Source organism: Rhinichthys klamathensis, unplaced genomic scaffold (assembly GCF_029890125.1).
Source record: "Rhinichthys klamathensis goyatoka isolate OS25496 unplaced genomic scaffold, OSU_Roscu_1.1 h1tg000107l_1, whole genome shotgun sequence".
Lineage (NCBI taxonomy): Eukaryota > Metazoa > Chordata > Actinopteri > Cypriniformes > Leuciscidae > Rhinichthys > Rhinichthys klamathensis.
The window spans coordinates 1109288-1396113 of NW_026606645.1; the positions used below are offsets into that span (position 1 = coordinate 1109288).

A 286826-nucleotide genomic window follows, 5' to 3' on the forward strand; every position below is an offset into this window, starting at 1 on the left:
TATATTTAGACTCAGAAGTAGGTGTTGTTTTGATTCTGCAGAGTCGGTCTTTTGTCGCACTATTGCGTCATAATGTGACAAAATTCCAAACTAGTCGTTTTCTGAGCTTGAATTCAATAAAAGCTGTTTTTGGACTAACGAGGACGTTTCGAGTTCTGACTATTGGGCCCCATTTACACTGCATGGTTCAAGTGACCCAAATCCGATTTTTTCCTCTCATGTGGCACAGATCGGATATGACCCATGAACGTGTAAGCAGGAAAAAAAAACTCAGGCCTCACTCATATGTGGTAATAAATCGGATATGAATCGGATACGTGCATTTGCGTGTGCCATGTAAGCAGACAAATCGGATATTCCCGGGATATTGCCCAGTAAATGCGTGTCGTACGTCATTAAAAAAGTGACGTCAACTCAGGTGGACACCACCAACTGAGATCACATGACTTATTATAGGCGTGATGGAGGACGAAGGATACACACAGTGGAGCAATGCGGAGGTTTCATGTCTTTTGAGTGTTTGGGGCGAAGAGACAGTAGTGCAGGCAAAAATGCAGGATTGTTACAGAAATAAATCCGTGTTTGAAGACATTTCACGAGATATGGGGAGGCACGGTTTTAAGCGCTCGAGGCTACAGTGCCACCGTAAGATAAAAAGCTTAATGATTTTTAAAAATATTGTGGAAAGCAAAACACTGGATAATTTTATTCGCATCTGCATCCATTGTATTTCGTGCTGTTTTACTTCCTTTTCCGGGTCAGAACGTCTACATTTGGTAGTTTCAGCAGTGTATAGTGTAAATGCAAAAATCGGATACGGGTCACTTAAAAGATGATGTAAGCGGGTCGTCAAAAAAATCGGATATAGTCAGAAAGTCGGATTTGGGCATCAAGACCTGCAGTGTAAATGCAGCCTTAGATACTGGATATTGGATCATGTTGATGAATGTGAAGTCCACATTTTCTCTTATCGAATATCCTGTTTCACTCTGAAATTTGTGCCAGCCCAGTACAGAAGAAAAAATGGGTTGCGAAGAGGGTTTAATGGGGACATTTTCAGGCACCTACATTGTCCAAAAAAAAAAACTTCCAGAGAAAGTTATGAAAACCGGTGGATGATATTCTGTGAGTTAAAGGCGCCTACTTAATGTCTAGACCAATCCAACCTGACAAAAAGGTCTGGAAAATGTAAATAACCACATTAGTGTGCAAAGGCTTTCTTCGAACGCAGCACGTCATTTGATGTGAATGGGCTTGTAGAATCAGAAATGCACTGTGGGTTCCAGTCCTGTCAGTTAAGAACAGGAAGAGAAGCTATAGTGGATTACTGGATATTTGAAGTCTGTGGAAAATACATTCCTGGCCTTTTCTTTTTCTTTTTTTTTTTTAAACATTTTTAGCTTTCTTTTGTGTCTGCAAAGTTGCAAAGAGTTATTCTCTATATCAGTGCGCACTGTTTCTGAACTCCCTGAAATGCATTCATTGTAGTTTTGAGTTTTCTTCCGTCACAATATTCCTCATTTAAATAATTCTCGACCAAGGCAAACGTAAAATAAAGGTGCGAGGCCTGATTAAGTTGTGATAGTAGTGTGCTGAAACTCACGCTTATATGGGAAGGGGCGTGACATTTCCCAAACAGGCTGGAAGCGGTTGACCAATCACAACACACTGATCCAGCCGACCAATCAGAGCACAGTGTGCTTTTCAGAAGGAGGAGCTTCATAGAGACAGGAACTAAACAGAGCGTTACTGACAGACTGAGAAGAGAGGTGCTGCAACAATGTCAAATAAGTGAAAAATAATGTTTTATGAACATTCAAACATGAAAACCTAGCCAGATCAAGACCTTTAATAAAATGTAGCATGCATGTATAGATGGCTTCATTCCATGGATGCTTCCTATTTTGAGTCAAAAGTACAACCTAAATGGTGGTAAAAAATAGGATGGGATGTTTTTTGGCAGACATTAAGCTCCGCAAAAGAAATTGTTTACCCAGAAAAATAAAACTGTCATCATTTATTTATGATTATGATGTCCTCATGTCGATGCACACCTGCATGAGTTTGTTGTGTAGAACACAGAATGAGATATTTTGCATAATGTGCTAAAAATTACTTTTGGCACACAATGCAAGTGATGAGGGGAACCGAAGCTGTTTGTAAAGGAACAAACTGAAACTTGAATCATTATTAGTTGAAAATCTTATTTGCTTCTCATTTATATTCTAATTTGTTGCCTCGAGGCATCTTTTTTTTTTAACGGGTAAAACTGGCAGGACATTTTGCATAGCATCTTTTGTGTTCCATGGATGAAAGAAACTTCGCACAGGTTTGGAGTGAAATGAGAGATGTATATTTGATTTGAACTTTAACATTAAATGTCATGTTAAAAAACACCTTTATCTGCTTCCACGGATGTAGCGAGACCTTTCAGTTTTCAATCCAATACGGTGTTGCGAGGATGAGATGGAAAAACTTGTCTGGTGCTAACAAATCAGAACGGACCAGACGGTGCTGGCAAAATGTTTCCATTATGCACGTATTCAGGCTTTGCTGGAGGAAAAATATGGAGTTATTAAAGTCAGGTTAGTGCACCAAATAAAGTTGCCACTGAAAGTACATTCTTCACTTCCACTGAATGCAAAGCCATGTCTCTAGAGGTGACTGCTGCCGTTTCAACAGGAAAATGTGCTTATTTTATTTTCCAATTTCCCCTTGGGGATCAATAAAATTGATATTTTAGATAACTGCTGGATTTTGAACCTCATTGCTACCCGGCCCCAAAGCATAAAGGAAAATATATAACAACATTCATCATTCTCTCGTAATGGTTGTAATGTGCAAGACTAATCTAAGCCACTGCCACCATTTTTGATCATTTTCACAAAAGTTTCATGGCCCCCAGATTATATATCTTAATAAATAATTATAACAAATATTATGTTTTCATTAATATTATTTAAAACAACTACCACAATAGTGGTTTAGATTAGAAATGTCTCGTTTTAAATATATTTGTAAGCAGCATTAGCCTGGTTAAAACCAGACCATTCTCAGTTGTAACTGAGTTATGGTCTGGCAAAGCGTCATAGACAAATCATTTCCAACGGACGTCGCGGATAGACCTAAAACCAATCAGAGCGATGAAGGAAATGACGTATGCAGAGCGGGGGGCGATTTTTTTTTTTTGCAGGGTGGTAGGGGAAGACTCGTTAATATTCATTGGGGAACTCGTCCCTGATTGGCTCGCCGTGACGCATCTCTAATGAGATGTGATAGAGAAAACAGACATCGTCTCCTTCGTGACAACAGACACTTTCACGAAGGTAAGTCATACCTGTCAACATTTGGTTATCCAAATCCGGGAGATTTGTGCGGAGACCGCTCACGAACTTCGCGAACTTCTGTATCTTTGCGGGGACACCGTCTTGACCTGCCATGTCAATCTGAGTGACGTGTGACAGCGAACCCATTGCGGATGAGTTCCCCAATGAATATTAATGATTCTTCCCCTACCACCCTGCAAAAAAAAAATTCGCGAGCGGGGGAGAAACATCTCCGAGCATACCTGTCAAGTTTTGGATTTGAAAATAAGGGAAATTTTCCAGCGCCCACCGCGAGCAGTCCCACCACACCATATATATATATGTATATGTATGGTATATATAGGGTATATATTAAGAGCATTTATTTAAAGGCTTATTTGCCTATTTTCTGTTCATTTAACATTGATGGTTTACATTTACATTTTATTTTCATTCCACACATTATTTTCATTTCATATAGCTTTTCTTTTACAGTTTTTCTTTTCATTTGCAGTTTTTCTTTTCTTTACTCTTTTAGTGAGTTATTGAACAAATTTGTTGCAGACTTTGTATTAACTGTTTTGGAAGGAGTGTATTGTGGGCTGGGCCAGAGTGGTTAATTTTACATGAGAGTAGAGCAAACAGTTCTGTTGTCTAACGTCATCCTATTCTCTGTAACAATATTTCGTACCATGCTAAAACAACCTTTCTCGTGCTGACATACATCATTCCTTCCCCGTGTGAGATGCTAAAGTAGCAGTTACAAAACTTACAAAACGCGTGACTGTCCCCCACCCTGCTCCTCTTCAGAAAAGTACATTCGCTATCCCATTGATCGATCGCGGTATTTACTAGTACATGAGGCTTTTGGTTTTGGTTTTTTGACAGTAGTGCCTTGCTCTGTCATAGCGTCCATCATCCGTCTCTGTTTTCCCCGCGTTGTCACTCATGATCTGACCTCACACACTAACCTCGCGACAACTGCCACCTACAGTAACGTTACCTGTAGTTATCGCGAGGCTAGTGACAGAGCTCAGATTGGGAATGTTTTTTTTTTTTTTTTTACTCCGCACGGGGTATTATTATTTTTTAATAACGCAGGTTAAAATACGGGAGATTTACGGGAAAATCCTAATACGGGAGGACGGCGGGAAAGAAGGGTAAAATACGGGACTTTCCCGGCCAAAACGGGATACTTGACAGGTAGGCTATGTCTCCGAGTGTTGTTCTTTGCTCGGTTTTTAACAAAAAGGAAACGTTCAAATCGCTTAAAACAGACGCGATAGCTGATTGGAACGAGTGATGTTCGACGGCGGCATCCATCTTTGTAATTAAGGCTACAAAATCTGCTTCAAAATCCCAGCGCTGTCGTCATCGTGTAAAGCCCGCCCCAACGTTTCTGATTGGTGCCTCAATTTCGGCGGATTGGAAATGAGCTTGAATGAGTTCTTTGCCAGACTAACTTTCAGAGCAAATCTAAATTTGCTGGAAGTTGTCTCGGTTTTCCCAGGCTAAAGCAGCAGCAAGTAAGAAAACGTTCATTTCTTTAAATTACAGTTGAATGTACCAAGGTTATTATCTCAAAACTGCCATTTAAAATGCAAGTGTTAGTATTATTTACAATGGGACTTCTATTAAATTGCTTCTATAAGGAGTTTCATTGGTTCATATCAAGGCCATTAGATGGAAAGAGTAGAAAGAATTAAACTGGCCTTGTTCAATGAATGGAAAACACAAGCAAAAACACATTTCTGTGCAAATCATTATTCGAATTGAATGCAATCACTTCACACAAGAAAGCTTTTTTGACCGATTAACACAATTGTTCTGCACGTTTCATAAATGAGGGCCTGGTGTTTTTCAGACTCCATTAGTCAGGACAATTTTTCTCTGACGCAAAAGCAAAGAGGGTTTCAATGAGGGTGACGGTATTATCTGAACAGATCGATTTACACTAAATACCACTAATATGACTAGAAAACTCCATAATTAATAAACTATATATGCTATAAAAAGACAATATAAAGTGCTGTGCAAGCATCGTCCCAGGGAATCAAATTAAAAGGCAAATCGTTTGGTTCATTTATTTGCAGCATCCAATCTGATTCACTAATAGAATTTGACTTCCCAGTTCTTCAAATGAAAGATAAGATAGTTTAGGAGAGCTGGTTAATAATTAAAGCTGTGTGTGCAAAACAACATGACAAAAACCTCAAACTCTACTTAAAAAGCTGCTCTGATATTAAGTTATTACTCCCCAACAAGAGTAAAAAATACAAGACATAAATTTCATGTTCACACCTTTTAATGTCTGGAGGTCGTTGCTTCATCTGAATATTAAACCAAGATCTTTCATAATCAACATACAGTCGTTGTGATGATCATAAAGGATGGCTGATACAGCCATTAATAAGAAAAATTCAGAACTGTTTACTTGTTTGTACTTAACAATATACGTCAATAAAATACTGGGTCGTGTGATGTAAACATTGTCCTGCATCACTTATACGATGAAGAATTCACATATATGTGCACCTACAAAGCATGTTTGAAATATATTTATATATATATACACAAGTTTGAATACATTTACAATAATACACCAAAAATAGTCACTCAGATTAGCTGCAAACTGGGCTAACAAATCACGTCGGTCAAATTGAAAAGGGGATTTTGAAAGGACATCATCATCATTCGGGTGACGAACTGGGCAACTTACATTTACAATGGCACGAACGATGGCGTCTGCTCGACAGTTTGACAAAAAGATTTGAGGTGGGAGACAAATTGGACATCTACAAAATTAAAATGTAAAAAAAAAAACATTTCAGACTTTGACATTTTCGACATCTCATCCAACTGAGTGCTGCAGTGATGACATATTTTTGTAAGTCATTACTCTGGTTCCCTTACCAAAAACCCTATAGGATTTTTTTCCATTGGCTTTAGGATTATTGCAGAAAATAAGCTCTGTGAAAATCCAATGAAAGGTTATGATTCGTACGCGTTTTGTTCATCATGATAATCTTCACAAATGAATAAAACTTTTGGGAATTTTGAAGCCTTAATACAATCAACAGAAGTAAAAAGCTAAACGGTCACATGACTTCAACATCACCGTCACTAACTCTTTCAGTCTTCACTTTTTTCTCGCAATTGCAAGTAAATATCTCGCAGTTCTGACTTTATAACACAATTGCGAGTTTGTATCTTGCAATTCTGACTTCTTTTCTCAGAATTGTGAGATATAAACTCGCAATTGCGTGTTATAAAGTCAGAATTGTGAGATATAAACTCGCAATTGCGTGTTATAAAGTCAGAATTGTGAGATATAAACTCGCAATTGCGTGTTATAAAGTCCAATTCTGAGGGAAAATTTTTTGCGAGTTTATATCTCACATTTCTGACTTTATAACTCGCAATTGCTTGTTATAAAGTCAGAATTGTGAGATGAAAAGTTGCGATTACCCCTTATTTTTTATTCGGTGGTGGAACAAGCTTCCACAGTTTCATAAAAAAGCAACATTTTGAGCAAAAAGCTGAGAAAATCAAGTTTTTTTTCAAAGACTACAACATGCATGAGCAATGCTTTTATCGCTTGTTTCTGCTTCTTTTCGCCTGTGTTTTGTTTCCGGAGATTAAGTTCTCTTTCAGAAGATGCGTAACAGCGCCCCCTACCGTATAACAGTGAAAAGTTGAAAACAGAAAGTTGGAAAATTCCGTCAACGGCAGGGAAATAGTTAAGTAAAACTGAGCCGAAGTTCTGAGAATATTCCCTCTTAGCTGGGTCGTGTATAGATGAGTTACCTGTTCGGCACGGTGATGTTTAATGCCCCCCCAACAAAAAAAATTAGCCACTTGTTAGCAACCACCTTTTTCCAAGACAAAAGCTTTTAAAATATCACAAGGATGTATTTACTGATGTACTTTATGTTGTAGAAAAAAACATGAAAATATCTTGAGCTTTTGTTAACCACATTTAATCCATTCAGAAAACCCATTGACTTTGAAACGATGGAACCGGACGTGCTAAAATGCTAACTTGTTTCGGGGTTTTGGCCTACAAAAATACGTCGTCCCTACAGCACTCAACTGAGCACATGCACTTGTAGCCATTGAGGAAGGCCAGGGGAAGTGCACCCATAACCGCACCGGGACTGACAGGAAGCCACGTCCCTTTCCGTAAGGTGTCCGTCTTCCTAGAGTCCCGTGAGTAAAGCTGGCGTTAAAAGTCTCTGTTCGTGGTGTTGTCGGTGTTAAAGTCTCCTCAGATTGTGCTCTTCCTGACAAGAACCTCGCTTGAGACTCACGTCGTCCAGAGCTATTTCGCCCTTACGCCCTCTCCGCCGCTCGCCCTTCACGATCACCTGTAGTGACATAATTCAAATAACACCTTGGTGAAACCTTTCGAGACATTCACAGATGTGAGTGTATTCAGTGTTGACGCTTACACTTTCTAGGCCATTGCCCCAAATGGTGATCTGCGTGGACCTCCAGCCGTTTCCTCCCGTTCGACCCCAGACCGCGGGGCTGTGCTGCCGTCCCTTCTGTACGAACACCTGCAGCATGCCCACGTGGTGGCCCACCATGTTGTGTCTGAAGGCCAGGCACAGGTTCCCCTCGTTCCAGGGCGTCGTCAGGGGGAGGATCAGCTGAGCGCCACGCCCACCTCGCTTCTCCCCGCCCTCAGAGATCGTTAGGTACCGCCCACCTGCCGAAGAGATCATGGCGGAGACAAGCTGATTACATGCATTTCAATTTCAATTTCAAAACACTTTATTTGTCCGTAGAGTCACGTAAACAGTTTACATAAAATCACAGTGTGCACAGAATACATATTAAATATAATCTGCTACAGGCAGATACCTAAAAAACAAGTCTAAAGGTCCTTGCACACTCTTGCACGTCCGAACTTTTCGCACGTAAAAAAATCAATACGACCTCGTGTTATTCTAATCACGCTTAAACACTGCCTACGAAAGTTCCATCCGTCATAAAAAAATTCGGATCAGGTTCGATAGTCTGCGTTTTTCGCATCCGTAGAAAGCATTTTGAGAGTTTTTTTGACAATTCAGAGCCACGGAATGAAGAATACGAAAAAAACGCGCAAGGACCTTAACTTGATTAAACAAACCATGTATAAGAATGAATAAATACGTAAATATATACTGTATGTATATAACTGTGTGCAATTAAAAATAAAAACGTCACGGCATGGTAAACTAAAAAAAGCTAATTAAGTGTACGATTACATGACAACAACGTACTAACAACGGAAACGTTTTTCCTTTCCTTTTTTCGCGCTCAGATGATCCGCGAAAACGATTAAAAACTCTGTATTCTGCTGCCAGGCCAGTAGTTGGCGATGTCACTTTGTAAAGAAAAACTACGCGCCTGTACACTGAACACGTAATATTGCATGAGTATGACGTCACCGTTTTCACAATCTGGTGTTTTTGTAGTTTACACAGATAACGGTATCGGTTTCAAAAACGTGCATTTTGAAACCCGTTTTCAAAAGTTTGTGTTTTCAGTCCCCTAAACCGCCATTTTCGTGTAAATAAACGGCCAAACCGTATAAAAAGTTCTGTTTTTACTTCAAAACGGTGTCGTGTTAACGACCCCTAAAAGGTTGAATTTCTTGATTGGAAAAAAAATAAGAATCTTTTGGGGTAATCTTTTATTAATAAAACAGGAAATGGCATCACATTCAAGACCCTCAAGAAGTCTCTTTAATATATAATTTCAAGGGGATAATAACTTTTTTTATGGAACGGTAAGATTAGTTTAGGTTGATATCTCAACAATATTCAAAAATGCATGATAATTAAAAAAATAAGGGGAAAAAGTGAACCTTGAAAAACATTCTTTTTATCATCGTTTTTGATGATGTGTGAATGTGCTTCTTTATATCATCACCTGAAGCACTTTTTCATTATTTTTTTCTTTTCTTCATCTGAGAAATTCTTATTTGCCATTGACCCAATAACATTTGATAGAAAAACCCCATAATACCTGAAGGATCTGCAGTCGTCTCCCAGTGAAGATCTCCCTCTCTGTGCTGGATCCATCCACAGAGACCATGAGCAAAAGAGCAGCTCAGATGGCCCGTCTCTGTGGAATATGACACAATTGATCAAAAAATGAGTTGACAAAAATGAAATGCAATTTTAAAAATTACTCTGAAGTCCAAAAAAAATTTAATCATGAAACTGGGAACAAATATATTCACTTCAACCAGTGTGGGAAAATACATTTTTGTTCAGCACCCACGAGGATCATGAACCATTCAGATTTTAATTGAGAATGCACGAGGCGGCAAACATGTCGGAGATTTGTCATTTGAAGGAGAAATTCAAATAAAATAAAATTCAAATAATTCCATAAAAATGTATAATTTATAAAAGTATAATTGTCAATAAAGCATTAATTTTTTTCTGTATGAATTACTCACATGGTCTCTACACACAAAATATTGGGTATTTGCAAAAATATTAGATGATATTAATAATTTTAAATAATCTTTATTTAATTTTTCATTTTCATTACATTTAATTGACTTTCCTTTTGTGGAATAAAGAATAATATTATTCGAGAAAAATGTTTTTTATTTGTTTGTTTGTTTGTTTATCTGCAAACAATGAGATATAAATGAGATGTCTTTGCAATTCTGACTTCTTTTTCTTGCAATTCTGACTTTTTTTCTCACAGTTGCGAGTTTATATCTCACAATTCTGAGAAAAAATTGTGAGTTTATATCACAATTATGATAAAAAAAAGTCAAAATTGTGAGATATAAACTCCAATTTAGGGCTGGGCGATATGGCTGAAAACTGTATCACGATATCAGTGTTTCATATCGGTCGATATCGATAATTATTGATTTTTTTATGACCCATTTAAAATAAGGACCAGGAGAAAAAATATATTACATTTAAACATTTTTATTTTAAACTTAACCTTCCTCTGATTACAATCCCAAGACAGAAATGTCAACACAACCATGGAAAACTCAAATAATTAAAATGTAAACATAAGTCTAAATTCACAATCAGACCTGCAAACTCCTCAGAGTAAAAAAGGTGACAGTGGCGCGGCGGGACGTGGGTGGTGGGGGTTTGTGATCGTATGTGCCCCCTGCTTGATTTTTTTTTTTGAGACATCACGGTTCGGTACGATTTCGGTACAATGGAGTGAAAAGCAAAACAGAAATATAGAAGGCATTTTTATAAATGTCTTAAGCCTTGTATTTTTTAAATAAGTTTTATTAATAAAGGCATAGAACCAGTTTATTTATAGTGCACTGATAATAGTTTTATATAATTGGTTTATTAACTAATAAAAAGATAGATATGAGATATGTTTGGTAATTGTACCTGAATGAATTTAAAATTAATTTGCTATATTTCAAATCAATATATTTGTTTTCCTTAATTTTAATTAACCCTAACTTTATTCTCATCAGAATTATAAATAATTGATTTCCGTATAAAATAATCTACCAACACATTTCACTTTCTTTTTTAATCAACGTGTAACTTAAAAATAAACATATAGTGCTCTGTTTTGAGGACAAGAAATGAAAACCAATGCGAAATGATGAATGTCCAAAAGATGGAACACACAGACTGTTTTACAAAGGGGTTGGATAAATATGTTTTGCTTTTAAAACGGTGTGTGACAGTTGCAGGTTACAGTTTGACAAGAAATACAGTGTGACAAAAGCACAATGTTGTGTTTTATTGCGAGTATAGGCCTACACAAATAGAAGTAAACACTTTGCAGACTGAATGATGTCCTGTATTAACAAAATGACGGAGTATGATGGCGCAACCAAACTGACACGTTACATGATTGCCTGAGCGTGTCACTCCCTACGTTGCTAGGTTACCAGAGAGCGAGTGCCTTGATAATGCAACCAAGCTTCGCAACCTGTGGTTTCTTCCGACGAAGAAAAAAAATATCGAACGTTTTATCGAACACATTTTTTATTGATATCGATCACGTGTCTATCGCGATACATATCGTTATCGTTTTATCGCCCAGCCCTACTCCAATTACCTTCTTTCTTTTTTATTCAGTGGCGGAAACAAGTTTCCATAGAAAACAATGTACCCTTTTTTTTTTTGGATGGATGGATGGATGGATGGAAGGATGGATGGATGGATGGAAGGAAGGATGGATGGATGGAAGGAAGGATGGATGGATGAAAGGATGAAAGGATGGATGGATGGATGGATGGATGGAAGGATGGATGGATGGATGGATGGAAGGATGGATGGATGGATGGATGGATGGATGGATGGATGGATGGATGGATGATGGATGGAAGGAAGGATGGATGGATGGATGATGGATGGATGGATGGATGGATGGATGGAAGGATGGATGGATGGATGGAAAGATGGATGGATGGAAGGATGGATGGATTGGATGGATGGATGGATGGATGGAAGGATGGATGGAAGGAAGGATGGATGGATGGATGATGGATGGAAGGAAGGATGGATGGATGGAAAGATGGATGGATGGATGGATGGATGGATGAATGGATGGATGGATGGATGGAAGGATGATGGATGGAAGGAAGGATGGATGGATGATGGATGATGGATGGATGGAAGGAAGGATGGATGGATGGAAAGATGGATGGAAGGATGGATGGATGGATGAATGGATGGATGGATAGATGGAAGGATGGATGGATGGATTGATTGATGGATGGATGGATGGATGGATGGATGGATGGAAGGATGGATGGAAGGAAGGATGGATGGATGATGGATGGAAGGATGGATGGATGGATGGATGGATGGATGGATGGATGGTCAAAATTATAATGACGTGACAGCAACATCTAAGCATCTTCAGCGCAAAGGGCTTTCTTGACAGAAATCAAGCCGAGATTCACCCTCCACACTAGATAACAAAATTAAGCATTTGACTGGGGATAGGTGTTAATTTCACACCCTGTTTGCAAACAATAAAGATATTGGTTAAGGCTCTGTGCTGGTATTCCCAGCATTGCAGGCTCAATTCACGATGGCCATTAACTGAGATCCTCTATTATCATCATGCCCTTGAGTAACACACTGAACAGAGGAAACTCCTGGGAAACTGCCCTTGCAAGCAGCGTAAGTGAAACTGCTAAATGAAAAGTAACTCAGAATTGCGCTATTGCTGAATTTCCCACAGGGATCAGTGAAGCGTGGGTATTTTCATGAAGGCCAAAGAAAGCTGTTCGCCTCACAACACTGATCCAATTCATCAAGAGTGACATCAAAAGTCAAGATTAATACCTACAAAATGCCTGTGATGTAAATAACAGAAAACATTGCAAATAGGCAGTCTCACTGTGTGTTCCCATTTGCTGTGTGTCTATGTCTATCTACAGACTACTCTCCACCAATAATCTGACACTGTAAAATCCATCCGCAATTTCAGGAAAAAAATAAATAATTAAAATAAATAAAAGCAGCCTTCTTTTACCTGGGTCATCCTTCATCTCCTCTTCTGTGTTGCCAAGTTCAATGTCTAAATCGATATCAAATACATTGTTTTTCCCATGATTTCGTGGTACTAGAGGGGGAAAAAGAAAACAAAGAGTTTAGACTATAGTGATTCCCAACAAAAAGTACACAATTCATCTTTTTAAAATATTTTATAAGTCATAGAATATTTATTTTAAATGCCTTTTTATATATATAAAAAATATATATATATATATATATATATATATATATATATACGTATATAGCCTACCTTAAGGACTGTTTACTTTAAGCTATTATTACTAAAGTTATTACTAAACCAATTATTATTTATATTATAATTCCCTATATTTTGAATGTAGTCAAGGGTTCGCAGGCAATCAGCAGAGCCACGATTATATATCTCGGCCTCATTGCTTAATTGAAACAAATAAATGTTGAGGACAAGACAAGTTATCCCCTCGATTGCTTTTGCTTTTTTCCCCATAACTGAAATATGGGCTTAATAGAGGATTGGAGATAAGTGAGTGTACATCAAATATATGGCAGGATAACCGCAGGAAGGAAGGCAAGTCTGTAATTAGTCTATTGATTTCAATTATCCCTCAAGCCTTTGCTTGTGACAGCACTATGTACAGCCCTCCAATAGAAACAATGTCCTCCCAGCTAATAAGAACATGCAGTAAACCAACTTCATGTTCGTGTTGGGGCTATACAACTTTGACACGATCGTTATGGTTTATAATTGATTAAGGAGATATAATCATATTTAAACCCTAGATGTATATTTGCTATTTCCCCACTGTTTCAGAGCCATCATTATTTATTAGGCCTATTGTGAGTCCTCGGAGGCAGTGCGGGGTAACTGATTTATATCCCGAGGCAGGGCCGACTGGTAATGTAATCTCTCTAGGTGAGTCTTCTGTTTTCATTAGATGCTGTCATCTGGATAGGAGGCTTTGGGATGCAATTTGCTTTCCTGAAAAATCTGGTTTGGGAAGCCCAAGAGATACCCCAAAAAAGAGGTTATGAACATGAAAGATACAGCATAGTCCTTTTGGGCCAGGAAATGGTTTTCTTGGATAGATCCAAAGGCCTTCATGACCCTGTCCCAAAGGGTGCACTCAGCGGTCCTCCTCTAAATTCACACATTGGTTACAAAAGACCACATGGACTGTTGCATAGACGTGCGAACTAAATGTGAGTGCATCGAGGCCATATAGTAGCAAAGGGAGCATTTGTGAGCAAGCGTTACACCCTACAATCTCAGACTTCACCGAGAAACAGGAGTAAAGGATGTAAGATCACATCATAATTCACATGAAAGACCCTTTAAAGCACATTTTTGCAAATATTTGGGAAACTCTCATGGAAGCTATTTTTTTTTTACATTGGCCCTCAAGAGCAGGACTGTACACCCGTGAAAAGTAATGTACGTGTACCAATTTTTGTGAGCGAAATCCAGTCATTATAGGAATGACGTGATTGGGAATTTTGTGTAAATGCAAAGGATTTTTCCCATACAGATTTCACAACGGGTTCAAGTTGGTCATGCCGATTCGCCATGCATTCTCATCCTTTGGTGTACACCATATGACATTTTGTTGAAATCTTACGCACATGGCATCCTTTAGCGTCAATATAACATGCACTGTTATGGGTAGGTTTAGGTCTGGGGTAGGGTACGGTTATGTCTTTATTCTTGTCTGAAGTATAAAATCATTAGTCACCCGTAAGCCAATCACATAACGCAATCACCTCTCTCTCCAACTTAAACATCACCTCCATTCAAAATGTTTAACAAACACTCTTCTTGTTCGGGCTTCAGTTTGCAAATGCCGGGAATATTCTCCACAACAGAGCGAATTGCATCCCGTATCTCCATATCCGCGGTCGTTTTCGATTTCCCTAACCTAAAATACAATCTTAAACTCGGCGCTTAGCGTCTACGTCACGGCTCTCAGCCCGCCCTCTGTTCGTTGATCGGCCGGCTGTTTTCCGGCCGGAGGAAAACTGAGAGATAGCTCGCTATCTCAGACTGAGTACAGAAGCGAACTGAAATTGAGCGGAAGTACGAAGTCTGACGTAGTGTGGAAATCTGAATAATATTTTCAAAAAAAAAAGTACAATTACTTACTGTGAACATCACCTCTTTGTTTCTGGGTAATGTCTTTGATGCTGTTATCAATTGGCGTCACAAAGGGGATTAAAGGTCTGCGTGTTGGGATAAAGGGAACCGCCGCTGTAACCACTGGGGCCTTTGTGGTAGTTCTGGTTGTGGGGCGGAACGGGACCTTGGGTTTGGTTGTCACCACAACAGGGGGTTTACGTGTCGGTATGAAAGGCCTACGGGTTGTAGTCGCTGGGACTCTCGCTGGAGGGGTGACTTTCTTGGTTGGAGGAGATTTAGTGGTGGTTGTTGTTGTAAGTGAAATCCGTTTAGCTGTCACTGGTGGTCTGAGTGTTGTGGTGGTTCTCTTTTGGTCTGAGCCTGGAATTTTGTTGCCCCCTTTGTTGTCATTGTTGCTTGGCGTGGTCTTTCCAGGTCGTGGAGGGTCAATAACCACTTTTGGGATAGCTAAAAGGAGAACAAACAGGATTCTCAGTTTAATTTGAAGTTAACAATCAAGTCTCAACCTATTTTTATTCTCGTGTTGAATAGGTCTTATCTGGTTTAAACATTTTTGGGAAATGGGAAGTCTAAATGAGGCCCAATGGAAACGTCACCATTCATATTTTAAACGAAACTGAAAAGGACACTTTTAGCTCATATGTACAATGAATGCACGAAAGGCATCCATCACATTCGAAATCAATACCAGAAGCGTAGACCCTCGCGCTTGTGTCATTCTTAAGGAGGGAACACTAAAGGAATGAATGTGACAATGCTATCTCAGGTTTCACAGGAGCTTTGATATGTGATTCCCAAAAAGGCAGTTATTCAACACTTCCAGCTCTTCTGAGTCACACCTGGCTGAAAGTTTTCAGAACAGATGCTAAGGAGGGATGGGTTGCCTCATTGGTTTAACGATGATTAAATCAGGTGTCAGACTCACAACAACTGTATTTTTGTCCACTTAACAAATAATAACAAGATTGAGCAGGTTGCAACGATGCATGCATAATACTTCATACACAAAGCCACTGACAGTGGTTTGTAAAGGCAGTAGAGAGTGCATGTGAAGAGCGTGCAGCTGTGGTGTCATCAGATGCTCACGGTGAACCTCTCTTTGTTCACGAAAATTGAAAACAGGGCATCTATCAACCTCAAGTCACTCCGGACTAAAGGCACAGCAGACAAAAGAATTCCAGGCAGGGAGGAGATACGCACAATATTTTCTTTCATCAGATCTAAAGTGTAATAGCACCTAAAACCAGCACCTTTTTCGTACCATATACCCAGATATGTAATTTATTCATTTGAAAATATTGATCATTTCGAACAGTAAAGCCTAAAATAAAACATAAATAAAAGTGTGTGTGTGTGTGTGTGCGTGCGTGCGTGCGTGCGTGCGTGCGTGCGTGCGTGCGTGCGTGCGTGTGTGTGTGTGTGTGTGTGTGTGTGTGTGTGTGTGTGCGTGCATGTGTGCGTGCGTGCGTGCGTGTGTGTAAAATATGAATAAAAAATATTATATATACTCTACAGTTTAAACATTTGGGGTCAGTACTATTTTCTTAAATAAATTCATACATTTCTTCAAATTAATCAAAAGAGATAGTAAAGCCATTTATAATGTTACAAGACATTTCTATTTCAAATAAATGCTGTTCTTTTGAACTTTCTATTCGTCAAAGAAACCTGAAAAAAATGTGTCACATTTTCCACAAAAATATTAAGCAGCACAACTGTTTTACCATTGATAATAAGAAGAAATGTGTCTTGAGCCGGAAATCAAAATGATTTCCGAAGGATCATGTGAAATATTAAAAGGGAAATTAGAAAAATTATTAAATTAGAAAACAGTATGGCTATATCACTTCACATGGTTACACATTTTTCTGTATTTCTGTAAATATTATTTAAAAAAAACGTATTTTTATCCCAATCTTTTGAACAGCAGTGCTTTTTTTTCATATGCATTTTTACTTTTTGTTGTGCTACATTTTGTACCATTTATCATTATCTACAAATAGGCATTATAACCTTTGAGGGACTGTCCGACTTAATTCATTCCAGAGATTTTTTTGAAGGATTTCAGTGAGGACTCTGACGCCTCCGCTCATGAACATTCTCTTTCCTGTCATTCAGCCACTATACGCTCCATTGGGATTGTGCTATGGGATGCTGTCACATTGAAAAGGTGAACAATCTACCCATGTTCAACATCCTGGCTCCGGCTTTTCGTCAAGATTTTTCATCATCCATCTTCTTTTCTTACCTGACAAGTGCCCCAATCCCAGGCCAAGGGGAAAAACATCTACAAAGAACATGCATTCACCAGTGGAAACTGCAGTAATGGTTTACCTCAGTCTACCCTGTCACCGTTCAGTTTTTGCCTATAGCAAAGGCCTATAGCTCCATCAAAGTCCATCAATCTCCTGGCAGCGGCTGTGATCAGCCTCTTTGGTTGTCTACTTTCGAGGGACGCCCGTACGCCATCCGTCCACCTCTTAATGATAACCTTGCCTTAGCTTTTGTCCTTAAAGCATTTATACTAATGACTCCTGACTTAAGCCTTTCCAAACCTTTATCCTGAAGTGCCTTTGAAAGCACCGTTCCACCTTATTTTACTTTATACAGCTGCTTTTAATCTAAATTAATCAAAATCACTGCAACTGAGAACAGATGGGGACCAATTAAATTGTTGCCTGAGCTATAATGTGATCAGTTTATGCATGGAGTGTGTTCATTAATGCAAATGAGATATTTTTATTGTTGTGATATTGATTTTATTCTCAGTTTAAAACGTGTGCATTATAACAGTAACAAAAAGCAAACACTTTGAAGTGGATTTCAATATTCCATCGCAGTAATTCTTTGGTTTGCATACTTACGTTTGCAGTCGTAGCCCACGCCTCTGTAGTCATCCTTACACTTGCACTTGTATGAACCAGGTGTGTTATAGCAGGTGGCGTAGGGACCACACTGGTGTTGACTCGAAGAGCATTCATTCACATCTAAAGGACCATTAAAGCAGAAAGAAGTGCTTCTGTGAGATCAGGTAGATTTTAAAATAGATGTCATCAGCTCTGTTCCAAATCTAGTGAACAACACTAGCTTCTCTTTTTTCTGAACTCCTTAAAATGCCTTTATTGTAGTCTTGAGTTTTCTTTCGGGAACAAAAACGTCACAATATCCCTCATTTAAATAATTCCCACCCAAGGCATACGCAAAAAATATAAAATAAAGGGGCTTGGTTGAGTTGAGTTAGTAGTGTATTGAAACTAGTGGTTATGGTAAGGGGCGTGACATTTCCCAAACACGCTGGAAGCGATTGACCAATCACAACACACTGGTCCAGCCGACCAATCAGAGCGCCATTGTTCCTGGAAGAAGCACTAATTAAACGTCACTAATGATTCATGACTTTGTCCCTCCAAAGCCATTTCAGCCGAAACACGAAAAATAATTGTTGTTGTTGTTGTTGTTTTGGACGAATATTTTCGATTTTTGGTAGTCATGAGTTTTCTTTCGGGAACAAAAACGTCACAATATCCCTCATTTAAATAATTCCCACCCAAGGCATACGCAAAAAATATAAAATAAAGGGGCTTGGTTGAGTTGAGTTAGTAGTGTATTGAAACTAGTGGTTATGGTAAGGGGCGTGACATTTCCCAAACACGCTGGAAGCGATTGACCAATCACAACACACTGGTCCAGCCGACCAATCAGAGCGCCATTGTTCCTGGAAGAAGCACTAATTAAACGTCACTAATGATTCATGACTTTGTCCCTCCAAAGCCATTTCAGCAGAAACACGAAAAATAATTGTTGTTGTTTTGGCCGAATATGTTTTTTTTCGGGAACAAAAACGTCACAATATTCCTCATTTAAATATTTGCCGTCCAAGGCATGCGCAAAAATAAATAAAGGTGTGAGGCCCGGTTGAGTTGAGTAAGTCGTGTGTTGAAACTCGTGGTTATAGTAAGGGGCGTGACATTTCCCAAACACGATCAAAGCGGTTGACCAATCACAACACACTGATCCAGACGACCAATCAGAGCACAGTGTGCTTTTCAGAAGGAGGGGCTTCATAGAGACAGGAACTAAACAGATGTTACTGACAGACTGGGAAGAGAGGTGCCGCAACAGTGGTTGATCAAAAATAACATTCCAACATGAAAACCTCTTCTAGTAGACACCAAAAACTAAATCAAGACTTTATTAAAGGGCATAACATCGCCTCTGTAATGTTTTCAATAAAACATTTGTTGTTGTTGTTTTGGCCTAACATTTTCGGTTACCGAAATGTTGCTGCATCACTACTTAGCATAGTGCATACAGGTTAAAAATAGTTATTTTGATTAGCTAAAACAAGATATCACAATAACACGGCATTTTTCAACAGGCATTTTCTACTTGGCTCATCCACCATTGGATAGATTTTCTAAATGCATTATGGTTTATTGAGATGTCTTGTCAGTGAAGGACACATGCAATCATTTCTTACAATTAGCTAATGGAGTGCAGGATCTATTTTTATTTTTAAACTCAAAAAGAATGTTTAAAAAAAGGGGGCACAATATCATTTAAAACCTGAGCTTGGCACAAAATGTCTACTGTTGGCAAGAATGTGAGTTAAGTCAAAGATTTTCTTTGGAATTCTTCAAGACAAGCTAATTTTTTCTGTGTTTGAGAATCATCAAATCAAACAATGCTACACTATTCCAACAATTCACATGGTTTGAAAGGTTTTTGGATGTTGTCTATGAATGTAATGTTAATGTACACTATATCCACCACCAGCTTACCTGTACACTGAAATTTCCCGTTGATGTACTGCAGGTCAAAGCCATCATGGCACTTGCAGATGTAACTCCCAAATGTGTTGATGCACTTACGGAAACGGGGACAAACCGCATGACCCGTGGCGCATTCATCCACATCTGCGAAAAACAAACACACCAAACCATCATTTCTCTACTCTTTTTCAAGCTCCGGTTTGGATCAAAGTAAAAAGGTCAGCATCACATTGGTTCTGATCACCTCAAAAAGTATAGGCCTACTTATATAATTCATGATCCTTGAATTGATGTGTTGCATAATGCTGTCAGGATCAATTTTTGAGACTGGCTCATTGTACACTGTGATGTTTTGTGCTGCATTTAAGGTTTAACTAAACGGAGATCTGCATCAAGCAGTGTGTGAACGCTCAAACTCAACACTTATGTGTGCATGTACAGACATCCATCTAACAAAAGCTGCCCTCCTCGGAGCGATAAAAGTCCTCTGCTGAAATGCCTAAAGAGCTGAACACCTGTGCCGTGAAACATTAAGATGGTCAGTCTCATGATTTATGGTGCCCTTTTAAAAAACTCACACTGTTTTCTGCACTCCCCTCCTCATAGCCTCCAGAAAAAAGGCAGAAAAGTGGGGAAAAAATGTAAAGAGTCAAGCAAGACAAATGTGCGTAGAAGAGCATTAGGTTAACTGACTCAATTTGTCGCATTCCATTTGTGATTTAGTGATCTGTGTGGTGAAGATGTGAATATCCTCTTCTTCAAACTGTCTAGTTGACGTCTCTAGGACTACGGCACGCCATTAAAACAGTCATCAATGAACGCCACAATGACATTTCCAAGCACTTAACGCATAATTAGCGTATGAAACGAAAGAAGCACAGCTCTGTTGTCAAGGACTGGTGCGATCCGTACGGTTTTGTAGCGGGAGCGCAGACGCGAGTGAAAGCGACTGTTTTGTGACACGTTCGCAATAGCAAAGGTCTGTTGATCTTTTCTGACAGCCACAAAAAAACATGTCACACCTTCAAAAGATGACTAGACAGAGCGCAAAGAGATTGTGCTCATTCTTCTTTTGACTTAAAGGGGTCATGTCATTTTTTAATTTAATGGGGTTTTTTTCTGCCTGAAGTCTACATCGATTTACATTTATGCAAATCAGCAGATGCTTTCATCTAAAGCAATTTACAGTATTCAAGTTTCCTGGAAATGGCATTGCTAGTGTCATATTATTATTAGAAGTAGTAGTATTATTAGGAATGGCATTGCTAGTGTCATATTATTAGTAGTAGTAGTATTAATAGGAATGGCAATGCTAGTGTCATATTATTATTAGTAGTAGTATTATTAGGAATGGTATTGCTAGTGTCATATTATTAAATTGGCTTGAGAAAGCGGAATGCTATTTAAACAACTTCTTCTTCTTCTTCTGAGACAAAAAAATTCTGACTGCTATATTCCTCCTAGAGCTTTAAAGCTAGAACCACCAAACTCGGGTCAGACCTTCAGACTGTTCTGACGTATCATGCTAACAACATTCTAGCAATGTGCTAAATTATGCTAGCAAGATGTTAAATCATGCTAACAACATGTTAAATCATGCTAACAACATGTTAAATCATGCTAACAATATGTTAAATCATGCTAACAACATGTTAAATTATGCTAACAACATGTTAAATCATGCTAACAACATGCTAAATCATGCTAACAACATGCTAAATCATGCTAGCCATGTGCTAAATAATGCTAACAATAGGTCAAATCATGTAAGCAATGTGCTGAATCATGTTATCAGAATGCTAAATCACGCTAGAAACGTCCTAATCATGCTATGTGCTATATATATATATATTTTTTTATTATAAGAAAATTGATATAATAATGTATACATATTTTTTGTTAAGCGACGGCAGTTAAGCGACGCAACTGACGCTGGTAGATCACATAATAATGACAACATGGCAAATGTAGTACGTCCAGATTACATTCATACTACACACACTCATTCTAAATACAACATACTTGTTTAACGGTCACAAAGTAATTTCAAATTCAAATGTAGGCTATACCTGCTCACGAAAGTAGCTATGCGATTCCAGGCGCAGCTATGGTTAGAAAGTTTTTGTTCGGAAACGTACAGCATGTTCTCATAATTGTCACAATCCTGTTCTGTTTGGTTATTTCTGTCATGTCTGTATTGATTCTCAATAGTTGCTATGGTGTCTGATTGGTTCATCTCTGTCCAGCTGGTCCTGTTCAGTGTCCTCATTTGCTATGTGTAGGCTACTTATACTCCCTGTTCTGTTCAGTTGGTGTTATCAGTGTCGTACTCTTCTGTGTTTGCTGTTGGATTAAAGGCTTTTGTATTTGTTCACCACCATCTTCGTCGTGTGCTTCCCACAGTTAAAGTAATGCATTAGCCATGAACACATACCCACACAGGTCCTGCCATCTGGAGCGAGCTGCAGACCTGGAGACGGGCACTGGCAGCGAACCTCTCCTTTCATTACTTCACAGCCGTACTGGCAGTTCGCCATGCTGCATGTCCGGGCATCTGACAGAGAGATGCACACACCAGGTTTAGCACTTATGATACACATTTCCCTCCACGTATACATTAAAACACAGAACCACTCGAGTATACAAAGCACACTGTACATGGAAAACAAAATGTAGCAACAGATGTCCCATATATAGGCATCCAAGCAAGAGAACACAGACAAAAGATAAACAGCCATTAAATGGGGTGCAAGGCCACAGGTCGCAGAAGGGAAACACACTTTTCCATATTTAGCTTCATGGCCTTGAAGGAATCGAGCAGTGAAGCAGATAACCTTGGGTTATTAGATTGTGCAGTGATCTATTAGCCCCGCGGAGAAACATTCTCAACTAGTGTCGAGGGGGTCGTCACAGACAGCACAGCCCGTTTTACATCAGACGGAAACACTCTAGAGGAAAGAAGATGCCACATTGTTCCTGCTAATGCAGGTCGAAAAACAAAACAAAAAAAAACAACAAAAAAACTCAATTACTTTCTATAGTCTTGAAGGAAATGAAATGAGAAAGAGATGTTACACGAAACTTTTAAGTTCTTGTGCACTGCATAAGTAATAGATCTCAATTCTTGGCCATGTTATTAAAATATCACAGTAAAAATAAAAAAATAAAATAACATTAAAATAAAAGTGTGCTTGTTTAGTGTGGCAGTTTGAAGTAAGTTTTGAGTAATTATTGTTTAACATAAGTGTTTTAATTAATGTTTGACATTTAATTTTGAGCAATTTTGTGTATTTCGTGAATAATTAAATAGTTTATTATTATTATTATTATAAATTAATATTTTCTACATGATTTTTTTTTATAATTATTTTTTAAGTGCAGGTGGAATACGTTTAATTTTTTATTTATTATAATTTTAATTAAATTGAAATTGAAGTTTAATAATAACAAAAAATAATAATAACAAAAAAATCTAACAGACATTACATTAAGTCGGCATATTTGGCACTTACAGTATATGACGTACAGCGATGCAGCTGATTTCAAAAGAGCATTTTTTTACCATCAAATAACATAAAGTTATGAATAGTTTGAGCTTGTGTAGACTTTTATCAGATCAGCACCCAGCCTCTCCAAACTATGCAGTAATCTGCCATCTGAGCATTGACAATGATTGTACCACCCACGTCACCATACTTTGATTAACTCTGTGATTCAGTGGTGTTTGCTGAAGTGTGAGTTGTGGGAAGGTGAGAAAATATTTATCAGAGAGCGTAATCTTGAAGCCTCTGGAAGCACACTTAGCACCAGGCAAGCACAGGCACAGTCCACTTGGCGTAGGGAGGATAGCTTAAGGCCAGCAATAAGACTTAGCCTTAGCCTGGCAGGGTTGAAGTTCACAGCTTTCTCATATTTTTTTGTGAGTCACTTGAAAGCTTTCTGCAGGGTTGAGGGACGCCCTGAGCTCTTGGAATGATTTGTGTATGGCAGAAGAGACTATAAAAACACACATAAAAAATTCTAAATAAAATAAAATCCTGGAAGGAAAATTGTGACTTTCTTTTGTATTAAAAGAGAAAATTATTTTTTATAATAAATAAAATAATAAATCAAAACGAAAGGAAAGGAAAGAAAATTTGTGATTTTCAATGTGGAAACATTTCAAATTTCTTTTTTTCTAAAGGAAAAAATAAAACCTTTTAAAACAAAACAAAACAACAAAAACAAATAAATAAATTAAATAAAAAAAAAAAAAAATACAGAAGGAAAATTGCAATTTTCTCTTTTTCCAATGTGGAAAAATAAAACAATTTAAATGAATAAAAAAAAATTAAAAATCCAGGAAGACAACAGTGCTTTTTGTTATCTTTTTTAAATGAAACCATAAAAATAAAACTATTTTTAATAATCCTAATTTTATGTTGTCTGTATTTTTGCATTATCTTATTATTCTTTGTAAAGCTTTTTGGAACAATATACTATAAAGCCTGTAGAAATCCAAAACAAAACATACCCATTGTGGTTGACGACACTGCTGGTAACACTATCATCCGTTTCAAGCAAAGCGCTGAAGAGCTATTAAACCACGGACACAGTTGGACAGCACGTGTAAAACAGAGACGTAACTCACTTCCACAGCTCCCGTCAGGTAACAGCATGTATCCGTTCAGGCAGTAGCATTTGTAGCTCCCGTATGTGTTCATGCACCTGTGTTTACAGGGCCGAGGCTTGAGGCCACACTCGTTCAAGTCTGCAGACAGAAGAACAGAGAGCGGGAGGTCAGAACATCCTCGTGTGAGAGAGCCAGGAATTAGGCTTAAACCAGAGGTCAAATTTAAAAGGTCAATCCTTTTAAACCTGTGAGGCGGCGTCTGCTAGAAGAAGGTGAAGCCGCAGGCCACCGTGTCGGGACAGGCCCACCTCTGAGCGCCTCACTCCCCAGCACTTCAACAAACCTGAACTTTAGCGTCCAACACTACGTCTAACACAAAAAGTAACTTCTTCCTTTTGACAACTCTGCAAAGGTCAACTACGCACTCATTACCAGACTTTAAATATTTTAAAATATTCTAAACTTTGAAGCTGTTGAACTATTTCTAGACTTTAAACACTAACCTTACTGCCATATAGAGACAATTTGAACCATAACCACCTTAAAGGGATAGTTCGGCCAAAAATGATATTTAACACATGCATTACTCACCCTCAAGCCATTCAAGATGCATATGTCAATCTTGTTTCAGACGAACACATTTTCAGTTATTTTAGAAAATGTCTTAGACCCTTCAGTGGATATAATGTGAAGCAATGGGGTCCACCTCCTTCAAGTCCCAAAATGTGCATACATCCTTCACAAAAGTAATCCATCCGGCTCCAGGGTGATAAACGAAGGCCTTCTGAGGGTAATCCGTGCGGTTTTGTCGTAAAAATATACATATTTAAAACTTTATAAATGAAAATATCTGACTTCCGGCAACGATCGACGCGCGTTCACGGGTGATGGAAGTCGGAGGTGAACGCGCGTCGATCGTTGCCGGAAGTCAGATATTTTCATTTATAAAGTTTTAAATATGTATATTTTTACGACAAAACCGCACGGATTTCCCTCAGAAGGCCTTCGTTTATCCCCCTGGAGCCGGATGGATTACTTTTGTGAAGGATGTATGCACATTTTGGGACTTGAAGGAGGTGGACCCCATTGCTTCACATTATATCCACTGAAGGGTCTAAGACATTTTCTAAAATAACTGAAAATGTGTTTGTCTGAAACAAGATTGACATATGCATCTCGAACGGCTTGAGGGTGATTAATGGATGTGTTAAATATCATTTTTGGCCGAACTATCCCTTTAAAACTGTAACTTCAGGACAGCAGATTGAGTGCCAGACCAAATATATATATATATACAGGTCCTTCTAAAAAAATTAGCACATTGTGATAAAGTTAATTATTTTCCATAATGTAATGATAAAAATTAAACTTTCATATATTTTAGATTCATTGCACACCAACTGAAATATTTCAGGTCTTTTATTGTTTTAATACTGATGATTTTGGCATACAGCTCATGAAAACCCAAAATTCCTGTCTCAAAAAATTAGCATATCAAGAAAAGGTTCTCTAAACGAGCTATTAACCTAATCATCTGAATCAACTAATTAACTCTAAACACCTGCAAAAGATTCCTGAGGCTTTTAAAAACTCCCAGCCTGTTTCATTACTCAAAACCGCAATCATGGGTAAAACTGCCAAACTGACTGCTGTCCAGAAGGCCATCATTGACACCCTCAAGCAAGAGGGTAAGACAGAAAGAAATTTCTGAACAAATAGGCTGTTCCCAGAGTGCTGTATCAAGGCACCTCAGTGGGAAGTCTGTGGGAAGGAAAAAGTGTGGCAAAAAAACGCTGCACAACGAGAAGAGGTGACCGGACCCTGAGGAAGATTGTGGAGAAGGACCGATTCCAGACCTTGGGGGACCTGCGGAAGCAGTGGACTGAGTCTGGAGTAGAAACATCCAGAGCCACCGTGCACAGGCGTGTGCAGGAAATGGGCTACAGGTGCCGCATTCCCCAGGTCAAGCCACTTTTGAACCAGAAACAGCGGCAGAAGCGCCTGACCTGGGCTACAGAGAAGCAGCACTGGACTGTTGCTCAGTTTTGGATGTCATTCGGAAATCAAGGTGCCAGAGTCTGGAGGAAGACTGGGGAGAAGGAAATGCCAAAATGCCTGAAGTCCAGTGTCCAGTACCCACAGTCAGTGATGGTCTGGGGTGCCATGTCAGCTGCTGGTGTTGGTGCACTGTGTTTTATCAAGGGCAGGGTCAATGCAGCTAACTATCAGGAGATTTTGGAGCATTTCATGCTTCCATCTGCTGAAAAGCTTTATGGAGATGAAGATTTCATTTTTCAGCACGACCTGGCACCTGCTCACAGTGCCAAAACCACTGGTAAATGGTTTACTGACCATGGTATTACTGTGCTCAATTGGCCTGCCAACTCTCCTGACCTGAACCCCATAGAGAATCTGTGGGATATTGTGAAGAGAAAGTTGAGAGACGCAAGACTCAACACTCTGGATGAGCTTAAGGCCGCTATCGAAGCATCCTGGGCCTCCATAACACCTCAGCAGTGCCACAGGCTGATTGCCTCCATGCCACGCCGCATTGAAGCAGTCATTTCTGCAAAAGGATTCCCGACCAAGTATTGACTATTGAGTGCATAACTGAACATAATTATTTGAAGGTTGACTTTTTTTTTTTTTTTTATTAAAAACACTTCTTTTATTGGTCGGATAGAATATGCTAATTTTTTCAGACCGGAATTTTGGGTTTTCATGAGCTGTATGCCAAAATCATCAGTATTAAAACAATAAAAGACCTGAAATATTTCAGTTGGTGTGCAATGAATCTAAAATATATGAAAGTTACATTTTTATCATTACATTATGGAAAATAATGAACTTTATCACAATATGCTAATTTTTTGAGAAGGACCTGTATATAAAACATAAAAAACATTACATTATGAGACCAATTTTTTCACGATTTCTTTATTCTCAATTGCTGAATTAGTGTTATTGTTACTAAAACTTAAACTAAAATTATTCAAAATAATTTTCATATGTATATCATATATATCAGATGAAAACCCCAAAAAAGTTAAATTGAAATAAAGTGAGTTTTAAATATAAAAAGAATTTGAAAAAAATTTAAAAGTAAAGAAATATTAGAAAATATGGGGAAAAAATTTATAAAATGAAAAATAAAAGGTCATTTAAAATATGAATAAATACTATAATAGTATGCCAATAATACTAAAATAACACTGAATTGCTGACCTGAAAACTGTATTATTTATGTTTTCACTAATTGTATTTTTTCAAAATTTTACACATTTTATAATTGAGGATACTTCATTAATTAATATCCAGTGTTTTCTATTTTACAAAAGGAAAAGTCAGTGTGAAAATTTTGTAAACTTTGTGTAATTCTCCCACAGAAATAATGATTTATAATTTCATGTAAATAGTGAAACAAACATTGTATTTTCAATTAGCTTATTTTACTTTTTTAATTTTTAATTTATTAATTTTGATTACTTGGTAAATTATTATTTTATCTATTTATCCACAAGGTTAAGTGATTGTTTAATTGTTTATCCGTTACTCGAATGATTATTGCGTAGCACAAAGTAGCCCTCATTTGTTGAGAGCTGGGGAGAAAAAAAAATACAAGTAAGAGGTTTCTATCACCAAGGCAAAGAAAAAAACGATATAGTTCAATCCGTGCTCAAGCATATATCCACATGGGCCATCAGCTGGGCTACATATCACTTACATCTCAATATCATAAGCCACACAGCTAGGTTTATAGGCCAGACACGTAGCATGATGCCTGCAGTCTCGTTTGCACCGGACTGAAATAGATCCTCCTGGCTGGTGTACATGAGTGTCTTTGGCATGGCCCAGTTCTGAGAGAATGGCGCCATCTTTAGCGGTCGGTTATGCGCGGAATGCATTCTAGAGAAGCGCATGCTGGCTATATTTGACAGGTGGCACAGATTTAAATAGATGAATAGCAGTGTATTGCTGGTAATTGGCAGTGGTGGGAGGTCACTTGACTGGGATGATTAGCAGAGGTGTGCGAGGACAGCTACAATCACTGCCATTCATCTTACCAAGAGTCCACCTATAGGACCAAATCAATCTCTCGGTTTCAAAGTTGAATCAAAATCGAGTCTAAATCTTTAAAACCATTTTAAACCGTACAACATTCTTCTGTAAGTATACATTGAAGCTCTGAGCTGCTGAAGCCGTGATTACGCAGGATTCCCAATTAGGCTGCAAATCCATGATGTTCTTGTGGATTTCAGCTGGGCATTTGCAACACTTTGTTAATAGAAACAAGCTGAACTAGTTGGAAATGTGGCAAGACACTTCTATGAAGTGTTATGATAAATAGAAAAGTCTTAGGGGAAGAATCAAAGAGTAAAAGAATCTTTTTATATATATATACTGTATATATGAAACACAACAGAAGATATTTTGAAAAGACAAAAATGCTGCCTTTCTTTTTGCAGAGTTGCTCTTACAAACAAACTAACTGACAAACTGACCAAAACGGAGAATTTCCCCTCTCCAGTAACATCAAACCTGGCATGATGAGTCTTAAATGTGAAAATATGCACAATTTGAATTTATCACACTTGTTGCATGGATATTTTTTTTGGGTATTTATATGGTGTCATCAATTGAGCTAGAATTCATATTCTTTGGACAGACAATTATTATTATCATTATTACCACCATCATACGTCAAGATTATTATTATTATTAACAACATACACTCACCTAAAGGATTATTAGGAACACCATACTAATACTGTGTTTGAACCCCTTTCGCCTTCAGAACTGCTTTAATTCTACGTGGCATTGATTCAACAAGGTGCTGAAAGCATTCTTTAGAAAAGTTGGCCCATATTGATAGGATAGCATCGTGCAGTTGATGGAGATTTGTGGGATGCACATCCAGGGCACGAAGCTCCCGTTCCACCACATCCCAAAGATGCTCTATTGCAGGGGTCACCAACCCTGCTCCTGGAGAGCTAATGTTCTGCAGATTTTAGCTCCAACCCCAATCAAACACACCTGAACCAGCTAATCAAGCTGTTCAGGGTTACTTGATAATTACATGCATGTGTGTTGGAACAGGGTTGGAACTGAAGTCTGCAGGACAGTAGCTCTCCAGGAGCAGGGTTGGTGATCCCTGCTCTATTGGGTTGAGATCTGGTGACTGTGGGGGCCATTTTAGTACAGTGAACTCATTGTCATGTTCAAGAAACCAATTTGAAATGATTCGAGCTTTGTGACATGGTGCATTATCCTGCTGGAAGTAGCCATCAGAGGATGGGTACATGGTGGCCATAAAGGAATGGACATGGTCAGAAACAATGCTCAGGTAGGCCGTGGCATTTAAACAATACCCAATTGTCACTAAGTGGCCTAAAGTGTGCCAAGAAAACATCCCCCACACCATTACACCACCACCACCAGCCTGCACAGTGGTAACAAGGCATGATGGATCCATGTTCTCATTCTGTTTACGCCAAATTCTGACTCTACCATCTGAATGTCTCAACAGAAATCGAGACTCATCAGACCAGGCAACCTTTTTCCAGTCTTCAACTGTCCAATTTTGGTGAGCTCTTGCAAATTGTAGCCTCTTTTCCCTATTTGTAGTGGAGATGAGTGGTACCCGGTGGGGTCTTCTGCTGTTGTAGCCCATCCGCCTCAAGGTTGTGCGTGTTGTGGCTTCACAAATGCTTTGCTGCATACCTCGGTTGTAACGAGTGGTTATTTCAGTCAAAGTTGCTCTTCGATCAGCTTGTATCAGTCGGCCCATTCTCCTCTGACCTCTAGCATCAACAAGGCATTTTCGCCCACAGGACTGCCGCATACTGGATGTTTTTCCCTTTTCACACCATTCTTTGTAAACCCTGGAAATGGTTGTGCGTGAAAATCCCAGTAACTGAGCAGATTGTGAAATACTCAGACCGGCCCGTCTGGCACCAACAACCATGCCACGCTCAAAATTGCTTAAATCACCTTTCTTTCCCATTCAGACATTCAGTTTGGAGTTCAGGAGATTGTCTTGACCAGGACCACACCCCTAAATGCATTGAAGCAACTGCCATTGGTTGATTAGATAATTGTATGAGAAATTAAACAGGTGTTCCTAATAATCCTTTAGGTGAGTGTATAAATCAACATTTCATACCTCATCCAATAAATATCCATTGCAGGGATAAGGGCAGGCAGAACATTCTGTCAAACGTCTGCTTTTATGTTTCATGGAAGAAATGAGAGAGAATGAATAATGACAGAATTACAATTTTTGGGTGAGCTTAACTATGAGCTTTGAGAAAAAAGTATGTGAAAACTAAATATTTAATCAGACCTTACTCACTATACCAAGTGATATCAAATCATCTTTAAAATCGCAGAACCTCATCTACTGTACACGTGTATATCGCATGAAGGCTCAGGGGTTCAGGCTGTAAGTCAACTCTCTGAGCACAGCAGCAAGTAAACAAATACATCGCAGAAAGATGTTTAGAAAAACGAAGCAACTCCTGTTTCTGTCAACGGAGGTGAAGAGGAAACTAACCCATCATCACGGCTCATTGGCCCCTTGCTAACTAAAATAACGCTGAAAACAGCAGAAATGAAATGTCACATTCCCCGAATAGCCATTCTTGACAGGAGACAGCTCTGAGCTGCAACACATGGCAAACTAATGATAATAATAAAAACGCCTAAATTGTCCAATTTGAAACGGAGAAAATGGAGGGTAGGAGGTGTGAAGGTGTTGAAACCCACGAACAGAGTGCAGGTAGATTAAACAAGTTTACACTGTATAGAAAGTGCGACCGCAGACTATTTCTGAGTGCTGCACTTGAGCAGTGAAGAAAAATGAGAGAGAGAGAGAGAGAGAGAGAGAGAGAGAGAGAGAGAGAGAGAGAGAGAGAGAGAGAGAGAGAGAGAGAGAGAGAGAGAGAGAGAGAGAGAGAGAGAAAGAGAAAGAGAAAGAGAGAGAGAGAGAGAGAGAGAGAGAGAGAGAGAAGAGAAAGAGAAAGAGAGAGAGAGAGAGAGAGAGAGAGAGAGAGAGAGAGAGAGAGAGAAAGAGAAGAGAGAGAGAGAGAGAGAGAGAGAGAGAGAGAGAGAGAGAGAGAGATTAACAGATTAACAAGTTGGATGGATGGATGGATGGATGGATGGATGGATGGATGGATGTGATTGGATGTGATTGGATGTATGTGATTGGATGTGATTGGATGTGATTGGATGGATGGATGGATTGGATGGGATTGGATGGATGGGATTGAATTAGATGTGGATGGATGTGTTAGATTGGATTGGGATGGATGGATGGGATTAGATTGTGATGGATGGATGGATGGATGGATGGATTGAATTAGATGTGGATGGATGGATTAGATTGGATTGGGATGGATGGATGGATGGATTAGATTGGGATGGATGGATTGGATTAGATTGGGATGGATGGATGGATGGATGGATGGATGGATGGATGGATGGATGGATGGGATTAGATTGGGATGGATGGATGGATTGGAAAGGATTGGATGGATGATTTGATTGGAGATTGGATTGGACTGGATGGGTGAATTGGATTAGATTGGGATGGATGGATTGGATTAGATTGGGATGGATGGATTGGATTAGATTGGGATGGATGGATGGATGGATTGGAAAGGATTGAATGGATGGATGGATTGGAATGGACTGGATGGATGGATGATTTGATTGGAGATTTGATTGGACTGGATGGATGGATGGATGGATGGATAGATAGATAGTGAGGGCAGTTCACTTGAAACATCCCATACTGCAGGTCTGATTGAAAAAATCATGACCAGAATTACCTCAGAGGCAGACAACAACAATAACATGACAGACGCTTTTTGAATGACAGGACATTTGTTTGGGAACTGGAGATGGGCGTGAGATAGAGGAGACAGGCAGAAGGTCAAAGAGGAGGAGAGCAGCCGGACAGCCACTTGAGCGCTCGCGGAGAACAGAAGTTCAGAGGAACTGACAGACACAGACAGGATGTGTGTGTAGGAGAAAGAAAGCAGGGTGAAACATAACAGCCTCTTAAAGGCTTCGTGTGTGTGTGTTTCTGCCAAGGCATGCATGGCTTTCTCCATGTCATTGCAGCCATGCCTGTGGAGGCTTTGGGGATCTGCTGAAAGGAAAGTCCTGACTCTCGCACCATGCACGTGGGCCAGAGGGGTGGCATTCGGGATGCAGGCGTCACCCGGTGAGAGGGTGCATGAAAATCACACACAGAGGATTAGCTCACCCTCTGAAGGCACCGCAATCGGCTGGTGGTCCATGGGAACAAAAACAGGAGGGTGACTGTGCCATAATGGGGGGATAACATAGCCCTGCTCTTCTTTAGGAATGAGGAAAACAGACAGATAACAGCACACAGGACAACGTGGACAAAAACATGTATACAAATATTCCTGTAGAGGAGAATAATAACATTATTCAGTAAATAAAGATTATATGCAAATTAGCAGAGCAAATAAGAACGCACAGGACATGCTTTTAGCTTCAGCATATTCTGAGCTAAACAATGTAGGACTGGGTTTGATCGTGAAAAGTATTCATTCATATTTTCCCCACCCACGTTGCCTTGGTAACATCAAAAGAGAGTCATTACTACGGACGGAGCCCCTAAAGGGACCTTTGCAAAAACTCACGAGAAACTTTTTACATGTGCACAGTGCTCAAACGTTACAATTTTAGGTTTTTATATATTATATATATATATAAAGGACATTTCTGAGGTGGAAAAGATCATTATATTTTAATAAAAAGTGAATAAATTTTAAAATATTAATCTTTCTTCATATTAGCCTTTTTAATTTTTCATCAAAATGTATTACCACCTCTGAAATGACTTTCCTTTTTGCTCCTTCCAACCCCCATTCACATAAAGAGCACTTTTCACAATCCATTCCTAATGATAAAACTGAAAGAAATCCGACATTTTTCTGGTCAAATACAGAAATAGAACAGAAATGGGCTGCCAAAGCTGTTTCTTGTTGAAACTCAATTTTGATTTGATGATTTCTTTGAAGAAAAAGTTACAGTAAGATCCCTTGTCTGCAGAAAATGGATAGGACAGATTCTTTTTGGATATAAATAAAAGTGGGCAGGTTTGGTCTCAGCTGCATGATTACATGGTGAGCACCAGCCATCATGACTGGAACAATCCTGACCCCTTTTCTTCCGGAGCAGCTGATATTAGATGATGCACAAAGACAAAACCTAAAAATAGTGGAGAATGACTGAAGGGTTTGGTATTTAAAGTGGTTATAGTCCAATGTAACCCTTCAGCTTTCAAAAATACCAATAGCGTATACCAACAACTGTCTGTGATTGACACTGGAAAAAAGATGAGAGCAAGGACTGTCAGTGTTACAGAACAATGTCGGCGCTTTACAGCTTAATTATATGATGACATGTAAAGAATCCCATCCCTCAGCTGTGCTTGGCTTTGTCCAACTCCTAAATATCACACGGAAATTAACAGTGTATTTCAAAACAAAACAAAAAACGCATTAACCGTTATTATGCCCCTGGCTTGCTGAAAATCAAACATTTATGATGTAGACTTTGCAACTTTTAAAATCCGTGGGTCCATATGTGAGTTTTATGATTTTTAAACATTAAGACACCTAAGAAATTATTTTTCTTTTATGTTTGCCCTAAAGACTATGTATGATGTTAGTCAAAAACAGTTGTAGTTTAGCTTTATATGACTATTTTTCATCCTTTAGCTGTTTTTTTCCTACTGAATCTTTAAAGGGTTAGTTCACCCAAAAATGAAAACTCTGTCAGTAATTACTCACCCTCATGTTGTTCCAACCCCGTAAGACTTTCGTTCATCTTCGGAACACAAATTAAGATATTTTTGATTAAATCTGAGAGCTGGATCACTCCTCCATAGGCTTCTTAAGGGATCGAAACTGACCGGCCCAAAAGTTATGAAAGACATCGTTAAAATAGTCCAAGTGACTACAGTGGCTCAATCTTAAGTTTATCAAGCGATGAGAATACTTTTTGTGCGCAAAAAACAAACAAAAATAACGACTTTACTCAACTATTCATTTCCTTCTCTGTACGGCCGTGATATTTCACGTATAGTGAAACTACGCAAAGCTTCTAGGTTGTACGTCACGCATCACACACATGACCAGCGTCAGCCAATAGTGAGCCTACGTGTGATGTGCAACCTAGAAGCTTTGCGCAATATTACTACGTGAAATATCACGGCCGAACAGAAAAGGAAATGAATAGTTGAATAAAGTCGTTATTTTTGTTTGTTTTTTGCGCACAAAAAGTATTCTCGACGCTTGATAAACTTAAGATTGAGCCACTGTAGTCACTCGGACTATTTTAACGATGTCTTTCATAACTTTTCGGCCGGCCAGTTACGATCCCTTAAGAAGCTCTCAGATTTAATCAAAAATATCTTAACTTGTGTTCCGAAGATGAACGAAAGTCTTACGGGGTTGGAACAACATGAGGGCGAGTAATTACTGACAGAGTTTTTATTTTTGGGTGAACTAACCCTTTAAGAGGTGAATATTTATTTTCTATACTGTAATCCGAATAATCTGCTCTCTCAGCCTGACCAACTGAAAAAGGCCGCAAACTGTCCAACATTCAGTTCAATCAGACTAAAAAGTGTACATTTTGTATGAGCCAACCCATTTGATATCTTACTATTTTGCCAAATGACTTTAGCATGAGACTAGAACATCTATTTTAGTTATAAATGTCATGTGCACAAGACCATTAATGCATGATGTTAAAAACAATTGCTTTAATGGCCATTTCATAAACTAAGCATTTAACATGGGCTGCGGAGAAGTGCACCCTGGATAACGCATTGTTAGACCAAAAAGCAGATCTATCTTCATATCTGAAAGCATTTTACAATATTTGATTCCCCATAATGGATTCCTGACAGATTCTAGGAACAGCAGGTAAGCAGATTCTCATTAACAGAGACCTCCTCTGAAAATTAGCATCTTATTAAATTGATTTGATCCATGGAGAGCCGAATGCAGCTCAGTGTCATTTGACTCCTAAATGGATTAGCGCTTTAATGAGTTTATTTGTTCTGGGCAAAGATGCCCATCTGCCTCAGATCATCTCCATGACAGTGATGTTACAGTGAAGAGCAACTGCAGCCATTGGCAAAACTGAGTATCAAAGAAGACGAATGCTATTGTGCTTTAAAAGGATAGTTTACCCAAAAAAGAAGATATTTTGTAGAATGTCAGTAATCAAACAGTTGATAGGCCCCATTGACTTGCATAGATTTTTTTTTCCTACTATGGAAGTCAATGGGTGCAGTCAACTGTTTGATAAACTACCTTAACTTAAAGGTAAAGTGTGTAACCAGCCAAACCACGAACCATGAGAACGTGATTAAGATAAACCGATGCCCCAAACGCACGCCATTGTGTGAGCCAACATTTCTGTGACAGGTTCATCATTTTATATTTATGATCAAATATATATTATATCCTTTAATAGCACTGCAGAGCCCAATGCTCAATCACATACTTGTCTTTGCATATTAAACTAGGATAGGTGAAAGTATTTTAAGATCGAAAAATCACACGCATCACCTTTAAATCCCAATTTGGCTATTAAACTTTGGGGGGGTTATCCCACCTCATTGTAATGGATTAAGCACTAAGCTCTTTATCATTGTTTCTGTTCAGCTCTGCACGTGCTTTTCTCTGCACTAATCACTTGTGGTGGATCCTTTTAACATTGAGGCCCTGGTTTATAAAAGGGTTTCATGTATAAAAAAAATACATGAGCTGAGGTGATGTATATATATATACATATGCAGGGCCTAAAATTAACACTCGCCAAGCACCAAATACGAGTAAAAATCAACATTGGATTGCACTCGAAAAGCGATATTCAAACAAAATTATGTCAAAATGCCCGTCTTGGCGAGTATCCTTGTAAACATAGTCATTTATATCTTAACTAATGGTAATCAGTTGAGAAATAAAACGCATGTATCAGTGTATTGGATCTGTGCATTAGCTCTTAAAGTGACAGCAGCCTAATAATCCTTCTGCTGTTTGTGTTTTTAATCAGCACACATTTTGTGTGTTAATCAAACAACAAAAGACAGAAAACAATCACTCTGCTCTTGACTAAATAACTTTTCTAACTTTATGTTTCATGGCTGGTAAAACATATTTATAAGTCACTGGCCATTGGCAGGTATGGCAAAAAGTTAGTTTTTGGCCCAATTGTATAATATTATATTTATTAATATAGCGATTGTTAATTCAAAATAATGGAATGTATTGTTAATACAAAAATGAACTAATATGTAAAACACATTTTGATTACATTATAGTATAGAGCTATTAATAATCAACGTCTGCATTGCAAAGTATCGACTACGATTTCACAAAGTATTCAAAATAAATCATGAATAATAGCTATTATTACAATATCTTATGCGATTGGGCGTTTTGTGTGGTATAATTTAATTTGCATGCTGATTGTTTTGCTACAAATAATTTCAATAAACAAAAACAATTAACGGCTTGAAAAACACTTCAGTCAGTCACACTGAAAATAAAAAGCTTGATTATTTCCACCGATCATTTTAATATGCCACCCAGGTGTCCGCGCTAACCAGCACCTGTCAAAGTTTGAAACACGCAGGACAAATAAGCCCTCGGCGTGACAATCATCTGTCGTTACCCATCAGATTCTTTTAATCGCTCTTGCCACGGAAGCTGTTAGAAATGTTATCTGTTGTGATGATAAAACAAATGTAATTCAATCATTTCCACCCACAAGTTTCATCAACTTGACATGAAACCATGACGCAAGGAAAAAACCGAAAAGATTCTATTCCACATTCCAGAGGGGATTGTTTTCCCTTTCCTTCCCGTCTTTTAATTACACCTCCTCCCTTTGCCTTCCGAGGGCACAGAATCCCTCTGTTTAAATCTCACAGCTTTCTCCTCTCAAATGGAAATGTGCTGTTTTAAATCAGGGGTTATCTCCGACGCCAGCGTTCTTCTGATGAGACAACTACGGACAGAATTTAGTCCCTTGGCTCCGTTTTATTTTCGGTACTGCGTTCTTAGTTCAGTAATTGAGATATTATCAGCTTAAGGGAAACCTCGCATCCTGAATCACACTATATCGCTCAATACAATACAACAGATGCATTGTTTTCTGTTGACCTACAGGGTAACTTCTACATCCAGAGGCCTTTAACTTAATGCAGTGGCAAATTGGTGCTTCAGAATAGAAAGAGAGATTGATTTAAACGTACTGTATGCACACTTCAGCACTTACCTTGGTTGCATGTTTTTCCTGTATAACCTGGATGGCACTTGCATTTGTTGGGACCCACGCATTCTCCATGTTTGCATCCGTGCTGACATACCGCTGTAGGCACAAAGATCATCAGTATCATTTTTACTCCATAGTCAGAGTCTATGTATAGTAGATATGGAAACATGTAACATAAAAACAGCTTTGAGTTTTTGGGCTATAAGAAAAAAACAACCGTTCTCACTGTGGGAAATAAGTGTCCGTGCGATTAGACCTTGAGGATATTGTGGTGAGAGATCCACAAAAACATTATTTTGGAACGCTGGGCCCCCTACATCAATAATTCATTGTTTGCCTTGGTCATTTTAATGAACCGAGTGTACGTTCCACCTCACTTCTCCTTTATGACTCATTACATCTCACATTTGGATTGGGAAGCAGCCCGGAGCTGTGCAACATCAGAAACATTTTAGATCTGAGACCGAGGGAAAAAGTGGTTACACTTTATTTTAAGGTGACATGCATTGTATTACTCAAATAAGTACTGAGTAATATATACATGTACTTACTATAGGGTTACGGTTAGGGTTAGGGTTTGGTTTAGGGTTAGATACTTGTAATTATGCATAATTTACTGTTATTACAATAGTAAGTACATGTAGTAACGTGTAACCTTAAACTCAAGAGTTACCGCAAACCTCCTTAGTGTTGAATATGGGGTAAATACTGCCTCTGACATCTTCAAAATAGAGACAAAAATATCCCATCCCATACTGCTCTTCCTAATGTTGTCAAAAGGATTGTGTTTGCAGGCCTGATGCTCAATGACAGCACAGGAAACTGATCAGTCTTGGCATGCAAGATGCCCAAATGGCATATTCTTTAGTGAATTAATGAAAGTATGCTTCCAAGCACATTTGCTATATATTTATATAAATATGCCACAACATGAGTCTTTGGTATGAATAATACTGGTATTCTATTTTGGTTTATTTTCATATTCAATGTTTTATGATTATATAGCATAAAATAATTGTCATTATTATAGTATATTTTTTATACGTTTATTTTGTTTTTGTGGAAAATTAATGAAGAATAAAATGTATATTTAAGAAAAAGTTACCCAATTTACCCTGGTTACTTGATTACCTGCACGTGCAAGGCCAAGCCAAAATATTTAATGGTTTTTTAATGATCTCAACAATTTTAATCAGAAATCACTGGTCAGGAATTTAGCAAGAATTGCACAAATACTGTAGATGAAGTAACTCAGCACAGAATAGCCTTCTTGCAGACAGATTTTTACCGGAAGAAGAGTCAGTGTTGTTCCACTCAATGTTACTGGCTTCAAACTGGTCATGAGTTGAAAAATGTCTCGCAGTTCGTTTGTGTTTAATGCGAGATCAAATATTAACTATTGGTTGCCAAACATGAGCCTGATGGACTTGTTCTTGTTTCATTGTCTTGTTGAAAAACAACATCTGATCATTCCTCTTTAGAAAACAACTTTTCATTTGTGGGAAGCAAGCCATTCTGCATTATTCTCCTGTACTCTAAAGCGTTAAATGACTTTTCACAGTGAAGAAACTCACCAATAGCAGCAGATAAAAAGGCTCTCGAGTCCTCACACAATGATAGTCTCTTCCTCAACGCTTCACTGTGCTAGAGATGCATTTATTATTATATTTCTCAGCAGATTTCTGAAGACAACGCTCTGGAGCTTCACTATGCAACTCGTGTTTCATTGTGATTCAAATTTGACCACTTTTCTGACCAATAAGTTGTCGTTAAGACAATTAAAAACTCAGTTTTTAGCCATTTTTGACTTTTTTGTTGACTTTTTTTCGCCCAGGAGTATACACTCGCCTAAAGGATTATTAGGAACACCATACTAATACTGTGTTTGACCCCCTTTCGCCTTCAGAACTGCCTTAATTCTACGTGGCATTGATTCAACAAGGTGCTGAAAGCATTCTTTAGAAATGTTGGCCCATATTGATAGGATAGCATCTTGCAGTTGATGGAGATTTGTGGGATGCACATCCAGGGCACGAAGCTCCCGTTCCACCACATCCCAAAGATGCTCTATTGGGTTGAGATCTGGTGACTGTGGGGGCCATTTTAGTACAGTGAACTCATTGTCATGTTCAACAAACCAATTTAAAAATGATTCGAGCTTTGTGACATGGTGCATTATCCTGCTGGAAGTAGCCATCAGAGAATGGGTACATGGTGGCCATAAAGGGATGGACATGGTCAGAAACAATGCTCAGGTAGGCCGTGGCATTTAAACGATGCCCAATTGGCACTAAGGGGCCTAAAGTGTGCCAAGAAAACATCCCCCACACCATTACACCACCACCACCAGCCTGCACAGTGGTAACAAGGCATGATGGATCCATGTTCTCATTCTGTTTACGCCAAATTCTGACTCTACCATCTGAATGTCTCAACAGAAATCGAGACTCATCAGACCAGGCAACATTTTTCCAGTCTTCAACTGTCCAATTTTGGTGAGCTCTTGCAAATTGTAGCCTCTTTTCCCTATTTGTAGTGGAGATGAGTGGTACCCGGTGGGGTCTTCTGCTGTTGTAGCCCATCCGCCTCAAGGTTGTGTGTGTTGTGGCTTCACAAATGCTTTGCTGCATACCTCGGTTGTAACGAGTGGTTATTTCAGTCAAAGTTGCTCTTCTATCAGCTTGAATCAGTCGGCCCATTCTCCTCTGACCTCTAGCATCAACAAGGCATTTTCGCCCACAGGACTGCCGCATACTGGATGTTTTTCCCTTTTCACACCATTCTTTGTAAACCCTAGAAATGGTTGTGCGTGAAAATCCCAGTAACTGAGCAGATTGTGAAATATTCAGACCGGCCCGTCTGGCACCAACAACCATGACACACTCAAAATTGCTTAAATCACCTTTCTTTCCCATTCTGACATTCAGTTTGGAGTTCAGGAGATTATCTTGACCAGGACCACACCCCTAAATGCATTGAAGCAACTGCCATGTAATTGGTTGATTAGATAATTGCATTAATGAGAAATTGAACAGGTGTTCCTAATAATCCTTTAGGTGAGTGTAGACCTCTATATAAATATATATAATTTATTTTTATGATTTTATTTTATTTTTGTATTTTCCATTTTCATTTTACTCAAAGTTTTAGTCATTTTGTTGTGTTTTTGTCAATTTTATTAGTTTTTTTTATTTATTTAAATATATTACATTTTTATTTCTGTTTTAGTAAATTTGCTTTGGCAACTAGTTGAAATAACTTTTTTTTTAAAAAATGTTTTATATATTTCAGCTAACATTTATTTTACACAAGTTTAGTTTCAATTTCCCGGCCCTGGCTGTAACATTAGGCTGGACTACAGGCCAGGCTTACAGCAGCGGTTTATACCAGAGTCTCCAGTCGGCTGAGACTAATTTCCATTGAAAGCTTCGTTGAGTCTCCAATTATAGAGGCCTATCAGAGGTGTTAATTTTCCTCATTGGTGCCATTCTCGGAGTGAAAGAATACGCCCCAAATATACACACAAGATACTACAAGAGACATGAATGAGAAAGATGCTGCTGTATATAACCCCTTGACCCCAAATGGTGAAAGCAAAACTAGTCTGTACTAGTGATAAAAGACACACAGATATCTACTTTCAGACTGTTCAAACTGCATGAAGGCGGAAAAGCATTAGCCCACTCTGGCAAAATGGTGAGATAAGAATCAGCCCGTCTCATTCCACCTTATTAGATTGAGTAAGCTAATCAAAGGTACATGTTGACCTTGCTTTTAACCTGTGTTAATCAATATAGAAGTTAGACAGTAAGATCAAACCCTACAGTCAAAACACAAAAGGACAAACGTGGGCCCTAATTTGGTGGTAAACCCCAAGCTGGCAGGAGACAAACAATGAAACCGTTAGATTCTCTGACATTGAGAGTTTATCCGGGCGGCTGCCTTATCTCGCTAGCCAGACAGTTATCAAATGTGATGAAATCATGGATTAATCCTGGTGGGACGCTGTGTGATCACAGGCAGTGGTTATATTTTTAAGTGCTGACGAATGAAGAGCTTAAGGACAGGGCTTTAAAGGGAAACCTATCTGCCGCGGTCCGGTTCAGAGAAATGCCGACACTTGGAACACAAACCAAAGGCGAAACGGGCCAAGGGAAGTACCCGTTATTGACAAACCACATCAAACGTTCCCGCTGGCTTCGAAACGCCTAGCTCCTCTCTCACCACATGCGCTCCTCTACCCCTGGAGACTTTCATTCTCGGCATAGCATACCTATCAATCCATGCGCTCTGATGACGCATGACCGGATGGCAGCTTCAAAGCAATATGTCAGGAAGTGTTATTGGTGAATTTCATGAAAATAAGATTCATAATAAGGCTCACTAAGTATTTAAAAAGCTAATAATGATTTTTTTCCAAGCCGGAAAAATCAATAAACTTTTGCAAAAGCACATCCGCACCATGTCCTAGTGGTTTGTGCCAGACCTGTAATGCCCATCCAATCGATTTTTGTTGTTCGTGGACATAAAATTGTATTTAAAAAATGTATTAAACGTTAGCTTTAATATTTATAATCTTTTTACTTTGATATTTATATTTAAGTTTCACACTAAGTAACTACATTACAATATCCCATCTAAAAATAAATACATATATAACATAGTATATATGAATAAATAAATAAAACATAAACTAATAAATAAATCAATATACTGTATATATATATCCTGTTAAGTGTCACCGGCCCACCGGTGGGCCCAAATCCATTACATTTTTAAAACAGTAATATCCTATACTAAACCTAAACTAATCTTGACAAACTATATATCATTTGAAAGCTTACAATCTCTAGTTTCCATATTTGGTGATTGATTTTCAAAATAAATTACAGAGGAGCCGTAATTTATCAATTTGCAACAAGAATATTTTCATACTCCTAAGGTGTGTTTAGACCTTTATTTTGAAATAGTGATGAACATGAAAAATCATGAAAGAATGGTAGAAACCTCAGTTTGTTTTCATGCCAAGAGTTCAAAAGATAGCATCCATTCAATTATTTTAGAAAAAAAGGTCTGAATTTTTTTTTTAAATATAAAGAAAAAAATTATAGATTCACCATTTGTGATGTGGCAGCAATATAACGCACATACTTCTTCTTTTTATGTGTTTCTTTGAGGTTGAATTCATATCAAAATCTGCCAAACTTCTCATATTACTTCTGAATAGGATGTCTACTTCATAAATTGTATGAAAATTGTGGAAATAATGGTTCATATCACTCAAAACACATATGGAAATGGAGGCGCCCTTATATGGGCAGTAATGGAGTCTGGTTGTGACCTAGTGAAAAAGTTTGGTACTGCGCCCAAACACACACTCACTGAAAGCTCATGTTTTGAGATATCAACCTAAAATTTGAAACACAACTTGTTCAGATTTTTGGCTTTGATTTTTTTTTTTTTGCAGTTTTAGAGTCACCCAGGTTTTGAAAATATATATTTTATATAAAATATGAATAATAAAATGTTTTACATTGTACATTTTCATAAACTCAAACTTCTATAACTTTTTTTCTGTTTCACTTTCTTAATTTATTTCACTTCTACAAAAATCTGCCAAATGTCTTCTTTAAAACGAGACCAATCTTACGTCTATATTCCAAAGCATTCTTGAATTACAACCATTTAAGTTCGAAATGTGCATTTTCATGCATATTCAAAAAAGGGGGGTGACAGTTACCAGGATATATATATACTGCATATACACACAGTTTTTATTGAGTAATTGAAATTATTCAACCCCCATTGCAAATCAGGTTTATTGGCAAAATGTACAGAATTTCGGCTGCTTTGCAATGAACAAACAAAACAAAAGTAATTGAAATAGCTCAACACAACAAATGTTTAAAGTGGTTTCCCCAAATTCAACTGAAAATGCACGTTTTAAACTCTTCTTGTTTCTTATCGAAAGCAACAAAACGCGGAGCTTATTGCGATTATTGGTGGTTAATGGTGGTTAGGCTACAACGCTGTTCATCTCCCTGAAAGCACACGGACAACTTAGAGACGTCTATTTGATGTCTGCATTTACATCTTAAAGATGTCTTTTTTGGTTTAAAATGTATGTTTTTTCTACGATTTTTATCAGATGTATTTACAGTGCAGATGTTTTCCAGATCTCTAGCAGACATCTTACAGACGTACATGTGCTATCTGAAAAATGATATTAAATGTTAAAGGGATACTCCACTTTTTTTGGAAATAGGCTCATTTTACAACTCCCCCAGAGTTAAACTGTTGAGTTTTACCGTTTTTGAATCCATTCAGCCGATCTCCGGTTCTGGCGGTACCACTTTTAGCATAGCTTAGCATACATCATTGAAGTGGACAAGACCATTAGCATTTCTAAAAAAAAATGACCAAAGAGTTTCGATATTTTTCCTATTTAAAACTTGACTCTTCTGTAGTTACATCGTGCACTAAGACCGACGGAAAATGTAAAGTTGCGATTTTCTAGGCTGATATGGCTAGGAACTATACTCTCATTCCTGCGAAATAATCAAGAAACGTTACTGCCGTACCATGAGAGCAGCAGGCGTAATGATATGACGCAGCGCCTGAAAATAGTTCCGTTGTGTTGACGGAAGGTAGCCTATTTTCAGGCGCTGCGTCATATCATTACGCCTGCTGCTCTCATGGTACGGCAGTAAAGTTTCTTGATTATTTCGCAGGAATGAGAGTATAGTTCCTAGCCATATCAGCCTAGAAAATCGCAACTTTACATTTTCCGTCGGTCTTAGTGCACGATGTAACTACAGAAGAGTCAAGTTTTAAATAGGAAAAATATCGAAACTCTTTGGTCATTTTTTTTTTAGAAATGCTAATGGTCTTGTCCAATTCAATGATGTATGCTAAGCTATGCTAAAAGTGGTACCGCCAGAACCGGAGTTCGGCTGAATGGATTCAAAAACGGTAAAACTCAACAGTTTAACTCTGGGGGAGTTGTAAAATGAGCCTATTTCCAAAAAAAGTGGAGTATCCCTTTAACTTTAATATTTAGAATATTTTCTACTTTTATATTTATGTCACATCATAAATGTCTCTACAGGACAACTAGATAGCTAACGAATTAAGTTAAACTGTTTGTTGTTGTTTTTGCTTTGCACGTGTTAGAAGCCAATAAAACAGATGCATGAGATTTAGCTGTACTGCTCAAATGGGAGATGTCAGTTTAAATATGGTTTCCATCCTCCATCATTCCTGTCCTCTCTCTATACTGCTGTGTTAAAAGACCAAAAACACCCTTGATGTGAGATCCTTTGAGGCTGACGTGGGGGAACAAACAAATATGAATATAAACAGTGATATCCAAATATCCTGGAGGGTCCAGATATTCAAATGGAAGCAGGAGCAGGTGTGAAGTGTTCACAGGATATCAGGATATTCTCAAAGGAGGAGTGCGCGCGGGGGACTATAAATAAACGGGAACTCGGTATTCAGCGGATGCGTGTTCTGAATGGCGCTCAGGCAAGATGATTGCAAAGGAAATATGATGTGGTGCTAACCTTGGGGTTGGCACCTTATCCCGATAACTCTGCGGGTTAAGACGTAGAGGGCTGCAAAACAAACGGCCAGACAGAGAAAAAAAAAGAAAAAAAAGAAAGAAGCTTCGTCTAAATGTGAGATGAAAACATTACATGGGAGCCATGCTGATGATGGACAAGCATTATAAACGCAACACATACAATACACACACAGATTAAAGATTAAAGTCTCTCACATTTCATGTGGTGTTAAGAACTTTTTTTCAGGGAAAGAAGAACGAAATAGATCAAGTGACATTTATGGTTCAAGATAAATTTTGAATAAATTCACAGGAATAAATTACATTTTAAAATATATTCAAATGTAAGTGATAATTTCACAATATTACTGTGAATGGACACATTGTTACGAAGTACATAAACATCAAAGCTTAAACTGTTTCCAAAGTATAAAAAAAGAAGACATTTTCCTTCAAATTTGGATTCATCGGTCCACAAAACAGAGTTTCACTCCTCTAGTTCCTATGTTCTCTTGCCCAGGCAGAGCAGAGCCTCAATAACAAAGGTTTCTTTGCAGTTCCTCAGTCACACAGCTTCACACACACACTCCCCTGTGAACTACTGATGCTCAAACATTTGAGTAACATTTTGCTGAGCTGGTATTTTAGGAGCAGCTTAGGAACAGGATAGTTGGTGTTGCAGATGTTCAACTATTAAATCCCCCTTGTCCTGCCTGACCTCGCTGGTCCTCATGAGGGCCAATTACTTCAAATTAAATGATGCTTTAAAGGGATAGTTCACTTTGAAATTAATTTTTGATATGTTTTAGCTTACCTCAAGGGCATCCAAGATGTAGGTGTCTTTGTTTCCGCAGTAGTTTAAATTTTGATATTTTTAGGTCAAACCGTTCTTGTCTGTCAGTCATATAATCCAGGTCTATGGTCACCACCTCAAAGAGCATGCACAGAGAAGTCCAAATTAAACATGATTTAATGACTCGTAAATGTAAGTACACATTGATGGCTTAAGACACGAAACGAGCGGTTTGTGTGAGAAAACGAACAGTATTTAGATCGTTTTTACCTTTTGTAACCACAGCCACGTCCAAGTGATCTGAGGGCGCCGGCGCTTCGGTCTGTGCGTTACAAGAGGACTGACAGACAAGAACGGTTTGACCTAAAAATATCAAAACTGAAACTTCTGCGGAAACAAAGACACCTACATCTTGGATGCCCTTGAGGTAAGCTAAAACACCACAAATTTATTTCAAAGTGAACTATCCCTTTAAACTACAGAAGTGACGACTCTCAAAGCTAACATTACCCTTCAAAAGATACCATGGTGGTATACACCACGTTACTGAATGATTACCATATTTATTTACTTAAATTGGTCTTAACTGGAAGTATAAGTGTTATTATTATACTGGTTATACTTCAAATTATTAATTTATTCAAATAAATCTTACTGCCCCCAAGCGTTTGAACCGTAATGAAGATATTTTAATGTCGACTGCCTGTCCTCAAGCACTCGCGGTGTACGTGCTTTCCTGTAACTATGATTTTTGCTCTTTTTATAACCTGAGGGATGAGGCGAAATGATCTTCGTTGGTAATCCACACTATCCTATGAAAGCTGTTGATAGAGCTTAACTTGTATTGAACCCGGAACGTTCCTTTAAAATCCAGCTTTTAGAGAGAGAACGAAAGAGAGATTACAGTCCGAGATGTCCTGAAGCTTGAGATAGATATTTCACCCTCGCGCTGAGCCGTTCCTCATCAAAATTCATCCTCAGCTGGAGATCTTGTTAACTCTAGATGATTAGGTTGTTGTGATTGGGGAATCTAATTTCGGCTGTGAGGTATAATCTTAATCACGAATTCAGCCCACGAAACCGAGGGCTGCCCCCTAAACCAGCTGTTTTGAGAAAGTCAAATATTACAGCTTCATGTTCACCGTTATTGAGGTGTGAATGGAGCCAGATATGACTGCGGCGCCTAACAAAACCTTTGACTGGATGGATATTTGAAAAGCATTTCGGAGCCGGGCACTTCACTTTCCTTGAGGACTGTGTTCGGGGATGCATTTATTACGGCCTTCATTCTCAATGTGCATCTTCACCCCGTACGATCACCGACCGGCCAAAACAAACCGCAGCAATTTCATCAAAGATATGAGACGCAGGGATCTCGTAATCAGTCATGATGGAGCCCTTAACGCCCCGCCGCATATACTTTCTATTCTCTGACAAAATTGCGACTTCAACCGCTGGCTGTCTTGCTGTCCGTGATTGAGGACACAATCGGTTTGTTTACCGCCCATTGCGCATATTTATTTACTTCAAATCACCGTTTTCAGCATATATAATACCGTCTTTGTTGAGCAAAATACGCAATTTGCAAAGGCGTACCTCGGCCACTTGAAGTGTGAGAGACATTTGCACACATACACACACAGTCACACAAAGAAAACATTGCTTTGTTACAAAATACGGTATAAAGACGAAATGGTGACGATCTACTAGAAGCATAAGCATTAGCTTTTGGAGCCCCTCAGCATGTGACCCTCGTGAACTGTGATTCAACAGCTGGGCTATCATGTGCACAAGCCATGCAGAGATTCTTGCATTTGTCAGGCTGCCCGATACATTGCGCCGCTAATACTGTCATGCATCACAAAGTAGGCCCATGAATCAGCACAAGGCTTGTTCCATTTTTTGATACGGTCAAACATTTGTTCAGAAGAAGCACGGCATTTCTTTTTTAGATTTGTAGCGAACATATGGCAGCTGATAAATGAAGCATAATACGCTATTAATATGAGCAGCGGGAGCACATCCTCGGATTCCATGATAACGCAATAAAATGAGCTAATCCGTACTTGAAGATCATTACGTGATTAATGTGGTGTAAGATTTGAGAGGCATCATCACTTCTAGTGTGAGATGAATGCATTTATATGGATCGCACATTACAGATCTGCATAATCCATGCTTGATCCAACAAAAGGTATTATGGGTGATACAATGGCTGGAAGTGATTAAATTAAACTTGATATAATATATATATATATATTTACAGCAGCAATTTCAGTATCAATTTATTTAATGTTCTTTACTTTTTCCCTATTATTGTACAGCACTTTCGGTTGTTTTTAAATGTGCTTTCTAAATGAATGATTGGACTTCTATGTCTTTTTTTAGACCTCAAACTAATCCCGCAGGAATGTGGTGCTGTTGCAGCAAACTACTCGTTGTACCTTTTAATTATTCCAAATGACTGAACCACATAATATTGGGTGTCATGCAGAATATCTCAAAGACAAAGCAGACATCCGGCAGGCTCATTCTTGCGACTAAACCAGTTAGTAAGCATGAAATTCAGAAGCATTATTTCCCAAGACAGAGTCTTGCTTATTTTCAGCCATCATTTTCTACCACTTCTGTGAAGTCACCAGTTCATTATACAGTATTTGGTGGAATCAAATGGATCCTGCGATCAAAGCAGCATCTAAAACTTAAAAGTCTCTCATGCCATTAAGAGTAAAAGACTTAAAAGGGTATTGACAATTGAAATTCAATTTTGCTAGGCTATTCAAATGAATTTGAAATATGGCAGCTACTCCAATGAACTGGTGACTTGCTGTTAAGTGTTGTTGTTAAGTGTCGGAAGAAGGTTAAAGTAGCATGGAAGTCTAGAAGCCATTAAGCGCCCCCCACCCCACTGTTCACCCTATAGCAGCAGTTACTCACGCTGGCACTGGCCCCAGGAGACTCGTGTCCAGCCCCAGCAGCAGTCCACCCGAGCGCCGTATCGACACAGCCCATTGGACGAGGCCATCTGTCTGGGCCACCTATCAGGAGACAGTTTGATCAGATCTTGGCCAATCACTGCACAGACGACAGTTAAGCGAGTGACGAATAACATTGTGCATAGCTTTAGTATCTATCTATCTATCTATCTATCTGTCTGTCTGTCTATCATCTATCTATCTATCTATCTATCTATCTATCTATCTATCTATCTATCTATCTATCTATCTATCTATCTATCAGTTGGTCTATCTATCTATCTATCTATCTATCTATCTATCTATCTATCTATCAGTTGGTCTATCTACCTATCTATCTATCTATCTATCTATCTATCTATCTATCTATCTATCTATCTATCTATCTATCAGTTGGTCTATCTATCTATCTATCCATCTATCAATCAGTTGGTCGGTTGGCCTATCTATCTATCTATCTATCTATCTATCTATCTATCTATCTATCTATCTATCTATCTATCTATCTATCTATCTATCTATCTGTCTATCATCTATCTATCTATCTTTCAGTTGGTCTATCTATCTATCTATCTATCTATCTATCTATCTATCTATCTATCTATCTATCTATCTATCTATCTATCTATCTATCTATCTATCTATCTATCTATCTATCTATCTATCTACAGTATATGTCTATCTATCTATCTATCAGTTGGTCTATCTATCTATCTATCTATCTATCTATCTATCTATCTATCTATCTATCTATCTATCTATCTATCTATCTATCTATCTATCTATCTATCTATCTATCTATCTATCTATCTATCTATATATTGGTCTATCTATCTATCTATCTATCTATCTATCTATCTATCTATCTATCTATCTATCAGTTGGTCTATCTATCTATCTATTCATCTATCAATCAGTTGGTCGGTTGGCCTATCTATCTATCTATCTATCTATCTATCTATCTATCTATCTATCTATCTATCTATCTATCTATCTATCTATCTATCTATCTATCGGCCTGTCTGTCTATCTAAGTCTATCTAAGCCCATGAATCTGTAGATTCAAGATTCTCACACATTTGCAAGTCATGAGGTAACTTCTATTGTTCCAGTTTTTACTGTTGTCTTATCCATTGCATCAGTCAGCCAGTGACGTGTTATCTATATTCACAAAGCTTCCGCTGTACTCAGTGACACAGGTGCTGCAGATAAGAGCACTGTGAGTTATCACTCTTCCACCAGAGGCAGATCTTCTCGTATGGTGATGCTGGATGCACACACAGCGCAGAGATCAGATGAAGTCTGTCTGTGCTTATGCTAGAGGGAAGTTATGAAAAATAAGGGTGTTCTTAGAAAAAGATATGTTACATGACCCAACAATGTGAGGGAACAAGACAGATTTTTGGAAAACATCATTCTTGGAAACAACAGGGAAGGCCGTTTAAAACCGATTTTCCATAAAATGGAAAATAAAGGTACAGCTGAAGTGCTTTTGAATCGGAGAGTTTCTTGGCTGTGCACACCAGGATTACGAATCTCTTTTTTTTTCCACCAGCAGAGCTCCAAATGTTTTTGTGAAGAAGTAAAACCATTTAAGGTCTGTGAAAATAAGCAAAAGGGAATGAACACAGGTCAAATGACGTCATGTAAATGGATCTTAATGGGTAATAGATACAGGGAAAGCACCGAGCACAATCTAAAATTAAACTTCTACTTAATATGGCTGGCTGTATTTAAACAGAGAACAGAAAACAAGAAAGAAAATAAACTGAGCTAATCATAAATCAAATATAAACATTCTATATTTTGTTGAATTACTTTATTTTAAAAAAAAAAACAGATAAGATTATTTATTAACCCTTACATGCATACACATATACACATTGATACTTTTTTTTCAAGGATTATTTGATACATTTTAAATGTCTTTACTGTACCTTTTTCTCAAGATATTACATCCTTGAATAAAAAACACTGACATATCTCTAAAAGTTGCATGTGTTATATTATGCATAAGTGAGACAGGAAACTATTGTGAATTTTAGCCGCACGGCCACTGTCCTCTTCAGTTACTCTGGATCGTAAGGCAGTGAAAATGCTAATGCGGCCACTACCGCTGCCAGTCACTCCAGTAAGAAAGTGTGATGGTGGCACTAAATGAGAGTGACAGGCTGAAGGGAAAATGTTTGCGTGTGCAGCTCGGCGAGGGAAAGGAGACGGCTCTAAAGACACAGGGCGCATGCTAAGAGGATTGAGTCCGGGCTCCTGCCTGTCACTCTGCTATATCTTACCTGAAACACACATTTAATCACAAACACACACACACACACAGAGGCTGGCCGGACTCACCATGTTCCAACACAATCACCTCTGTATGCATTAAAAACATCACTTCTAACTCACTGCAAAGATGCTGGGTGCAGAATACATCATATATCGCAATGGCTCCCAGGGTTGCACATATTTCTCTATTATCTTTTGTCTTCAGTTTTTAAAAGTAAGAAAACCAAATGGTTGTTGTCAATTTATGTGGACTGCACACATAGCAGAACATATGTACTGTATATAAACATAATGAGACCATATACTCATCTTCAGTCATTTTACTTGCATTTCTTTTTTTATTAAGGCCTACTATTTATTTAACTATTCCAACACAATCACATGGTTTATTTTCATTTAGCTGACTATGACCCTACCAGAACAGAAATGAGTTGAGAACAACAATGTCTGTCTTAAAAATGAAAGCGAGGGATCATAACATTCATTAAACATCCTCATGGTTGCTCTCCAGATAGGCGGAACACCAAACATGTTCCAGTTGGCTGTGATTTTGTCTTTTCACAAAATATTTGACTTTAAGGGAGGACAGAAAAAAAGGGTGTGAAAGCTTTTTAGGACACCATGTTATAACAATAAGACAACAGAGAATGGTTCACATAAACTGCAGTGCTTAAAGAGGACGCATAATGCTTTGGTTTTGTTTTTAGGCTCTACTAGAAAAGGTTTTCATGCTTGAATATTCAAAAAACACTATTTTTCACATATTTGACATTGTTGCAGCACCTCTCTTCCCAGTCTGTCAGTAACACTCTGTTTAGTTACTGTCTATATGAAGCCCCTCCTTCTGAAAGAGGAAATGTGCTCTGATTGGTCGGCTGGACCAGTGTGTTGTGATTCGTCAACCGCTTTGAGTGGAAATGTCACGCCACTTACCATATAACAATGAATTTCAACACACTACTAACTAACTCAACAGGAATTATTTAAATGAGGGATATTTGTCTTGTTCGTTCCCGGAAGAAAACTCAAGACTACAATTGAGGCGTTTCAGGGTATTCAGAAACAGTGCGCAGTGCGCACTGATATAGAGAATAGAGAGTGACTTTGTGCTTTGTAACTTTGCAGACCTTTTTCAAGCTCAAACAGCAACATTACACACTAAAGAAAGTTGAAAATGTCAAAAAGCAAAATAAGCCCTCTTTAAAGGGATACTCCACTTTTTTTTGGAAATAGGCTCATTTTACAACTCCCCCAGAGTTAAACTGTTGAGTTTTACCGTTTTTGAATCCATTCAGCCGATCTCCGGTTCTGGCGGTACCACTTTTAGCATAGCTTAGCATACATCATTGAAGTGGACAAGAGCATTAGCATTTCTCAAAAAAAATGACCAAAGTGTTTCGATATTTTTCCTATTTAAAACTTGACTCTTCTGTAGTTACATCGTGCACTAAGACAAAAATGTAAAGTTGCGATTTTCTAGGCTGATACGGCTAGGAACTATACTCTCATTCCTGCGTAGTAATCAAGAAAGTTTACTGCCGTACCATGAGTGCAGCAGGCGCAGGCACTTAGTCCCGGTCACGTTGGAAGTTACCGAGCTGGGGACTATTTTCAGGCGCTGCGTCATATCATTACGCCTGCTGCTCTCATGGTACGGCAGTAAAGTTTCTTGATTATTACGCAGGAATGAGAGTATAGTTCCTAGCCATATCAGCCTAGAAAATTGCAACTTTACATTTTCCGTCGGTCTTAGTGCACGATGTAACTACAGAAGAGTCAAGTTTTAAATAGGAAAAATATCGAAACTCTTTGGTCATTTTTTTTATAGAAATGCTAATGGTCTTGTCCACTTCAATGATGTATGCTAAGCTATGCTAAAAGTGGTACCGCCAGAACCGGAGATCGGCTGAATAGATTCAAAAACGGTAAAACTCAACAGTTTAACTCTGGGGGAGTTGTAAAATAAGCCTATTTCCAAAAAAAGTGGAGTATCCCTTTAACATAAAAGAAAGCAAGTAAGAAAGAAACAAATAGAGGGGGAGGGGGCAATGAGAGAAAGACTAATCTCCTCATGTGCAGTGCTTGCCCCACCAGACACAAGCGAATACGTGCCAGTCAGCAATCTGCGAACTCTGGGCCCGATCCAAAGAGACACCAAACTGAGAGAGAGAAAGAGAGAGAGCGTCGCCCAGCGAGAAACCGGCGCCACATTCACTGAGGTAACAAGTCTGTCACAACAAATCTCTCGTCCACCTGAGTAAGTGTCTTTCCTCACCTTGTTAAAGATGCAGCCATTACACAGTTTCAATTTCCAGCTCAATCTGGCATTAGCGGATTACACAAACGACAAATATCTACATAATGCAATTCTGTCCCGGCTGCTCAAAGGAGGCAACCGGGTCACCAAAATTAGACGTAGATGCCTTTATCTCTGTGCACTGGAACATTTGAGTCATGAAATATTCATGCAATTCGCATTTCTATTTGTCTGGAGCGGTCTGACACAATTCATGCGGCTCCGTAGTGAGTCTGCACATGTATATGAATGATGACATGCAGCGGGACTCGAGTGCAAGTGCAGGGGGGTTTAATTACAGCCCTTCACATTCCTCCACCACCTCCACAGACTGCCAGACAATTAGACACGTGCCTTTGAAACATGCGCTCGAGAGACTTGAGCTGTCTTCATTCGCCAGCCTCCATATAGAATATATGTGCCTCTGGAGAATGACACACCGGTCAAGCAAAGTCCATCTCATCCAGAGCTAAGCAGCAATCACACGCAGCAGGTACAAGTCTGAAATAAACGCCCCATGTGGTGGAAGGAACAGATTTATGAATCTCCCACAGTTTCTGAGATGTTTATCAGCGTTTGAAGACAACAGTGTTCAACAGGTATGAGTTTTCCAATGGTCGGCGCAGTTATATAGTCAGCAGTCTGGCTGATGGGGTTGGAAATCTAGAAGTAGATTCAGAAAAAATACTGAAAATCCTAAAATAAAAAAAGAGTGGCAATCGAAGAAGAGCATTTTAGCACTGCATGTGAAGTCACATTACACTTTGTTCCATTCATATGCATGCAAACGTGGGCGGGAGGAAATGCAGGCCAAAGTTTCAACTCTGGCCTGTGAATTTGCATGGAGAGAAGATGGTTGACCAATTAAGAATACAAATGTCACAGATTAAACATTTGCCTCTGTAAAAAGAAAGCAAATTTCAAAGCTGCATTTGCTTACAGTGTTTCCGTAAAGTGGACTAAACAATAGATTTTACTCGTTAAAACGCCCCTGATTGTAGTCTTGAGGTTTCTTCCGGTAACGAACACGTCACAATATTCCTCATTTAAATATTTCCCGCCCAAGGCATACGAAAAATAAAGGCGTGAAGCCTGGTTGAGTTAGGTGGTTATAGTAAGTGACGTGACATTTCCACTCGAAGCGGTTGACCAATCACGACACACTAGCCTGGCAAGCCAGACCTACATCAAGATGTTAGGTCTGGGAACTCACAATTGGCATACCTCAATCCGAGGGGCGGGATAAACGGTTGTCTTTCAATATCCCTCGGCACGCAATAGGATAGCGCTACAACCAACAAGAGCACCGAACGGCTGTGGCTGAGTGAGTCCCATGCGTTTTTCCACCAGCGGAGCTAGTTGATATATTAAACTTTTGCCGTATCCGGTCGTCAAAACTCTGAACACTTCTTCCTTTTTTAGAAATGACTTAAGTGACGTTCGAATCGGCTTTGCCCGCGACTCTGGAGGACTTGGAGTTAAGAGAACGTCACTTAACTCCAAGTCCTCCAGAGTCGCGGGCAAAGACCGCTGTTCGCCAGCAGCATCTTCTTTGTTTTCAAGCAGAGGGAAATCACGCGGAACCGTCATTATGTTAAGCCCGCCCACCAACTCTACACAATCTGATTGGCCGGACCAGTTTTTGGTTTTTCCAGCTCAAAAGTCTATGGAGAGTTGCTAGACCACACTTTGCTCCAAAATAATTTTTGCTGCCGCTAGGGTGCGTCTAGATTTCTAGGCTAACAACACACTGCTCCAGCTAACCAATCAGAGCACACTGTGCTTATCAGAAGGAGGAGCTTCATAGAGACAGAAACTAAACAGAGCGTTACTGACAGACTGAGAAGAGAGGTGCTGCAACATATCAAACATGTAAAAAATAATGTGTTTTGTGAACATTTAAGCATGAAAACTACAGAGCCCCCAAAGGGACCTTTGCAAAAATAAAAAATATACAGAAGAAACATATCGCGTGAGCACGCGAAAGTCTGTATATTTTTATTTTTGCAAAGGTCCCTTTAGGGGCTCCGTAGAAAACGTATTATAGTAGAGCCCAAAAGGAAAACCAAGAAAAAGGCATAATAAGTCCCCTTTAATATATATTCAACTTATTATTTGATATTTTTCTTTTATTCTTAACAACAAAAGCCGCAGAATGTGACAGCATATCTTGTTCCCCATATGTAATTTTGCACACTCAAAGTCGTGTGACTGCATCAGAGGCGTTGTCATGATGAGTAGGGTGCATCTCATTTTCAACAGACGGACTGACGGAGAGGGTCAAATCCAAACATTGAAAATAATTTGACTACAGACCAAGTGACAACGCATTTTCAGTCAAATGCACATTCATTGGCCATGCTAGCTGACTCTGCCACTGCATGATAGCAAAGTCAGGCCTGGGGTCAAATTCCGCTCCCTGAGACAATTCAGATGATGAAATCAATTGAAAGACCACAAAGAGTGTCAACCGGAAATGTGGACATAATTCAAGCCCTTCTGAACGGGCCTGTAGGGTTTACCCCAAGACTGAGTGAGGGAGTAACAAAGCACTGTTGACAAAATATATTAGAACAATTCGAGATGCGGGGAATATACATTCTGCTCCAGTGAGTGGGAACCCCCTGCTCAACAGTCCAAAACCCCATGTTGGAAGAGTTGAAAAAGTTAGACACTTTAATGAGTCTGTCTGTAATTGATTACTCTTGTTATCATGTCAGCAAATGACAAGTTGGCGGTTTAGCAGTGAGTCATCCCTCAGGTGTAGCACAAGCCATTAGACATGAGCTTAACGGCCCCTGCTAAGGGCCTGGATATAATGAATGAGCCCCTCACAGTGCGCTCATGCACTATATTCTCTCTATGAATTTAGATCGGGGCAGTGAAGCAGGTTTATAAGCAGGGCAAATTGGCAAATAATGGCCCTGGTGACAAGCGAACTCCATCACGACTGAAATTAATAATGTGCGCCAACAGGTTAATGTACGCGTTCATTACAGTGGGCAGCTCCCGCTCCTGAAATGCCAGCACAAGCCATGCCCTGAAGAAAAAGCATCAATTTTGTGTCTGTGAGTTACACAAACATTAAGCTCGTGATGTATGGGATGACAAAGAGAAGTTAGAATGCACAGAATGCAATGAATAACAGAGTCTTGACTAAATGAGTGTGCTAAGGTCATTTGGACAAATATAGATGACAAACAAGTATGCATTAGTTGTGCATTATGTCTCTAAAAGAGCGCTGCTAATGTTGTACCAAAAAAACTGTTATTAATGTCCCCCTAACTGAGTACGGATGTGTTCGTGAAACCGCATCGTAGCTGTGCTCTGCCTCTGGGCAACTGGCAATGATAAATAAGGGGAAAATGAAGAAGCAAAAGAACCGAGCTTGAATTTTAACACAAAAAAATGCTTCTGCCAGTGAATACATTTCCAGTCCATTTGGAAGGACAGCTATTGCTCATCTTGCCAAAAGGACAAAATGCTTCCCAGCAGAGCGGAAGATAGAAGATGCCATAAAGATCACTGCAGGAGTTGTATTCACAAGTCCACACTTGGGTGGCCAGTGTCTCAGCGGAACACCCTGTGGGAACCGAGTGACTGTAACAGTGAATAGGAAGTGATGCATTCACAACAACGACCTACCGGTAATTAGGCGATGCATACATAATACATGACGTAAATTGGCGATGCATACTTAATACATGATGTAATTAGGCGATGTATACTTAATACATGACACAATTAGAAGATGCATACTTAACACATGACGTAATTAGGCAATGCATACTTAATACGTGACGTTAGGTTTTCACTTGATACGTTATGTATTTAGGCGAGGCAAACTTAATACATGACGTTAGGTGATGCATACTTGATACATGACGTAATTAGGTGATGCAAACTTCATACATGATGTAATTAGGCGATGCATACATAATACATGACGTAATTAGATGATGCATGCTTAATACATTACTTAAGTAGCCAACGCATACTCAATATATGACATAATTAGACAATGCATACTTAATACATGACGTTAGGCCATGCATACTTGATACATGACGGAATTAGGTGATGCAAACTTCATACATGACGTAATTAGGCGATGCATACATAATACATGACGTTAGGTGATGCATACTTGATACATGCCGGAATTAGATGATGCATACATAATACATGACGTAATTAGGTGATGCCTACTTAATACATGACGTAATTAGATGATGCATACTTAATACATGACGTAATTAGATGATGCATACTTAATACATGACTTAAGTAGCCAAAGCATACTTAATATATTACATAATTAGACAATGCATACTTAATACATGACGTAAATAGGGTATGCATACCAATACATAACGTAATTAGACGATACATACTTAATACATGACTTAAGTAGGCAACGCATACTTAATACATGACATAGTTAGACAATGCATACTTAACACATCACATAATTAGACAATGCATACTTAATACATGATGTAATTAGGCGATGCATACTTACTATGTAACGCAATTAGACGATACATACTTAATACATGGCGTAATTAGGCCACGCATACTTAATACGTGACATAATTAGACAATGCATACTTAATACATGACGTGAATAGGCATTGCATACTTAATATATGACGTAATTAAGCAATGCAGTTAAATTCTATCCATCGCTAAATTAATAAATTACATTGAAATGCAATTTGAATTCATTTCCATAATGTATTTGCATAATGTAACTGAAAAGCCAGAAAATGTTGTCATTTATACTGTCATTTTCAAACCTATATAGCTTCCTTTGACAAGGTACTCTGTTTTTTTCCCATACAATGAAAATGAATGGAGTCCAAAACAACAATGGACCCCATTGATTTTCATTGTAATTTTTTTTCAAAATATGTTAATTTGTGTTCCACAGAAGAAACAAGTTCATATTGTATGGCAGGAATCAGTGCAGAGCAAGATGTTAGACTTTGCTTTAAAAAAATAATCTTAAAAAATAATCTGCACATATAATAGGACCATGGATGTGCATTAGGAAAGTAAATAGGCTCAGTTTTGCATTTGTTGACTTTTAAATGATGCATATGCATTTTGTTATATACTTTAGTATGTATATACATAATTAAACACATAGCCTAAAGTATTTAACTTTCATATTTAATGAGTAGGCTTAATTAACAATGCATACTTGAATGTGGTAACTGAGCATTAATGAATGATGTGAGTCAACAATGCATGCTCAATAAGGATGAGTCATAAGCTCTGTTTTAAAAGAAGTCACAGGAGAGATCAATGAACCCCTCTAATAATGTCCCTGGAGCCATTCATTCTTGAAAGTCTCTCAGATTGCACCTTTTGGATATCTCTCTTATTTAGCACATCTTATTCAGCACATCCTATTCAACAATCAATCTTACTAGCAGAGGGATTCGTGAACAACACTGTGTCAGATTAGTGAGACCCCTAAAATGTGCAGACAGTGCAGAGCCTGTAGGAACGGACAGAGAAACCTTGCCCTAAGGTATACTGAGCTACTTATACTAAAGCACATAGTTAATTTCAAGCATGGACATTCGATCCCCTTTAATCCCAATGAAGCTTTAAGCAGATTTGAATCTTTGGCACGTTTCTGTTCACCACATATTTCGCATTACATGTTGGGGCACGAAACAACCGGGAGCATGTGCGCCGACTGTCCAAGAGGGAGAATAAATGATTCTTAAACACATTTTAGTTTTTTTGTTTTTAAACTGCCATTACATACAGTATTCAACACACACTGATAAGTTAAAGAATGAATGCTTTTAGCATTTGTGGAGATCTTTAGTGCAGCTGTAGACTGATGAAAGTTCACAAGTTCACCGTGCTGATTGACAACACAGTAACACAACACAAACTTAAACCCGTCCTAAACTGAGCTGATCACAACAGCACTAAACGTGAGGCTAACCTGTTATGCTTTCAGAAGCGTATTTATGGCTCGTTTCATGAAAATTGTGACTTCTGTAGAAATAAATCGCTAACATAAACACTGACTTTAAAAATTACTTCTTTTTTTAATACTAAATTAGGTTTTGTTATTAGTCAACCCTGTTACCAGCAACTTCCTCAAAAACATAAAACATTTCTAAAATTCTACTAGTAAAAAAAAAAAAAAAAAAAAAAAAAAATAATACACTAATGGTATCATTATACTTTCAGGATGTTGACTCCTTACATAAGTGTCTCATGGTATTTATCTCATTCTTTTTTTCGAGGCTTGTCAGGGGATGATCTAAAACAGCCCTGTTATCACGATTCCTTTACATAATACAACGACTTATTCAAAACTGGATGTTTGAAGAATTATCAGCATTACATTTTCTTTCTAGTAAACACATTGTAGTGTTTTGACCTTGACCACAAACCTAATAATGCCTAAACGAACTTTAAAATTGTCAACTCAAGGCATATCTGGTTATATGCCAGATATTAAAATTGTTACTTTTAAAGGCATATCTAGCCCAGCATATATTTATTAATAGCCTATATTAAATTTTGCCTGAGATGCAAATTTATTAATTCTTACAAGACATTGAATGTTTACAATCTTAAAGCAGTTTACTTTATATTCATCTTAAAAAAAAAAGCCAGATTCATAAAATGACTCTTAAAACAAACTCTCATGCTCTACCAAAACTCTTAACATCTCATTGATTAATCGTCTAGACGTTTAATTGCCGTCTCACCTGCCATCGAAGTCCGCGCTCACTCCGAACCAGCAGGTCCAAATCAGCATGAACTTTATGATCCACATCTCCTTGCGTGTACGCTGCGTATATCCAAACGCCGCCGCTGGTTTCTGATGTTTAAATGGAAAAGATGGTGATGTTTAGATCCGTCAATTTTCAAAGCTACGAAGCGGGTCGAGCAGAAGGCGTTGACTGCTGTTCGTGCACGAGATACCGGCAGAGTCTCTGTCTGTGCTCCGCTCTTGCGGTGGAGAGCCGTGGACTGGAGCGCAGAGTCGGTGCGCTCAGCACTCTCTCTCTATCTCTCTCTCTCTCTACACACACACACTGAATGAGCACTGCGCCCAATAAGGAGAGACGGGAACGCTTATTCTACATATCCCTATATACCCCATATAATTACATGCACATTCATTAGGCTATATATAGTGAACATATAATGTTTATATGAACAGTATTAGCCTATATAGGGACATATAGCCTATATGCATATAGAAAATATTCACACACACACACACACACACACACACACACACACACACACGTGTGTGTGAGTATATATGTACACAGGTGAAACAGTGAGATATTTCAAGCCTTTATTTGTTATAATTTTAATAATTATGGCTTACAGCTATGAAAACCTTTTCACAATATTCTAATTTGGGGTTTTCATAAGCTGTAAGCCATAATCATCAAAATTATAACAAATAAAGGCTTGAAATATGTCACTTTGCATGTAATGAGTCTAATATATTAGTTTCACCTTTTAAGTTGAATTACTGAAATAAATGAACTTTTGCATGAATTTTTCGAGTTTCACCTGTATATACATACACACACACACATATATACATATACATACATATATTGTATATATACAGTATTGTATATGATAAGAAATGGTAAAGGTTTTTGCAGACAGGAGGGCACCTGCTTTTGTCATGTAAAACTGCTGGAAGGAAGATTTATGGTTCCAAGTCATCACTTGAGTTTCAGGTCTCAAGGAGTCGTGTGCAGGGTTACGTCTCATTTTTAGTTTCCCCATAGCGTTGGAGGGCATGTGAAATAAGGGTCTTTATGTTTCATCTCCATTTCCATTGGGTAAACACTTAGAAATGCAAGTATGCCAGATGGCATCTATATCTGGTCTCATCTCAAATCAGTCACATTCAGTGATATATTCATGCTCTACTCTTTAACTAAAGTGCTATATTCCAGAGAAAAACAACAAGGAAACAGCTCATGTTTCACTGGAGTATAGTGAGATATTGGAAAAGTCACACTCAAAAGTGTTACTGTGCACGGCTTGTTGGGATACATTTATACCCCATTCCAATGTTCTGCTTAAATACTATTTTGTGAAACATGCACACTCACCGGCCACTTTATTAGGTATACCTGTTCAACTGCTCATTAATGCAAATATCTAATCAGCCAATCACATGGCAGAAACTCAATGCATTTAGCCATTTAGAAACGGTCAAGACGATCTACTGAAGTTCAAACTGAGCATCAGAACAGGGAAGAAAGGTGATTTAAGTGACTTTGAACATGACATGTTTTTTTTTTTTGTGCCAGACGAGCAGGTCTGAGTATTTTAGAAACTCTGGGATTTACAGAGGAAATATCCAGTGAGCTGCAGTTCTGTGGATGAAAATGCCTTGCTGATGCCAGAGGTCAGAGGAGAATGACCAGACTGGATTGAGCTGATAGAAAGGCAACAGTAACTCAAATAAGCACGCGTTACACCCGAGTTCTGCAGAAGAGTGTCTCTGAGCGTGTTGAACTTTGAAGCAGAAGAGATTCAGCAGCAGAACACACACACCGGTGACTCTCCGGTGAGACGAGAACAGGAAACTGAGGCTACAATTCACACGGGCTCACGAAAATCAGACATTAGAAGATTGGAAAAACATTGCCTGGTCTGATGAGTCTTGATTTCTGACATTAAGATGGTCGGGTCAGAATTTGGCGTAAACAACATGAAAGCATGGATCCATCCTGCCTTGTATCATCGGTTCAGGCTTCTGCTGGTGTGATGGTGTGGAGGAGATTTTCTTGGCACACTTTGGGCCTTTTAGTACCAATTGAGCATCGAATAAACGTCACAGTCTACCTAAGTATTGTTGCTGACCATGTCCATCACTTTATGATCACAGTCTTTCATCTTCTGATGGATACTTTCAGCAGGATAACACGCCGTCACAAAGCTCAAATCATCTCAAACATAATGAGTTCACTAAACTCAAACAGCCTCCACAGTCACCGGATCTCAATGTGGAGGAACGGGAGATTCACATCATAGATGTGCAGCCGACAAATCTGCAGCAACTGCGTGATGATATCATGTCAATATGGACCAAAATCTCAGAGGATTTACAGTATATATATATATATTAGTAAATATAAAGGTGCACCTTATATTACTGAGCTCTAAAACCTTATATATTCTTATATAAACCATCTTCGCTGTAAATCAAGAACATGATTATGACATTTTAGGACGTATAAATTCAACTGATGTCAAATTTATATGAATTCTTACCAGAATCTTCACACTGCCAAGATTTTGATACTGTTATATGTCATATTTATTTCCACATATGAAAGAGGCCCAGATCTGACTACAAATGTCAGATTTTATGTGAATGTGGGCTACATTCAGCTGTGGTGTAAATGTACAGTACAATTCGAATATGTTACAGCTTTCTTTTAAGTTAATATGTTCAAATTTGCCAACTTTATAAGCTTGTTATAGTGTCAAAGAGAAACGTGCTTCATGTGTATTTTCAGTCCAGTTTTGCATGAACTATACGGTGACATTTCAAAGATATGTTAAGGAACGACACGGTCACTCTAAATGCATGGAGATACGTCCACAGCCTCTATGAATGGTGACACTGGAGAAAAACTCATTTTCAGCCTCTTCAGAACTGGAGAGCCTGCCGCGCTTTCTGATTAGGTTTTGTCACAGATGAATTTAAGGCGGATTGCGGCTTGATTTGGTCATGAATTTTGCGGCCTGCAATAGGTGAAATTGCACATTGCTCTTCTGATATTTCCAAAGAAACTAACTTTTCTGTCTCGCGAGGTAAGGAGGAAACAGGAGATACTGTAAAGGAAGCAATAGCACAGTCTGTACTTGTCATCTGAGCAGCGCTTTCACCACCCTTGATGCATCTTTCCTACCTCTTGGGTGTTTGGCTACATAAGCAGACTTTGATTAGCATTTTAGGAAAGCATGTGAAAAGTGACTTTTTGTAAAACAAAAACACAAAATTCTTGTTAGGGTGTTAGCAAGGGCATCACCATAAGATTGCTAAGGTGTTGAGTGGGTTTTCAGCGCATTGCTATACGGTTGCCATGATGGTTTGAGTGGTTGCTAGGTGGTTGCTAACTGGCCCACCCCCAAGTTTCTATGATATTCTGATGGGCCCCCATTTAAACTCCACCCCTTGTATTGTCCGCGATGTGAAATCCGCGTGAAACAAGCCATGTGAGCTATAGAGCGTAACAGTCGGGTTCCGGAAGTAAAAACACAATTCATTTTTCTTCATAAGAATTTTTTTTTTTTACAGTAACTTATAAACCTTTTAAGACTCAGAGGCTGTTATGGTACTGTATATGCTTGTGCTGAAGCCATCAGTCCACATTATTTTAACTAATTTTTAAAAGAACCGTGTTTAAGAGTTAAAATCATGGTGAAAAACTTCATTACCCATGATGCAATACAGAAAATTCCACCAATCACGGCAAATCACACCAAAAGAGTTGCAAAGAATGGTCACTTTCATGAAGCTCCATGGATGTAATCACAAATGAAGTAAACATATGGTAGCTCGCTAAACACTTAAATATGTGTGTATAAATATATATATTGGTCATGACAACTCTGAATGTTTGGCATGGTCATGCCAAATGTGGACATATTTGGTCTTGGAGGAATAGATCTGCTACGCTGCTGTTGGTTATGACTGTTTCTGTTCAGGACTTTCTACTGTCAATATAGCAGACATGAATTACCCGTAGCAGATCTATACAGGTGGAGCTGGGGAAGGAGGAGGGTTTCTGAAAGCGCACTGAAAACTGCTACAGCAAACACTGACCAAGTATTTGAAGGTTGAGCAGCGAGCTCATTGGCTAATGGTAGAGCAGCAACCAACCAATCAGCTGTTCCCTATAGAGAATGATGTGAATGCAAGCAGATTGAATTAAGGGTCCATCAACCTGCGTCATCTAGCGTTTAATGACAGAACTTTGTATTTTACAGTTTTTAATCTCTCCTTTTTTAATATGATTTTCATTCACAAGGCTTCATGGGATTGTAGTTATTTCCCTCATCAAAGCTGTTAAGTACACAGTCTTGTATCTTTGCCTTTTTGTCCAATTTTCAACTTTCTTTCTTCAAATCAGATTTTGTGATTCACCTTGTAACTGCCTGGTAGGCTACGAAGACTCGCTATGGGAAAAATTTACAGAACCAACACTGATGAAAAAGTGGATGGTAACTAAAGCACACTATAATTCACTTCTATTGCACAAACGGTATGGGAAGAGTTGTGCACCGTTTCGTCCTGCTCGCACAATTAGTTCTCCAGCAAAGCAGCAGCACAATGCGCTTTCCCACCGACAGCGTTTATGAACTCAGCTCTATACAGAACATACAGCGATTTCTGTTACTACATTGAATATTTATTTTAATAACTACCATAAAATAATGGATATTGGGACTTAACCACTGAGAATCTAATTTGCATACCTAATGTTAAGTGATCCACAGTGAAAAGATCGACCCTAAAACCCAAATTAACTGGATTTGGTCAGATCTAATTTGCATAATAACCTATTGATGTATTTTTTCAAACATTGAGTGAGTAGTTCAATTTATTATCTTATGTTCATTAATAAAGGCCTACACACAGCAATTTTTTTTTTATCTTTGTACCTTTTTCCCCACAAAAAGGTTAGTAGTACCTTAAGGTATGTATTTGTACTCTAAGGTACTAATATGCACCTTTAAAAAAGGTACAAAGATGTCCTTATATTTTTTCCAGTGTATATAGCAAAATATTGTGTTGATGAAAAGATTTACAGAGCATTTTCAACATGTTTTCAGTAAAAAAATTATAATAATCATCTCAACACCAAAACTACTCGCACCCACACTTCTGCCTTCAGTATTGACTTTATGCAGAATATTTTTTAGCTTTGTGCATGTGGCATTGCCAGATTTTGGCATATTGCATCATATATTGTATTCTGCAAACCTGTAGTTCTGTAGGAGGAAAAAACACCGAAATAAGTAAAACAATCTTTCAATATCTTTGTCAACATTACAGTAATGCAGTTATATAGACTCGTTTTATTTTCAACCTATCCTATTATGTTTTTGTTTTTCATGTACATTTAGTCAGGGACCAGAGCCAATCCTTGGGGAAAGAAGAAGCGTTTCCCATTGAAATGATTCCAGGTCTTTGGAAGGTGCCCCCGTCTCCAGTCTTTCACACTCAGAAAGATTGGCTCCGCTAGCAGAATTCAGATGAGTTTCGCTAGCTCGGCTCCTCAAAGCTTAAGGTTGTGCACTTCCTCTTGGCGGAGGAACATATCTCATCTCTACATCACAAATGTGACAGTCCACGGCTCTTCTGTAGCGAGCAAACCGGAGGCGTGTTTGATGACAGTGGTGCAAACACAGCAAAGTAAAACGGGGAAATAGTTCATATATTAGCATACGCTGTAGACCGATTGCAGTGCTTTGACATTTGTGTGAGCCGTGGCCTAATCAAATATTCATAACCGTGGTCAGATTAATCCATGCACGCACCATTTCATAAATATTAACCCCTCCAATTCTCCTGACCCGCGTCACAAGGGAATCGTGATAAATTCCTCCTCTTGTTTACTTTCAATACTTTTAATCAAACACTTTGAGACAAAAGCTCAAGAGCGATGTCTCGGAGTTCTTGCGAGGGAGAAGTGGAAATTACAATGAATAATTTTACATTGGTAATAACTTGGAAAGACCGGACTCTTTTGTTTTGTGCGTAATATGCAATAATGGTGGAGGATTCAATGCGACTGATTTGCAAACGACTTTTGAAGTTATGTTAAATTGGGCATGCTGGTTTTTGTCTCTATTTACACACAAACATCAGGCATGCAAATCAGGACTGATCTGAGAGACATTACTGAAATTAAAATCTCTAATAGTTTAGATGAAGCCAAGTTTAAAAGCTAAGCTTAAAATCAATTAAAAATCAAACATACTAATTGCACAATTAGCTCAAACCATGATTCAAGTGTGTGCGCAAATAAGTAGCATGCCATGCTTTTAGATCAAAGGAAAAATATTAAAGGAATAGTTCATCCAAAAAATGAAAATCTTAATGTCATTCAAAACCAGTATTATTTTCTTCGGTGTTACATAAAACGAGATGTCAGACAAAATGTCAAAGCATAAAAGAAATGGGAATGGCCTACAAAAAAAGCACCATAAAAACATCTTAATTTAGATTCTGTACCTCATACACAAAGCTATCGTATGTCTCCAGAAGACTTGGAATGTAGCACACTAATCCAATGGACTTTACAATAATTTTATGGTGCTTTTCTGTCAGTATTCACACAATTTACTTTCATGTTATGTAAAAGATTGACTCAGACATGCCTAGCATCTCCTTTTTTGTTTTATAGAAGAATGAAAAACATAATACGAGGTTGGAATGACTTGAAGGTGATTCAATTATTTTCCTCTAAATGAAACGTTTGCACTTATAAATTGGCCAAAATCATGGAATAAATGAAACAATATTTTTGTAGTCCTGAATATTGTCTTGATGTGGGTATTTCTCAGTGAGTCAGTGTTATGTTGTAGGAAAGCCCACAAGCATATTGTTCTTAGGCGAGCAGCCCTCAGGGACCATAGTCATCACTCTCACAGAATACCCATGAGTCTCGGCGGCCCAACTGCGGTCCAAGTCCACTAGTCCCATACAGCGCTTCCCTGGTGATTGACAGAGAAAACATTGGGAAATGAGACCAATAATGAAACGAGTTATGTTTATTAAGAGCAGGCCAGAAATCTATACCGAAAACATTACTCAGATATTACATTGTTGTTAATTAACTTTTTCCCCCGGCATTGACAGAATACAGCTAGAATAAAATGTTTTTTTTTTCTTTGTAATAAAAGCTGAGTTTCTGTTCTTTCTTTTGGTGTATTGTTTGTTCAGATGTTCATACAATAAAATATTCTGGGGGCCAGTTTCATGAAAAGATCAATAATGCGGCCTCAAGTTTAGAAACTATTAACTTTGAGTACTGTGAATTCATTAAATTTGAGTTCACTTAATATAATCAGTTATTGAGTTCACATCACTTGTTCAATTAAGTGCAATGAACTAGTAATATTTGAATGAAATGAACTAATTTACTTTAATATATTTGACTGTTATAGGTTTTACAGTGTTTAAAAGTTTAAGATTTTTTAAAAATGTTATATATAAAAAATTCAAATGTTCAGCAAGGCTGCATTTATTTGATCAAAAGTATTATTAAAGTTGAAAATAACTTTTTCTAATTAAATATATTTGAAATTATAATTTACTTTTGATGCTCAAGAAACATTTCTTAACGTTGAAATCAGTCATGCCGCTTCATATTTTTGTGGAAACCATGATACTTTTTTTTAAAATTATTTGACGAATAGAAAATGCATCAATCTTTCAAATTTCATGAAGTCATTTTGAAACTTTTTCTAAAGTGTCTGTTATTAAAGTCATTTGAAATTCCATTTCTTTAAAGAAGCTCTCTGTAATCCGACGGATAAAACAGTGAGACTTTAAACAAACTTTATCATCATATCAAACTGTAATTAACAGCTCATCTAAACTCAAAGATATCTGCCTTTGAAAGCCTTTGTGGAGTGTGGGGTTTGACTGGCACGGCACAGGCAACAGCGCTGGTTAGCATGTGTTTTGTAAAGAGGCTGAGAGGCTGTCATCTATAAAAGATGGCCAGTGGAAGGAAAGATGACAGCGGCGTCAGATTTATGTGAGAGTGGGATAAGACTGCAAGTGTGTGGCGAGAAGTTTGACAGAGAGAGGGGTCACAGAGCGGGGAGATCTTGTCTGTGTCCGAAATCGCCCTCTATCCACTCATTCACTGTTCCCTACATTAGTCCACTAATATAGCTCACTTCAAGGAGTGAATGAAAACGAGTGAGTGGAAGGGCTACCGCTTTTGCATAGTTTGTGCGATTTCAGACACATTTTTTGTTTGACCACATTACAATTTTAAAATATTCTAACTGACCCCCCAGCGTGAGTTTTTCAAGGCGACCGTTATTTAGAACTTGTCACTTTAATGTTTCCATGGTGACGCGTCATTGCTTGTCACGTGACACAGCGCTGAATGAATGATGATCTGCTTTTATGTGATTTTTCCTTTTTTATTAAAAATATTCACAAATGTATTAGCTATAGCATGAAACACTGATATTCCTAATGTCAAATATGTGCAAGTGGGTGGGTTTTGTTGTTTAAACATCTTTATAACGATCGTGTTAGTTGTATGCACAATGGGCGGCGCCATTTTAGTTTGTTTTACAGTTCAGAGAAACGGATCTGTTGGATTTACAACACGTCAATTCCTCCACTTCTCACGAAATACATGAAAGTAAGTGGCCGGTGAACTGGGAGAAGAATAGGGTCAAATGTAACTTACACAATGTGTATCTGATATGAATAAAACGTGTCGTCTTATTATAATGGAAAGGATTATTATTGCCGCTTCCATAGACATCAGTGTGTATTTTACAAACTCAAAATCATTGTTTTGCTAGTACCTATGTGTATTTAAATGTCTGAAACCTAAAATAAACATTATGTGGTTGAAAACACTCAATAGTTGTGATATATGACAGCACTGACTGCAGCCGTCCGTCTCTGGCTCAGCGCCAGTCAACGCGCAAAAGCACGTTTGAATTTAGCAGTTGATCACGTGATGCACTGACCGTTCTAATCACACCGGTGTGATCGTACGCTCCAGGGACCAGCCAAGACTGATCACACCGGTGTGATCATACGCGTGAAAGGGTTAAAGATTCTCCATTTATACTACTGTAGACTAAAACCCTTCTTAAAAGTCAATTGGTAACCCAACAACTGCTTACGGTCCATAGAACCATTAACAAGTTTCTTAAATGCCAAATGGAAGTGCAAACCAATTAACCATGCTGCAATTAATTAATTAATTAATTAACACTAAGCAGTTGCCAAGGAGTTCTACGTGTCTGCAAGGGTTTTACTAGTCACTCACAGCCAGAATTTTGACGATGCCATAAAGTCTGCTCAACACTGCAGCTTAAAATTGTAGCCATATGGACGAACTCTATTAGGGATTTCCAGACCTAAAGCAAAACTGTCACAATAACTCCAGCCACCTGTTAAAAAACCAAACATCTCACCGATTAATCGCCGTTCCAGAGGTAAACTGACAGCTGTCTGGTCTGCAAACCTGCACAGGATCATATGCTCCTGTGGAAACCATAGAACATATGTTAATGTACCAAAAAACACATGCTGACACATCAATAAACACACTTGCACTAAACACACAAAAACATCTGAAAAACAGCTCAGCTGCAGAGAAATATCAATGCATGAGATCGTTAGGGTTGTGGTGAGGGAATAGACCATTTATCAACCGTTGCAACCAGCCATTAGAGGAGAAACAGAGGAAAGCAGCACCCAGTTTATTTTATGTAAATCAATGCACTCTAATTGCAGTTTCTTTCTTCTTTTTTTTTTTTGCAGGGACTGTTGCAAGGAAGTGCCACAAAATGACTTCCTCTGCTGTTCCTGTCCAATGATGGCTTCAAGCAACCATTATTCTGCATTAACTGAGTGAAACAAGTGCTGATGGAAAGGATTCGGAACGTAACAGCCCTGGCAGATTGATTCCTACTATCAAGTTGAATCCTCTAGGCTAATAGCTGTGATCGATGCTATAACTCAGTAAAGAGTTAATTTAACACAGTAACTTCAGCATTTTTTAGTATTCGTACCAATAAGAACTTTTGCATCGATCATGCTTGCTTGGAAAGAAGCAAAGGGAATTTTGTAAAACTCAAATCAATTCCAAACAATTAAAATAACATCTATTTTTCTGCTGGGAATTTCAATGCATTCATTTGAAATCACAATGCATTGAATAATCCAGTCAAATTAAATCAGTTGACGCCTTGCAAATGAAAAAAACGGGGGAATTATATGCATCTAAACTGCATGTGTGTAGATCAAACTTTGAGTGATATTCACCTGTGCCAAAGTTGCTATAGGGTGTTAAAGGTTCACCTCATGCTTACAGTACACTGTAAAAAAATATCCTGATTTTAACAGTAAAAGACTGTAAAAATGCTACGGTGAAAAACTATTAATTAAACTGTTAATGGTTAACAGAAAGTTTCCGTTCAATATACGGTGAATAACTGTATTAGATCTAACCGTAAACTAAATTTTACAGTAAAATACCGGTAAATACGTTTTTGGAAGTGAAAAAGAACTAGTCATTTTTTAATTTACAGTGAAAAACTGTAATCCCTGTGTGACACTACACATTTGACGTTTTTTTTTTTTTTACTGTAAATTTAAGTTAAATCTGTAAAGCCTAAAATGTTGCTACCGTATTTTTTACGTTCAATTTCTGGCAACCACAGCTGCCGTATTTTCTTACCGTAAATTTAACGGATTTTTTTTTTACTGTGTGCAAACAGCTTAATTCATAATTCTGTTTGTGCAAATCCAAATACTAATAGCAACAGTGATGCTCGTCTTAGCAAACATTAGAGGTTAAATTTCGAATAGCTCTAGATCTATTCCCGAGGAACTGGCTGTCTCTTGTAGGACCCTCTGTAGGTGATATCTCAGCAGTGGCCTTGAGCACAGCGTGAAAGAGGCAGATGTAGGAGTCGAGCAAACACCGATGACAGTGAGATACAGTACGACTGATTAACCTCATCCATTTCTCACACTTCTGCCTCCACTGCAGCACAGTGCCTGGAGCAGGAAAACACCAGAAAAAAATACAACATGCAACTACAAGAATCACTCTATTCCCAGGAAAACACTATTTCATCTGAGAATCATGAGAAGAGGAAAAACATCGGCTTATGGACAGATGTTTTGTGCTACTCAGAATCTGCGGTAACATTTTTACAGAGCTGGAGCTGAGAGAAAAAAGAAAATCCTCTATAGTGAAGATGATTCATACACTAGTACAGAAAATGTGGCTGAAACTAATTATTTTCATGGTGATAACTGATTAATTAACTGAATATTACAAATCTATACTGCTAACCCAGTTTACACACAAAAATACCTCTCATACTAAAGCCGGGTGCACACTGTATGATTTATAATAGTCGTTTATGATTGCTGCTTGTCAGACTATATGAACATGGTCCCCGCTGTAAACCATGTCACACTGTGGGCTCTCAGTTGTCATTAATGTCAGACTGCATGGCAGTCACGAAGCGTTCAAATTTAAAAGCGTTTAATTTTGATCATGGCTTCTCTTGAAAAGGAAACTGAAAATATGAAGACAAGTGGTGGTTTGTTGCGGTTTCACTAGTTGCATCATCATGTTCGACGCTCCTTGGTTTTTGATTTACCGGTCAAAGTCAGACTACAGGACTGTGCGTCAAACTTCTCACACTGCCAGAATTTCCTCAGAGGTCAAATTTGATTGCAATGGTCATTAATAGGCAAGTACACTGATTTATGAGTCAATTTCCTTAAAAATTCATCCACGACAATGCTTTCACTGTTTGACGTTAATTATTTAGTTTTTTCATTAAACTCTATTTCGGACTGAAGGCTCTTTAATCATAATTTCTATAACAAAAATGACACAAAAATTTTGTTGTGGCACTGTATATTCAACAGCAGTGCAGGAAACATTTCACATTGTATTCTAGTCATTTTACTAATGTTCAAGAACTATTAAAATAATAGCATCATGAAACTTGCAATTACTTTTTTTCTTTCTTTAAAAAAAAAAACTGGTTCTAAATCATATTAAGTAAAAATATCAATTAAAATCAGGCATGAAAACAGTTAGGGAAAAAAAAAACTTTAAAAGTATTAATGTTGGCAACAAACTGGCTAAAAATTATAGAAGAAAAAGTAGAAAAATATAAAAATATAAATTAAAGCTAACTAGAAAAAAGTAAAAATACAAAAACTAATATAAAATAAAATGAACCAAATAGAAAAAAGTACTAATATATATATATATATATATATATATATATATATATATATATATATATATATATATATATATATATATATATATATATATATATATATACACATACACACACACATGTATATACATATACATAAACACTATATACAAAGTACCGTATATATATATATATACGGTATATATATATATATATATGTACTTTTTTCTATTTGGTTCATTTTATTTTATATTAGTTTTTGTATTTTTACTTTTTTCTAGTTAGCTTTAATTTATACATATATACACATATACATAAACACTATATACGAAGTATCATATATATATATATACACATATACACACACATATACATATATTTGTATGAATGTATGTGTATACATATATATATATATATATATATATATGTATGTATTTGTATATGTACATATATACCGTGGATCCAAACTCATGACCTAAACAGGACTAAATCAAACACTGTGCTTCACATACACGAGGCGTATGGACTCCTGTGGAGGTTGTGCATTAGGAATCAGGCAGTGTGGCGTCCCACACATGTAGATGATAATGAACAGAGTGTTGAAACACTTACCTTATAGCTCAAAGTCTCCGCAAACCTCGTGCTGTGGAAAGAGAGAGACGGAGGGGGGCAGACTTAATGAACTCCCACACACACACACACTGAGGAGCAAATGAAAAATGACATGACACGTTAAAAGAAAACACGCTTAAGGAGAGGACAGTCCATCCGGATCATAGGAGATGCTGGAAACCTTCTCTATGGACAAAAAACACATGTAGCACTTCGGTTGCTGAAATAAGCCGTGCGTACTGTAAACACAACGGGATGTCTCGCGTAACACTTGCATGATAAAGAAGAGCTCTGCAACTCGTGTGTGTGTGGTAGGTAATGTTTGGTACATTAACTGTCTGTCATCAGGTCGCCCTTCCTCTCCTAACTGTTGAATGCAACAAATGACAAATCCCTCGATGGGCCGCTGCCATAGCAACACCATGAACACAACCACGGAAAAATCATTTCCTGCGCTCGCTGCTCTCGCCACCCTGATGCTCATGGCCCGCGGCAAAATTCCTGCCGGAGATTAAATGACAGTTTACGCCGGATTTGGAGAATGATTACTTGGGATTGGGGGGAAAACTGATGACTGTTCGAAAGCAATCGTCACTGTTGAGAATTTTTAAAACACACTCTCTAATTTTTGCATTTTCTCGCCAACATTTAACGTGGCACTGATGAGGCTCAGCTGTGATTGTTGATACAGGACAGAATATTCGGAGAACGTTCATGTGAAGAGAACGACAGAAATAGACGCAATAATGAATGTTTATTATGCTGATCTATTATGGTTGGCTATTTTCGAACGGCCTCATGTTCTTGTCGGTATCTTTTGAGGGTATGCAGAGCTTAGCTTTTAATATACTGTGGATTTTAATATCTACACTGTCGTTGTGTAATGGGGAATTAGGGGAACAAATGAGAAGAGAGAAAGATAGAAAGCAAGAAGAGGAAACAGTTTTGACCTCTTGGGGAAGTTGAACTTGAGTGTGTTTTGAATGAACCCGTAGCAGCACGGACTAATGACGAATCCCGCCCGCGCCTGGAGGCAGCGATCCAACACCATGTCTGTTGCCACTCCGCACGCATGCAGGGCCACCTGAAAAACACACAACACACCAGTCATGCTGGTTACAGACATGGGCTCTTAAACAAAAGTTGGTAACCAAACTACCTGAGCTCTAGAGCAAGATATGTGTGTGGAAACTGTCTATTGTAATAAGTCAATTGGACAAAAAGGGTCGGTCATTGTGCACAAATACACAACCATTCAAATGTTTGTCGACAAATGTTTTGAAAGAAGTCACTTATCCTCAAGGCCGCATTCACTGGATCAAAAACACAATACAAAGTCATATTTTGAAATATTATTATAATTTAAAATACCTGTTTTCGATTCTAATATATTCAAAAATGTAATTAATTCATGTGATGGCAAAGCCTAATTTTTAACGTCAGTGTCACAGAAATCATTCTAATATGCCGATTTGCTTATCAAAAAACATTTATTATTATTATCAATTCTGAAAAAACAGCTACTTAATATTTTAGTGGATGATACATTTACATTTCATGATACATTCCATGATGCATTTCTCAAGATTATTTGATTAATATAAACATTAAAAGAATATTTATTTGAGAAAGAAATCATTAAAATATCATTAACATAATAAATGTCTTTACTGTCACTTTTGATCGATTTAATGCATCTTTTCTGAATAAAGTATTAATTTAAAAAAGAAATCTCTTGAACAGTAGTGCATTTTTTTTATATTATTCTGGTTACAAAATGAACTAGAAATTAAACTAAAAAATGCTATGACTTTAAGAAGACAATGACTTGAAAAAATGGCTCACACACACACACACATAAATAAATGTCTTCATTTTCATAATTAAAATTCATTTTAAGATTTTTCTGAAAAGGTTACATAAAAAAGAAATCAAGGTATATTCGGAATGAGAATATAACAAAAAAGAAATGGCTCATTAAAAGGATGAAATACTTAAGAGTTCAAGTTTGCTTGAAAGTTACACAACAAAGGCAGTAAATTCAAAACAAATTTGGAGAATGATATAGCAGTTTTTTCCAAAACAAATTAAGCCAACATGAAAGATTAAAAAATTACTGGTAGCACTTTATTAGTCCTGTTCCCCATGTACATACTATGTACTTATTATAGTAATAACAATAACTGGGTAATAACTAGGTACTAACCCTGAACCTACCCCTAAACCTAACCTCAACCCATGTACTTACCTTATATTAACCAGTACGTTTTATGTAAGTACATTGTAAGTACATGTAAGTGCACATACTGTATAATAAAGTGCAACCAAATTACCAGAACGAACTTGGCATTTGACCAGAAGGTTGTTTTATCTAAAGCATAATGCATAAAAGCATAACAATTTTGGTTACATCATTGCAAATGTGTGAATTAGACTATTTCCCAGTGCTCAGAGTGGCGTTAATCTACGCATGACAACTAAAAAACGGTTTAAACTTTTTGCCTGTCCTTGGCCACATTTCCACACATCTCAAAGTTCTTCTGTATCTAGCGTGTTCTCATTGATCTGTTAGTGACTCGGGCACAGGGAGAGAGAGAGAGAGAGAGAGAGAGAGAGAGCATGCCAGTCATACCCTGCCGGTGTGACACTGCATGACAGCAGATGTCTCTCTGCCTATTAGCAGGAAAAGTGGATCAAACAGCTTGATGGAGGGTAAAGAAAAGCTTTAGATGTCCATACAGAGGCTTGTGAAAGATCAAGCGTTCGACTTTGCTCACGTCTTTACCGGACCAGTGCCTGCATCCATCACCATTAGGGTGAGAAACTGGAACAAATAATGCAAACTCTGGTCTCAGTGAGTGTGAGCGCACAGTTGACCAAACCCATGGATTAACACCCTTCAAATCCCCCATAAGAAGTTTACTGGGAAATGTGGCCAAATCTCAGAGGATTCGCTTTACACGCTGCTTGGAGTTGCCATAGGAGAGGAATTATGCCCGTGAACTCTGTGTGGGAAAACACACAGCCTTAAGCCGAGACGAAATAAATTAGGAAAAAGCAATATTGGCAAAGCGTCCAGTGTGGATTGTAATTAAGTTCTCGAGACGCTAATTAGACCGAAATGATTCATAATGTCTTTTTAACAGGATCTGGAATAAAGCCATTCTCAAAAACCCTGGGCAGGTGTTTGAGCATTCAAGGGCCACCCTAATGTACTAATCACAATCCATTAACGCAGGGTTTCAGTTCTTTGAAGTAGACCACCATCTCATAATGGACCCATGTATTTGCATCTAAAGTGAGAAACAGAACGCCTCATCACCACAACAAGCAAAATCAACTGTGAAAACCTTTCGCTTTGAGGACGTCGTGCAGCAGGTGAATTTCAAAAGTTGACAATGATGCAACAAAATGACAATACTACAGATAGTGTTTCTTAAGGACGCCGGGAGAACTTTCAGAAGATGTTTTGTGAAAGTACAACTTTGAATGACCATTCGGCAAAACATCTTCTGAAAGTTCTCCCAGCGTCCTTAAGAAACACAATGTGAAATTCACAAGGAATTCTGACAATAACGGATGAGAGACTTTAAAGAGTAAATCAATGCACAACTACAGTAGAACTTCAGGAATAAAGAGCGGGAGGAAAACACTTTTTTTCACAACACAAATTAAATGAAAAATATAGCAAATCACAGAAGAGTCTATTCACACAGAAGGCACAAAAAAAACATTCTGGTAGTTCAGATGCTTTAATGCAAGAAAAAGCACAAATGAAAAAAAAAAAATTACTCACTTTAACACAAGATATCTGCTTAAAAAATAGATGTAGCTATAGTCATAGCATGGTAAAGGAATATGAGCTATAATGACAATAATAGTGTGCTTATGGTAATAGTAGAGCTTTCACAATAAACTGTCACTAAATTGGTAAAGTTGGTAAAACACACGCGCACACACACACAACGAACTGTTCCAACGCTATCTCACGACCAATTCGTACGAATTCGTACGAGTGATTAAAAGGTGGCTAATTCGTACTAATTCATACGACCTCACTCGTACGAATTTGTACGATTTGTCTAAACTCACGTGACGGGTAGGTTTAGGGGCGGGGTCAGGGGTAGGTCATTCGTACGAATTCATACGAATTTGGTAACTCGTAAAATATGTACGAATTAGCAAAAATCGTACGAATTTGTACGAGTGAGGTCGTATGAATTAGTACGAATTAGCCACCTCGTAAAATTCGCACGAATTGCCGTGAGATCGGGCTGACTGTTCTCATAGCAAAACAAAAAAAAACAAAAAAAAAATCAAAGCAAAGAAAAAACTAAATAAAAACAAAAAACAAAAAGCAAAACAAATAAGCAAGAAAAAAAAAACAGTTCAACAAATCAATCCATGTCAAAACAAAATCAAAAGCGAGAAAACAAAACGAGGAATGAAAAATAAGATCCAAACAAAAAACACATTGTATGGCGATTATATTTTTTTTTAGTGCGAACAGGTCTGTAGAAATGAAACAACATATTGTTTGTTAGTATTTGTGGGCGAATGTTCGGTAGAAACACTGTAAAGCATTATTTGGCAGCATGCAATTATGCCACAATCTATTCTTTACAAAAGCAAAGAGGTTGGAAAAGCACATCACAGTCATTCCAAGTCTTCCATCGGAATGTCGGACGCTCCGTCTCCAGTACAAATTTAGTCATAATGAGACAAAGCTGGTGGGCCGTCTCCCAAAAGATCAGATGAATGTTGTTTAGCATGGGAAAGAAGCAGTGTTACAAAGCTCAAGTTTGTTTTTCCTTTACAAGCAAATAAAGTGGAATCTGCAATGGTTTTGTGTGGTCTCTTGTACTGAAGGATCTAATAAATTAAGTTTTCTGAAAGCACTGAACATATAAGACATTGACAAAGAGCTTAACGTCATCCTCAATGCTAGTTTTTCTTGTATAAATCATTCAGCAACGGAAAAATAATAAAGCATATTCTTTATTCGGTTTTCTCATGCAGTAGGTCTTCATTTTTTTGCTGAGGATGTTTCTTTTCTTCCATTCAATGGAGTAAAAACTTTTTCTGTCTTTATAATTAAGTAGTTTGCCCGAGGGATGGAAGGCACAACTTCACGACTACGATGCAAGTTCATTATTCACAGCCACCGAACACAGCAGTGTGCTTGTTTCACCATCATTCAACAGGTACAACAAATCAAGTTTGAGCAAACAGCCCATAACTTCTCTTTTCACATCATTACCCATGTTTAGTCATTTTTCCTAGTGTAGCTGCCTGCAAGCCTTATTACAGACTGTCTTAAAAAAGGAATAGAAGCTATTTTCACGCATCTAACCCACTGGGAAACAATAGTTCCGGCTCTGCTGTTTTAGCAAGCAAACCTTTTAACCATTTATGCTGATGATATGTGCAGAGTTATGCAAGATAACACAATATAGCTTAGAAACTCAAAGATAAAAATTTCAAATTCACTAAATCCGTCTTTATACCAACACAACAAACACAATCACTTTCCAGAGCTTTCTCATTGCCCAAACAGGTTAACAATCTTGAACGTCTGCTTGCTAATCGCTGTGTAAGTTTTAAAATAATTCAAATTCATACCAATTTAGCAATGAATCGTTTATATTTAGACTGATTCACAACCGCTTCAATGTCGAATTATTCATTTCCAAGCCTGTAAATCACAATTGTATAATGTCCTTGATATTTTCAACTTGTTTCATGACCGAGATACACATAAAATAACACTATGTAGTTCGTTCTAAACCCTTGACAATAATTTTTTTATGGAATATCGCATCCATAAGTGACTTATACATGTACATATTTTTTTTTAATTCATGTGCCCTCATAATCTATAATCAAAAAACTTCCCCTCCCTCTTGCAGTTATTTTCTTCTCTAATGACGTGTTTACTGGCGTGAGGGCGGAGCAACCTGTCACTCACACGAGATCCACCAATAGCAAACCACAACCATCCAATCAATTCCCGATGGACAAAATCAAGACCCGCCCAACATTTTTTCTTGTACAAGAAGCAATTTCACTTGAATATACACTCACCTAAAGGCTTATTAGGAACACCATACTAATACTGTGTTTGACCCCCTTTCACCTTCAGAACTGCCTTAATTCTATGTGGCATTGATTCAACAAGGTGCTGAAAGCATTCTTTAGAAATGTTGGCCCATATTGATAGGATAGCATCTTGCAGTTGATGTAAATTTGTGGGATGCACATCCAGGGCACGAAGCTCCCGTTCCACCACATCCCAAAGATGCTCTATTGGGTTGAGATCTGGTGACTGTGGGGGCCATTTTAGTACAGTGAACTCATTGTCATGTTCAAGAAACCAATTTGAAATGATTCGAGCTTTGTGACATGGTGCATTATCCTGCTGGAAGTAGCCATCAGAGGATGGGTACATGGTGGCCATAAAGGGATGGACATGGTCAGAAACAATGCTCAGGTAGGCCGTGGCATTTAAACGATGTCCAATTGGCACTAAGGGGCCTAAAGTGTGCCAAGAAAACATCCCCCACACCATTACACCACTACCACCAGCCTGCACAGTGGTAACAAGGCATGATGGATCCATGTTCTCATTCGGTTTACGCCAAATTCTGACTCTACCATCTGAATGTCTCAACAGAAATCGAGACTCATCAGACCAGGCAACATTTTTCCAGTCTTCAACTGTCCAATTTTGGTGAGCTCTTGCAAATTGTAGCCTCTTTTTGCTATTTGTAGTGGAGATGAGTGGTACCCGGTGGGGTCTTCTGCTGTTGTAGCCCATCCGCCTCAAGGTTGTGTGTGTTGTGGCTTCACAAATGCTTTGCTGCATACCTCAGTTGTAACGAGTGGTTATTGCAGTCAAAGTTGCTCTTCTATCAGCTTGAATCAGTCGGCCCATTCTCCTCTGACCTCTAGCATCAAAAAGGCATTTTCGCCCACAGGACTGCCGCATACTGGATGTTTTTCCCTTTTCACACCATTCTTTGTAAACCCTAGAAATGGTTGTGTGTGAAAATCCCAGTAACTGAGCAGATTGTGAAATACTCAGACCGGCCCGTCTGGCACCAACAACCATGACACGCTCAAAATTGCTTAAATCACCTTTCTTTCCCATTCTGACATTCAGTTTGGAGTTCAGGAGATTGTCTTGACCAGGACCACACCCCTAAATGCATTGAAGCAACTGCCATGTGATTGGTTGATTAGATAATTGCATTAATGAGAAATTGAACAGGTGTTCCTAATAATCCTTTAGGTGAGTGTACATCACAATGGGGAAAAAAAGACTATCACAACTAAATATACACCTAGATCTTTTATATTAGATTACCTTGTTTATTTGCAACACTTTTCAATAGGACAAGACTCTAGAGACAAATCTCTGTCCGCTGCTGCATAACGTGACAAATTGGAGGTTATCTAATGTTTAACAATATACATGGTTTAATGTCCACTTGTCACAGGTGCTAAAAAAGTCAGATTTACATGAAAGAGAAAGCTTTTAGTGGAGGAATATTTCATCCCCACATGGAGGTCTGGAGGGGGAAAAAAATACTTCTTTCTAGATAAACCTTGTATATTAAAATTATTTTTTTTAAATTGTTGACTGTTTGATATGAATCCCATTATGAATCTCATTGACATTCTTATTTTTAATGATTGTGGTAGGTGCCCAAAAGAAACTCTACATAGATACAGGTATTAGATTTGGGAACCAGTGAAGGTCTGATAAAGACTCTGTGTCGGAAGAAAATAACCACCCCACACACACACACACAACGGAGCAGTGTGTGAAGCTCAATACTGCAGCTGCAGCTCTCTGTGGATACGAGGCCAGAGGCTGCAGGTCTCTGGCAGAAAGAAACATCTCATTACCTCCTGAAACAAATATAAGAACTGCAGAAAGTACATACTTCCTCAGTTTTATCATTTTAATCAGTATTTTAATCTTTTTTTTTTTGTAAAAATACCTAAACATACTTAAAATGCACAATTGTGTAAGATAAGACTTGTTTTCAGAGAATATAGATTGAATTACGTTTTTTCCGCCTTCACCACATTGGCAAACTGTAACAAAAAAACAAACCTCGCACGGTTTCTACGGTTTCACGGTTTAACAAGCCAAAACAATTCGCCAGTGCTGTATGAAAAATAAACAATTTGGTTAAATTTAAATAGATTAAAGTAAATATATTTCGGTCTACCTCAAATATGATTAGGGAGTGCTCTTAACAAATATACAATCCAACTAGATTGCATAATATAAATTTGCTGTCTAATTTATATTATGCTTGTGGTTACAATATTTGACCGAATTAAAAAATAAGAGAACACAAAACAAATGTGTGTAAATGACTATTAATAATATCATTGTTCCACAATCAGTCTCATTTAACATTAAATGTAATCTTAAATGTTGTCAAGTTGTCGAGGAGCCAATTTCATCACTCAAAATGCAGTAATGAGCAACGCATTCTCTTTTGAAAGGATTTAAAGGACAAACGTGAGGGTGAACTGCATAATTAATATGGATGGCAGGGAGAATCAAACAAGCAACAACTACAGAGTGCCAGAATCCATCCTTTTAAACAGGCTTTGCAATGCAAATGAAGAGATATCCATACCTTATGGACAAAAATGTATGTGAAATTATTGAAACTGCTCATTGCAAGAACAAGCGCTGAAAGCAAACATTAACAAAAGCAATTATAGACGAAAGGCTGCAGTGGGATCCAAATGTCTGAGGCCACATTGAAATCTATCTAATGTAAAACTAGAATTAAACAAAATTTTTGAAAGATTTAACACCAAGATACACAATGAAATATTAAACCCTCATGTACTATTTGGCATCTGAGAGACTCCAATGCTATTTTAATAGCTAAACCTTTCTTAATGTTATGAGAAATGATTATAAACCTAAAATCAACTTCATAACAGCCATTAAACACCCTCCAAACACATGACTTTAGTTTGGAGTATCAGAAACATGCATGAATTTTCAAAAGCTAACTAATTCATACATATTAATATGCACCGTGAACAACAATCTATCTCTCTCTATATATATATATACACACACACACTTCCAAGAGAAACACTTCACAAATATCATGTATGTTTTATATAAGACGGTTCTCACCCCGATATTGAAGTTTCCGGTGAAGTAGTCGAGGTTTGTCTGGATGAAGCCCATGTTTGTCAATCCAAGCTGAGCACTTCGGTCTCTGGCCCTGACCAGAGACTCCTCTTTATTTTCAATGAGAATAACCTGATCAATGACAAAAATGGGATATTTCACCATGCTGCTATTATATCTCTTACAACTCACTGGTTCATTGCCAAATTGCTCATTGATTCATCTCGAATTGCTCTTTGAAAAGCCATTTCATTAAAAGGAACGAAAATCAGCAGAGAATGAGAAGCACATCTTCTAAATAACTACCTAATAATCCACTGAACCATTAAATATGTATTAGCACTCAAAGAGTATTCTAGTATTGAGTTGATTTTCCTATCCGCATTTGTAAAAGCACAATTTTCCCAACAAGGGCTTAGGGAGACAAAAAACAACAATAGTGTGGAATCAGTTTATTTTTCCAGTGTCTACAAATGAGCTCACCAGGGAGGAAGGCAGATTTTGTTTCTTTTCTTTGATTCTGTTAACCTGAACTTGCTACACTTGAACAAATCAGAAAGTCTTACCTGACATTTAGGAAGCGTGTACGCCAAAACAATCCCAACGTGCCCCTGAGAAAACAAACGAAGAAAAAGCTGCTAAAGAACTTGGGAGAAACAGACCTCAAAGAGCTCCTCAGATCAAGCTCAAGAGAACACAGGCGCACAGAAGAATATTGACCTGTTGCCCAAAAGCTGTAACGTCAGGGCTTATATGTATGCACAGAATAACAAGAGCACTCCCAAAGATTACACGAGGTGACAACGGAGGAGAACAGATGCTTACTGACTGAGTCCCGTAAGAAAACAGAAACAAGTCCAAGACGTTTTTAACATGTCAGAAGGTAACCTACCCCCCCGCTGCAGAAATCCACCACAGTGTTCCCCGGGTGGGCCAGATCCGTCACCATGGCAAGCAGGTTGTTGAGTTGTTGTTGTTTGCGCACGGCGCGGGCGTCTGACATCTTACCTTTGGAGACAAGGGAATGTTAACACCGAAACTGCCAACAGCAACACACTGCAACAAGACTCTTAACCATAGCCAAAATAGAAATGTGTGTCCAAGTTACAAATGTTACATAATCCAGTAGATGCGTGATAATGTACAGCCAATCATTAACGCAAACTAAACCCACATCGGAATCAGTCCATCAGCCTGAATAGGTTTATTTGGGAAATTACTAATTAGTTTTGTTGGCAAAAATAAATAAGTAAAATAAAATAAAAAGTTTGTAAATATATGCGTGTTTATATACACTCACCGGCCACTTTATTAGGTACACCTGTCCAACTGCTCGTTAACACTTAATTTCTAAGCAGCCAATCACATGGTGGCAACTCAGTGCATTTAGGCATGTAGACATGGTCAAGACAATCTCCTGCAGTTCAAACCGAGCATCAGTATGGGGAAGAAAGGTGATTTGAGTGACTTTGAACGTGGCATGATTGTTGGTGCCAGAAGGGCTGGTCTGAGTATTTCAGAAACTGCTAATCTACTGGGATTTTCAAGCACAACCATCTCTAGGGTTTACAGAGAATGGTCCGAAAAAGAAAAAACATCCAGTGAGCGGCAGTTCTGTGGGCGGAAATGCCTTGTTGATGCCAGAGGTCAGAGGAGAATGGCCAGACTGGTTCGAGCTGATAGAAGGGCAACAGTGACTGAAATAACCACTCGTTACAACCGAGGTATGCAGCAAAGCATTTGTGAAGCCACAACACGCACAACCTTGAGGCGGCTGGGCTACAACAGCAGAAGACTCCACCGGGTACCACTCATCTCCACTACAAATAGGAAAAAAGAGGCTACAATTTGCAAGAGCTCACCAAAATTGAACAGTTGAAGACTGGAAAAATGTTGCCTGGTCTGATGAGTCTCGATTTCTGTTGAGACATTCAGATGTTAGAGTCAGAATTTGGCGTAAACAGAATGAGAACATGGAACCATCATGCCTTGTTACCACTGTGCAGGCTGGTGGTGGTGGTGTAATGGTGTGGGGGATGTTTTCCTGGCACACTTTTGGCCCCTTAGTGCCAATTGGGCATCGTTTAAATGCCACGGCCTACCTGAGCATTGTTTCTGACCATGTCCATCCCTTTATGGCCACCATGTACCCATCCTCTGATGGCTACTTCCACCATGTCACAAAGCTCTAATCATTTCAAATTGGTTTCTTGAACATGACAATGAGTTCACTGTACTAAAATGGCCTCCACAGTCACCAGATCTCAACCCAATAGAGCATCTTTGGGATGTGGTGGAACGGGAGATTCGCATCATGGATGTGCAGCCGACAAATCTGCGGCAACTGTGTGATGCCATCATGTCAATATGGACCAAACTCCCTGAGGAATGCTTCCAGCACCTTGTTGAATCTATGCCACGAAGAATTGAGGCAGTTCTGAAGGCAAAAGGGGGTCCAACCCGTTACTAGCATGGGGTACCTAATAAAGTGGCCGGTGAGTGTATATCTTGTATTATAATAAGTAAAATTAAAAAAAAGTTTGTAAATATATTATATATATATATATATCTTCTATTATAATAAAATAGTATTAAATTAAACCATCAATTTATGTATTTATTATTCTCTTAAATTAAAATTATTTTTAACTTAAACAAATTATTTAGTATTAAATAGTAGTATTATTTAGTGCTGTCAAATCGATTAATCGCGATTAGTCACATCTAACAAAAGTTTGTAAATACAAGTGTGTGTTTATATATATATATATATATATATATATATATATATATATATATATATATATATATATAAAAAATACACACATATCTATAAACTTTTGTTAGATGTGACTAATCGCGATTAATCGATTTGACTGCACTAAATAATATAATGTAATATAATATAATATAATTATATGTACAGTGAGCACTAACATTTCACAACAGTATGGACATTAAAATATTTTAAGCTGCAGTCCGCAGTTTTCCCTCTTTGTCGCCATCTCTGTTCGAGATCTGCAATTGCAGTCATTCGCGGAATTATCAACTTTACGTGGGTTGTGCCTCGGCATGGTTTTGAGGAGATTGTGCGGCTGTCAGTCGCCGAGCCGGTGTGGATACTGTCATTCGCAATCACAGATTCTACTTTTTGGAAGTATGACCAATATAAGAATTTTCACCGTAAAATGTCATCTGAACAATTAAGTAACATCCACTTTTCACGTCAAACCTTGCAAATTATACTTTGTTCTTTTAAATTGTTAATGTTAACCACATCTGCATTGCATGACTACATTTAATGCCCTTCAGATATGTATCCCTGTTTTCGCATGGGTCCGGTTGCAGTCTCTTTTTCCAAACTCTTTTGCATTTTACAACGGGTGAATCTCCAGTTGTCACTGGTGATTGTCATTTGAACCTTTCTGGATCCGCCATCAAATTGAAAAGTTTAATTATATCAAGTGCTGTGAGAAAAGGCTATAAATCTCCACCTCCAACATCCTCACACGCAATATAGCCGACTAGCCGAGACTCTTCTTTATGTGTACAGATGTGACGTAATGACAGCAGAGAGTTATGAACACTGGCTGGTTATGTACTTGCTCAAAAATTTATTTTGGATAATTTGTTTAACCCCAAAAAGTTACGGACTGAAGCTTTAAATCATTACTTTGTAATTGCAGTCACACAAATGACTGAAAACAAAGCCATGGTCAAGAGAAAAAAATGGTTATACATTTATAAATTGAGGTAATATTCTGTTGTAACATGCATGAAGTCACACAAGACATGCATTGTTGTTACCATGCACAATATGTTAGGTTATAATAATAATGAACTGCTGTATAATTAAAGGTGCAGTGTGTAGATTTTAGCGACATCTAGCGGTTCGGTTGCGAGTTGCACTAAGGGCTCAGCCCACTGCTCACCCCTCCCTTTCGAAGAAGCTACGGTGGCTAAAACGGGACAAACATATCGTCGTCTGAGACAGCAGAGAATAGCCAGAGTAAGCCAAGAGTGTGTAACATTGTCACTGTTTCTGTACCACAGTCCATTATAAACCACATCATGGATAAAGTTTACAAAGCCATAGTCAGGTGAGGATCAGGGCCAAGGGTCTTAATATATCATATAATAATAGTAATCAGCTGATTGTCTCACGAACATAACCAGCACATTTCTCCCCACATAGCAAACCCATAATACAGCGAGGGAGAAGAACCACATGAAACTATGCAACTATATATGTTTTCTAACAGGGTAGTAAAAGTTTAGCTGGCTAAATATGAGCTGTTACTGTGGCTGAGCTGGTTAAAGCGTAAAGCCTTGTTTATACTCGACGCGTCCGCATGAGCCCAAAGGTGCGCGCGGCAAAAATGACATGATTGTAACAGCGCACGCGCCTCCGCATCCCCTAGACACCACTTACTACACACAATAGGCTTTTTTTCTCTGATTTTGAAAACTCTTCACGATCGACTTAAAATGCTTCGAAGATCGACGGGTTGGTGATTCCTGTAACTGTTTTCCGGTCAATGACAAGAGTAGCCTACTAATCAGCTGTCTCACGAACTTAACCAGCACATTTATCCCCACATAGCAAAGCCATAACACAGCGAGGGAGAAGAACTAAGTTACATGAAACAATCCAACTACATATTTTACACCACTGACAAGGGAAAAGTCACTACTCACTGTGTTTATGGCTAGCTTCTAGCTTTCTGCTGCTTCTCTTTCAAGGTATGAACGAAACACGCTCTGTAGGGCTGTTTGTTCGCTGTCGGCTACGATAGAAACATGACGTCACAATGTGTCGACCTTCATAGAAGGGGGTGCCCGCGGTTATGTAGATATAAATGTCTCATTCTAAGGTAATAAATACATTACAGTTTATTAAGCAAGTTCTTTATACGCCACTGAAAACATAGTTATTAGGGGTGGAACGGTACACAGAAGTCACGGTTCGGTTCATACCTCGGTTCAGACATCACGGTTCGGTACGATTTCGGTACAATGGAGGGAAAAGCAAAACAAAAATGCAGAAGGCATTGTATTTTTTAAATAAGTTTTATTAATAAAGGCATAGAACCAGTTTATTTGTAGTGCACTGACAATAGTTTTATATAATTAGTTTATTAATTAAATTAATAAAAAGACAAAAAGACCTTGCGATATGTTTGGTAATTGTACCTGAATTAATTTAAAATTAATTTGCTATATTTCAGATCAATATATTTGTTTTCCTTAATTTTAATTAACATTATTAATTAACAATGTAACATTATTCTCATCTGAATTATAAATAATTGATTTCTGTATAAAATAATACTACCATTAATAACGCATTCGATTTTCTTTTTTAATCAATGTAGAATGTTTAAGATTAGTGCTCCGAGGACGAGAAATGAAAACCAATGCGATGAATGTCCAAAAGATGGGACCCACAGACTGTTTTGAAATGGAGTTGGATAAATATGTTTTGCTTTTAAAACAGTGTGCGTGTGTGTGTGTGTGTGAGAGAGAGAGAGAGATTTTGGTTGGGTGACAGTTGTAGGTTACAGTTTGACAAGAGTTTACAGTGTGACAAAAGCACAATGTTGTGTTTTATTGCGAGTGTACACAAATATAAGTAAACACTTTGCAGGTTTAATGATCTGTATGAACAAAAATGACGGAGTATGTTTTTTATGTTTCCACTGTTCGATCGCGGCCGCGCCTCTCTCTCACACACACACACAAACACACACACTCCAGCATTGCAATCTTGACATCGCAGCCTGTTCATTATGCGGTCACACCAAACGCGAATAGAGCGTTAAATTCGCGTCTATCGCGTCTAGTTCGACGCTAGTCCAAAGCGAATAGGACGCACGTATAAGCCAACGTTTGAAGTGAACGCGCGTTCAGAGCAAAGCCGATGGTACAGATTAGGTGTCCCTAAAGAACCCGCGTATCTAACAGTAGTTCCGCATTACATTAATTAATTTCCACGCGGGTTTTATTTATTTTTATACCGTGTATTCTCCGTGTAAATTCGTGCACCGAACCGTGACGCCCGTACCGTTTCGGTTCGGTACCGTTCCACCCCTAATAGTTATGGATGTCATATTGCATTTCTGTTAAAGGTGCTCTAAGCGATGTCATGGCCAAAACTTTTTTTGTCACATACAGCAAACATCTCCTCACTATCCGCTGGCTGCCTGTCCCCTGAACACACTGTAAAAAAACACGGTCTCTGCAGACACCCCAGGCTCCACAAACGGCAACAAAAGCAAACCGGGCTTACCCGCATCACGAAACATAACAAACTGCTCCAGCCAATGACCGACAAGAAGGGTTTGGGGGGTTAGTGTGCGGATGAGGAGGAGGGAGGGTCTAGCTAGCCTCCGTTTTGTTTAGTCTCGCGTAGCCAGACCTTCAGACTGACGGCTGAAGGTCTGGAATTCATAGCACCTTTCTTCGGCCAAGGCCCGCCCATAAGGCTGTTTGACCGACATGTAAAACAACCAATTACAGTTCGTTTCGTTCAGCGTCACGTTTCGAGGCGTGGAAATGTCCCCACAACAACAGACCGGCGTGCAACAAGTCAGTCAGCATAGAAAATCAAAGAAGGAGAAGAAAACTTCAAGAGTCTATGCCGTGAACCTCGCATACTTTTGAGAATCCTACGTTTAGCTGATCTTGATAAATGCTCATTGTCACTCATGTAAACACAACAGTTTTTCTTCCGCAATCACACGTCTGCGCTTTGTTTCCCGGCGGACCGAAAACAAACGCGACACTCGCGCCCCCCGGAAATCCGATAAAATTCAACCAATCAGATGACAACTTCGACATTCCTGAAGTGTTTCCAGTTAAGTGTACCATATGCATCAGACGTTTAGCCAACGTTCTGTGGGCGTGACGTCTGAGGCTGAGACTAGTTTTGTTTGACCATAGTTCGAACGTCAACAAGAAGTGACGTCACCCAGGATCTGTTAATAGATACTCCAAATTTTTACACATTGCACCTTTAAAATGATTAATAGAACATGTGGTTGTCTAGTGATGAGAATAAATATTTTGGTTCTGTTTGGTTTGTCCACCGCTTGGCTCTGAACATCAGTATAAACAAGCTGCCTACCTAAAAATGGCATTGGGTACATTTTGCATTCTTACAGCTCACAAATTGAAAAGAGGAGAGCCAAGCACCACTTTCAGCTGTGATTAAACGGATTGAATTATTTCAACGGCTGTTTGAGAAATGTTAAAAGCGGGAATACTCTCAAAAATAAAATTTTAGACCCTTTTTTCTCCCTCCCTAGCCACTCAAGTCGTCTCAAACTTTAATTGGAGTCGAAGGCTGTTTTCACACAGCCACACTCTCTTGCCACGGGGAATAAATTTGCAGCAGATTTCCTGTTTGGAGCCGAGCGCTGAAGAAACACCATCAGTGTAATATAAATCACAGACGCGTCTGTCGTGCACTGCTGCGCTCATTTTGTGCACGACTCTCTGATGAGAGCGGAAGAACTACCTGGAGCCAAATAGGAAACAAAACCATGAAACAGCCCAACAAAGCTTTGTACGGATTTGTTCATCATGTGTTATCAACACCTGGTAATTAATTAATGTCTATGATTCTGACAGGCAACAAAAGAATCAATCAGGCTCAGGTGAGGAAGAAAAGACAAACATGCAGATTTCTTTTGCAAAGAACGCCTGTGGAATTTGCATGTTTTCTTTCTCTAACAGGATCCGAATGGCAGGCGCGCTATCAGAGAGGAGCAGATATGTGGAATGCAGCGAAGATGCAACTCATTAACCGAGAGCACGTTTGCAGTGCGTCTCTGAGAGGCATAAATCCAGAGGAATGTCGGCCTGCTGTCTCTCCTACATCAAGAGAATCAAATCCTTCTGAAAATCTGCAATCCTTCCAATGAACAATGATGTTTTGGTTTTTACCAGAGATGTTGACGGATAAAAATTCTAAAATGAATTGCTTATGATATGCTGATTATGTAATTTATTAATAAAAGCACATCCAGATTAGCTAAAAGTCCAAAAGAAGATAATTAATTGTTATTAACATGTGGCATATAAGTAAAGCATTGAATAGACAAAGTGGCTGAAAAAGTGATAGATGATATTTGATTATAAATAGCAACAAATTGTATTTTCTAAGCGTATAATAGTTGTTAGATTCTATTTCCCACTAACAAAAATCTGTTATGCACTTTATTTATATTTCTACTTAATTTTTATTTGTCTTTTTGTTAATGTTGAGAGTGTAAAGCACTTTGGACGGATTGTGTTGTTTTTAAATTATAGTTCTATAGAAATAGAGATTGATAAATGTTGATTCCTGAATATTTTCTAAATTTTGATCTAAAATAAACGCTACTCCAAGCGGATATGCGATGGAAAAAGGGAGAAGAATGAGTTTGGTAAAAGGCGGATTCGAACTCGGGTCAAACATACCCTCACTGTCCACGCCACTGATTCTCTCAAAATGTTGTAATTTTGTCTGGCTCAATCAGACAGTAGTGGGCAGAGTTAATGTAAATAGCCTCTGCCAACATGGAGTCATGCTCCAAAACTTTGAACATGGTATTTATGAGAATAACGCAATAATTTGCTGTTTTCTCACTATTGCCAAATCAAAAGTAGCAAAATGGCTGAAAATATGTTAAAATAAAAAACTACAGTAAATAAAGCAGCAGACAAGCATGCAAGCAAATAAAGTGAAATAAAATAAAACTAAGAAACATAAATACATGCGTACCTACCTAACACATGGAGGTGTCACCAAAAAGTGACTGGTAATACTATTAAAACAACTCTAAAAATAATACTAAGTGGGGAAATTCCTACAAAAGATGTTTTCTGCAGAACATGATTCTGGTCCTGAGAGCGTTGTTGGAAAAACCAGGAAGAGTTTCATAGAATAATAAGATATATTGATCAGGCAGAGTTTTTAATTTACCCAAGATACCCAGGTTTGGTCCAAAACACCCTGCAGTCCTTTAAGACACACAGAGCTTGTGATAGTGGAGACACAGATGATTGAGACGCAAGTGAGATTTGTTGGGGGGGAAAAAGGATGAAACAAATGAGAAAATATCCTGGGCTGTACTGATAAAAATCACATATCAATATTGCAATTATTTTTCTCATGATATTGCTTTTTCCCAATACTTTAGATCCTTGTTTATGTGCCCTTTCATATGATTTCCCCCAGTTCAATTAATGAAGAAACAGGTTGTTTTAATAAACTGACATTTCTCAGTATGGTCACCTGCGGTACACAATGGCATGGGCTCCACCTACATCAATTCTTATCACAAACATACCATTCTAACAATATCATAACGTATAGGGATGTACTGAACTTCATATTTACTGGAATAGAGATGATTATAGATCGGCTACCTTTGGGTTCCCCAAAGTACCTTTCAGTGAACAGTTCCTAAAAGTACAACTTTTCTTAGTGCGAAGAACATTTCATTAATCTGAAGAACTGTTTTTCCACTGTGAAGAACCTCTTGTGGAATGGAAAGATTCCATGGATATTAAATGACATGGATGCCAATAAAGAACTTTTATTTTTAAGAGTGTAGTAGAAGATAAAACAATAGGAAAACATAAATCTGATTGCATCAATGCAACATTGTGAGCCGATAAGATCTTTTTCATGTTTTTAAAAGAAATCTCTCTCTCACCAAGGCTTCATTTATTTGATCAAAAATACAGTAAAACAGTACTGTTGAAATGTTGCAATTTAAAATAACTGTTTTCTATTTGAATATATTTTAAAATGTAATTTATTCTGTGATCAAAGCTGAATTTTCAGCATCATCCCTCCAGTCTTCAGTGTCACATGATCCTTCAGAAATCACTCTAATATGATGATTTGCTGCTCAAGAAACATTTCTGATTATTGTCAATGTTGAAAACAGTTGTGCTGCATCATTTTTTGTGGAAAATGTTTTGATTGATAGAAAAATTATAAATGTATAATTAACATTAAACATGTATTTACTGTCATTTTTATCAAATTAATGCATTCTTGCTGTATAAAAGAACACATTTCTTTCTTTAAATGAAAAAATTCACCAAACTTTTGAACGGTAGTGCATATCAATGTGATTCAGAACAGCAAATTACTGGAATGTGAAATGTTCCCACTGAACTAGCTTTCTCAAAAATCGACAGAATGGAGGACAGAAAAATGAAAAACAGGGACTTTCTTTTCATCATAACTCGGCTTACAAGAGGCTTATAGCATCCAAGCAATAGGCTCCCAAAACAGTAAACCAAGGGGAGAATATTTTCCAGCAATCCAGACCTCAATTTCCTTCCTTTCTGCTGCAACACGTAAGCAGGGGAGGGAGAACTTCTACATTAGACACAAAAGCAGAAGAAACAACCAGGCCTCTCGAGTGGACAATCAGAATAGCGTGTTCAAGTGGCTACATCTGTGCTTACGAGATGAGGAGAGGCCTGAATGAAGGTATTTAAGCAAAAATTGTTCAGGAGGACATCCTCAAGGATGTTTTTCTGCTAACTATTCACAGTCGCAGCTTCGGTGAGCAATCTGGAGCAGGAACAAAACACTTAAGAGAGTTTACAGATAAAAGGCCAAAATCTGTGACCTCAAGTCACAGTTAGAAGGGATAAAAAACATTTGTGATCATGTAACTGTAGTCATGCCGCCCACCATTACTTCCCACAGTTACCTTTGATAAACTGAAAAGCAAGAACCTTTTTGCTAGGCCATGCATCTCAAAGTACAACAGTATTACGACTTAAAACACCACTTGTGTTGCTGCTGCACTTTTTGTAAAGGTAGTTTTTCCACTCTTTAATATATGATGTTTGTTAATACTGTAACATACAAATAAGAAACAAACACTAATGAGGGATTTTTTCAGGGAACAACAACAACCTAAAAGTATTAAACAATTCACCTTTGGCTAAGCCCCGCCCCCCTTAGTTACTGTCGCTATGTCCGTCAAGCTACTACGCCGCTCTCACGCACACACCATGTTCTCAAGCAGTGAAAAATACATCGCGGAGCAGAGAGGAGACTGACAACAGGCTGACAGACCAGGTTACTTTTCATATTAAACATATTAAACAAAGTCTCACCTTTCAAATTTGGTCATTTTTTAAAAGAAATTTAAACAATAATGTTGGACTGTGGCAACACGGTGGCGGTAACGTTAGTCACCTTCAAAACTACCACAGCGTGTCTGTAACATTAACGTTAGGTGTTTGTATCTTGAATAACAAAGTTAGCTAACATCCAGCCGCTACTCAAAACATTCAATCCTGACTTACGTTAACGTTACGTGATAACTTATCGCTAAGCTTGCTTGCTAGCACCATTCTTCATTAATTAGGGTAACGTTAACGTTAGAGAACCGAAATCATAACCTAACAGCATAACACTGTCTAATTAGTATAACTTCACATTAAGGTTAAAAGCAACATTTACTTTAGAGCACACAAGTGAGCTTGTTGAGGGGTTTAACGTAGCTGACTGTGAGGACGTCCACACAGTTTAATCCAAAGACGACACTTGTCAGGATTTGACTTCGGTTTTGGGAAGGAAAAAAAACGGACACCCCCCTCCAACCTCTCTGGGAAACGCGTATCTGTGTTACAAATGCCCCAGGCACAACGAACGCTTAATCATATTTTTTGATAAAACTACGACGGTAATAGCCTGCCGAGACCAAAAATATGAGACGCCTGTGTTAAAGTCAATGGAGCGCTGTGAAAAAGTGTCGGACCTCTGTGGGAGCTCGTTCTTGGCTGCGCTGTGATTGGTCAATCTACATTTTAGGGTGTGGCTTAGCCAAAGGCGAATAGCTGGGTTTCAGTCACGTGATTATGATGACGCGCGAAATTCAGATGGAGGGCAGGGAGTGAAGAGCGCAATGGACGAGATGGAGGAAAGTCCGTACTGTACTACTTTACACGCTATTACAAGAGAAAGATATAAACAAAAAATCAAACATGTGTTGGACGTGATCCTTACGTTATGAAGAGGAGCGATTTTTCAACTAAATTGGAAGATTTTCCTGCCATCGAGGCGGTAGATATCAGCAACTACCTCGTCTTACAGACATTCTTTGACTTTACAAAGTTCGGAAACGTTACACGTTACTCAAACATAGCCACTTAAGTTGTATTAACTCCCCATTTGACGAAGTGATCACTGCACACACGGGCATTTTCCCATTCGGCTCCTCCCGACCGCAGACGTAAGTTAGGTTTGCTAGCCGTTTTCCCGGAGTTTTTCGGTCAGTTTCTTGCATTTTCCCCCCTTATGAACAACAACTTTTGGTACACGATAAAAACTCCTCGTGGTTTGATCGAATTAAGTAACCACAAACGACGCAAAATATAGGGATTTTGAGTTTGTTATAGTGCTTTCTAAATACAGCAAATCACTTCCTGCCCTCCATTTGCATTCCGCGCCATGGCAACGCAGTGGCGTGACGTCATATGAAAACAAGCTATTGTTAAGGATTTGAAAATAAGCCACATTATGCTCACATTCTGGCTTCTATATAAATCCATTAAAAGCAAATGTGTCACTTTCTTTGCTTCAATATACAGCATACAGATTTGGACTCTGAAGGAACCGAGCCAAACCTCAAAGACTTAAACTCATTCAACGATTTTCCTCGTTTAAGAAATACATGTTTGGTTCTTGTTTTGGATAGTATGTAGTGGTGCAAAACACAGTGAAATATGAGCTCAAGACAGAATGCTGCAAGATGGAAAAATAACAGAGCCATGCAGAGGTTAGGAACAGGTCAAATTTGTATCAATTGCATTTTTGACAGCTGAACTTAATAGCTAAAAATATCCACTTCTACTTTACAAACACTGACACATTCAGGTCAAACATGTACAAGGTTAATTCTCAAAGTAGGCGAGCAAGAGTTTGAAACCGTATTTGAATTATCCAGCGTGTATGCAAGACATTTCAGACAGACTGTCATCATGACGAGGTTCAATGTTATATTAAGCCTAAAAGATTAACCACACAAAAATCTGCATTAAAACACAAACCATGACACTTCAAATGAAAGAAGTCTGTTTGAAATGAATGTTTCTGAAAATATCACCACAACCTGTACAAAAAGTACTGTGGTGGAACCGTGTTTCACTTTAAATGTTTGAGAAGAAAGGTGTAGAATGACCCAGAATAGGCAGTTATGACATCTTATCTCATCAGTTATGACAAATCATCATATTAAAATGATTTCTGAAGGATCATGTGACACTGAAGACTGGAGTATTGATGCTGAAAATTCAGCTTTGATTCACAGGAATAAATTACATTTTAAAATATATTCGAATAGAAGACATTTTAAATTGTAACAATATTATTATTTTTACTGTATTTAATCAAATAAATGCAGCCTTGGTGGGCAAAAGAGACTTCTTTCAAAAACATTTTAAAAAATCTTCACCCCAAACTTTTGAACACTTATGTAACACATGACAAAAACATATGGTATTATCCATATGATGTACTGTACTTTTCCCCCTATCAATTACAAGACTTATATTGGTGTTAATATAGCAAAATGATTATTAAATGCATCATGGCACCGTTTATAAGATACTGCAAGCAACTCCAAAACCATGGTACTACCACAGTTCAAGTCTAACACAAAGGTTTTGCCACAATATTTAAATAAAAAGAGACCAAAACAGTATATGTTCAGCTATCAAACAAGTCAACCCAGAAAAAAAAGGAAAAATAAGAAACAAAATTGAGCATTAGTTATTGAATGCGTATGCAGCCTGAGGGTCATTTTCCACAAATGCAGAGACATTTTCAACTGAACCATCTAACGGCCTTTTAACGACCTCTTTGTGATTTCAAAGAGAACATACACATAAAGTATGACAGGAAGGCTGTTTTCTGACAAACTAAAGGCCTGCGCCCCCACGATTACATTGTTCAGAGGAAACTGGAAGAGCAGTGGGGACGAAGCGGCACAGCCGGCAATCTCTCCCCAGCCCTGAGCTCTCGTTTGGAGACAGACACATTTGCTGAGAGAGAAAAACAACAGCTGTATTGCGTCCATAATAAAGCATGAGCGGTGGCGCTAGTGCGGCCCATCTGGCTGAGCTCACGTTCCCAGGGAGCCCACGCGGATTGTGTGGGGGGCAAGTAGACGGCAGCCAACGGAAGCTTAAAGACGCTTCTATGAAGTGACTCTGAGGTTAACCAATATAGGGAAACTCATTAGTAAAGATGGCAGCTTGATTAGTGCAACCCGTTATTGACTTGTGAGCTTTTTGTGGAAGGGCAATGACATAAAAAAAGGGTAATAAACGAATCCAGAGCCTTGTTCATTCTCACAGTGACAACTAGCAATTAGAATCAATGTGTATTCTTCACACGTACAGCACTGTCTGCTTTTGTTTTCCATCCAAAACACTTCAGATCGTCCCCCACTGGAACCGCCACAGGTCAGTCTGTTCTCACAGGAGCACAGAATTTACACAAAAACCAGAGCAATAAAACAAACAAGAGGGTAACCTGCAGGAAAAGCCTGAAGGATAAGTGAGAGAAGTTTTGTCCTGCGGAGCATATCTATTCAAAACTCTCTCCTCGCTCTATATGCTGAGGATCTCTTATCATCAGTCATCCTTCAGCAACGCTCTGCACCTCAGACGACAATATCTCAGAGATCACAATGTAAACAGAGCCGATGCCCGTGAAGAGCCTTTGTTGATACTTGAGTTCCAGAACATTCTTAAAGCTCTCAGACAAAGCAAGATGGGCCCAATTGTCCCTAAAACAACCAATGTCTTATACTAATAGTGATCTCTTTAAATTGCTAACAAATTAAGCTAAAAATTAAGATGTAAACTGACATATTTCTTATTGTAATTTGTTACCTCAAAAACTTTTAGATTTTAGAGTCAGGGGTCGCACAGTCTTGAAAAAGGAGGTAACTGGACTCTTATTTTGATATTCTGTTTCCTTTAGTTCCTGTTTCCCTGCTCTGTTTAGTTTCCTTGGTTTCTGTTTGTTTCTGTGATTAATCATCATCAGCTGTATCTCATTTAATTCCTGATTATCCTCGGCATATATACTCTGTTCAGTTTAGTCCTTTATTGGTTATTGTTTATGTTTGCGTTTCCAATGTATTCCTGATTAAAGATTATTCTAGTTAATACTCGATGTGCGATTGTTACAGCCACCGTTACATTATGCAAAATAATTTGCGTGTAAAATAATCTTTTTCCAGTTATGTCAAGTTCTATTTTATATTGTAATATTTTATATTATTGTAAACGAACAGGCAGAGGCACCGTAAAAAGAGACTGAACAAAGAGAAGATATAACATTTTTACAGAACTCACTTATGTGCCAATTTGGCCTTCAGTAAGGAACTTTCAGAGGGAAAGATTATACTGGTCAAGACCAGAAAATGTTGACACTAATCAATAGTCCCTCTTCATTCTGATCATTCATAGCAGCGATTCTGAAAATAATGTGTTTCACATTCTTACATGATGTTCCCTGACCGCCGCTCTGAGGGCAACCAAATCACTGCATAGTTTCTGAAGAGAGCCAAGATAACTGCGAAATCTCAACCTCAAATTGCTTTTGGGCTAAAAGATGTATAAAATGTCTTATTAGCAACCAAACACAATTTATACATCACTTTTACAAGAACATGGTGTGAAAAGGGGAAAACAGCCTCTTGGAAGAGATCGAGGTCTGGTTAGCATGATCCAGTTGGCGTTTGCTGTTTGATGTCGCAAGTTGACCATTATCTTGATGGTCAGTCAGACTTGGCGTATATTCTTATAAAATACGATTTTAACAAGCAACATTTAAAAATCACACATTTCTTTATATTACAGTAAGTGTTTGCAAGTGCCCAATCTGTTTTTTGAAGAGCTTTGAGAATTATTGAATGGACTTTTTCCTTGTCTACAGCTTTTGACATCTCCACTCAGGATAGTTGCTTGGGAAAGGTCACAAGTGCATACTTCTAAAAGTCCCGCGGCAGCTTTCACCAGCTATTATGGACCTCCTTGTGTTTGATGGATGTGTGCATCTTATTCTTACAAAGACGAAGAGAGAAGACCAGCTAGAAAAGGAGACCCATCTCCAGGCAGGCATGCTGTCAGGGAACAGACATAGCAAAGAGATTCAAGTAGCTCTTCGGTTTATTAGTGAAGCAAAAAATCCACGGCAGAACAGGCATTAGGCGGCGCGAAAAGAAAATATGAAGTGATTTGTGCAACCTTACATTCTCTCCAGAAGACTTTGCACCTTTATTTCACTGTGCACAACTGAACTGTCAAGACAAGGGCTGTATCCTAATTTGACAAAGACGTCCAAAAGAGCGACCCACCTGGGTAGCTCGATGCAGAAGCATGAATCATCAAAAGCCTGCTGGGATTCATGTGCGTTCAGTCAGAATGGTTCCAGTTCTGACAGGAACTATCCAATCGAAAAATGTTTTACTCTCACAGAAAGATGAGCAAGAAACTACGGGTACAGAGGAGCCTGGCTTTAAGTCAGGATTTAAGAGAGGCCTGGGAAATGCTCTCTGTCTGTGAAAGAAAACAGAGAATCTTCCGAGCCACATGGGACTAAAATAAAAATCTCACATTTCCCCCAAAATTATTCAATACCAAGTTTTAGACTGAGGTTGTAATGAAAATTTTTTACAAAAATTGCAGAACTTCCCCTTCCAATTTTTTCTCTGGTTATCGTTGGTTATATCAGCTGGAATGACACAATTTTACACATTTTACATTTATGCATGATGCTTTTATCTTTCGGTTAATTCGTGATATAGGGAAATGGAGTATGTTGCTAAAGAAAAGTGTGCCTTTTCAGCTATATTTGGTTAAAAAAAGGATCCCAGACTGAATTACACTGTATAATTATATTAATCAAGTATTGGCCTGTATTTTTAATTGAAGAAATATCATAGTAGTAATAGATTATGCATTTGGATTGAATAATTTCATTTAACTGGCCTATAGGCAATGATAAATAATGAAAATGTTTGAACCTAATTCATGGAATCTAATTCATTGAACTATTAAATAATAACTCCATGAATTATAATAATTGTTTGTTAAAAACGCCATCAACAACACCTGTCCCAATTATGGGAACATCTTACCTGAAGGGTCTCAATTTGCATTTCACAATAAAGACATTATTTGTTACCATACACATCTAAAATAATTACTGTATCCACAAATCTGCCATTAACATGCAGACATAAAAAGTGTAATATTCACCGTTCATTAAATTCACAAATCACTATTATCCAATGACAAAGAAATAAGATCATTTAAGTAACGCTGCTTTAAAAGCTAGGTTTCAGGTAAGAGTTATGGCAAAGCCATTTAGTTGGGAACACCCATACACCCCTATACTTCAACGCACTCTACATTACTTCCACAGGAAATAAATAGTATTTAACACCCAATCCAACGCAGCTATGATAACACTGATGTCCTCCTCGTGCGTACCTTCAGTATGTGGGTTCATGTCGGACAAAGACGCCGCCAAAACATACACATGCCTAGTCTGGAGAAATGTAAATACAGCCTGTGAAACCAAACACCACCCTTACACCACATTCAAACAACACGTCAGAGATTACATTGTTCCACAGAGATGTGTACAATAGTTATTCTGTTTGTCTAACAGCTTCATCATACCCAAGAGTTTCAAATTCACACTTGAGTTGCGAGGAAGGGCGAGTGTTGGAAAAACAGACGTGTTGGGGACTGACCGCCCTATGAAGACGTGCATGTCAGAGGTGTTGAGACACCTTCAATGATACAAAAGGTGCATGAAGTAAATGCACTAGATGCATTTTTCTTTAATCTCATCTTTGTCCCATAAACCCTACCATATAAAACTCTCTTTTAACTTGACACAAAGTTTCGTTCAAAGTGTGATCTAGGAAAAAAGAAATCCAGAGGAACCTTAACTGATGTGTCTATCTTGCCTTCAACATCACGTTATCATTCAACAGAGAACTTCAAGAGAAGCACTGGCTCTCTGAACTGACGTTGACTGATGTTTGAACTCCAGGAAATAGCTGTCACACCTGAAGACAACAACTACACTCAGCACATTCCACGAATGAACTACATCCATCTTTTTGCACCTGCATTGCAGACAAAAAAGAAATGGTGCGCAACTCACTAACTGTGATACGTCTGTAAATATCCAAGATAAATGTAAGCAGTGGTAGACAGCGCTAAAAAAAGGCCCTCTAAAAGATTGTGGCAGTCATCACTTGGGTTGTCAGGTTTTTGTTAGGATGAAAGGAAAAGTGGAAGATTCTGACATCCTGTCAATTCAACAACGCTGTTTGGTAAACAAGGAGGCCTGGCATTGGCTTTTCACCGTTCTTTTAAACATAATGAGGCCTATAACGCACCACTCAAGACATGTCAGCAGTTGAAGGCTTAGCATTGGAAAAGAGGACACAAATGTGGCCAAAAAGCCCAGTAAACAAGCAAAAGATGCTTCAATTTCCTCAGCTTTTTTTATCAGTTCAGAAAAAAAAAAAACATCACATAACTTCCATATTGCTAAAACCAAACAACTCCATCCGCACCATAGATCACCAACTCAAATGAGTGTCGATTAAACTCCTCACAGCCCCTTACAAGGGCTAGGTGATAATAAGGTGCTTTTTTGCAGTTTAACACTACATCTTTAGCAGAAAAAAAAAGAGGTGAGAAAGCAAGAGGAATTTTAAAAGTGACTCCTAGTGTTCTTCTAAACAGACTCAAATGAACTCAAATGTAAACTCTTAATTGAGTCTTCATAACAAATGGTGTATATAATAAAAATCCCTGACGGCCATTCAACAGAGAGCAGGAATCTAGTATACCCAAGAGGACATTCAAGAAAAAACAAATTTGACAGCTAGACAGGAGTTACAGGTGGAGGTCAGCATCTGAAGGATGACGGTTAACTATAGATGTTGCGTATGAAATGAGAACCTGAAAGGGAAGAAAAGAAGATACAGTGAAAATATAGAAGAGAGAGAGAGAGATAAATGAGAGCCTGGCCTGCCGCCTGATCCAATGTATTATTCAGAATGACAATAGAGTAACACAAATTAACTAGGACAATTTAAAGGCTGAGAAGAGAACGGAAGAGATGCTTGTTTTACACTGTAAATTATAATACCAGCATAAATTAAATTAACCATTGGCACACAAGCACTACAGAAGAATAGACTATTTGTGTAAATATAGGACAAACCCCCAGAAAACATTCTTCACACAATGAGGAAAAATAACATTACCATGTTAAGAAAGTGGCATGAATATTCATTAGGTGGCATTTTGCAAATAAAAAGGACTGCTGTATTGCACTCAAATTCATGACTCAAACATTTCATCAATTAGTAAAACTCATTTAAAGCTCTCTGGAGTGTAGGCTATATTGGAACAGCTACCAAGTTGAGGAAAGTGCTGATGAATCTCCAGTTGGGACCAACAAAACTGAAAGCCAGCTTTGACAGCAACATTTAATTGGTATTGATTAACTGAACCAATCTAACTGAAGAAATTGAGGCTCAATTAATCAAACTGAATAAAATATCGGCTCCTGGAAGTGTGTGCCATTTGTAGCTGGCACATGTATGGGCGAAAAAGTGGGACTTTCGTCTACAATTAATCAAGAAAATTGTCAGAATCGAAGAATTGTCTTCCTTTCAATTCACAGGAAGTTGAATTTGAGGAGGGAGGACAGGAAGGATTGTAATTGTAAAAAAAAATGATAATACTAAAAACAGGTAATGAGATATATCAACTAAATACAAATGTATATATACCATAGGCGTCATTTTAAAAAAAATCTGTCAATCCATTGTTGTCAGTAAGGCCTATAAACTTTCAAACATTTTAAAACTTGTTTTAAACCTTTCAATAAAGGCTTTATCAAGCAAACATTCAGTTAAAAAATAGTTACATACATTTCAAGTTATTTTAATTCTACACCTTGTGTTCAAATTCGATTTGCAATTCTGTATCATGTTTGCTGCCTAAATTCAAATTCAGGAGCTGAACTGGAAATTAAAAGGCTTTTTTTATTCAACTCGGAATGGTGAATAGTAATTTGAGAAGTGGGAGCAACAACACTTACAAATTCAGGTATGAGTCAAGCCACAATAATTCTTCACAATGCTTCTAAACGTGTTAATACAGCCAAGCCACTGAAGTGAGCACTAATGGGTGAAGCAGCGTGTAATCTCTACCTCAGACTGCACTGCCACAGACTGTCTAAAGCAAATTGCACATTAAAATGGCAAGAACAGGTTGAAATCTAACAGACCAAGTTCTACAGTTTCCATGAATCAGGGTGCAAAGGTTATTTTAAGTCATGAAGAAACAAAGCCATGTTTGCAAGGTTGCTACAGAGTTGCATGCCGACGTCTTACTGAGGTATTATTGATTTCAGATTTATCCGTCCTAACATCACAGCTGGTCTTCCGGTCTAAAACATAGTATGGACCGAACGTTTGCCAACAGTCATAGTCTGGTCCTTGAGACGAAGCAGCATGTGTCTTTGAGGGTTTAGAAGTCATTTCTAAGTCATTCAATCATGTGACTGAGCAATAATGCATCTTTGAAGGTTCTGTAGGCTGTTGAACTTCCCTCCTCCTAGGCCATAAACTGTCTAGAGATGAAGCAATTCAGACAAGTAGTTGCCAAAACAGGCAGATGCGTCCGGAATGCGCCTCCCATGTAAATGGCCCCTTCCCACATAAACACAGTGGAGTCTCTTAATGCTCAACAGGGCTGGGGTTGACAGTGAAAATGAATTCACATTCATGGCACCACTGCCAACCACGTTTCCCAGGTGGCCCCTGGGGTTTCTCTCTGCTCTGTAGTGGTGACAGCGACTAGTTCTCTCTCCTGCTCTCGACAAACTGCATAATAGACACCCTGGCGATGCAATCCTCCCACAGACTGCCCTCAATTTAAAACAATATTTATCAGCACTGTGGAGGTGGCTCGCAAAATGTGGGTGGTAGTTGCGGTAGTCTCACAAACGTCTAAATATTTAGCTAAAATGGCTCCCAAAGAAAACGGCCAATAAATTCATATCGCTGCCTTTTTAGGAACGAAGCATGTCAAATTTCTAAAGACTCTAGTGGCGAAGCCAATGTCCCAAATGAAACACGACTCATTTGTAATCTTGTCCATGTGACAGCTCCTCTATAGATGCCCACGTACTAACATCTTATCCAATGACGCAGTCATCGACTCTAACACACCCTGAAACTAAATGCATGTAAAAATATTACAAGAGAAGCAGATATGTCCCAGAAGAGACTCTGAATACTCAGTGAAAACTTGGGGTTATTACCACACACATAGTGAGAAGATGTTTAGTCCATCAATGTGAAGTGGCCCAACACAGTGCCTTGAGGCACTCCTACACCATCTTCTAGTCAGAAGCTCTACTGGCTAGCACTAACAACTCAGGAAATGTTTTTTCCTTTGTGTAGGAAGGCAGGATCTGCTGACTAGACATATAAATGTCTGCTTGAGTAATCTGGTTTAAAAGTTAGGATACAACAATTCAAGAGTCAGAGCTTTGGGTGGCGCAGGCAGACTGCTGATACACTTTCTCCAACAGTTGCAGAGTATGACAATCTCATAACAATAGAGCTTGTCTTCACTCTACGGGTTACCTGAATGTTGAAAGACGACAGGAGCGATTAGTGGAGCGCTGAAGCGATAGAGGATTCATAACAAACAGCAGGACACACACAGGCCTCTCTGTTCTTACACCTTCTCTCTGTTACTGAACATGGATTCAGCACTTGAAAAGACATTACGGTGAAGCGTGTGTGGGCGCATGCTGAAAGACAGAGCTGCTATAGTAAAAGAAAAAGATGGTACCAAATAAAAGCAACATACTTTTTTATGTGGGGGTTCATCTACATGCCTATGTTCAGAGTGTGACTTGTTCTCAGAACTGTTTTCTCTGAAGGGCCCTGCATTAAAACACTAGAAAATCAGCAGAAAAGAGACAACATGACTCAAGAACCATCTAAAATGTCCAGGGAATTTATTTTTGTGTCTTCACGGCACGTTGCAGACAATCATTTATAGTCATTGGGGAGTTCCTCTCTGAAACAGAGTTTGATGTAAATGTGAACAGAGCACTGGAAGTTCACTACAGACTGCGCTGAATGGAAAAATCTCCTAAAAGCCTCAAATAATAAGCAATCTTAGAATGCAAATGGAAGATGAATAGGTTTCTATTTTGAGAGAGACTAAAAATCATGACCTTGGCCTGTGCAGCAAAAAGCAGTTACGTACGCTAAATCCGCGATATGGACTAAAACATTCAGAAATTTGTGTCTTTTTTTTTTTTTTTTACACTTATGTCATTCCAAACCTGTATTTCCATTCATCCATGGAAGAAATTTAAAAAGAAGACTATTTGAAGAATGTTCATGCTGCTCTCTTCTATGTAATGCAATTTTGAGGGCTGTCAAACCCAGTTCTACTGAAGCATAAAATTAGGTACCAATTGTTTTTATCACAAACTCTGAAATCCCTTGTATTTATTTTTTGTTTATTTCTTACCAACAGAAAATATATGTAGTTTTTCAACTTAAGTAAATTATTCTCTCAGGGGCGTGGGTCGATGAGGATTGTTTCCAGACTCTTTAAACGAACTGGATTTCTGTCTCTCCACGGAGCTCACGCGTCTGTCTGTGCAAGGTGATTGGCATCTCGCTCATTCCTGGTGAAAAACAGCTGCCTGCTGTTTGAGCTAGTTAAGACTCCAGAACACGGCTGTGGAGAGCTCGAGACAGGACAACCATGAACAATCTCTGCTCAGAAACGCATTTCTACAGGTATAGCATAAATTTCCTTCCAAAAAGGCAAAGCAATGCCTGGAGATAAGAGATAAAGTGTCCGTAACTGATTTTAGATTGCTTATTATATGCTAAGTTTATGCCCATCAATCATAGACATTAAGCTGTCACTTCATCAATAGCTGAAATCATATCAGAGCCAGTTCCTTCGTAGTCACTGTGTGAAGCAGCAACAGTTGAAAATGAAATCACTTCCTTGGTTATTTCTTTGACAAGTATATTACTTGTCAAGCATAGTGGGTTACAATTTTAAATGCTTCACTAGAGAGCCGGAAAACAATTCTCAACATCCTTACAGGATTGGCTGATGGAAATTATACAAATGACAAGGTTTTACTTACACAGAATATAGAGACAAGGAAAGAACAAGGAAGGAAAAGGGAAATGGGTTTGCAAAATGCATCGAATACATGACTACCAAAATGGTTCAACACAACATATTTCAATATTACATGAATCAAAAAGATGCTTATCACTATTGGTATGGTAAGAGTATAGGGTTGTGTTCCACTTGAATGGAAAAAACAGCCGAGGTTACCTTCAGTGGGGTTGACGGCCATTGGTAGGCTCTCCCAATCAACAGTCCACGACGGGCAAGGGTGAGGGCTGTAAACAGCGTCTATCCCATTTTCCTACAGGACACAAGAACACATAAGCACAGGTTAAACCATAGACTCCCGACAGAAGCCTCCAGGCAACAGCATGACCACTTCTCACCCTTCCTCCGAACGCCTGAGACAAGGTGCTAATTAAATCAGGAACCCGTTACAGAGCAGTTCATCCCACTTTACAAACTAATTTAAAGGTTGAAGTCCTGTAATTGATTTGACATTTTTCTAGTTGGTTCTTAATCATCAAAGAGACCTAGAAGAATTGGGTAAAAGTGTGCTCTGACAATTATTCCTCATTGAGAATATAAGATGCAAACCAAGTACTAATACATGCAATGTTACAGAATATATGGTGTTGTGTTGGGGGATTTCATAGGGTACTTTTTTAGTGCAAAACAAGTTTTCGCCAGTTCGATGAGATAAGGTTAGTCACCTATTTAGAATGAAATTAACCTGCATGATCAAAAAAACTCATGTGGAACGGAGTAAAGGCAGGGTCAGATTGGTGTTAAAACCTCTAGGAAAGACTTTTTGCTTAACAAAATGTACAAACAATAAGAAACTAAAGGAAAAGTTCAAGTATTTAAGATTCAAAAAGGATGCAAAGAACCATAGGAGCATAAAAAAGTCCATATGACTCATGCACTTTGTCTGAAGAGAAACACTGTATATTTAAAATAAATGATTGACTTTAAGTTACTTTACCATATTACAGTAAAAACTGTTAATGGTTTAACATTGCATTAACACAATAACTTCACCATATAACTTACAGTGAATAACAGTAAAATGACATTCAGAGAAGTCACTGTGTGACATATCACACACGATTTAATTTTAAGTAGTTTTGTGTCTTGTTATATTTTACCTGATGGTGTGTATGACCCCTGTGCACTTGCAATGCTCTCAGATTCATCATGTGACTTTCTATTGTATACCTGTTTTTATGGTGGTTATCAGTGCATTTTAAGTAAAAAACTGATTTTGGTAGTTAAACTCTGCATTTAACATTATAAAACAATGAAATATAAGTTTAAAAGTTACATTTACATATTGTGTAATACCTGAAACAAAACAAGATTATAAAATGGATAGTTCCCATTCTGTTTTCTGGAATAGGTCAACAAAGCCTTCCAGACATGCTGAGATCCACAACCACAATATATATCAAAACAGACTTCAAATAGTTACTCGGCTAATCTGCCTAATGACACTCTTTAGCAGTGACTAAACTGAGTAAAAGCGTATTAAATCTCTCAAACCACCAAATGAAGCTCCTGAGATGCTCTTGGTCACTGATTTAGAACAAGCCTGGTTCTGCTTGTTAAACAGTAGCTATTGCGACGGTGCATCTATGTTTACTGCTCTGACATTACAAATCCAGGCTGGCCATAAGGTTTGGCTCCGAGAATAAAAATGTAATTTGCTCTAAAGCAATGAGCCACCAGCAACAGCTGCAGAGCAGACCTAAAGCAGAAAGCACGCAGCCTGGAAAATCCCAGTGGACTGCTATGCATTAAGAGAGCCTGCTGAGCTCCAACTCATTGACACACACCAAATTGATATCCACTAGCGTGACGGGAAATATCTGATTTATAGTAGCTGAATGGCAGAGGTGGCAAACACCAAGCACACACACATAAAAAGCTGGAAGTTCTGCAGCAGGCCTGAAAACTAGACGGCAGCTGTGTGTTTTTATCACCTGCTGGGGACTCGGCTTCAGCATTGTGGTCCGGGGCAGACAGTACAGAGATCCAGCATTGTTACTCTGTTTGCCTCTCCTGCGGGAGTCGTACGCCAGAAGTGTATGAGACCACTGCGGACTCTTTACTCATTATCGGCAGATTTCTGCACCGGGGATGAAGTGTTGTTAGAGTTTGTGGGCCGTTTAGATGCTGGGTAAATCAGCAGGACTGCTATGGAAGTGGTGGGAAATTGAATAAGCAGACAGAAGACTGTGCAGGAGGTTATGGACCGAATCGGCGGTTCCTCTGGGGAGGAAAAAAGAGCACTCATCAGGACAGTTATGATGATGCCACAAGCTGAGCTGTCCATGTAATACAGCCTCTTAAGGGTGCATTATTATCTGGAAAGGTGAGGAAACATGGGGGTCTGCAAGTAGAGAGGTACATCAGTAACAGCCCTTAAAAAAGTATGCTTGCGGTACCATGGTATAGAAACGTTGGTAATACCAAACATTTTGATATAGTGGCCCCAAACCAATTTGAACACTAAATCAACAATTAAAAAAAAAAAAAAATCTTATTTTTACCATAATCAAAGAAAACCACTTTGGCATCATATATGTCCAAAAACTGACTTTCTACTAGTTTTTCTTGTTGCAGAGAAACCTTACCCTGGTTAATATAGTTAAATGTTTCACACACGTCTAGATGCTTGACTGGCTTGGTATAGGGTCACTATGGTTCTTTTTGTTTAAGGACAAACTCTATCTTACACTTGTGGTTAAACGTTAGCCCACCTTTCAGGACAAACATGTTTGAAGAGTGAAAGAGTGAACTTGAGAAAAGAATCGTTTCTTTCAGTTTTGTTATGATACATCATTATTAATAACATGAAAACTTGTGGTGTGTAGGGATTCCTAAAGACAATGATGATGAATTAAACTGTTACCGGTACTTCTTTTTGTAATAAAATTAATGGACTGAAATATGAAACTCACTTAATTTTTCTCTACTTCAAATAAAGTCAATCAATCTATATACTTCACCTGATATATTTTCAGTCATGTATGTCTTCTTTCTGAACAAAGCCTAATATGTACCTATTTACACTACTATTGAAAAGTTTGGGGTCAGTAAGATTTTTTAATGCTTTTGAAAGGATTTCTTCTCCTCACCAAGGCAACATCTATTTGATCAGTAATATAGAAAAATATAACAATTTTACTGTTTTCTATTTAACGTAAAACGTAATTTGCTAAGATAAAAACAACTGTTGAAAACAGTTAAACAGCTGCAGAATGTTTTTGTAACAATGTAAAAGCATTTACTGTCACTTTTGATCAATTTAATGCAATCTTACTGAATAAAAGGATTCATTTATTTAAAGTATTATTTATTTACTGACCCAAAACATTTGAACAGTAGTGTATACACTCACCTAAAGGATTATTAGGAACACCATACTAATACTGTGTTTGACCCCCTTTCGCCTTCAGAACTGCCTTAATTCTATGTGGCATTGATTCAACAAGGTGCTGAAAGTATTCTTTAGAAATGTTGGCCCATATTGATAGGATAGCATCTTGCAGTTGATGGAGATTTGTGGGATGCACATCCAGGGCACGAAGCTCCCGTTCCACCACATCCCAAAGATGCTCTATTGGGTTGAGATCTGGTGACTGTGGGGGCCATTTTAGTACAGTGAACTCATTGTCATGTTCAAGAAACCAATTTGAAATGATTCGAGCTTTGTGACATGGTGCATTATCCTGCTGGAAGTAGCCATCAGAGGATGGGTACATGGTGGCCATAAAGGGATGGACATGGTCAGAAACAATGCTCAGGTAGGCCGTGGCATTTAAACGATGCCCAATTGGCACTAAGGGGCCTAAAGTGTGCCAAGAAAACATCCCCCACACCATTACACCACCACCACCAGCCTGCACAGTGGTAACAAGGCATGATGGATCCATGTTCTCATTCTGTTTACGCCAAATTCTGACTCTACCATCTAAATGTCTCAACAGAAATCGAGACTCATCAGACCAGGCAACATTTTTCCAGTCTTCAACTGTCCAATTTTGGTGAGCTCTTGCAAATTGTAGCCTCTTTTTCCTATTTGTAGTGGAGATGAGTGGTACCCGGTGGGGTCTTCTGCTGTTGTAGCCCATCCGCCTCAAGGTTGTGCGTATTGTGGCTTCACAAATGCTTTGCTGCATACCTCGGTTGTAACGAGTCAGTAACGAGTTATTTCAGTCAAAGTTGCTCTTCTATCAGCTTGAATCAGTCGGCCCATTCTCCTCTGACCTCTAGCATCAACAAGGCATTTTCGCCCACAGGACTGCCGCATACTGGATGTTTTTCCCTTTTCACACCATTCTTTGTAAACCCTAAAAATGGTTGTACGTGAAAATCCCAGTAACTGAGCAGATTGTGAAATACTCAGACCGGCCCGTCTGGCACCAACAACCATGCCACGCTCAAAATTGCTTAAATCACCTTTCTTTCCCATTCTGACATTCAGTTTGGAGTTCAGGAGATTGTCTTGACCAGGACCACACCCCTAAATGCATTGAAGCAACTGCCATGTGATTGGTTGATTAGATAATTGCATTAATGAGAAATTGAACAGGTGTTCCTAATAATCCTTTAGGTGACATACTAAACAGGTTACTGTGGAAAATTAAGTGGGGAAAAATTACTATATAATTTAACTAATTTGGGCATTTGTAGTTGCCACTCGCCACAGTAGCTTTATTTTAAATTGTGAACATATTAGCAATGGTACTGTTTAAAAAGATATTAACCACAGTTTATGGTCTGCAAAAGTGAGAATAACTGCAAAATTTCTCGTTTCATTTAATACCTTATTTTTATGAGGCAAAAATATGCACTGAATTCATGTTTCTCCTGATCGTTTGACCTTCGTAAAGCAGTGGTTCCCAAACTGGGGCACGTGAGGTGACAGAGGGGGTACGCGAACAAAATGCTGAGCTTTCCCGTTCATTTAATTCTATCCCACCTTAAAATAACATTAAAACCGAGCATAAGCTCAAGCATATGACATCCAATCAAATTACCTCATCTTTTGCATTCAAAACTGACAGTATCCATTCCACACAAGCAGCGTGCTTATGATAGATGGCCCGCAGAGTATCCTGCTACAAATCTCGCTACATTACTGCCATTCTCGACAGTGTACCTTTGTAAAAGTGGGGTTTTAGCACGTACTAGCATGAAGAACAAATATAGACACAGACTGTGCATAGAGATCGATTTAAGACTTAAACTCTCTTCGATACAGAAACATACCCTCTAAGAGTTATATGTTAATAATACATTATGAGAAAGAATGCAATTTTTCCCAAATATCCACACGATTGCATATGTGATATTGATTTTATACAACAGTTAAACAGACAAAAGGGTAATATTAAGTGATGTACATTTTAAATACATTATTGTTTGCTCTATTTTGCAACTAAATAATAGTTCCAACGAACACCACCGCAGACAGAGCTGCAATTTACAGCAGTGTTTTGTGAACAAATCTGCGGCTTTGAACGAATCGGGAGAGTCAATGATTCAATGACCCATTTATAAATACAGCCTTGTTACTGAATGAATGAATGACTCAATGGCTCACTCATTAAGACAGTGATTTACTGCCACATACTGGCGGATTTCGTTTTTTTAAAGTATCTCTTCGTGTTCACCATTATTTCATATTTCTCTATTGCACATTTTTTTAAAAACATAATTTATTTTATAAAGGTATATATATATATATATATATATATATATATATATAAAGGTAAATATGCACTGGAACATCAATTTAAGGGGAAAACTATTGTCCCTTAATAGAAAAGGTGTCACTGCAGTCTAAGTGGAAGACAGGGTGTACGTAGAAAGATGTTAAATTCCTCATGAGTACACCACTCTAAAAAGTTTGGGAACCACTGGCTTTAAGCATGAAATTAGGTGAGTCACAATTGATCACAATTCATTTCTTTTTAAATAAAGCTCATGAATGTTTCTTTGATTTATGGATTAGGATTTCATTGTATATTGAAGTTCCTCTGTTATATCCCTCTACATAGTCTTTACCACAACTAATGAATGTCAGACTAACAGCTGAAAGAACTCGCAGTGCTTGTCGAAGTCAGACAGCCACGTAATACCAGTCTCCTTAAAGTATCAAGTGGCAGGGAGTCCCATCAGTTAAGAGCGAGTCAGTACGGCTGCTGTTCTGCCTCGCTGGAGTGCATAAATCCTTTATCATCACGGTTCAGGCCCGCAGTGGCACACAGGGCTGCCGTAAAGGGACGGGAGCACAGCACTGAACGTATTGAGAGCAGATCGCTGTTTAGGGATTATGTGAGTTCGCCTCTGACAGGTTTAGTGAAGTGGCAAAGAGAAGCGCTTCTGTGCGTGGCATGTGTAATCTCCTTCTGTGCGAGGGAAGAGTTAGGGAAAGAGAAACGAGGAGAATAAAATAAAAGAGCAAGAGAGCGGGAGAAAAAGAGAGCGAGTGAAATTCAATTACTTGCAGTTTGGTGAGAGTTGGCCTCGGGCCCCCGATGAAGGGCTCTTGCTTAAGTTTGGGGCCGTCCTGCTCTGCTCCACTGGATCGTGGGGCCTCTGGCTGAGGAGGGCAAGGGTCGACCGAGCTGGGACTGAAGAGGGCCATCCCACAATCCTTTGCGGCCCTCAGTACGCTGGGGAGCTCCTGCACGCGCTGGTACCATCTCAGCAGCAAGGGCAGACGGGACAGGGTGGAGGGGGTGTGCTTTTGGATGGAGATCTAGAATGGTTTAATCAAAGACATGATACTTATAATATTCAGAACCTCATATCTCATATGTCTGTGTATAAAATTGATATATGAAAAAAAAATTGCATTAATAAAACGATATATATACACACCATATTTAGGACTGTTACAGTTTTCTTGTTTTTTATTGTAACTTTTTTTTATGACTATCAAGCACATTTTCCCCACAGATTCTCTATATTGCAGTGCAATTATTTAAATTTGCTAAATATTTATACATCATGCTAGTATTTGTTTGACTTTAAATGTAAGCTGGTTTAAATATATATATATATAATATATATACATACCTGGAATGGATCATTATTTATTACAGTGAGATTAGTTACAATGAGATTTTTGCTTTACAGTTAAGAGAATATGGAAGTAAAATATGCCTAATTGTCATTATAAATAATGTTACCATCATTTTTTTTTTATTGGTCTATAAATTCAATATATAGATATTATCTCAATATTTGCACATGTACACACACACATATGTATAATTCACACACACATACATATTCACTTGCATATTGTTGCACTGTTGTATTGTTGGTTTGTTTCTATTGTTCTCATTTGGGTGAAAGCGTCTGCTAAATGATTAAATGGAATGTAAAATAAATATATATATATATATATATATATATATATATATATATATACACTGCTGGCCCCCCCAAAAAAGTCGCTGTTTGGATTTAAATAGGCAAATTGTCTATGATTGGATCATTATTGCAGTGATTATTATATATTTGGCAACAGTTCTTCTAACCCTAATTGATGGAGTGTGTAGTTTTTCATGCACCTCTTGATGGAAATAACATCAAAACAAAAACAAAAAGATTCTTCATGCTCCCTCCCAACCATTCTTTCACAATTTGAGCCTGATGAATCTTGACATTGACAAACAAAACAAAAGCCATTCATCAAAGTTTAAGAGTAAAAACTGAGGTCACATTTCAGAAAACAAATGTGCAATCGTTATGGCAAATAGGCGAGACAGTGGCTCTGTGTGTATGTTGTGCTCCCGAGGAATTTTCGAAAACAGCGTAATGCATATTAAAAAATGCACACTGACAGTGAGATGCTGTGACTTAAGTAACCCATCAGAGTGCTGTGTCCACTGGACCGAGATCAGCTCCGGCTATCATCGCGCCGCAGAGGAAAGACGGGGAGAAAGGGATGAGGAGGACAGAAGGAGGGAGACATGCTAGACGGCGTGTGAAACTAGGAGGCACCGATGCGCCGCTGACCACAGAGAGCCGAGAGCGAGAGAATGACAGGAGCAGAGGGAGAGAAGAATGAACAATGATCAGAGGAGGAATAAAAGAGCAAGAGAGAAAGAGATGACAGAAGTACACACTTCACCTCAAAGACACAGCAGGATGTCTGAAAGAGACAAAGTCTCTATGATATTCTGCTCCCTAGATATCACAGCAAAGTTTGTTTTGTTTTTTTTGTGTGGAGGAATACACTGAAGTATCATTCTTGTCCATAATTTATGCATCACTAATTAAATAATAATAATGATTCATTAATAATTAAATAAAGAAAAATAGTAAATAACATTTAAAATAAGCATGATTTAATTAAAGGAATATTACAGATTCCAAGTTAAGCTGAATCAACACCATTTGTGGCTTTCGATTCTCTGATTGGTGGAGAGAATCATGGGTAATGCAATTTTTCACCAGAAATTCCACTGTCAAACATGATTATTTAAAAGATAAGTTAAACTCATGTGACGACTGACGTCTTCAAGCGTATACCATTAACCTTGTAGCTGAGAGTAGGTCTGTCTTTAAAGATTCAAAATCAAATCAAGAGAAAATTAATGGGATTTTTACTTCCAGAACTGTTGCACTCTATTCATTTAACTTTATCACCTCCAACCAAACCAAAGGAGTCTGCAAGGATGGATTCTGATTGGTTGTCAATGTCACCAGCGATATAAAAGAAATCACTCTGAAAGGGATTCCAACAAGTTCCTCTGTATTATTATACACTCACCTAAAGGATTATTAGGAACTTCTCATTAATGCAATTATCTAATCAACCAATCACATGGCAGTTGCTTCAATGCATTTAGGGGTGTGGTCCTGGTCAAGACAATCTCCTGAACTCCAAACTGAATGTCAGAATGGGAAAGAAAGGTGATTTAAGCAATTTTTGAGTGTGCCATGGTTGTTGGTGCCAGACGGGCTGGTCTGAGTATTTTACAATCTGCTCAGTTACTGGGATTTTCACACACAACCATTTCTAGGGTTTACAAAGGATGGTGTGAAAAGGGAAAAACATCCAGTATGCGGCAGTCCTGTGGGCGAAAATGCCTTGTTGATGCTAGAGGTCAGAGGAGAATGGGCCGACTGATACAAGCTGATCGAAGAGCAACTTTGACTGAAATAACCACTCGTTACAACCGAGGTATGCAGCAAAGCATTTGTGAAGCCACAACACACACAACCTTGAGGCGGATGGGCTACAGCAGCAGAAGACCCCACCGGGTACCACTCATCTCCACTACAAATAGGAAAAAGAGGCTACAATTTGCAAGAGCTCACCAAAATTGGACAGTTTCTTCAGAGTCTCGATTTCTGTTGAGACATTCAGATGGTAGAGTCAGAATTTGGCGTAAACAGAATGAGAACATGGATCCATCATGCCTTGTTACCACTGTGCAGGCTGGTGGTGGTGGTGTAATGGTGTGGGGGATGTTTTCTTGGCACACTTTAGGCCCCTTAGTGCCAATTGGGCATCGTTTAAATGCCACGGCCTACCTGAGCATTGTTTCTGACCATGTCCATCCCTTTATGGCCACCAATGAGTTCACTGTACTAAAATGGCCCCCACAGTCACCAGATCTCAACCCAATAGAGCATCTTTGGGATGTGGTGGAACGGGAGCTTCGTGCCCTGGATGTGCATCCCACAAATGTCCATCAACTGCACGATGCTATCCTATCAATATGGGCCAACATTTCTAAAGAATGCTTTCAGCACCTTGTTGAATCAGTGCCACATAGAATTAAGACAGTTCTGAAGGCGAAAGGGGGTCAAACACAGTATTAGTATGGTGTTCCTAATAATCCTTTAGGTGAGTGTAGTTGTAGCTGTGGTGTGGACTTTCTATTCGCACAGAATAAGAACGATTCTAAAAACGTCATAGTCATAATTATTGTCCCTAGTAGGAACAGATCTTAAAGAGCTTGAGCACTTAATGCGGCATAAAACATAACTGCAGTAATGTCATCTAGCACTTTATTTTATTAGTGTGCACACCTCCAACAGATGCTAACGCACTGTTTATCTAACAGACTGTTAAAAATGAAGCTGGTGGTGGGGGGGTGCCATAGAAGAACCATTTAGCCTCCCTAAAGAACATTTCAGTGAACAGTTCTTAAAAGAACAATCTTTTTCTTAGTTTAAAGAACATTTTAATAATCGAGAAAACTAAATTCCACTATAAAGAACCTTTTGTGGAATGGAAAGATTCCATGGATGTTGAAGGTTCTTCATGGAACCATTGACGCCAATAAAGAAGCTTTATTTTTTTAAAGTGCATAGTTATAATTCATGTTGTGAAGAGGCCTTTATAAACCAAATGGCACTGATGAGTAATAGTCTAGCTAGCAAATGCTGGCGTCAGACTGTGTCAAAGCTCTGAGGACATCACACTGCAATGAATCTAATTCACAGTCCCAATTGAAATAGAAACCACCGGCCTTATTTAACGCGGGACTGAGAAAATCACCTTGAAGTAGGAGAAGTCAGAGTCACGGGAGACTTCTGTGTTTGATATAACTTGAAAGCACCTGTGAGCCTCAATGGTCTACTCTACTGCAGAAACAAATGAATGAATGGCTCTGTTTGTGAGGAATAGTGATTTACACGTAATGGGACAAAAACTGGTTTTCGATTTGTTTGTTTTACCAGGTATTGATGGATGCAGGGGAGCAGGACGACATCAGTGAGGGTGAAATACAGCCCTTCTGCAAACACATGCTCCAGCTCTGGAAGGTCTGTGCTCTTGACTTTCCTGATGTCAGAGCTCTCTCTGGTGGAGGGAGAAGGAACCGCGGCCACAGAGAGCTTCGCCAGAGCAGCACTGAGCTCAACTCCAGGGTGGGATTCATTCAGGCGGTCTTCACTCTCTGTGCTGGGGCCTTTTAGTTGAGAATCACTCTTCTTCTGCTGCTGTAGCTTCTGTCTGCGAATCTTGTCGTCATTGTGGACCTTGACGGGTTCCCCTAACCTCTTCTCTAAGTTCAGGATCGCAGCAGGAAGTCGACACACCTGGTCTTCAGGATTTCGTAAGTGTTCCTCCACTGCAGAGGGAATGTCCAGCTCACACAGTCTAGTCCACTGACTCACCTGAGGAGCAAGTGACAGTTAGAAATCATTTAATAACTGATAAATGTGATGTACGAGTACCCATGACTTATTTGGATGGTTGTCCAGAGTTTCATGTAATTAAGCAAACTAGGAATGCACTGATTCTGAAATTGTGGCCAATACTGAAAAGCTGATCATGTGACACTGAAGACTGAGTAATTTTATAATATATTCAGAGAAAACAAGAGATTTTAAATTGTAATAATATTTCACAGTTTTAACTGTATTTTTGATCAAATAAATGCAGCCCTGGTTAACATAAGATACTTCTTTCAAAAACATAAAAAAAATCATAAGTATTCCAAACTTTTGACTAAAAGTGTTGGTTTTAGTAATTTTAAGTGTAATATACTACATTTTAATAGTTATTTGTCATCCCAAACATCCGATATGACCCATGACGTACATTTGAAATTTTAATAGGTTGACTGACACACAACAAAAGCTTCCCAAAAAATGAAAGTTGCTTTAAGGCATTTTAAAACCATGCATGTCGCTAGTATCTGACAGACTTGTCTGAAACGGACTTGAGACATCACACCTGTCCCGGTGACAGCCCAAGGCTCTAAAGACAGCAAAAAAAGAATCAGGGGAGAAACCCAAGCTTGTTTTTGCTTTGTTATGCCTTATAGCTTCTATCTGAAAGCATTGAGCTCAAATATCAACATCTGAATGTGTGATTCTGTGACGTTGACCTCCAAAATTTAAGTGATCGTGCCTGTCAAAACATGTCAACATGCTTGTCACCCCACAGCTAGTTCACACTTATCAGGCCTAAAATTAACACTCGCCAAGCACCAAATCTGTGAGTAAAAATCTGCGATGACGAGTACATGAAACGGTGTCATTCCCGGTAACATTTTTATGAATTCTAACAATGCATGAACAAACGTGAATGACGCTCAGGACAGTTGACACTGCATCATCACAAAAGTTTTAAGCCTTGACAATTTAAATATTCAAGCATCTCCAAGAAGATGGAGACATCTTTTTTTTTTTTTTACAAATATTCACTCTTAACAACGCTGGGTTGTTTTAACCCAAATTTGGGTCAAATATGGACAAACCCAAATGTTGGGTTAAAAATGTAATTTAAAATTTTAACCCAACTTCAACTTTCACCTGAAATTTTTTAATTACATTTTTAACCCAACATTTGGGTTTGTCCATATTTGACCCAAATTTGGGTTGAAACAACCCAGCATTTTTTAGAGTGTTCATGGCAAAAAATAGAGAATTCTAGTAAACATAGTTGGTTATGTCTTAAAGGAACGCAAACATTAGAGAAAGTAAACACCTGTACAGTATCAGTATACTAGGTCTGAGCATTCGCTCTTTAAAGTGACAGCAGCTTAATAATCCTGCTGATGTCTGTGTTTTTAATGTTCATCAAACAACAAAGGACAAAGAAAAAAAATCACACACTGCTCTTGACTGAATAACTTTTTTAACTTTAAAAAGGATTAATTAATAAGGATGTTTAATTTATACAGTGAAGACTTCGCAGTGTTATTTTACTTACATTTCTATACCTGAAATCTACTGTCAGACCTACATGAAAAACCTGAAAAGCAGATTATTTCATTTGTGTCTTTGTTATATTGTATTTATTTGTGCATTTGCTTGTAATTTGATTTTTGTTCTTATTTTATTACTGACTGTTTACTTGTCTTTAATCATTTTTCATTTTATTTATATTATTAGGCTAGTAGTTTTAGCTGTGGTATTGAAATTGGAATAGAGAATTTTCACTAAAGTTTTGGTGTCATCACTGCCTGTATTTGCAAAGACAGTTTCATGGACGGTAGAAAATATTTATGGCCGGTAAATTTTCACAAGTCACCGACCATTGGCAGGTGTGGCAAAAAGTTAGTTTTAAGCCCTGTTATGACTATGCAATGAGATTTTAAGCACTTGTCCTCTGGTTGTTTTGAAATCCGTAATCTCACCTCAGCACAAGCCTTGAGACAGGTGTTCTTGAAGCCCAAGAGGGACGCCACATCCCTACGGCTTGGCATTAGCTGGCATGCACTCTTAATTATGTGTCTCAGTACGACAGCTAAGCCGGCTCTGCAAAAGCAAACATCAGGCTCCAGCGCAGCGGGGAGACGACACATCTTAACCAGCCGTGGCAGCTCGTCCCTCCTCACCCCAGACACAGTGAGACCCCCGGGCACCAGCCCTGACAGGGACGGCAGGATGTCTGCTTGATCTGTGACCAGGCAGGCGTGGAAAGATGAGCACTCTGTGTAGGAGAGGAGGAAGAGGACGATAGAGGAGTGCAGGGGGAGAGACACGGCTCCGTTCACACTGGACACTTCCAGATAGAGGCTCTCTCTGTCTGATTGTGCCTCAGTTTGCTTCATTCTGACTGTCTAGTGGAGGGCTTGAAGTCTGCAATAGAAATAAAGGGATGGACTCATTAAAAATGTTTCAAATTAATGTTTTAGCAGTATAATGCCTGTGAAAGACTTAAATATTAGAGTGAATGTCTGGAACACAGTTACAACGAGATGCACAGTTATAAATAACGTGTTCTATAACTAAAAATAAATAACTAAAAACCTCCTATGCAGCATGAATTGTATATTTTGTGCAATAAATGTTTAAGTTTAGCACATCAATAAATGTCACTAGTCACTATGTGAGACCGTTTACCGTGGCGTCACGACATTACAAAGTACAATCAGGTAAAAAAATAAATGAAGGAAGAATTTGAAGTGAACCTACTCACAATAGTGTTTGAAATGAGCAAAACAACCACTAGGAAACACATGTGCAACTGTTTGTGTCACATTAAAAATAGTCCGACTATAAACCGACAATCGCGCTTGAGTTCCATCAACGCTTTGGGAATTTGATGGGCGAATAAAATTGTATTATACTACATTACTTGCTTTATGATGTTTATAATCAAAGAAAATTAACAAGTAACACTTAAAACAACGTTGCAATCGTTTGTTTCACATATAATGAGGTTTTATCGCGTAACTGTGAGTGAATGTCACTTTGTGGCGTAATTCCAGTAATTATGTTTAATAAGGGAAAGATGCAAACCATCAATTATGTGATGTTTATTTTGTAGTGACTTTATAAAGTAAAGTTAAAAGTATGCTGAACAAAACTATTTTAATTATCAATTCAAAACTAGTGTACGAGAAGTGTTTTTTTTTTTTTTTTTTTTTTTTTTGTATAGATATTTTGTGCGCTCGATTTGTAGGAGAAGAAATGCGCTAACTTACAGAACACTTGTTTTTGTTTTTTTCAAACCTAATTTTGTGACTTTACAGTTCCATGCGGTTTCATGGTTTCAAAGTCTCGTAACGCGAAATGTCTTTTTTTTCCAAACTTGTTTTGAATTATATATATGTAAAAAAATAAAAAAATAAAATAAAATACTGTTCCGGTTTTTCAAAGTAATCTTGCGTGCAGTGCACAGCATCGTACCGTTGTTGTTGCTATGGTTACCTGGCTCCTCACGCCAGCGCAGCGACTAACATTTGAAAAACGTTTTGACTTGTAATCTTGTAATCAATCCAGTTTAAAATCTAGCTTTTGTTTTCACTGATGCACTTGAAAAAACAATTGAAAAGAGTAGGCTATAAACTCGTGCGTAAAAAGAGTACGAGTCGCACTTTCATGTAGAATGGAATAGTACGATGTTAGTTTAACGAATCTTACAATAGAAGATGGAGCCAAATCAGCATTTTCACACAGATTTCTTTGATCTCCTAAAATCAGTCTCGCTTTAAATAAAGAAAAAGGTCGCGGTGAAGGGCGTCGAGCGCGAGAGATGATAAACACTGCAGAGGAAGAGATGCCCACTAAACATGAAAAAGGTAATGTTTCTTCTTTAATACGTGAAATGAGTTATAAACCTGACAGTTTATGACATTAATTTGATGCTGACATTACTTTGATATTCGGTTTTGGATTAAAAGAGAAAGGACAGCTGGAATTCTGGTATATTTGCGACCCTTAAAGGGATAGTTCACACAAAAATAAAAATAAAATCTCATCATTTACTCACCCTCAAGTTGTTCCAAACATGTATGAGTTTCTTTCTTCTGCTGAACACAAAAGAAGATATTTTTGAAAAATGTTGGCATCAAAAAGTTGATATTCCCCATTGACTTCAATAGTATTTTTCCATACTGTGGAAGTCAATGGTGTCTCACAGCTGTTTACTGACATCCCAAAATATCTTCTTTTGTGTTCAGCAGAAGAAAGACATTCATACAGGTTTGGAATAACTTTGAGGGTGAGTAAATTATGACAGAATTGTTCATTTTTGGGTAAACTATAAACTTTAATGTAATTTCTGTAATCCTGTTTCCAGATCTTTTTGATTATATTCTGAGATTATTTGGAACTTTTTCCGGTTTCATAATGTTCAGTTTACAGGCCAAATTAATAAACACAATCTAAATTTGGAAACCTGCTGAACATTACAAATATGTACTCTTTGTAGGACGTAATAACTCATTACATTGCAACCGTCCTCTCTCCCATCCAGCTATCAATTCACTTGGGAGAGGCGCAGTGGTTTAAGCCCAGCCAAGGAGGCATCCCATAAACCTTCAAAGGGTGTGTATATAGTTCATAATTTACATCTGAACATAATTGTATGGTTACACACACATGTTGGTTTCACTATATCAGTGAAGAAATCTCATAGAGGTGATGATGTCTGTTAAAACCAACCCTAGAATACATATTTCAAATAGTGAGAACTAGTCCTGTCAAATCGATTAATCGCAATTAATCACATCTAACATAAAAGTTTGTAAATATACAATATATATATATATATAGCTGTACTCTAAATTATCCAACCCCAATTGGCTTTATGCACAGCTTCACTACTTCCTGAACTTCAGCCAGCCCTTTGTTTCCTGTCTGTCATTATTGGACAAACTGATTAATCCAGGTGTGCCTGGCCTCAGTAACAATAATCAGGCACACCTGGATTAATCAGTTTGTCCAATAATGACAGACAGGAAACAAAGGGCTGGCTGAAGTTCAGGAAGTAGTGAAGCTGTGCATAAAGCCTATTGCAAATCAGGGGCTAATTTTTCACTGTATATTTACATAGCCAAACCTGTTCAAATCTGACAATTAGTCTGTTTCTACATCAACATCATGTTTTTATCCAAGTCAAAATATCACTGAATATATTAGAAAACGTCAACTAAAGACATTGTTAAGGGTCAGAACAGGCACACTGAAAAACATTTGGTGTAGAAACAATTTTTAGTCCGAAACTGCTTGTAAATTTCAGCCATAATTACAAAGAAACAGCAAGTTACACTGAATTAAACATGACATTTTAAAATTGAAATTTTCTTGTAAAACATGCTCGAATAATCATTGTTTTATTTTATTTATTTATATTTTGCAGCGTAGAAATAACTCATCATAAGGAAGCAACGGCACCTTTTAACAATGTGACACAATGTTACAATTGAAACGGTAATATCTAAAGCTTGGTTTTCAATCCACATCCAAAACATGTTCCAGGAAGTGTAATATGTGCATTTACATTATTCATGAAGCAGATGCCTTTATGCAAACGACACAGACAACAAGTGTCGAATCCTTCATCACAAGCTGCTCAAATTCAGTAAAGTACGCAAGTTCAAACACACAAGTGTATGAGTGTGTCTGAAAGGGCTCATTTAATCAACTCAGAGTCGACTCAGCAGCACACGAGAAGAAAAGCCTTTCTCTCTCTCATCTTTTTAAGTGTGAGGCGGGGTCTCTTCAGCTTTTTCCGTCCTTTCCTTTGATGCTGAATTGAACCTCCGCGCGAGCTGGGAGGGGGGGGGGGGGGGGGGGAGCTCAACAGGCCTTGGAAACATATCATTACCAATTTGTTTGCGACCGGGCAGCGCTGCTCCCTGGGAGTAAAATACAGCCTTGGTCTGGAGGCAGGAGGCAGGAGCCAGGGCTGGAAATAGCACGCGGAGCCAAGACGTGCATTTACTGTCTCTGGGAGCATGTGGAAGAGATTTTCCCCTGCCAGGTCTCCACCACAAGCATCACTATTAGAGCGCAGGGTGGAGACTGGGAAAACATGCCCCTCTCTGAACATGTAAGTTTGGGAGAGATTGTCAGAGGAGGAGTGTAGAGCTGCGGGAAACAACAGGCAAGTGATTCTGAATGAGGGAAATGTAGCTATAGGATAAACTCTTAGTTTGTTTTGATCTGTGATTTAGTTTTTTGTATTCGCATAATGTAGTTGTACAAGAGTTATTAGATATGATGATGGGTGTTTTGCTCTTGTTGCCGCACAGTGGATAAATGTTGCAGGTTTGTAATAAGAACTCATTTCCAATGCAATTACAATACAGCCTAAATTGATTTGGAGGAAATCGATGCCTTCGTGTTGAGTGATTCTCGCAATCCATCATTCTTCCTGCGGCTTTCCTGAAGCTCGGTTTGTTGTTTATAAATATTGTATGTCGTCGTAATGATGGTTTTTGAGATGCACTTTGGGGTGTGATGGAGCAGAGATGTTCTCGGACCTGAAAGCTTTCGGATAAATTGAAAAGGCCATTCCTGAAATGCTCTTGTTTCTGGGTTGAGAAGTCACAGCTGGACTCGAACATGAACACGGATACTTTTAGTCCGTGTGGCTTTTCTCTAGACAGCATTTTGCAGTTTCGGCTTTGAAATGATATGCTTTGCTTTTTTTGATTACAATGCGCACATAACAGAGGGTCCGATGTTTCATACAGTATAGATGAAAGATTTCTAGACTTACAGAAAAAGAAACAAAAGTATATTCAAATCAAACCATTCAAACAGTGCATTAACTTTGTGCCTGTACAAAATGAGAAAGTAAATAGCTAATCAGCTAATTAATTATATAATAAAACTGTTCCTATTTTGTGTGTGTGTGTGTGTGTGTGTGTGTTAATTTTTTAAACAGCATTTATTTAATCAAAAATACATAAAAAGAGTAAAAACATGAAATATTATTACAACTTAATGTAATTTATTCCTGGTCAAAAATAGCCTTTAAAAAAACTTTTAATGTTTCCTATATGTCTACAATGTACTTCATGTCCATTTAATGTACTTCTGTTTTCTTTTTTCAAAAGACTGTTCCTGCCACATCATTTGAGAGCTGAAAACAGAGGCCTTTCATTATCAGCGCAGAGGAGAGGTCCCTTCAGTGCCTTACAGGAAAGCGTCTTGGCAGGAAGTCAGTTTTTAGTGGGTAGTTGTGGGCACTCATGGCATCAGAAGACCACCAAGAAATCAAGGACCCCGCAGACACTTCCAGAACAGATGGAGCTCCATCCCCTGGCACATCTTGCCCCGTCCACAGCCACAATGCTGAAGACGCGAAGCGGAACAGCTTGAGGAAAGGACTGGTCAGACACCGAGACTATGTCAAAATTTCTGTGCCTGAAGGAAAGGTCAACCGATTGCCGTCAGAATGGTGGAAGACGTTCATCGCTTTGTTTTATGCCATTTTGAACCTGGTTTTGACCACGGTTATGATCACGGTGGTTCACGAGAGAGTGCCACCCAAGGAGAACAGCCCACCCCTGCCGGATAAGTTCTTTGACTATATAGACCGCGTGCAGTGGGCGTTTACCGTGACTGAGGTCAATGGAATGGTTCTGGTGTCTGTATGGTCCATTCAGTTGCTCTTTCACAGATACAAGTAAGAGGCGTCACTCAACATTATACTGATGATGACATTGTAGTCTATTGATCTGCTCTATTAGATTACTCTGGCTTGTAATGGTTTGTTAGGGTTGTGTTTAAGATGATGTAGAGCAGGGAGAATTAAATGTGAAACTTGAGGGCAGTTATGTAAATTAATATTGCATTGAGAAAATCAATTTCATAGATATCATAACCAAGCGCTTTCCACACAAATAGGAGTATAAAATAGGACTTGACACTCTTAAAAAAGTTTTTGTATGGTCAGTAGTAAAAGGACCTTAAAAAAAAGGTAACACTTTATTTTGATGGTCCACTTAAGATATTATACTCACTATAAGTAACTTTGCAACTACATGTCAACGAACACTCATTAGAGTATTAGTAGACTGTGAGTTTAATATCTGCTAACACTTTATTTTGATGCTCCCCAACAGACATTCTACTTGAACTTGGACTTTATTGTCATTATACATATGGTATATAAATTACGAGTGCCATTTTAAATTCTACTGACTATAAGTAACTTTTCAACTACATGTCAACTTATTCTACTAACCTGAACCCTAACCTAACAGCCTACTAATACTCTAATGAATCCTAGTTGACATGTAGTTGCAAAGTAACTTTTAGTTAGTAGAATGTCGAAATAAGGTGTAACCGAACTAAATAATATTTTTGTTCTATATACTTTACATGAGGTTTACCATTTTTAATGTCAACATAATTATATATGTGTGTGTGTGTAATTCGGTTAACACTTTAAATTCCTTAAATTAACATCTTAAATTTCCTAAAAATTAACATTCCCATAAAATCTTGATGAATTGTCATAATTATATTTTTAAAAATGGAATTTTCCAAATGAAAAATGGACGCATTTAGTTTTTAACGCCCATCCTGCCAAAAAGGGTCCAACTGATGTAAATAATTGGGTGACAATTTTATGGATGGTTCCATTTTTGAATGGGGGAAAGTCATGCAGTAGCACATATAAATATTACATTTAAAATCTACATCTATTCAATGATGACTTATTTTTTTCTGTTCCATTTAGGGCTATTGTAGGAAGACGATATTTCTTCCTTCTGGGCACATTGTACATGTATAGATGCATAACCATGTACGTCACCACTCTACCCGTGCCTGGCATGCACATGGTCTGCGCCCCGAAGGTAAACGGCAATTTAAAACGGTGTTCCTCACTCTCATGATCCCCTCAGGATCTTATACCTGGATATTATTAGAGAAGAAAAGGCATTTGGCTTCTTAAATCTGTAATATCCTCTGGCTTCCTCGAGACAAATATCACGGCCTTTACAAAGAGTTCAGACTATCAGTTTTCGGAATGACTTTTCATTTCAAGATTCATCTTGAAACATTCAGTATCTTCACTCATAATTTCCTTTCATTCAGCTCTACGGAGATTCGCAAGCGAAGCTGCAGCGTGTTCTGCAGTTGCTCTCTGGTGGTGGATTATCAATCACTGGTTCCCATCTGCTGTGTGGAGACTTCCTGTACAGCGGACACACTGTCATCCTCACGCTCACGTACCTCTTCCTCAAGGAGTGTATGTCACTTTCTCAGATGCCAGATTTGATTTTTGACACACAAATACAATGGCTGTTTGCTAATTACAGACCTAGATTCTGTTTTTAGCCAGTCAGAGGCACTTTCTGGCCATTCATTTCTGCATGTTCAGCATTCGCACAGCTGCGCGTTATGATTCATCGCTGATTCTTTCTCTCTTTTTTTTTTAGATTCTCCTCGTTCTTTCTGGTGGTACCATCTCATGTGTTGGTTAACGGCTGCTGTGGGAGTTGTGTGTATCCTGGTGGCTCATGAACACTACAGCGTGGACGTGGTGGTGGCATATTTCATCACCACACGACTGTTCTACTGGTATCACACTATGGCTAATCTGCAGGTAAATATATCAGTAATATGAAATAATAGGAATGCTTGAATTGGGCTTTTGTTATGTAAGAATTTTGGTTGTCTTCCTGTTATGTGTTTACCCTTAAAAGAGGAGATTTAGGGGTGTCACATGATATCAAAGGGATTAAAATAAGCATCAGATTATGTCAATCATATTTTTTGTTCATATTTTACACTAGCGTATACAAAAAGCGTGTTCAAAAGTTTGGGGCTTTTTAAAATGCTTTTTAAATAAGTCTCTTCTGCTCACCAAGGCTGCATTTATTCGATCAAAAATACAGTAAATTCAGTAATATTTTGCAATATTATTACAATTTAAAATAACTGTTTTCTATTTGAATATATTTTTAGAATGTAATTTATTTCTGTGATGCAAAGCTGAATTTTCAGCATCATTGCGCATTTATTTGAAATAGAAACTTTTTGTATAACAATATAAGTCTTCACTGACACTTTTGATCAATTCAATGCATCCTTGCTGAATAAAAGTGTTAAATTCTTTTAAAAAAAATCATAGACCCCAAACTTTCGAACTCAAAGCTGAAATGTAAGATAAAAGTCAATATTTGTATTTGTAAATATGCTTTTGTTGAAATTAGTTTTCGTTCAAATATATAGCTTGGTATGTTTTGTTTGGCATATTGTTTATTTCTTTGACCTTAGGTTTGACCTCCAGCCTCATGTAGACAACTACAAACCCAAAGTAGACAACTGAAACCAAAGGATGCTCGCAGATCAATTAGTGATTTAGATTCTGGAGGTCATTAAATCTAAGGCACCAAAATGGCACTAAGCCTTTTACTGAAAGTGTTTACATGACTCAGAGTTTACTGAGAATATCAAAATCCATTAGGCTGAGCATTTGAGAAATGACTCCCTGATGATGGTAAAGTGCAGCACATTCGATTTGAGCCAATGTCCATCTTTTACACAGGAAAAAAAATCCTTTTAAACTATCAAAACACATCACACGTGTTCATTCAGTTATAAGCTAAGTAGCCTACGTTATCAAAACTGTCATATCTCTGAAATTATATTTGTGGTGGTTATAGCCAGAAGAATCATCAATGAATGAATGTAAATGCGGTGAGAGGTTTATGCAAATGTCATTTGTTGGATCCTGACAGGAGAGATCTCAAACACAATCACGTGTGTGTGTCCTGATGTTGATTTAGGGCTTCTGTCCTTTAATGATAACTTTGATTTTCATGGAATTGCTTTGGATCTAAAACATGTGAAAGCTTTTTTCTGCCACAGAATATAAAAATAAAATACATCTTTTAGCAATTATGAGTTTTTATCTCACAAATCGGACTTTATTTCTCACAATTCTGAGTTAATAACTCGCAGTTCTGACTTTTTCCTAGCAATTCTTGACTTTTTTCTCAGAGTTCTGAGTTTATAACTCACAATTGTGACCTTTTCTCACAACTCTTACTTTATTTCTTGCAATTCTGAGTTTAAAACTCGCAATTTTGAATTTCAAATTCGCAATTCTGACTTTTTCCTCGCAAATCTGAGCTTATAACTTCCAAATCTAACTTTTTTCTTGAAATTCTGAGTTTATAACTCGCAATTCTGACTTTATTTTCACAATTTTTATTATAATTCTGACTTTCCTCGTAATTCTAAGTTTGTAACTCGCAATTCTGACTTTATTCTCACAATTCTGTTTATAATTTGCAATTCTCACTTTTTCCTCACAATTCTGAATTTATGACTCGCAATTCCGACTTTTTCCTCGCAATTCTGAGTTTATAACTCACAAATCAAATTTTTTTCTTGAAATTCTGTTTATAATTCGCAATTCTGACTTTTTCCTCACAATTCTGAGTTTATGACTCGCAATTCTGACTTTTTTATTGAAATTATGACTTTTTTCTTGAAATTCTGAGTTTATAACTCGCAGTTCTGACTTTTTCCTAGCAATTCTTGACTTTTTTCTCAGAGTTCTGAGTTTATAACTCACAATTGTGACCTTTTCTCCCAACTCTTACTTTATTTCTTGCAATTCTGAGTTTAAAACTCGCAATTTTGAATTTCAAATTCGCAATTCTGACTTTTTCCTCGCAAATCTGAGCTTATAACTTGCAAATCTAACTTTTTTCTTGAAATTATGACTTTTTTCTTGAAATTCTGAGTTTATAACTCGCAATTCTGACTTTATTTTCACAATTTTTATTATAATTCTGACTTTCCTCGTAATTCTAAGTTTGTAACTCGCAATTCTGACTTTATTCTCACAATTCTGTTTATAATTCGCAATTCTCACTTTTTCCTCGCAATTCTGAATTTATGACTCGCAATTCCGACTTTTTCCTCGCAATTCTGAGTTTATAACTCACAAATCAAATTTTTTTCTTGAAATTCTGTTTATAATTCGCAATTCTGACTTTTTCCTCACAATTCTGAGTTTATGACTCGCAATTCTGACTTTTTTATTGAAATTATGACTTTTTTCTTGAAATTCTGAGTTTATAACTCGCAATTCTGAATTTATTTTCACAATTTTGATTATAATTCTGACTTTCCTCGCAATTCTGAGTTTATAACTCGCAATTCTGACTTTATTCTCACAATTCTGTTTATAATTCGCAATTCCGACTTTTTCCTCCCAATTCTGAGTTTATAACTCACAAATCAATTTTTTCTTGAAATTCAGATTTTTTTCTTGAAATTCTGTTTATAATTCGCAATTCTGACTTTTTCCTCACAATTCTGAGTTTATGACTCGCAATTCTGTCTTTTTTTTATTCTGAGTTTATAACTCACAATTCTGACTTTATTCTCACAATTCTTTTTATAATTAGCAATTCTGACTTTTACCTCACAATTCTGGCTTTTTCCTAACAATTCTGAGTTTATAACTCACAATTGTGACCTTTTCTCGCAACTCTTACTTTATTTCTTTCTTTAGTTTAAAACTCGCAATTTTGAATTTCAAATTCGCAATTCTGACTTTTTCCTCGCAAATCTGAGTTTATAACTCGCAAATCTAACTTTTTTCTTGAAATTTTGTTTATAATTTGCAATTCTGACTTTTTCCTCGCAATTCTGAGTTTATGACTCGCAATTCTGACTTTTTCCTCACAATTCTGAATTTATAACTCGCAAATCTAAATTTGTCTTGAAATTCTGAGTTTATAACTCACAATTCTGACTTTATTCTCACAATTCTTTTTATAATTAGCAATTGTGACTTTTTCCTCACAATTCAGAGTTTATGACTCGCAATTCTGACTTTATTCTCACAATTCTTTTTATAATTAGCAATTGTGACTTTTTCCTCACAATTCTGAGTTTGACTCGCAATTCTGGCTTTTTCCTCACAATTCTGAGTTTATAACTCACAATTCTGGCTTTTTCCTCACAATTCTGAGTTTATAACTTGCAATTCTAACATTTTCCTCGCAATTCTGAGTTCATGAGATAAAAAGTTGCAATTACCTTCTTTTTTTGTGGTGGAAACAAGCTTTCACAAAAAAATTACATCACAATGCAACCAACCAACTTTACCCAAACTGCTTTTTTTCATGAAAATGAAATCCTTTAAATTTAAATTAGTTATTTTATCCTTGACATTACTTTTGATTTTAGAAAAAATTAACATGCATAAAAATTTTCTTTCTGTTGTTTCTAATATTTGTATATATTCCTTAGTATGACATTAATTATTATAATAGAAATAATATTTTCCTGTTTTCCCCAGACTTTAAAGTGTTCTCCGAACAACTACCTCACTCACACCTGGTGGAACCCCGTGTTTAACTTCTTCGAGAGGAACATCCAGACCCAAGTGCCCTGTTCTTTCTGCTGGCCGATCACATGGCCCCCTGCCTGCCTGAAGAACCCCTGTAAGAAATATTCCATGGTGCAGAGCAGCCGAGAGGAGTGATGTGATTCATCACAACGCTTCGACCGCCACGTGGAAATGTTTTGTTTTTGGCTTGTGGCTATCTCAGTGTTTACACCATACCAAAGACCAAAGACTGTTCGGCTGTTGTTTATAATTACATCTCATTTAACAAGAGCCAAACAGTTCATGATGACCAAAAATTGTAAACCTCAATAATCTTTGAAAAGTCATTGTTGACTTTTTTTTTTCCTTTTTTTTTTACATTTATTTATATTCCTTCATTGTGGCCATTTAAAGAAGCACTTTTGTAAGTATTTTAAATGGCCTACTGGACATGTTATGGTTGTAAAATGGTGTATTTTTGGAAAATCTCTATCAAAACAAATCTATCTGTTTGTGCATGCTTCTTAGTAGTCATATTTTCCTCTTGGTTTTTTTTTCGCCTTGTATTTAATTGTTATTTAAAACATGTTTGTCATAATGTTGACAAACATGTTTATCAGTTTAAACTGGGTTTTATTATTTTATACACTATTTTATATTACAAATGCATGCATTCAATTTTATTTTAGTTCATTGTATGCTTATATATTATAAAATATATTTTCTATGTCTTAAAAACAAAGACGTTTTATGAAAATAAATGGTCTACATTAACACCTGGTGTACTTCTTGTTGCATAAAATTCTCAAATATCTCTTTCAAAATTGCATTGAGGAAGCAAATTGGGATGCTACAACCTGTAAATATAATTACATGTCTTTTAATTTTTAATTTAAGTGTTACTGTTATTGTAGAGGCTCTAAAGAAAGATGTTTATTATATTAAAATACATCGTTTAGAAAACTGACTCCTTATATATATATTTATATTGATATATATATATTATTTTCCTTGACTAAAGAAGTGAAACCCCATGATAAGACCATCATCTCTTGTGAAACTTCTCAGTCTGCTTCCTCTATTGGATAGTGACCTCAGTTGAACCCGCCCATTCGTCTCGATTCACCAATCAGCTCTCAGCGTGCTCCTCTCATCCAATGGGAAATACAAAAACACGCAACCCATGCTGCAGCTCCAAGACCACAGTCAGGAAGAAAATGTGTTTGATCAGCAGATAAGTATTGATCTGGAGGAACTATGCGTCTGTTTTAGGAGTCAGTGGATCTGCAAAGCGAGCGAGTCATGGACGCTTCCCCGGGTCTGCTGTGGCAGTATGTGTTCTCGCCCGCAAACCTTGTGGGTTTAACTGCGTTTGTGATTGTTTTCTATGTGCTGCAACAGTACCAGAATCATCACAGATACGCGAACATCCCTCCCGGTCCAAAGCCATGGCCCATCGTGGGCAACTTCGGGGGCTTCTTAGTGCCTTCATTTATTTTTAAACGATTTGCAAAGAATCGCGAAGAGTTTGCAAAGACGGCCTCAAATCCGCTATCACCCCAGGCTGGACTTACCGAGATGTCCAAACTGTATGGAAACATATTCAGCATTTTTGTTGGGCCTCAGCTCATGGTCGTGCTGACGGGATATGACGCTGTCCGGGACGCGATGTTAAACTATCCGGAGGTGTTCTCCGACAGACCACATATACCGCTCGTTACTATTATCACCAAGAGGAAAGGTAAGATAACCTGTCGTAGTTAATGATTGCTGCATGCCATGATAATAGATTAGAGCAGAACACAATAGAGTAGAATAGAATAGAAAGTAGAAAAGGCTGACTCAGAATTGAGCAGAACAAAAAACAGTGCAGAATAGAATAGAGCAGAGTATGATAGACTACAGCAGAATAGAATGATTTATAATTTAACAGAATAGAACAGTAGAAGGGACAGACAGAATAGAAAAGAACAGAATAAAACAGGGCAGAATAGAATAGAATAGAACCGAGTATAATAGACCAGAGCAGAATAGAATCATTTAGAATTGAACAGAATAGAGAAGTAGAAGAGACTGACCAATAATAGAATAGAGCAGAATTGAACAGAATAGAATGATAGAATAGAACATAATGATATAATTCTGCAAAACAGAATAGAACTGAACAGGACAAGCGCGACATGAACAACATAGAACAATAAAGTAGAATAGAATTATACAAAACAGAATACGGTCACAACATAATAGAACAGAACAGAATAGTTACAAATAGCAGAATAGAATAGAACAAAGAAGAAAATATAATTTCTGGGCCAGAATAGAATAGATCAGTTGAGTAGACTGGAGCAGAATAGAACATAATGATATAATTCTGTAAAACATAATAGAACTGAACAAGACAAGCGAGAAATGAACAACATAAAACAATAAAGTAAACAAAACAGAATAGGTCACAATACAATAGAACAGAACAGAAAAAATAGCAGAATGGAATAGAACAAAGAGGAAGAAAATATCATTTCCGGGCTTGAATAGAATTGATCAGTAGAGTAGACTGGAGCAGAGTAGAACTGAACAGGACAAGCGAGAAATGAACAACATAAAACAATAAAGTAGAATAGAATTATACAAAACAGAATAGGTCACAATAGAATAGAACAGAACAGAATATGAACAAATAGCAGAATAGAACAAAGAAGAAGAAAATATCAAATCCGGGGCTGAATAGAATAGATCTGTAGAGTACACTGGAGCAGAATAGAACATAATGATATAATTCTGTAAAACATACTAGAACTGAACAAGACAAGTCGAGAAATATACAACATAAAACAATAAAGTAGAATAGAATTATACAAAACAGAATAGGTCACAATAGAATAGAACAGAACAGAATAGGAACAAATAGCAGAATAGAATAGAACAAAGAGGAAGAAAATTTTATTTCCGGGCTTGAATAGAATTGATCAGTAGAGTAGACTGGAGCAGAGTAGAACTGAACAGGACAAGCGAGAAATGAACAACATAAAACAATAAAGTAGAATAGAATTATACAAAACAGATTAGGTCACAATAGAATAGAACGGAACAGAATATGAACAAATAGCAGAATAGAATAGAACAAAGAAGAAGAAGAAAATATAAAATCTGGGCCTGAATAGAATAGATCTGTAGAGTAGACTGGAGCAGAATAGAACATAATGATATAATTCTGTAAAACATAATAGAACTGAACAAGACAAGTCGAGAAATATACAACATAAAACAATAAAGTAGAATAGAATTATACAAAACAGAATAGGTCACAATAGAATAGAACAGAACAGAATAGGAACAAATAGCAGAATAGAATAGAACAAAGAGGAAGAAAATTTTATTTCCGGGCTTGAATAGAATTGATCAGTAGAGTAGACTGGAGCAGAGTAGAACTGAACAGGACAAGCGAGAAATGAACAACATAAAACAATAAAGTAGAATAGAATTATACAAAACAGATTAGGTCACAATAGAATAGAACGGAACAGAATATGAACAAATAGCAGAATAGAATAGAACAAAGAAGAAGAAGAAAATATAAAATCTGGGCCTGAATAGAATAGATCTGTAGAGTAGACTGGAGCAGAATAGAACATAATGATATAATTCTGTAAAACATAATAGAACTGAACAAGACAATAAATAAAGTAGAATAGAATTAAACAAAACAGAATAGGTCACAGTAGAATAGAATGGAACAGAACAGAATAGGAAAAAATAGCAGAATAGAATAAAACAAAGACCCTGTGCCTGGTTTCAGAAATCCAATTCAATGTACTTTATATAATACCAAATACTGGTCACCATATTGGGGATCATAAAATAATTTTTTAAAGAATTGTAAAGATTTTATCAAAGTTCCTAAAAAACAACCAATAGCGTTTCGATATGAAAAAGCAAAGCGTTGTGTGTCTGAAGTGGATGTCGTCCGCAGGGATTGTGTTTGCACCCTATGGCCCGCTGTGGCGGACGAACCGGAAGTTCTGTCACAGTTCTCTGCGCAGCTTTGGCTTCGGGAAGCTGAGTCTGGAGCCGTGCATCACTGAAGGCCTGACCATGATCAAAACAGAACTGCAGGACCTCATGGAGAACACGGGGCCGTCAGGAATGGACCTCACTCCTCTCATCAGCAATGCGGTCTCCAACGTCATCTCCTCCCTAACTCTGGGCCAGCGTTTCCATCACCAGGACCAGGAGTTCCGGACCATGCTGGATCTCATGTCTCACGGGCTGGAGATCAGCGTCAACACCTCCATCCTGCTGATCAACGTGTTCCCCTGGCTCTACTACCTGCCCTGGGGCGTTTTCAAGGAGCTGCGGCGCGCCGAGGTCGACATCACCGCCTTCCTGAAGAAAATCATAGCGAGGCACAGGGCTACGCTGGATCCGGACAATCCCAGGGATTTCATAGATATGTATCTGGTGGAGATGCTGGCCAAGCAAAAGGAAGAGAGTTCAGAAGAGTGTCTGTTCTCAGAAGACGATCTCTTCTACATCATCGGGGACCTCTTCATCGCAGGCACTGACACTACCACGAATAGCGTCCTGTGGAGTATTCTCTACATGGCCTTGCATCCTGACGTGCAAGGTAAAGGTGATGTCATTTACTAACATCTGAAGGTTTGGCTGATGATACACGAGCTCTTTGTTTGATGACCCTCTCAGAGAGAGTTCAGCAGGAGATTGATGGCGTGGTGGGGTCCGAGAGAGTCCCGTCTCTGACCGATAAGGGCAGTTTGCCGTACACAGAAGCCACCATTATGGAGGTGCAGAGGATGACTGTAGTGGTTCCTCTGTCGATACCCCACATGGCCTCCGAAACCACGGGTGAGTTTTGGTCTTTGGCGGAAAAATACAGAAAGTGAGGCAAATCTGAGTGCCTTGATTATATTTCATCCCGAAACCAAAAAGAGAGAAATATGAAATTAGATCCTGCGTTAAGAAAATTAAGCTGATTTTTAGCGGCAGAAAAATTATACACAACACCAAGAATGATTGGCTATTGCCGTAATGCAAAACAAATGATAAAAATAATAAGCATCATTACCCTATTGCAAAAACAATATTTAGTGATACATTACTCATGTAGAACTTGCTATTGCTATTATTCATATTTTGTTCACATTTTTTCATTTACATAGACTCAAAAGTTATATATATATAAAGAGTTTGGTTCCAAAACGCGATAAACGCCATTTCTAAAAAAAAATTAGTTACTACAAAAATCAGTATTGTATCTGGTTGGTATTGAAAAGTCAATGTAAAATGCGATATCCGCCGTGTTATTCTGTCATGTTTTCTCCCTCTCTTTCCAAACCGCGACAAACGCCAGTCTCCCTTCTCTGCAGAATGCGGTCTATCCGCTCTCAACCAATCACAACGCACCATTCCACGCAATGTAAACAGTAACGGCAGCGCCTTAAATACACCCGGCTTCCTAGTTTTTCTTGTCTATTTTGTACTTTTCGATCAACAAACAAACAAAAAAATGAATAATTTTGACGGCATTGATGAACCTGTGGTTGTTTCTGCGGTGGGTTAGAAACGTAAGGCATCGAAATCGAAACATTTACGTGAGGAGATTAAGAAGATGAGGAACTCGGGAGAAGGAAAAATGTTTTCAATCTTCTTTACAGTTCTTAATAAAAATATTCTACTAATAAACTTGCGTTGTTGTGTATTTTCAATAGTTTCAATATGAAAAAAAAAAACTTTTATATTGATTCAATGGATTAATTGCATTTAGATTTTTTTTTTTTTTAATGGATTTATTGCATTTTGGGGGGGAAAATAATCCGTTTTTAGAATAAGTCTTTGAAAATCAAAACCTGGATTTTTAAAAAAAAAATGTTATTATGACCTACAAATGCTATGTGAAAGTTTGAAACAGAAAATAGTGGTTTTCATCTTTCCACTTTCTTGGTAAAGAAAACACACTTTTACTCAAATTAATCTAAATGGATTTATTGCGTTTTGGAACCAAACTCTTCATATATATATATATATATATATATATATATATATATATACACACACACACACACACACACACACACACACATATATATATATATATATATGTTTCTTTTATCATTTGATATGAGGTGAAATGTGATATTTTCAATATTTTATATTCAGTGCCCAGCTGAAAGTATTTGGACTTTTGTTTTTCTGTGTTGTCTTTTGTATATGTTTGTCTAAAGTAAATTATTAATGAATAAAACTAAATCAGGTCAACTAGAACTCTGCCATAATCCACAAGTTTGATAATAGTCAACCTTAACCTTTTAAAATCTGTATTTTTTATATATATCAAATCCAAGGATTGTACAAATATTATCACTGTACAAATACTTTCAGAAGATACATAAAAAGTTAAAATGTTTTTTAAAATTGTTTAAATGAATTTTTCAGCTAAATTTGTCTCTTCCCACTAGAGTTCCGAGGGTACACTATTCCTAAAGGAACAGTTATCATCCCAAACCTCTGGTCAGTACACAGGGATCCTACTGTGTGGGAAAATCCCGATGACTTCAATCCAGCCCGATTTCTGGATGAACAGGGCAAGCTCCTCAGGAAAGAGTGTTTTATTCCATTTGGAATAGGTATGTTTTCGAATGACATAACTCATCTTTGATCACCAAAATGACATTTAAACGTTTTTTCCTTGAAAAAAATGTCTTCATGCCTTAAAATAGCTTGAATGTAACTCTACACCTGTGCCTCATTTAGTATACGCGGTTCTATAAATATGCAAATGAGCCCCGCCTCCACTCACTCACTCCAGCTCAGAGATCCACTCGTTGACGATCACACGTTGATCTGATTGGTTACAAGGTAGTGTGTGACGTCAGAAACACCAGCGATTTCAAACCGCGTTTTTGAGACGGTCTTTGGTTCACTGCAGTTTTAAAGAGAAAATGAAGTAATTTTCAAAAAAAAAAAAATGTATACAAGATTCAACTATTTTTATGTCAGTTTAATGTAATTTAAGTTCAAACGACTTAAACATCCAAGTTGATTGTACTTAAAAAATTAAAGTAGCAACTTTTTTTGTACAGTGTATTCTCTTGAGTCGGTACTTATTTTGAATAAGTAATTACTTCACGACTGCTAAAAAAGTGTGTTCTATATAGTATGAATGTGATCCTGACGTACTACATTCGCCATGTTGTCATTATCATGTGACCTACCAGCTCTGGGAAAGGAGGGGTTTAGAGAGACCGAATCTTTATCAAACCGTTCCAGACACTGAGAAAAGAGATGATGCTGCAATGTATATTATGAGAAAAATTAAAGTGATTTCTTTCTTTTTTTTTACCTTGGATGCATGTGAAACTATTGTTAGAGACCAAAACAAAATTAGGACTCTTTAAAATAGCATAATAAGAGCACTTAAAGGGGACATTATTTGCAACAAAAAACTGAAAAAAAAATTTATATGCGTTTTGGCCATTCATTTAATTGACAAAGCATTTTGGGGGCTTGGAAATACAAACTTTTGAAACCGGTTTCAAAGTGCACGTTTTTGAAACCGATACCGTTATTGTCTCAGTATAAACGTCAAAAACACGAATTTGTGAAAACGGTGACGTCTTGCTAATGCATATTATGTGTTCAGTTAGATGAGACCTCAAAGCTGTTGCACACAGCCACAGCCAACACAACTCTTCTCTTCTTCTTTCTTTTATTGGCAACCGCACTAAACAGTGCATTACTGCCAAGTCTGATGATGGTTGCAGTTTAAATCATAGATATCCATAATAAAGGCTAGATGTGTCGTCCGCGCTGCTGGCCAATGGAGGTCGACGTCCGCACCTGGCGGCCATCTTGTCACAGGCAGCTCGCTCACTCGTAACATTGTGTTTTAATGCATGTACTTTTTAAATAACCATAACTTGCTCAATTTTCTACCGATTTTCAAACGGTTTGGTTTGTTATAAACGTCAGAGATGTAGTTATGACACTGCAAACTTACGAATAATAAGTGTATCAATAAATAATCATCCAGAATTATAGCCACGTTAATAACGTTTGTAAGAAACCAAACCGTTTGTAAATCCGTCAAGATTTCAACGAGATAAGAGTATTTGTGTTTGTGCTGATCACTCATCTTACGTACCACAGAGATCGCCAGAAAGCTTGCCTGTGACAAGATGGCCGCTGGCAGGGGCGTAGCAGCCATTATAAAAGTGGGGGGGACAAAATGGTGTGGTGATGTGACCCAAAGGTCAGTCCTTCCAGAAAAATGCGGAGTTTTTTTGTGATTGTTGATTGTTGAAATCCTTGATTATGCGACGATGGAATATGCAGGATATTTGCAATTTTATGTGATGAAATTGCGGGAACTTGCAAAAACTGCGGTTTGATGAAAAAGAGAGAAAAAGTGATTCCCCAACACCCTGTTCTCACTAGGCTACTACCTTAATGTAAAGAGCTATTTCTTATTACTTCCTATGATAAGCAAACATACTACATCACAGAAAGTGCTGGAATATTTAATCTTGTTTTATTTCAGACCTTAATAAATACATGGCTCAAACTTACAAAATATTGATGAGTCAAACAAGTTCTGTAGCTTTACAAAAGGAATATGCTACAACTTCTGTAAAAATGAATAAAGAAAATATGAAACAAATGTTTCCGGTTTTACAGCTTTTCAATGATGTTCATGTCGAGTAATTACGTCACTTCATAACGTTCCCATGGCAACAGGGGGAAACGGCTGCTCTCGTGTGAAGCAAACGCAACATTTTTCAACTTTCTGCTAAGATTTATGTGACTTTTTTTGCAACAAAAATGCGGGGATTATGAAATCATACAAGCCCCGCATATTTTGCGTGGAAATCGGCAATTTATACGGCAAAAGTGCGGTGTATTTGAAAAAATGCCCCCGCATAAATATGCGGACTTTGGCTGATTATGCATTGAATCATGCGATCGCATAATCGTGTTTTTCTGGAGGGACTGAAAGGTGATGTTCATAATAATAAATTCTAGATGGAATAGCAATTGGCATTTTACAGCACCCTAGTGCCAATTTTGGGAACATGCCATGATAGTTTACAGCAACCTATTTTTGTGAAATCATACTCGAAATAAAAAAATATTGCAGGACTTGGGACTTTCAGACAACTGTGGACATCTATACTTTATTTTTTATGAAATAAAGATATTTTATGATATTTACAATATTTCAGTTAAACTACACTTGAACAATAACTTTTATCTTACTAACAGTTGGACCAAAAAAAGTGTTCAATGAGTACAGAACAGATTACATCTAGCCTACAGTAATTTTATACAACAGACATTTTATAAAAATATATCAATAAAACCTAAATCAATGTATTCGGTATTGGACATCAATTTAACATTGACATTAGATGTTGAATTTACATTGAATTTTGGTCACCCGACGTCGCAACCAAAATTTAACCCCCCGTCCCCCCCGGTTGCTACGCCCCTGGCCGCCGGTGATGACGATAGAGACTCCGCCGTAAGACATCTAGACTTTATTATGGATATCTATGGTTTAAATACTCTCCTTCCCCTCCCATCATCCAATCACAGCAGGGCATTGATTATTGGCATCAGGTGGAAACGATTTCTCCTACGGAGAGAGAGAGAGAGAGAGAGAGAGAGAGAGAGAGAGAGAGAGAGAGAGAGAGAGAGAGAGAGAGAGAGAGAGAGAGAGAGAGAGAGAGAGAGAGAGAGAGAGAGAAACAGAGCACAACATTGTTGTTTTCGTGGTTCACATTTTGACAACGCTGTCGTCTGTACGCGAAAATTGCAAAGGAAAAAAACGTTGTCGTGTAAACGTACCCTAAGTTACCAACTGCTCTTATAATGAGGACTATGTTTAAACGAGTGGTTTCTGTATGCCTCAGGTCGCAGGGTGTGCATGGGAGAGCAGCTGGCTAAGATGGAGATGTTTCTGATGTTCACCAGCCTAATGCAGGCCTTCACATTCAGGCTTCCCGAGGGGAAATCTGCTCCCTCCATGCATGGACGCTTTGGCCTGACTCTGGCTCCGTGCCCGTTTACTGTCTGTGTTAAAGCACGCTGAACAGGCATCATTGGGAAGCAAATTGCACTGGTGGACCATGTTGACCAGGCTACTAAGTAAGGGCTTTGAAGTTGTATGATGAAGCAAAAGGTTTGATATTATTTTTGTAAAAATTGCCTGAACAATTTCAAGAAATGAGAACAAATACCTAAGTATATTGCATTTGTTTTTAAATATTCATTTCATAATTTAATCAAACTGAACGGCATTTTTAAATTATTTTTCAAAATGGTTACTGTACTACAAGACTGTTATTTTTTTTTATTTTTTTTTGTTGAAAATTATTTAAAACATTTTATTTCATGGTTCAATGTTATAGTAAAAACATTAATGCGTGTTCAACTATAGGCCAGAAAATAGGTCTTTAGAATTTGTTTTTTAATTCTAATTTCTAATTTATTTAATTTGTCGACTAAGAATGGACCTCTTTCTAAAAGTCATAAACATTTCCAGGAGAGAGTAATTTCCACCACATCTTAGAGATGATGTATCGGCTTTGATGTGTGGTGGAAATTATACCTTTTTTTGGAATAAAATGACCAGCCTTGTCTTGCTACGGCTAATTTCAGAGCTAATTGCACGTCTTATATATAAACAGTATTTTCACACTTTTTATATAACGTGATAAAAATACTGATTGATTGGAAATGATGCACAATAAAATATTCCGCTGAAAAGCAACATTTGCCTTGATTTGTCATTGCTTTCTTCACACATCATGTGTATTTCATCACTGACTGACACTGTTGCCTCCTTGGTAAACAACTGCACTATTTATTTATTTTTTTTAAAGGTAAAAATGTTGGTGTTTATTAACTTTAAACACATTGTCAAAGAGTTTTATAGTTGACAGCAAATCAAAAGGTCATACTACTCCATGTTATATCCTCCTGAGACCCAGAAAAAAAGTTTTGAATTTAGTATTTTTTCATGTCATCACATTGTTTAGAGCAAGAAACAAATGGTAAAAAAGAAAAAAATATTTGAAAAATGATATTTTATTCATATTATGCTATGTCCTCTGTAGTGGACACCAGGATTCAGTTGTTTAAAAAATAAAATGACATGAAATTACACGTATAGGTAAAAACAATGGGACTTTTTTTACATTCACTAATACATTTTTGGGTTTCAGGATTTTTTAACCAAAAATTTCTATAAAAATGATTCTCAACTGTTATGAAAGATATGACGGAATTAATTGATACACCATTTGACTTTATGCACAACGTGGGTAAAATGGCCATAAATGAATATTCCCATTCAATACAATGTATCTATACACTGTATCTAATTTCCATATTAATGTATTCTTGGGGCAACATGTAATGAAACATTTTAATAATAATATCTAATATTTCATAGGAATATTGATATATTAATTTTTTCCCCTATTCACTTGTGTTTCCCAAAATGCCTGATAGTATGAAACCAATGCCCTGTTCTGTAACAGAAAGTCATGTTTAGATTTGAAACCTCATAACGTTTTCCTGAGATGTTGGTTTATAAAATACAATTTGAAAAGTAGACCGATTTAAATTATAATTACAATATATTATCGTATGTCCATTAGAGTGCTACATTTTATCACTAAATTAATGTATGTCCTTTTTTAAAGACCAAGGAGAAGTTGTTTTCATGGTGAAACCTCCAAACATGTGGCATCTCTGAAAATCCCTGAATGTGCTCTTTACAGGACATCCAGATTCCAGACTAAAACTGTGGCATGTATGGTGTCAGAGAAATTCACTAAAATATAATGTCCACTACAGTGGACAAAAGTCTATGGGATAGGATATCTTTAGGATATGTGAAAAAAAAAAGCCATTGCATGAGGAGGAAACCACGTGATCAGTTCAACTTTGCTTCAGTTCTCGAGCACGCGCTGAGGCGCTTGTGCACGCGCAGTCTGTCATTATCGAAACAGCGGCCATGGCATTCATCACGCGCCAGTACATCAGGAGCCTCTCGTCTTCTGCAGCACTACATGCTATTAAACATGTCACAGTTATCGGAGGAGGACTGATGGGTGCTGGCATTGCACAGGTAACGACAGAGAAATATCACCGCATTCATTTGCAAAGAGTTAGAGTTGCCATTCAGGCTACAAGCTAAGTGCTATCACACAGTTAATAAAGAAGATTATTCTTTATAGTTTCAAGCTGCATGTAGTTGTATTGCGGTAATCAGGATGGGTATCAATAAATCGTGGCCAATTTGTTGCAAACTTCTCCCACCATGTTGCGACTGCCTCTACTTTCAGAGTGACCTTTCACCCACTTCTGCATATAGTTAAGGTTAATGCTTAATGTATTCCTTCCTATCGATTTTGTTTATAGCATATGTGTGTGTGTGTGTGTGTGTGTGTGTGTGTGTGTGTGTGTGTGTGTGTGTGTGTGTGTGTGTGTGTTCATAAGCATATTGAAATTGTTTGAAATAAATGGCTTAAAGGGATAGGTCACCCTAAATGTAAAATTCTGTCATTATTTACTCACCCTCAAGTCCTTCTAAACCTGTATGACTTCGTTATTGTCAGTAACCCATGACCTCCATTGTGTAGGCTGCGTCCGAGATCGCATACTCTCTTGAGTCTGTACTTATTTTAAATTAGTAATTATTTATGACCGCTAAAAAAAAGTATGTTCTATATTAGGGGTGTTATTAATTTAATCGATTAAACTTAACGATCATCGATCATGCGCGTGTCGCAATTACCTTTTTTTATTATTCCGTGGTGGAAAAAAAAATGCTTCCATAGACGTGTGGGTGAGTAAATTATGAGATAGGCTAGTTGTTTATTTTTAGGTGAACTATTCCTTTAATTTTCAGTGTTTCCTAATTAAACTGAACACTGAATGCATTTTAAATTAGCCATCAACTTCACACCTTTTTTCCAAAATATGAATCTCCAAAACGCGTTCACAAGAGCACCACGACGCATGTGTTGTGTTGACACCAGAGCAGACGTGAATGTGCGTTGGAGATTAATATTTTGGCAATAAAATGATAACATGGGTGTTTTTTTTGTTGTTGTTTTTTCATAAATGAAGCACTTGCGCTGCTCCATAAAATTAAGGTGAAACCACTGGAGTCGCATGGATTACTTTAATGATATCTTCTTTACTACCTTTCTGGGGCTTGAAAGTGGTAGTTGCGTAGACTGTCAATGGAGGGACAGAAAGCTCTCAGATTTCATTAAAAAGGTCTTCATTTGTGTTCTGAAGATGAATGAAAGTCTTACGGGTTTTGAACAACGTGATGACAGAATTTTCATTTTTGGGTGAACTATCCCTTTAATGTTTCAGGTTGCTGCATCCACAGGACATTCAGTGGTGTTAGTGGACACGTCTGAGGACATACTGAAGAAGTCTGCAAAGGGCATTGAGGCTAGTCTGAAGAGAGTGGCGAAGAAGAAGTTTGCAGAAAAACCTGAGGTTAGTTTGACAGCACCGACATGAACTAAAGTCCCAAAGTTGTTGATTTCATGTGGGGTTTAATGGCTGATGTTGCTCTATCGTTCATTAAATCATGGAAAGATAACTGTGGCTCACGTTCTCTAGGATGGAGAAGCATTCGTTCAGAAAGTCCTGAAGAACGTCTCTACAAGCTCAGATGCTGCGTCTGTAGTTCAGGGCACTGATCTTGTGGTGGAGGCTATTGTGGAAAACCTCAAAGTCAAACAAGATCTGTTTGGAGCTCTGGACAAAGTGGCCCCAGAGTAAGAAAAACTCATTTTTCAATTTCTCAGGAAACAATATAGGGTACAACCAACAGAGCTAAAGGTCCAACGGGGTTGTAACCAATAAACTCACTGCAGCATTTTCACTCTGCACAGAAATTTAGATGATCTTTAATGCAATCGTAGGCAGCAACACAATCAATTCTGCGCTAAGTTGATCCATTTTCATTTTATTTTATGGATTTATGTAGCAAATGAGAATAGTTTTGAGACTGATATTTTGATACAAAACAATATTTTTGTTCAAGGTAATTAAATCAACAGTTTTGCAATATCTGACGAATATGGAAAATATACACTCACCGGCCACTTTATTAGGTACCCCATGCTAGTAACGGGTTGGACCCCCTTTTGCCTTCAGTACTGCCTCAATTCGTCGTGGCATAGATTCAACAAGGTGCTGGAAGCATTCCTCAGGGAGTTTGGTCCATATTGACATGATGGCATCACACAGTTGCCGCAGATTTGTCGGCTGCACATCCATGATGCGAATCTCCCGTTCCACCACATCCCAAAGATGCTCTATTGGGTTGAGATCTGGTGACTGTGGAGGCCATTTTAGTACAGTGAACTCATTGTCATGTTCAAGAAACCAATTTGAAATGATTAGAGCTTTGTGACATGGTGGAAGTAACCATCAGAGGATGGGTACATGGTGGCCATAAAGGGATGGACATGGTCAGAAACAATGCTCAGGTAGGCCGTGGCATTTAAACGATGCCCAATTGGCACTAAGGGGCCTAAAGTGTGCCAGGAAAACATCCCCCACACCATTACACCACCACCACCAGCCTGCACAGTGGTAACAAGGCATGATGGTTCCATGTTCTCATTCTGTTTACGCCAAATTCTGACTCTAACATCTGAATGTCTCAACAGAAATCGAGACTCATCAGACCAGGCAACATTTTTCCAGTCTTCAACTGTTCAATTTTGGTGAGCTCTTGCAAATTGTAGCCTCTTTTTCCTATTTGTAGTGGAGATGAGTGGTACCCGGTGGAGTCTTCTGCTGTTGTAGCCCATCCGCCTCAAGGTTGTGCGTGTTGTGGCTTCACAAATGCTTTGCTGCATACCTCGGTTGTAACGAGTGGTTATTTCAGTCACTGTTGCCCTTCTATCAGCTCGAACCAGTCTGGCCATTCTCCTCTGACCTCTGGCATCAACAAGGCATTTCCGCCCACAGAACTGCCGCTCACTGGATGTTTTTTCTTTTTCGGACCATTCTCTGTAAACCCTAGAGATGGTTGTGCGTGAAAATCCCAGTAGATTAGCAGTTTCTGAAATACTCAGACCAGCCCTTCTGGCACCAACAATCATGCCACGTTCAAAGTCACTCAAATCACCTTTCTTCCCCATACTGATGCTCGGTTTGAACTGCAGGAGATTGTCTTGACCATGTCTACATGCCTAAATGCACTGAGTTGCCGCCATGTGATTGGCTGCTTAGAAATTAAGTGTTAACGAGCAGTTGGACAGGTGTACCTAATAAAGTGGCCGGTGAGTGTAGTATTTAGGGTAAAAACTTGATAAACATAATAAACTGTTTTCCATGTGTTGACATGATACTGTTAGATTTAAATGGTTATTTTATGGTAGATTCACCTTATTTATAATGAAACCATCAAATTTAAATATATGAAAAATCATAGCATATTATAAAATATCATATTGTTGCTACCGTCAAGCTGTATAAAATTATTATGGGCTGTCCTTTGAGCACTATAAGAAGCTTTCAGAATATTTTTTAAATTGCATTTTTTCTGTAGTTTTAAAATGAACAAATTGCAATGACTATGTATGTATTATAAAGTAAATAGTTTTACTTATCAGAATAAACCGGTGCAAGAATATGCTGCTGAAGTGATTGTTTTGAACAATTATTAACTGATTTATATTATGCCAGAAGAAAGAGCACAGCTATTCAGGAAATGTGTTGACGACAGTCACTTATACGGTTCATCATCATTATACTTCAACATTTGACGCAGAATGCAGAGACCGGCCAATCAGAATCTAGTATTCTGGAGAGCTGAGAAAATAAGAGTTCATGTCCAGTGTTTTATTTTTGTTGTAAATTGCGGCAGCCATTACTAGTATGCTCTAATTGTGTTATATCAGTCAGATGTGTGTGTTCTCCTCAGACACACCATCTTCGCGAGCAACACGTCGTCCCTGCAGATCGCGGACATCGCCAGCTCCACGGCCAGATTAGACCGCTTTGGCGGACTGCATTTCTTCAACCCCGTCCCAATGATGAAGTTGGTGGAGGTTTGGATTGAAATGACAATTCACTCACTGCACAACCATCCGCATTAATAAAAATGTCAAATTCTGTTCAAGATATTGAAGCTTGCATTGAATCGAATATCTTAAACACGAGAAGGTTCACTCTCTTGACTTGACTAACTCTCTTATCTCAGGTGATTAAAGCTCCAGCAACAAGCCAACAGACGTTTGACGCTCTCCTTGAGTTCAGCAAAGCTTTGGGGAAGCATCCCGTCTCGTGCAAAGTAAGCATTCTGTAATCTTCTGTTACAGTCATGTGAAAAAGAAAGGACACCCTTTTGAATTCTATGGTTTTACGTATCAGGACATTAATAAAAATCATCTGGGGCCGTATTCACAAAGAATTTTATCTTACCACTAGGAGTACTCCTAAATCGCACTAAAATATTTTAGCTAGGAGTTTTCTCTTAAAAGTTATTCACAACGCCTTTCAGACCTACTCTTAGTAAGGAAAAATGACAACTCCTAAACTAAGAGTTAGTCTTCGTTGCTATGGATGACGTCAATTCTCATGCACGAGCTTCCTCGCAATGATCACGGTGATTGGTTGTTAGATGACAGGGCCATCATGCGGAGCATAACACAGACGCAACAATTCATGGAATTAAATCTGAATATGTCTGTGTCCTACACAAAATAATAATAGTAATGCCATCGAAATGCATATACAGGTCCTTCTCAAAAAATTAGCATATTGTGATAAAGTTCATTATTTTCCATAATGTAATGATAAATATGAAACTTTCATATATTTTAGATTCATTGCACACCAACTGAAATATTTCAGGTCTTTTATTGTTTTAATACTGATGATTTTGGCATACAGCTCATGAAAACCCCAAATTCCTGTCTCAAAAAATTAGCATATTTCATCCGACCAATAAAAGAAGTGTTTTTAATACAACAACAAAAAGTCAACCTTCAAATAATTATGTTCAGTTATGCACTCAATAGTCAATACTTGGTCGGGAATCCTTTTGCAGAAATGACTGCTTCAATGCGGCGTGGCATGGAGGCAATCAGCCTGTGGCACTGCTGAGGTGTTATGGAGGCCCAGGATGCTTCGATAGCGGCCTTAAGCTCATCCAGAGTGTTGGGTCTTGCGTCTCTCAACTTTCTCTTCACAATATCCCACAGATTCTCTATGGGGTTCAGGTCAGGAGAGTTGGCAGGCCAATTGAGCACAGTAATGCCATGGTCAGTAAACCATTTACCAGTGGTTTTGGCACTGTGAGCAGGTGCCAGGTCGTGCTGAAAAATGAAATCATCTCCATAAAGCTTTTCAGCAGATGGAAGCATGAAGTGCTCCAAAATCTCCTGATAGCTAGCTGCATTGACCCTGCCCTTGATAAAACACAGTGCACCAACACCAGCAGCTGACATGGCACCCCAGACCATCACTGACTGTGGGTACTGGACACTGGACTTCAGGCATTTTGGCATTTCCTTCCCCCCAGTCTTCCTCCAGACTCTGGCACCTTGATTTCCGAATGACATGCAAAACTGAGCAACAGTCCAGTGCTGCTTCTCTGTAGCCCAGGTCAGGCGCTTCTGCCGCTGTTTCTGGTTCAAAATTGGCTTGACCTGGGAAATGCGGCACCTGTAGCCCATTTCCTGCACACGCCTGTGCACGGTGGCTCTGGATGTTTCTACTCCAGACTCAGTCCACTGCTTCCGCATGTCCCCCAAGGTCTGGAATCGGTCCTTCTCCACAATCTTCCTCAGGGTCCGGTCACCTCTTCTCGTTGTGCAGCGTTTTTTGCCACACTTTTTCCTTCCCACAGACTTCCCACTGAGGTGCCTTGATACAGCACTCTGGGAACAGCCTATTTGTTCAGAAATTTCTTTCTGTATCACCCTCTTGCTTGAGGGTGTCAATGATGGCCTTCTGGACAGCAGTCAGGTCGGCAGTCTTACCCATGATTGCGGTTTTGAGTAATGAAACAGGCTGGGAGTTTTTAAAAGCCTCAGGAATCTTTTGCAGGTGTTTAGAGTTAATTAGTTGATTCAGGTGATTAGGTTAATAGCTCGTTTAGAGACCCTTTTCATGATATGCTAATTTTTTGAGACAGGAATTTTGGGTTTTCATGAGCTGTATGCCAAAATCATCAGTATTAAAACAATAAAAGACCTGAAATGTTTCAGTTGGTGTGCAATGAATCTAAAATATATGAAAGTTTAATTTTTATCATTACATTATGGAAAATAATTAACTTTATCACAATATGCTAATTTTTTGAGAAGGACCTGTATAATGACATGTTTGTGCAGGCCCCAGTGAAGTGTAGGCTAATTCTAAAAATGCAGAGAGAGAGAAAAGTCGTGAATTAATAATGGAAGCGACGCGCTCGTTTTTTCCAAGCGCATCCGCACCGCATCGAGATAAAAACATCTCAACTTTTCAGAATGCCGCAAGGGCAACCTAGGTCACGTGACAAGAACCAACCGGAGCGCAACCGCCCTAGCACTTTGGGAAAAGGAGAACGTGGCGCGCCTAGCGTTTTCTACGCCTTTTAGGCGCTATATGTGAATGGTGCCTAATACCCTAATGAAAACCGCCACTTAATAATGAAAAAACGACACTTGCATTAACACGTGCTTGGTTAATTGACATCCTATTAGCCTAAATAGACTACTTAAAGCAAGGAAATGCCGCTCCTATTTAAGTAATGTAAGAGTTGAATGACGGTGGATTATGAACTCGCCAAAACGGAAAAGAAAGCCCAACTAGATGCAGGATCAGTTACTGCTGCTGGCCCAGTTGGTGCTGGGAAAGAAAAAAACATAATAAAAGGGAAATTCGGCACTGGGATATCAAGCAAAACTAAGCGTGAGAATGGGAGAGGATTTGTTTGCAGATCAATGCAGCATTCCCGCTTGTGTCGCGGACCCGGGACGACTGCGAGAGGCGGTGGTATGCGCTACAATCCTTTGTGAATAGGTCTTAGTGAGTTAGGAGTCCTCTCGACTTCTTTTAAGCTGTCCCAGACTTAGGTGCTACTTTTAGGGCTAAAATGCTCCGTGAATTACTCTTAGTGAAAAAAATTAGGAGTCCTAAAGTTAGGAGTCCTAAAGTTAGGAGTGACACGCCCATTATTTTTAGGAGTTGCTCCTAAATTCACCAGTAAGGAGCTACTTTTAGTCTTAAAATTCTTTGTGAATACGGCCCCAGGTCTATAGCAGGTCAATTAGGTAAATACAACCTCAGATGAACAACAACAACATGATTTTTTTTTTTTTTTTTTTTTTTTTTTTTATGTCCTGATGCGTAAAACCATAGAATTCAAAAGGGTGTACTTTCTTTTTCACATGACTATATACACTCACCGGCCACTATAGCTACACTTTGATAGTACCGGGTTGGACCCACTTTTGCCTTCAGAACTGCTTTAATTCTTCGTGTCACTCATCAGACCAGGGAACATTTTTTTCAATCTTCTATAGTCTAATTTTAGTGAGAACGTGCAAATTGTAGCCTGTTTCCGGTTGTGGTTCGAGATTTGAAGATTTTAAAAAGTCCCTCAGCTTCCACTTGCTGTCTCCTCTCAGGACACTCCAGGTTTTATAGTGAATCGTCTGCTGGTTCCTTACATGATGGAGGCCGTTCGACTACATGAGAGAGGTACGTGTGTGAAGCAGTCAAGGGTGATGAACGGATACCAAAACATATTTTGTTTTCATAATGTTGTATATTTTTCTCAGGTCACGGTTCCAAGGAAGACATTGATGTGGCGATGAAGCTTGGGGCTGGTTATCCTATGGGTCCGTTTGAGCTTCTGGACTATGTTGGATTGGACACTGCAAAGTTTATTATTGACGGTGAGCATTTTAAATTGATTGTACCCAGTTTTAATGTAATAGTATTGTGTTGAGGATTTCTAATTCTGTGTTTGTGTAGGTTGGCATGCGATGGACCCCGATAACCCTCTGTTTGGCACCAGTCCCCTGCTTAACAAACTGGTGTCAGAGGGCAAGTTAGGCAAGAAAACTGGCGAGGGATTCTACAAATACAAGTAACAAGTGAAGATTACCAGCCTTTCACCATATAAACAGACAACAAATGACCTGTCGATGAAATGCACTGGACTAAGTCGCTAGTCCTCAAAAGACTGTTTATGAATTGCACCAATGTTAATGTATATAGTCAGGAATGAAACCTAATTAGAGTGATCAGGCGCACCAGTTTTCCCAGGGAAGTCCTGTATGAAATTCTGGACCAGATCAACCAGGACACGAAAGGTTTATAAGACAGCAATGTCTTCCTCTACATCTAGTGCCTTGCTATGATTCTATGAACTTTGAATGTGTCGCATTAAAAGGTTCGAAAATGTTTCAATGTGTTTTGTAATTATTAATTGTCATATACCCATCAATTGATATTAGCAGAAAGACTAGCTTTTATAGTCTTCTTCGTTATTGTCAATCATTATTTGAGTAATGATGTTGTGAGGTAAACTTCACAATACAACATTCAGCCACTAGAGGTCGTTGTTTCATCATTAATTCAAACTGAGTTCACTCTCAACAAAAGATCTTAAGGGACAGTTCACCCAAAAATGAAAATGCTGTCATCATTTACTCGCCCTCAAGTTGTTGCAAACCTGTCTTCTACTGAACACAAAAGAAGATATTTTGAAGAAAGTCGGTAACCAAACAGTTGTTTGGCACCATTGACTTCCAAAGTAGAAAAAAAAAATACTATGGAAGTCAATGGTGGCCCACAACTGTTTGGTTTCAATCGTTTTTCAAAATATCTTCCTTTGTGTTCAACAGAAGAAAGAAACTCATTCAGGTTTGGTTATCTATATCTATATTGGATATATCTATATCTATATACACACATAAATCTAGTCTTCCAAAAAGCAAATATCAATGAATTCACTAAATTACATGTACATTGGCCTTAAAAACTATGGACACAACGCTCACACTTAAAAATGTATAAATAGAATATTAAACCAAGTGACATTAATGTTAAAGACAGCACAAGCACACTATTCAAGCAAAAAAATGAGCAGATTTTAATGTCCAAATACATTTTGTAGCCACTATATGCACATGATTTACAATCATAGAGGAAGCTCATTGAAAAAATCTTGCATTTTAGTTGAAGCTATGAATAATTAAAATAACATTTATGAATAATGTTTATTTATGCTTTATATGAACTTTTGGTGCTTATGAAAGCTGGTTTGCTATTTTGCAGATTGTTTTTTTTTTACTAAACAATCTGACTTAGTTTCTTACATAAAGGCACTTTACAGTGAACTCAAGATGCTCTTATTGTGGCCTCTCATCACATTTTGATGTAAGAACTTTGCCTTCTGAAGAATTCATGAATATATTTTCAGTCCTAACTGCATATATGCATATTAATTCCAGTTGTTGCAAACTTGGACTAAAAACAAAAAAGATAGGCCAGCAACAGGAGTTTGTCATCATCAATATGATTCAGAAATGTAGCTAGTATTGGCGCTTTTCCACTACACAGTACCAGCTCGCCTCGGCTCGGCTCGACTCGACTCGCCTTTGTTTGGTTTTCCACTGTGTAAAAGTTGTACCTGTACCTGCTTTCGGGTACTTTTTTTCGTACCACCTCTGGCGAGGTTCTAAGCGAGCTGAGGCGAGCTAAGCCGATACTAAAATGTGACGTGAAAACAATGCCGACTGCTGATTGGTCACAGAGAATCTGCGTCATCATTGCACGCGCCAGATGGAGTATCCAGAATAACCCCGCCATTTTTAAATAGTTTGGCCAGAGATAGTTACTAAACTTACTACTATTATTATGGCAACTCGGAAGAATACGCCGTGGTCAAACGAGGAGGTGCAGACATTCCTTTGTTTGGTTGCCGAAGAGAGGATCCAGCGAGAGCTTGATGGGGCAACGAGGAACGAAATGCGTCGCTATGACGACCGGGTACTATTTGTGGCGGTACTTTCTGCAATGGAAAACGGAGCGAAAAGCGAGCCGAGTCGAGGCGAGCCAAGGCGAGTCGAGTCGAGCTGGTACTGGTAATGGAAAAGCGCCATATGATAAACATCTGCACACAATGACTACGACAAGCAGGTCTTTAAAATGGCTTTTTAAATCTAATTGCAGTAGGTTAAATATTAGTGGCAGCTGCAAATAAATTATTTCCTACTGTAGCTTTCCAACTCACTTTTTTCCCCGGACGGTGAGGCCTTCCTGGGAATCCCGCCGTCTGGATACTTCATGGGAACCGTGGAGAGTTTCCTACTACACGACTTTCCATTTCAAACAGCCATTTTTGTCTCATTTCTCTGTCTTCCCTGTTGTGGTGATTGTTCTGAGGCCGCTGGTCACTGTGTTTGAGGTTCTGGCAGAAAGCCATCATTACAGCGATGCCCACAGAGACCAGAGTGAGTAAATTACATCACATCATCTGTATCATGTTCAGACCCACGAGGACAACTTGATAAAGCTCACAAGTCAAAACACTTCAAACTTACTTATTACTGTATTGTATGTGAGGGACAATTTATCATTTAACTGACCCTTTTAGCTTCTTAAACACGATATTCTTTAGCCAATGTGTATTAAAAACGGCGTTGATTTCTGCAAGTAGGCCAAGGCCTATTTTCAGTTCAAATATTTAAAATATAACGTCTTCCTGTTTCTACATTGGCGATTCGTTACGAAATTATACCCATGTTAGGTGCGATTAATTGCGATTATTTGCAAAAAATATTGTTTTAGTCACTTTTTTAAAAATCGATTGACATTAACAGTTAGGTTAGCTATTCCTATTTTCACAAAATTAGTTCAAACAATAATTAGACCCAAGATTACGAATAATAGGCTACACGCAAATATTAACAATATTATGATATACAAACAGTTTGTGTGTGTGTGTGTATAGAGGTGGACATTAACAAAGTAGCCTACATTTATTTGAGTTAGGCTACTGTAAGTACACTTTATGAGTATCTGTAGGCTACTTTACTTGAGTTGAGTATTATTTTTTCTGGAAACTTTTTACTTTATCTTCACTACATTTGAAAGACAAATATGTAGCCTACTTTTTACTCCACTTTATTGTGTCAAGGTCCTTGAGTAGAAAGTACTAGGCTAGTAATGTCAGTCAGGGGATGATTTTGGTTGGAAATTAAAGTGGGGTTGACGTCAAAACCCGACTGATGTTGGTTTCTGACGTCAACCCAAATTTCATTTTCAACCACAATACAACTTCTGTCCAACGTTGGAGATTAATGTCAATCTGGCATTGGATTCTGACATCAACCTGATTTTCATTTTCAACGTTGGGTTTGGTCTTCTAAATGCGAATTTTGTCATTATTTTGGAGCACACTAACTTATAGATAACAGTCTGTAAGGCTAACATAATCATACTAAAAGCCCCAAAAAATTAAATAGGGCACTATATGAGAGAACGGCCATTTGGGTGTCCGAAACCATTGTGGACGTTATTGAAGGCACTTATTCAATCTCACATTCAATCCCACTACTGTTCTAGAAATAAATTTGATATTGATATGAGGGTAGGTTGGCAGGCATAGATTCAGAGGCATAAGGTACTGTAAGTATTACATACAACAACAATGCAACAATAATAAAACAATGCATTGACATTTACTTTTTACTTTTGATACTCAAGTACTTTTAAAAACAAGTACTTCTGTACTTTTACTTTAAGTAAAAATCGGTCTTTACAACTTTTACTTGTAACGGAGTAATATTTGACCAGTAGCGTCTGTACTTTCACTCAAGTAAGGAAGTTGTGTACTTTGTCCATCTCTCTCTCTCTCTGTGTGTGTGTGTGTGTGTGTGTGTGTGTGTGTGTGTGTGTGTGTGTGTGTGTGTGTGTGTGTGTATATATATATAATGTTTAAACCACTGTTTAGTTATTACATCATTACTTAAGATGACTTATTTTTCTGGTGGGTCTGTAGGTGACTTATTTAAATGTCATATTGCACTTACCTTATTTTAATACTTATATTTAAACAGAAGACAACTTCATTACTGCAATATCCAGCGCTTAGTCGTTGTAAAATGCTTTTTGCCTTTGAATAAATGTAGGCCTATATGGGCCATTCTACAGAATTGGTGCAAACTGCTGTCCCTTATCCAAAAAACACATTTGAAAAGCATTTAATTATTAAAATCTTAGATGTTTACTAAGATCCTTCAATTATCTATTGAAACCCACAATAATATTTAAGATATCAGTAAGCTTTATATATATAAAATCATCATTTATGGGCAACTTTCAATTAGGAGGTGGCTGTCCCAAACCCTAACCCCTAAATTTCAACTTGTGAAAATATTGAAATTTGTTTTGCACATTTTTCCATTCTTGTTTTTTTTTTTTAAAAATTTTTTAAATGAAGTTAAAAAATATATTTATTTTATATTTTACTTTTAAATCATGAAACTTTATCTAAAAAAAATGTGTCCTGGATTTTCATGTCACTACCAAAACAGTGAATGTTGTAGTCCATTGGCTAAGACTGATTTTAACCACACCCCTACATTTTTGATCAGGACATATTCCTGTGTCCCTCTCTCTCATGTGCTATAAGGTGGGTAGATTGATCCCATCATTTTGAAGTAAATGTGTTCTAAAGTCTAAAAAAATCTGTGTGTAACTTTAAGGAATGTCACTACCAAACTCATTTTTTCTGCTATTGAGAAAACTTTTTTGGATGTTATTCCATAAAATGTTGTTGTTATATGTGTTCAACTGTTCTGACCAGTGATTGCGAACCATGTGCTGATTAGCATCTTCGAGCTAGGCTCAAAAGTATCTAAAATTGTCACTACCGAAACATGTCTTGAAGTTTTGGTTGTGACATTATTGTTTTGGTAGTGACAAAAGGGAAAACATAATCCTTTATTTGTAGGAATAAACTACATTTTAGTACAGTTATGCAAATAATTACTACTGTAGTATGTTTTAGTGTTTTAGTATGCAAGATTCTGTTAAAATTCTGTAATGTGATGAGGTTACAATTACAGTCCATGATACTAGCTTAGGTGTAAGGTCAGTAATGTTACTTTCTATGATAAACTTGACAGGTAGAATGACATAAAACACCAACATGCCTTAAAGTCCCCGTGAACCGGAAGTTGCAAACGACTTTTCTCCAAGGGGGTAATCCATCGACCGGAAGTTGAAGCCGGCCGGGTGCCGCCATGTTGTAGCAGAACTTCACTTGCGTTAGCATTTCCATTGACTCCCATTCATTTTTGCGTCACTTTGACAGCGAATAACTTTACATCTGAGGCGTTTAAAGACTCCATTTGTCCATTATTTATTTCTAAAGAAACACGACAATGTATAAAGGGCTCCATTACCTTCTATGTTACACTATGGCCCCGTAGAAACAGATTTAGTAAAAATACTGCTTTTCTCCAGTGTTGTGACGTATTTCCGAGAGAAACGGAATACTAAATGAGGCAAAATGGTGGGCGTGGCTTTTCTCAACTAGCACCTGATTGGATCTAGAAAAGTAGGTGTTTTCATTCAGCCTGTCTACTGTCAGTTGGAGGGGCGTGGTTACGGATGTTAAGAAGACGCCCAAACCGTGAAACCTACGTCATCAGGCAAGGTCCTCCAACGCAGAGGGGAGGGGAAATCAGATTTTGATTAAAGATTACAAAGCCAAAAATTTTTTTTTTGTGTGGATTGACTTGCATGGATGAATTGTTCACCACAAAACGATCAATTTAGGCAAACAAAGTAAGTATGGTCAATTTTGAATTCATGGGGACTTAAAAAAAAAAAAGACAAACTACAACAGAGTGACAGAGAGAATACAAACAAAGGTTGAGGGAAGACCCAGTGAAGTAAGAGGAATACTTAAGGAAAGAAAGAGAAAGAAATAAGAAACGAAGGGAAGAAGGAAAGCTGAAGAGTATCAGTGAATTATCTGACAGGGAGCAAAGACATGTCAGAAAAGCATGAGGAAAAGACACTTCAGTGGTTCTAGAGATTTATCTGAATGAGGAAAATTATTCTGAAATTAATGTTTTATGGAAACACACACACACACACACACACTTCAGTGGTTCAGGAGATTTATCTGATTGACTTATAAACAAAATGTTGAAAATGTGAAAATAAAACAAAGTGGTTCAGAAACAGTCTACATTGTAAGTTGTTGGTGTTTTGTTTTAGGTAGACAAATCTATGAGCATAGCTCTTCTCACTTGCACCTCAAGACCCAAAGTACAGAATAGCTCTAGGTGTTCTTATAAGATATTTACTGTCAGATGTGTGTCTGCTATGTACTGACTGCATATGTGCATCATAGTTATTTATTTATATTAACATAAAATGTGGACAGTCTGATTCAGCCATGGCAAACTAAGTATTGTGGTCACTACCAAAACATTACTGTCACTACCAAAAATGTGCAGTCACTACCGTAACATGGGGTGTTTTGTCAAAAATAAAGTATATTGAATTATCAACTAAGATGTTATGATAGTGTTTGGTTCAATGCATATTCAAACTAATGAATCCTTAACTTTGAAATCAGTACGATAAACTTTATGCCTTCTACAAAGAAAAATTGGGTTCAAAATACAACAAATCTCATAAATTACACTTAAAATATTATTAAAATTATAATCTTTATTGATTTAACCTGTAAAAATATTTTTAAAAGATAGAAAAAATATATATTTATAAGGTAGATGTAAACAAAATCTTAATAGGTCATTATAAGCCTACTTAAAAAATTATTTAATATTGTGTTTCGGTAGGGACAAATTTGGGGAGAAGGAAAATATTCCAGCATTTTCTGAAAAAAACAATATGAGAATTAACTGCACAATTACTAGAAAAGTGTACCTTAGATATTATATAATTTGCATACATACAAATTTTTGTGGGAAAAAAACAAAAAAATGTCAAGATGTTTCCAACTCTGTGTTGACTCGGTGTCAAAACGATTAATCGTGATTAATTGCATCTAACATAAATGTTTTTGTTTATATATGTGTGGATTATATATATATATATATATATACACACACACAGATTATATAAACAAACTTTTATGTTAGATGCATTTGATCGATTTTACAGCACTAATACAAATGCATGTAAATGAGCTTGTGACAAATTCAATATTTGTTTTAGTCAATTACATACAGATAGTTTGGTATGCTCGATACTATAGGTGCTGTATCAGATCAACATGACTACTACTGTACATGATGAGAGTAGTAGTGTAATAAGGCAGTCATGTTTTTATTTCATCTTCTTCCAGTAGGTGGCGCCCTATCATACATTGTTCTCTATAGCCAATTCAGTTGTAGTAACAAACATCCTTGATGAGACCAAAAAAGACACTTGCCAAACTCGAGCACAACACCCACAGAAAAGCATCAAGACAGAACAAAAGACTGTTAACAATTAGAACTCCGTATAATTGTGAATCATATAGGCTGAAATGACACGCATTTTATTAAGAACTACACTTAAAACATTATTTGTTATGTCCATAACTCAGATGGCAGTGTTTCATGCATGAGGTGGCACTCTAGTAACAGACGTCAACGGTGAGCTTTACTGATACTAAAAACATTTATGCAGAACATCCTTCATTCACAGTTCTGTGTGCTGTCTGTCATAGTGAATCTGCCATTGCATTCAGCATGCCTACTGAAAGACTTAAAGATTAAAAACGATGCTTTATACAATTGTAGACCCCCAATTTGAGCATTTGTCAGGAGTATAATGATTGGCCATTTAATTATTTTAGCTATATTGCAAATCATCCCTTATTATCATGTACTTAAGGTCGAATGAATATTCAAATGCATATTAAAATGAACACTAGCTGACTATTGATTTTCAGAAGCCGTTTGAAGTTTCCCCAGAGATCCACCGGATATATTCTATAATTCCTAATGCTTCTTGTAGGACGCAGTAATGCGTTCTTTCTACTTAACCGAGAAATATTTCAGTGTATATAATAAAATAAACATACTGCAATCGTTTTCAGTCAAAGATGCCTATTTATTTTTATAAAAAAGACATGTTGAAACAGTTCGAATGTGACCACTTGGAAGCAAAATGCTACACCAAGTTAACGATTCAAAATATGACAATGAATGTAAAAAAAACAACATCTGAGAATGCTAAAAGAGAATAATTAAAAAGAATAAAATGTGGAAATGTTTGCATGGAATAAACATGGTAAAAGACCACTCTATTACCTACCAGAGAGACAGAGGTACATTGCAATTAAAGAAAGACTGCCAAGTGCTGGGGTAAATATATATAGATATATCTGCTTCATTTGTCAATTTAGATCAATAAAATATAGGCCTCTGGGTACCTACTGTACTCTTTCACCTTTGTTCTAATGTTGCCTGCAAAAATACCAAGAAACAGTGACATCCAGACATCTCTTTTTAAAAAGTACACATTGAGCATTATTTTACATCTGCGCAAGTAGAGACTGAGAAGTCAATATCCGTTACAAATAGTTATCAAAAAGAAGACTTTCAAATGTTATTTCTGCAAGACGCTTCAACAAGAAAAATGGCTTTCCTGTCTCCAAGCTTATTTCGTATACCATTATATATATATATATATATACACACATACATATATATATATATATATATATATATATATAAAACAATGATAAAAAAAAATCATTTAAAATATACACCGAGAAATGAAAATAAAGAATTATAATAAAAAAAGCATTCAAAATAAACTTGAACCCAAGATGTTGAGGAGAAATCAAAACATCGACCCTTTTTGCACCAATGTGTCAAAATGCAAAACGCAACCTACGGAGACTGTTTCCAGGGCAACGCGTGATCCCTAAAATGTTGTGTGGCGTGTCGGGTCCCCGCTATGCTACATTTTACGGGGCACGAGAGGAAGTAAGGGAGTGACGTCGTGAACACACAGAAGAGACAGAGGTGCCAAATAACTTAGAATAACTTAGGAACAGGTGTAGGAACGTGTGTGTTTGTGTACATGTGCCCATATGTGCGCTTTACAAACGGTCGAGGAACATAATCAGTGCAACGCCTTCGGCTTCAGGAGTGAATTCAGGACAGAAAACAAAAAAAAAAACTTAAAAGGTATTCACGGGTCTGCGTGAGGGCCTGTGTTGGTGATTGTCTGTTCTCAGTTCAACGTCTCTACAGCAGCGCCTGCAGCCGAGGAGCAGATTCAAGGACCGGGACCCTCTGGATATTCCTCAGGGGTCAAGAGGTGACGGAGGGGTGAAAGGTTGAGGAGTCTAGCAGGCTTCCATCTCTAAAAGGGGGCCTGTAGCTGCTGTCTTTGCTTTGCAAGAGGAAAAAGAAGTCCGTTTTCCTCCTGTAGAACACAAATGAGAGGGAAAACGTGGTTAGATATTAAAAATTATATATTAAACTTTAAGGAATAATTCACCCAAAATTGAGAATTCTGTATGTTTTTTTTTTAGGTCCATACAGTGTAAGTCAGCGGTCCAGTGTTGTTTTGGACCCCTATGACTTTCATTGTATGGTAAAAAACTATGGAAGCTCGTTTCCGCCACAGAATAAAACATTTTAGAAGATAATTGCGACTTTTTTTCTCAGAATTGTTTATCGCAATTCTGAATTCTGAGTTGATTATTCTGAGATGTAAACTCACAATTCCAAGAAAAAAGTCCTAATTACCTTTTTTATTTTCTATTCTGTGGCGGAACAAGCTTCCATAAAAAACTACTGAAACGTTTTGTTTGGAACAACGAGGGTGAATAAATTATTTTTTTTAGGGTGAACTATCCCTTTAATAAATACACACTTTAGACCTGCAACAAATTAGGCACATTACCATATTATTTTATTCGTAAATCAATATCATAATCAAAATGTCACAATTCATAGTACATTTTGTATATCAAGTACACAACATGCAGGATAAAATTTTAGTCTAATTTCTGATTTTTTCCCACGCATTATGATTTGTGTATTGCACATGAGGACATTTAGAGCAAAAACAAAGCAAATTTACAACAAATTGGCGCACTCAAAAACGTCCCCTAGCATGCCATTTTGAAAGAAAAAGAAATCCCCACGTCCAACATTAATCAAGAATTGCGTTCTCAGAAGCCCAAAGTTTTTCCATCACAAACTGTTTGTCCAATCAGAATCCATTTTTGAGATGTGAAATATTAAATGTATCAGACTATTTTGGTCGACAAGCTGTATGGGGCTATTTCAGAAGTGCATCAAATGGAATTCCTGATCAAAGTGAGAAGCAGGAATACAGGAGCAAACCTCTGATGGATGGAGCGAGAGAGAGAGATATAGAAGACAGACAGATAAAATGCAAGACTAGTAGCGGACTCCTCCCTGGAGCGGAGGTCGAACGCAACCTTTTTCAGCGAGATGTCAGTTTTGCTCCACAACTGCACCCTGGACCACTTTCACACATAAATACACTCGTACACCCATGTGGACGGCTTTACCACATGTGGATGAAAGGCAACTACTTTTCCAGGGAGATCTGACCCTGGTGCCGAACGAGGATAGAGAAAGAGAGTCTCGGAATAAAGTGAGCGGGGACGCTTTTATTTACCTCCCTGCCCACCCTTTTCATCCTATGATCTCAAAGCTTCCCTGTGCCCTGCGCCCCCTTCCTGGAGAGCGTTTTCCTTCCCGGCCACAGATGAAAAAAGTTGGCAAGCTTTCCTGCCTTTCCCCGCCAGCCCCCTGTTGGAAGGGGAGGGGAGGGGGCGCGTCGGGGTGTTTGGAGAGGTTAGGACGGTGCCGTCGGGCCACGCTTTACAGTCCTTTCTGATTCAAACGCAGGGATTCAAGAGCTACTTCCCATTGGCGCTGAGGAATGTCGAGGCCCTGCTCGCAGGAAATGAAACGCTCCTCTGTATTCGAGGGCCAGCCTCTCTCCGTCCTTCTCTTCGGCTCGCTCTGCGGTAGCGAGGCTGTTCTTTGAAGTGTGGGAGGTTAAGATAACAGGCATGGCCCTGTGTCACTCAATTGGCCCGTTCACCTCCCGGGGCAAATCAAAAAGCCTGCAGCTGGGACCAACACACCTCCTTCCCCCCCGGTCTAACCCTTCCTTTTCCACAAAAACCAGAGAAGGCGGCTTGATGTGGTCTGAGAGCAAGAAAAAAATATTGTTCTGAAAAACTGGAGAAAGTGGGCTGCGGTTTTACGTTTGCCGCTAAATTTCCACTGTGCGCAGCTCAAATGCTATAACCGCGTACATGTGCAGTAATTGGTGGGTTCACTAGGAGGCAGCACTAACAGTTGGAAAGTTGATTTCAAAAATTGTCAATGATAATGGAAAGGGAAAAAAAGTGCTGTAAAAAAAAATCACTGGAAATTAGCCAAGAATACTCAAAAAGGTTTTTTTTGTTGTTGTTTTTTTAAGTCTGCATATCTGAAAAACAAAAATGGCTGGAAAGGATTGTTAAAATTATTTTGATTTTAAATATAAAGTAAAAAAACAAATCTGCCCGTGCAGAATGACAAAATACACTTACAAAATCTATGTTAAATAAAACTTATAAAAACAAGATTTAAAAAAAATGTATCGCTTCTAGAAAATGCATTTTGTATTAAAAATACATTCTCTGAAAAAAAAACGTATATATAATGCAATGTTGCATCTCAAGTAAATGTAAATATATTCTGTCTTAAGGACAAACTTGTTCAAAATCCAAAAATAATAATAAGTCAAGGGTGAAAATGACAACAAAAGCTGTGCGAAGAAGTTGAAAGATTTGTACATCTCGAGTTTGACAGCATAAAGCGGACACAAAACGGTGCTCACCTCTACAGGTCAGGTGATGTATTACAAAACTGTCCTAGTGTGCATGCTTCGAACGTGGGCTCAGGGTCAAAGAGAACGTTGAACTGTTCGAAGTAACAACAGCCAGAAAAACTACGTATAGTGGGGTACCTAAAAATCTCGCTTCTGGTGTAAAGCAACTGTTTCTACAGACACGGAACTGGAGAAGGTTCAAAGCTTTACGATGAAACACTGGCAGGGAATGGGAGTATGGACGAAGAGCTCGTATCTGGGTTGTGTTAAGCCTAGTCAGCTGAAAAGGTCCACTTTCACACCAAACTGACTTTGGACCAGTGACCTTGTGTTGTAGCACTTGGCTTCGTTTCTGGTTTGGCAGCGTCTTTCAAGGAGTCCATAAAAATTCAACAGGCACTCAATGATCTGCGAGGAGGAGGACGGGTTCAAAAAACCCCGGCCTGAGTAATAAAAACAGCACCTGGATGAAAAATCGGATTTAAACAAACCGCTTGGGTTCAGTCAGCACTTCCTTTGGCCCTGAGACAGTAACATCAGGGAAGGGAAAAACTCTTACAAACTCTTATACGTCTGTACAACTGCAAACCAACCGTGGCAGTGGCCTTTCTGCTGTGATCTCTCTAAAAAGGCAGAGGAAAGAATGTTCCCCTCAATACAACAACAAAAAACATCAGGTGAGGGTAGAGGACGCGAAGGCTTGAGTGGGGTCTGCCCACATCTGAGGAGCGGTGGGATGGGAGCCCGGGAACGACGTGCTCCTGCAAAGCCTGAGCTGCAAGCCAGGGCGGCACTATCAAAGAGCAGCACAATGACTGCTCCCCTCCACCGCCCGGACGCTTCAAAGGAGGAGCGGGGGACGAGGAGCGGGGGTTACGCCTGCTTTCACAATAGGAGCCAGATTTACTCCCTAGGAGAGGAACTCCAGAAAAGAGCAGACGATGGCTGGGGCGTGGAAGAGCGAGAACGACAGAGGAAACGTAGTAGACGCCACAAGGTTTGCTGATTCCTCTGCTGCTTGGCGTGCTACTGTGGGTCTAACATCTGGAACCATCCAATGATCTATATGAAGGATCTAATGGGGGTGATTCGCATATTGAATTCAACAATTTCTGCAAGTTTGTTCCTTGTACCTACATACCAGCAACTCCCAGACTCTTTTTATAGCGCTGCAGAGGTTCTTGGCAGCAATACATGGAAGGAAACCTCTGGGTTTCCGCTGCCCTCAGTGATATTAACCAGTTTATCGACAGTGACTCATACTTGAGGGTTTAGCATTGCGCTGAATTGAATTGAGAATTAATTTTCAACTTGAAGTCAGTTCCTGAATTTGGATTGATGTAGACAAATGTTTTTGATTGAGGAACTATACAAATCAACTGAACTTTTTTCCTAGAAATGCAAAGTATGTCAAAACAAAGTCTTGTCTGAAATTTTAAAAACAGACAAAGTCTTGACAGATAGATAGCAGACAGAGAGACAGATACAGATAGATGACAGACAGACAGATAGATAGCAGACAGACAGATACAGATAGATGACAGACAGACAGATAGATAGACAGATATTTGTATTGTTGATATATTTCATCATACTTGATAATTACAATTTGTTGAGTAGGGTGGAAGAACACTTTCCCATTTACCAGAGTAAATTCAGTAAAACCCTGTTCTTGTCAGTTGAATTGAAATTCCAGTTCAACTTCCTGTGTGATGTGGCCATTAAATTAAAATTTACACTCATGAATTGAAAGGGAACCAATTCTTTGAATTCTGCCCAACCCTGACTCTAGTTACGTGTTTTTACTCATGCAGGTCCAGTTGAGGTCCAAACCTTTCCAATCCAAACATTTCTGGTAAAGAAACTCAAGGTACTTCGTTCCAGCTTTCTATAAATTGAAAGGGTTTTCAGGCACAAAGAGTATCAGTTATTCTGCCATTCATGTGCCGGAGGCAGAGTGGACATTAAAAAGAGAGACAGGGCGCTCTCATCAGCACACAAGGGACTTTCAGTTTCTCCCTCTCATGCCTTTTCATCAAAGGCTGACATCTGACTTCTGGCCTCACTCATCACAGACACAGAGCTGGATAAAGACGACCCGATTCGGGCACAGCTGTCCAGCAGCACTTGCTTCACAGAGCAGGCAATGACCTCCAAAGTGCCCAGTACCTCCAACGGTCTCCCACACTGCCCCACTATTGTCAACCTCTGGGACACTGAAAGCTTTCAAACCTTCGGCCGACCACTCCCAATAGTACGGTAAGCCTCATATAGGGGCTTGCCAACATCATCAAACTCGGGCGAAGAATGACGCTATAAAAATCAAAAGTGAAACGCCGCAGAACAGTCATCGTAACACAGAGTCAATGTCCAGGTGGCAACAAAGCAGCATGTTGAAATGTGCCAGACTGTCGTGACTCACAACCTTGGCTTCTTTGAATGACTAGACTACATCTTCAGCGCCAGCGTTCCATTAAAAGACCAGCATTGTTACATGGCTTTCCCCGTTCCCAATGAAAAAATAAAAATGCACAGTGGCAAAAAAGTAACAGCCCTGAGGGCATGTATGCCCCAGCTCAGATAACAATCTCAAAGCCTGCAAATCACAAGGGTTTGTCAGACAAGAGCTCTCACAGCTAAATCTGAGAAACAGACAGTAAGAACAAGAAGAGGATGTGGAAATGTTGTACGAGCAGGAAAAGTGGGATGTGCGAGGAAGAAATTTCTATAACCTAAAATTACTCCAATGTGCATTTTTGTTTTTAAGTCAGAGTTAAGGATTATGTGTCATAAGGCATCTAATAAAGACCGAGCCTGTCCTTCATACCAAAAATAAAAAACACCAATGAAAATACCTCAAATTACTCGTTTTCTCCCTGAGAAATCCCCTATTTTCCACCCTGAATGTCTTACACATACATACTGAATTCCTGTGAAATCTAGTAATAGATACACTGCAAAAGATGTTTTTAATTAGTCCCTTTTGACTCGTTTTCCTGGAAAATATCCAAACATTTTTAAATCAAGATTTTAATTGTTGTTTTTTTTAAAGTACATGTACAATACTATTCAAAATGAATGAATGTACAATACCGTTATATACAATTTTATTCTGTAAGGACTGATTAAAGTGATCAGTAAAGACTTTTATAGCGTTACAAAAGACTTATTTTTCAAATCAATGCTGTTCTTTTGAACTGTCTATTTATCAAAGAATCCTGGGGGGGGGGGGTCATGTTTCCACAAAAATATGGCAGAACAACTGTTTTCAACTTTGATAACAATAAGAAATATGTTTGAGAATCAAATCATCATATTAGAATGATTTCTGAAGGATCATGTGACACTGAAGACTGGAGTAATGATGCTGAAAATTCAGCTTTGGTCACAGGAATAAATTACATTTGAAAATGTATTCAAAACAGATAACAATTATTTTTAATTGTAACAATATTTTACAGTATTGCTGTTTTTGCTCAATTTTTTTCACTAGATGTGCATTTAGTTTAAAGAATAAAGATTCATTCTCTAAAAATATCTTATTTAGCGTTGCTTCAGGTAAATTTATCTTGTTTTAGGGTCTTTTAACTGGATATTTTAACTGGAAAACAACCACAAAAAATACTCGTTAAGAATAGGATTTTTTTGCACTATATACAAGCTATTATGATCCCATCAATTATCAAAAATGTTATCACATTTGTGAGGCGAATAAATGAAGACAAATTTGATGTTTCGCAGTCTGTCGGATCTGCATAAATTGACAAGCAGTGGCAATATTCTCTGTTTTATGTATATTAGTTTAAGGTTGCCACGTTGAATCAGCTGGAGCGTCAATCCCCAGTTCACTAATTACTGAACCGAAGATAGAGCGCCTTTTAGCTGTGTTTTCAAAGCTCTTGCAGCCCACAGAAAGAGAAAAAAAATAAGAAAGAGTGTGAAACGGTCCAATTTGTGTTCGGGAGCCACAGGGTAGTGAACTGATCAAACGTAAAACCTTTGTCTTGTAGGTTTTTTGGGAAGGACCATATTTGTCACATCTGTGCAGCTTTCATGACAAAAAGAAGTGGAAAAGCAAGATGTGGGGTGACTTAATAAGAGGGAAAATAAATATGTTCTCTTGCTCACTACTGTCCTCGATGCTGAAAGACTTTCACATGACGATTCTCTTCTTTGTTTAGAGAACTAAATTCTTTTAGGCCAGTTGCTGGTTTAATCGCTAAAAAATTAAAAAGCAAAGCGCAAGCCAAATTTGCTGGCAAGGGCTTCATTCATTCACAGGGTTGGCTAGATAACACATGGGGGCCATATGGGTGAATGCTAAGAGAGTTAGCTCACATCTGGGTCGACTCTTTCAAAACCATCCCAGTTTCCAAATGTTCTCAAAAAAGCGCCAGTCAAACATGGCTGTGAGCCACAGGATTGTATGTTAATGGTGCATGCCAAATATTAATGATGGAAGGAATGAATGAGGAACGAAACCTGATAGTGTGGACTTGACGTTCTGAGCCGACTTTGTCAAGATTATTCTGTTCTGTGATCTTTCAAACAAATGGTACGTTTGATAAAAGCATTGGTCTTCTGAAAATACTAACTCGTCACCCAACGCCACAAGCCACACATCAGTGTACAGGAAAAGGGATGTAATGGAGTTCTTAAAAACAGAGTTAGGAAAGAAAAATGACTTGTCACAACAATTCATCAGTATGTTCATAAGAGTAAACCCTTTAACAATAGCGCTCACACACACAAAGCAAACAACAGCTTTTGTAATACAACAGTGAATGGTTGATTGGTGAACTCAAGGTTTGCCTTTAGGATTAGTCTCATGTATTTCTGATTGCCAAGAACCACATTAGAAAATCATGACTCAATCAGTCCAGAGGTACGGAAGAGGCTCTTACCATTGTTCAGATGTACGCCGTTTTCATTCTCTGGCCTGTACCTGCAGGAAATCGTAGCTTTTAATTACCAGGATGTGCCTCCAAGTAACATATAAGTCCATCTCTGGTCTTAATTGTCAATGTAGGGCCAACAAACATAATTTGCTGGCATATTTAACACATCAGCATTGTTCAATAAAGGAAGAGTTCAACCAATAATGAAAACTCTGTCATAATTTACTCATCCTCATGTCATTTCAAACCTTTATGACTTACTTTCTTCCAGTGAACACAAAGGGAGAAAATCTGAATAATTTGCTGAACGAATCATTCAGGATGGTTCTTGTGAATTGGATTAAACGATTTATTGTAAAGATCTGACACAAAAGAACGTTCCATTCACAAATTAAACATCGCTACAAATTAGTCATAAGGACACTTTAAAGATAGCTTTATGGCATTTTTTTGTGTGTAATTTTGTAGCTAGAAAGCCCCAGTACTCATTCTTCAAAAAATTCACCTTTTGTGTTCCATAAAAGAAAAAGTCATATCCATTTGAAAAACATGAGTGTAAATGATGCCAGATGCCATTTTAATTTTCATTTGGGTGAACTATCCATTTAATTCCATTATACACAACTCTAAATTATCTAGATTTAGCGCCAGATATACATTGTACAAGCACACATTGCAAATGCATTTATAAAACGGCAAATAGCCAGAAAAGATAGAAACAATGAAGGAAGCATGTGGACTTTAAAACAGACTAATCCTAAAGACTTAAATGTGAGGAGAAGATGGAAAGATGGAGTGGTTGGGTGGGGGTGTACTGTTCATAATGTTGTGAAAATTACAAATTAAAGAAATGTACAGAACAGTAAAACTGCAGACTTGTGGATTTTCAGGCAACCAACAGAGTCATAAATTCATAAATGTTCATGTTGACTTTAGAAATGTTCTGAAATGTTGGAATTCGCTGTGTGAACGCATATATTGAGCGTGTGGCATCCCATCATTAACCACTTGTTACCATTTACACAAACTAAGTGACATTAGCTAAGTTGGTGTGTACATTGATGAAATAGGACAAATTACAGCCAGAATGGAAGGTCTCTGAGTCTTACCTGGGGCAGGTTCCTGGATCTTTTCCCGCTTCCGCTTCTTTTTCTTTCCCTATGAAACAGCCAGAGGAATATTTAAAGGGCCGCCACGAAAGCATGACTCTTCTGCCATTTGTCAATTGAAAAAAATACTCCTTAGTAAGCTGAACTGTAATAAAATAAAATAATAAATAAAATAAAAGTCCAATACCCCATCCTAATTCTTCTGGATTCCATGTTCTAATCACCAATCAGAAAGTTAAACAAGAATAAAACATCTGCCCCTGCTCCAATTGACACGACAAACACTCCTCCAGAGTGAGAAGTCTGGACTGCTTTAGGATTTGTAGCTTACCCAAAATCCCCTGGCAGGATGACTATAGGTATAGATAGTGCCGCACTGTCATTTTGCAGTCCAATATGAGCCACGCTTTGGTTGCCTGCTGTAAAGTCTGATAATCCACTTATTCAGTCACTAATCTGTGTATTCTAGCCCTGGCTGACAGAACCAAGAAGCCCAGAGCAGTAGAAGCGCCGATGACAGAGCAGGGATACGCTCAGAATCCTTAGCACTATTAAATACAAGTGTGCTCCCACCACTAATATATAAGTGGAGATGAAAGTTCATCTGTCTTTGAAGTGTTTCGTTTTAGTCCTGTTGCTTTTCCATTTGGTGATTAGTGTGAAAGCCAGGTTTTAGTTTTAGCATCACATCCTGGCACTTCATATATTGAGGGAGATTTATGCCGGTTAAAACTTAACACCATACATTTTGGAGGTGAATTCTACAAGCCTTGATATCTGCAACACATGTGCAAACTAAAGGAATAATTGTATATAGTTAATAATATTGAGTAAATGGTTAGCATTGTGTTAGCATTATATCCTTTCTGGAAAACCACCAGCTTTTCTTACTGAGGTTCAGATTGTGACAGTGTTTTCATGAGTAACTGCCTTAGTGTCGCTCTAAGTAAAATGGCTATTCACATCACATCCCAAAATTTTGGCATAATGAAATGCTTATAGAGCTGGTAAGTCCCGCCCCTTCCGCTTACCCCGCTGGACTTCTAGGTTAAAAAATCGTCAATGCAAGTGAATGAGAGAAAATAATTATTTTCTAATCCCGTTTGAATTTTGCAATGAATGTAAAAAATATGTTGTCTGTGAATTTTTTATATAATTTTTCGTGTAAAGAATGGTACAATTTAGCGGGTAGGATTTTCATACGGTTAGACTTTGTGTGAGAGCACTTTGTGGACTACAACTCTTCGCTGCTTTCGCCGCGTTTGATATACGTCACCACCACTAGCACACGGATCCCGCTAAACAGCCTGTTTTGTTTGAATGGTGACATTTGGGTACAAAACACACAGGCATCTCGATCTAATTCCTTAGATTATCGCACCGTGATTTGTGGAGGGAAAATGTGTTATGCGGTGACGTCACATATGCGACGTGTAGTCTTTCTCGTTATGTCTATTCCACAACTGCTAGCCAAAGAATCATACAATATACTGTCAAACTCGTTACATGAGAAATTATATAAAAATTCACAGACAACATATGTTGTCACATTCAAAATCACATTCATGGCACAATTCAAACGGGATCAGAAAATAATTATTTTCTCTCATTCACTTGCATTGACGCTTTTTCAACCTAGAGGGCCACTTGGAGTTTTATGGATGGGCGGGACTTACCAGCTCTATAACAAGATGCAAGTGGCCTCATTCATGTACCATAAGCTGAATGGATGATTGTAAATCGTTGTGTAAAAACATTCTAATTCAACAATTGAAGAATTGAGTAAATTGTTAATAAAAGCATTTGTATGAAAACTGTCACATTCAACGCAATTTGTAAAAGAGCATATTTACAAACAATTTACACAAACTTATCAGGCTTGTGTTTCGTGAATCAGTCATAAAACCAACATCACTTAAATTGGCATAATTCGCGCAAGAACATTTTCAAGAACAATTTACACAAATTCATTCTGCTCATTTCCGAGACTCGAGCAGAACAAATTTATCATCAAACCATGCTTATGTAAAGGATCACTTTCAGTGCAACAATTTACACGCAATAATTTTTTTTTTTTTTTACAAACGATTAACAATTCTGCTTGTGTTTCTGCCTCATTTATGAAACTCAAGAAGAATGGATGTGTAAATCAGCCATACAACCCTTTGTTTGTACATTTGTATGAATACATTCAATCCAATAATTTACAGAAAAGCCTTTTTTGAACAATTTTGAACAACGTTTCATGAATGAGTCCCAATAAAAATCCTTAAAAAAAAAAAGATCTGAATAACCATCAATAGTAGTCATTGTAAAACAATGATCAGCCTTTTTGTTAAGGCCAAGTTGATATATTTTTTAAATTAAATACAACAATTTGCTATCTATCTTGTGAATATTTTCATTATTTAAATATATATTTGAATAGGATTTTAGACTTTTTATACCTACGGTTACACTTTTACAATTTTAGTGTCCTTGTTACACGTTACATGTAGTTACTGTAGTAATAACTTAAATTATGCATAATTACATTCAACTAAACCAACCCAATTCCTAACCTTATAGTGAGCACATGTAGTTAACTATTATTACTCAGTTCTTTGAATTGAACACCTTAAAATAAAGTGTAACCAAACCTACTTGTTTTACAACAGTTTTTCATAAAATTAACCTTCAGACTACAAAACAAACAACATAGACTTGTGAATCGTGTCATCTGTAGTAGCGAGTATGCATATATTTTCACTTTTGAAGACATTCACTGCGAGCATTATATTTACTCTCAAGCAATCAACACATGACACAACTCTCACTCTCAGGCAGTGTGTTAGTGTGGACACTTACATAATTGTCTCTGGCAGACCATCCTGGGTAAAGCTGCATATGGAGCTGCCGTTCCTTGCGGGCTAATTCGTAATACTTAGCTTGCTCTTCCCGAGATAAAGCATGCCACTGTTCGGTGCAGAGGGAGATTAGAGAGAGGGGGGGAAAAAGTAGTCAATTACTGACATGCACTTTTAAGTTCCTTCCAAAGAGTCGCATGCTGGCGTTTGGCTAAAAATCCTTGTTAACTCAAATGTTGTGTGCGCGTGTGTGTGTGTGTGTGTGTGTGTGTGCGTGTGTGCGTGCCTGGGGGTGGAATGGAACATGATGAAGAGATTAACATATGCAGCGATGAGAGAAGGGAAGAAAAAAAAAAAAAAACACGAAACTTTGATTTCATATCAAAACACTGGTTCCAATTTAGCGGCGCTTTACTTCAAACCATGTCAGGGTGCAATTACCCCACACCACCGCAAAACGGTCCTTTGCTGTGGCTAGCCGCCTCAAACCGCCATAAAGCATTAAATATGTTTAACGGCTCCTCTTTTTCCAATTCCGAAAAGAAGGATAACACAGTTACCAGCTACCTGCTCAAAGCCCCCAATTTCTGAACCGCCAGCTTGTGTGTTGGTGTACTTGTTATATTGAGTTAAACAGATGTGCTAACTATGATAGAGCCCTTCGTGAAGGAAGTCTCGTGGTGCAAGAGACCCCCAGGCGTGAAGGCGAACCACATACGTACCCTCCGGCCGAGGATCTGATTGATTGCGGCGCTCTCCTTCAGCGTGCATTCGGCCACCACATTGGCACGCATCTCTTTCATATACAGCATGAAAGCGTTTAGAGGTTTCTTGATGTGAGGTCTTTTGGGCTCCTGCTCCTTTCTCTGCTCATGCTGAGATTTCCTGGAGAAACAGGAGGAGGAAAGAGTTAAAAAAGGGGGGAAGAATTATTAAGTGATACAGGGAAATACAAAGGGGAAAACCGCTCAGAGGGAGGTGCGAAAGCGGCTGCCACAGCGCCGCCATGGCGTGTGAGAGTGCCGAATGTCTGATTCCAACCACCAATCAGAAAGCTGCATGAGAGAACAATATGTGGGAGCCAGTGCCGAAAAGCTAGCAGCGGCTTTTAATTATGTCCATTTGGGTGCTTTCATGCAAAGAGATTACTTCACCAGTAATGGCAACCAAACCTTCATATTCCCTCTCTCTAGTCTACGAGAGTCCCAGTGTTTCACTCCCATTGGTGACCCAGAGCTGATGCGTCTTGCCAACTGCACGACTCATAATCCTTGAAATCAGATGCACCAAAAATAAAACTTGAGCTGACTGATAAATAGCCAATATAATACAGATCTATTATATTTTGTGTGAATAGATCAAATCTAAATCCGAAAAACTAAAATCAATAGTTTTAAAGTCGCAATGAAACGAAAGTAGCAACAGATCTTTTGATTCATATTGACAGATTATTGAAAAAATGTTGGGTGGGACATTGAGATGTGGGCGTTGCACTCAAAAGTGGAGGCTTGCAAGGGCAGGGTTTAAGGCTTTGTCCACACGGAGAGGCGTTTAGCTGTATACGTAAACATTTTGTATCATATCGGCGTTTCGTCCAGACGGATCCAGCGTTTCGGGAGCCTGAAACCGCTATTTTTTAAAACCGGGTCCCAGAGTGGATAAATCTGAAAACGACACCCTTGCGTTTTTGTGTGTACAGCCATAGCCAGCCAACATATGATGGCAAACTATTCCAAAGTCTTGGCGCTACTACTGCAAAAGCCCGATCCCCTTTCTGGCTTAACTTAGTCCGTGGAATTTTCAGCAACTTTTGAGTTGATGATCTCAAGGCTCTTCCCGATTGATACTCTATTAACAGAGCTGATAAATAAGTCGGTGTAAGATCATGGAGTGATTTATACACCAATAAAAGAAGTTTAAAATCAATTCTATATTGTACAGGAAGCCAATGTAGAGCGATCAAAGATGGAGTGATGTGTTCTCGTTTTTTAATATTCAATAATAATCTCGCTGCCGCATTTTGGACCTTTTGCAGCCGTAAAATAGAAGCTTGACTAATACCCTTATATAAAGAGTTACGATAATCAAGTCTTGACGATATAAGTGCATGAATAGCAATTTCCAGGCTCTTATACGTCAAACACGATTTCATCTTAGCCTCATCTTGTGAAACGATGATGTCATCACCCCACGTGTCGACCCTAGTCAGATACCGCTACGTCACGTAACAGCAACAACAACTGCTGCAGAAGCTACTGAGCCCCGTTTTATTTATATTTATTTATTATTTACTTGTATGTATTTTTATTTAATTTCTTTATTTTACTTCTTTATTTATTCATATTTTCTTTCTTATGCTATGATGCTTGTCTGTTGTCCGATTAGACATTTCATATTTTGTACTAGGGGAGTAGAAGGGACTCACCGCGCCTTAAAATTAGTCCATATGAGGTGCGTAGGCAAAAAATTCCAATTAGAGAGGCACTTCAAGAGAGTCCGCACACTCCACCAAAGACAAGAGACGTCAAAAAGCAAGATCAAATCAAATGCTTTTACTGAAAATAGTGGGAAACGTTTCGGTCACATGTGACCTTTCTCAATGCCAAGCTTACAACAAAACATTTTGCTATTTAAGGGTGGGGTAAGCGATATTTCAAAAACGCTGTTGGACATTGTTGATATTTGAAATCAAAACAAACACACTCCTCTCTTCATTGCTCCGCCTCAAAAAAAAAAAAAAAAATCACACTCCAATCCTAACCGCCCTGCTCCGAGTCGGTCTCGAACCTCGATCACCAGCACGCGAGGCGAGTGCACTAGCAATGATGCTAAACACAGCATCAAGCGCAACAAAATAATGCTTCATGAAAAATAAAGCGCAGATGAAGAACGAATGACGATGAAGCACAAAAAAATAATCACGTACAGTACACGATAGTTTTTACAAACAAGGGTTTGTTGTTAGTTGCCAACAGCACAGCAGCTCCAGACAAACGATGACGCTCAAACCCAGTGTTACTCACGTGTAGAGCGAATCAAAGCAACGTCCGTGTCTGTTTTCAGGCCTTCCCACTAAGCTCTCTCCGGCGCTGGACATCTTTTCTAATATTAACGCGGGTCCTAAAGCTCTTTCCTGATCATAACCCTTCATTTTCCAGTGATTTCTTCTGAGCTTTTGTATTGCGTCTCATCTCTTTTATGTCTTTCTTCAAATCTCCCTCTCTTGCTTGTCTCTCTCCTCCACCGTCATACGCCCCCTAATGCTGATTGGCTACACACGTTTGTTGTTGTTTGTGTCGGTCGGACTAACTTACAAACCGCATTTTTCAAATATATCGCTTACCCCACCTTTAAATAAATAGTGTTTTTAAAGATTAACTAGATGACGTAAATAAGCATGCACAAATAAATATACTATATCACCCAATATTAACCAATATCAATAAATTGAAACAAAAAAATCTCTAATATTGGCCAATAATCAGTGCTGTGTAAATATCTGTGCGATCAGGAAACATAATTGATTGTATTTTTAGCATGCTGTAGAAAGCTTGCGGCTGAACGGACGAGACACTCACATGTGCATCAGGTCTGTGTCGTGATGCGGTTCGTGTTTCACCTGCGGGTTGACAATGGCGGGATGGGGGATTCCCGTGGCATGGGGTCCAGGAGGGCCTGGTACCATGTGATGAGAGAACCTGAAAGTGAAAAATAATGCGTGTGGGTTAATGTGTCATTCACTATCCGTATTCATAGCTAATATTAACCTTTTGAATATTCATGCTCTCAAAATAAAATAAAATAAGTCTATGTAGCCAATGTATGGAATTTCCTGTCTCTACTTTACACAAAAAGCTCTAATACAACCTGATCGGTTTACGTCAAAACCATTCGTTTCACAGTTGTCGAAAACCGTTTGTGCACTCACCATCCCAGTGGAGGGGTCATCTGTCCAACTCCCCCAGGGGAGAGAGGGTAGAAATTGGGAATGTCTGGTCCAGGATGATGCCTGGGCATACCTGCTTCACGATTCAAGAAGAAGCGGATGAGAAAACCACAGTGACGTGTGTTAGTGTGAGACAGACACATCTGGAAAACAGCAGTGTGACATCAATGTGTGCTGCACAGTTGGGCCCTACGGTCCGGTGCGGTGCATAAGCGGATCATGGGATAATTAGGAATGCTTTTGCGCTGTTCTAATAAGCCCCGCTGATATGATTCATGCTGCTTTTGGATGTCAGTTGGTCTGCGGTACTAAGCTTCTCAACTTCACCCCAAACACACGCGTGCACACTCAGACAAACACACATTTGCACCAAGGTCAAGACAGTGTTTGTGCATAAAGACTTAAACCGAGGAGGGAAAAGTGAAGTAAGGGCCTAGGGCTAAATTAAACTGTCAAAAGGGTGTCCGTGGAAGACAACAAAGCCCTAGGGATATATACACAAACAGCAAGAACATTCAGTCTAAAATCAACCCTTGCATCTCCAACTGATCATCTTTCTTTCACATGGAGCTCAGAATGTGTGGTCTGTTACTGCAAAAGGCTAAAATAGGCTTTAAATTACTGCGCTAAGTACTAGATAACATCATTGTCTTCCTTATGCACGGCCTAGATGACATCAGCCAGCAGAAAAGGAAAATCATTTCAGAAACATTTAATTTTTACTTTTGAAATATACATTCCTGGTGATCCTACTGTGCATATTATTCCAAAGGTAAACGTGGTCTACTTTGATTTCACGCCGACTATCTGTGCTTTCTATGCTAAGTAAAATGACTGAAACATTAAACGCTGCACATTTACCTGAATTCTTACTGAAAAAGGCTACTCTCTCACATATTCTTTGTGTAAGTGTATTATCCATTCCGCCCTCGGCGTATTATGTCTGATGAATAAGTGACTCCATGTTTGTGTATGAAAACAGAGCAAGTTTTGGATCATTGGCCAATCTGCTTGTGGCGTGCAGCCTAGTTCAGGCTATTTATAGCTCTCCAGACCTCCTCCACTTCATCACATCCTGTCTGCCCTCTCCCTCGCCAGTTGCCACAGAGGTGAGTGCTAGCCGGAAGGAGCACATATGGAGTTGGGTTCGCGTGCAACAACGCCTGCCAAAAATCTCAACGCCCCTTTAAAACTGTAACCCCACCACCTTTGACAGACTTGGGGGGAAACAGGATTCTACTAAGATTGAATTGTTAGCTTATTAAAGTGTAAGTGTATAGTTCATGTCTCTTCGGATCAGTGATATTAGAGAAATAGTGCTAAAGAACACCAGGAAATAACATTCCAACACATAGCAACAGAGTTAAAGGGACAGTACACCCAAATTGAAAATTCCATCATCATTTATTCAGCCTCAAGTCATCCTAAACCTATTTATTTGATCTGTGGAACACAAAAGATGATAGATGACAAACCCTTTTGATGACCAATGATTTCCATTGTACTGAGAAAAAAATATATTCTCAAAAAATCTTATATTATACAGAATAAAGTCAAATAGGTTTGAACGACATGAGGGCGAGTAAATGACAGATTTGTCATTTTTGGGTGAATATGAATTTTTTTTACCCATATTGTTCCCGGTTTCCCTTTTCCCCCCATTTTCTTTTCCGCTGATGTAACCAAAAATATTAACCAATAATATCAAAGCTTACATTTCAATTCAATAAAATGGATTAAATCAAGCTCAGTCCTATATAATTTTCCACTGAATATTCCGTTTTACTCAGAAACGTCAAAATGCGTTAAATGTATTTTTTAATATTTTGAATCTTGAATCTATTTTGGCTTTCTCTGCCAATGCTCCCACACTCTGGAACAGTCTACCCCTCCACGTCTGCTCTGCCCCATCCCTGCCCATGTTCAAAATGCACCTCTAAACATTTCTTTTCACTAAGTCCTTTGACCCATAAGTCAAAGTTGGGGACTTGTCAATTATAAGAATCATAGTGGAAGCTAATTGGAACTGGTTGCAATTGTGAATTTTGACTATATAATTTAGTTTTATATGCATTTGTGTAGCTCATGGATATTAGATTGAACTAAAATAAAACTAAAACCATTTAATACTTAATGTACAGACCAATGACAGACGTAGTTATAGCTGCTAAATTGTGATTTTAGATGACTTTAATAGTTTGCAATGAACAACAGTAGCGTATTTGTGCGGTTTGCATGCGTTTACCTTGCTTGGGGTTGATGTCCTGTGGGTGGTGTCCCGAGTGTGGGCCGGGGGCGAAGTGCTCGTCACTGTATGTGATCAGAGGGGTGAGGGGGTGAACGGCATGGGACGGCTGAACCACCGGCACCTTATTTGACTGCAAAACACAGAGGAAAAAAAAAACTGATATTGTAACACATCATAAAATGTGACCGAGGCATTCAGACTAACAAATGGGCAACAACCCAAAAAAGTTGAGCATGCACACTTCCAGCTCACCAATGCTGATGTGTGGATTGTCTACTGCAGTAGTTTGGGGCAGAAACGAATGAATAAAGAAGGGGGTTGGGAGAGACAGAGGAGGAGAGAATGAGAAACAGGGAGGGAGGATGGGAACGCCACAGGGCAGAGGCAGACCAGAGGTCTCGGGGCTGAAGATCAAAGGGAATCATTAGCCAGTGAATAAGGGAGTTCATTACAGAGCCCCGGCCGTCTGCGGTGGAACTAAGCAGGGTTAATCACGTCAGCAGCGGACTCAACACACACACACACACACACAGCTCTGAGCTGACTCACAAAGCAGTGCTCTCCACACCACAAAAGGACATCAAGTACACAGTGTGCAAGAACATGTAGCAATTTTTTAGATAATTGGTGAGCTTCTCCTTTACCTGGTCTACATATGATCTATTTCTGTCCAGAATAGTTTATTTATGAGAGACGTAACTGCCAAACTCTGGATTTTCTTTGAGCCCAAAATCAAAGTTGGGGGCTTGTCAATAAAAGAATCTAAGTGGAAGCTAAGTGGTACTGGTTGCAATTGTGGATTTTGACTAATTTAATTTAATTGTTTATGCATTTGTGTAGCTCATGGATAGTATAGTTAACTAAAATAAAACCATAAAAGAACATTTTTGTTACTTGAAATACACAAATAAAATAAAAAAAATAAAAAACTTTAACTTTTTTTTTTCCATAGCAACATTTCTCATTTTCATTTAGTTGAACTTGATGTACTAAAACAGCTAAAACTCAAATAAAAATTAACAAATATTTTATAGATATAAACAAACAGAAAACACTCGACAAAATTAACCAAATCTTTAGTTAAAATTAAAATGGAAAGTATAAAAATAAAAACTATTTCAAAATATTGCTAAAGACTATAATAGAATCTCAATGATACTAAATCAACACTTTGTAGCTTAGATTTAGCAATAAAGCTTTATAAAATATTAAATAGGAAATATATTTTTATGAGGAGACAAATCTCTTTCCCATTGATCGGTGTGGTAGCATGAGAATTATGAAATACATAAAGCATCACTACACATGCACATCCTTCACCATTCATTAATTTGCACTAGCGTGATAAAAACTGTCCTGTATTTGTTAGCCAGCAAAAAAAGACACAAGAACGCACATTTGTTCATTGTGAGTGGACAATTCCCAGGAAGACTTGAAGGCAGCTTATAATCACATCAAATTTCAACAAATGTATTAAAAATGTCCTATGAAATCAATCTGAATACAAAAACAAACACGATTGCCTTAGAAAGAAAAGTGCAAAAAATCATTTATTGATTGCCTACTGTTCCCTAAAACTTAATTAAGGTTCAGCTGTATTGAATCTCCACAACTTTACCCGTCTCGCACGGGTAAGAAGTGACCCACCCGTCCCGTGCCACAGGCAAAACTCCCACAGGCATGAATGAGTGGTTTGTCCTAATTTGGGAGCAAAGGTTGCCGTTTCCGACCAGCTTATTGGCCAGAGAGGCAGGTGTAGGGTGCCATTTCCTCGGCAGACGTACTGCTGTAAAACCATGGGGAGGGAAGAGTGTGTCCGTGTGCGTTTGGATGGGGGCGTTATTTCGGAGTCTCTCAGACACCGGAGCGTCTGAGAGGGAGGACGATGAGATGAATGGCATTCTCTGGAAAGATCCCAGCTCTGATAGCCAACACTAGGAGTTTCAAACACGTCCAAAACGGCTACATTTTCCAAGGCATTTTCTGGGAGTCTTGATGCTGATAATACAAAACTGTATATTTATTTATTACTCAATGCTTTTGAAAATGCCAGATGTAGGACATGCACTTGGATCCTTTGTTGGTCCTGGAAAAACAAATATAGTCCTGGCCCTATCCCTAACCCAAACCCTAGTAAAACCAAAGGAAAATGTTAGGTTGATCATGTTATTGAAGCGCTAAGCTCTAAGTGTATCCCTAAAATATGCTGGGAATGTTGTTCCAAGACCAACAAGGATGTTGAACAAGGAGCATGTCCTATTTGGTGTAGCAAATATTATATTTAACCACTTTTAGAAGGTTATTTCGACCCCACTTTTGGGGTAATAATAACTTAAACGTATATAAACTTTGCTTTACTTCAGTACAAAGGAAACAAATTGTAGCCAGCTGGAAAGTCGTTTTGAGACCAAGAACAAGCCTCTGCCAACCTTTCACATCTGCAGTCAATCGAACAAACTTGAAATTGGTACTGGGCAGACGTTATGTGCCCAATTAATATTCATGAGGCAGGCTGACAAGGTTTATGATGGGTCAGATTCTGCCAGATGATTATTTTTTGTTAAGACTTGTTTATCAGTATGATGGCTGATATAATCTAAATAAGTGAATTCACATGCTTCGAACGAAACACACAAACAAATTAATAACATAAGATAAAAGTAATAACATAAAAATATAACATTATTAATAAATTAAAAACAATAGTAAAACATCTGCTTTGCCCTTTTTACAAAATAATCAAATAAAAAACTAAAATTAGCCTGTTAATAATTCACTCCCTTATGTTGTTTAAATACAGGTTCAACTGATGGTCAGAAGTCACGGCTAATCTGGACTAGTAGTTTTAAAAAGGCTCTTTTGCTACCTTTAGGAAACCTTATCCCTGACTCGCCCTCATTACTAATATGTGACTGGGGGGCAGTAGCTACTGTGAAAGGCCTTCACTGGAAGACTGCACGATAGCATCCTTACCCCCTCTTCATTTTACGCCTCTCAGCTCTTATTGGCTTTTCCTCTGGGAGAGAGATAAGAGGCAGGCATATTTTTCATTTAAGCCCCTAGTCTCTGTCTCCGAGTAAAGGAGAAAAAGAGATACCAAGGAGCGAACGAAGAACTTAAAACAGTTCGAGTTGAAGAAAGGAGTCCAACGCAAGCATCATACAAAAGACACCACAACTCTCCAGTATGCCAATACGAGGTCCTCGACTCACGGCAGCCATGAAAAGTGGGAGCTGGCACTTTGCGTTCCACCTTATTCGATCGGGGCCTCTTTTATGTCCTCTCAGTCGCAGCTGTCAGAGCCCATTTCTCTCAACTTCTTAATAAACTGCCATCTCGGAGCATTGCATGAAGCTACAATTCCAGCAGGGAACCTCAAGACTGCAGTGCCAATTCGTAGGGGCCCCCCGAGGCACAACCTTGAAAAATGCTCACCCTTCCAAAAAAAAGAAAAGAGAAAGAAATAAAATGTCATATTTAAAATACATTCAGCTTTCCAAAAATGTGGTTGCCTTTAATATACGAAGGCAGGGTTTGGTTCTTTTGGCTTTCTGTGGTCTTAAATAAAAGTCACGCAGAGTGATTCACCGCCACTCAAGGCCATTCAAATCCTTCCAGGTGGTTTGAGATCACAGGCCGCGCCACCCAGTTCCCAACCCGACTCAATTGCGTATTAAACTAAAAACACTTTCGCCCAACCCGACCAGGAAGTGGCCGGACACCCCGAATGCCCACAGGAACCCTGTTCGGATGGTGCCATGGCGATTTATCCCCAAGGATCTCTCAGGGGCCAGATTTTTCACAGGCCCGGGCGACAGGATATGGCACGGACGTACCTCCCCCCGTTCTCTCTTTTATTATGAAGAAAAATAATAGGCTTAGGTTTTTCTATTCATATTTGCAGAGAGGCGGTGCCGATTGAAAAGAAGCATGTCCATTTAGGATTTTATAAGCAGGTCTGGCCAACCCTGCCTCTAGAGCCCCTCAGATGTGGTTTAAAAGAAATTTCATTGTGCAGAACCCAAGCTGGCTGAGGGCCTGCAGAAAATCCAGAGGAAAAAAGCAAGAGTGCGGGAAATGGCAAACTTGGGTGCAATGAGTTGGGAGACAAAATGGACACTGTTCATTTAAACAACTTCTCCAAATAAGCACCTCTACCTCAACCAATCAGCACTAAACACTGAAAGCTAATGAAAATGATCAGGTCTAGATGATAACCCCTTTTCTGTCTTTTACAGCAGGATTGAGGTTTAGCATCCAGATATGGCTTTTCTAACCCAAAACCTAACCAGGCTCATTGCAAAAAAAACTGCCTGTGGCGACATTTCTGCAAAATGACATTAATGGCGCTTTTCCACTACACAGTACCAGCTCGCCTCGGCTCGGCTCGACTCGACTCGCCTTTGTTTGGTTTTCCACTGTGTAAAAGTTGTACCTGTACCTGATTTCGGGTACTTTTTTTCGTACCACCTCTGGCGAGGTTCTGAGCGAGCTGAGGCGATACTAAAATGTGACGTGAAAACAATGCCGACTGCTGATTGGTCAGAGAGAATCATCACCATTGCACGCGCCAGATGGAATAGTTTGGCCAGATATAGTTACTAAACTTACTACTATTATTATGGCAACTCGGAAGAATACGCCGTGGTCAAACGAGGAGGTGCAGACATTCCTTTGTTTGGTTGCCGAAGAGGGGATCCAGCGAGAGCTTGATGGGGCAACGAGGAACGAAAGGCGTCGCTATGACGACCGGGTACTATTTGTGGCGATACGTTCTGCAATGGAAAACGGAACGAAAAGCGAGCCGAGTCAAGGCGAGCCAAGGCGAGTCGAGTTGAGCTGGTACTGGTAATGGAAAAGCGCCATAAGTTGCTTCTTACGTGTTTCGCAACACTTTCAAAGTGAAATGTCCAGTGAGTAGCGCTAAAAGCACATCAACTTTTATCCGAAACAGATCTGGTAACGCTTTAAATATGTTGGTTGTTGTACGTATTGCGGCAGTTCAGAAAGGAAATGTCTGGCGAGTTGCACTAAAAGGTTAATGCTCCAACACGTTTGAAACAACTACACTAATACTAACGCTAAACCGAACCAATAGTGTTGACAAAAGCCAGCGTTGAGATAAAACAAGTGTTGAAGGAACCATGCTATTTCCGCTGCTTCTACAAGACTTTGACCTTGTTTATCGTGACTGTTCATGGGATTCGTACCCGATCGCGTCGCATCGCAAGTTTAATACTATACCATGCGAGTTACAGAGCAAGTTTAGCCATAGAAAAGCCATGCATATGGAGCTGGTTATGTGATGCAAATGTCTAAATAGATTAATTTACAAATCATACACTATGGTAAAAGTGTTCTTAACTGTGCGAAAATAAGTCTTTATTAACAGATAATCGGTCTCTGTAAGTAGTAATATAAGATTTGTTAATGTTTTACTGCCACTAGTGTTTATTTCAGCTGGACACTGCAGTTAAATACTTATGTTTTTGTAGTTTTGCCAAAATTTAGGTAGAGGCACATTTTTCCAATCATCCTATGTTGCCCAAAACATTGTCAGTATGTTACCAACAAGCGTTTTCATCGCACCACCAGCCCTTTGTCCTCTACTCAATTATCTCATTTCCGTGGTGCAGAGGGGGGGAGGGGAGGGGTTATAATAATCGCTTCCCTCTACTGTAATTTATATGCAATGAGGACTCCTCATGCCCGCAGCTACAATAAAGTGGCTGAGTGAAAGAGTGCAAGGTGTTTTGCAAACATTCGAGAGTTGGCAACTTAAGTGGTAACGACAGATTGCCATACAGCTACAAATCTAGGTGAACTCCCTCTATACTGTTCACCTACGAGAGAGATGACCACGCATGGATAAAAGGAAATTAAAGAGTGAATGCAATGCTTGCATAGGTAGGTTCAAACAAGCCATATATTCAGGTCGTTCTGGGTTCAATACGCATAATAATGATGATCAACACATAAAATATATTTCAATTAATCCACATATAAGGCAAGGTCAGTAAGCGATTCTATCACACTAGTCTTGTCTATGCCAGCATGTATAAGTCTTGTGGCTATACTTTTGAAACGGTGTAGTGTTTTTAGTAGTTTTTGTAAGACGAATGTGTTGAAACTATCTTCTGTGATAAATTGACATGGACACAATGGTAATTTAGATTTAACCCTGAAAATTAATTTAAAGCATTGTGTAAGATGCCCAACTTTCCCAAATCAAAATCAGATTAAGCAATAAAAAAAAAAAAAATTGCTGTTGAAAAGAAAAAAAAGTGAATTCTGGTGTTGTAACATGGAAGTTACAACCATAAAAAAAAAAAAAAAAACATGATATATATGAATGAATAAATAAATCCAGTGGTGTCGTAGAGAAAAAAAGTTATAAAATAACAATAATTGTTAGAGGAGGGAGTTCAAAAATTAACTTGCGTTGTAAACAGTAAATTGACATACACGAAGGTAACGTATATTTAACCCTGAACATTTATTTAGCACTATGCAGGAAAATCAGAATAAACAAGTACAAACCAAACAATTTTTGTGAGAAAAATTGACTTGCTTTAGGTTTGTGACTATTGAAACATTTGACAAAACACAGTCCAGTCCTGAATAGAAACACACCCTGTACTACCAGCCAAAACAGTTCTCGCCCACAAACACACACACACACACCCTAGCCCAGGTGTTCATACTCGCATCCCATTGGTGGAAGGCATGACCTTTAAATAACAAAGATAAACACACACACGCACACACGTTGCCCACTCAATTCGATATATTGGCCCCTTTAAAGCCCCAGTAAGTGAGCAACCCCAGTGCTGAGACGCCCAAAATAAAGAGAGGCCCCCAGTCTAGAGCGGTGGGTTATAACTGGAATGTGATATTGGCAGGATGGCCTGTTGGCTCTGGGGCTTAATGTAACCAAACCCAATTAATGAAGAGCTCTCATGGCACATGCCACATGCCCAAGGTAACGAAACAAACAAGAGGAGGAACCGAAGGGTGGATGGAGAGTGAGAGGGGTAGAGGAGACGGGAACGAATGGAGGAAAGACTGCCCTAAAGGCTTTAAAAGAAAGAGAGTGAGCAAGAGAATGAGCGAAAGACAGACCTTATTTAAATCATTCACAGGGACAAGTCTATTTTGAACATTGTTGTCAGAACCTGGATGTTACACCCACCAAAAATGAATATTCTAAAATAAAAATATATATTTTACATTTAATCAGGTGGTTTGTACATAAAAATAAATAAATAACAGGGCTTGACATTAACTTTTTGAGGCACTTGTCCTTTGGACAAGTAAATTTATGTTTCTCTTGTCCATGCACAAAAGTCACTTGTCCGGGTAAAGATTTATAATTTTATCTAGGGCTGCACGATTTGGGGAAAATGTCATATTGCGATTATTGAGTTCAATATTGCGGTTGTGATATGCGATTGCGATATAATAAACAAATGGTTTCATGAGTCAACTTGTTTGGTTCTAAACCAAATGCACACACAGATTAGTGATAATTCTGAAATTAGCAATAACAACTAAATGATTGATAACACCTATAATGATCAATAAGCCATTGATGTCTGGATAAAAATTAACTGTCTAACAGGTAGGACATATACAGAAATTGAATAAAGTTATCAAACAGTCTGGGCTGCATAAATTATAATTATATATAGACTACTACTTATTGAAGCTACACAAGTTCTTTAGTCAAGAGCAGTGAGTAATTTTCTCTGTTCCCTTTGTTCTTTCAGTAACTTTACTGACAGAACGCTTTATTGGTAGCTGGCCCTTTAAAAGCATGAACTCTTTATGTCCATCATAAGACTGTTCTTATGTTATGAAGATACTCGACAAATGTCATTTTGGCTTAATTGTGTGTGTTGTTGATGTTCGTTCAAGCGCGAAAGAGAACTTCTGGCGCGCGGTCTGTGCATGCGCATTATACTGGCGCGCGTCTTTCTGTGAGTCACATTCAGGACATTCACAGGCAGCGCGAAAAAATGTGTTCGTTTCAAATCGGTAAAATTAAATCTGTAAAATAGACGTAACGAGTGGCACATAACGTGAAGTAACGTGGCATTTTATTTTGTTTGAAATTTAACTTGTCCGGTCGGACAACTAATTTTCTCTTCTACTTGTCCTACAAAAAATCCACTTGTCCCGGACAAGCGGACAAGCCTTAATGTCGAGCCCTGAATAAGAATATAAGAAAACTTTTTATATCCTTTGGGTTTTTACAACAACAAAAAACTAAAAACAAAACCATAAATAGGGACTGTACAAAAATAATTAGTAGTACCATATTAAGAACAAAATTTCCAAAAATAATTAATAACAATAATGATAATAAAATAAAAAATAAATGTAGCCACACCAACTCTTCAACCCATGTGCTAGCTTAGGTTCAAAGCATGGCATTCAGAAATGTGACAGCAGTGCACCAGCTGTCATCTGCAATAGTCAAGCAGAGGAGCAGAAGAACATCAAACATCTCACCCATTAATGGCCCAGAAAACCACATCACCGGCATATGCAGTGCTGCATTCTGACAGATGTGAACCATGTGAAACAAACACAAATCTGATACATAAACGCTGGGACTGCGCCAACCTGAGGCGGCGCACGCCACGGACGAGGAATTTAAAGCTCATTGAGAATAAAATACAATATTTATCAAGACAATAAGGCGACAATAATGCTGCCTAACTGACAACAAAGGATCAAGTGTTGAGTGTGGGCTGTGACGACAATTAACAGACAATTATATAGACATTGGCGATTGGTTGTGAGGTAATATCGTCACAGTTTTGCGTTGCGTGGAGCTTATATAAGGGTCCTCAACATCCCGCTGCACGAGGCTTACGCAGGGCTCATTTTCACAGCAGGACCTGGTCACTTCAAAGCGCCACCGAAAGGTCAAACATTCCACTGAAGGGGACGGGTGTCAGCGGGCAACGCAGCATCCACTGGCCACACACACACACACAACGTGCTATTAGCATGCATTCTGACACAACAGCCACACACATTAAACTTTAAAAGCCAGCACGACTTCTACATGCCAAACACAAGCATCCGTGATCCTCACAATGTTGTTGGAAGTGTGGAAAGCATGTGAATGAACACTTGTTTATTCCTTTCTTTCATACCGAGCCAGCTCTCGCTCTCACTCGGTTATTTATGGAAGGCCGATACTCCAACATAATCAGACTGGCCAATCGCTGCTATGCTAGTGCTAGCTTTACAGACAACGAAAATGAAACCGCTCAGTAGCAAAGCACAAATTAAAGGACTGCTAAATGTACAGTAGACGCACTTTCTAAGGGTATCAACATTACAACCCAAAGCATTAGCGTGTAACAGACATGAATGATCCCTCAAATCATGCGGCTTGAGTAGAGGCAGACTATTATTTTTTCAAGTGATCAGAATTTTTGTGTTAATGGACCAGTCATCAGTTGGGTTATAGCGGTGAATGGGATGCGACTGCATACAGTGCTCTAAAAGCAAAAGAAAAAATCTGCAGAAGCGTTTCCATGACTTTCCAAAAGAGGGTAAAAATATTGAGAGATTGATTTACAGCAGTCAGAAGAGAGAAATATGTCACATTTGCTGTCACTTCCTCAGTCATTGTATTAGAAACACCCTCACAGCAGCGTTAATTTGCTTTTTGTCATTTACTGACAATGTAATAAAACAATATATAGCCTTATAAATGTGTGTTCAGTTTTGTAAAAACTGACTAGATTTGCAAATGTTGCTAACTGTGGAAAACGCCTCACAGTCCGTGAAGGGTCCATAATCATAAATTGTCAGAAATCAAATAAACTAATGAGACAAAAATAAATTAAAAATAATATACAATAAAAACACCTTTTAAGAAACAAATACATTTAATGTAAACAAATACATTTAAAATTTTATTTTATGTTTTATTCTATTTTATTATACATAACTAATATTTTAAATGTTTATTTTATTTAAATATATTTTTAAATTAAACATTTATTTAAATTCATATTTATTTTAATAATAGTTTATTTTATTTAAATATATTTTTAAATTACACATTTATTTAAATTCATATTTATTTTAATAATAGTTTATTTTATTTAAATATATGTTTAAATTAAACATTTATTTAAATTCATATTTATTTTAATAATAGTTTATTTTATTTAAATATATTTTTAAATTAAACATTTATTTAAATTCATATTTATTTTAATAATACTTTAAAATGGATACAATTATATAAAATTGACATTAAAATAGATGGTCTTTTCTACAGAAATAATTGGTCCCACCACAAGGTTAAGAGCAGAATCATTACCAAAAGAAAATGAATGTACCCATTTCAACTCCTCAATTGCTGTAATAGTTTATCCTCACGTCACGATAATAGCTCAGAACACCTAACTGCACAGCAATCGCCAAAAACAACCTAGCACTCAAACGCTCCTTCCCTCAAAACATAAAAAAATCAGTTTCTTCTACGACACAAATAAAGAAGGAAGCGGTGGAAGACACATCAAGTTCTCGAGTCATTTCTGAGCAGGCGTTTGAAGGAATGGGATTTGCCTGGCATGTGCAGACGGTGCTTGCCAGCACATTCACACAGGTATACGGCACATAAATGGCTGCCACTCTGGATTTGGGAGGAACTTGCAGCGAGGGGAGAATGAGACCTGTGGGGGAGCTTGTGATGGAGGGGTGGAACAATCCGCTCCCTCGCAGGCTCAGGTTAATGTTTGAGTGAAGCGGTGATCCTCTGCCACACGTGTGTTTGTTACCGTGTGAGCACGTGCACGTGTGTCTGTACCTGCAACATCAGAAGTGCTGGGCTGTGGTGAATGGAGCTACTTCAGATGCCGGGTAGTGACCTAGTTTCACACTCTCAGCAACAAAGCCTGAGCTTTACGGCCCAGAGTTAGGGATTGAGATGAGAAGAAAAGAGGAAGCGGAGCAGGGGGAGGGTGGGAAAGAGACAGAAGTCTACACCGGTTGAAAGCAAGTTAACATTGCAGAAGATGTGGATTTCTGCTCTGCACACATCATAAACATTCAATAGTTGCACATTAGACACATTTTCTCTGAGCACTGCAACAGTCATGTTATGACATCACGCTCTGTGGCGTCTTTTTTAAAAACAAGCTCAACATATAACAATTACTATAAATCAAAAATGTAAAAATATACAATCTACTCCACTTTCCTGCAATCCTGCAAACATGCAGCTTTAAAGATTGCGTTCTGTTATTGATCTTCTATTCTAAACTGTTTTTGCATGAGCTTGTGTTTCCAGTGTTCAGCAATGGGACGAAATGTGCAGTGTAATTGCCCATTTAGGATACACCCCAAAAACAACTCTACTGAAAACCTTCCCCAAATAAACCCACTATATCCCAGGCACTGTTATATTTAAAGGTAAAGTGTTTTCCATTTTCTAAAGTGCTAATGTGCAAAGTAAACTTTTCCACAGGTAGCAATGTCAATGTCATGGGTTTGATTCCCAGGGAATGCATGAAATAATAAATCATAAAATCATAATGCAATGCACAGTAAGAAGTGTCTGCCAATTGCGTAAAAGTAAATCTCTACGAAACGGCAATACAATAAATGAATGACATGAAATTAAGAAAACAGTCAATACCGCTTGTTTCTTGAGATAAATGCAGTCTTCTGTATGTTTGGAAACCATTATTTTTCCAATTACCTTTGCTGGCACTAGCTCTGCAGAAAATACATACTACTCTGCCTTTCAAGGTGCAGTAAGAGATTGGAAAAATGCCGTTTCAGACAGAGCACCAAAACACACTTGTAGCCAATGAGCAGTAAGGAGGAGGAGAGAGAGAGCTCTGTGCACAAGACAGACATTAGCAGAACGACTATAGAAAGAGAGAGATGGCAGAGAAAATACAAAAGTGGAAAATGCCAGGGAAATATAACTTTAAAAAGAAGGGTTACGATCAAGCAAAAGACAGCATATCTTAGTTCTGTGAAACACAGAAAAACCAACGTTACTCGCGTATCGAGAAAAAATAAAGCAACCTTAAGGCCTTCCTGCTCTCTCTCTACAGCGCTGGAAAGCTTCTCTGATATTAAAGGTGCAAAACGCAAGTCTCTGAGTTTTTGCAGAACTACGCCCCCTCTGGCGACAAGCGAAACTGCAACCAGAGTTGTGCACGCTCATGGACCACATGCATCTTTTATTGGATATGTTTTATGTTTCTTGTTGTACTATTCTTCCGAACACAATTCCTAGTTTATGAAACTGTTCACTAACAATGGTAGTAAAACCAATTCTGATTGTACATGTATCTAGCTTACGCTAAAGCATTACACATTTTACGCATCGTCATTTGTTGTCATACATAGATTGGCCGTATCAAACATTAGAGACTGGGCTATATCTTACCGTTTTATCAAGAAAAAAGCCAACTGAGGATCCCGTTTGAGACCAAGAGCAGACCGGAGATCTCTCCATTTGTTGAATGCCTTCCCGAGGTTGACTCTCGTCTTACTCCGACGCCTGTCTGACTCCAATTAGGACCTTTTGGTGGCACTAGACAAAATTTTTCTCTTCTTTACTTTACGTGGAGTTTGCGTTGGGGTTTGGAATGGACTACAAGCCGGTCTCTTTGAATCCATCTTCTACCTTTGACGCACGAGTTGTCTTCGCTGATGCGGAGAATGGCGGCGCCGGCGAATACACAAACCTGCGAGACATAGCCTGGTGAGCGTGAACGCGCATGACGTCACGCCCAGTCTCAAATTCGAGCCCGGATCCCTCTTATATATTTTACTGTACAGGATTATAGAGGCAATCTCAGTGCACAGAGAAGGGCTCATTCAGCCCATCAGGCAGTTCTTTAAGCATGTATAGGATAGAAAAACAGGTATTTTTAACATGAAAAGTTGCGCAATGCACCTTTAACGCAGGTCCTTCCCTTTTGCCTGATCGTAACCCTTCTTTTTAAAGTTTTGATGTTCAAGGCTTCTAATAATAATTATAAGCCTGGAACATCTAAACCTCCACCGCCCGGTTTAAGCATCAGTTCCCAAGTTTCTGAAAAGTGAGATACTCCTAATATATGTTTTCTTCTTTTGGTTCCCCTTTTAGTGATCGCTTTAACTCCTTAATCTTGTCACGTTTGTAATATATTAGTTACTTGGACTATCTATCCTGTTATGTAGGGAGCTGCTCATGAAAATTAGGGATGCACGATATCAGCAACCATATCGGTATCGGCTTCATTTTTGATGTTATCATTATCGGCCTGATAAGAAAATGTGTCTGATATATTAAAGTCGATAAATAATGGATTATTTCCTTCAGCTGAGACACTTCAGATGTGCACTGTTCGCCATGATGGTTTTGAATTGCTTGAAATATGATGGGAATCACTCAAAAAAGGAAAACACAGTGCAACATGTTTGTCAGCAAGTATGTCATATAGGTTACATAAAATTATAAATGAGAACATTTTAATTGTGTGCTTGGGACATGGATTTTAATGGTGAGACTTTTGTTTTTGTAATAAGGCTCTCAAAAATGTTATAAAAATTTGGATTTAGATTTATGGGCCAATATATCGGTTATCGGCTTTCAAATTTAAAGAATTATCGGTATCGGCCAAGACTTTCACATAGGTGCATCTCTAATGAAAACTATGGTTTTGGGGATGGAAGGGATGTCTTTGCCATCGAATAAGTAGAGGAGCTAGATAACAATTTGAATTATCGTAGTAACACAAAATGCTTTCACTTATCGAGGGCGGAGGCATTAGGTAGGGGCCTGTTTGTTTTGGTGATTTCAAATATCAACAGTGTTTACCAGAAATACCCAATTCCCCAACATTCTGCATAAAGTACATTAAATAACAATAAAGTACAGTCACATACAGGATTCCGTTTATATGATGCATTTTTGGCATCACAGAAATCATAAGGCATATGAAATCATATGACACTCTGGTCACTAAATATAACTAGGTCCCTCATTTATTGCAAGTCTATAAGATATTTTATCCACCGGACGAAAATCAGTCTTAAAGTCTTATCACTAAGAAAAATAATAGTACACCAGTCCTCAACAAGCCGTATGGTTGCATGTTATTCATGTTCCACTAATTAATTTTTGTATTTTTTTATTTCCCAAAATCAATTTTCTTATTATTTAGCTTGAAATCGTTACTTGTGCAGTTCTCCGTCACAGAGATAATTTAAAAAGTAAATGTGATATTTCTCAAAGACCGCAATAGATCAAAATCTACTCTGTCAGATTCAAGACTGAGTAAGTCTCAATAAGACAGAGGGATCAATTGTAACAACCCTACATCTTCACTCCTTTATCACGTAAAGCCTTTTGTTGCACTGTTTTGCTTGTAGGTAGGACAATACCGCATTACGCACAAACCTCTCATATAAATGTGGCCTCGCCACATTGTGAGGGAATTAGCTAGTTAACCTCAACACAACTGCTTTTCAATTTAGCATCAGCCAGTGAAAACCCTCAGTCTGAGAGCGCACACACACACACACACACACTCGCACTATAATCCCTGAAGAACAAATGACTTCTCTCAACCCACGCATGACTAGGGAGCACTTCAACAAGCTCTTGAAAGTCGGCTCACACACAGGACGGGCACCTCCCCCGGTTCGATACTTTTGAAGGAGTACTTTTGTGGCTATTGTCCCGACTAAAGCAAACAAAACATCGGCTGTGTGCAAACAAGACGAGACGCGGAGGCGGAGTATGCAAACGTGCATGAGATCTTTGTTTTCTTGACTTTGTGCAAAGGAGATAATGGGATAGGAGAGGGAACAGGTCCAAGATCTGGTCTAACGGAAAGGATTCAGAAAATTAGCCCAACCCTGTGTCTGCAAAATTCTTGTGCATCGTCCATTAAATGACAGATTGAAAAACAGAAGTGTAAATAAAGGTGTCATGTGCTACAACAGGGTTTTAATTAATGTTCAATCTCAAAATGAACCTGGCAATCTCAGAACGAGCTGAGAAACCATCAGTCAGTAATTCTAACGCAGCAAGTTTATCTTCAAATGGCTCCAATAATTACAGACTAAATCTATAATGCATAAGCAGCATGAATGTATGCCTTCTTCGATGCATTAATATTGATCAAAGACCAGGTATAAATATCATTGTATGCCAGGCAAACCTAGTATTCTGCAGGAATATGAATTATACCATAATGGATTCCAAAACCCCCAAAAACTCCACAATGTACTATAGAAATCACAGCCAATCGGAATATATTTGATAATTTAAACATTTGTGGCTTTTAATCCATGTCTGTTAGCTTATTATATGTGCAAACGTCAAGTAAATATGTATTTACAGTGTTTCTCTTCTGTTAAAACAGACGAAAAATACTGATGACTCATCTTGGGCGTAAACAAATTAATCTCTAATGAAATGCTCTCAAGAATGAGAAATACCACCTTTCTGTAACGCAACCGACTAGCAATAGCAACTCATGATTCATGACTGTTTTTTTTCCCACTAGAAATTTGTGGAAAACACTTTTTCAACTTTGTACTTATTAAATGTCTTACAACTGTTATTTGTGTCAACAATATGGCCTGTATCCCTAAGGCCTATTCTCAACAGTACTGAAACGGTTTATATATTTGTGTTCATATAAAATGCTTATATGCTAGATTATTTGAAATATAGCTTCAAAACTTCAATATTTCAGCCCATCTCCAAATCTTGGTAACTCAATGATCGCTCCAGCCATCTTTATGACTCTACACACAGCCAGTCAACGACATACACTACAAAAGTTCAAAAAGTGTACATTTTAAAATAATAGTGTCATCAAAACTATAAAATGACACTTCTGTTCTGACAAAAAAAATATTTTAATGAAATTCTTTTATTTCGATGTTTAATATAAATCACTATCAAGATATCAATTTTAAAATATATGAAAGTCCATCTTAGGCCCTATAACTGGTCACCATTTCTTTTAAACTTTCACTATTTTTAAATCACTTTTGCCATCACTGCATCATTTTAAATGGTGTGAGAAATACTTTTATAACAACTAACAGTATAAATTTCATGTAGTCTCTCAATTAATAATCATAAAAGCCACATGCATTATAATTACAAAAGAATACAATTAATTACTTGAGAAACAAACATAGTCAAGTTTCTCCAGAAGTTTGCAGGCTTAACATCAGTATAGTGTGGTCTCTCACCAAGATGTAAATTAAATCTTATTATAACCTATGCATAGATATCCTTTGAGAGGCACAGATGTCATTATTAAGCGCTCCAGTGGTTGCAAGAAGTTGGTACGAGGTGCACAAAGGCAAAGCTGAACAAACGCAGTCTTGCGGAGTATTTTTATAGGTTTCGTCATCCAGCATCAAACAACCGGGGAAGGTAAACAAAGTGCTACTTGTCTCAGGACTCACATCCGCAACCAGAACGAGAGTGAGTTAGACAGAGCATATCATACAACAAAATAGCGGGTGAACAATAGCACATGCTCTAAACAATACAGAAATGCCCGTTCTAGAGTGTATTTGAACATGCAGTCTCATATCACAGGCTCTATATATTTGTGAAGGGCCCTTCAGCAATAAATGAACACTCCACATGGGCTCAAATCAATTAGCGATAAGGAAAAAAAACATCACAATGCAGGTCTGTTGAGATCAGTAACAGTAATGCAGAAGGCCAGAATCAGAGATGAAAGATCAGATCAAAGCAGCAGAGCAGTCAATTTGTCTGATGAACCTTATTAACAATAGGCTGAGATGCACTGGTAATGGTTACGGTTTGTGTAAACCATGATCGAGGCATGAACATGAGAACATAAACATAGGAGAAAACAAAACAAGAATGGAGTCGCATGTATTTAGTATGTATACAATAGTAAAAAAAAAAAATGTTTTGGGAAGAAGTCTCTTACGCTTGCCAAGGCTGCATTTATTTAATCAAAACTACAGCAACAGCATAAATATTACAATTTAAAATATATATTTATTATCATTTATTCCTATGAATTTTCAGCATCATTCCTCCAGTCTCCAGTGTCAATGATCCCATGATATCAATGTTGAAAACATTGCGGAAAAGATTTTGCGGAAACCATGATACTTATTATTTTTTTAAAAATAAAGTTATTTAAAAAGAATTAAAAAGAGTTAAAAAGAACAGCATTTATTTGAAATAAAAATCTTAAGTAACATTATAAATGTTTTTACTGTCACTTTTGATCAATTTAATGCATCCTTGCTGAATAACAGTAATTTCTTTGAGAAAAAAAATCTAACAAACTAAATTATATATAAAAAAAAAATGTTAAAATGATTTTTGTAAATTCTTACATTTTTATACAAAACTTAAAGGTTGGGTAGGTCGTTTTTGGTCTAAAAAACTTTTTCCCAAATTTGTTTAAACTTTCTATATATATCAATGCATAATTAAAATGTAAGTACTCTGATAAAAAGAGTATAAAAATCGAGTGACTCTAGACCGTTTAATCTGCACTAAACACAGCTCATTATTTCCTTCCGGGACGAAACAAAGGATTGGCTTAGGCGACTGTCACTCTCTCGCAACCATGGCAACACCCCCGCTGCTACATGCGCTGCCCACATGCGCGCACTCGTTTGACTCGAGGAGGGTAAGAGACTAGTAAGAGACACAATTACATGCAAAACACGGCGTATATGTTATGAATCTTACACAAAATTCACCTTCATCACAGTGTAACTGATTGTAATGGGAAAACGTGTATCAATGCAACCTGTTTTTAGCTTTGCTTTATGTTACTAGCTCGTTAACGAATCAAACTCAATATATTTTAAACTTTAACAGTATCGATATGCTAGCTTGATAGTGAGTATTAACAGCCATGTTAGTTGTTTATATTCATAATGATAAAGTTAGGTATTTTATTACATGTGAGTCTGACATGATGTCACTACATGCACTGCTCCTCTCCGCTCGGCGCTAGTAAGCGCGTCCTCCAGCTGTGAGCGGTCGTCATCGCACGTTCATGTGTTTTGGGGGCGTGGTTTTGGAAGGAGCCCAGAATGGAGGGGGTGGAAGTGAATGGAGATAAGTAGCTGTGTTTATTACAGCCCTGAGAGGACTACAGACACTCGATTTTTATACTCTCTTTTCCAGAGTACTTACATTTTAATTATGCATTGATATATATAGAAAGTTTAAACAAATTTGGCAAAAAGTTTTTTAAAAAAATTCTACCTACAATACCTTTAACATAAAAACAAGCATTTTATATATTTGACTGTTTTAATATAAATGGATATAAACATGTTTATAAATAAATTTCAACAAATTTCATTTGCCATTAATAAATTCATAATGTAAGGAACACTAAAAAAGTCAGATTTTCATACTACAAAATATCACACATAATTCAATGTGTTACTTGCCATTTCTCAGGTAATTGTTTGTGAAAGTTGTTTATACACCATTTTCTTTCCAGTGTGGCCTATATATATCGCCATAACAGATGGCTACAGGCCACCCTGCTCTCTGGGTCACTGAAAATGTGTTTATGTTGCCATCAGCATCTTAAGTAAGTGTATTTTGCACAAATTGGACACCTCCAGGGGCGGGATAGTTTCCCCCGTTTCAGTCTAATGTGGGAAAGCCTGGAGCTTGGGGGCGGGTGTGTTGGCAGAACCGGGCACACGCTCCACTACAATAGCCGAGGCTCGTTAGCTCCGTAGCAATCCCACCGCCTACGCCACACCAAAACATCGCCCGCATAAATATGGGGACATCTGCAAGGGTAATCACTGCATTGTGCTCACATTTTCTGCTCTGCTGGACGGCAACAGGGCAGCCTGCTTTTCAACACCTCTCTCCCCCTCCCTCCGCTGGTCCTCCCTTCCCCTGCCTGGGCTCCGTTTCAGGGGTCAGAGTCCCTCAGGTAACAAAACCCCCTGAGACTTGTGCTGAATTACATGTAATTACTCCCCACAATCTGATTGATTTTGGTCTGAATAGGGCAAGAGGACACCTTTAACTTCCTGCTTGCCTTCCTTCAGTGTATCTTTGTCACTTTTTTTCTACGTTCCCCATCTCAGTTCGCCTCCCCCCCCCCATCCATTTCCATGCACAACAACCCCCTCTAATTCCCCTCACCATCCCTCGCTCACCCTCCCCTTCCCCTCTCTCTCTCTCTCTCCAACGCTCACGAAACGAAGCCAAGACTCTTCATCTAGTAGGAGGCAGAAGGCTTTGAAGAGATCAAAGCCAAGGCCGCGAGCAGTTGTGCGCCCTGGGAATACGCCGCAGCTCTCTGCTCCACAGCCCCCTTTTTCCAGCGTCATGTCGGATTGCAGCTGGATTGCATTTCGCCAGTTTTCTTAATGCTCTCGGTTTTGACTTTGACATCACTGATCCCCCCCCCTCCCTCCCCAACACACACACCTTCAACACAAACGAGAGAGAAAGGAAGACAGAAAAAGACAAAAACAAAGGAGCAAAGGAGAGAAAAATCAAAGAGAGCAAAGTTAAAATGGAAAAAGCTGGAAAAGAAAGGAGTAAAATAGGAGAAGAGAGATTGACAGGGTGATTTTTATTTTCACAACTCCATAATTGGCCAGTTCAAAGGCGGATGAAAAAAGGAAGCATTTGTTTTTAATTCCGCGGCAGATATGAAAGGAGCGACAAACTTTTATGAGTTCCCCAAAAATTAAAGACAGGCTCTTTTCACATTCAAAGAACAGGGTGTTTTTTATGGCCGAGACCACACAAAAAGAGCTGATAGCAAGGCCCGCCCCTCCCATCCGCTGCAAACATGACCGACTGCGAGATGCCGAAAGAGAGGGTTTTAGTGTGCAACACAGAGAGAGGGAGTGAGTGCATGCAAGAAAGAGGAAAAAGAGGCTGTATCCATACATCCATTAAACAGCCTTGCTAATAAAGCCTGGTGGCAAGCCATCTTTAACTCAGAGAAACCCTTTACCAAACTCCTACACCAGGGAGCATGAATATTTCAGTGGCGTCTGATCCACGGAGCATGTGAAGCTCTTTTGCCCCCACATACACAAACAGCCTGACAAAAAAATAAAAATAATGAGCTTCAGAAAGAATATGGGAAAAAAAAGTGGAACCTAGTGGCACAGAGCCTCTATTGATCAGGAAAAAGCAGTGCAAATGAAGTTCAGAGATGCGTGCATGCATGTCCGCAAACAAAATGCGGTTTCAATCACTGTCACTAATGAATTTCTCTCGAGATGACGAAGGTTTGACGAGACGCTCGACTCGTCTGTTCTGGTGTTTCTACGTGCCAAAATTACCAGTGCTACACAATTTTCAACAGTTATACAACTAGCGTGATTTGATAGAAGAGGGTTACTGACACGCATCGAATGTCGATTCTCAAACAAACAATTGTAAAATGAGAAAAACATGGGGATTTTAAGTCATCCGAGACTTCAAAATGACACTGGGAATGAGAATACACAAAATGAAGCAACAATGAAAAGGAGTAAAAAAAAAAAAAAATCCAACTAAACTGGCACAAGAGCGTCAGCTATATTGTCAAAATAAAGCAGGATTTAAAGAGGCCGCTGGAGGGTGATGGAGGTCACAGCCAGGCCTGGAGACATAACATACAGGAGAAGTGACGACAACTGTGATGCGAAGACAAAACACGACATTGCACTTCATTTACACGTGCCCTCAGGATCCTCTCAACAGGTGCTACCGCTGGATTGCAGAATAGATGTGCATTAAAAGGTCAAGAAATAACACTCGTGTGTTCAAGCCTGTTCAACGCCAGCTCAAAAATGATCATTTTTAGGATGTAAACTTGGAATTGTATATAACGAAAAATGTTCATGAATTTTACATTCATGCATTTAGTAGATGGTTTTATCCAAAGCGAATTATTCAACCATGTTCGTAATACAATATATACGTGTATGACAGCATTTCTCGAATACACACAAAAGCAATTTCATTTGGGCGTTCTGGCCAGAATTTCAAAGTTTTTATAGTCTCCTACTATGAAGACATTGCAATTAACGAATTTCAGTGGGTCGCTTGACATTAATATTTTGGGGTTGGTAAAATGCCCCATGGAGGCAAACCTTTGAAAATTAACCTAATAACACTGCCAGCCTGTTTTGCTTTGTACATCCGACACATGGATTCAATATGACTGTGGTAACCAGCCGATGTAAACAGAGTATCAATGGCCCTCTGTTTCAAAACCCTGGGTCTGTACCAGTGCACTTCAAAGGGCCGTGGGTTGCTGAAATCTGCAAGGTCTAGGCCACGCTGGTGTTCAGACCTGCTCAGCAGATGATATGGCTACTAGTTTGCCCCCTTATCACCCATGTGTGGGGGCGGTTCGCTTTGCTTGCCTTAATCAAAGGATGACAGGTTGCGCGTTTAAAGTACGTGCTAAGAGCGCCAGGAAGGCATATGGGTGAGTTTAGAAGTTTAAAAGTGTAGATTATGATGTAAATAATAATGCTAGTACTGAAAACTATGAAAGTGCATTACAAATATGCTACATAAATAATGTTACAAAAACCACACACACAAGGGCTGCTGGGAACTGTAGTTTCTTCGAATGGTGCAGAAAGGAAAAGAGTGAGAGTAGATGATCCAGCTGTGTGAAATCTCTTTAGGCAAAGCCAGGGTTTGGGGGGGTTTGTGATTCCACGGCATGTCCACGCCAAGAGATCCGTCACATCCCACATCAAAGCAGGCCGAGTGCGAGTGTATATCTTGGGTCGGTTCTTCCCGTGCTCCACTGCCAGAGGCCAGTCAGGATGGGGGAGGTAAACGGCACAAGGACAGAAGTTGCTCCACCAGTAGCTCCAGCAAATGTACTACAGTAGCCATTCATTCATATGGAGAGCAAGCTACCCATCAAAACAGCCTTGTTGAAATTAAGGTAGAATCCTTTAAGTCTCAATGCAATCAATACACTGTATGTCTATTTAAAAAATAAATTAACCTACTTTCCATGCATTTAATGGTCTTTGTTCTAAATTTTCTAAATTCACATCTGCTCTTCTCTGAGAGTTTTGCACACCAAACGTGAATATTTGGCACAAACACGGATTTGAAATAATATGTATTTACAATGTCGCCCAATGAAAATTTGTTTCAAATGATAGCAACATCACAACCAAATATAGAAAAGCGTTGAATCTGAAATCGCAGCTAAAACAGAAAAAAGCGGTGTGCAAACCACTATACAGGAGTAAATTTGGTTGATATTCAGCGCCACCTCTTATATACATGGGGAAATTTGATTTTCGTTTAACTAATATTTGCTTAATTTTTGAGTAGATCACTTATTTCCCTTATTGGTATAGTTTCGAAACGTGAAAAAGCCTTTGGATCAGCACATTCTGAAGAATTTCAGGACATTTAGACTAGCAAGGCATTAACTAACTTATGGGTCAGAGGTCAAACATGTAACATCTCAAACACTTAGTGAGATGAAACTTTGTGCTTGAACTTTAAATAATCCAATTCAAGATAAAGATGAAGAAACGAAGAAAGGGGATGAAGAACAGATTAAACAATTCAATCAAATTCAGGACCCCATCACCCCATTCTTCTCTCCAACTGATTAAAAGGGGCCCGAGATAAGCGGAACTACATGAAACGTCCCGGCGCGAGGGAAATCATTTCAAAAGGAGGAAATGCCTAGGTTGTCTTAATTCCCAATTCACCATTTCATACTAATGTTAAAATATTAGAACTTCAAAGCTACAGGCACTAGAGACAATGCAGCCCCAGTGTTTACCTGGAAACATTATCTGCTGACCCCAAGTTAGTCATCTCAAAGGAACCCTGGATGCCATTTCCAGATGTCGTCTATCAGATTAGAGCAACATGTAAAGCTTTCATGGATCACTAAGCACCATGATGCCAATTTCCACTACTGCTGGGGGGCTGGAGAACATTGTACTCGTACGGTTGGCGTTTCACCAGGTAGCAACAACACACACGCTCAAAAAAAAAATGCTGACCACCAGAATATTGTCTGTTTCATGACTGGGAGGGAGTTCAGCCGCTGGAATGTCATAGCCAATGGAAATCAATCCAAACTTCAGGGGAATGAAGGGGGGAGGGAGTAAAAAAAAAAAGAAGATGCCTTTGATCTCGCAGAAAACCGATCCCAGGCCTTGAAGATACTGTGTCCGAATATTTGAGCCACCGCAAAGGAGAGAAAGAGACAACAGACGGAGGAGTTCGAGTAAAAGGATCTGGCATGATTGCGGTTTTATTTGCACACAGAGTGAAAAAGAGAAATTCAGGTAAGTTGCAAATGGTCGCACATTCTGCAAAATCATTGTAAAAGTATGAGAGGAAATAATCTGCTATTATTTGTGGATTTTTTTTTGTACCTCCCAAGCGAAGGCTTTAAACCACAAAAGGATGTTCCCTTGCTGACCCAAAGACATTTTTTGTGTTTGTGCATCTAAACCACATCTTGTTGTGTAACAATGTATCTGCTTAAGAAGAAGAAAAAAAATGTTAACTAAGTCATAACCATTTATCCCAAATGCTTCGATCAATTACAGGTCAATCTTCTGTTTGGTGTCCGTCACCACAGCGGTGAAACCGAGCAAAAAACGAAGCATAATCGCACGCCCGCAGACTGATAAAGGAGCTGAATCCAGAGCTGTGCAAACAATGGATGAGATGAGCTCAGCGGAGAAAGCCCTCTCTCTCATCGGGCTCACAGACTGCCTGCAGCGGCCATCTCTTCCAGGCACCAGTACACTGCCAAACAGGGAGTCTTAACCACACAAAAACTACCAAACAGGATTAGGGCGGACAGCTGCTAGCGTATCCACCATCTTTTGCTTTTTTTTTTTTAAACCCCCTCCTTCCATCAGCGGTTGTTTTATAGAATAACCGAGAGGGTAAACATCTGTAAGTTCCATCCATTTATCCATAAGAGCGCACGTCCCTTCAAAACAATCATACAAATATCGAAAAAAATTAAATAAATCTGCAACGCTGAAAAGTATAGACAGTACGAGCAGATATGGATATGGGTCACAGCATTAGTCACAGACACGCCGCCAAGCAGCAACTAACGTCATAACCCAAAGCTGCACGCTACAATGAGGGAAGATTAAAAAAAAAAAAAAAAGTTAGGAAAAATGTCACTGGTGGACGGCGAGGGATCGGGAGTGAACGGCACGGGAAAACACTCACCGTTCTGGGAATGGGAGGCGAGAGAGAACCGTTGTTCATGTAGGAATCATTGTTCATATTGGTCATCATGATGTATCCTGGGTAACTGGGGTACGGGTGGCCTTTGCTGTACATGTCCTGGAGCTTTCCTGAGAGAGAATAAAATTCAACCTGAATTAATACGAATTCCTAAGCAAGATTTACATTTATTTTAACTAATACTTGATGTGATCCGGTCAAAAAAAAAAAAAAAATCAAACTTTCAGCGGCAATTAAACAACGAATCAAAAATGAACTCCCTGAGCAAATGCCACATTTTTTAAAAATGCACGGAATCCAAGCTAAACAGGAAATCAAGAAGGTATCTAAAACGGGGAAGCCGTTTTGAGGCCACTGAAGCGTTTAGCTGAAAATTAGCATCTTAATTCACAGCAAGCAGAGAACAAAGGGCAAAAGACAATCAAGTCACTTCACTGTGACCCCAGCGCCCTGCTCGGCGTAAAAAAGACCCGGGTGCAAACAGAGATCAAATGAACTCCGGGCCATCACAGCAACATGCTGCTCTTGACAATAGAGTCTCAGACGGTGTGTTTGGAGGCCAGCGTGTCACAGGAAGATGGGGCACTTCCCTGGCACGTGTCATTACGTGTCGACAACAAACAGACTGTGGGCTGTGAAATTCCCTTCACAAAGCCATCGTGATCAGTGAAGCGGATGAACAAATTGAAATAATTACCAAGCATATTCATTACAAATAATATCCTGTATTCATTTGAATTTTAAAAAAGAGATATATATATAAATTTACACACACGCACATACATACATATATATATATATGTGTGTGTGTGTGTATGTATGTGTTTGTGTATGTGTAAATTGCTTTCTTTGCAAGTGTTTTAACATAATAAAATGAAAATGCCATGATTTTGTAAAAGCATGCTTTGAGAATAAAAAAAAGTACATCGCTGAATCAAAGAATTAATAATAATACACCATGTTTTTATCCCAAGCCATAGGACTTACCATCGTCCGGATGGTCCCTGTGCTTCTCATGGTAAGAGTCTGGTGTTATTTGGGACTGTCTAGCTGCCTGTTCAAAAATGTAGGAGAGAGATATTAACAGCTTAAATTCGGATGTGCAACGTGTTTATGTTTATCCAGGATTCCTGCTATCTGAAGAAAAACTGACAAAATAAGGCATGCTTTGATCATATTTTTGACAGAAGGCATCCATAAGGAAAAGATAACTTGAGTTTTTTTTAGACATTGATTAAACTCAGTCATTTTCTCTCTGCTGTGGAGTCTGACCACAAATGTGGTCGGTATCTTAAGGAAGGAAAAAGAAAGGCTTTGCTACTATTCTCGTTCACTCCGCATTATGAATCAGAAGTGCTGGGAAATAAACTCCATTTGGAGTTCAGCTCCCTCTGGGTGCCTTCCAGCAGAGTGAGGATCGGCACTGCTTTCCCAATTAACATTCAGCCCATCAGTTTGTTCTTTCTCATGTCATCCTGTAACCCTGCATGCTGTTGATGCCAGGAGGAAATACATTTCATTAATAAAGCCATGCATCTGCTTATTCTCCAGTTCATTTTTCTTGATTCACATGACCAAGTAGTCATTTTAAAGCATAGAAACACAAAAATAAACTGAAACGAGATTACACCAGCACACTAATCTGACAACTGTCTCACAAAATTCATTTTTGTTTCATTCGGATAATTATTTACTCTTTTCTTTGTGTGAAATTGCAGTACGTAATTTGTAAAACGACAGGCAAATTGATTGTCGCCATCATAAATGGGGTGTGCTGATTTTTAATACATATTAAAAATGTATATTAATATAAACAAGCATATTGCAGAATATTGTGAAATAATATCACAATAAACCAATTAGAGGTATAATGAGCTGTTTCAGAAATATTAAAATATGTGCAGACTTTCCTGGATAATTATTATTAATCAGAAAAATTGCACTAATAATAACAACGCTTAGCATTGTTATAGTATTGCAATATCATATTTACAATATTGTTTAATAACTGTTCAACATTAATTGTTGAATAAACTGAATAAGTATATCTTAGAAGGCTACAATTTTAAATAAACCTATTGAATAGCCACTATATTATGATTGGTAAAAGAAAATATGAATAAACAATGCCTTTGAAAATTAAATAACGACTGTGGGTTAAACATTTATATTGTTCATGATAATTTGAATGAATACTCATAAAAAAATTGTAAACATTGAATCATTTCTGTGATCAATTACGAAAATTTTGACCATCGAGGCCCTTTTTTCCTCTCGTTTAAATAAGGACAGTGGGTCAAAATTAGTTTGTTGACTTTAACACGTGTAGCTCTACCATTTAAACCATCCACACACACACACACACACACACACACACTTACAAAACAGAGGCTAAAATATCAACATGACACTTAATTTTGAAAACAAATCCCAACTTCCCAACAGCTGGACACGAAGTTTGACGGAGACCTTCACGTGCGTCTGAGGAGTGAGTTACTCACGTCGTGATTGTTACTGTTGGGACTGATTTCTGTCTCGTTGACCAGAGATGACTTGATCTCCGCTAAGTCTCCCTCCTCCTCGGAGTGGTTGATCTCCGCGAAGATCTGCTCCTTGTGCGGGTCTCCCTCGTCTTTGAACGGTATCATTTCATCGGTGGCGCAGAGCTCCGGGTCCCCGCCGCCTCCTCCACCTGACAACTGCGGCATTTCTCGGGTGATTGAAAGTCCTCCTCACCCTACAAACGCCCGGAAAGCGAACGCGTGCAACAGAAACCCCCGTATACTTTCAGCTCGCGCGCACTCCAAACACGCGCGAGAGTGTTTGGTCAACAGCAGCAAGAGCGCGCGACCGGTAAAACACTCAAGAATCCAGAGGGGGAAATAAAAATATAGCGGCGCTGAATGTAAAAAAAAAAAAAAGAAAAAGAAAAAAGTTAAAGTACAGTTCCTTGGGTGTTTTTAAGGCAAGCGTCAGAAGTTAAAGCTCAAATAAACGCAGGACAGTTCTGTCTGTTCCACACACACACACAAAAACGACTCCAAAAAAAAAAAGTGCTGGAGTTCAGATGCTGTGTGTCATTCCCGTTTTGTTTGTTGGGTAAAAAGGTGTCCCTCTTCAGAAATGAGCTCAGCAGAGACTGAGAGTAATGTTGGACTGGAGAGAGTGTAGTGCTGTACTCCTCCCCCTGATCTCTGACTGACTATAGAGATGAAAGAGAAGCCGCCGCTGTGATTGACACCTCACACACGCGCGCGCGTACACACACACATGTATTGACTGACACTCCAGAGGAAAGTAAAGGGGGATTTTATACATTTCATCCAACAAAAATGGACAGAGAGCAGAAAAAAATGTGGAGGTTCATTTTTCAGATTCGTTTTTTTGGGGCTGTTGGAAACGAAAACAGTGTCGTGACAACGTCAGTTTAACCAATTAGAAAAGAGCTACTGGATCATACATAAGCGGTGTCAAATATTTAGGATTTACAGGAAACATCAGAAGTCATTTGTGAACATGGTATTGAATGTTTCATGTAAATCAGCTGGTTCTCTGTTTAATTCGATATATGTTTGAATCGAAATGACCAAATTAAATATGTAGGATGGCGGATAACATAACTGTTATTTAATATATAATTATTAATAATAATTTCTGAAGTACATTTGATTACCACAACAAATGCAATAGGCTATGTATTTTGTTTTAGTGTTAGTAAATAGTATCAACAGCACCCTTTGTGCTTATTTTGAATTTATAAACTAAAAAATAGGAGACAAATATTAGAATATTATATAAAAATTTGAGACACGTTTTTGCATTATTAAATGACCATAATAAACGGTCGTTTAAATAGAAAAAAAATGCAAAAAAAATAATAAATAACATTAAAATACAGAAAAAAAAACAGATTTTGGCCTATATATATATTAGCCAATAATTGATCTGCATTCGCTTGCAAAGGGTGAAATCAAAGATGCAAATGCATAAATCGTTTTTAATGCAGTTGTATAATAATAGAGGATGAGATTGCGTTTGAAAAGATCTATAAAGTTGTTTGTATCTCGTATTTATCTTATTAAATACATTTTCTCATGCATGCTTGATTTAATGAATACTTGAGGTTGACCCGACTGCTTCTTTTGTTCTCAAGGTAATCTAAATTTAATTGTTTTATTCAATTAAGCTTATTTATAAAACATACACTGTACAATCACATGCCATGTAATTTATTAGGGGTCACTTTTGAACTCTAAAATATGTTATATACATAACGAATTATTTCTATCCAATATGAACCTTTGCAAAAAAAAAAGAAAGAAAAAAATGCTCTGAAATTTGACGATAAATATTTGTTAGAAATAGGCTGCATTTATACAGATCTCGTTATCAGCTGATTTTAATTGAAAACATTAATTTAGCCATTTTAGTTAAATTAACATATTAAGCAGATTTTATGAAATATATATAAATATTTAAATATATAAACCCCCATAAATGCAAGGAGCCCTCCCTCAGTGTAGCAGAAAGCAAGAAAGGGGAAGAAAAACATTGGGAGGTGTTTCTGCGGCTTGCGTGAGAATAAGTTTGGAGTAGGAGGCAGATCTTTATAAAGCAGGCGGAGGAGGGGTCAGTGGGCGGAGCCACGGCTGCCTTTGATCTGGCGGCGGCGGCCTCTTTCATCCACACTCTTTGTATGACCATATATGGTGTGAGGATGGAGACGCGCCAATATTTCCACGCGCTCCTTCATCCCAGCTGAGAGGGAAAGCGACGGTTCTCTTCCGGGTAAAGGAGACACAGCGAGAAAGATCAAAGGCTTTGGATTTGGAACCCGAATGTGGAATCGAGAGAGAGAGAGAGAGAGAGAGAGAGAGAGAGAGAGAGAGAGAGAGAGAGAGAGAGAGAGAGAGAGAGAGAGAGAGAGAGAGAGAGAGAGAGAGAGAGAGAGAGAGAGAGAGAGAGAGAGAGAGAGAGACGGGACTGGCCGCATTCCAGAGTGTAGCGGAAAGCTGAGCCTTAAACACACACACACACACACACACACTCGCGCATTCACTCACTGAGACTGGCTCACGGGATAACAATCGAACCTTTCAGTTTTTAAATGAAATGTATGCATAGCAGGACAGATGTCTTGTTATTGTAAACTGTGTGGATTTATTTTAATGCATGGTTATTTAAATGCAAGGCTCCCTATATGAAATACATTAAGGCTGTAATTCCACAGACCTGAGACAGCAAAACATTTATTATTTTCAAATGACAGATTCTCGACAATTATTAAGTGCGTCTGCACTGATACGATTTTTTATTTAGCCAAACAAAGAAATGTTTTTTTTTAGTGGCACAAAGTAAAATTCTAATTAAATTTGTATACAATGCATGTTAGAATTCTGTCCTCACAGTATTAGCAAATCTACAGATTGATTCTATTCAGGGACATATACTGGTAAATGTGAATGAATAGAGATCGTAAAGAAAGAACAAATGGGAAATTTGCTGCTTGAAAACAAAATAGCAAGTACACAAACAAACACACATCAACCTGACAGACAGGTTATTTGACAATCTATGTAAACTGTGTTGATTTATTTGAATGCATGGTTGTTTTAATGTAGCTGCATATGAAATACATAATGTATGCCAGAAATCTCAAAACAGGCATTTTTGAACTGCACTTGTTAAAAAGCCTAGACATTAACAGGATTTTTAACTTCAAATTTAGAAATGATTGATGTATTTATAGTAAAATGTAGGTCTAGGTCTTGGGCATACAAAAAAAATATATGCTGTAATTCTGTCATCAACATTGGCAAATCACAGATTGATAGACAGAAAGAAATTCAGGAGGCAAATGACTTTAAATTAAAGTACAGTATCTGGCATTATAAATCAATGTTAAATAATGAAGTGTGTGAATGCATTTTCCTGGTTCACAAAGAGGTAATTTAGTCAAAGCTCATTCTTTGTATGGGAAAGCAGCTCTGTGTGTCTAGAATATCAATAATTTGAATAAAAAGTCCAATTCAGCTTATTTCGTAACATGAGGATATCTGACCTCATCGCAAGGACAAGATATTAAAACATGAAACTATCCACATTTCAGTGAGACTTCAAAGAAAAACATACACTGCTTTGCTATACATCATTTAAGGGCCGAACATTGCGTCATCGCTGGACCTTCAACTGTTAGCAAACATACATTTACATAAACATATAAGAGCAGTGTTACATGTGAATGCACAGCTCTTGCCTTAGTATTTTTCTTTTACAGTAGGTTGGCGCAATAATTGCCTTTTTTTTTTTCAAAAAAGAGAAATATCGTGAAAGAGAAGATCATTTGCATTTCTGTCTTAATGAGTTTGCAGAAGTGACCCCTCTGAATCAAACATGAAAAGGAAAGTGTCCTGCTGTGTCCTGACCTGAATTTAGTTGTCTCTCACTCTTCTACTGCATATTGAATATTATATAACCTTGAAGGACCAGGAATGTATCCATAACACAGCATAATTTATCAGAGCGCTGCTAATCTAGACGGGAATTACTGTTGGGTTCAGAAGAGAAGTTCAGAAAAGATTGCCCTCTTGCTGTGACGCTCATGCATGTATTGCTATTGATCAGGAACCGTGGATTAATAATTTGGTTTAACTGTAATCTGAGGATGGGAATGACCTATATAATGGAGGGAAAATTTGCTGATTTGCCCTTTAAATTATTCAATCGTTTCAATACGATATTGACCGTAGATCATTAAAAAAAAGTGCTAATGTATTTAATCATATTATTGAGTCTGTAATCTCAAAATCAGAAATAGGCCATAGGCTATTATTGTTTTGTTTTTAGGCTCTACTAGAAAAGGTTTTCATGCTTGAATGTTCAAAAAACACATTTTTCACATGTTTGACATTGTTGCAGCACCTCGCTTCCCAGTCTGTCAGTAACACCCTGATTAGTTCCTGTCTCTATGAAGCCCCGCCTTCTGATAAGCACGCTGTGCTCTGATTGGCTGGCTGGATCAGTGTGTTGTGATTGGTCAACCGCTTCCAGCGTGTAACGCGCCTTACAACAGCGAGTTAAATACCAAGCCCCTTTATTTTGCTTATGCCTTAGCCGGGAAATATTTAAATGAAGAATACGCGTTTGCTCCCGGAAGAAAAGTCGAGACTACAATGGAGGTGTTTCAGGAGTTCAGAAACAGTGCGCACTGATATAGAGAATAACTCCCTCTGGAGTGACTTTCTGTAACTTTGCAGACCTTTTTCATGCTCAAACCGCAACATTACACACTAAAGGAATATGTGTTTTGCTAGTGCACTTTTTTTTTCGTTCTCCTGCTTTTGACATCACAGCTGAGCTCAGAACATTCTATAGTAAAAGGTCGGGTATTGTGCATGTGTTTTTGGTGTGTCATCAGCCAATCCTGTCATGACGTCATTTATGTCTCAGATGACCCAACGATAGCAGAATGCAAGTCGTGTGTGTGTGTGTGTACTTCAAGGCGGCATAACGCAGGTGTTATTGACATTTTTGCATCCGAGGGGGAGCAAGTTATTATTCAAATAAAGCATTTTTTTTATCTTTGGAATAATGTGCACCGATGAATCATTCACAATAACACCATAAACATGTATTAAAAACCGGATCAATTTTGATTTCATGTTGATTTTTAAAGGGGTCATATAATGGTACATGCACTTTTACAAGTTGATTGTACTGAAATGTGTGTTGGCAGTGCCTGTACACAACCATCATATAATGATAAAAATCCATCCAGTGTTTTTGTTTTAATCTCCTTATATGTTTTCCCCTGCCTCAAATCAAGCCGTTCGACCGTGTGACGTCACACGGTCGGACGCCCCTTCCGCGATTGTTGATTGACAGCAGCGATTCAACACAGACCCGCCCTCGCTCGTCCTGTCAATCATAGTCTGCGCGGACCGGCGCGGTCATTGTTGATATGCTGGAGCACTGTCTATGAGCAGAATGGCGTCTAAGCGATTGGTGTTCTGTTCTTGGGTGTAATAACGAACACAGCAGTCATTTTAATGTTCCTAAATCCGAACCGCTGAAGACGCAGTGGCTGAGTTTGTTTTCGAAGGGAATATTCCCCACGAGCAACGTCAATGCTTTCATGTTTGCGAGAATCATTTCTCACCAGACTGCTTTATAAACGAGGGTCAGTATAAAGCTGGTTTTGCTAAGAAGCTGCACCTGAATAAAGGATCGGAACCTATTCGTGTTCCTGCTGAACCTTCAGAAGAACGGAAGTGAGTGTAACATTTTATTAATCTTTATATTAATAATAATCTTTGCAAATCGCTAGCTGCACGCTTCACAATGAATGCGTCGGTTTACACTCAGGGTACATTACGGCATGTTTTCTATGTACAACGTTCTCAATATAATTCATAATCCCACGTTTATACTGAACAACGCGTTATGGTTATTGTGTTACAAACGGTGTATGCACAGAACAGAGAGGCAGGGTGAGCAAAACTCATTATCATTTAAAGTCATATGCACTGAAACGGCGTGCTGAAAACAGAGCTGTTTTTGACCAGGTAAAATAAGTGTTTTCTTACAATACTAATGAGAATTTTTAATTAAAGTATATTACAAACTTTTAATTTAGACCCTAAAGAATCATATTAGCTTGTACAAAAATGGCATTATATGACCCCTTTAAATAGAGTGCATTTACCTTGATACAAAACCACTATCAAAAATGACAGAGACAATCACAGTATACTACAGTTCAGTGAAACCGCGATAAAGCTGGCAGCCGACCCGGCGGTTCTTCCACCTGCTTCAGTTCTGACAAACCCCCCTGAATCGAAAATTATAGCTGTGAAGCTCCCAGTCACCGCCTAATAAACGACAGGAAACAAACATCACATTAAGATGAAAAGAGCATACAATTAAAGTTGAGAGGGGTGAAAGAAAGCCATTTATCAGTCAGAAGAAGAAGACTTAGAGGTGGCTGAGGTTTTGAGGCGAGAGATGGTTTTTGCTACTCTTTTATTGGTGGGAATACAGGTGATGTTCAGAGGAAGGGAAAGTGTCTGGAGGGGATGAGCTGAGCGTTCAGCCCCACTTCTGTCCTGTGATCTGCTGATTTATAACACGGCGAGAAGCAGACATACTGTTATTAAAATAAAATCATATTCTGGATGGAGCTGGGGAGGGGAAAAGACCCAACAGGGGGAAATTTGTTATGCTGGGTTATTGAGTTTGGAGCCTTCTGCACCTACACACATTCACTCTTGGCAAGCCTGTCAAAATACTTAATGAAAATTAAAAGACTTACAAACAATACATCTATAACCTGAGGGATACATACAGAATATCTCCCATACATGTTGTTTCTAGCCTACATAGGGGTATTTTTCATAAATGTCAGGTATGGGTAAGTTGTCACATTGGAATTTTTTCATCTTAATTTCTGTTGGACAAAATGGACAGCTCTTTTGAACTTTCTATTTATCAAAGAATCCTGAAAAAAAAGTGTCAGTTTCCACATGAAGCAGCTCAACTCTTTTCAACACTGTTTTCTTGAGCATCAAATCATCATATTAGACTGATTTCTGAAGGATCATGTGGCACTTAAGACTGGAGTAATGATGCTGAAAATTCAGCTTTGCATCACAGGAATAAGTTACATTTTAAAATACATTAAAAGAGACAACAGTTATTATACCCCTGTGCACAAAAGACTTATTGTGCAGCCGACACGTAGAGGCAACCCCTGTGCAATTTCCACAGCCTGTGTTTGTCTTCAGACAGGAAGTCCACCAGTAGCCCAGAATGCTGTATCTGTCTTTTCATCCTGCCGCGTTATTGAAGCACACATTGAGTTTGGGTCAAGTCCTGCTGGGAAGGTGTCAAAGGTCATGACCGCCTTACTGAGGAGCCATAAAGCCCAAGTCCTGTCTGTAATCAAACACACACACACACACACGTTTCTCAGACAGGTCATCTCCAATGGCATTTAAACAAGAACCATCACTGTCAATATCTTGTCACACTAACAATGAGCAGGAAACCATAAACAGACACAGCACGCATCACATTCTCACATAAGCAATATTAATGTGTTCACCAAAAAATACAAATTCTGTCATTTTATACTCAAACCTCATGTCGTTCCAAACTCTGACGTTCCTTCATCTGCAGAACAAAAAAAATTAAAGCCATTGGGGTCTAATGTTGTTTTGGACCCCATTGACATTCATTGTATGAAAAAGTCATTTCATGAACAAAAACTGAAACATTCTTCAAAATATCATCTTCTTTAAAAAGGAAATAAATAAATAAATCCAGAGCTCAAATGCTAAAATGTTCTAGCAATAATGTAAAGCAAAATATAAAAACGCCATACACCATCCTCCATGCAATATAAAACTGAAGAAGTGCAAAAGAAGATCAACCTGGATGTTGCTACGCTTCTAAGGAGCTAATGGCTAGACCAAAGAGTTTTATTTTCATATAAATATTCAAAGTGGAGTAAGCCGATAGTCAAACGTTTGGCTACACGAGACTAACCCTATACCTTTGTCTCAGAGGGATTTCCCAGACACAGTTCAGTCCTGATTCAGGTATGCAAATTGACTGAGTGCTTTTTTTGGTTGAAAGAGCCTGTTCAAACAGCTCCAAAGCGACGTGCAGGAATTGAAAAAAATGATAATCTCTGTCAGCAAGTGTCTGGTGTAGAACACACTCGTAAAACACTTCAATCCAAAGCACTGAAGTCATAGCAGAGAGATATAATAACATAAATGTGCTGTTCATTGTTCACTTTTATCTATTTATTATCTTGTCCTCTACCAACAAATGCTGTTGAAAGTCCAATGCTGATTAAATACTCATTGCTACAAAATAAAAACCTTTTTAAACTGCTTTGGTAAGGAAACACTCTGACAATAGCCCCAGTGAATCATATCGGTCTGATTTACACAACCTTTCAAAAAATTTGGGGTGAGAAAGATTATTTTTTTTAAAGAAATCAATATGTTTATTCAGCAAGGATGCATTAAAAGGGACAGTAAAGACTGTTAGAAAAGGTTTCTATTTCAAATAAATGCTGTTCTTTTTAATATTCTATTCATCAAAAAATGTATCCACAAAAATATTAAGCAGCACAACTGTTTTAAACATTGATAAAATTAATAAATGTTTCTTGAGCATCAAATTATCATATTAGAATGATTTATGAAGGATCATGTGACACTGAAGACTGCAAAAATGCTGAAAATTCAGCTTCGCATCAAATGAATAAATTACTTTTTTAAATATATTTAAATAGAAAACAGTTATTTTAAAGCTGTAAAAATATTTCACAATATTACTGTATTTTTGTATTCCAAATACATGCAGCCGTGCTGAACAGAAGAGACTTCTTTCAAAAACATCTAACCAACCCCAATCCTTTGAATGGTAATTGTGTACATTTTTACACAACTAAAACTTTCGTTGGAGTTTATATTTACTATACTCATTTTTGAAATCCCAATGCTACATTTTTGAAAAGCAAAGAAGCCAATTACTGGACTAATGATCAAGACCCCATGACCTCTGCATCATGTTCCTTAAAGCTGTATCCTATGCTGTGCCGAATTACCATTTTTCATAACTGTGAAATTATAATCTTGTTAGTCATGGTGAAATTCTTTGCAAATGTACAGTCTGCTTGCTAGTGCCTGACCCCACCCTCCTTAAATTAGGCCCCTCCCCTTACACTCCCTGTCTAGTCATTACTTACCTAACCATCTGTCTGTTTAATCCCTATCATCAATGGCCAAGGGAATACTAGAAATCAAAGGGTCCTTTCATGATTTCACACAACACCACAGCATCGGCTGAGCGGGGTTCTGTAAATATTTGCTGCCTTTCATTTGACGATGAATCGTTCCTTCAACTAGAGGGATTCGTGGGTAAACAGGGAGCATTTCTGGAGGACCCCGTGGCCCCGGCGAGTTTGTTTACAGCGTTTCTGCCGCCGATCATGCACTCCGATGTCCTTCCTGTTTCCCATGGGCCTCTGTTCCATCCCATCGTTCGGCCTTCCTTCTTTCTCTATCTCCTCCTCATCGACCCATCGTCCTTCCTCCCATCCCGTCTCACCACCTCTCGGATCTCCCATGTGCCGTGTCCTTCCTTTGATTTCTCGCCTCGCTGCCATAAACATTCCTCCCCAGTGGTCTCCTTCAATTTCTTCATCTTTTGAGCATTTAGCAAACGGCATGACTTTGATAAAGCGTGTCTGGAGAGAACTGATTCAAAAGCAGACAGCGCAGGGTTGGAAAATATTTGCACCCTTACAAACATTCGGTTTATCCCAAGATACTGATTTAGCATTGTTGTTTGTTGTTGATGATGTTCATCCGTCATGGAAGTGTATGTTTTGCCCCGAAAGAAACACCTGAAACACACAGATATTTCTTTTCTAGGCGTTTACTCATTTAAACCAAGTTAAAAAATATATATTCAACAAACGCAAACATTCAGTTTATCCCAAGATGCGTTGGTGTTTGTTGATGATGTTCATCCGACATGGAAGTAGCCTAGGCCTATATGTTTTGCCCGAAAGAAACACCTGAAACACACAGATATTTATTTTCTAGGTGTTTACATTTAAACTATCTATCTATATATTTAATCTACATAAACTAAAATAAATATAAACTATGAATATATATTCAGCAAACGCAAACATTCAGTTTATCCCAAGATACTGATTTTGCATTGGTGTTTGTTGACGATGTTCATCCGAAATGGAAAAGGATCATATGTTTTGCCTGAAAGAAACTCCTGAAATACACAGAATACACATACATTAAGAATCTAGAAAAGATCAGTGGGGTCTAAAAGCTGTCTGCGTAATTATCTTCAATATATGATCATCATCATCATGGCTGAACTTACATTTTTAATCTTAAGTTTCAGATGAATAATGGCAGACAGATAACTGTTGAAATTTAAGTCAATATCAAAGCTAATATTTAGTTATATTTGGGTGTTTCAAATATGATGTCAATTTACCTGAATCTGATTCAATGAGGTTCTTAAGGGCCCCGTTGCTATAACAGACCACTGGAGAAACCGATAGACCCATCGGGGGAGACTCTATACCCCAGTGCACATCAGCCTCTATCGCCATCTGACACAGGATCATCGCCCCTGATACGCTGGGCCCCTGAGGGGATCGTGGAGAGCTAGTGGATTGGATCCCAGGGGTGTCCAAAATGAATCCAACCTAATCCAACCCCATCCGCACGCAGCGCAATTTTGCTGTCTGTTCAGCTCCTCTGTGCTGTTTTCGAAATGGACCAAAGCTCGCTTTCTTTTCCTTTATGAAGCAGAGGGTCATCTATGAAAGAGATTTGTTTATTATTATTTTTCTATAAATTTGATATCACATACACTGAACATTCAAAACGCTGGGTGTCAAACTAAAGAAAAATGACTGTAATGAAAAGCACATTTAGACATTCATTTGTGCATGTTCATACAGATGAATTAAGTTAAAAAGAAGCAAAAGCCCGGACAAAATAAATATGGTGGGCATTGGAAGTGCTGAAAAGAAAATTCATTCATACTTTACAGGTATATTGACAGTGCCATAAGTCAGGCAACCCGAGTCGAGATCCTTTCCTGATCCTTCTCCAACTGCTTACTGTCCTTAAAAAATTAATATACAGTTCAAAAGTTTGGGGTCAGTGAGAATTTTATTTTTATTTTTTGGAGGAAAGAAATCAATACTTTTATTTATCAAGGACAGTAAATACATTTATAATGTTACAAAAGATTCTATTTCAAACAAATGCTGTTCTTTTGAACTTCCTATTCATCAAAGAATCCAAAAAAAAAAAAAAAAACTGTACAACTGACAGACCAACAACTGTTTCAACATTGATAATAATAATAAATGTTTCTTGAGCATCAAATCCTCATATTATACTGATTTGTGAAGGATCATTTGACACTGAAGACACTGACACTGGTGATGCTGAAAATTCAGCTTTGATCACAGGAATAAATTACACTTTACTATATATTCACACAGAAAACAGCTGATTTACACTGGAATAATATTTAATACTATTACTGATTTTTGTTGTATTTTTAATCAAATAAGCGCAGCCATGGTTAGCAAAAGAGAATTCTTTTAAAAGTATTTAAAATCGTACCGACCCCAAACTTTTGAACGGTAGTGTATATAGGCTATACAGGTCCTTCTAAAAAAATTAGCATATTGTGATAAAGTTAATTTTTTTCCATAATGTAATGATACAAATTAAACTTTCATATATTTTAGATTCATTGCACACCAACTCAAATATTTCAGGTCTTTTATTGTTTTAATACTGATGATTTTGGCATACAGCTCATGAAAACCCAAAATTCCTGTCTCAAAAAATTAGCATATCATGAAAAGGGTCTCTAAACGAGCTATTAACCTAATCATCTGAATCAACTAATTAATTCTAAACACCTGCAAAAGATTCCTGAGGCTTTTAAAAACTCCCAGCCTGTTTCATTACTCAAAACCGCAATCATGGGTAAGACTGCCGACCTGACTGCTGTCCAGAAGGGCATCATTGACACCCTCAAGCAAGAGGGTAAGACAGAAAGAAATTTCTGAACAAATAGGCTGTTCCCAGAGTGCTGTATCAAGGCACCTCAGTGGGAAGTCTGTGGGAAGGAAAAAGTGTGGCAAAAAACGCTGCACAACGAGAAGAGGTGACCGGACCCTGAGGAAGATTGTGGAGAAGGACCGATTCCAGACCTTGGGGGACCAGCGGAAGCAGTGGACTGAGTCTGGAGTAGAAACATCCAGAGCCACCGTGCACAGGCGTGTGCAGGAAATGGGCTACAGGTGCCGCATTCCCCAGGTCAAGCCACTTTTGAAGCAGAAACAGCGGCAGAAGCGCCTGACCTGGGCTACAGAGAAGCAGCACTGGACTGTTGCTCAGTTTTGCATGTCATTCGGAAATCAAGGTGCCAGAGTCTGGAGGAAGACTGGGGAGAAGGAAATGCCAAAATGACTGAAGTCCAGTGTCAAGTACCCACAGTCAGTGATGGTCTGGGGTGCCATGTCAACTGCTGGTGTTGGTGCACTGTGTTTTATCAAGGGCAGGGTCAATGCAGCTAGCTATCAGGAGATTTTGGAGCACTTCATGTTTCCATCTGCTGAAAAGCTTTATGGAGATGAAGATTTCATTTTTCAGCACGACCTGGCACCTGCTCACAGTGCCAAAACCACTGGCAAACGGTTTACTGACCATGGTATTACTGTGCTCAATTGGCCTGCCAACTCTCCTGACCTGATCCCCATAGAGAATCTGTGGGATATTGTGAAGAGAAAGTTGAGAGACGCAAGACCCAACACTCTGGATGAGCTTAAGGCCGCTATCGAAGCATCCTGGGCCTCCATAACACCTCAGCAGTGCCACAGGCTGATTGCCTCCATGCCACGCCGCATTGAAGCAGTCATTTCTCCAAAAGGATTCCCGACCAAGTATTGACTATTGAGTGCATAACTGAACATAATTATTTGAAGGTTGCCTATTTTTCTATTAAAAACACTTCTATTATTGGTCGGATGAAATATGCTAATTTTTTGAGACAGGAATTTTGCGTTTTCATGAGCTGTATGCCAAAATCATCAGTATTAAAACAATAAAAGACCTGAAATATTTCAGTTGGTGTGCAATGAATCTAAAATATATGAAAGTTTAATTTTTATCATTACATTATGGAAAATAATGAACTTTATCACAATATGCTAATTTTTTGAGAAGGACCTGTATATATATATTAAGTATATATACATCGCCTGGCCAAAATTTTTAGATTATAGGCAAAAGCTTAAGAGTCAATGATTGGATCATTATTCCAGTGATTATTATGTTTCTAGCATTTTATATGTTTGGCAACAATTCCTCTAACTCTAATTGATGGAGTGTGTATTCATCAAGATCTACAAGTTCTTGACCAAAAAACCGACGCACCTCTTGGTGGAAATAAATGTTGTGATGCTATTTCCATCGAGAGGCGCATACATTTTTGGTCAAGATCTTGTATTGACAATGCAAGAGTCCAGCACTCTGTAAAGTCTCCTCCAGCACATCCCGAAGACTTTCAGTGAATTTTAGGTCTGGACTCAGAGGTGCCAATTCATGTGTGAAAATGATCCTTCATGCTCCTCCCAACCATTCTTTCACAATTTGAGCCTGATGAATCTTGAGATTGTCATCCTAGAATATGGCCATGATGCGTCTTCCAACAGGGTTGTTTAAGAAATGAAAAACTACACAGACAGCTGCATCTCAGACAGCGCGCCATTACCACGCTTAAATGGACAAATACACACAAAATTACGTCAAAATGCCCGTTTGGTGACTATCCTCTTAAGCCTGGTCTTAACTAAATTTAAAATAAAAAGGCTTAATGAACGTAAACAGTTGGGAGAAAATCTAATGCGTGTCAGATCCGTGCGTTTGGTCTTAAAGTGACAGTAGCTTAATATACTTGCTGCTCTCTTGTGTGGTTAATGTTAATTAAAGAACAAAAGAAAAAGTCTGCTCAAATCTGGTCTTGAATATATAACTTTAGCTTCAATAGGATTAATATGTATTTAATTTATACTATTACCTGAATACTTTTATTGTAACGGTGTGGTGGTAGTTGAGGGCACAAGACGAAGATGAGGGTATAACACAATGTAAAACTCAGGCAGGATAAACACAACCACAACTAACACTAACGTGAACCGACAAGGGACTGAACAGAACAGGGAGTATAAATACACAGGGGGAAATCAGAAAACTAACTAGACACAGGTGGAGGAAGATTAACTAATCAGGGATTAACAAGAACAGGTGCCGACAAGACAGAACATAATTGTGACAGTTAGACTATTTGTGCTATAGCTTGTAATTTGTCGATTACTTCTAATTTGAATACTGACTGTTTACTTGTCTTTATTTAACATTTTAGTCCCTTTTAAGACCTGCCTCTTTTGTTATAAAATAAAGTTACAAAATCTGTTATGGAGAAAAAACGAAATAATGTATAAACTCCGGACCACCAGGAATGTCACTTGGCCCATCTTAATTCTCAAAGCTGTAGCCAGGCGTGGTGCGACGTCATATTACAACCATTACAGTGTCCGTAGTAGATCATGGCTTAAAGGGATAGTTCACTTTGAAATCAATTTTTGGTATGTTTTAGCTTACCCAAAGGGCATCCAAGATGTAGGTGTCTTTGTTTCCGCAGTAGTTTAAATTTTGATATTTTTAGGTCAAACCGTTCTTGTCTGTCAGTCATATAATCCAGGTCTATGGTCACCACCTCAAAGAGCATGCACAGAGAAGTCCAAATTAAACATGATTTAATGACTCGTAAATGTAAGTACACATTGATGGCCTAAGACACGAAACGAGCGGTTTGTGTGAGAAAACGAACAGTATTTATATCGTTTTTACCTCTTGTAACCACAGCCACGTCCAAGTGATCTGAGGGCGCCGGCGCTTCGGTCTGCGCAAGCACCGGAAGTGATCTCTCGCGCGTGTACGTCACTCATTGTTTACACAGAGATTTCGGAAGTGTTACCTTTCACTGTGAAGATCTAAACATATTTAGATATACAGGAAATCGGAATGGAAGACGGTTTCGTTATATCAACAGACAACGTTGAATTTTTTTCACAACCATATTTAGATCACTTACGGCGCTTGCACAGACCGAAGCGCCCGCGCCCTCAGATCACTTGGACGTGGCTGTGTTTACAAGAGGTAAAAACGATATAAATACTGTTCGTTTTCTCACACAAACCGCTCGTTTCGTGTCTTAGGCCATCAATGTGTACTTACATTTACGAGTCATTAAATCATATTTAATTTGGACTTCTCTGGTCATGCTCTTTGAGGTGGTGACCATAGACCTGGATTATATGACTGACAGACAAGAACGGTTTGACCTAAAAATATCAAAATTGAAACTACTGCGGAAACAACGACACCTACATCTTGGATGCCCTTGAGGTAAGCTAAAACATACCAAAAATTTGAAGTGAACTAAGTGAACTATCCCTTTAAGCCGCCAGAACGTAGGTAAAGGTGCTTACATGCAGAGCAAAACTGGAGTAAAAAAACATGGGCCAATCTGGATTTGCTCAAACAGTTTATGATCTTCCCCGGATAAATAAACACAGCTTAAGGTGTTTACACGACCCTAAATGGTAATGGCATAATCGGTGCATGTAAACACACTCAGAGTGCTCAGCTCACCTTTACCCAAGTGCATTCCCCCTTACGACCCTGTCAAAAAAAGCACACAACTAAGCGTCTGAAAAGCATTTTTTTTTGCACGGTAAGTGATAGAATCAGAAATCACATTACGGGAATCTTCCACTAATCTGAATATTCCAGGACTCCCCCCCCCCCCATTTTTAACGAGGGTGCAGTGTGTATTCTGGGAGGATGAGTGGCTGGCTGATGCTGGTGATTTGTTGGAAGGCCCCATTGTCCCATGTTAATGATGTCCCTTTGTGAGAGACGGGGATGAGGGCTGAAGACGTTGCCCGTGGTAAGGGAGCGGGCGGCTGAGGGTCTTAGTGTGACTGGCAGCTGGAATAATCCTCCCTTTGTACCCTCTGAGGGACTCTACGAGTGTGCCCCATCGCTTCAGACCAGCCAGATGGAATCACAGAGAGCGAGCGACAGAAAGTATTCAAAGCCACACAAAAGCCTTCAGGCCAGACCACGTTTAGCTTATCTGAGGTTTGGTTTTCGCGTGGCGCGGCGCTCAAAGTCTTTGGTCGGGTACGGCAGTGGTGTAGTCAGTGCCGGCGGCCCGAAGCGTGCCAGAGAGCCCTTTGATTGGAGCGTGTCTCTTTGTGGACTCAACTCCTTAGTAAACCTGTGGTAACTCAAACCATCCGATTTATTTACGCTTCAGGCCTCAGAATGATATACAAGTGTGTTTTACAAGAGTTATATAAGAGTTGTACTGTTTTAGTTCGGTTGACATGGATTCCCTCCAATTGTGTTTGGCTTGGCCATGTGATGTGGTTGCTTCCCAGCAGTCTGTGCAGTTACGGCTCGAAAATGTCAAAGACGACTCTCCGGCAGAGACGCAACGGCAATTGCACATTCTGTTGGCGGTTTCGCCCATCATTAGATCTGAGGAATATTTGGGATCACCATTGTTTGTGCATGGCAAGCAATCTATCTTGATGTTCATATTTAGATTGCAACTGAAACCCCTAAAACATATTCTGATCCCCCTGAAACCCAAATGTAGATGGCAGCTCTTTGATTTCCAGTGAATGAGCCTCCTCACTCCAAACTTCAAATGAGACATTAAGCAAAGGGATTTGATGTGAAACAAACTCCATTGATCTTCTAGCTTTCTTCTTAATTTTTGACGAAACTGTTGGATTAGCACCAAAAACTTTTCGAAAGCCTTCAAAACAGTCATTAATTCCAGCTCGGTAAATCCAGTTCCTGTGCCGAATGCTATTGAATGCAGTGGAATCCCCTCAATTCAAACATAATTTCCCAAAACATTGAGATACACGAGTTCCTCGCAAGCGAGCTAATCGTTTGCTCAAATGGCAGATGGGAGCGATTATATATATTTAGAATCAAACATACAAACAGAGAAGCTCAAAATGAACGCTAATACACACTTTTTCGTGGAAAATGGGAACAAAACGTCAACATATCCATGCGTTTTAACATAATCTCACCAAATCAAAATGAATCTGCATATTGTGTGTGGCGAAACAGACCGTCCGAGTCATGAATGGCTGTTTTGGGGTATGAATCTATTGCCTGTTGAATAAATTGGTCAGAGAAAAAAGAAAATAAGGGTTGAGAGATGTCTTGCTTGAGTGTACAAATCCCACTGAAGGGGCAACAGTAGCTTTGAAATGAGACTCATTCTTCTGTGTGTGTGTGTATGTGTGTGTTTTGCACATGTATAATGAAAAGCAGTTAGTGAGTGGACCATATCCTTTGCCCTGAGTGGCTCTGGCGCAGACTCTCTTAATTTAAGAGGGGATTAGGCTTGTGGAAGAACACTACACCCTCCCTCTCTAATTGGAGACGGCTAATAGCTGGACTCCTTGAAAACTGAGCCTTTTATCTTCCCAAGCTGAAACGGACTTAAAACATAGAAAGAATTACAATATATCCATCCGAGCATCGCACATGATTTCGCTGGCTGAGCTCCTAAGCACCCGGCGTAGCTTCTCGCTGAATTCGTTTGAATGCACATTGACTCGTGATGATGTCAAAGACCCGATGGGTGATGTCATCAGCACAAATTATAACTGGCTTTATGGCAGCGGTTCTCAACTGGTCCGCTTCAGGAGCTGAATTTTACTTTTATACTATATAAAAATAAAATAATAAGCATTATTACCAATGTTTTACAGCACAAAACATATTGGTAACATTGAACCATTGAAGAACCTGTATTTAATGTAGACTGTGTCATATTTTCTTATAAATAGTGCAGTTTTTTTTTTCATGGTTTTCGAAGATGTCCTACTTTACAGGTCTGTCCATGTTGGAATCTGCTTAAAAGATACTTTTTTCTTACTTTGGTCACGTTCACTTATACTGACTACTACAGGCTGCCAAAAACAAAAAAAGTCAAAATAGTTATGGTGACTAACATACTTCCAGATGTTAAAAATGTATTTTTATATTACAATTTAATTCTTGCATGCACATTTTTAAAATCTGTTTATTTTTTGGTTCATCAACTTCATCAAGCTTCATCACCAGTTGATTACTTCCCAAACTACAAAATGTTTAATAAACAACATTGAGAGCAAATGAAAAGGGATCATAAAAAAGTCATTAAAAAAAAGTTCTCAAAGTTTATTTACATCCGTATTCTTTGAAGTACAACTGTCACAAGCTGGTCGGGACCATTGGTTATGGATGCTGTCTTAAAATATGGTCCTGATTCGACTTTGACAAATCAAAGGCCAGCATGATCATGGAGAAATCTGCGATATTCCTGCTGATGTTCCCTTTTAAACAGTCCTAGCAGCAAAGCTTACATAAAACGTTGCAACCAAACTTTTTTTTTTTTTTTTCAGGGGAGGAAAACTTCTCGAATTCTGTGAACTGTACAACATCTCTGCGCGTCTCTCCAAGGGCCGAGCACTTCAAAACCCTTCTCAGAAGCCTTGTAACAGACCCAAACCAGCCTTAGAAAAGAGAAGGAGAAAGAGAGAGGGAAGAAAAAAGAGAAAGCATGAGAAGCAAGATCTGGAAGAGTAAAAGAATCTCTAAGAAACTATAATTGAAAGAAAAGGCCAAAAACTCTGGGTTTTAAAGCAACCTCTGAACAGATGAAACAAGTGCACAAGCTACTGACTGTACCCCCCCCCCCCCCCCCCCCCCCCCCCTTTCCTTTCCTTTCCTTCCAGCTTACTGAAATAAGGCATTTCTTTTTTCCATCTGATTGAGTGTAAGACTAAAAGAGGACTAGAGGAAGCGAGACCAGCTTGTGTGTGTGCCCACTAGCTTTTAGTCCGTAGCCTAATGAGTTCCTGAGGGAAGGGGTGCTGTCAATCATCCAGTGTTCCCTTTTTTCATCTCCCACCAACTCAGTCTGTACCGCAGAACTGAGGGGCATGACATAATTAGACATCACTAAGTTACCACAACTTTTCCCTCTTTATAACAGGCCTGCATTAACCATGGGGAAAAAGCGCTATGATGTGATCAATTACATGATGTCCAGAGAAAAACAAAAAAGTGTTGGTTTTATAGTAGGATCAGCATCCTTTTTAACCCCCGAAAGTCATATAAATACAAAAAGTCTGAGGGTGTGAGAGTGAGGGAATGCGAGCTAAAGAGAGGGATATTATGATGTTTTCATTTGTTGTGCGCTAAAAGGGTGCCAGTAAGCAGCGAGTAGCAAACAGATGGGAGGAGTGCTGATTGATGGGTCACAGGAAACAAAAACAAGACAGGGATTTGGAAACATCTGCATGTGAATGGAGACACACCGTCGCTGAAGAACAGACGCCGGCAGAAGCTCGGAGTAACTGCCGATGAGCAATATCAGAGAGAAACGGCTCTAGCGGAGAAGACAAGAACACGTATAGCGCTGAAGAGGAGGTGTGCGAGACAACAGAGCGCGTACATCATACCAACCGGCGTTCATTAAAGGAAAATTAGGTCTTTATTTACTCTCTCGCACGTCATTTCCTGCATTCTGCTTCGGTGGGACACAAAAGGAGAAATTCGGAAGAGGGTTGGGCAAAATTCACAGCTAAGGAATTCATGAGCTGAAATTTTTATAGAATTGACCCCACATTGAATTGAAATTCATTGACATCAAAAGTAAATTATTGAATTTAATGCTGCCTTCAAAAATAAAAATAGCTTTTTTGTTGATTATTATAATTCACTACAGATTTGGCGCGTTTACACGACAACAATGTACTAAAAACGGAAATGTTTTTCCTTCGCGTTTTTCACGTACAACGTTGTCAAAAAGATCCCCGTTCACAACGACTAAAAACGCTGTAGGCTATTATTAATGCCAGGCCAGCAGTTGGCGATGTCATTTAGTAAAGAAACTACGAGCCTATAAACTGAACATGTAATACATGTAGTTCACATTTTGTAGTTCACATGGTGGTGATAACGGTATTGGTTTAAAAAACTTGCACTCTGAAACCTGTTTTCAAAAGTTTGTGTTTTCAGGACCCCAAAATGGCATTTTCGTGTAAATGAATGGCCAAAATGCATCGTGTAAACGACCCCTTACTTTTCTCTCACTGATCTGTTAGATTATAGAAATTATACGATATCATCTATTTTATAAATCAGTGTTTCCACAATGTTTTAAATCAACACTTTAAAGACAGACCTTGAGCTACGAGGTTGTTTATCAATGGTATTTTACTCCTGTTGAAGCTGTCAGTCCACATTATTTCAGCTTATTTTTTAAATAATCGTGTTTAACAGTGGAATTCCTGGTGAAAAACTACATTATCTATGATGCTGTACTCCCAGGAAGCACTCCCATCTCCCTACGCTCTCCAAATACTGAAATGTTTGTATATATATTATATATGTATATTTTGCAATAAACTTAAAATATATTGTATGTATGTATATAATCAGCATTTGTTAATGAGTAGTTTTATATTTCTTCATATTTTTTAATTCGATTATGCTGTTCGCAATGCTTAATGGGATTGTAGTTCTTTCCCTCACTAAATCCGTTGAGTGCACAGTCTTGTACTTTAGAATTTTTGTCCAATTTTCACTAAACTTTTTTGCTTCAAATCAAAGTTTGTAATCTCATGATTCACCTAGTAGCTGATATGTCTTGGTTCAAGGCTTATAACTCTTTAACAAAGACTATTTTAAAATCCCAATGGGAAAAACGAATAAAAAAATTCTTCCGGAACCAGTGCCGCTGAAAAAGGGGGCGCTAATACAGTATATAGAGTATCCTGAAGTCTTTTGTAGGAGGAACAGACAAACATTTAGGTCGCTTTTTACTTGTAATGTTCTCTTAAAACTCTTAAAATACCATTCACAATTGCATTAAGATTAAAAAATGAAACCTTTATACATGTTGTGCAAGGTTTAACTTAATGAGAAATCACTGTTACTTTTTAGAGCTTGACAGACACGGTCACTATGAACTCTCCTTGTATAGAAACATTTCTCATTGTGTTCATTGTGTGTTTGTGTGAGTGTGTGTGTTGGGGGGGTGACTTATGGGTTTAGAATGATATGAAGGTGACAAAATAAAGACAAAATTTAGTGTGAACTACTGGGCAGAAATCACCATTGGAAAAGGAAATCCATCTCCGACAGCACAATGAATACGCAGGTCGTAAACAGGACTGAAAATGGCATGTTTCGCCTCGCAAGTATTCAAATTGTAAGCCAGGTCCCTCTTTGCGATAGTATCTTGTCATCCCTTCGCATGAAGAATGTATATCAACATCGTTTTTGATAAAACAGCATGGGCCAAACATACATCGCCCCCATTGAGAAGGAAACCCACAGCTTTGGGTTAATTACCCCACAATGCAACGGCTGCGTTGATCATCTTCGTCTCTTGTGAAACTCACTGTGCGCTCCGGCAGCCAGGCCATGGCGGTGCCAACAGGAGGAGGAGTGTGCCAGCCTGTGAAAGGGTTGAGTGCGGTTGACCCCCATGGGTTGTGTGGGCATTGGACTCAGATCAAAGGCATGGAGCAGCGGAGAGAGGAGGAGGTGAACAGCTACGGTGAGGGTGGGAGATGTGCCAACTCGGATTTGCATCCCTGGAGACGGAGAGAGGAGTGAGACCGAGAGAGAGAGAGAGAGATACAGGATTTCTATCTCTCTCATTATTAGCTTGCTCATGATAAACCCAACGATGCAGTGCAAAAGGTGTCATGGTTTATTTGAATGAGAACTGGTCAAATCGGGTTATACTAGTGTGCTGAATGCCGTCTACATTTTCCCAAGTGTCCAAACTGTTATATAAAATCAATGTGGGATGTCTTAAAGATTATTAAAGACGGCTTATCTGCCTTGTATAACCACCTCTTGCTTAGCAGGGTTTGCATCCTTCAGGAAAGAAAATTCACAAATGAGATTTCTTTCTCAGTCTCCCAGACAGAGAAACTTTTGCTTAAGTCCTTAAGGTCTTTTTTTTTCTCAGTTGTTTCTCCTATTCTCACATTTTGAAAGAAAATACGCCTCAATACGTGCTCAGATTTACCTACTAATTTACCATCAAATGTATCCACATACGTTTTCTTCTAAAATAAATAAATATTTTAAAAACGAAGAAAAAATATATATAATCTTTATGTAAAAGCACAATGAATACGCAGGTTGTAAACAGAACTGAAAATTGGCATTTTAGTCCGGTGGATGAAGAATTTTTAGTTAAAAATAAGAAAGAGAAGCCAGAGCTTTGGGTTACTTATGGCAAAATGAAATACATTTTACAAAGATCAAATGATCCGAACTGCTATTCACAGTCATTTTTGAAATAAATAATGAATAAATAATACCAACAAAAAAAAAAAAAAGGAAGAAAAAGACTTTTATACCTTTACAATCTTTGTCATTTTTTTCTCTTGGGGACTTTTAGGAGAAACATCTGAGAGCATTGTTACCTATAAAATAGCAAAAAAAGCAACAAACAAAAAAACATTTTCCTCTGAGATTTCTCTTAATGAATTCATCCACTCATTTCACCTCTTCAACACTCACAGCGGGAGAATTATTCACTCATCTGATCACTATTTTCTCACTATTTTCCTCCTAACCTGTTCTCCGCTGCTCCCCTGTTCACCCACCTCCACACCTGAGTTTGACATCAGGGCCTCATTTAATGTCAACTTGTGTCTTCTCTTTAATGATGGGGGGGATTAGTGTTGAGCAATTGCTGGGCGCGCACAAACACACACACACGTACACTCACATTCCCGCTGCGAGTGTCTTTTTAAGAGACTGATCAATGTCACTTTGGCATACTCTCAGTGAAGCTTAACACGACTCTACCCAGCATGGGCCGCAGTTCCTACAGCTCACCAGAGGTTTTACGGGCTTGTCGAGTCTAAATGGCAAGAGGGACAACAGAGGAAGAGCTAAAGCCCCAAATGCTAATGTCTTAGCCCTCAGTGGGAATCTGGTTTCAGGAGGAAAGGAAATTCATATTTTCCGAAGGAGATCTCATGATTTTCAAATAAGCTGAAAGTGAAGGTTGAAATAACAACAATGAAATCCAGCGCAGCTCCCAAAAGTACTTGGAATTGCATTTATAGCACAGCGAGAGCTAAGAAAAAGGCCTTCTCATTCATTCATTCGTTCTTTCTCTTGTTTATTTGTTCGATAATTTGTTCCTTCCTTCGAACAAATAAACGGATGACCGGTCAGTCATTCGAAAATGTTAACATTGTATACCCTTACTGTGGTAGTGCCATGGTACATTACACAAATCTTGGTACTTTGATATATACAGTGCAACTGAATCACTATTACATTCATGTACTATGGTAAAGGTACTAAAAAGATTCCATGGTGTGGTACTTTTTTTGTCAGTGTTAAGGCCCGTTCACATCAAGGAAGATAACTATAATGATGATGACTATAACTATATAGTTTTAATAATTGTTCAATGGAGCTGAAATTGTTCATGGCGCAGATGTTCAAGTCCTTTATGGAGTATCAAAAGGAACGAGACGATCTACAAGAGAGAGAGAAAGCCCGACGAGACCAACATTTTTAAGTGCTCAATCACAATTCGGTACAGGCATTAGGCTGCTCAAAGTGCCATCGTACATTTTGGATGTTCGTCCGCCGCAAAATACGTCATTTTTTGTATCTTTAGGTTCTGTCTTCTTAAAAATGACAAGTGTAAATGCTAAGCGAACCAGAACTAAAAGTATTTTTTCTTCTTTTTTTTGGTCGGGATCAAAATATCCAAGAGAACCGAACAACAAGTGTGAACGCACCCTTAGTCTTTGAGTATCATTTAAGGTTTTTATTTACCCAGAAAGTATTTCAAACCTTGACAGCTCCAGAACCACCCTCCTTTTGAATAATGAACCTGGACCACGAGTCAAGGACCTGGGCATCATGGGATAGGTTGTAAGAGCTCTCTGTCGGTCATCACAGTCATCCCCTCAGTGAGGCCTCAAACACTTGGATCAACATTAAAGAGAGTCGCGTCTTCAACGTGTGACTGCTGGTCCTGCAAGAGAAAAATATGTGGGAAAAGATGATATTGACAAGGAAGAGAAATGCTTAAATGTACGGCAGACAGTCTTGGTAGTAGATGAGGCATATGGAAACTCCCTTTTGTTTTCTGGGGGGTCTCGGGGTGTGGCTCGCTTCACAAGAATGCGATCAGCTCCGCTAAAGGGTTATGGATTAGCTTTGGCCTGTGCTGACAGCGCAGAGCTTATCCATGTAAAGGCCGATACCACCAAAACAATTGAAAAGAGTGTTTGCTCAAACCCCTCCTGAAGTACAATCTCCAACAAACACCCCATTCGGAATTTCCAAAGGAAACTGCCAAGAAAAAAAATGATGGGAGATCCCACTTTTCGGGACAAGGGTGCCAATGGCAGGCGTTGATATTTCAAAGCACTCTGTTGAGACCCTGAATCCCCAATGTATGATGCATGTTTGGGAAGGAGTCTTCGGAGCCTCTATACATGAGAAATGCTAAAATCCAAACCGTTTATTTTGTAAATGTACATAATTTAAAATGGTACAATTAATAACCATGCACCCATTCAAAAGTTTGGATATGATTTTTTAAATGTTTGTGAAAGAATGCTTATGCTCACCAAAGCTGCTTTCATCTCATCAGTAATATTGTGAATTATTATTACAATTTATAATAATGTTTTTATTTTATTTTAATATATATTAAAATGTAATTCATTCCTGTGATCATTGCAGAATTTTCAGCATAATTACTCTAGTTTCAGTGTCACATGATCCTTCAGAAATCTGCTGCTCAAGTAACACTTTTATAATCAATGTTGAAAACAGTTGGGCTGCTTAATATTTTTGTGGAAACTGTGAAACTTTTTCCCATGATCCTTTGATGGATAGAAAGTTCAAAAGAACAGTATTTACAATATAAAAGTCTCTCACATGTGATCAATTTAATTTGTCCTTATACATAAAAGTGTTAATTTATTTTTTCCTTCTTCGTTTAAGTGTTGGCCTACCAGAAAAAAACTGAAGGATCATGTGACACTGAGAACGGACTATATAGTAGTAGCCTATATTGACTTTTTGTTATGTGATATAGTTTCATTTTTTTAGCTAACAAACTTTGCCTGAGGTAGGACTAAATCAAAGTCTGATTTGCTCGCATGGTGTATTGACGTATTTCTGTGGTTAAAAGACTGACTGGGCGATTGCACTAGACATGATACATTTCAGTAAGTTGTACTCTATGTTTCAACATAACTTCATATTCATATTTCGTGTTGTAGAAAAGATAAGACATCGGTTCACGCGAGCTCCATTCTGCCGTTTCTACATCTCTCACAGCACATGAAAGAGCGCCAAGCTATTTACTGTTTTATTTTCGCGATAAAGTGGATCTAATTGGAAAGCTGAGACATTCATTAATAAAAAAATAACATGAAACAAATTCAAGTTTTTGCTTATAATTGCGTTTCTCCACAAAACGGCTCATTGCTGACAGATGACACCGAGCACATCACAAACATGCGGATTTTCGCATTCAAACTAAAAAATGGCTGTGGTTATGATCCGTTTGCCATTGACAGGTATGATGTGGGGCATTGAATATGTAGGTTTGACTGTTTGCTAGTTTATTTGCAGTTACGACGACTTGTTGTCACGTTTAGAAACATTTTATGTCAAAATAAGTTTGTAAATGTTTACCCTTGTTTTTCATTTACCAAGTTATTAGGTAGGCTGTGTGTGTGCTATTTCGTTGGGTTGGCAATTTACAAAGGATCCTGATGCCCCGGTCTCAAGGTCGTGGGTTTCAGGAAATGTATCCAGTGCAATAGAAGTTATAAGTTACTTCTACATCTAAATAGGAAACTGTTTTACAATTATGGCAAATTTTAATTCATGGCAACTTAACATTTTAAGTTAAAGTCAAAACATTTACTTAAAATAACTGAGTAAATGAATTCAGCTCACGCAAATTAGGTTCATTTTTTTGCAGTGTTGGTGCACCGGTGTCATCTCGTCCACTGCCGGTGTTGATGTTTAAGGCTCCCTGTCGAATCCCCAACAGATCCCAGTCCTCTGCTGAGCTTAGCAACTGAGCCCTCGCACAAGAGCCAGATTAAAAGGTTTGGTTGGGAACACGACAGGGAAAAAGAAGGGTTGCCTTTTCCATTGTCAGCAGCTTTTATCCCTCGCAAGCTTGTGAAAATTCATTCAAAATTAGCTGTCAAATTTGGCGAAAAGAATCAGATGCACTTGACAGCAGAATATTGTGTTAAAGAAAGCAAGAAAATGCATCAAGTAATTTATTTTGTTGCGATCAAGACTACATTTGGCTCTATGAGCAGTTAAGATGAACTGTAGCCTATTTCACCACTAAAAAGGGCCATTTTAATTGATCCTCGCTTTTAGAGGCTAATTCTTCACTCGCTGCCTTTCATAGGGTTTTTTAACACTAGGAAGGCACATTGCTGCCAGTTAACCGAAAGATTGCTGTGCGGTAACGAACTACGGATTCAGAGAAAGATTTAATTGGAGAAGAAGAAAGCATCTTCCCCATCATCTTGAGTGAACTGGGCAAATCAAAGTGACTGCAAAGTTAAGCACAGGCTTAATGATGAGGAAAAACGTGTTTGTGCGTATCTGAATTGCAAGATAGAGATCTGATGGTATACTTGTGCATATGCATATGCCTACAGTACGTTTGGGTGTGAAATGTACCTTTTGACTTTGTCAAGCATTGCCAAAAACTTCACAATCACACTCAAAACCGTAGAAAAAATTACTCAATTCACAGCTTGGCTTCATAGAAGTACAAAAAACACACATCAACAAATAACATGAGGTGGATGCTTAAAGGTTTTTTTATTTTTATATTTGGTGCAAATCTTACAGCTATATGACTTCTTTTCTCTTTCTGTACTGATTTCATTTGTATTTTTATCCCACTTTTAAAATGAATATTTCATTATTCTTTAAAAAAAAAAATCCCAGTGATGGTCTTTGAAGCTGCTGTCTTCTCATGCGCATTTGTGACATCGCAGGATCTGTGGAGAGATCAAACTCCTCCTCTGGTTAGAAAACATGAAAAGGTATGAATGCAGGGCTAGTAAATGTGTTTGGGCAGCTTATTGTTAGAAAGAAAAGTGAAGGGTGACATATTCATGCAGCGGTTGTAATTTAGGAACTTCTTAAAATAGCCGTTTCATATCTGTGGTTGTTTTTAGAAGGAATCTGGGAATGGAACAGGAACTTTCTCTCACACACAACAATCTCTTTTCAAATGTTTTTTCAGGGCTAACTAAAATATTTTCTTTTTGTCATTAAAAGACTTCGAATTATTATGGACAGCAAATGACAAAGTGCGTGCTTAGTTTTGCGAGTTCACTAAAGCACAACTTTGCCAATCTGTGGGTGATATAACCAAAGACATTTTATGTGTGTGTGCTCACTGTAAATCACAGATTGCGTGTGTGAACGAGATATAGCTCCAGAGCAAGTTCAGTGCATAGAGAACAGCAGTAGAGCCCTGAGGTGTGGAAATCCCCCTCTACACACATTCACTCTCCAATTAACTCTTACCAACACCTGTGACATGACAGACAGACAGACAGACAGACAGACAGACAGATAGACAGATAGACAGATAGACAGATAGATAGATAGATAGATAGATAGATAGATAGATAGATAGATAGATAGATAGATAGATAACATATTGGATGGATGGATGGAAAAAACCTTATACCAGCCTAAGCTTGTTAGATGGTCTTAGTTGGTTTAGGATAAGCCGGGGACACACTTAACGACTGTAAGGCTGATTATGAATGTAATTTGATACTTACGACTGATCATGCCCAAACGTGCCGAGTTCAGAGACAGTTGCGTTCAGTCGGTGTTCACAGTAAGTGTTTAAAATCTCCTCAAGTCGTTGGTAACAGTCTGTACGTGTGTTTAGCTCAGTCTTAGACTCTTAGAATGTTTCAGCTATTTGTTAAGTGTGTCCCCGGCAATGGTATCCCATTCTGACCACTTAAAAAGTGCTCAAAACCCCTCTAAAACCAAACAAAAGACTAATCTAAGATGGGCAAACCAGCTTAGGCCGGTTTATATATGTTTTAGCAGGATAAATAGACAGACAGAAAGACAGATAGATATCAAAATCCTTTGAAAACCATCCAACAGACTAGTCTAATACCAGCAAACCAGCTTAGGCTGTAATCAGATGCTTTTTATATGGATGGATGGATGGATGGATAGATAGATGGAAAAAACCTTAAGCCAGCCTAAGGTGGTTTGAGCAGGTTTAAGTTGGTTTAGGATAGTCTCCTAGTATAACAACTTAAAAAGTGCTCAAAACCCCACCAACAGATGAGTCTAAGACCAACAATCCAGCTTAGGCTGGTTTAATAGGTTTCTTAGCAGGATGGATGGACCCCTCAAAATCAATCCAACAGACTATTGTAATACCAGCTTAGGCTGGAATAAGATGCCTTTTTTAGATGTATAGGATAGATGGATGGATGGAAAAAACCTTAAAGTCCTCCTGTAGACAATAATTTCATCCCGTAAAACTAATTTTTGATCACCAAAATTACATATTTAAACGTTTTTTTCCTTGAAAAACATGTCTTCGTGCGTTAAAATAGCTTTAATGTAACTCTACACCCTTGCCTCACTTAGTATACGCAGTTCTATGAATATGCAAATGAGCCCCGCCTCCACTCACTCACACCAGCTCAGAGATCCACTTGTTGACGATCACACGTTGACCTGATTGGTTACAAGGTAGTTTGTGACGTCAGAAACACCAGAGATTTAAACACCGTGTTTTTGAGACTGTCTTTGGTTCACTGCAGTTTTAAGGAGAAAATACTCAGTAATGGTGTTAACTTATGAATTTTTGTCTTAAAGCATATTAAAAACCCCACATTTTCACCACAGGGGGACTTTAAACCTGCCTAAGCTGCTCAAAACCACTTGAAAACCAACCAACAGACCAAGTCTTTCTAAGACCAACAAACCAGCTGGTTTACAATGTTTTTTAAGAAGGATAAATAGACAGACAGACTGACGGACAGTATCAATCAAAGTAAGAAAAATGTTAAACAAATCTATTTTGACTTATTGATTGGGAATTTGTTGATTTGTTGGCGTCATACCTATTAAATGCACTACAGAAGCAAAAGCATCAGTTTAAATATGGCACAAATTACATTCAAATGTGGAACAGATGATTCAGCATAAGCAATATGTGCGGCGAGGAAAATTAAATCCCATTGCGAGAGGGCGGATTGTAATGTACAAAACAAGTCCAAACCGAACTTGATAAAATAATCATAAGTGGGTAATTTTCTTAGCAATTCTATGTTACTACTTAAAACCTTTCTGGATGCTCTCACGAGTGCAACACAACACAGGCAGCCTTTTGTTCACCACAAGGCACTGATGTGCTTTCAGTTTCCATGCCAACAGACTTTCATCTTTCATCTTCCTTACCAGCTCATCCTACGCTTCAGATGAATTAGGTTTGTTACAAATTCTTTTGAAGTGTGGAGGCAACCCCCCATCTCCAACCCCACTTCAGCCAAAACAAAACAAGCCCCCCAGAAAATAAATAAATAAAGCAACCTGAGTGGCTGTGCGTAAGCCAATAATCAGTAGCTATTTCGCCCCCTTGCTCGACCAATGGCGTTATACACGGGGAAATCGCGCCTTCATTTCGAGTCGGAATATTCCTCAGCTGCTGCCCTTCATTTTCCCGAGCGGCACGCGTTGAAGTGCGCCCTACTATTCAACTCCATTATGAAGCCCAAGCTCTGTCAAGATGCATTGTGGCTGCGTAATGATCTTCAATTACGCTGATGTCGGACCCGTAGGGAGATGTCGTAGAGGCGGGGAGGGCGAAGAGGGAAGTGTATCCAGAACAAAGCCTTGAGAGTGGGAAGAACCTTCCCCGTCCTCAGATATGGATGTCTCTCAAGATGCTGCGGAGAATTACACCTTAAGACACAAAGAAGCAATTTTACGAAACCCAAGTGCTCCAAGACTCGGGCACGAATGCACGAAGGCCAGTGTCTTTGAAGAGTTCCCACAATAGCGCCCGTGTTCAAAAGCCCAACATTTCGACTTCATTTTCATTTGTGCTCATTTCAAATCTTTTTCTGCTGAGTGCTAGGCATTTTGCAAATGAAAAGGCGAGCGTTTCCGAGGACGGCTGTCTACATGTCAGTTTGTTTAGATGCACAACAACAACTCGTTTTGGCCTTCAAAAGTACAAGACAACACAGACCAACTCCTGTTCCAGAACTTTCAGTTGGACCATTTATTTCATCTCATCTCATGTCATTTTTTTTTTCTCTCATCCAAATCATGAAAGTTTCATCGCTCCACGGATGCAGTCCCGTAGAGAGAAGCGCTACCGATCGCTGGTGACATCAAGGTGTCTTGGGCCTTTTGAAGTTCACTCGACTTGAGGGAATAAAGAAATCAACACAGCACAATAAAACACCATCCCGGTTTTGGAAATCTAGTTGAGGTGTCTGCAGTTTCAGAGGTGAAGCGGAGGGCTTTGAAAGCAGGAAACAGTAAAAGGAAGTAAGCGGAAAACCAAAGGAATAGAAGCAAGCTTTCATTCTGTCTATAAAGACAGGCGTCGACAGAGACAGAAAGACAGTGCGGTTAAATTTAGAGCGCGTTTCAGACTGCAGAAGGCCTCGCTTTATGATGCCAGTCGTGGCAACCAAACATCCACTTGCCGAGTGCGTCTGATTATTGAAAGCTCTCCTCGAACGAGCTCTCATATTGTGTGTGAAATGAATAAAACCATGGTCTCTAAACACTTTTTCATTAGCATTTAAAAGACTGGCAGCATATGGGCACAAGGGACTATTTATTTGCATCAGAATGAAATGTTATAGATCGTCACACACTGCAAACAGGCACAAAAATATGGACAATAATTGAGCCGCAATTTCATTTTGTGATGCCAAGGTCTTTTTTTTTTTTTTTGCTTATTAATTAAATACTGCTTAACTATGCAGCAAGCAAAGCTTGAACCATGGTAAACAAACAAAGTTTCAGGGTAGATGTATACAGAGCGAATTTAACTTGTGCGCAAAATTTGAATTTGCGAATAAATACATTTCCATCCAATCCAGAGAGTCGTAGAAAACTAAATCGCCACTTCCTGATAAAATGGTGCTAAATATCACAAACAAAAATGGAAGTTGCTGGAATAGGAAAAGCCACTTTATATAGTAATTTTCGAATAGCCTATATTAAATAACGTGTGCCTCAGAGCAATAAACGCAGTCATGTTATGTTGGTTACTGAAGTGGATGGCGCTATTTGGGAACGCAGTCGTGTAAGACAGTTCTGGGAGGATATTAGACCGAACCACTTTGACAACGCTATCTCACGACCAATTCGTACAAATTCGTACGAGTAATTAAAAGGTGGCTAATTCGTACTAATTCATACGACCTCACTCGTACGAATTCGTACGATTTGTCTAAACCCACGTGATGGGTAGGTTTAGGGGCGGGGTCAGGGGTAGGTCATTCGTACGAATTCATACGAATTTGGTAACTCGTAAAATATGTACGAATTAGCAAAAATCGTACGAATTTGTACGAGTGAGGTCGTTTGAATTCGTACGAATTAGCCACCTCGTAAAATTCGTACGAATTGCCGTGAGGTCGGGCTTTGACGACAGATTTTGCTCGGGGCATTTCACAACGACCAAAACCGCATTTTAGATTCTGTGCAACGAGATCGGCCTGCTGGTTGGTCCAGTTATACTGTCCTATCGCAAAGTCACATGACTTTTTTTGATGCGCATCGAGGAATTTATTCGGTAAATGTAAATGTGTTATATATATAACTATATAAGTAGTTGGTGTTCCCTTTCGAGGGAACTCGAACTGCGTCGGTGACGACACTAGGGGAACGCCCTTCAGCGTAGCACGTCTGAATTTATGAATGAAACCGAATCCAATCCTATTGGCGTTGCGTGATGACGTAGCGTGTGACGGCATAAGCGGATGTGTACAAAAGCACGCCGGCACACAGAAAATGTCAGCTTTTTGCTATTCAGCAAGCGCTCTGTGTTGTGTTGAAATCAGTTTGTCCTATTTGGTGTTGTTTGTCTCAGTTCTGATCTATTTTGAGAATGAGTGAGCAGTTTAAAAATTGTGTGTTCCCGTGCCCTCGCTTTATCACGGCTGGGGACACACACGAGATGTGTGTGGCTTGCTTAGGAATGCAGCACGCCCAAGCAGCTCTCGAGGGGGCTGCTTGCGGCCACTGTGATTCTCTTTCTATGAGAGTGCTGCGTTCCCGTCTGGCTTTATTTTCTGAGGATGGCCAGATGCGCGCTCCCCGCGGTTCAGGTCCCGCATCTGCCGAGGCGATGCGGCGACTTAGATCGTGGGGTTCGCAAAGGGAGCTTTCAGAGGGGGTCGGGACTGCCGAGGCACTTTCCCAATCCTCATCTGAAAGCTCAGATTCCCCTATCCCCCGTTCGGGAGCCCGCTCCGCGGCTTCTCCCGTTCGGGATGTAGACCCAGTGCTGCAGCTGTCTGATTCCGAGGAATTAGATGTGCTCAGCATTGTGGAGGGGGATCTGCATGAAGCACACACACACACACAAACTGCGCCCAGCTATAATGAGCTTTTGGAGGTGGTGACACGGGCTGTGACTAAACTACATATTAGTTGGCCACAGGAGAGGCAGGAAGAGCGAGTCAGAAGTAAACTCGACGAGCGCTTCCTGCAGCACCGTGCACATCCTCCACGACGGTCTCTGCCATTCTTCCCGGATTTACACAACGAGTTGTGTAAATCCTGGAACAGGCCCTTTTCAGCGCGCCTGTCTAACCCCCCGATGTTGAACTATAGTGACATTATGGGGGTTAGAGAGAATGGTTATGGAACGATGCCTCGGGTTGAGGAAGCTTTAGCCAGTTACCTCTCACCCGATCTTGCATCGTCCCTTAAGACGCCGGCGTTGCCCTCCAAGCCATGTCGCACTACATCTGCGTTGGTGGGCAGAGCCTATATGGCGGCAGGTCGGGCTGGTGCGAGCCTGCACACGATGGCCATTCTGCAGGCGTACCAGGCCGACCTCTTAAAAGACATGGACCAGGGCGAGGGTCCTACTAGGGAGGATGTTGCCGAGCTTCGTAAAGCCACAGACTTGTCTCTCCGGGTTACCAAGGAGACGGCCCGCGCCATCGGCCGCTCCATGTCAGCTCTGGTAACCACGGAGAGGCATCTGTGGCTTAATCTCTCTGGCATCAAGGAGAAGGACAGGGCTTTTCTTCTTGATGCACCCATTTGTACCTCCGGTCTGTTCGGCGAGGCGGTTAATGCTGTCGTCGACAGATTTCAGGACACTAAAAAGCAGAGTGAAGCGTTTAGGCAATATCTCCCTCGCCGGTCGAGGTCTAGGAAGTCGGCTGCTAGAGGGTCAAAACAGCCACAGCCGTCATCCAGCTCCTATCGCCAGGGCCAAAGAGGGAGTGTCGCTTCTAGAGGTCCCCCTCAAGCAGCTTGGGACCCTAGGCAGCGCTCTCACCCACAGCCTGCTGGAAGGACGGATCTGAGGACCGTCATCCAGTCCAGGAAGGCGAAGGGAAAGAGGTCCTAACTCCTGTGGGACCTCCAAGGGCCGCCCCCCCCGAGAGAGAGCGACCGAGGTCCCCTCTCTCGTCGGGCCCTCAGGAAGCTGGCGTCAGTATCCCGCCGTCTCTGACGCATCGGGACGCGCCAGCTTCCAGCGAGCACACGCTGTCTTTTCTGCCCCAAAGGCTTGCAGTCAGACAGCGTTCGCGCTCGCACACTGTGGGTCGTTGTCGGTTTTCCCCTGCCGGTCTTCCGCTTCAGGGTGCCGCCAAGGGCTTACACAAAACACTGGACACCAGCCCCGAGGGGCTGGTTCCCTTGGTGAATTTCGCAGAGGCATGGCAAAACCTCACGAATATTTCTCCATGGGTCCTGCGCACTGTGGAAATTGGGTACAGACTACAGTTCCAGGTCCGCCCACCGAAATTCAACGGGGTGGTCTGGACGTTAGTGCGCCCAGAGCAGGGTCTGGTGTTGGGACAGGAAGTCAACTCGCTGCTAGAAAAAGGGGCCATAGAGCGTGTTCCCCCACTAGTCAGAGAGTCCGGGTTCTACAGCCGGTACTTCATAGTTCCAAAGAAGGATGGAGGGTTGCGTCCAATTTTAGATCTGAGGCATCTGAATCGGTCTCTGAGGAGATTCAGGTTCAAAATGCTCACTATTCCCATTATCGTGAATCAAATCCAATCCGAGGATTGGTTTGTCACGATAGATCTAAAAGACGCCTACTTCCACATCTCCATCCTTCCATCTCACAGAAAGTTCCTGAGGTTTGCTTTCGGGGGCGAAGCTTACCAATATCGGGTTCTTCCGTTCGGCCTAGCACTCTCCCCTCGCACCTTTACCAAGTGTATGGATGCAGCTCTAGCACCCCTGAGGCTCGAGGGCATCAGGGTGCTCAATTACATCGACGACTGGTTAATACTGGCACAGTCGAGAGAGCTGGCGATTCGGCATCGAGATGTCGTCCTCGCCCACATCCAGAGCCTGGGGTTGAGACTCAACACGAAGAAGAGCGTGTTGACACCAGCCCAGAGAACCACGTTCCTGGGAGTGGTGTGGGACTCAGTCACGATGCAGGCACAATTGTCTCCTGCTCGGATCGAGTCTATCCTGACCTCAGTGTCCAGGATAAAGCTAGGCCAGGCCGTCACTGTCAAACACTTTCAGAGAGTGTTGGGTCTAATGGCAGCAGCGTCCAGCGTGATACCTTCTGGCCTGCTGCACATGAGAGCCCTGCAGTGGTGGTTAAGAGCCAAGGGGTTTTCCCCGAGGGGAAATCCATTCCGCTTGATAAGGGTTACGCGCAGATGCCTTCGTTCCCTATCAATTTGGAAGAAGCCTTGGTTCTTGTCCCAGGGTCCCAGGCTGGGAGCGTCGTGTCACCGGATATCTATTTCGACAGACGCCTCCCTCACGGGCTGGGGCGCGGTCATGGACGGCCGTTTTACGAGAGGTCTCTGGCAGGACCAACATTCCTCTTGGCACATAAATTGCCTAGAAATGTTGGCGGTGTTCCGGGCTCTGAGGAGCTTTCTGCCAGACCTCCATGGTCGCCATGTCCTAGTAAGATCCGACAACATGTCGGTGGTATCTTACTTAAATCATCAGGGGGGTCTGAGGTCGCGCCCTCTGTGCAGACTGGCGCATCAGATCCTCCTGTGGTCCCAGCGGAGACTGTCGTCTCTCAGGGCGATGTATGTCCCGGGGGACCAGAACCAGGGAGCAGACATGCTGTCGAGGCAGGGGCTGAGGCCCGGGGAATGGAGACTCCACCCCGAGGTGGTGGAGTTAGTATGCGAGAGGTTTGGCCCAGTGGAAGTGGACCTATTTGCGTCTCGAGAGACGACACACTGTCCACTGTGGTTCTCCCTCACACATCCAGCCCCGCTGGGGTTGGATGCCATTGTGCAGACGTGGCCGAGGCTGCGTCTGTACGCCTTTCCCCCAATCGCTCTGCTCCCAGCAGTTCTGGAAAGGGTCCGTCAGGACGGAGTCAGCCTACTATTAGTAGCCCCGTTTTGGCCGGCCCGAGTATGGTTCTCGGACATCATCTTGCTTCTGGCAGGCCCGCCATGGCAGATCCCTCTGAGGAGGGACCTGTTGTCTCAGGCGGGGGGCTCAGTTCTCCACCCTCGGCCCGAGCTGTGGAAACTGTGGGTCTGGCCCCTGAGGGGGCACAGTACCTAGAAGCCGGCCTGTCAGCAGAAGTAGTTGAGACTATACTAACTTCCAGAGCTCCCTCCACGAGGAAATTATACGGCCTTAAGTGGAATGTATTTTCCATTTGGTGCAGAGAGCGTGATTTGGACCCAGTTAACTGCCCAGTGGCTTCAGTACTGGAGTTTCTCCAAGACCGCTTTTCTGCCGGGCTTACCCCGTCCACACTCAAGGTTTATGTGGCTGCCATTGCGGCTTTCCACGCTCCTCTGAGTGATGGTCCTCTGGGGAGGCATCACCTGGTCGTACGTTTCCTCCGTGGAGCCTGGAGGATGAGACCTGCGACTCGCACCAGGGTTCCCTCTTGGGACCTGGCAGTGGTGCTCGAAGGGCTGGCCGAGGCCCCCTTCGAACCATTGGAGTCGGCTGAGGCCAAGAACCTGACCTTCAAGGTGGTCTTTTTGTTGGCTATTACTTCTCTGAGGAGGGTAGGAGATCTCCAGGCGCTCTCTATTTCCAATGAGTGCTTGGAGTTTGCTCCCGGCAACATTAAGGCCATCCTTCACCCCAGGCCTGGCTATTTGCCCAAGGTGCCATCTAATGTGGCACGGCCTTTGGTTCTGCAGGCATTTCATCCTCCGCCTCATGTGACGGCGGATGAGGAGAGACTTCATCTGCTCTGCCCTGTCAGAGCACTTCAGTATTACATCCAGAAGTCCTCCTCATGGCGGAAGTCGGACCAGTTGCTGGTGTGTTTTGGGTCTCCCAAGAAGGGGCTTCCCGCCTCTAAGCAGACCATCAGCAACTGGATCGTTCAGACTATTTCCCTGGCCTATCAGGTGCGCAATTTGCCTTCACCTATGGCCGTGAGGGCTCACTCCACCAGAGGCATGGCGTCCTCTAGAGCCCTCCTTTCAGGGGTTTCTATCCATGACATATGTGAGGCGGCTGGCTGGGCCACTCCGCACACATTTATGAGGTTTTACAGTCTGGACCTTCCCTCTACACCCGGTGCACGAGTGCTTTCGTCCTAAGTTGTGCCTGAAGACAGCTTCACACTAGGATGAGCGGGTTCGTTGTGGCATAGTGGGTATCTCGTTCCCCTAGTGTCGTCACCGACGCAGTTCGAGTTCCCTCGAAAGGGAACGTCTCGGGTTACGTATGTAACCCTTGTTCCCTGAGAAAGGGAACGAGACACTGCGTCGGTTCGCCACACCTCACCCTGCTTAGAGCACTTGCTTCATAGCAAAAGCTGACATTTTCTGTGTGCCGGCGTGCTTTTGTACACATCCGCTTATGCCGTCACACGCTACGTCATCACGCAACGCCAATAGGATTGGATTCGGTTTCATTCATAAATTCAGACGTGCTACGCTGAAGGGCGTTCCCCTAGTGTCGTCACCGACGCAGTGTCTCGTTCCCTTTCTCAGGGAACAAGGGTTACATACGTAACCCGAGACGTTTTATTGCCTCCAGTAGTAATTTTTTTATGGAAACTGCAGTGAATTGCAGATACGGGTGCATTTTTGGAGTTTTGCAAGCATGTATGTAGAGGAACATTTTTGTGTTTGTACACATTTAAAAAAAATAATTATTTAAACTGATCTGAAGTGAACAAGAATGAAAGTTACCAATGGAGAACATGTGTTGTAACATGGCATGAGATAAGAGTTAAATCAAAGATGGGCAATCCTTGATTTGAAATATCTCCGGCCCTGTTTTTCTTCTTTTTTCACCCCCCAACCAAACTGACTCATTAACTTCAAAGCCACTGATAGAGCTTTTAATTAAGAGGAATGTAACATTGAAGCACAGATAAGCCTCCCCGTATTCTCCTCCTCTCCATCTCTCCTTAAACACACATCATTAGAAACTCACTGTAGGTTTACACTGCACAGCACTAATCACATACAACCTGCTCTGCTAATAATACAGCTTTCACCTGACATCACGACGGCTCCGATCATTAGAGACTGCTGTGTATGATGTCACTTCCTGCGGGGGAAAACAAAGGAGCGTCCAATTAAAACCTAGTGCTTATGAATAAAAGGCCATTCTCCAAAAAGCATAGTATTGAAAAAGCAGTATTTCTTATGAGTCAGTAAAGTATACTGTAATAATAATAAATTCTATACATTTTTCAAAAACTATTTATACAGCAGATTTCTATTTATTTTTTCAGGTCAATGTAAAGATACACAAATTAATGCATAAAATATGACTAAATATAACAGAAGCAAACAAACTGATAATAACTAAAAAAGCAAGCAAACAAACAAACTGTATACGTGTGTGTGTGTGTGTGTGTGTGTGTATGCATGCATATGTATATATATATAGTAGGGCTGTCAAACGATTAATCGCGCTTAATCGCATCCAAAAAAAAAGTTTGTGTTTACATAATATATGTGTGCGTACTGTGTATAATTATTTTTAATACATACATACCCACACATGCATGTGTATTTAAGAAATATTTGCATGTATATACTGTATATAGACTGAATGTAGCCTATATATAATGTATATTTTATATAAATATAAACATTTTATATATAAATAACATATTTTTCTTAAATATATACGTGTGTGCATTTATATACAAAATAATTATACACAGTACACATATATTATGTAAACACAAACTTTTATTTTGGATGTGATTAATCGTGATTAATCGTTTGACAGCCCTAATATATATATATATATATATATATATATATATATAAGCAAGCAAGCAAATGCATTGAGAAAACTAATAAATAACAAATAAACAAACAACAACTAAATAAATACAAAAAGGTTAAGCAAAAACATTATGAGGGCCAGACGAAATCTTTGGTGAGGTTTTGCAAGGAAACTAATAATAATAACAATAACAACAATAATAATAATATGGTAAAAAAGCAAGGAAGAAAACTAACTATGTACATAAACTACTTAAATAAGGAAACAATGAATATCTTTCTGGGTCCACTATCAACAAAGAAAACTTTTAAAAGCATATTAGTAAATCAATCACTAGAGATTTCTCCCTGTTCATGCCCACTATCCTACGTCCCACAAAACTAGCTCGACTGGCACAGTCTGGCAACCCCCTCCATCCCCCCAAACACCTCCACCCTCTCCACCCCCCTACCGCAGGGATCAATGGCAGGCTGAGAGGAGTGGGGTCTTGCCCACAGGGAAAGCTGAATATTGGCCAGATTAATTGCAGGTTGTGATTGAACAGCGCTCTGGGAACACACACATACACACACAGCTTACAGGCAGCACACCCCGTATCCTGCACATGTCTGTGCACTCACGCATGGCCACACATACACACGTTGTAGATACCATCCGTCAGCATGCTCGCTCCCAGATGAGCATCTACACCCGCCCAGAGGTGCTGCTCCTTTGTCTCCAGGTAGCCGAGACCTGGCAAGCGGCCCACAGCGAGCCTCTTTCATGTGGGCGAGGGGAATTATCTCCCTTTATGTGTGTGTGTGTGTGTGTGTGTACGAGTGACTCATTCAGAGGTAGCTTCCATATCGGTGCTCTGGAAGCGGGCCAGCCACCTGTGTGCTTTGTGTATGTGTGTGTGAGTGTGTGTCTGGTACATCAGCTCCAGAAGCATCTGAAACAGCGGAGCAGAGCGAGGCCAGGAGCCTGCAGGGGACAGAAGATTAGAGGAGCTCTTTCACACCACGTGTGGAAAACTTGGGAATAACAACCTGCCTTTAATTACTACTACTGTGAATGTTTTGTATGTGTGTCAGTTTTAGTTTTTTTTTTTTTTTTTAACAAATGAAAGTTACAAACTTCAGTCACCCAGTGTGTACATCCGTGAGCTTGTATCAAATGGTATTATCTGCTTTTGAGAACAAGCTAAAATCTATAAATATATAGGCATATGCATATACATATTAATGTGTCAATTTAAGTGTCAAGAATACACTACCATTCAAAAATAAGCTAAGATTTTTTAAAGGACGCATTAAATTGATCAAATGCGACTGTAAAGAGATTTATAATGTTACAAAAAAAATTATATACAGGCCTATACACTACTTTTTGCAACCTTGGTGAGCACAAGAGACAAAAATAGTACAGTAAAAACAGTAACATTGTGAAATATAACTACAATTTAAAATATCTGTTTTGTTTTTAATGGCAAAGCTGAATGTTCAGGATCATTACTCCAGTCTTCAGTGTCTGCTTAATATTTTTTTGTGGAAACCATAATACATTTTTTTCATGATTCTTTAATGAAGAGAAAGTTCAAAAGAACATTTACAAGAAATATATATATGTGTGTATGTAAATATTTCCACTCATTTTATCATCATCTGGATGAAATTCTAATGTCTGGTCACATAAAAGAGATAATCCCAATTATTGACATTTCATGAAAACAGTTAGATGAAATTTCGGGGGGCGTTTACACTGTTTTCAACTTAAAAAAGGAAAACTTTTTAGGGGGCCTGAAAATGCGAATGGGTTTCAAAGTGTAAGTTTTTGCAAACGATACCGTTATTGTCTCTGTATAAACTACAAAAACGTGAACTTGGGAAAAAGTCATGCGCATGTGTATTACGTGTTCGGTCTATGGGGCCATCTACGGTGTAATTTCTTTACACAGTGATATCGCCATCTACTGGCCTGGTATGAATAATACAGCATTTTTAATCGTTTTTGCGGATCATTTCCACAACGTTGTTGTCTGTACGCGAAAAACGTAAAGTACAAACGTTTCTGTTTTTAGTACTTTGTTGTCGTGTAAATGTACCCTAAATAACGGACAATTATTTGGGGTTGATGTGGCAAGTACACTAAACTTTTTTTTTGTTTTTTTTTTGGCATGGTGGATCGGCTTTTCACAGGTTTACCAGAAACCATAAAGAGCCAATCAGATGGATCTACACCTGCGAGCTCCACCATGCTTCCATCAGCGCCGCAGGTATGTGTGGTCTGAGGTAAAATAGGCAAGTCAAGGGCCACAGGTGGCCCCTATAGTGCAAACAAACTGCTCTGGGTTGTTGATGTCTTGGTTGGGGGAAACACCCCCATTCTCCCCGGGTGCACCTGCATTATATGAGGAACATCCACCACAAACATGTCCGCGTGTCTTCGGGTCCATATTAAAGGGGATTGTGTGTGTGTGTGTGTGTGTGTCTGAAAGTGGTCGGCTTGCCACACAGGTGTACTTCTCAAGTGCCCTCAATGGAAAAAAAAAAGCTCTTATCATATACACCATCTTGCTATATTGCATATGGCCTCTAAATTTTTGCAATCATAAAAGTAGATGAATGTAATGGTACATAATGAAATCTAGAAAGTGACTGGCCTCAATGAAATTTGGCATCATTGCAGAAAGATCAAAGAGAAATGCTTCATTGATTGCTGCCTAGTCACTAGCCTCCTCGGAGATAGAAATCTATCTAAAGAAAGTCTATGTGCTTTGATGTGAGGGTGTCTGGGTCTTACATCAGAGCCAAGGTCGACAACCTTGAAAGGCAAGCCTATTAAGAGAAAAGTAACAAACACGTCTCCACACTTTTACGGCAACGGGAGCGAGGGCAAATTTCCTCCGACAAATAAACTTTCACTGTAAACCGGATCATAATTGCTGTGATGCAATTAAAATGCTGCACACATATTTACTTTGCTCAAAACAATTCGCCCCGCACATACGAGGCACATTTCGGGCATATCAATTCATATCAAGATCAATGTTCGCTCACTTATGTGTATGCGCTTGTGTTTGTGATGGAGAGAAAGGCTTGTGCGTACATCAAAGCGGCAGTGAAGCCTGGTCTTGCCATCGGATAAGGCCGGTAAACTACTCTTCGTTGTTAAAGATCCCAGTCTAACTCCATGTTATTTATCTTCATGGGTTTTAAGCTTCGCTCTAGCCCTTCTCCTTTGAGTCACAGAGGAGCGGCCTTAAAAAAAAATCATTACCACCACCAAATCTGGGCATGTCTCTTCAATCTGCCCTGGTTGTTTGCCCATGATGGATTTATCGCTCTAATAATGGTTTTCTAGACTGGGATTGAACTTGATGTCAAATTTTGATGTGACATTTGAGTGAAAACACCAAACGTAACGGCTTCATTAGCTTCAGTTTTTCCACCCTGGTGTTAGTAGTTTAAATTTAAATTGCATTCTGCATTTATCTCACACTTTAATTGGCACCGTTCTGATTCTGAATAATGGTTTCCTCTAAACAATCCCTTAACGCTTCCATTGATGATTCTTTTAGTAGTAATAAACATTTGGAACAAATAAATGCAATTTCATTGACGGTCACAGATTTGATAGGTCACAGAATTTGGTATAACACTGGCTCATAAGAATCATTCATTTGGGAATTGAACAAGCCGGTTTGCACAGAGTATTTCTGATTCACTAGAAAGAAACGCTTCATAAGACTGTTCTGCAATCGGACTACACTGAGGTTGTCTATTTCGTGCTGCTGAAGGAGTAGCAAATTCTCTCTCAAAATATCTGACAATGAGGTAAGAAAAATAAGCTAAATTCAAAGGGAAAACATATGGAAGCTTGTTTCTGCCAAAGAATAAAATTAAAATTTATTATTACAATTTTGATTTTTTTTTTTTCCCCTCAGAATTGTTAGTTATAACTTAGAAAATGAAGTTAGAATTTCGAGCTATAAACTCACAATTCAGAGAAAAAAGTCAGAATTGCGAGTTAAAAGGTCACAACTTTTTTTTATATTCCGTGGCAGAAACGAGCTTCCATTAAAGCAAGATTATTTGTCTTACCCTGTTGGCAGCAATTTCTCATTTTAAGCAAAAACTAAGTTTGATACATTTTTCATAAATAGTCATTTACCTACAGTTTCTCAGACAAGGCTTAAGCTAGTCCTGGACTAAAATGCATGTTTGATCTGTTTTAACTGAAAGCAACTTGCACTGACACAGATCTTAAAATATGTCACTGCCATTGTTTTGTCTCAAGATGCACACCAGTAATGATTTTTTTTCTAAGACACGTTTATAAAAGCTACTTAAATGCCCTAATTGAACTAAGCTAGGAACTATTCACTTAGCTTAAAGCTGCAGTCCGTAGCTTTTCCTCTTTGTCGCCATCTCTCTGTTCGAAATCTGTAACTGCAGTGATTCGCGGAATTATCATCTTTACGTGGGTTGTAAATCGGCATGAAACAGCGCGGATGAACACAGTGCTTTGAGGCGAGTGGTGCTGTCAGTCACCACGCTGTGTGGATATACTGTCATACAGAATCACAGATTCACTTTTGGAAAGTTTGACCAACATAAGAATTTTCATAAGAAAATGTCTTCTGAACAAGTAAGTAACATCCATTTTTGTTCTGACCAACTAAGGGGGGAAAAGCATTCGACATGATAAGCTTCGTTAGATTTAATCAACGTGATTTACAGCAACCGTGCAAATTATAGCCTACTTTGTTCTCAAATTGTTCATGTTAACAACATCAGCATTGCGTGACTAATGTTAAATTTAATGTGTTTTATGGTTACCTGTGTAGTTCAGAATTCATATTCTCCATAATAGCAAAACGAGAAAGGCACAACAAAGGAAACTCCATAACTGTGTGAATTAAGAAAACGTACTGTTACACGATTGAACTATTGAAATGTCTTACTTGTTCAGCAGAAAAAAGCCGTCTCTTCTTCCGTTTTGAACCCCTTCAAAACACGGAGTTCACGCACTTTTCAAAAGCCCCGCCGATGTTTAAATCCTTGTGTTCGCATGAGACGGTTTCTTTCTCTTCCTCTAGCCACCTTAAATCCGAAGTACGAAGTCTTTTGGGTTTTATAACTGCTGAATCTCCAGTTGACACTGATGATTGTTGTTTGGATCTTTCTGGATGCCATAAGTTTAATTATGTAAAGTGCTGCGAGAAAAGCCTATACATCTAAACATCTCGTCACGCGCAGTATAGCCGGCTAGCCGAAACTCCTTCTTTATGTGTACGGGTGTGACGTCATGACGCAAAGACATGCTCGAATTTCCCGCGGAAACCCACCAGTACCACTGGAATTAAAATCATTATTACAAGCTAACCGTTTTGAATCTAGCTATGGCAAGCAGATAGTTTTGACCACTGGCAGAATAAGTTTTTTTAAATATAATTATTTTGGATTATTTTTAACTTAAAAAAGCTACGGACTGCAGCTTTAAGGGAATGTATCTTGATTTAGGAATGATTATATATTTGTATTGGAAAACAAGCAATGATTAAATCTGCAAATATAACAAAATCTAAAGTTTTAAAACAATTAGTGAGCTCTTTTTGAGAAGGGTCGGCACATAAAGCGATGGGGGTTTCCCCTCCGCCCTTCTGCGTCTGAACATGACTTCCCATGTCTGTGAATATTGTATTAATAAATGGCTAAGAGCGCACACCGCATATCCTGTGTAGTTTCCATACAGATGGAAATTTTTTTTATGACCTCACTGCTAGTTAAATGCTAGACACGCGCATTGAAATATGCCTTTGATAGAAATGGAGAATTGATTTACAACCTGACTTTTATCATCGCTCCCTCATAACCTGTTCGCCCCTGAGCGCACCTCTCGGCGCAGACGTCTCACAGGAGAGGAAACCACCTGCTTTGATTTACTGACAGCAGGAACGGGCCGTCAAGTCTGATCTTCCCAAACAATCTCAACACTCAGCCAAAATGAGTTAGGCTACTTGTGACGCTAATACGCAGTGCATGTGGCGGTTGGATAAGAGGGCTAACTGACCTCCCAGTGGACATTTCAAATGATTCTGTAATGGTAAAAGCTCCTCTTGTAACACTGTGGAGGAGAATGAAAAGGTTAACTGCTTTTGTACGGCTAATATTAAAACAACCTGATGGCGCTGGGGCTGGCGCAATCTGCATTGGAAATGAATGTATAGAAGGCCCTGTGGGCACTGCTATTGTTTCACGGCTATCTGCGCTCCCACTCACTAGAGTGCGGGGGCATGCCGCACTGCACCATGGGATCTCTGATCACACAGCTGATAGACATCCTACCACAGATTCCATTAGATTCCAAATTAAAACAGGCACTTCAAAGAGCACAGACAGAAAACATGAAGAACGAAGGCACTGCGACCAAGGGGGGGATAATCTTTGCAAAGAGATGGTGTGAAGCCCAATTCAGAACACAGAAATGCATTAACTGTTCTTTTTTGTTACTACATTTACTGATTATCAGAATTATGTAAACCATAAATTATCCAAAAGCCATTCAAAACATACTGTCAAATATCAAATTCATTATCATTCAGACTGGCTTGAAATCGCGCGGTGAAATCGTTTCATGGCGATTAATTGCATCTAACGTAAAGGTTTGTGTGTGTGTATATATATATATATACATTCAGTATATATATGCACACACACATATATACACTCACCTAAAGGATTATTAGGAACACCATACTAATACTGTGTTTGACCCCCTTTCGCCTTCAGAACTGCCTTAATTCTACGTGGCATTGATTCAACAAGGTGCTGAAAGCATTCTTTAGAAATGTTGGCCCATATTGATAGGATAGCATCTTGCAGTTGATGGAGATTTGTGGGATGCACATCCAGGGCACGAAGCTCCCGTTCCACAGATGCTCTATTGGGTTGAGATCTGGTGACTGTGGGGGCCATTTTAGTACAGTGAACTCATTGTCATGTTCAAGAAACCAATTTGAAATGATTCGAGCTTTGTGACATGGTGCATTATCCTGCTGGAAGTAGCCATCAGAGGATGGGTACATGGTGGCCATAAAGGGATGGACATGGTCAGAAACAATGCTCAGGTAGGCCGTGGCATTTAAACGATGCCCAATTGGCACTAAGGGGCCTAAAGTGTGCCAAGAAAACATCCCCCACACCATTAAACCACCACCACCAGCCTGCACAGTGGTAACAAGGCATGATGGATCCATGTTCTCATTCTGTTTACGCCAAATTCTGACTCTAACATCTGAATGTCTCAACAGAAATCGAGACTCATCAGACCAGGCAACATTTTTCCAGTCTTCAACTGTCCAATTTTGGTGAGCTCTTGCAAATTGTAGCCTCTTTTTCCTATTTGTAGTGGAGATGAGTGGTACCCGGTGGGGTCTTCTGCTGTTGTAGCCCATCCGCCTCAAGGTTGTGCGTGTTGTGGCTTCACAAATGCTTTGCTGCATACCTCGGTTGTAACGAGTGGTTATTTCAGTCAAAGTTGCTCTTCTATCAGCTTGAATCAGTCGGCCCATTCTCCTCTGACCTCTAGCATCAACAAGGCATTTTCGCCCACAGGACTGCCGCATACTGGATGTTTTTCCCTTTTCACACCATTCTTTGTAAACCCTAGAAATGGTTGTGTGTGAAAATCCCAGTAACTGAGCAGATTATGAAATACTCAGACCGGCCCATTTGGCACCAACAACCAGGCCACGCTCAAAATTGCTTAAATCACCTTTCTTTCCCATTCTGACATTCAGTTTAGAGTTCAGGAGATTGTCTTGACCAGGACCACACCCCTAAATGCATTGAAGCAACTGCCATGTGATTGGTTGATTAGATAATTGCATTAATGAGAAATTGAACGGGTGTTCCTAATAATCCTTTAGGTGAGTGTATATATATATACACAAACTTTTATGTTAGATGCTATTAATTGCGATTAATTAATTTTATTTGACAGCAGTTTCTTGGACTGTCAGTGACGTACAGCCTTGTTTACAGGTCTAAAATTGGTTATATATATGAAATATTTCATAATTTGTAACATAGGTTTTTAGAATGCTTGATTCTGATTCTGGTCAGTCATGGAGTTCTAAACTTCACAGACATTCTAAACTAAAATGCATACATTTCCATGATGTTTGCAGTAATTTACTCAAAAGTTTGGGGTATGCATGATTTTTTTTCATAAAAAGTCTCTTTTGTTCATCAAGGCTACATTTATTTAATCCAAAATACAGTAAAAATAGTAATATTGTGAAAAATGATGACAATTTAACTGTTTTCTATTTTAATATATTATGAAATGTTATTTATTCCTGTGATCAAAGCTGAATTTTCAGCATCATTACTCCAGTCAGTGTCACATGATCCTTCAGAAATCAGTCTAATATGATGATTTGATGCTCAAGAAACATTTCTTACTATTATCGATGTTGAAAACAGTTGTGCTGCTTCATATTTTTGTAAAAATTGGTTTTCAGGATTGTTTGATGTAAAAAACAACAACCTTTGTAACATTATAAATTTCTTATGTTTAAATTTACTGACAGGGTTGATCAATTTAATGCATCTTTGAGCAATAAATCAGCTTATTTAATGCAAAAAAAAATACACTACTGACCCCAAACATTTGAACGATACTCACAACGGACTCACTTTCTTGCAATAAAACATTGCAACTCAAATCAATATTTCATTTTCATGTATTTATTTATTTTGTAGTCATATATCAACCTTCATTTTAATGATCGTCTGACTGTACATTATCATTCTCATACTCTATTCTCACTTCTGCAAAACCAGTCCAAAAGAGAAGACTGGTTCAGGGTATCTGCACACTTTTTAAAGTCAAATTTAAGGCTTTTTAAGACCTTTTTAAGACCTGAAGGAATCAAAATTAATACCTTACATTAGGGGTGCGCAATATTGAAAAAAAAATGTCTCAATATTTTCAAAGTTTTGTTGATGATAATTAGATGATATTTTACTGATTGTGTTTGTGTACTGGTACCATGGCTGGTTTAGGCCTGTTGTTGACAGCTGACTCACGAAGATATTCATATTTTTCATATTCTATGCAGTGGTCAGTTCACAGCAGTGAAAGGAATTAACATTTTTTTATTAAAGGGCAATATTTGCAACCTTAAATTGAGTTCCAGGGGCATTTTCACCCATATATGGACTTTTTTTTTTTTTTTACTTAGAGGTATGCATCACCTTTTATGTCAAATTCTAACATTCAAATTAAATTATATTAGAATAATAACACAATACCACTGTTACCAGTTATATTAAATCATTAAATCAAAATCCATCTTTGCAGTGCAGAGGAGACACAGAAGCAGCATCAGAACTGGCATTAATATATTTATACTCCATTTACAATTGCATAAATAAAGCTATGATATATTCAATTCTTTCAATTCTTAATTCAATATTTAAATATGAACTGATTTCTAATTGTAACATTTTAATTACAGGGTACTTTAAATGTGAAACTAAACCCGCCAGTAGGTGGCGGCAAGTCACTGTCTCAGGGAGTCATTCATTCAAACGATTTGTTCAAACGGCTGATTCATTCAGGAACTGCAAGTGATTGTTCATTGAATCGTTAAAATGATTCGTTCAAAACGCGGATTTCAGTCAAGAAATCATCGCTGTCTTTTGCATTGAGACTCTGCTACGGTTTCATTTTGAAATTCTCCTCAGCGAAATAAAGGGAAAACAAACAATATTGACAATATTGTTTATAAAATGTAACAATGTTAATTTAACTGTTATATCAAATAAACATCATATTTGCTATTGTGCACGGGAAAACAGCCCTCTTGCTGATGTAATATTGTATGATAACAACATATGATATATAAAATACAAAAACTTTATACGTCTATTAGGGAACATACCTATAACTGCACTGACACATCACGCAGTGAAAGCAAGCATGAGAGACAAATGCGATGTCAGCTCGCAGTGCGCCCTCGCCCCTCGTACATAGTTAACGTTAAAGTAAAACAATGATTACAATATCATAATAGACAATACACATCGCACACCACTACGCACATAAAGAATGAACTTACAATTGAACTGAAATTAACCAGCTTTCTTCTCCTCTCCTGCTGTTTCGCGTGCAGGAGACAGACGTAATGCTGGCGCGAATGTGACGCGAAATGTCACGTGAACGAGCAAATCCACAAAGAAAGAATAGTAAAAAAAAAAGTACGCTAATTAGATAGTTTTAATTTGGAAAACATTTAGATATGTCTAACTCAAATTGCCATTGAAAATTTAAGACCTTTCATAAGTCAAAATAAGACTTAAGACTTTTTAAGGCCATAAATTTTTTTAATCTAATTTAAGACTTTTTAAGGACCCGCGGATCCCCTGTGGTTTATTTATTTATTTTTCAGACAAGGCTGGAAAATTCATGATTGGATCCCTGGAGTTTGGTTGACCAGGTTATCAGGAAAAGATTAACAAAACATATCAAAAAAAAAAAAATCTAAATAGAGGTAGAAAGCGTTACGTGACCTTGTCGCGATCGTCCGGTGCGATTCCCCGGCCTCTTCTACTGTAAAATGTGTCCACCGAGGCCTTTGGAAGGGGCTTCCGAGAGGATGCTGCTGTGGGATGACGGGGCAGAGACCCTACAGCTTGCTGGCTGATTACATCGCTACACGAGTGTGGCTTCAAAGACTCCCCCGCCGCCCAGTTTGACCAGATAAGGGCACTCAGGCCACGGTTCAGCTCCTGGACAGGAACACACAGAGGGGTCAACGGCAGGACCATGAGGGCTCTTACGCACAGAAAGACATCAGGGACGACACTGTAGGAAGAACAGATTCGCTTGCCTATGTTTGAGCAGTCGGAGTCTCTTTCTACTGATCCAAGACACAGCTATCACTGTGTGGAATTTGCTTTTTCTGAAAGACAAAGTGTTTAATATATGTTGAGTGCATGGCACACAATTTATTCTAATTTTTAATGAAATTGCTGATGAGAGCAAAAAGGTAACACCCTTTCTAGACTAATACAAGATACACAAACATTGTTTTGGCTTCATAATATTAACACTTGATGCCAAAGCTGACTTTTTGTCATTTTCCATAGATAGTGTAAGATCAGATAGACAGACAGACAGATAGTGAATGAGGCAGATAGATAGAGACAGACAGACAGAAAGATGATTTCCATTACACGAGAGTAGATGTTAAAACTTCATGCTGATTTGTACTCAGCTTTCGCCAAGATAAGCAACACTAAGACGTAGCTTTACAGTAAACTATGCTTCTCCATCCATTTACGCTTCTTTCCATATGGTGGTGTGACTCCCTTCTGTCCGGTGTTAACGGCTGCAGAGTACTTGGCACAACTACAGTGTGGTCTCCCTAATGGACCAGCACGACAACCGTCTGGATTGAGCCGAGTAGGGGACATCTCTAGGGTCTTCAAGTGGGCACCTTCCGTCCTCAGTGTTTCGTCGACTAGCCCACGACACCTCAAGAGGGCTCGACAGTGACTCTGGCGTCCCAGAGTTACCCCCCTCCGTCCCCCACTCAACTCAGCCCAGCTTACTGACCTCTACATCCCTCCTGCTGCTGAGACCTAACCACAATCTCACAATCTCTCCGCAACCCAACCATACGCGCCAACCCGTTGACTAAGGCTGTCGAGCCCCACTGGTGCGTTAAAGCAGTTTCAGTGGCAACGGTTCCGTATGGCATACCACCTACCGCAAAACACAATATCTGCCCAACCACCCGTCATTCACGCAATATACACAGGAACGTAATGACTGTAAATACTATACAACCTATACAAACAAACCAACAGACTCTTTAAGTTTTCAAGAATTCTACGAAACCGTAGCGTGGCGGCCTGTACACAGCCAGCCAGAATCTTTCCGTCTCAACCACAGCCGGTTGCTGCTCCTCTCTGCTGCTTCAGATAAGTTCTTTACTCAGCTTCCAGTTGTCCTGGGCGTGAATTGGTGTTAGCACCTTTTCTTGGTGGTTGCTCGCCTGGGCGGAGGAATATTGTCTTCTGCGTGTAATGTCTTGCTAGAACAGGCGGCAACTTATTGGTCATACTACGCTTGCCTTCCAATGCTAAAGCCAAACATCGCAGTACTTGGTCATGGCGCCAAGTAAACCGGCCTTGGCTAAGAGCCACCTTACATCCTGTCAAAATGTGCCTTAATGTGGCAGGTGATGAACACAAAGGACAAGAGGGATCCTCTCCTACCCAGAGGTTTAGGTTCTAGATAGAATGAGGCAGACAGATAGAGACAGACAGACAGATAGTGAATGAGGCAGACAGACAGACAGACAGACAGACAGACAGACAGACAGACAGACAGACAGACAGACAGTGAATGAGGCAGACAGATAGAGACAGACAGACAGATAGTGAATGAGGCAGACAGATAGATAGACAGACAGACAGAATGAGGCAGACAGACAGACAGAATGACAGACAGATAGAATAAGGCAGACAGATAGAGACAGACAGATAGAATGAGGCAGACAGATAGAGACAGACAGACAGATAGAATGAGGCAGACAGATAGACAGACAGACAGATAGAGACAGACAGCTAGACAAACAGATAGATATAATGACAGACAGACAGATATAATGAGACAGACAGACAGATATAATGAGGCAGACAGATAGAGACAGACGGACAGACAGATATATAGAATGAGGCAGACAGATAGAGACAGACAGACAGATAGATAGAATAAGGCAGACAGATAGAGACAGACAGACAGACAGATAGAATGAGACAGACAGACAGATAGAATAAGGCAGACAGACAGATAGAGACAGACAGACAGATAGAGACAGACAGACAGACAGATAGAGACAGACAGATAGAATGAGACAGACAGATAGAATAAGGCAGACAGATAGAATAAGGCAGACAGATAGAGACAGACAGACAGATAAAGACAGACAGATAGAATAAGGCAGACAGATAGAGACAGACAGACAGATAGAATGAGGCAGACAGACAGATAGAATGAGGCAGACAGATAGAGACAGACAGACAGATAGATAGAGACAGACAGATAGAATAAGGCAGACAGATAGAGACAGACAGACAGACAGATAGAATGAGACAGACAGATAGAATGAGGCAGACAGATAGAATAAGGCAGACAGATAGAGACAGACAGACAGATAGAATGAGGCAGACAGATAGAATAAGGCAGACAGATAGAGACAGACAGACAGATAGAATGAGGCAGACAGACAGATAGAATGAGGCAGACAGATAGAATAAGGCAGACAGATAGAGACAGACAGACAGATAGATAGAATAAGGCAGACAGATAAAGACAGACAGACATATAGAATGAGACAGACAGATAGAGACAGACAGACAGATAGATAGAGACAGACAGACAGACAGATAGAGACAGACAGACAGATAGATAGAGACAGACAGACAGACAGACAGATAGAGACAGACAGACAGATAGAATGAGACAGACAGATAGAATGAGGCAGACAGATACAGACAGACAGACAGATAGAATGAGGCAGACAGATACAGACAGACAGACAGATAGATAGAGACAGACAGACAGACAGACAGACAGATAGAATGAGACAGACAGATAGAATGAGGCAGACAGATAGAGACAGACAGACAGATAGAATGAGGCAGACAGATACAGACAGATAGAATGAAATAGATAGATAGATAGATAGATAGATAGATAGATAGATAGATAGATAGATAGATAGATAGATAGATAGATAGATAGATAGATAGATAGATAGATAGATATAGGTAGATGATAGATAGATACTAGATAGAGACAGACAGATAGATAGAATGAGGCAGACAGATAGAGACAGACAGACAGACAGATAGAATGAAATAGATAGATAGATAGATAGATAGATAGATAGATAGATAGATAGATAGATAGATAGATAGATAGATAGATAGATAGATAGATAGATAGATAGATAGACATAGATAGATAGATAGATAGATAGATAGATAGATAGATAGATAGATAGATAGATAGATAGATAGATAGATAGATAGATAGATAGATAGATAGATAGATAGAGGCAGATGATAGATAGATACTAGATAGACAGGCAGACAGACAGATAGGTAGATGATATGACAGACAGTAGATAGGCAGAGAAAATCTATCGACAGACAGATTTTCTGTCTTTCGCTTTTACACAAGCACACAGAGATTCACAGAGGCTTAGTAATCCAATGATGTCATTCCGCGGGTGTGAATCGCGGCGCTCAAAAGTTGCACTGTGTGTAAATAACCCCTGCACTTCTGCTTCAGGCTGAGTGTCAGCACCTGGTGGAGCTCATATATCACAGACCACAGCCGCACGGTCGCAGGAGTACGGAGATCATCCCTCCTGCGCTGGCTGGAGTAAGGCTTCAATCACAGACTATGCCAAGTGATAAGAACTCGCATCACATGCCTGAGGGAGGTGGGCTTCTCATCCCACTTGGAAAGCTTCTGGCAGGTAGAGTCTAAGAGTAAATGGTAAGATGATTTTCTCTGCAAACAAGCCTCACTCAATACACCTACTGACAAAGACGTGAGGCGCCCACTACAAAGATGAACACAGACAGATAATACTCAAGAAAATGACATGGAGTCTGGCTGCAACAGTCTCTGACATATGACCCCTGGCCTGGGCGGTATGAACGCATTATATCATCATGATTCTGCTCATGATGAGGAAAAACTTGATATTCAGCGGAGTAACACAAAGAGAAGTTTAGCTGTCATAAGACATATTTAATCATATTTATTATTTGGGGTCTTTAAAGTCAAGTGTTATAAAATCTAAAGTCGTTTTTGGTATGATGACAGACTACCAATAATATCTTAAAATGTTTTTGAAAGAAGTCTAATGCTGACCAAAACTGCAATTGCAATTAAATTTTTCAATAATAACTTTAAATATATTTTAAACTGTCATTTATTCCTGTGATCACCGCTGCATTTTCAGTGTCACATGATCCTTCAGAAATCATTCTAATATGATGATTTGCTGAGCAACAAAAAATTCTTATTAATACCAATGTTGAAAACAGTTGCGCTGCTTCATATTTTCGTGTAAACCATGATACAATTTTTTTTTTAGGATTGTTTGATGAACAGAAAGTGGCTATTGTACCATATTGGTTATGAATAAGTTTCTTTTGGTTAGTTTCTAAATAAAAAGAGACAATAATGAGATTGAGCACTTTCAATTTGTATTTTACTCACTAAATTATTCAAAAATATTACCACATGGTTATTGAAAGGTATTAAAGTTATACAAAAAGTTATTATTCGCCTTTGGTTAAGCCCCGCCCCCCTTAGTTACTGTTGCTACGTCCGAAAAAAAGCAAACTTCATCTGGGCTCTGGTATCAACATGGCTTATGCTGTGACCAGTGGCGTCATGCCCATTCAAAGTACATGAACGTGCCCCCTCAGATTTTTCCTCCCTGATAATTTTTTATTTCTTCAGTCTTGTTATAATCAGATTCAGCGTTGTTCATCTTCAATCCGCAGCGGTGCCGAGCAGAGCGCACGTCAGAAACAGAGGACAGTGTGTGTGTGTGTGTGTGTGCGTGCGTGTTCATCTGAGCCTCATTGGTCTGTCACTGCTCGTCAATGTCAGAATATTTGAGATGACCAATCAAATCAAAGTAGGCGGGCTTTATGTTCACAGAAGCTGAGCGCGAATTTTAGCAGTGAGACTCGACGCTTCAGTGTACAGTCAAGTGCGAGATGTAAGTAGCTAAACTAAACATTTCATATTTGACAGTTTTTTTAGTTCATAAATGTTAAACGAATGACAAAAATAATCAGGCACACGAATATACTTTTGTCTAATTTCGCCATTTTGAACCGAAAATAGGCCTATGTAACGTGACTCGTAATGTAGGCTAATAGTTTACTGTCATTGTGAGGGGAAAAGACGTTTTCATTGTTAGGCACAAGATTAATAATGAATGTGTACATATTGAGAATTAATATAGTACAATTTGTAGCCTTAAGTAAATTAAAAAAGCTCAGCTTTAGGAGGGGAAGGCAAGATCAGGAGACTGAGAGAAAAAGAAAGAGTGATGGATAAGAAGTGAGAACAGGTATTGACAAATAATCTGCCCACTGACATGGTTTTAAAGCTATTTCTTATCCTTTTTTTGGCCTTCAAACGTCTTGAAATGCACATATCAGAGAAATAAAAAATTTGAACCCCCTATACCCACCTCAAATTTAGGACCTCTGTGATTATAAAGCCCTGTCTACGGCCCTGTATTAGGCATAAGATCAATAATGAATGTGTACTGTGAATGAATTTAATAAACTTAGTTAGGCTACCTAGCTTTCCTAGTAGCTTTCAGTAAATAAATTCGTCTGAGAAAATGATTCATAAATCAACCTATCAGTTGACCCTATGTTTACTTTCTTCACTGACAGACAAAAATGAAAAGCCTATCAGTCAAAGCTCAACTTTAGGAGTTTTTTTGGCCTTCAAAACATCTTATAATGCACATATAATATAGGCCTACACATATACTTTAACTTAGTCCTCAGATAGAGGAGGGTTGCTGCTAGCTCCGTTAAGGTATTTCTGTCCCTCCCAAACTGCATTGAAATAGTATGTTTCGCAGCCAGAATTAAAAAATTTGCAGGGGGAGAAACCCCCTGACCCCTCCTAACATGATCCATATCACCCGTCAGAAAACAATTTGCAACGTCTCAGATTGTGCCCCCCCCCCAGAATTTTGGCTTGCATGACGCCCCTGGCTGTGACAGGTCTTCCTGCTGAAATTTTATCAAACGTTTATAAAGCAGCAAATAAAGTGTCCGATAGAAGTAGGCAAAAGGGGCTGCAATATACGTTCGAAGGCTATATTCACGACATTCAGGTGAAACGCAAGGAACAACACGGCATCCAAATTAGGGATGTGCACGAATATTCGAATTTTCGAATATTCGATCTGTAATTATTATTCGAAAAATAAAACACTATTCGAATTTTACTACGTTGCTTTGCTGGCCGTAAAAGCAGTGAATCCATGATAAATCCCAAGCACTAACTCGCAATTATAATTAAATGCACTGGGTGGCGCTGTGGAGTTTGTTAACAAGTTGTGTGCATTTGATCACATAATGTTGTCGTCTGCCTCGCGAAGTTTGGAATTACTTGAAAATGATCTTACTAAATGGAATTACTTTTGATCAAATTAATTAATTAATCTGAGTTATAATATCATCACCACAATGAGAAATCCCATGAAATCCAAAGAGTCGAATGAGGAAAGATAGTGTCCATCACTGCATTCACGACTGCAGGTAAGCGCAGCTGGACCCCGCGTGATCCGAAATGATAACTTATCTTATAGCAAAATGATTTTGAGCTGGACATTTACTTCCTTTAAGTTTCGTTGAGGGAGACAGGTTTAAGAACAGAAAACGCAAAGTGCTGTTAGAAACTTAGAACCAGCAAAGCGCCTTTTCTCACTCAAGCATAAATTGTTGGCGGCGCCCCTGCATGTGGATATTGTTTTTCTCAATATAAACGTGAAACAATATAAACGATAATCATATGCTGACTCGAGTGTGTGTAGGCCTACGTTCTGCACGATATCTGGCGCAATCTGCTTTATTAGGCGTTTTTTTCCCGTTCGCGCTGCTTGAGCATGCTTTTATTAATGCTTTTGTTTTTAATATTTTTTTGTTTACACATAGGCCTACTGTTTAATGCTTTCAACTAAAAGAAAACTTTAACATATATCGTAAGCTTGTTGTGTATATTGCCTAATTGTAGCCTAAGCTTGTTCAGAAATGGTGACAAAACCGTAAAAAAAAAAAAAAAAACCTACAAAATAACGTCTTTTTCATTCAACTTAATTTAAATAAACGAATATTCGAATATTCGATTTTTATGAGCCCGAATATTCGAATGCAATATTTTTGAAAAATGCCCATCCCTAATCCAAATAGAGCCAAAAGCATACCGGTCACAGTCAAAAAATTAACCACCGCATATCTACTAATCGAGACGGAGGCTGGGACTAACAATATCAAGGAGTAACACTGTTCATGCAAAGCTGGGTAGGTCTCTATTCACTTCTATAATCGTTATTACAAAGCAAACGGACTACGCGAGTATAACGTTGTAACGTTATTTATTAGCAGCGTGTGCAAGACGACACTTGTCAGGATTTGACTTCGGTTTGGGAAGGGAAAAAAACGCACACCCCCCTCCAACCTCTCTGGGAAACGCGTATCTGTGTTACAAATGCCCCAGGCACAACGTTTAACCATATTTTTGATAAAACTACGACGGTAATTAATAGCCTGCCGAGACCAAAAATATGAGACGCCTGTGTTAAAGTCAATGGAGCGCTGTGAAAAAGTGTCGGACCTCTGTGGGAGCTCGTTCTTGGCTGCGCTGTGATTGGTCAATCTACATTCTAGGGTGTGGCTTAGCCAAAGGCGAATTAGTATCATTATATAAAAATAACTAAAAACGTATATATAGTGTTACGGTGATATAAAAGTTTGGTCATGCCGCCCAACTGTCTTCAGGAAGTCGCTCTAGCTTAGAATACAAACTGAGAATATAAAAAAATTCAGAATATTAACACTTATTCAAAAGAAGCAAAGGTTAATCCAACAACACATATCCAAAGGAACAAACTCGTGTGCATTTTGCTTGTATGATTTTGTTATAGCCTCATTACACTGCATTCAAAGAAAACAATAACATCTGATGAATGTAGAAATTACAACTTGCCTGGATCCTCACGCTACTTAACGAAAGGTGAAAGGGCTGAGTGATTTATAGATGCCCTGAGGATCTAACGTTTAATGATTAATGTTCGGTGTCTTTCATAACTTATCTTTCCGTTTAAATATGACTCAGAGTTTGAGAAAGGAGTCTTCAGATCTTCACGTTGCAGGAACCGACCAGAGGCCTGCTGGGCTGCCAGCAATCCTGTTTTGTTTGGAAGAAGTCGCCCTTATATTAAAATAATGGGAAACAAATTGCCTGAGCATGTCTGTCTTTCAACCACGGGATTCCCTAATCCAAATCCACCGTCGTGGAGAGAACGAGGGGAAAAAGTGAATCGCATGGTGAGCCGACCTCAGTCTCCATGAAGCAGAACCTCAACTTAGGATCGAAAAGTTCACTGGACACTTTGGCTGTAATTCAGAATTATGTTAGATTTCGATAGATGTGGCACCAATCATTTGCAATGTAGACAGCGCAACACCCAATATACACTGCAAGAGAGTGGCGCTGCAAAACTAGAACAAGGTGTAGACGCAGTGTAAATACCAGATTTATTGTGCGCGGGACCGCTTTGTTGATTAAAATGGGATTGAAGTGGTTTAGTATTGTCGCATTGCTCGATTTCTGTGTGTCATTTATTCCAAATTTGAATAACAGTTTTGTTTTTCATGCTGCCAAGAGGACTAATGTGAAGTTTGTCAGTGTCTTGATTTACTGATGCATAAAACAGTGATAAATAAATTCAGCAACAGTTCCCAGCTTGTTTAGGGTGTGTAGCTTACGTAAAGAATATGGCATGCAGTTTTCCCACACAAAATAAGAATTTTACAGTCATATGTACAATTATTATTAATATTAATAATTATATGTTGTTATTATTAATCAGATACGAATCATAATATGAATAAGAATTAATTAAATGCAATTAGCAAGTGCTCTATTGGATTGAGATCTGGTGACTGCGGAGTGCGGAGGCCAGAGAGCTCAAATCATCTCAAACTGGTTTCTTGAATATTTCAATGGGTTCACTATCCTCAAATGGCCTCCACGGTCACCAGATCTCAATCCAATAGAGCAGCTTTGGGATGTGCTGGAACGGGAGATTCGCATCGTGGATGTGCAGAAGACAAATCTGCAGAAATTGCGTGATGATATGTTTCCAGCACCTTGTTGAATCTGTGCCATGAAGAATTAAAGCAGTTGTGAAGGCTAAAGGGGGTCCAATCCGGTACTAGCAAGGTTTTGCTAATGAAATAAAGCTGAAATAATACAAAATATAAGAATTACATGAACACTTAAAGGTGCTCTACGTAACTTTTAGCGGCCTCTAGTGGTGATGTTTCAGATTGCAACCAAATTTTACAAGAGCGCTCGTGCTCGAACTCATAGACAATACCGTCTATTACGCAAATATCTCGGCGAATACTAGACGGATTCGGCGAGCACCGAGCTCGTTGGGACCATCTAGTCGAGCTGAAAAGAACCATATAAGTTGGTGGTGTTTTCGCGGAGATATTAGCAGAAAACCATCGGGCGCGCTGGAAAATTGCGGACGCCGGTGACGTCACAATCTCAGAAGAAAATCGCTCGTATCTCTGGAACGCAAAGACCCAGAGAGCTTAAATTCGGGGGAGGAGGTCCCAGGGGAACCCTTGCCCGAACGCTAGAGTGGCGGGCCTCGGGGATGCCCCCTTCCGGATCGCCGTTCGCTGGGACCCCCGATTTCGAACGGCTATAACTCGGGGAGCCGGGCGAGTTGGACCTCGGGGGTGGGCTCGTTCGAAAGGCCCCGTCCAGCACTACGAACGATTAGAGTCTTGGGAATATTGATCAAAGATTGACTGAGATATAAGCCGAAAAACGTGCGCCTTTAACCGGAGTAACTCCCTGACCGTCTACAATAGACTGTATATAAGGAGAGAGGCTCGGGAGCGCGCATGCACGTCACATCCGTTGGATTTCACGGTAAATCCGACCCGGAGACTTCACATAGAAATAGGAATACTGGCCTTCAGAGGTAATAGCAAAACTCGACAAGTGGATCATTTTAATGTGTGATTACAACCCCTTCACACACAGGCAATAAAAAAAGGATTCATTTTAGTAGAAAAGTTACATAGAGCACCTTTAAAACTTTAAAAACCTAAGCAAAAATTAGATGTATACGGAGCCCCTAAAGGGGCATGGTGTTGGAAAAATAATATGAGATGGGAGGAAAATAAAACCTTTGTGTTCCCCTGAGAAACTTTGCAAAACCTTTTGAGCTCTCTGCGAGCGAATGCAACGTTTCTGGGGGAACGCAAAAGCATTGACAAATATTTTTTCTTCAATCTCATATTTTTTTCTTTCACCATGTCTCTTTAGGGGAAATGTGCTTTAGCAAGTACTGAAATAAATCATTTAAGTTGAACTAAAACGAAAACAAAAAATAAATTAAAGCTAAATAGAAACATTTTAAATAACAAAAACTAATAAAAATGACAAATACATTACTTAAACTAAAATGTAAATGAAAACTGAAATTATACAAATAAAATCGAATTATTATTTATTAATAAATACTATTATAGTACATAAATAATAATAATGTTTTTTTGGACCCCATTGACTTTCATTATATGGACACAAACATTCTTCAAAACATCTTCCTTTGTGTTCCACAGAAGAAAGAAATTCATTCAGCTTCTGAACAACATGAGGGTTAGTAAATAATGACCGAATTTTCATCTTTTCAAGTCCCACCATGAAACATAAAACACACATCTGTAAATTAGGCTGGTTAAATCTCAGTTCTTAAGAATGATTATCATTATTATTAGACTATTTTAAATGCCTCTGATTTGCCACTCTCAACACCATTGACAATTCATTTAATCACGGCAGCAATTCTTTTTCCGATTAATTGTGGAGACCTACAATTCAGTGCTGGTTTAGCCGGTCATAGCCATGCTATTCATCCGAGAGACTTTCAGATGGTTGACCAGCATGGTGTTTGTGGTGAAGTTGGTTGACCGAGGAAGTTTTGCTGGTTAAGCAAGTTAAAAAGCTTGGTGGGCACACCACCAGCATCCGAAACACAACCTATGCAGGTGCTGGTTTGTTCATAAGGGAAGTGGGCGAGATAGCAGAGGCTCCTGGCATGGGAACCCTAACATGAATAAATCACATCATAATCCCAGCCACCACAAAGAAAAAAAAATGGTTAAAGGGAAAATCAGGCCAAACATATGGCTCAAAGAGAGAGAACGAGAGCAAGAGAGACCACAGTCACGCTGCTGGGGAACAATAGAAGCCTTTCACATGAACTTGTATAAGCATTGATGACAAGATGCCACAAAGGATGAGGGTGACATATCAAAGAACATGACCACCAGTACCGATAGTCCATCATGGCAGAAGAGGAGATCCGCGTTCATCGGGGAGGTCTCGCTTGGCGAAGGGAGTCGGGAGTGTGTGTGTGTGTGGCGCTCGGGCGGGGTGTGTGTACGAGGGTTCTTCGAGTCCAGACATGAAAAGGAATTCTTTCATCATTGCTAATCTGCAAAACATAAACATTAGAGCATCCACACAGTCTGTGAATCTTTCTCTGTGTGTTTCGGGTCCTCCACCCTGTGGATTGTGGTTAGGGATGTGGGAGCCTGTGCTTGTAAGTGTGCGTGAGTAGCTCCGACTGTTTGTTTATGCTTGCCAGAGTCATTGTAAGTGCACAGATCGAAATCCGTTAGGTCTCGAGGCCAGATTGGAGGAAGGAGATGTGAGTAATTGTCAGGAGTTTGGGAGTCGTCGAACGCAAAGTGCAAAGAACGCTTGTTGTCACTGAATGCGGTTCTTTTGTATTTGTGTTCTCGAAGAACATTTCAATGCTCAGAATTCGATTGGGCGAAATAATCAATAATCAAGTTCTTAAGAATGATTATCATTATTGAAAGACTTATAGACTTATTTAAATGCTTCTGATTTGCCACTGTCAACACCATTAACAATTATCATCCGTTAGGTTTATGGACATATCCTTTAACTCTGAGACACAATATAATCCAATGCAAAATTCAAAATTTGGGTAAACATCTGTAAAAAAAACAACAACAAAAAAACACTATTGGCTGAGTCAATGCTGTTATGGTCATCTAGGCACACCAACGAACATTGACTTTACCTAACAAATCCATTTGGTGCTGAAAGTTACATGCTTCGCCCTTTGGGTATGAATTTTGTCACCTAAAATTACTTTTAAAATTTTTTAAAAAAGAGACAATTGCGATTTCAATATGAATTTTAAATTCACATTTAGGTCTCTTTTGATCACAGTGATATCTTGGCAAATTTGAGCACAGTTTGAGTGATTTGAAACATTTCATGAGATTATTGGGCACTTTTTCTCAGGATAAGCAGGTTTTAACTAATCTAACTCGTCTAGGGCAAACTATTGAGACATTAAGGAGATATTATTGGTAATTCTTCGTTTCTATGAGTTTGTATGTGTATCTGCTCATGTGTGGTTTTTAAATGTGAACTGACACTGCAAAAAACTATTTTATTGAATCTTTTTTTGGATTGTTTTCGAGAAAAAAATATCCAAAAATCCTTAAAACAAGAATTAACTTGAAAAGAAACACTGCATAAGACTTGTTTCATTGCATATATACAAAACCATTCAAAAGTTTGGGGTCATGACATTTAATGCAGATAAGAATGTAAAAAATGTAATTTTAAAGACATTAAAGACATTTATAACATTACAACATTTTTCGTTTTAACTCTCTATTCACTAAAGAATCCTGAAAAAAAAATGTATCATGGTTTCCAAAAAAATATGAAGCAGCACAACAGTTTTCAACATTGATAATAATAATCAGAAATGTTTCTTGAGCATCAAATCATCATATCAGAATGATTTCTGAAGGATCATGTGACACTAAAGACTGGAGTAATGATGCTGAACACAGCATTTTACATCACAGGAATAAATTACATTTTAAATTATATTCAACAAATAGAAAACAGTTATGTTAAATTGTAATAATATTGCCATTTTTACTGTATTTTTGAACAAATAAATGCAGCCTTGGTGAGCAGAAGAGACTTCTTTCAAAAACATTAAGCAATCTTCCTCTAAACTTTTGAATGGTACAGTGACAAAAACATCTATATTAAAGACTTAATATCTTCTACCGTGTAATAAATGTATCTTATAAGGATTTTTAGATGTTTTAACTGGACAGTTACTCATGAAGAATATTATTTTTGCAGTGTTCAAGCGGGTTCATTGTGTGTACAGGCGTGCAGACGTGAAGGCCTGTAGCTACAGGTTTATGACTGTGCTCAGATTAGCCAGAGACAGACATTCATATTCTCAAAATAACTGTCAGTTAGTCATATTTTCATGTCTAGCTCACTATTCGCAAATCATGTATAAAATCACCATAATTGGGTTTAGGCATCAAGTGCGGTGGAAGCGCATTACTAGCCACACTCTAGTAGTCACTCACTGCTCGAGTGGGAACTATCCGTGGAGAATTATCCCTCCCTGAATGATACCATAATTAGTTTTCATAGCACAAATTGAAGTGCAATGTTGTCGCATTGGCCTCAAAAGATTATCTCGGATGCCCGAAACTTTCCATTTCGCTCCCCGGTGCCTTTTGCTTCACATACACACAGACTGTCCTGCCTGCACAGAAGCCAAAACTGGGCGTTTTGGAGCATTTACGAGATAAGCCCAGCCGGTTTACGCCAATGTACCGCCATAATCCAGTTTTCAGCTCCTCTTCCTTTTTCAGACTCCAACTCGGTGGTCACCGCCATTCAGCTGTGTATCTGTGACAGATTAGACCAGATCACCCTGGATTACCTTCACCACACCAACAAGCCCCCGACACCGACCGTGAACCAGGCCGACATTTCCATCTATCCGGCACACGTATGCGCTTTTTAAAAAGGCAAATGTAGATGCTTCCTCTCTTGCATCAAACTACAGGACAAAAGAAAGGCATGTGGAATATAGAATGAGACCGAGCGCAGGGTTGGTGGTGGAAGAAGGGAGATAATCCTATTTTGTATGGGATGTATGAGAGACCCTTTTTCACCGTCTGCGCCGTCCGTGGTTATCACCCCCCCCCCATGAGTTTGCTGAGACTACAGGACGAAGGCTGCAGTTTAGCGGGCTAATCCACCCCGAGCTGGGGCATTAAATCTGTCCCTCTATTCACACTTGCCGCTCCAAAGCCACTGTGTACAACATACTGAGCCCTACGCGGTGTCATCTGCTGACTGCAGTATTTAACTCCATTATGAGGGAGTATAATCTCGGCCACACAGTGGACATTCACTAAGGTCTTTACCTCCTAATCCAGGCCAGGAGATGTGAGCATGTGATGTTTGGGAAGTCATATTGTGTGTTGTTTTAGGCTTTTTTGTCATCTAAAGTTGACATTGTAACTTATTTGAGTTAAATAAGATCTTTTTATTTATCTATAGAGCTTCGTAATAATTCTCTGAGGGAAATATGACCTGAAATACAATACAAATCAAGAGGGTTCTGACTCACCATTCTCTGTTGCCTGTTCCATTTCAATGCACAGCGCCCTCAAGTGGAAGACTGTAGAGTAGCACCTAAAACGGATAGATTAATCATGGTATAAAGAATCTGATCTTTTGATAAAGTCTATAATATGCTTCATTGTCCTGCACTTCTTTCTGTGACTTGAGCCTTGACTTAAGCATTTGTTTCCCTGTGTAAGATGAGCAAATGCCAAATAAACTTCTTGAACTTGAACTACTGTACTTATATATCATGTTTGCAGTCTCCACAAAGCTTGAATTCATCATATACAAGCATCAACGTAAAATAAGAGTTGACTGAGGTTTTAGCTGAATTAATCAAATAAAATGTCACAACATAGGTATTTAATGTGTCTTATTGCTTTAAAGGGATAATCCACCCAAAAATGAAAATTCTGTCATCAATTACTCACCCTCATGTTGTTCCAAACCTGTATCTCTTTCTTTCTTCTGTGGAACACAAAAGAAGTGTTGGTAACAGTTTTGGTTCCCAATTCAAACTGTACTTTGGTATAGAAATACTGGAAGTATTCAAACCTCTTCAAAATATCTGCTTTAATGTTACACAAAACCAAGAAAATCATAAAGGTTTGGAATGACATGAGAGTGAGTAACTGATGATAGGATTTTAATTTTTGGGTGGACAAGTCATATTTGATCTGATATTCACCCCAACATCTCTAAGCCAATCGAAACCACTGAATGGTTTTCAGCATGATCAAAATCTTTGGCCAAACGACTTGTGAAAGTTGGCACTTAAATGATATTTCCTTCCTCCCATGGCTGACCATATCACCTGAGCTCAATCTAAATGATCCATATATGATCTATCATATGAATAAGAGATGAATATCATCCCACAGGCAGAGCCGTGAACTCTTATCAGATCTTCTTCTCCACCTCCCTCTATGAAGCTACTGCGGCATCAGCTTCAAACATAACCGAGCTGATGCATTACTTTCAACCTGTATCTGTGAATATAGATATCGGGTCAAAGGTTCAAACATCTTAAAGAGTTTTTCCTGTGCCAGGGTCACTAGTTTGCTTACTGGTGGGTTATATTCATTGTTAAACTGTTCGGGAGCAAGATTATACTGCGTTATGTGAAAAAACAAACCTAAGTCAATTTTTTACTAGGTCCCACTTAGATAAATATACTTTTGTGATCTTGTTAACAACTTATATTTTTATTATGCATTTGCTTTTAAAATAGCTTCAAATCGTGTCTTTTTTCCAATTAGAAAAACCATAATTTCAACAAAACAGTCATTCATAGGCAATTACACTTAAAAAAAATTTTATGGAGCAAAAAGTAAAAGAGCAATAACTTAAAAAACATTATTATTTTTAAGAGGCATATAGCCCCTCCTTGAACTGCCACCTTAACGTGGTGGATGGGGTTTGAGTACCCGAATGACCCTAGGAGCTATGTTGTCTGGGGCTATATGCCCCTGGTAGGGTCTCCCAAGGCAAACAGGTCCTAGGCGACGGGTCTGACTAAGAGCGGTTCAAAATCCCCTTATGATGGACAAACATCCAAGGACCGTGACGTCGCCCGGTATGGCGCAGCCGGGGCCCCACCCTGGAGCCAGGCCCGGGGTTGGGGTTCGTATGCGAGCGCCTGGTGGCCGGGCCTCTCCCCACGGGGTCCGGCCGGGCTCAGCCCGAAGGAGTGACGTGGGACCGCCTTCCCGTGGGCTCACCACCTGCAGGAAGAGCCGTAAGGGGCCGGTGCAGAGAGGATTGGGTGGCAGTCGAAGGCGGGGACCTCGACGACCCGATCCCTGGACACGGAAACTAGCCTTAGGGACGTGGAACATCACCTCGCTGGCGGGGAAGGAGCCTGAGATGGTGCGTGAGGTTGAGAGGTTCCGACTAGAGATAGTCGGGATCACCTCTACGCATGGCTTGGGCTCTGGAACCACACTCCTTGAGAGCGGATGGACTCTTCACCACTCTGGAGTTGCCCATGGTGAGAGGCGACGGGCTGGTGTGGGTTTGCTTATAGCCCCCCAGCTCAGCCGCCATGTGTTGGAGTTTACCCCGGTGAACGAGAGGGTCGTTTCCCTGCGCCTACGGGTCGGGGATAGGTCTCTCACTGTCGTGTGTGCCTACGGGCCAAACGGCAGAGCAGAGTACCCGGCCTTCTTGGGGTCTCTGGGAGGAGTGCTGGAAAGTGCTCCGACTGGGGACTCCGTCGTTCTACTGGGGGACTTCAACGCTCACGTGGGCAGCGACAGTGACACCTGGAGGGGCGTGATTGGGAGGAACGGCCCCCCCGACCTGAACCAGAGCGGTGTTCAGTTATTGGACTTCTGTGCTAGTTACAGTTTGTCCATAACAAACACCATGTTCAAGCATAAGGGTGTCCACCAGTGCACGTGGCACCAGGACGCCCTAGGTCGCAGGTCGATGATCGACTTTGTGGTCGTTTCATCTGACCTGCGGGCGTATGTCTTGGACACTCGGGTGAAGAGAGGGGCGGAGCTGTCAACTGATCACCACCTGGTGGTGAGTTGGATCCGATGGCGGGGGAGGAGGCTGGACAGACTCGGCAGACCCAAGCGTACTGTAAGGGTTTGCTGGGAACGTTTGGCCGAGTCTCCTGTCAGAGAGATCTTCAACTCCCACCTCCGGCGGAGCCACGACCGGATCCCGAGGGAGGCTGGAGATATTGAGTCTGAGTGGACCATGTTCTCCACCTCCATTGTCGAAGCGGCTGCTCGGAGCTGTGGCCGTAAGGTCTCCGGTGCCTGTCGAGGCGGCAATCCCCGAACCCGGTGGTGGACACCGGAAGTAAAGGATGCCGTCAAGCTGAAGAAGGAGTCCTATCGGGCCTGGTTGGCTTGTGGGACTCCTGAGGCAGCTGACAGGTACCGGCAGGCCAAGCGGACTGCAGCCCGGGTGGTTGTGGAGGCAAAAATTCGGGCCTGGGAGGAGTTCGGTGAGGCCATGGAGAAGGACTATCGGCTGGCCTCGAAGAGATTCTGGCCAACTGTCCAGCGCCTCAGGAGAGGGAAACAATGCCCTACCAACGCTGTTTACAGTGGAGGTGGGCGGCTGTTGACCTCAACTGGGGATGTCGTCGGACGGTGGAAGGAATACTTCGAGGATCTCCTCAATCCCGCCGTCACGTCTTCTATTGAGGAAGCAGAGGGCTCAGAGGTGGACTCAGAGGTGGACTTCCTCTATTGAGGAAGCACAGGGCTCAGAGGTGGACTCGTCCATCACCCTAGCTGAGGTCACCGAGGTAGTCAAGAAACTCCTCGGTGGCAAGGCACCGGGGGTGGATGAGATCCGCCCTGAGTACCTCAAGTCTCTGGATGTTGTGGGGCTGTCTTGGCTGACACGCCTCTGCAGCATCGCGTGGCGGTCGGGGACAGTGCCTCTGGGATGGCAAACCCTGAAGGAGCTGAGCCGTAAGGCAAAGCTCTCGATTTACCGGTCAATCTACGTTCCTACTCTCACCTATGGTCATGAGCTTTGGGTCATGACCGAAAGGACAAGATCCCGGATACAGGCGGCCGAAATGAGCCTTCTCCGCAGGGTGGCTGGGTGATCCCTTAGAGATAGGGTGAGAAGCTCGGTCACTCGGGAGGAGCTCAGAGTAGAGCCGCTGCTCCTCCACATCGAGAGGGGTCAGCTGAGGTGGCTCGGGCATCTGTTCCGGATGCCTCCTGGTCGCCTTCCCGGGGAGGTGTTCCGGGCACATCCCACTGGGAGGAGACCCCGGGGAAGACCTAGGACACGCTGGAGAGACTATGTCTCCCGGCTGGCCTGGGAACGCCTCGGTGTCCCCCCGGAAGAGCTGGAGGAAGTGTCCAGGGAGAGGGAAGTCTGGGCATCTCTGCTCAGACTGCTGCCCCCGCGACCCGGCCCCGGATAAGCGGAAGAAGATGGATGGATGGATGGATTTTTAAGAATGATGTTTACTGATTTTCATTTATACCCATCAATATAATAATGCATAAAAAAATCAAATAAAAAGCTGAAATATTTGCCTACATACACTACTGTCAAAAGTTTGGGGTCAGTTTTTATTGATTTTTTTATTTCTAGCTTTTGAAAGAAATGAATACTTTTATTCAGAATGGATTTAATAAACCGGTCAGAAGTGACAGTAAAGACATTTACAATGTTGCAAAATATTTCTATATCAAATAAATGCTGTTCTTTTTAACTCTATATTCAGCATCAAAGAATAATCAAAATATTACGCAGCACAACTGTTTTCAACATTAATATTAATAAGAAATGTTTCTTGAGCAGCAAATCATCATATTAGAATGATTCCGGAAGGATCATGTGACTCTGAAGACTGGAGTAATGGCTGCTAAAAATTCAACTTTACATCACTGGAATAAATTACATTTTCAAATAGAAAAGTTATTTTAATTAAATTGTATTAATATTTCACAATATTACTGGTTTTACTATATTTTTAATCATATAACAGCAGCCTTGGTGTGAGCAGAAGAAATTTCTTTTGAACGATAGTGTAGTTTTACTAAAATATTTCTATGTATAACAAATGCCACCTGAGGTTGCGTCAAAACATTTGACTAGGAGTCGGACCCACCCGGAGAAATATTTGGGAACACGTCTCTGGTCTTTGCTGGATCCAGTGCGGGTGTCTTCGAGACCCCTGGAGCAGACACAAAGGCAAGACGAGCCAGGGTTTACCAACGCCACAACGGTGCGGACTCATTGTTTTCTGCTCTTTTCATCTCCACTCACTCTCTCAAAATATTTAGAGGAATGCTCGGAATAACACAAAGTACTGAGAAACACTCACTCTGTATATTGTTGAAAGGAACTCTGTCTGCAGAACTTTTCTTCAAAGTCTATTTTGTTTTGTTATATTTAGCCTTATCTTTTTTCTCCTGATTTATTTGCATTGCAAAACACAATATGGAGGATATCTCATTGTTCCAGGGACTCAGGTTGGAGATTGGTGGCCATCTGTCCATTTATTTTTCATGCTTCTTATGATTTGTACATGCTGAGACAAAAAAGGAGAAGATTAGTATAGGTTAAACTAGGTTAGGTGAATGAATATAACATAAAAAAAACATTTGTTATATCTTAATGAATAATTAACATTTGAGAAGGTTTACTACTAACGTTAAATCTTAATAAAACAGTTTTTTTTGGGACAGTTCACCCCAAAAATTTAATTCTGTCATCATTTATCTGCCTCATGTCATCCCAAACCTGTTGTACTTTTTCTTCTCTGAAAGTGAAACACAAAAGTAGACATTTTGAACAAAAATTAAAGTCCATCCAAGATGGTGACTTTTTTTTTCTTCAGTTGGACAGTAAAGAAGGTTTTTAGCTGTAATCGTGGTGTTGCTGATTCATACAATGCAAGTCAATAGCTATTAGCTACCATCACTTTGAGGGTCAAAAAACATATGGCAAATCACAAACTAATACCCGTGGCTTCTGACGATTCATTGAGGTCTTATGAAGCGAAACGACCAGTCTGTTCAAGAAACTGAACACTATTTACACCATTATCACCAAATCCACAGCTTTGGCAAACGGTCCAGAGCGCGTTCACAGTCTGGAGCGGAGCGCGAACTTCCTGTCGCATAATGACGCATGCACGGGAGCAAACACTCACGTGAGCTGATGCTGTGTTTGTTTACAAGAGAGAGGGAGGATGCGCATGTTGTATTGTTCCTCAAAATTTTACTTACTTGTGCTTATTGGATGCAGAAACCTATACATGCGTGATCTCAATCAGGAGGAATGACCTTTCACAGATTCTCAACGTTTGACCTCCCGGAGTCCCACGCATACGCCATTATGCGACAGGAAGCTCGTGCTGTGTAGACTGTCGTGAACGCGCTCAAGACCGTTTGCTCATGCTGTGGATTACAGGTAAGTTAATGTTGTAAAAAATGTTCAGTTTCTTGCACAGACCAATCATATCGCTTCATAATACCTCAATGTATCGTCAGGAGACACGGGTATTGATTTTGTTTAGCCTGATGTATGTTTTAATTTTTACTCTCAAAGTGACGGCAGCCATTGACTTGCATTAAATCACCAAGTACCACATTTTCAGCTAAAAACTTCTTTACTGTTCAACTGAAGAAAAAAAGTCACCTACATCTCGGATGGCCTGAGGGTGAGTAAATTAACAGCACACTTTTGGGCAAACAGTGCATTTAAAAAAAAAAAAAGAAAAAAAAAGTTTTTGTTGCAAACCATCCCGGAGTTGAATTGTTTTTTTGTTTAATTTAAACCAAATTAAGCAATAGCTTGCTATAAAATACTCAAAGATAGAGAAGTGTTGTGATCAATGACAGCCATCTGGGCACATTTGGGTAGGGCGTACAGCGTGTGTCTCTCCCTGTTATCTGTTCAATGGCATGTTCCTTGGGACGCTACATTGATTAGGCCCTGAGGGGGCCCTGTAGTGCTGCTCGTCACAGGAGCCAAATGACTGACAGCTCTAATGAAGTGTATAATCATCGGGGCAGAAGAACCGTCAAAGCTGCCAAGACTTCAATCGCTCTACGTGATGACCAAAGAGTCTGTTCGCTCTTCTGCTCAAAGTAAGTGGGCGCCCCGCGGGACCACACGACTCTGTCCCATCTTAGAACATTATTCATGTGGCCGTTTGGTGCAAACCCTCTGATCCGATGGCAGTTAGACTGGGTGATATAGTTTGTAAAAAAAATTATGTCTCGATATTTTTGTAAACCTTGTCATAAAATATATAATCGATATTTATGAATTTGTCTGAAATTGTGATTTCTTTGCAATCAGAGGAACGACGTTTCAACCAAACAACCATTGTCGACAGTCAGATTCAAAATGCTTAAAGCAAGAAGTAAAATACAGTAAAAAGATAGTTAAAAATAAAAACAAGAAATAATTTAATCATTTTCATTATATAATTCGCAATATTTACCGCAATGTATTGTGATTTCCACAAAAATGTATCACGATTTACAAAAAACATTAAGCAGCTCAAATGTTTTTATCATTGATAATGATAAGAAATGTAACTTGAGCATCTTCATATTAGAATGATTTCTGAAGGATCATGTGACACTGAAGACTTGGAGTAATGATGCTGAAAATTCAGCTTTGCATCACAGGAAGAAATTACATTTTAATGTATATTAAAATAGAAACCAGTTATTTTTAATTGTAATAATATTTCAAAATATTACTGTTTTTACTGTATTTTTGAACAAATAAACGTAGCCCTGGTGAGCAGAAGAGACTTCTGACCTACCCCAGCTTCTGAACGGAAACATTCAAAAACAAACAAATCAGAGTTTTGAATCAAATTTATTGTGATGTAAAAAAAAAAAACAAGTTTGAACAGATTCACAGAAACAAAGTGAACTTATATCAACCCTAACACCATTTTGAGTTTGAAATTAGAGATGCTAAGTACGAAACCATCCACGTCTTACTATAAGTCAGCAAAATAATGACACGTCTTTTGGAAACCTGACCACATAAAAAGCTCACTAACTGTTCACGAACATACACTGAACATCTCACTCAACCCTAGACGGCTTTTGTTTCTATACAAGAAAACGTACAACATCCTCTCACATGAAGTTTTACCCATCATCCCCGAGGTGTATATGTGGGCATCTGTTATCTAAACCGAACATAATGCAATAATATGTCTTTTTTTTTCGCATTTGTTTTCCACCCATCAGCTCATTCTATTATGAAAAGGCAGATCTCTTTCCACCCTCTTCCCCCTGCGTGCAACAGAGGGGTCCTGAAGAGCAGTGGAACCTCAGAAGGCTCATTCTCTCTTTGTTCTATTATTCACCAGCCCGGGCTTCAAAACTCACCCGGTTCTCGGCGGGTTTGGAGATCTGCTTTTACAGCATGCGAGAGATGGATCGGAATATACTCGGATAGATCAAGCAAGCAAAATGCAGCGTCTCTGGAGAGGTGTTTCCACCTTGGACCGGGACCCACTCGAAAAGCAGTGCAGTTCTGTGCTCATAAAAGCAGAGCGTCATTAATAAGTTGGAAACTGGTCCCATTCATTTATTAATAAAAAGTTCATCGTTACACCTGATCTAAAATCTTTTGATCTGAGATAAACCATTGTTATTGATCATTTACACAGTCACAAGGCACCAACCATTTTAATTTTAGCATTCGAGAGTATTTGTTTACCCTGAATGCTCATTTGTACCAACACAAACAGTTATTTGTTAGCTAAAGGCGCATGTTTGTTTTTCCTTTTAGACTCTTCAGTGTCCCACGGGCATTAGATACGTTAGTAATAAGGACCAGACAAATGTTTAGCAGAAGCTGCATTAGAAGCTTTGATGTACTTTTAGATTTAGCAAAGTCTACAGCGATGTCTTCAAAAATACAAATATAAAGGGAGCAAAGTTAAACTATCTTCCCATCTGCACTCTCCCACAGAGCAGCGATCATTAAAGGCTCTGTGTGTAGTGCTGTGGCAACTGGAGATTTCTATGGACCTTGTTGAAAACTTCTGATGAACCATTCCCCGATGAGAAGCAAGCTAAAGAAGACCTTCAGAGGGATGTTTCTCTGACTTGTTATATCCCAGCAGAAACTGTACTTCAGTGAAAAGCAAACTTTAAACATTAGCTGCTTCGAATCAAGATTGGTTTATTAATGATCTAAAGCCCCGAAGAACCATGTTGATCAAACTTAGCATGCTGTATAAGCATGAGACATTTTAAAAAATAAGATCATTTCAAAATCCTGTGGCAGAATTGAAGCTTTTCTTGTTTTGTCAATATAAGAGGAGGGCTAATCCCGCCGGATCCCTGTTTACTGTAAACTACATTATGCCATAAATAATTGAAAACAAACAATTAACAGTGTTGACTGTTGAATTTATCCACAAAAAAGTAAAGTGCAAAATGTTTTAAAAGTTGATAAAATGTTATTCTGGAAGATTTTAGTGGTGCCACAATGCTAGAGTGTTGTTGAGTAGATGCTAACACCGTGTCTACACCGGACACGAGCGTTTGCTGGGGTGTTCAAAGTGGTTTTTAGCATTGCTATGTGTTATTTTAAAATTGGTCAATTATGGCTCGTTTCCACTGAGGCGTACGGTACGGTACGGTACAGTACAGTACGGGTCGGGTCGGTACAGCATGATCCGGTGTGGTGCCGAATTCTGACCCCCGCCAAATTATTACCCCCCTAGCATTGGTAGGTTTAGGATTAGTTTACATTTACATTTAGTCATTTAGCAGACGCTTTTATCCAAAGCGACTTACAACTGAGGACTAAACCAAGCGAGTCATCGTGAAGAGGCAAAAGCAACGCAAGAAGTGCTCAAAATACAAAGTTCAGACATAGCTCGGAGTAGCATAAGCCAGGCAAGCGAGGATTTAGAGGAAAGGATTTTTTTTTTTTTTTTTAGTTGTGGTTAGTTGTGGGGGAGGGGGTAGGATTAGGGGCGGGGTTGGGATTAGGCAATCAGGTACTGACTTCAACGAGGGGGGTAATAATTTGGCAGGGGGTCGAAATTCGGCACAACACCGGCTAGCGTTTCCACTGCCAACAGTACCCTTACTTGATAGGCGTGGTGTTTGCCGGAAAGAAGCGACCGACGTCATTTTCGCGCGAAGAAAGCGACATAGTTAACAACAATGGATGACAGACAGCAGGGGCTCGTTCTTCGTACGTCGCTAACTCAGTTCAATAGCATCGCTGGATTTGATTGTTGACGATTTGACATGATCTTGGATCGTTTGGTTCTTCGAAGCTCATCCTAGACTTGCTGTCATAGCAACAGGTGCGCTAGCTTGAACCTGCTCGTGAGCAGGCTTATTTCATGTAAACAGGATTAGATCGCGCCTTTATAAGCGGAGGTGAAACGAGAAGTCTTTTAACGCAGCGCGATAGTGTACTTTTTGAGAGATATAATTTTTCTCATGACTCGTGAGGATGTCATTTACATCAATTATTTTTTGGAAACGCACATTAAATGTTCGACTCGTCGGAGTCGGCCTTTAATAACAGCACAAATTGTGTGCATTGTCCTGATATTATTTGCGAGTGGCTCTTTTCCTTTAAACTATTGGAGATGCGGAGGACTTGATAAGTGCTGTCTGTCGTGTCATTCACAAACTTTACCCTGGCGCTCAAGCAGTTTTTAGGGTGTTTTTTTGTGGCATTTCCAAGCCAGTTTAGACCCAAGGTTGTAGGCTAGCAGGTTTTTTTTTTTTTTTTAATGTTAGCCAACGCAGGTATTATAATTTTTAATGAAGATCATGCAATCATGAACATGCCGATTAATATGACACAGATATGTCCCTCAGGCTTCACTAATGTGATTGGTCAATAGACTGCACAAATGTTCCCATCAAGGCCTCTATGAAGGGGATTTTGTGAACAGAAAGGGGGATCACAATGTAAATGTGCAGCCACGTTACTATTACAATTCTTAATATTCCATATTAGTAATATATCAAATTTAAAAAAAGGCAGTTGACAGACTAAAATCTCTAGATGGTGTGTGACTGTTCTGTATCACAAATGTGGAAGCACAGAAATTCACATTTATGCACATTACTTGAACATGGTATCAATATCAAGCTCACTGTATTACATACACAGTTACAATGCAGCTCTAGCCAAGAGATGGTCACACAATGAAATGAACTTTGGCCAACTAAAGGGAAGATTTCAGTGTCTGAAAAGCCTGAGGGTTGCACTTGACAGGGCCTGTGACATTACATGTGCCATATTACACAACATTTCCACCATCAGCAAAAATATAAAACATTTCATTAAATGTTTAATAAAAGACAAGACAAATATGCTAAATTCTTTGATTTTTTATTTAAATTGTTCTTTGTAAAGAAAAGCCAGTGATCAAGTCATATTTTGCCTGCAATAAGAGATACTATGCAAGGTCAGCAATAGTACTCTGTGTGAAATAATAATTAGCACTTACTCTGAAGTTCTTTTGAAGCAACTCTATCTCTAACTCTGTAGTGCCAGTTTTTTTTTTTCTTTAAGTTGTCAAGTTTTCCCCCTCAAAATACTCTATTTTCTAGGGGCAGGGGGGCTTGGGTTAAACCTGTCAACACAAGCCTTATGCAACAAAAAATAAAAGGAAAAGTATACACTGCCCACCTCTGTATCACTGCTTTGTGCAGACTCTTCTGTAGGCCTTTCTGTAGATGTGGACTCCTGCAACACATGTTGCGTTCAGAAATAATAGGTACTCAAGTGTAAATTAAGTAAAGTTATTTAAAGATACTTTCTCCAAAAGACAGTCATCTGAGAGAGTTTCTTCACTGTCCTGTGCATTGGTGGGAAAATGGGCATTACAAAGTGTTATACTTTCTTCCCTTTTGATGTAAAGTTTGGAAAAGTCCACTTACTGCACATGCTTCAGCCAGGAACAGATAAATGTGTTGGTGTTTAAAACTGCACAAAAGAGGAAAACACAATTTCATTACAATGAAGTACACTGGGGGGAAATGTGATCAATAACTCATGGCAACATATTTTTTTTTTCATTAACTAGGCTACATGTAGTTTCACACATGCACACTTTCACAAGTAAGCAATTCATCACTAGGCCTACTCAAGGTTTAACAGTTGATATGACTGGACCAGCCATTGGGATTATAGGCCTATAATGCAGCAAACAAATATTTTACAGTGTAAGATCATTTAAAGTTCATTTACCAGTAATGAAGGAGTTGCTGCTACTGGTCCCTGCTGTGTGTCTGAGGAAGAGCTGAACCCCGGACGGGTCGGTTCACATTCTACCCAAAGGTTCTTTTTTTCTCAGCCTTTTTCTTGGTTGCTTTTATAAACAAGCAAACATTTATTAACAGTGCCTTTTTAAAAGAGACTATAGTAGCCTATAGTAGGCTACAAATTACCATTATGTAGAATATTCTAGTACTTCACTTTTACTTGTTCCCATGTTCTAGTAGTGGGTGGTGACTGAGATTACAATGAACAAAGTTATTAATTATTTAGAAATTATTCAAATAAAAAAATATATACTGTAATAAGTGATAAAAACATCTAAATGGTCACTACAAACTTAATTGGCTACTTTTTGCCAGCCCTCTCTCCTGGCTTTGCACGTTTTAGGTGAAAACTTAACGTAATTAAGTTTTCAAATTCAGCATAACCTTCTAGCAATAACTCTTGCTCTGCTGCAGAGTAAAACTGAGCGCGCTCTTTGGTCACGGTGAGCAGCCAATAGCAGCGTTGCTGATCAATGTTTCTACTATCGATACATATCCCCTTTTAAACCAGCGCATGAACGCGCAATTATCTCAGATAACTCAATCCAGCGATACTAATCATAAACAACAGGTGTGCTCGAAGAACCCAATTAGCCGGATCATGATTAGCACGATGATATCATCTTAGATGTCTCATTTGATCTCGGATGTTTTAAGCAACGTACGAAGAACGAGCCCCAGATCTTGTTCTTGCTTCTCGGCATGTTTGTCACAAGAAACTAGCGCTGGCATTAGGCGTTTCTCAATCCGGTTGTTAAGTCGTGACGTAACCACTCTCCGATAATACTTTTTCCGGGTCCAAAGGCCGGGTCCTCTCTACCTACCTACCGCTTTCGCCCGAGTTTTAACGTGTTCCCGTGTTGTTTAAATAGATCGGAGTTAAAAAACAAGTGACATTCAACTGTCATTCTACCGCTTTCCCTGTGACGAGAAAGATAAGAGAAAATGGCTGCAGTTGATAAGGTAAGTTACAAATCTTAAACGAATGAAGAAACTTTGGCGCCAGTGGGTGCTATCCCTTAATCCCTAGTAACACCCACTGGCACTGAAGCGAAAAAAGCCCTTAAGAAAAGGGTTTATTTAGTCTAGGATCTGGAGTGGACGAGCGGAGCGCTTGGGCCCGGAAGAGGCTAAACGTCACGCGTGACGTCAGACTTAACAACCGAATAGAGGGAATGCATTAACGTCACTTCCCCGCCGGAACACGCCCCCCTCAGCGGGACTGAGTGGCAGAAGAGCTGCTGCGTGACTGGAGTTAATAGGGGAAACTGCGTTAACGCGAGTAAAACAAACTATTATCAGTTTAAACTAAAAGTTGGACTCGATATAGTGTTCCTTACAACTTATCAAAGATCCAGTGATCCATGGATATTGACATGCAGCCAGGAATCGTGTTTCCTGACATTTATATGTGCCTGATTTCGACGCCGGGGAAATAAATGAAGACAATTTGCCTGTAAACGTTTTATATAAATACAATATAGATAGGTCTAAATCCGAGTGATCACTTACATTAATGTTATACTGTATATCATATCGTCCAGCCCTAAAACTTGTATAGTTTTTTGTCAGTGTTTATTTAAAAACATCCAATTATGCAGAATATAGTCTGTTCTGTAGCTTTTTGCAGTCTGTAAAAATATACAGTACCTCAGATTTCTGGTCAAATCTAGTTGTACAGTCAATCGCAAAGCTCTTTCCCGTTTTAGATGTGTTTTGTGTGATTTTCACGGCATTCACGCTGAAAACAAATGCTGCCGCTCAGTCTTTTTGCCACTTGTGGGCGTGACCGCATTCACTCCGGCCGACGGTGACGTCATGCGCATACCCTCTATAGTAGCCACGCAAAGTCCGACTCAGGAGAATGATCCCGAGTAATTCTGCTGATCGAACAGCGCGTTCTTGAATGCGCCACTCAGCTCGCTCTGCTACTCCGGTTATGTACATTTTAGGCAACAATAAAACGAAATATGTTATAAAACACCACTCTGCTTCTTTTCGATTAAATTTAAATACATTTTAAACATTATAAGCAGGGGTGCACATAACTGGTACGCAGGTACGCATGCGCGACATAAATCAGAAATGCGTAATGCCACTTGTGTTATTACGCGCCTTTGCGTACTTAAAGGGTAACTGTCGCCAAAATGCAACCTAGGGTCTTTTTGTTAATCTACCCGAGGCAAACTTTCATTTAAAAGCATAATTAGAATGGAAACGCCATTTTTAAGTTTGACCGTATTTTCGTTTTCGGTCAAATTGCCTTTTGAATGGGAGAGCTAGGGGCACGTATATGATAGCATCAAAAATCGCTATTTTTAAAACACTAAGAAGGCTCGACACAACATGAAACTTTGCTGGAAGTATCACCAGGGGCTCTACACATGAACTCGAGCATTGAGAACATTGTTTGTGTACACAGAGTTTTCTAAAAAGAAAGATAGTGAACAACTCACTGTAGCTGTGTCCGCCGGAACAGTAACACCCGCATTTTGTCAGTCAAAAATAGTCGATCTCCGAATGCGAACTGAACTGACTCTGAATTTTAGTATTGTTTCTTATATCCTTTTTCAAATACAAGGTCAATATTGTTTTTCACTTACGACAAAACAACAAATTATCCGTAAATTTATATGGAACTAAGCTTTAGGAGCTTTCCATCTTTACTCTCCTCCCTGTTAAGTTGCATTCGGAGATCGACTATTTTTGACTGACAAAATACCGGCTGACACAGCTATAGTGAGTTGTTCAAAATCCTCACCATGAAGTCTAATGAACTAAACAATCAAATTACACTTCAAATTAATTTTTTCCAAAGATGTTTTCTGTCATTTTAGGTAGTTTTTTTCGCGCTGATGTAAATTTAAGTGTTCGTTTTTTAAAATAAGTTCGGTCTTTAGTTAGTTATTTGATGCTATAAAAATGGGAATGTGATGTCATGATTGACAGCTGTGATTGACAGCTTCTACACTGAGGAGGACTGCACTTATTAAGACCACGCTACATATGGGGTGAGTACCAAACACCATCTCCTGGTACTCACCTGAGTAACTCACTGAAAAAGTTATGTGCACCCCTGATTATAAGCTCACAAATGTGGTTCAGGCAACGCATAGCCTATTGATTATATTCACTGCATGTATGTAACGTTATATTTATAACAAAACTAAATATAAAACACAACCCTGCCTCTTTTCGTTTAAATTTAAAAATATTAAACATATTCCAGGCAATGTATTGCATATTGCATTGGTACAAATGTTGCTATAAACAACATTACAGATGATCTTGTAATAAAAAAAAAATGACAACTGTCTATTTTTGTTGAATTTCAGTTTTATCAATAATAGCCATTATAAAAGTATCAGTAAAAGGTACAAAAAGATATACAGTAAAGCTTTAATAACATAAAGCAAACAATTCAGTCAAATATACAAATTCAGCGCTCAAATATATGAAACTTCACTTAGCCTTCTGCCAAAACTATTGGCCAGGGAACGAATTATAGATTCACGAGACCAAAGATCGCCTGTTAGGTCTGTACAAGACGAATTATATCTCATGTTTAACCACTACAGAGACGTCAGAGTCAGCGGCAAACATCAGAATGACTAGCCGGGGAAAGGCTGCTCCAGGCGGGGTGCACGAGCGCCGAGCGTCCGGTAAATCGCTTGGAATGGATCTTCAAATTATCATAAATCTATAAATAAACCACAGATTTGAGCTTTAAAAAACTACTTTCTCGCCTGAAAAACTCTTAAAGCTACATTTCGTGACACAATAACAGTAGTATTCATGGGCGTCAGTTTGGTTTGAAATGTGGTGGGGACAGAGACGCATTCGGAAGGGCATTTTCAAAAGTGCTGGGTACAATGACGCATTCATTCTTTTTTCTCTTTCGCGCAGGTCATGGTTTGAAAGACGATGTCCTGTAGCTTACTGATTTAAATAAATAAAAATGTATACAAAGATGTGATGATGTCCGACCAAAAATGTGATGGTACTTTGGGTTTAATTGGTCGCAAAATGAAATCTAATACAATGTGTTTAGTATCGTGAATTTTTACGTGAATAAATACATAGATCCGCCTTTGTTGCGTATTTACTGTAATGGTCCAGTGGAAGAATTTTTGCCAAGCGTGTCGGAGGTTGAGGGTTCTAGTCCGCACTCGTATAGTTTTTTTTTTCCCTCATCAAAACCGATGTTTATCAGTGGTTGTATATCAAGATTCTTGATATACTTTATCACTGATAAACATTATCGGTTTTGATGAGGGAAAAAAAAAAACTATACGAGTGCGGATTAGAACCCAGAGAAGCAGGGACACGTTTGTGTGCATTTTGAATTGTGATTTCTCTGGAACGAATAGAATCTCCGCAACGGATTGAAGCGCGCGTCCGAGTGAAGACAACACATTTCAGCGCTAGATCGCCTCTTATTTCATTAACAAATGAATGAAACGAATGCTGCTAGTTAACTGGAGATGTTTTATTTGTATTGGTACATCCGTGACGCGAGATGTTTCAAAAGTGGTGGGGACAATATCGACCCTGGCAAAAAGTGGTGGGGACATGTCCCCCCCGTCAATGACGCCTATGGTGGTATTATATTTAAACTCTATGCTTCTAATGCCCTTGTAGCACGCGCAAGTGACGATACTCTGTCAACCAATCACCGTTCTGCAGTGAGTCTAGCTCCACCTTTTAGTACCGTACCACTGTGCTAGGTACCCCAACGGAAGGGTACCCAAAAAGTGGAACGGTACGGTTCGGCTTTTTGGTACCATTCACAACTTTTGACAGTGGAAACGCAAATAGTTGCGTACCGAACCGAACTGTACCGTACCACTCAGTGGAAACGAGCCATTATTTGCAATTATGACTAAGTTTAAAATATTGGTAACACTTTACAATAAGGTTTGTTAACTAGTTACATGAACTAAAAATGAACTGCACGTATACAGCATTTATTAATCTTTATTACTGTTGATTTCAACATTTACTAATACTTTATTAAAATCTTGTTAACATTAGTCAATGCACTCTGAACTAACATGGACAAACAATGAACAGCTGTATTTTTATAAACTAAGATTAACAAATACAGTAACAAATGGATTGCTCATGGTTAGTTCATGTTAGTTAGTACATTAAATCATTTTTACTAATGAACCTTATTGTAAAGTGTTGCCAAAATATTTAATTATCTTATAACCGCAGAACACAGACACATGATCTCAAAGCTTTGAAAGAAAAGAAGTGTCTTTTCTCAGCTATTGTGACCTATCTGAGTTAAACAACATCTCGAACAAGAAAAACATGTAGGACGGGACTTGGTTTTGTCCATCAGGAATTGATTGGTTTTGTTGGATGGTGTCGGTTTGCTATTGGTGGATCTCATGTGAGTGACAGGTTGCCCCGCCCTCGCGCCTGTAAACACGTCATCAGAGAAGTCGTTACAAGAGGGAGAGAAAGGTTACTTTGAAGCCACATGAATTATATATATATATATATATAAGGATTATTAGGAACACCATACTAATACTGTGTTTGACCCTCTTTCGCCTTCAGAACTGCCTTAATTCTATGTGGCATTGATTCAACAAGGTGCTGAAAGCATTCTTTAGAAATGTTGGCCCATATTGATAGGATAGCATCTTGCAGTTGATGGAGATTTGTGGGATGCACATCCAGGGCACGAAGCTCCCGTTCCACCACATCCCAAAGATGCTCTATTGGGTTGAGATCTGGTGACTGTGGAGGCCATTTTAGTACAGTGAACTCATTGTCATGTTCAAGAAACCAATTTGAAATGATTCAAGCTTTGTGACATGGTGCATTATCCTGCTGGAAGTAGCCATCAGAGGATGGGTTCACAGTGGCCATAAAGGGATGGACATGGTCAGAAAGAATGCTCAGGTAGGCCGTGGCATTTAAACGATGCCCAATTGGCACTAAGGGGCCTAAAGTGTGCCAAGAAAACATCCCCCACACCATTACACCACCACCACCAGCCTGCACAGTGGTAACAAGGCATGATGGATCCATGTTCTCATTCTGTTTACGCCAAATTCTGACTCTACCATCTGAATGTCTCAACAGAAATCGAGACTCATCAGACCAGGCAACATTTTTCCAGTCTTCAACTGTTCAATTTTGGTGAGCTCTTGCAAATTGTAGCCTCTTTTTCCTATTTGTAGTGGAGATGAGTGGTACCCGGTGGGGTCTTCTGCTGTTGTAGCCCATCCGCCTCAAGGTTGTGTGTGTTGTGGCTTCACAAATGCTTTGCTGCATACCTCGGTTGTAACGAGTGGTTATTTCAGTCACTGTTGCCCTTCTATCAGCTTGAATCAGTCGGCCCATTCTCCTCTGACCTCTAGCATCAACAAGGCATTTTCGCCCACAGGACTGCCGCATACTGGATGTTTTTCCCTTTTCACACCATTCTTTGTAAACCCTAGAAATGGTTGTGCGTGAAAATCCCAGTAACTGAGCAGATTGTGAAATGCTCAGACCGGCCCGTCTGGCACCAACAACCATGCCACGCTCAAAATTGCTTAAATCACCTTTCTTTCCCATTCTGACATTCAGTTTGGAGTTCAGGAGATTGTCTTGACCAGGACCACACCCCTAAATGCATTGAAGCAACTGCCATGTGATTGGTTCATTAGATAAATGCATTAATGAGAAATTGAACAAGTGTTCCTAATAATCCTTTAGGTGAGCATATATATATATGTGCACATAAGTCATTTATAATAAACTGCAATATTCCAAAAAAAAAAATTTGAATTGTCACTTTTAATGTGTCGATGGGTTAGCGGGGTGTTTCTTGACAAAGTGACATCGCCAACTACTGGCCTGGCATGCATAATACAGCCTTTTTAGTTATTTTCACAGATCTGTGTGAACCTTTTTTACGGTCTATGGTGTGAACGGGCTCATTTTGACAATGTTGTCGGCGGTTTTTAGTACATCATTGTCGTGTAAACAGGTGCGGTCAAATTAGCGTAGTCTCTGCGAAATTCCCTTGTCAAAAAAGCCATTGTCTAGTTAATAATGCAGTGATTTATAAAGTAGGCTACAGCTCACACGGAAGTCACTATCAAACCAAGCAACTTTCTCT

At 39.0% G+C, this 286826-nt stretch overlaps 7 protein-coding genes across 15 annotated transcripts; 3 read left to right on the plus strand and 4 right to left on the minus strand.

The window, feature by feature from the left end:
* Window positions 1–7295: 7295 nt before the first annotated feature.
* Window positions 7296–60597, minus strand: npnta (nephronectin a). 4 transcript variants are annotated; one of them, XM_056253576.1, is made up of 14 exons: window positions 60304–60597; window positions 48941–49041; window positions 45212–45262; window positions 37650–37742; window positions 32584–32676; window positions 24330–24449; window positions 22134–22253; window positions 19709–19843; window positions 17792–17914; window positions 14934–15374; window positions 12795–12884; window positions 9321–9419; window positions 7757–8016; window positions 7296–7672 (listed from the first exon to the last, which is right to left on the minus strand). In XM_056253576.1, exons 1-14 carry the CDS (start codon window positions 60369–60371, stop codon window positions 7562–7564), a joined length of 1905 nt encoding a protein of 634 aa, XP_056109551.1. In that variant the 5' UTR covers window positions 60372–60597; the 3' UTR covers window positions 7296–7561. The 4 variants fall into 4 exon arrangements, with proteins under 4 accessions (XP_056109551.1, XP_056109552.1, XP_056109553.1 ...); XM_056253577.1 differs by lacking the exon at window positions 45212–45262 and having other exon boundaries at window positions 60304–60596; XM_056253578.1 differs by lacking the exon at window positions 32584–32676 and having other exon boundaries at window positions 60304–60595.
* Window positions 60598–67101: 6504 nt separating this feature from the next.
* On the minus strand, window positions 67102–119582 carry gstcd (glutathione S-transferase, C-terminal domain containing). 3 transcript variants are annotated; one of them, XM_056253580.1, is made up of 12 exons: window positions 119512–119582; window positions 118727–119171; window positions 116316–116756; window positions 112114–112371; window positions 105807–105900; window positions 83233–83348; window positions 82907–82951; window positions 82344–82472; window positions 74116–74249; window positions 73166–73196; window positions 69773–69842; window positions 67102–67309 (listed from the first exon to the last, which is right to left on the minus strand). In XM_056253580.1, the coding sequence occupies exons 2-12, from the start codon at window positions 119141–119143 to the stop codon at window positions 67170–67172; spliced, it is 1875 nt and encodes a 624-aa protein (XP_056109555.1). In that variant the 5' UTR covers window positions 119144–119171; window positions 119512–119582; the 3' UTR covers window positions 67102–67169. The 3 variants fall into 3 exon arrangements, with proteins under 3 accessions (XP_056109555.1, XP_056109556.1, XP_056109557.1); XM_056253581.1 differs by having other exon boundaries at window positions 119508–119566; XM_056253582.1 differs by lacking the exon at window positions 119512–119582 and adding an exon at window positions 119429–119447.
* A 1709-nt stretch (window positions 119583–121291) lies between these two features.
* Window positions 121292–130553, plus strand: sgms2a (sphingomyelin synthase 2a). Its single transcript, XM_056253594.1, has 6 exons — window positions 121292–121364; window positions 123884–124455; window positions 125515–125632; window positions 125874–126027; window positions 126218–126384; window positions 130105–130553. Exons 2-6 carry the CDS (start codon window positions 124019–124021, stop codon window positions 130288–130290), a joined length of 1062 nt encoding a protein of 353 aa, XP_056109569.1. The 5' UTR covers window positions 121292–121364; window positions 123884–124018; the 3' UTR covers window positions 130291–130553.
* A 758-nt stretch (window positions 130554–131311) lies between these two features.
* Window positions 131312–140414, plus strand: LOC130087323 (cytochrome P450 2U1). Its single transcript, XM_056253586.1, has 5 exons — window positions 131312–131875; window positions 134105–134758; window positions 134836–134997; window positions 136608–136775; window positions 140061–140414. Exons 1-5 carry the CDS (start codon window positions 131437–131439, stop codon window positions 140237–140239), a joined length of 1602 nt encoding a protein of 533 aa, XP_056109561.1. The 5' UTR covers window positions 131312–131436; the 3' UTR covers window positions 140240–140414.
* Window positions 140415–142134: 1720 nt separating this feature from the next.
* hadh (hydroxyacyl-CoA dehydrogenase) lies at window positions 142135–150596 on the plus strand. Its single transcript, XM_056253598.1, has 8 exons — window positions 142135–142285; window positions 143545–143673; window positions 143800–143957; window positions 146120–146246; window positions 146399–146488; window positions 149814–149886; window positions 149967–150083; window positions 150163–150596. Exons 1-8 carry the CDS (start codon window positions 142172–142174, stop codon window positions 150279–150281), a joined length of 927 nt encoding a protein of 308 aa, XP_056109573.1. The 5' UTR covers window positions 142135–142171; the 3' UTR covers window positions 150282–150596.
* Window positions 150597–159106: 8510 nt separating this feature from the next.
* On the minus strand, window positions 159107–204373 carry lef1 (lymphoid enhancer-binding factor 1). 4 transcript variants are annotated; one of them, XM_056253593.1, is made up of 11 exons: window positions 203853–204373; window positions 202339–202405; window positions 201334–201461; window positions 177090–177222; window positions 174827–174917; window positions 174477–174596; window positions 171621–171783; window positions 170900–171007; window positions 168053–168101; window positions 166950–166990; window positions 159474–159606 (listed from the first exon to the last, which is right to left on the minus strand). In XM_056253593.1, exons 1-10 carry the CDS (start codon window positions 204057–204059, stop codon window positions 166956–166958), a joined length of 1101 nt encoding a protein of 366 aa, XP_056109568.1. In that variant the 5' UTR covers window positions 204060–204373; the 3' UTR covers window positions 159474–159606; window positions 166950–166955. The 4 variants fall into 4 exon arrangements, with proteins under 4 accessions (XP_056109566.1, XP_056109565.1, XP_056109568.1 ...); XM_056253592.1 differs by having other exon boundaries at window positions 174827–174920; XM_056253591.1 differs by lacking the exon at window positions 166950–166990 and having other exon boundaries at window positions 159107–159606.
* Window positions 204374–269561: 65188 nt separating this feature from the next.
* LOC130087282 (uncharacterized) lies at window positions 269562–271304 on the minus strand. The gene is made up of 2 exons (XM_056253535.1): window positions 271145–271304; window positions 269562–271009 (listed from the first exon to the last, which is right to left on the minus strand). Exons 1-2 carry the CDS (start codon window positions 271302–271304, stop codon window positions 270432–270434), a joined length of 738 nt encoding a protein of 245 aa, XP_056109510.1. The 3' UTR covers window positions 269562–270431.
* Between the last annotated feature and the right edge of the window lie 15522 nt (window positions 271305–286826).

Bases quoted from the DNA above. Each gene is read 5' to 3' on its own strand.
- npnta (XM_056253576.1), bottom strand. From the start codon at position 60,371: ATGTGGATCATAAAGTTCATGCTGATTTGGACCTGCTGGTTCGGAGTG. The intron at 32,677-37,649 runs GTAAGTGCTGAA...TCATTCCTAAAG, and splicing joins AGGAAAAACATGCAACCAAG to AAGAGCAGGGCTATGTTATC. The intron at 12,885-14,933 runs GTAAGTAATTGT...TTCCCCCTCTAG, and splicing joins ACAAAGAGGTGATGTTCACA to TACCACGAAATCATGGGAAA.
- gstcd (XM_056253580.1), bottom strand. From the start codon at position 119,143: ATGAAGCAAACTGAGGCACAATCAGACAGAGAGAGCCTCTATCTGGAA. The intron at 105,901-112,113 runs GTAATTGAATTT...TGTGTCCTGTAG, and splicing joins CAACTCTCACCAAACTGCAA to GAAAATGGGATAGACGCTGT. The intron at 69,843-73,165 runs GTAAGTGTTTCA...TGGTTTCCACAG, and splicing joins CGGAGACTTTGAGCTATAAG to GAGCATATGATCCTGTGCAG.
- sgms2a (XM_056253594.1), top strand. From the start codon at position 124,019: ATGGCATCAGAAGACCACCAAGAAATCAAGGACCCCGCAGACACTTCC. The intron at 124,456-125,514 runs GTAAGAGGCGTC...TGTTCCATTTAG, and splicing joins TTGCTCTTTCACAGATACAA to GGCTATTGTAGGAAGACGAT. The intron at 126,028-126,217 runs GTATGTCACTTT...TTTTTTTTTTAG, and splicing joins GTACCTCTTCCTCAAGGAGT to ATTCTCCTCGTTCTTTCTGG.
- LOC130087323 (XM_056253586.1), top strand. From the start codon at position 131,437: ATGGACGCTTCCCCGGGTCTGCTGTGGCAGTATGTGTTCTCGCCCGCA. The intron at 131,876-134,104 runs GTAAGATAACCT...TGTCGTCCGCAG, and splicing joins TATTATCACCAAGAGGAAAG to GGATTGTGTTTGCACCCTAT. The intron at 134,759-134,835 runs GTAAAGGTGATG...TGACCCTCTCAG, and splicing joins CTTGCATCCTGACGTGCAAG to AGAGAGTTCAGCAGGAGATT.
- hadh (XM_056253598.1), top strand. From the start codon at position 142,172: ATGGCATTCATCACGCGCCAGTACATCAGGAGCCTCTCGTCTTCTGCA. The intron at 146,489-149,813 runs GTAAGCATTCTG...GTCTCCTCTCAG, and splicing joins AGCATCCCGTCTCGTGCAAA to GACACTCCAGGTTTTATAGT. The intron at 149,887-149,966 runs GTACGTGTGTGA...TATTTTTCTCAG, and splicing joins CGTTCGACTACATGAGAGAG to GTCACGGTTCCAAGGAAGAC.
- lef1 (XM_056253590.1), bottom strand. From the start codon at position 204,059: ATGCCGCAGTTGTCAGGTGGAGGAGGCGGCGGGGACCCGGAGCTCTGC. The intron at 168,102-170,899 runs GTAAGTGTCCAC...GCTGTTTCATAG, and splicing joins GGTCTGCCAGAGACAATTAT to GGAAAGAAAAAGAAGCGGAA. The intron at 159,607-168,052 runs GTAAGACTCAGA...TGTGTTCTACAG, and splicing joins GATCCAGGAACCTGCCCCAG to GAGGAAAACGGACTTCTTTT.
- LOC130087282 (XM_056253535.1), bottom strand. From the start codon at position 271,304: ATGCTGCAGAGGCGTGTCAGCCAAGACAGCCCCACAACATCCAGAGAC. The intron at 271,010-271,144 runs GTGCTTCCTCAA...TCCCCAGTTGAG, and splicing joins CGAGTCCACCTCTGAGCCCT to GTCAACAGCCGCCCACCTCC.